General features: G+C 42.8%; 1 protein-coding gene across 7 annotated transcripts; it reads right to left on the bottom strand.

The window, feature by feature from the left end:
* Positions 1-234: 234 nt before the first annotated feature.
* On the bottom strand, positions 235-209,318 carry SPTBN1 (spectrin beta, non-erythrocytic 1). 7 transcript variants are annotated; one of them, XM_058278571.2, is made up of 36 exons: positions 208,184-209,318; positions 144,913-145,107; positions 73,421-73,572; positions 59,080-59,253; positions 54,687-54,778; positions 53,259-53,339; positions 52,806-52,921; positions 49,647-49,759; positions 48,795-48,982; positions 47,199-47,316; positions 44,923-45,081; positions 43,922-44,224; positions 42,000-42,153; positions 40,443-41,313; positions 40,206-40,343; positions 38,737-39,493; positions 37,653-37,855; positions 32,090-32,180; positions 27,239-27,385; positions 26,112-26,375; positions 24,326-24,550; positions 23,822-23,911; positions 23,369-23,650; positions 22,515-22,645; positions 21,179-21,383; positions 20,413-20,787; positions 16,055-16,299; positions 14,553-14,691; positions 13,725-13,809; positions 11,675-11,871; positions 10,453-10,562; positions 9,736-9,799; positions 5,082-5,320; positions 3,815-3,988; positions 2,298-2,340; positions 235-1,546 (listed from the first exon to the last, which is right to left on the bottom strand). In XM_058278571.2, exons 2-36 carry the CDS (start codon positions 145,058-145,060, stop codon positions 1,328-1,330), a joined length of 7,092 nt encoding a protein of 2,363 aa, XP_058134554.1. In that variant the 5' UTR covers positions 145,061-145,107; positions 208,184-209,318; the 3' UTR covers positions 235-1,327. The 7 variants fall into 7 exon arrangements, 5 of the variants coding, with proteins under 5 accessions (XP_058134554.1, XP_004454287.1, XP_058134555.1 ...); XM_004454230.5 differs by lacking the exon at positions 208,184-209,318 and adding an exon at positions 207,448-207,947; XM_058278572.1 differs by lacking the exon at positions 208,184-209,318 and adding an exon at positions 205,287-205,365.
* Positions 209,319-243,793: the final 34,475 nt, after the last annotated feature.

Genomic DNA, 243,793 nt, shown 5'->3' with positions numbered 1-243,793 from the left:
CTCGCGGCTCAGGCTTGGCAAGCTCTCTGATGAAGTTTTCATAAGTAAAAGTTAAATATGGATGTGTAACTGCTGAGCCTTCCACATTTATCATTCTGTTTGCTGTGGCTTCAAAGTTAAGCCAAGCGGGAACCCAGACTGACCGGGTGAGGTTTCCTGCTGGCCATTTCTCGCACTGCAATCTCCCTTCTTGGCATTCATGCAGGAGAGGAAAACGACAATTAGCCACTGTGCTAGGTTTAAAAGCATTTAATGACATAGCATATAATTCACAGATAGGGCACACGTTGAGAGGTACAGGTCAGACGACTGGGCACCAGGCCTGAGCGACCACCTCCCTGTTCAGGCCCAGCCTCTGAAGTTCATTCCTATCAATGCCATGTTGATTGTGCAGTAGATGAAAACTTGTCATTACAATAGTTACAGTGACAGAGAAATGCACACTATGTATCAAAGAGCAAGGTAATGAAGCAAATTATAACACAGTGTGGCAACGCACGAGCAAGTAACCATTAGAGTAACATTACTTTGTCCAGTAAATGCTTCAGTTCCACTTGTACACTTAACCAATGATTTAAAGGGTTTATTATACATCTAGTTTTATTATACTTTGTACTAGAATTATCTCAAACATACAATATAATGTATTTCGGCAAAAAAAAATTGAAATTACAGATTATTTAAAACAGTATCAGTTTTCTACTCCTTCTTGTATACTGACATTCTTAACTGTCGCAGTTGATGCAGAAAAGCCGCATGTCGTGGGGTAGTAAGTGATGCCAGATACAAATGGTTTGGTCTGTAGAGTTAACATGGAGCTGCACTGTGGCTGCAGCGAGATTGTAATACACAATCTGTTAAACAGAGGTTAGGGCCATCGTGGCCACTTCAAATAGTCAAGACTCAAGGTAACCACCCAAGTAAATGGAAGAGAATGGTGTCAGGAAACTGGTATGTTTCGTCTCTGGTGAGCACAGGAAATATTGTTTAAGCACCACTGCCTTGCATACCAACAGCACTAGAGGCGGGTTATTTCCAACACAGCCTCACAAAATTGAGGAACAGTTTAAATATTGAGATCTAATCTATATAATTTTGTTTAAAAAAAATCTGGTCTCCCCTCTGCACCTCAAACTTTTGTAACTTGGAGATAAAGTATTTAGGTGTTTCCCCCCACCCCCCCTCAAGAAATGCTCTATAAATTAAAAAAAGAAAAATTGACCACATTGAGGAACATTAGGCACAGAGAGTAATGTGTTGGTTCTGAGCTTGCATGCTGGAATTTCACTGAAAAGGAGAGAAGGGCAGGAGGTGGAGGGAAAGGAGTTCACTTCTTTTTGCCAAAAAGGCTGAACCGCTTCTCTTTGTCTTTCTCTTTGTCCTTCTCCCGCTTGCCGGGACTGGACTCGCTGGTGATGGTGACAACGCTGGTTGGTAAGGTCTGGGCCCGGCTGGACGCTGGCGTGCTCTGGGTGCTGGCGGACACCTCGTGCTTATCAGAGGAGATGGCGGAGGAGATGGCCTGGATCCACGTGTTCATTTCCTCCTGGACAAGGGAGGCGGCACAGGTGAGGCTCAACAGAGGGACGTGGGCGTGAGGCGCTCTCGCCTCCCTGGATGCCGCCCACTCCTCCAGCAGTTGAGAGGGCTCGGGAAGGGGGCATCGGCAGTGGAAGCGCCTGGCTAACAGAGGGGAAACCGCCTCCGCTTTACTCAGCATGGTAGAGTGACCAGGGCTCAGCCTTTCCAAGAGCGCAGCTTACGGGATCTGAAGGCCGGCCCCTGGCGCTTGGCCCTGCCAGTGTGGAGCAGCCGGGAGACCGGTCTCCTTCTATGGGCTGCCGGGCCCCAGCCTAGAGGTTACTGTTACAAATTCAAGTGCTGCGCTCTTGTTTGCCTTATTATTCAACGCTCTCTCCCCTCAAGGTGGAGCACAAGTGTGGAATCATGGTTAAAGGGAGCCTGGTACAGCAGGGAGGGGCTCCTGGCTGGGTGTCAGGGTTTGATTCCGGTCCTACGACCACTTCACTGAGCCTCAACCAGGAGGTGGCGGTGGGCAGGGTTCCACGGATTCTGCACTAGCTCTCCTCCCATGGCACGGCGGCAAGAGGACGCTCACGGGCTCCCGGAGATACAGGGAGAACCGACGCCTTCCGAGGTTCGTGACTGTGGAGCCCAGATGCTGGGAACCATCACTGGCCATTTCTTAAACCAGTAACACGGGCAGGAGAGGCTACCATCCTGCAAACACTTGCTAACTCGTCAGTATTTGAGAGAAAGGAATCTTAGAAACTTACATCGTCTTTGGCTTGGAAGAGGTACTCATTGCCATCACTTAGTCTGTAATTAGAAGGAAGAAAGAAACAATTTAACAACAGATTAACACCCCCCCCCCCATCCCATCCCCTCTGTGGGCTATAAGCCGACTGCAGGAACCACATCAGAGCGCTGCATAATGACCAATGACATCTGGGGACCCGCAGAGGCCTGGCAATGGCTCTCTGGACATCAGCTGTATAATTAGGCCACTGAAATACATACAGGTAACTTGGAGCTTTCATCCTCAGGAAGAGGCAAAAAAGCCCCTAACATATTAACGTTTGGCTTTGTTGTGGCAAAGACCATTTGGATACCTGATTACTGCTTTCAACTGAGTTCAAGAGAAAGAGAAAACTCTTTCTAAAAGATGAGCCCTTAAATTCTGCTGCTGAGCTCTTATCTCCTACACCGATGAATTCCAGCGTCTCCGCACAGAGGCACAGGAAGGTGCCCCAGAGGTCTCCTCATTTACGTGCATCCCAGAATGAAAGAATTTGCCTGGCGAGGCTGCTGCCATGACACAGAGATGCCACTTGGCCTGGAGGGTCCACTTCTGAGTCCCCTGTCACCAGGTGGAAGTGGATGATGCGGGTGTAGGTGAGGAGGGGTAGGGCCCTCTGCCCAGGTCCTTTGAAGCTGCCTGTGCCCTTTCTTCGGAGCTGCAGAGCGTTCCACATCCTGGAGAGCCTGCCTATGCCGCTTATCCACAGCGTGACTACACTACACCATTTGCAACTCTCATTTGTGGCCCTCGGCCCAATCCAACTGGCATGAGACACACACGCAGCTGCAGACCAACACTCTTCAGATCCCAAAGTCATATAATATTAAATTAAGTAACACCCTAACCACTACAATGTTTACTTCTTTACATTTTCAATACAGAAAATTCCTGCCCTCCCCCCCCTTTCCTCATGAGTGGAGCTTCTGTCCTTTGGCTCTGCTCTGTAGGGAAGTGTCTGTTCTACAAGATAGAGACATTTGGAATTAGATGGTTCCAGAGGCAGTTGGAACATCTGTCAGGGAGTCAAGGCAGGAGAGGGCTTAGGCTCCACCAAAGCATTTCCTGTTTGTCTCCATCCAGCGTCAGGACGACTCATTTGACCCATCTCTGGATAACTCATGAGCAAAGAACTGCATCTCCTATGTCTGGATAAGCTGAAAAGAGGGAAACTGTTTTTCTAAGCTTCCCCTAACCTGTGCAATGTGAACAGCTCACCTTAAGTCTTAGGGAACAGTAAATTCCAAGTTACGAAAACAAAAGCTCCTTTTCCCTCAACGTTCAGCTACACTTTTAACCACAGGGAACCCACCTGAATCTGGCAAGACCAGCTAAGAAAACTGTGTCAAACCAGTTTTCTCTTTGTTGGGGATTTTTGAAATTGCAGAGAAGAGGAACAAAATGATCACAGCACATGTCTAAGAAATTCAACCCCCAGGGAGCAAATAAACACCAACACTCTTTCTGGCAACCAGGAGGCACAGTAACGCTCACCTGAGCTTGAAAACATGCTTCTTCTTTTTGTAATCAACAGCCACTTCACAGATGGCTTCTTTCAAACTCACAGGGACCTCGCTGTGGTAGGGAATCCCAGAAGCAGCCGTCTTTGCATCTTTGTAGAAACCCATCTCTTGGTTATTTATGACACAGTAAACGTTGTGCCATGACCTAGGCAGCAAAGAAAGGAAGGTCAACGTTCCACACCACAGTCCCTGAAAGAACTAAGAATTTGATTAATTGAAAACGATGCTCATACAACATGGTGAAGAGGGCAGACTAAGAGGCAGTGTTCTAAAGTTCTAAAGTTCCAAAGCTCGGAAACCCCTGGTGTTAAAAGACCTTCCAAAATTCTGAATTCCACTAAAGGCAAACAATGGAACAAAATTCCTCAGGGGAGACTCCTGGGGCAGGGCAGGTGCCCAACAGTGGCAGGACTAGAGGGCTATCTGGGTCTGACTCTGGACTTGGGGAAAAACAGGGAGCTCCCTTCTAATACCTAAAGGCAGTCTTGGTGCTGAGGGGAAAGGTTTTTGTTGGTGTTTGGTACTCTTCATAGTAACAGAGGGCAGGCTGGGCTCCTCATTTGAAACATGCCTCAGCTGCTCTCTGTATGGCTCCACAACTCAACAGCGAGGGGGACCCAGAGACGCCATGTCCCCTCATGGCACCTTTAGATGAATCAGAATAAGGTGGCTTTTACCCCCGAATACGGCAAACTCTCATAATACACTGATTTTATTAAAACAAGACAATTTACTGCCATGTGCCTGTGTTAACAAAGCTATGCTGCCCTCAAGGTGAAGGGTGACCCTTAGACAGGGGTACCATTGTGGGGTGTACAACTCATACAACTGTATGTGGTGGTTTCAGGCAGCTGGTTGAGCACGCAGGCTTTGGAGTCAGATATAAGTGTCACCTTAGCTTTGTCATTTACCAGGTTTCACTTAAAGACAACTCCTCAAACTCAATCTAGCAAATTTCTTCTTGAAATGAATGAAGGCCCCTTTTGTTCTTCTCATCCATACCTAACTTCTTTTCTCTCAGTGACTTAAGCAGCACTTTATTCCCATTTTCCAACTCATTCCCTGGAAGAACAGGAGGACCCTGGGGGCAGAGATGCTACCAAATGAACAACGAACGAACTACACAAGCGCTGCCCCCCTGCTGCCACCCCGCTGCCATTCCCAACTCAAGAGGCGTACGCCTCGCCCTCTGACAGCTCAGTTTCCCATTCTACTGCCTCAATGCTGGCTGCCGTTACCTGCTTGAAGCTTTCTTGTTGTGGGCCTCCCACTCATGCTTCCGGTTCAGGAAGCCCTCCATCTGGGCTGAAGGCATCTCCTGTGTCCTGGCAGGCAAGGTGGCCGCGCTCTGGGCTGGAAGGCCAGTCTTGGCTTTGCGATCAGAGGTGGGGGAGGGGATGGGGCTGGACTCCTTTGAGCTCATCCTCTGCTCTGCAGCACCGTTGACCATTTCGCTTGTGTCCACCATTTCTGCCATCTGGGGACAGTGGAGAGGCCATTCACTAACCCCATGGGTCACAGCAGGGCCCACATACGCTCTGACTCGCACACGTGGCTGCGTATAAATGCCTGGCACAGAACGAGGCAGTACAGTAAAACCATTGCACACCCCACAAAGCCAGCTGGACACCAAGGACATTAGAAGGTGGGGATGGATTAATACCCGCCCATTTATGGGGAGATGACAAAAGCCAAATGCCAGTATGTGTTTTACTGCACTCTGCTCCTCTGATCGCTCCATTTTCTCTAATATAACTCAGATCATTTCCTCTTACGGTTACTTTAAAACAAAGGACAACGGTAACAACCACACAATTAAATAGGAGAGAGAGAGTAGACGTTATACAGCAGCCACCTTACAACCAAGGACGCCACCAGAAGGGCTGGAAGTTGAAGCGAAAGGGCATTCACAAACAGATCAATAGACAACTCTATCAGAACTACACAGCATTCCCCCGCAATAAGACAAGAAAAGACCTGTGGCTTCTGGAAATGTTCACTGGCTCTCCCCTCCCCACCTCCCCCAAACATCGTCAGAAACATGCAGAAATTAGGAATGACAGTCATGCATTTCACATCTACCATCCCAGTTAGACTTTGGAACTTAGGAGCTGGAAGTAAACAAGGCAAGTCAAACATCAATTTAACCACATCTGCCGAAGTTGTATCGTGAGTGGGTTGTAGTTTGTGTTAAAGGAGCTGGAGAAGCCAATCACAGTCACTCAACACCACACGGCTATTTACCCCCAAACAAAGACAGAACCAGGGCCTTCCCCATCACGTGCTTGGTTGATCCTGGTGCCTCGCTGCACTGAGACGAGAAAGCCCAGAGGCAGCCAGGCTTCCAGCGGCTGACCCTTCAAGGCTGGAGACGTCTTCGGGAGCTGTTCCTTCCCAAGCTCATTTAAACTGTTACCCTCATGGGTTTTTCGGCTTTGGAAATGCAGTAGGGTCTCGAGTCATTATCGCTTTCCGCCTGTGTACCATCAACTGTGTACCATGAACTGCAGCAGCCCCTGGCTGACACACCCAGGGTGGGGATTAGCACGTTACCAAAGCTGGGCGTGGCCGACGCTTTAGTGGATTACAGACAGCCTGCGCCCCTCACACATGGACAGACAGGAAGGTGTCAATGGCACACTCATTAGCTACGGCCCCCACTACTGGTGCCCAGAAACAAAAGGACACCCGCTTAGCAGCAACAACCTCGACAGGGTCACCTCCACGGCTGCTTGAGTGTGCTCAGATCTGTCAACTCTCAGGAGCGGGACCTCCCACGTAGAGCTGATCTAAATGGATGGGTCTTAAACTTGATTTTCAGCAAAAGTAATTCTTTGGAAAAAGGGCCGGTGAAAATTTTGGGAGAGAGGAGAATCACAAAGTATGTTACCTTTATACAGACTATCAAAATCAGCTCCAGGGTTTAGGGTGAGCCCGGAGCTTTAATGCAATTTAAGGGTGATTCTGATTGGAAGCCTTTCCCCAGATATCAGTGTGGACAATGGAGCATCGGGCAGGAAGGCATGTGGGAAGGGGTGGTGTGTGGGGATTATCCTGGCCTCTGTCAATGAGGGTCTGACGACAGATGCTTATGAGCAACAGACTACACTTAACTATTGCTCTCTCTCTCTCTCTTTTCATGTAGGAGAGATGAAGGAGGGGAAATAACTAAAAAACAAAACAAAAAACCCACAAAAAATCCCAAACCCAAAAATCCCCCGAAACCCTGAGTGCAACAATGTGAGTGGATTTTAAAGTTGACAAATCTGTTCTAAGGTGAGGAAACTTCTGGTGAGGCAGAAGTGAGTTGGTCGGGAAGGCCTGTGCTGGCTGTGAGTCCAGAGAGACACAGGGTTAGTATGTACAGAAACCAGGTTAAAAAAAATTTAGTGCTGCAGATTTTGGCTTGAAAACTGCTAGTGACAGCAATGACCTGGATAGAGAGATGTCTACAAGGCTAAATATTATCACGCTTGGTGAGACCTCAAGGTAGGTGAAGGCCAGGGATGCCTCTTCTGAGGGAATTTCTGCAGCAAAAATTTTTTCTTTAGAGTTAGAAGGAAAGAGAAAACCCCAAACCAGTATGCAGAGATAATTAATGTTTATGCAAATGAATCACTAACCAAGAAAACAAGGAAAATGAAAGGAACAAAATGAATTTTAATGGACATGTGCTTTAAGCATGCCAACAGACAACACACCACCAGAGACAAACAAAAGCAAATCATAGTGCTGTGATCAACAGTGGATACATGTGATACAGAGCCCCTCCCCGCCCCATGTTGCTTCCCTTTAGCAATTAGTCCAGAGTGCTTTAGTGGCTGGGTACACCTCAGATACCGAAATCAGGAGGTGAACAGGAATGCAACATGACAGCTAGTATAGCACAAGAAACACCCATTGGTTTTCCAAGTGCACGAAGCAACACTGTATTTTCAAGTTCATTAACTTGAGTCTCTGCACCTTAACTCAAAAAAACAAAAGACTTTTCTTCTTCTAGTACAATTCAATTGAAATTTAAGAATTTGTTCTGGCAAGCTACAATTGAAAAACTTAGATAAAAATAGGCATGAGAGCAAATGTTCAGAGCATTACAGCTCTCTTTCCACCTGTGCTCAGAGTTTGTTTTTTGGTCTTCTGAATATATTAAAAAAACATAAAATTGGGTATTAATCCTGATGGTACAAAATTTAAACATATATATATGGAAACATCACATATATACATATAGATCAATGACACACATAATATAATTTGGAGCCAGAAAGACATGTTGGGGCTCCCTAGTGACCAAAGACGAAGCAGTGTCTTTCTCAAAAAAATAATAAAAAAACAAAAAAAGATTTTGGTGTGTTTTAAGGCAGAGACCCAATAATGGTGCACACCACCCCCAGAACATAAGAAGCTTGGCATCTATCTATATACCCATCTACAGTCACCAGTAGATAGATATGTACATAGAGATATGGAAAAACAAACAAGATGCTATATGATGTTATCCTGACAAAAGAAAAAAAAAAAGACATGCATCATGAAATGAAGAGACAAATTAGACTTAACTCATGGAGAACACATATCAAAACAGGTTTCTGATTCCACAAACACATCTAAATATGGCAAATGAGCAAGTGAATGTCTCACGAAGCTTTGATGTAGCATGGATTTGGTTTTGTTTGTTTATCAGTACCAGGGAATCACTTCTTTCATCAGCATTTATTCCTAGGCAATAGGATTTCTGTTAACTATCTTCAATCTCTGCCAGTGGTCTGATAAAAGCCATCATAAAAGACTCCTTACAGAATTTAACAAAAAGTCTTAAGGAAATGAAAAATGACTTGTCTGCAACACGCACTGGAGCTCCAGCCAGGAGGCACGCACGTGCTTCAGCGATGGTCCACCAAGGGCATCGTTCAAGTAATCAGGATGAACCAGAAATGGCTTTTGTTCCGTTTGTTTGAAAAAGTTTATAGTTTGACACCCTGAAGTCACTGACTGGCGGGAGCGGGCTGGAAGCCACCTGCATATCCCACGTTCCAACAACGAGGACGGGGACCGAGAGGGGGGCAGCAGGCGGCCGCGGGCACTTCACTCCCGAGGCCGCCGCCTCATCGGCTGCAAATAAAGCCGAGAGTTCTCAGTTCAGGACTTGGCAGAAAAACAGGAGAGGAACTGGTTTATAAAAAGTAATAAATAACCCGAGGGTATCAAAACGTTTGAGATTCTGTGCCTAAAATTAAAATAGCTTCTGAATCATATCCAACTTCCTTTTTATCCCCTCCCATCTTTGATAAATGAATGCCTCCTTCATGGAATGTTACCAGCTGACTTTAGGTTTTAATTTTAGTATTGAAAGGCTCCCTCCTCATACACCAGCCTTCCTAGTCATGACTAAACGATTGCAGTAAATCTGTTACCTTCAAACAGGTTAATAATATTACATCTATAAAGTGGGTCACAGCACAGTACTGTACCATTAGTAAAACTGGATGTGTCATACCTGTCAGATTCTAGTTTTCTTCTTCATTATGCTGTAATCTCATTTAATTTCAATTACTCAGTAAGGTTTTCGCTGTAAAATCTTAATAAAGTAAAAAGCTCACAATAAATAAATGAAAAGTAAGTTGTAAGGCAACTGAATATCCATCAGTTAAAAGACTCAAATAAACATGGATTAAATGCAAACAAATATGAAACCAAGAAAGGCTATGAATTAAGTAAAAATTTAACACTTTAGGTAAAGTAGAAGCCAAAAGGTCAAACCAACAGGATTTGGAAAGAATGTTTCTTGACAAATGGTAGCGAATTTCACAGTCCAGACCATGGCTGGTCACTGGCTGTCCGTCTGCTATTAAAGTTTTTGTAGTTTTGGTAGGTTTGAGAGCGGTAACTAACCCGTGGAGATCCCTGTTCAGCCGGCAAACCATTCTGGGAAACTTGCTCTCCTTTTGAAGTGTCCCTGTGGTGAGGGGGGAAAGAAAAAGAAAGAAGAGGGAAGGGCCGAAGAAAGGAAGAGGAAAAAGAGGAAAAAAGAGGAGGAGTGAGTGGGGGAGAACAACATCAGTTAATTCTATGACAAATTTCTCTCTGAGCAATATATGTAATTTCTAGTTTTAACTGCGAAACCCTCACTCCAGAGAGAGCAAATCGACACCGCCATGCCCGCCCCAGGCCCGCGCCGCCTCATCGAGGCCGCTGGGGGGCTGTGGTGGGCTCTGCCACAGCTCAACAGCCGGCTGCCCTTCCTGTGAAGGCACTTGGCTGAAACGAAGCGGTGCCCCCAAAAGCATGGCCCCAAGTCCACAGGCCTCAAACAGGGGGTTCACTGTGTCCACCTGGTCACAGGGAGATTGTGAATGTGAGTGTGCGTGCACGCGCACGTGCACAGCAGAGAGGATGCTCTCCGCACTCCATGTGTGCACCCGCGTGGCTACGTGTAGCCGTGGGCAGGCTGGCATCCTCACGGTCACTCAGGGGTGACTACACAGAGCCTAGATTCTCTATGGAAATAGCTGATAGGGAAGGCCCGTGCCCGGCCCCGGAAGACATCCAAAGACCCCACGGGCCTCCGGAGCTAGGGCTGCACCACGTGTGCTGGCGCCTGGGACTCACCACTGCTGGGACTCGGCCTCCTCTGACGCCTTCGTGCTCGGCTCCGGGGAGGGCGGCCGCCTCTTCCTCTCCTCCTCCTCCTGCTGTCTGCGCACTTCCAGTAACTCCAGCTGAGGGGGAAGCGCAGGGAAGCTCAGCAGAACCCCCAAGATCAGTTCTTTTAAGGAAAGGGTTGCTGACGAGCTTCCCAAGTCCCCCTGAACATTCTGCACTGGATCCCAGGGGACAAACAGAGGCACTAACGTCCTAAGCCAACAGCTCTCAGCTCCCAGGAACCACAGCGACAACAGAGAACTACAGGGAACCTCAGTTGGAGTGGGACAAGAGGGCTCTTCCATGGGGTGGCAAAATTCCTGTGAGTTGTTTGGGTGCCCCCTCGGACTCTGGCTTTAATTTCTGAGTTAATCACGTAGCTCTCAAGTCTACTTAAGAACAAAGTAGCTGAGCCTGAGGGTCCTGCCAGACTTCCCACTAACACAGAGCTCAGACAAAGGCCACTACGGCGGAGCTGCAATAATGCTCAAGGAAGCTTCTTGTGCTGTGGTAGGGATTTATGCTCAGCCAAAATCCAAACCAAACATTAAAAGAGTAGTCTAACTGAAACTAAGCCATTTCTATCAGCAGTGTGCATGCACTGGAAGAATTCTGTCTTAACACAGAATTATACAGGTACATTTGAAACCCCCAGAACTGTAGAAATTGGAAAGAAACACCATTTTTATACCACAAGGAATCTTCTTTCTACCAGTACAAAAATCTTGGAAGTGGGAACACTGTTGAGCATGTCTTATTCTAAAGCCTCTATCCTGGCAGAAGCGATGATAGTATGGAGAGAATTTTCAGCAGCCTAGGGTCAAGCTATGCTTGATGGAAATTCAAATTCTGAAGAAATGTTAAGACTGTGCCCCCTTGAAACCAAATCTTCTGTGAAATAGAGGAGGAAAAGCAGATCAAAAGAGGAAAATGACTGCCATCATTCAAAGCCCAGGCACGATGCTACTGTAAGCAACGATAAACCCAGCTGCCCAGGAGATGATGCGGGGTAGCAGCCCTGGACCTTCTCCCGAGGTCCTGCACTGAGAGCCATCTATTTCAGGAAAGTCCCATTGCTTCTGAAAACCAAGCAATAATGTGAACTCCCTAGGTCAAGAGGCAAGTGGGAGGAGAAGGCTGTCCATGCGAGCCAACAGGTAAAGCAGCCCAGGGTCCAGCTGCCACGTACCGTCGTCAACCTTTCCAGGGCGGAGAACCTCTCGTCCCAGGTGGCCGCAGACTTCTCAAATGCCTCATGGCGCTTGATGAGCTTCTCCACCTCATCCACGCTCTGGCCTATCTCTCGGCTGGAGAGGTACGGCTCCTGTCCGAGCAGCCAGGCCTCGGCCACACTGGCGTCCCTTGAGAACTGATGGACCTCCAGAACTGCACAGGGGTACCAAGAGTGAGTGCCGAGGCAGGGACTTGGCCCCTGAGGTCAGCCTCAGCTCCCGGCACTGCTGGGAACTGGTGGAAGCTGCTGGGACAACCCGTACTATCTACTCTAGGTCAGGGCTGTCCAACATAAACACAGCATAATTTAAATTTCCTAGTAGTACGTGAAGAATGTAAAAAGAAATAGGTGAAATTAATCTTAACTGTATATTTTATTTAACTCAATGTATCCTAAATATAATTTCCACATGTTATCACATTTTTTTTCTCGTTCTGAGTCTTCAAAATCTGATGTGCATATTATTTACACTTTTAGCACAGACCAGCCAGACTTCTTGCACTTGCCAGCCGCCTGTGGACAGTGGCTACCACCCTGGCCAGTGCAGGTCCAGAATGGGCACCTGCTCCCTCAGCCTGCTTTAGGGAGCTTCAGAGCCTGCAGGGGTTCATACTCTCCACAGAACCAGATTACGTCAAGGAGCAGGCCTTGGTAAATCACCTTTTCTTTGGGATGCTGTTGTAAGCTTTATTTTGGAGAGTTCAGAGGGAGAAGAGGATACAGGAGCACTACAGAAGTGGGTGACAACACAGGTTTTGCTTTATTTCATTCTGTCCCTCTGTGCATGGAAACACACACATAGCGCTACTTCTGCTGCAGCTATGAGGAGGCTGGGTAGCACCTGCCCACGAACATGAATTTTGATTACATTTCGTGTAGCAACGCCTGTAAGAAATAGACTCTAGGCACTATCAATGTCCCCCAGAAGATGGGACCTGTAGCTGATCAGCTGACCCCTTTCCTCACCCTGGTAGCCCCCAACAGGGCCACAGGGAGAAAATGCCACCCCTGCACCAAGGACTTGCCAGGGAGGGTAAGAGATCCCTCGCCCGCTCTTCAAGGCCAGGGACTGTGAAATGTGGCAGCCCGGTGCCCAGGGTCACAGAGGTGTTTAACACGGGTTTTGCTGAGCTGTACTGCAGCTGCCCTGGGACTTCTCACATTTTACAGACCAAGCCTTCATCTTAAGAATGGCAAAAAGGAGACTTCTGAAGGCACTGGGCCCAAGAGGGTGAGGTGCTTGATGGACGTAGGTTCTGTTTCCAGCAAGTATCACTGGTGCCCTGAAAAGGGGTTATGGTAAGAGGATAGAGCCCAGAGCCCCCAAGAGTCTGGCAAAGTATAGTAATGCTTGAGTAGGGCTACATTCAGTGTTCATACCAATTATATCATAACTGGATCTCACCAAGTATGACAAGTTACTCCCAATACTATATATTATAAACACTGCTCACAAATTCCTTTGTAAGATGAGGGTTTAAAAACAGAACCTACCCCACAGGGTTGCTGTGAGGATTAAATATTCAAATAAAAAGAGAATGCTTAGAAGAGGCTCAGTTCAATGCAAACTTGCAATACATGTTACCTTTTATTTTATTACGTATCAACCTTCCACTAACATCACCAGATAGAAGACCTAATCAGGCCAATTTTCTACCTTCTCGACTCTAGTAATAAGCTTTCCTGAAGATAATCTGGAGGACAGTAACTGCTATTTGTACGCTCAGAGGGATGCTGAATTATCTCAAGCCTGCGTGGATCCTAACAAACACCCAAATAATACTTGTAACACTGAGATAAATCATGGGGTGAAAAAGAATGAGTGTGTCACAGGATACTTAAAAATACTTACAACGTGATGGTGAAACATGACTTGAAAACCTGAAGCATTTGGGACTCCAAAAACTATTGTGATAACATTACACTGACAAAAACATGAAAACAAACTCACATGCTTTCAGGGGACACCCAAAAGACCAGAAAGGTAAACAAAGCACGTCCTTACTCAGTCTTAGCCATTCCCATCGGTCTTCCCACTTGTCAATCATCTCTTTCCTCTTTTCCGTCAACTGCAGCAACTTTTCCTTGATCTGTGAGAAAAGAAGGGCCCCGGGACATCGTAACAGACTGCACCATATTTCCTTGTCTTTGGTCATCTTATACCAGAAAAACACATTTTTCTATAAAGACTATCGCAAAGCCTGCATAATGGACAGGGGGAGGGAAAAGCACAGCAATGCTCTTTCTAGGAAGAGCCAAGAGTAAGGAAGGCTCTGCTCCAGCTGCCTTGTCAAGGAGGCCAACAATGCAGCAGGGCTCCTTGCAGCAGTTACAGTCAGGAAGAAAGGGACAGCAGGGAGGAAAAAGCCTGGAAATCTTTGTGAGGACATCTGTTCCCTTGGAGTGAATGCGCACCAAACTGTTCATTCGCCTCTTTGTTATCAACATCCTAATGGGAACAGGCAACTTTCCACCCAAAAGCAAACTCATCTACGGCATATGGGATGGAGAAGGGGTGTCACCCAGGAAAAGTACTGATGAAGGAGACGAGAAGATGCCAAAACTTCAACTGGGGGGCCTCAAAATTGTCTTCTGTCCCACAGTTGACTGGCTCTTATGTAATTATCTTATGCTAGATGCACAGCAAAGAAGAGAAGAGTTTTGAAATGGATATAAGTATGTGTGGGCATGCACACGTATACGTGTACACAAATAACTCTGTATGTATGTGCATATACAGAAGTGCACACACACATGCATGCAACACAAAATCATTTACAGCTTAACACCAGGTACACTCGCCCTGTGGTCCCAAAGCAAAGCAAGAACCTACCTCCTCAGACGCGTAGTGTTTTCTCGCCAACAGGGATTTCCCAAGTTCAATGCAGGTTGTGAAACTGTCATTACGAGCGTCAATTTCAGCTTTGATACCTTGATGATTATTCATCAATAGTTCAACAGATGATACATCCCTAGAATTAGAAAAATAATACTTCCTTCAGGAGTTTAAACTCTTCAAATAAACGTGGAGGTTTTAAAATGTCGTTAATTTGAAGGAAACTGTCCCATGGTGTGATTCGCAGTGTGAGCACAGACTGGGTCACTGGAGCTAAAGTACGATGATGCTGTGACTCAGGACCAGCTATGCATCCAAACACTAAGAACAAGGCACAACTTACATTTCTTTTTGTGCCTGAATAATTCAAAATGCTTTTAGGTGGGGGCCAGAAAAACCAGTGGATTTCTGTTCAAACCTTTATTTCAAATTGCAATTCAGAACCACAGAGGCTCAGAGGCAGTAACAGGTGTCCCAATTACACCCCGATGAGTTCACTGTCAAAGACGCAGGCCATGTGGATTCCAAAGTGCAAGTGATGTAAGTCTCTATTCAGACAGAGAGAGACAGAGAGTGGGAACCAGCTTCAAAATCAACTATAGGTAAAACCGTGAGAGTGTCTCATAGGTCAAAACCTACTAACTGAAAAAGCCTGATCCAGGAAATATAATGGCATTTTTATAGATTTTAAAAATATTTCTTCTCTTGGGGAATAATTCACTTCTCAGTTATGGTGCAGGCTGAAGCCGACAGATGTGAACCACAAGATCTTTAAGTGCCTGCTTATTCAGCTTATATCAGCTTCTCTTTGCTGCTTTGCGTGAAACAAAGCCAAAGGAAAGGCTCAGAACAAATATTAAATAATAATCAAAAGAAAGCATTAAAGCAGATGTTGAGTGACATCTTTAGTAACGTGTGAAAAGGGACAGAACTTTTTTTTAAAGGTACTGGGGCCTCGTATGTGGGAAGCTGGCACTCAGCCATTGAGCCACATCAGCTTCCCGGAGTTGGTTTTTTCATTTGTATTTATTTTTAGGAGGTACCAGGGATCCAACCCGGGATCTCGTATGTGGGAAAGAGGTGCTCAGCTGCTTGAGCTCCATCTGCTCCCAGAATGGTTATTCATCAGCTACACAGGCAAAGAAAAAGGATTCAGAAAAGCCACCTTCCAATGATGAGGCAGACTTACAAACCCACTACGTGGCTGCTGGAAGCATGAGGTGTCCAGCCACCAGCAGGAGGAGATGGGCGGGCAGGGAACGTGGGGGCAGGTGAGATGGGGCCAAACAGGCAGGGCTGGACACCACCAGGCGCCTCATGCCCCGGCAAGACAGGTCGGAGACAACCGACGCGGTGGCGGCTGCCCCCAGCATACCACCCCCTCACCCCACTCTGCCCTTGAAGCCCTCAGGCGAGAACCGCTTTGGAGGCTCGACGTCCTCTCGGGAAGATCCTTCTATGCTTGGCCCCATTTGCTCCCGACCAGGTCAGCGTGGTACCTCGGCTTCTCCTGGGCTTCGATCTGCCGGATCACGTCGTCCATCCAGAGCATGAGGTCGCGCACCATGCTGAAGAAGCGGAACTTGTCGCCCGTGTCGACCAGCCGCACCCTGCGGCCCTCACAGGCGTCCAGCAGGGCCTTCCACGCTTCCAGGACCTCGTTCTCCCGCTTCTGGATGTCGTCGGCCTTGTCCCCAGCATAGGCCGCCTGGAGACGGGCCGCGTCCTCCTGCAGCTGCCTCACCTGCAGGGAAGACAGGCCGCTCAGACTGCGCGCCGTCAGCCCACCCGCTCCTCCATCTGCCCGACAAGCATGCTGCTGAAACGCCAAAGGGGGCCTGAGTCTCCTGCCCCTCAAGAGCCTTAAGTTTCACGGGGGAGACCCGGGCACAAAAACCCAAGTTTACCATAAACATTCTTAACTACATGAAGTTCCGTATGAATAAGACAAACGAAATGCTACACGGAGGCAGGCAGGAGTGCTTAGTCAGGAGCAGCTCCCTGGAGGTGCCTGGGACAGTGTGGACATGAACAGAAAGCCCATGCCACAGATCTGGGTCTAGTAAAAAATAATTTGCTTCTTTGGAGGAAAGTTGATTTTTTAAAAAAAATCATGAATGAGAAAGTAGCTTTCATGAAGAATGCATTTTGAAAATGCCTTTCCACTGGTATGTGATGCTGCTGCTGAAATCAATACACTTTTCACTTGTAAAAACCTACAAAATGGGACATTTGAAGTTGGAAAACAAAAAAGCAGCTCTTAATGTGATTGAAAGAACAAATGACTGATGTCTAGGAAGATGAAATTAAAGACGTGTAGCAATTAGGTAAATGCAGCCAATGATATACTACTTCTATTTGCACCTGTGTACTTCTCATGGGTCAATATTTTCAGCAACGACAGTTGCCAAAGCCGAAATACAAACATTGGCATGAAAAAAATTCAGGAAATAGGAAATGAAAATGGGTCTTAAACACAAAAAGGTGCTACAACAGAGATACCGTAATTTGTCATCTATTAATTGGCAAAAATTTGTTTGATGACGTTATTTGTCAGTGAACTAATATTTTGTTGATAGGAGTGGGAAAGGACACGGTTCCTACCAAAGGCAATGGGCAACACCCATAAATCACAACTGCATGCATTTTTAGATTTTACAATTATACTTTGGGGAATTTTTCCTATGGATATTCTTGCTTACTTATGAAATATATATAAGATTAGTCAGGCAGGATTGTCTGTGAAAGCCAAAGATTGAAAATAATGTAAATGTCCATCAATGGGGATTGGTTAAATCAATCAAGCTATATCCATACAACAGATGCCCACACAGCTACAAGCAAGACTGAGGAAGTACTCTACACACTAGTAAGAAAAGCGTGACAACATGAGAGCTAAGTGAAACAAGCCAAGTGGAGATAGGCCGCATACTATCCTGCTCTCTGTGCATAAAAGGGGGAACACAAGAATAGGTTTTTGCATCTTTTTTTTGTATATCTAAAGACCCTCTGGAGGGATACAAAAGAAACTAATAACCAAGGCTATTTTATGTCTTTAAATTTCTTTTCCCATATGCTTTGTATAACGTACGTAATATATTACTTGTGCCATACATGCATACAATCCTACGTAAGAATATACACATATGGGTAAAGTGTACTCCATCACTATTTACTGATAAGCCTGTCTCATTGAAATAATAGTCCTGGACGTTGACAGCCTTCCTATGTCTGTGAGGGGAGAATGGGTGAAATGTGACGTGGGGGGAATGTGGGTGGGGATGGACAACATTGGGGCTTGTGGGGAGGTGATTTATTGACCCCAATTGCACAAAAGGACTTTAGGTGGCAACAGGTAAAAAAGAGGTTTCTGCAAAACACGCAAGAATCAGTGGGGGAAAAAACTCGTAGCACTGCACAACAGTGAACCCTAATGTAAACCATGGACTAGAATTACTAGTATAACTAATGATATTCTTTCATCCCTTGTAACAAAGGCACCACACTAATGCAAGGTGTTAAAAGGAGAGAGAGTATACTGGAACTCTGTTTTCTGCATGCTTTTTCTATGAACTTACAACGTTTCTAATCTAAAAAGCATACTTCAAAAAGGCTAAGAAAAAAAAGTTATCATGGGATTTGGTTTCGCTGATAATTGATTTCCATATCCTACAGGGCTGTTGGAAATATTCTCTTTATGGCTCAGGTGTAACAAACTACAATGAGCAAATTCCTGGGAAATTATTTGAAAAGCTAATTTTCTATGTTACTAACCACATCTTTTCAAGCAATTAAAAAAAAAAGTCTTTTCCTGTATCTTTGGTTATTTTTAAATTGCTCTCGTGACAAAATGCAAAGTGGAAGAAGAAGAGAGCAAGAGTGAAAAGTCCCACAACAATGAACTGCTCAGTCACTCAGGACCACGCTCTGGTGCACACCCTGGGAGGCTCCCTGCAGCCAGTGCAGACTGGGGCACGGCAGATCACAGGTAGGCGCAGAGTTCAACAGCTAAGGAGTAAGAAACAGTTGCCTTCTGCACACCTGTGCCAAGAGCCTTCTTTCTGGTGGTTTGCCATCACTACCCTAAGAGCAGAAGGGGCACACGTACTCTTAGAGCTGTGCATGGTCTCGTCCAGCAGCTGTGCAGGGAGTGAGGCTCTCGGCCTGAGTGGACACCTGCCCTGGCCGTGACTCAATCCTGATAGGCTCCCTCACCTCTCTGAACCTTAACAGGTGAAGAGACTTAATGAAAAAGCGAGGAGCAATTTCAACGTCTCTTGAGTCTCTTCAGGTTCTAAAAGTAAATGATTTTCAAGGTGCAAAGGAAAGATTTACTGCTGATAGGATATTTTCTAACTCCATCTCCAGGCATTCCCAAAGTTTTCCTAAGTGCTTCTTACACAACAACAGAGAGAACATTTAGAGAGCTTTTGCTACAGCCTATGTCTTATGAGTATTCACCTCAATCCTCAGGGCATTATTAGGCAAGTGAAGCTTAGAGGTACGGTAAACCTGCAGCTGAACTGAGTGACGGGCCCCAAATCAAACCAGGGTCTGCCTGTCTTCAGTGCGCATGCTCGAACCAAGTGCCCAAGGCGCCCCCACGCATCCCGGGGCCACTTGGTGCTCCGAGACCTTATGTGGAATGAACAAAAGCCACGATGAGCTTTCAGATGGCATCATTCCCCCAGCTCTAGAACAGATCAGGGACCCTTACGCTTGGCGGACCCCTTTTCAACTTCAGCCCGAGCCACTCCATGTACCTTTTAAATATTCCCTCAACACCTTCTATTCCCTTGGTGGAAAAGCTGAAGCCATTTAATCTGAGCAGAGACGCAACAGAGAAGACAATGGCTGGCAGTAAAGGTGGTCCCTCCACAGAACACACTCCAACACTCCCCCAAGTACACTGAAGAATGGCAGCTGATGCTCCTGACCCAATCAGTAGTCAGAAAACTTGGCCCACAGCTAAAGCTGGGCTGCCTGCTTTTTAAGTATTGACTGGGACACAGCACATCCATTTATTTAAGTATGTAACAGAGGCTGCAGGGCATCAAAGCCAAAAATATTTACTATCTGTCCCTTTACAGAAAAAGTTTGGTGACCCTTGCACTGGATGATAAATGTGCTCCTAGATAATAACAAAATCCCTGGTGTACTTGGAACTGGTACTTTTAATAAAAATGGCTTTTCTAGGACCAGGAATTTTAGGGAAGGAGAAAAAAAACCATAATTTATTATTAAATCAAAAGAAATAAGACTAAACTAGAAACTGTGGAATGATTAGAAATGAAAGTAGAGAGTGATTATACTATAGAACCCTACTGTTACGTTATAATTACTTTATCAAACATCATTTAAACAAAATCTTAATGTTAGTCATTTTATACTGGTGGGAAAAACGCCAGGCACATTAGAACATTAGAATTGTGTTTTCCTTCCTTCCGGATACCTTACTCAGACACTGGTTGATGGAAAATAATAAGGTATTATTTTGGAACTTATCCTGGCTTGTTATGCTAACATAACATAAACTCTTATTGAGAAGGCCTATACCTTGCAAATGTTTGTGTGTGCAACTGCTTTATTTATTTTTTCTTTAATCACGGGGGCACTCATCTAGCAGTGTTTGCAAATGTGGTAAACTTAAAGATTTATGGACGGATGGGGGTTCCCCATACAGAGATTTATGGCAGTGTAAGTGCGGGTGTCTGTGTGTGTTTAATCTGGGCAATTCCTTGAGGCAAGTTTTGAGGGAGGCAAGGAATGGAGAGATGCTCCAAATGCACAGACCCTATATGGAAAGAAACACCTAAGCCTTCCCCCAGCGGAACCCCAGCTCTGCTCTCCCACCCACCTGAGTGCCCAGAGCCTGGATGTCGTGCTCAAATGTGGTGTGCATTCTCTGCAAGGTCTCCACTGTGTTCTGGTCTCTCCCAAGCTCCTCAGGGAGCTTCTTGTGTTTGTCCTGTATGCGCCCAAAGATCTCCTTGGCATCGTGGTAAAACTTATGCAGTTCATAGGAGGCCGCCAGAATCTGCGTTCTTGTGTCGATGAGCTCCAGCAGGTCAGCCCAGGCTTCGTTGAGGCCATCCTTCCATTCTGCTATGGTGGCGGCGTCGGAATGTCCAGAGTTGATAAGATCGTCTGCCATGTGATTGACCGTGTCCACGCGCTCCTGCCCAATGTTCCCCGTGTCACGAGCAAATTCCCGGAATCGTTCTTGCAACATCTGGAATGGGGAACAGCAGAAAGAGATCAGTGAGACCACTGTGCAAAATTCATCCCTCGATCACATGAATAAACTTTGGAAAGAAACTGCCCCTAGGTGGGAAGTTAACAGCAATGCACATGACTTGAGAGCAATAGGTCTTAGCTCTAAAACCTCTCATTAATCAGGTTTTCTTCTTGCTTGCTGTCTCCGCTGGGCGAGACCTAGAGAGGTTACTCAACCTAAGCCCAAGTCACCCAGGTGCGACAAAAATGCGGAGTGAAAGGCAAACCCCATGTTTGACCTTTCACTAGGGTACAGAGGGCTTATCTGCTCATCAAAGAGGAATGCAGAGGACCTTCCATACCCAGCCCAGGATGCACTGCCACTCACGCAGGGCCGCGGTACTTGCCGTGACATGCTCGTAGTCCTGGCCCAGCTCATGCGACCCTGCGACCACCTCTCTCTCGGCGATCCACTGTTCCAGGTCGTCCACCTCCCGGTTGAGTTGGAAGAGCCTGTGCCTCTCGTCCAGCTTGCCTCTCCTCTCTTCAGCAAGGTCTTTCAGACCAGCATAAAGTTTATCCACTTTGGACTGCCGCATGCTAATGCGCTCACTGAAAGAGGGGGAGAGCTTACATGTTGATTTTCTTCAGGGAAGATACAAATGCTGGCAGAGGGTGTAACAAAATTTCTCAACGGCAGCTTCAGGTTTGCCTATTTAGTCTAAGAGAAAACTCTGAAATTTGACCTCAACTTCACACTGAAGTATTAAATGTCATCAAAACACACGATAATTAAGGGTAAAGGTCACCCTGAGAATGATGATGGGGGGGGAATCTGAGCTCTCAGTGCCACTGGTTCTGGAAGTCAAGACTTGGTTCAATGCTGGAAGTTACTACAAAATTGGCAGTCAAGGAGGTATCTTTCATTCTCAAGCACCACGCTGCGTGAGGAGCAAACGAAACACTCCACCTGGCGCACGCCAGCCTGGACTTTCTCTGGGCTGGATGCTCGTGCTGACCCTGCTGCTCCAGTTTCGAGGGCGCAGGCTGCCTCAGCAGGCTGCTTCCCTTCCCTCCAAGCAATCCCTTCTAGTATGACAATCCAATGAAAAGAAATAAAAAAGACAGGGATCTGTTGTCTCTCCCTGGCGACTAGGAAGGCTATTTTCTGGGACCCCTGGGACACTGTAAGGACCTCCCATGCCAGCAGAGGCACTGGGCTAAGGCTCACAGCCAGTTCCTTCTCTTTCTAAGCCATGAACAGCGGCTGACAGATAGTCAGGGACCACCACACACACCCACTGCTTTCTAAGCACTAACGTGTGAGAGTTAGGAGACCTTTTGCTCTTCCTGGAAGACCTTTTATTTTGATCCCAAGTAGCCTTGTCTATGGCTCATCCTAAAATTTGTCTGTCCAATAATTACCTCCCTACACTGGAAGACTGTTTCAACCCAGGAGCACATGCTCTGACAACAGGTACCTGTGCAAGGCAATTTGCACTTCTGACTCAGGCTGTCAGGAATAAAACAGGCCTTGGCTGACAGGAGACATTTATTTATCGAACCTAACAGTTTGCCCTCCCTACTCGGCTGAGACCCGCTGGGCCAACGCTTCCCAAAGATCTGCTCTACCAATTCCTCCAGATGAACGCCGCCTTTCTCTTCTGCCTGGCTGAGCAGGTGCGTGCCTTACTGGGACGAGTCGATGGCCTGGCCTCATCTGTACCAAAGGCTCTCACTCACCTTTCAGGATGGCCGTCGGCCACCAGGGCTCGGCTGGTCTTGGAGAGCTGATGGACTGTTTCCGCATAGTCCTCCACAGCTTGTTCCAAAATCTGGTGCTTCTTCAACATGGAGACAGCACTCTGCTCATCCTGCAAAGAGGGGGGATGTCACAACCGCTGCCATCCTCTCTGGGCCAGCACCACTGTGAGAGGGACAGGCTGGGGAGCGGGTGTAACTCAGTGGTTGATGCCTGCTTCCAGGTACGAGGTCCTGGGTTCAATCCCCGGTACCTCCAAAGAGAAATAAATAAAATAAAATAGAGGGACAGCCTGACCCCGTGGTGGGGCAGGAGGAAGGATGATCAGAAATTAAGAGAGCAGAAGCGTGAGATGGGCAGCAGGACACAGAAGCCTCCTGAAAGATCAGGGTGGACTGTACCACAGGAGGCCCCAGCGAATGATGAACATGGGGCAACACAGAAGGGCTAAGACCCCTCTCAGGAGTCCAGGAAAGCTCAGGCACCATGTGCATCCTGCTAGAATCTGAAAGTACGCAGTCTCAGAAGCGTCTTGTACATTGTAAAGTTTAGCTAACCCTGAAACTAGGGAGAGCAAGAAGTACTCGGGTAAACCTCTATTAGAGAAAAAGAGATTTAAGGTATGAACCCAGTCTGAATGACAGACTAGGATTCAGACGAAACAGCATTTCAAGGGGGATCATCAGCCAGCTCTGACTCCTCAGGGAGCACGGAGCCCCGGTGATACTCAGAGAAAACAAGCGAAACGCTTCACCGAGACAAAGCCACCAGCAGGGCACAGGCTCCGCCCTGAGTAGGAGGCTCTGTCGGGGCCGGGTGCTGGGATGCGGCCCACCTTGGCCTTCTCCTCAGACATCATGTACAGCTCCTGCTCACTCATCCACGCCTCGGCCTCAGCCGCATCGAAGTAGTACTGCTGGGCCTTGTGCGACTCCTCCAGCCGCCTGTGGCGTTTCTCCGTCTCCTCGATGAGGAGGCCCCAAAGCTGCTTCAGGTCAGCGAGTCGCTGCCTGATGGCCTCGGCATTGAGGCTGCCACTCTCGGTGACGATGTTCTGGCTCCTCTCAAAGATGTCATCGATGCGAGGCTGGTGCCCCTGGATTTCCTTCTGGAGGGTCTGGATGGGAGAGGGGAACACACACGAAAGACTTGCTAAACTGCAATTGCCCTGTGCCACCAGGGCCCCAAAGTAATCACGAGCATTTGAAGAAGCTCTCTCACCTTCTTTGCCTTATAATTTAGGGCAATTATTTTATCAGGCTAAGCTAGGGTGAAGAGAAACACTTACCTGGTTTTTCTTTATTAATAGCTGCACAGTCTGGAGGTTGTGACCGTGATCTGTGGAAGTTGCCAGGGGCATCCTCTCCCCAACCCACAGCTGGAAAGAATTGTAAACATGTGGTGAGACAGAGTTCCAGGACCCCTCAAAAGAATAATCGTATGAGACACACACAGCAGGGGAGAGTGGAGAGGCCAGCTTCACAGAGAAAGTGTGTCCAATCCCGTTTGGAAGGGCTGCCTGAAGATACAGGGCACTTGTCCCCAGCGTCAGGCTCAACGTGCATTGGAAAGGCCATTCTAGGGCACAAAAGTCCTAGAGAATCATCAGAAACCCAGTGAGAACTGTGGAGTTGCATTTTGCATGGGAGTGGGAAGAACCCACTGAAGACTCGGGACTCCGACAGCTCAGCTCACCAACAGGGCCCCATGATGAGCTCAAGAGAGGTGAGCACAGGGGCCTCCGCTGGCGAGGCCCACGGGAACGCCGCTCGGGCCATGAGGGCCTACTCACGATCTCGTCCTCCACGTCCCTGTTGAACTGGTGGATCTCTTTGGAGGCCAGCAGATTATGCTTCCTCTCGTTCAAGGGTTCGAGCAACTCCATGAACTTGGTCTGCACGGTGAGGCGCTTGCTGTCCACCTCGTCTGTGCTCTTCCCCTCCTGGCTCAGGGCCTGGGCTTGGCTCTGCAGCTCTTCAATCTCCTTCTTCCGAACTTCCATCTGATTCTCCAGCATCTGAGGGCAGAAAACAGATCAGCTCTCACAGGCCAGAGCGGGGAGAACAGCCACTCTTACACAGAACTTGCTATTGGCACTGACCAAGAGGGAAGGCTAAAGAATAGGAATTCATACAGTGGCAAGCCCAAGAAATGGCTTTAACATCTATCAGGCTACCAGTCAGCACTCTGCTCCATCAGCTGATTTTTAAAAACCCTATGTTCATGATATTTTTAACTTGGGAGTAACAGTAGCGTTTATCCAAGAACTCGGGAGGGAAATCATCGGAGAAACAAGAGTTAATTATGGGAACAGGATAGTCTTTGTTCCATTTGTCAAAGACCAATCTAACTATTAAGAAGTCAAAATGATTTTGGAAACAAATTTAACTATTAGGATGGAGCAGTCTTGCTAGAGGCCACTGATCTTTTAGGCAAGAAGGAGGTGGGGCGGGGGGGGGGGGTGCTGATGTAATCATCTTCCCTCAATTTCTTCAATCAGAAAGTTTTTTTTTTTTTTTAACACACTGGATAATGAGCTAAAAACATAAAAATTACTTATTTACATGAAGAAAAAATGGGCGGCAGTGGAAGCAGAGGTTTCCCACTCAGGAGGCATCACCCTGGGTGGCCCACAGGCTGACAGCTTATAGGCAAGGGGTCTGCAACCAAGAATGAATTACATGACTCCCGTTGCAGGTAGGGGAGGAAAACAGCTACAATGACAGCCCACCCGTGGAAAAACTTCCGTAACAAGTAGCTTCAAAGGAATGGAGCAACAATGACATTTAGAAAAAGGAAAGGTGATGTCACTTTGGGTGAAGAAACAAGCCCTGGCACTCAGCACAGATGGGCTTTGCAAACCCACTGGTTCTGGAGCAGAATTGCTGGGCCAGGCAGGACATGGCCACGCACTGCAAACCCAGCCGGGAAAGGCCCCAGGAGATTCTGCCACTGACCTGCTTTCTCGCCTCATCAGACCTGTGTTCTCATAAATTCAAGGTAAACTCATTTGCCCTTAGTGTTTTTCAATCACGATGTAAAAAAACTGTTAAGATTCTTTTATTTCTGCAAAGTACCTTGAGCAACACAGATTACTGCCACATATCTACAAGTTGTAATGATGTGTGGGTGAATATGAACATTGTGCTCACTTAAAATGTAGGGTCACAAAGATGTACTTACCAAATCCAATGGATGTGTCATGATGATGGGAACGAGTGTTGTAGGCGGGGGAGAGGGGGGGTGGGGGGGTGGGGTTGAATGGGACCTCACATATATATTTTTAATGTAATATTATTACAAAGTCAATAAAAAAAAAAAAAAAGTAGGGTCAGATGAAATGAGTATTTCCTCATTGTTAAATGGAGATAATATCCTGTTAACTAAGATGATGTAAATTATTCCCATGCACAGATACCCAATACTTTTACTAATCTCATGTCTTTCCTGTTGACTCTGGAAATGCCTCACAATGCTGTCAGAGCATCAACTCTCAAGAATGTGGAGGCCTGAGATGATAAGAACCGTGGCTGTAAAGTGGGAACAGGCCCAAGGATGTGGTCGCCCTGTCCACTTGCCTGTTGCTTTTTCAGCAGGATATTGACGCTGGTGAGGTCCTTGCCATAGTCGTCAGATTGGATCTGACTCTCTAGGCCGTGCAGCCATTTGTCCAGATCTGCACAGCTCTGGGTGAAAAGTTCAGCCTTATTTGCATCAAAGAGCCGCTGGGCCTTGGTCTGGGTGGTGGATTCAAGGACTTCCCACATTTTATGTAAACCAGTGAGTTTCTCTTTCACCACAGCTTCTGTCTCAGGCTTTTCTGAAATGAGCTGCATCCCTTCCTGGAAAACATAAACCAGTGTCGTTTTAAATCAATATAATTAAATATAGACTACATATCACTGTGAAAAACAAACCAAAGACATTTGATTTACCCATTCATTTCACACACACGTGTACACACATGCACACATGTATGCACAGATTGTCTTTCCACGTGAAGTTACTGCCCAGTAAAATCTCCAATGGCCTAGTCTATACATGTTTTGTGGATTTCATAGGGACTGAGCAACAAGTGATTGCTCATGCTGAAATAGAGGTTTCTACTGGGGCGACAGGACACGAAATGCTAATAACTGAAAGATCCTAACACATTATTAAGTTAAGAGTCAGAAATAACAAAAACTGTGAAGGTAGAAAAGGGAAGGGAAGGGAAAACTCTTCTTCACATTTAGGAATGCTGCACAGAATGGCCATGTGCCCAAATACATCTTAACAATGATTATGGTGCTTCACATATAGTTGTCACACAAGGCAACAGGGATAATTGAACATGCATAATATTTTAAAGTTCTTGCAGTGCAGTATACATAGATAGTGGGCGCTTGCATCCAGAGCTCCCAGTGTCAGGTGCCTGCAGTGGACGAGACACATGGCTGAGACAAAGACCTAGTATCCCTCAGAAGATAAATCAAGCTCTCGGTACCATCTGGCTGAGTTTCTGCTTCTCTCCCTTCTGGTGTTTGAAGTCAGAAATCGGTATGTGGAAGTGGGATGCTAGTGGCTGTGTAACTTTTGTATGTGATCAGGTGTGACTCAAATGTTGGAAAATGTGCCAAATAAAAAGGAGCTCCTCTCTCTCCAGTTCAGTTTCTCACCATGGCCACACCTGAAGAAGGCGGAGACCCCAAACATTTTCACCCACCTTCTCAATTTTGTCAAGCCATTCTTTGTTGGATGCAAGTTCTGCCATAAACGCTTGATGCTTTAACCATTTACTGTGTAGATTTCTGGCTTCATCATAGGACATGTCCTGGGCTGTAAGCATCTTTTCATTGATCCAGAGAGATAGCTAGGGAAGAAAGCAGGAGGGTTTCAGAGACTGTGATCAGACATCAACCTTTCTTCAGCCTGGAAAGGGTTGTGTTTACATCATGCTCTGCAGATTACACGTTTCCACGTCAACAACCAACCAAATATTTAACTTTACAATGCAGACCTGTCATGACAGGTATCCACTACCTGTATAGGGGCTTTGCTTCAAATTGTGTCTCTAACATTAAATCCAGATGTACAAAAGCTCTTGTGTGACAGCATTAAAAATGTCTGGCTCTCTTAGCCAGCTTTTCCCCCAAAGGCTTGTGTTTAAAATTCTGCTCTGACCAGTCCAAGTCATAACTTTTTCCTCCTCCAAATACCTGCATCAGCTATACCATGTTAGTCATGATTGACCATCTTTTACTTCATTTGGCAATCTTTCTATTCTTTTAGTTTTCTAAAACACAGTCTCCCCCCGCCCCAAACTTAAAAATCCTACTCTTTTATTTCCTATACTCTTAATGCCCCTTCATGGGTGCACCTACAGAAATGTCAAAAGGCATAAACAACCTGCGCACTGTAGGGCTAAGCCAACAGCGATGCCCTTCCAATGTGTCCTCCAAGTTTGAGCTACTGTCACCTCTTTATCTATGGGCTCTATTTCCCTAAAGAGCCTTCCATTCATCTGACACTTCACAGGTCTTGATTTTGAGACCCAAAAAGTCTTCTTGGATCTAAACTCTGGAAAGCCACACAGAACCTGCCAGCCACTGAGAGATGAGTAGGGAGTTGTCTTACAAGGCCCAGGGGCGGAAGCTGGCCAAACGCCAGGACCTGGACCCACATTTCCCACTGGCTTTCATCCCAAATTGGCCCCAGCACACTGCTGCCTGCCTGTGATGGGCCACACCAGAGTCCTAACTCCTTTCCTGTGCATAGCCCTAACCCAGGCAGAGCCTTCTATTTGCCTAGGCAAAAGACAAGCAAAGTAATGCAGAGTCAGACCAGAATTAGAAATAAATGTCCTCAGGGAACACGACCCCTGTCCTATGTGACCATGAGAAGTCCACCTTTACATTAGTTGCTGTCCCAACAAGTTTGCACATGAATACCTTCATGGTCCTACCTCCAAAGTTTTACAGATGGTATACAGAAAACCAAGAGGAGAGTCACACAGAATTAACATTTGCAAGGCCATTCATTAGTGCTCTGGATTGCTTCTGGGAAAGGCTTCCCCATAAATTTGATTAAACAACAGAAAGCCTGTTCTTTGGAAACCATGTCAAGGAAAGTAGAGTGGAGCCACTCTGGCACTGAAAGTGGGCAAACTCTGGGCTCCATCACCACCTTTCTCAGGCTACTCGCCATGTGGGAGGACGGGGCGGGGGTGGGGGTGGGGTAAAAGGAAAAGGTAATGAGAGCTTTGATCCTGCTCTTTGTTGAAAGGAAAAAAACCCAATAAATCTCATAAGCCTTTTGTAAGCAACCAAGCATAACAGATGGGTTACTCAACAATAAGACACTAAATTTCCTACTTTAGAAGATTTAGCCATTTTTCAGTCATCTGAGTAGCTATCTGAAAAATATACTATGGCTGCCCATTCAGTCTAAGGGGCAGAGAGGTAAACAGGAAGCCAAACGATAAAACTTCTCCCTGTATTGTATTCTACACACACACAAACAGATTAAACACAATAAAAGGCATTTACTGAAAGTGCCAAAGACATTCACAAATTTTCTCTATTTATAACCATCTACCCAAGAGGGACTAAAAAGAGAGCTACATAAAAGTCAAAGGCTTATAAACAAATCTGCACTTTGCTGAACACACCATCCTATAGATAAAGGATCATGCAAAAGCAGCACAATAAATGGGTCTATGGAACTTGCTAGTTCATCAACATTCTGGAACTAGAGCCACAGTTATTCACTGTGCGTATTTGCAAAGGTCATTGAAGACTATCCTCGTTCTCTGCAGGAAAAATAGCTGTGCGGATTGGAAAAGAACAGGAAAAATGCTTTGATCACCGAATTAAGCTAAATGCAAAGCACTGGACAGGGTATTCCTGTGCCAGACACATTTCTTTTTTTCCTTCACCCAAAAAACTGGAGGGGTACTGTAAAAGGGAAAAAAAGAGAAATGAAATGACTTTTACACTATTCATTCACTTTTTCAGGATATTGCATTAACATAACACTACAAAAATTCTGCCCCTTCTATCTCTATCTTTAGCTGGGAGTAGGTGGGTCCCTGATCATTCCCATGGTAGTGCTGGGACAACAGCTGCCGCATGCAGGTGGTGTTTGGGGTGGGGGCGCACACAGGGCTGAGTTCACCATCCCATCTTCTCTAGTCAAGGTACTCAACAAGGAAGGAGATGTGACAAAGAGACAAACCCCTGGATTCTCTGAGCCTTGAACAACACCAAGTCAGTAAAGGTATTAAATTTGACTTCTGTGTGCTCAGTATCTACTGGCCTAACAGGTAGATTTTCAAATGTAGAGCTGATCTGCACATGGACTCCAGTCTTAGAGAATTTGGCTTAAAACTAGTATGCTTTAATGAGGCTGCACATTTACAGCCAAGAATAATACCCATCACCCTTCTGACTGTATTTCTACACCAAGTGTTTTGGAGTCACAAAAACTGAGCTAGACGTTGCCACTGAGGAGAGCCAGTGTATGTTGATGTGGGATGACCGGCACTCCCTGGTAGAGACTATGGGTTCATGAATTTTTTATTGAGGCTCATGGAGAGACAAGCAGAACAGGGGAAAAGGATAGACCTGGGAGGCTTAACAGAGCTGTCACAGGAGACCTGCAGATCATCTCCATGACCTAAAAAGACCCAGCCAAAACTTTCCTGTACACTCTGAGGAGAAATCCCACAGGATGGAGTCTCTCCAGGCTTCAAAATGGAAACTAGAAACCAGCAGCAGGGTTTCTAGGACACTTGTAACTTAGGATACTCATGTGGAACAAATGGGAATGAAAAGCAAGGGACCTACTGTGACTGACCACTTCCTGTGATTCCACTGGCTAGGACTGTCATCTCATCTACTTACCACCTATTTCTACTTCTGAATCCACATGTATGTAAGGGCAGAGGACAGGAAATTCCAGACATAACTGAGTTTCTCTCAAGGGCTCCCCTCATCCATCCACTTGCCTCCTAATAACTTCTTGGCAACATGCCCCTGAAGCAAGGGTCTGGGATCCCGATAAGCCCCTGACCTCTACCCCCAGGAACAGGGCCTGAGATTAAGATGAGCCACTGATGGTGCCTCAAGTCGTGGAAGGCACAGCCCAGCCTGCAGACATCCCATCCCTTTTATTCCCTCCAAAGCAAAAGGGCCACTTGGTAGTCACTGTGGCCAAACATCCAACTCCACAGCCACATGCAGGTTCCCATACTCTCCTCTACGCCCTGACTTGGGACATGAATGCCCCTTTAAATGAGCATCCTATTCAAGTAGGTTATTAATGCTTGCAAGTCACTTAGAGAAGCACTCCCGTCCTGTCTGGCTCCAGGCAAATCCCCCAAGACCTAGATTCATCAATGCGGCCTGAAAGCCGACAGACGCCGAGCTACAGAGTTTAGGGCTTTCCTTTGTAGGGTTTAGCGGCTGGAGAGTATTACAAGACTCACAATAAGACAGCAGTGTAATGGACATGCAGGAGTGCTTCTGTCACAGATGTCCTCACCTGTCACTGTAACAGCTGCATTTCTTTCAACACACAGCCACCTTGTGCATGCAGGGTGTGTGTGATGATCTGGGTCACCTCAGCACAACTGGTCCCAGCCCCACTCCCTCTACCCCGGAGTCTACACTTCCTGTGGATGTTCCCCATCCCATTTCTGCATCCTAGGAGCTTTGCTCCAGTAAACCAGAGAGGCCCGAGCATCACAGTTGTCCTCTGGCAGAGAGAGAAATTGTGTTGCTCATGAATTTACACACGTGACTCCAGGTAGATGCTTTTCCCCAACTAGCTTGCAGAGAGCTTTCTAACCAATCCTAGCTTCCAAAGTTTGTTTATATATGTGTCTGGGGAGTATGAAATAGTATGAGAAACATCAGATAATAACAGGTTAAAATGAAGTGTTTGCTAGAGGATTACTGCTCTCAGTATATAGACACATACCCAAGGAACCTGAAAGATGGAGATCTTAAGTGAATAAGAAACGTGGTTTCTTTCTAATTAAACTGTTTCTTACCTGGTAGCCAATTTCAGTTCCTTGTAATTCTTTCCTTCCGTACCATTTAAATTTACATTGCTTTAAATACTTGGACAATAACATAAAATGTTTTTAACTTGTAGGATGTTCTAGAACAGAACTTTCTGCGACTATGGAAAGGCCCCACTTGGCACCACTCGATCACAGCAGCCGCTAGTCACACGTGGCTACTGAGCACTTCAAAAAAGGTTGTGTGCCCGAGGAACTACCCTTTCAGTTACATTTGATCTTGAACAATTGACAAAGCCATGTGTGGCTAGTGGGTACCGTAGTGGACAGTGCAGTCCTAGACAATGATAATCTCAGAACATACAGGGTGAGCACTGTTCTCCTGGGTTAGCGAGTTGACAGGCTGCCAAAGCTTCCCTCCCACCCCCAAGCCTAAAAGGTGATACAAACTTCTGGTCTCAGTTAGTTTTCCAGCTGGAGGGATATCTGGCCAAGTGCCAGCTGGCTACTGTCGGAGACCCAGACAGGAGAAACTAAGGGGTGATGTCATACCTCCTGACAATCCTGAAGGAATTTCTGAAGATCTCTGTTGTCCTTCAGTCGCATCAGAAGTTCGCTGGCTGCCTCGCGATTCTTCCTGTGTCTGTTATAACAACAATAATAATGATAAATTTTAGAAAAGTAGGGAAACTTGCAATACAGAATTTACAACCCTAGTTCTTTCCCAGGCTTTGACATGTGCTGAAAAGAGTTTGTTTACAGCTGTGAGGGGGGACAAGATAAACAAGAGATTTTAGTGTCCTACGAGTGAGTACAGGCCACACAGCAGGCCAAAGATACAGTCAGATGATCTCTGCTGCTTCCTGATCTGGTACAGGGAAAAAACACTGAGCACGCACTATGCATGCATCCCTACTGAGGGTGAATTCAAGAAACCCACAACTGTGGAGAGGACACGTATGGGCTTAAGAATATATACACACACACATAATCATTTAACTGACTTTACATTAATGTTGCCTGATAAACAGCTTCCCATTTTTAGAAAAAGACTTGTAACAAAACCCAGGAATGATCCGTTTTGGACCACTGAGATGATATACCTCAACTCCATGCTTCATTAAGAGATGAGGTTAACTAAGGTTCACAGAAGGTCAAGGCACCTTAGACAAAACTAGTAAGAAAAGGAAGGAGCTGAACATGGTGAACGAGAAGGGAAACGGGGCACGCACGGCTCCAGCGACAGCTCAGAGGCAGCACCCGCGCTTCTTCCTGCCCACCCTTGGAGGTCCTGGCCCCTGCTTCTCCACCAGAAACGTCGTCCACGCGCCCATTGGTTCAGCATCTCCACCAGAAAATAAGGGACAGGAACGTGAACGCCTTGGAAAGGACTGCTTTTAGATGGCTCCACTGCAATGGGGGATGAACTGAACCACACTGAGAAATCAGAAGCATTCCCATGGATACTGCCTCCTCGATACTCCCAGGTAATCCAAAAAGAAAGCTGGTGAAGTACAGGGAACCAAGAGTGGGCAAGAAACAGCACACAAACATGATCTGGGTTTTCACGCCAGTTCTCAAAGCGCTTGTGTGCCGCATGTGCCTGGCAAGGTGCTCATCAATCTTCCAGCCTCCAGCGCAGGGTGAGGAAGGAAATAACCTGTATCTCTGCATTGCCGAGGGAGAGTGTGCACTGTCTTCTGAAGGTCTATGGTGGTGCCTCAGGCCACGCAGGCCTGCAGTGAGTGCTGACAACTGAGCGCACTGCAGCTATCCTTGCCCCGGGACAAGCCCTCTGCTCCTGCAGCGCCCACAGCTTCCGGGGCTAGGGCTTCAGGGCAAGAAAGGGAAATAATACTGTAAGGTGAGCACTGTGGGGTCCTCTTAACGTAACACTTTACATTTTTACAAATACATATAGTGACTTATTATTATTTGTTTTATTTCAGGGGTTCTTAACATTTTTTGTTCCATGGACCCCTTTGTCATTCAGGTGAAAACCGCAGATGCCTTCTCAGAATTCAGGGGCAGAAGGTTCACACTCAGCTAGCGCCGGATCTAACAACTACTGTAATTTCCGAGTATGGATAAGTATAAGTGATTTTTCGGGGTATGTGACAACTGTAAAGTGAGATGAGATGAATACTATTGTAATTTATTACATACGTTCATAAGAAAAGGAAATGCTAGGTTTCAGCTAGAGGTCAGAAAAAATAAAGATAATAAGTTTATTTTGTTCAATTAAAGCTCACGGACCCCCTGAAATCCGTAGACCCCTGCCTGGTTAAGAACCCCTGTTTTAGTCGAAAGGAGTTCTACAACTTCAGAAAAAGGGATCATAAGATGTTTACTACCACTTAGGTAAAATGCGAAAAAAGAAAAGCATTTATTATATAATACTAAATAAATACTAAATATAATACTAAATAAATACTAAATATTAAGACTAGAGAGCAAAAACTAAAACGTTGCTGTATTGGAGGTAAGATTAAAGACAGGAACTTCTTTCTAAAAATTAAAATTTTAGAGTCTATTGCTTTCCTAACAAGAAACAATAAAGGCCAAACCCACTCTACTTCATTGCTGTTTTTCATGGCAAACCTCTTCCCAAAATCCTATTTTACAATTGTTGAAAAATTTGGACTTATACCTCTGGAATATTTATTTGCTAAAGGAATTCCTCGTGTAAAAACACAGGTGGGCAAGTGATGTCAAGAAACGTTCTTCAGGGAAACGGACTTTGGCCCAGTGGTTAGGGCGTCCGTCTACCACATGGGAGGCCCGCGGTTCAAGCCCCGGGCCTCCTTGACCCGTGTGGAGCTGGCCCATGCGCAGTGCTGATGCGCTCAAGGAGTGCCGTGCTACACTGGGGTGTCCCCCGCGTAGGGGAACCCCACGCGCAAGGAGTGCACCCATAAGGAGAGCCGCCCAGCACCAAGGAGGGAGAAGCCTGCCGAGGAATGGCGCCGCCCACACTTCCCGTGCCGCTGACGACAACAGAAGCGGACAAAGAAACAAGACGCAGCAAAAAGACACAGAAAACAGACAACCGGGGGAGGGGAGGGGAATTAAATAAATAAAAATAAATCTTTAAAAAAAAAAAAAAAGAAACGTTCTTCAAATCAGATACTATTTCTAGGGGGCTGTAAGGAAATAAGGCATATTTTCAGGAGGAAAGGAATATGAGTTGGAGTTAGTGACAGCTGCAGGCCACTTCTGCCCTTAGTCAAAGGTCGTGAATGAAGATCCCATTTCCTTCCATGGTTCCTCACAAAAGGGCTTGGACATCCAGGAAGACTCACAAATAATAAGCAGATGAGGACAAACACCCTTGAATCTCACGGAAATGAGAACAACCTTAAACATTGAGAAGATTCACTGAAGGAGACATACAGCAGGCAGCATTTGGAAGTATTTCTTGTATACACACCCACCAGTTAAAACAATACAGTCTCACACAGATAGAGCAATGTTCCTGCCCAATCGTTCTCTTGGGTTGCGACCCTGAAGAGGGGACGAGTCAAAATGAACTACTGTGATTAGTAACCGAAGAAAATGTGGCATTGGTGTGGAGAAAGTCGCCATGGTGGCCACTGGGGGTAGGGAGTGGGAGGAAGAGATGTGAAGTGGCGGCATTTTCGGGACTTGGAGTTGTCCTGGGTGGTGCTGCGGGGACAGTTACTGGACATTGTATGTCCTCCCATGGCCCACTGGGTGGACTGTGGGAGAGTGTGGGCTATGATGTGGACCATTAACCATGAGCTGCAGCAGTGTTCAGAGATGTATTCACCAAGTGCAATGAATGTCTCAAGATGATGGAGGAGGCTGTTGTTACGGGGGGAAGAGTGGGGTGAGGGGGGTGGGGGGTATATGGGGACCTCATATTTTTTTGAATGTAACATTAAAAAAATAAAGACAAAAAAAAAAAAAAGGAGGTTGGTGATTCAGAGTCCCCTGTCCACATGACATGGCTCCAGCTCATGGACCAAGCACTGGCCTTTGTGGGGCGTGCTCAGAGGATTGAGACACAGCCGTGCCAGGAGCCAAGCCCGTCACTGACTCAGACAGCTCGGGAGATGCCTCAGTGTTCACTAGCAGCAACAACCAACGGCATTCATGGGAAGTAAAACTCAGGAGAAAGGTCTCAAGGCTGGGTCACAGATTCGGTTACAAGTAAGGACCTGGGAGTTATAAAACCGGGCTGTTGTTTCCCACAGTTATAAGGTCCATTCACGCCCCACCCATGCCTGTCAGTACCCAGTGGTAATTGACGAGATTTCCAGAACTTAAGCATGTTACTATGACTTTGCTCTCTAGGTTCACAACAGTGTCAGAATATTTCTGGAAAAGGGGATTAGATCTGAACGTTTATATGCTTACTTAGCTTGTGCCACGACAGCACCTAGGACTCAGAGATTTGTATATTTTAAAAACAGACAAGTACCCTCTAGGGTCGGTTTCGTTTCTTGTGGCCTCTGGGGATAATAAACTGAAACCAGAATTCACTTAGCAGAGAAAAATAATAAAACTTATGACAGATCAATGCAGACCACTTTTCTTAAGGCTCATCAACAGTATATGGCCTTCTTTCCATTTCTTTTTTAAAACTGGGAACATCTTTAAGCGGTTTTGGAACTCCACTCAAGGGCAAAAGCAAGGTTCAGCCACCATGGAGGCTGCTGAATTATTCTCTCCTCTCCAGGTGACTCCTGCCTTGACAACATCACTTGCTTCCAACGGCCCCGTGCAGCTGTGGCATTAGGGACACAGAAATAATGGAGGAAACAGCAACACAGCTGGGTGCCTGCCTAAACACACGTGTGTCAAACGGCTGAGCTGCCTTTAGGAAGCCAGCTGTGTCCACCTAACATGGGAGGAACTCTGGATATCATATTTATAAAATAATGGGAGACTGAACATTGAAAAAGAAGGAAACTCTTTTTCCCTAGGTTAAGAATGCCTTGACTAGTCCTTGCTTCTCATACTCACATAGAAAGGTTTGGTGAGAATTTTTTTTTTCCAGCTTAAAAAGCAACAGGTACTAAATTATAATTAATATAATTTATTCCCTAACCCACAGTACCACCCCTCGAATATAGAGCTTAGACTCTGGATCAGTGAAAACACTCTGGAAGTGCTAAAAAGCCAGCTCAATGTTTATGGGAAAAATGTTATCCCCCTACTCCCACCCCCAATATCCAGGGCCCCAGGGGACCCGGGACCCTCCTGCATGTCGGAAGCAAGGGAGGGCCCTCAACAAGTTCTTCCTTTCCACTGCACTTGGAGGCTGGGGCACAAGCCTTGAGAAAGAGCTTGTTTCTTGATGACATCAGTCTCACGATGGGCCCTTAAATCTAGCACAAACTGCAACCAGAATGGATTGGTGACACAGAGGCTAGTGACTGACCCAGACAGGACAAGCAGCTGGCTCAGAACCAGCCCTGTGGCTGCACTGAACCTGGATCTGCCCTGACCGGGCCTGTCTTCAGTAACAAGGACAGGGAGAGAGCTGAGGGTCAGGGTCAAATGGGGCAAACTGGCCTTAAGCCAGTGAGAAGATCATTCAGAAACAAAGAAAAAAGTACTGGAACCTGGAAGTGCCTGGCAGAAGAAGAAAATGGCCCTTTCTCTCAAGATGAAACAGATGCGGAGCCAATTTTCTAAGACCAGATAATGAGCCTTTGTAGCTCAATAACCAACGGCTCTGCCGAGTCCTCAGGACCAGCAGAGCTCATCCACTCCACGTCCTCCTGACAGGGCTTGGAGAAGTCTCTGTGGGCTCAGCTGGGGAAACTGTCTGATTCCTGAGGTCCCACAGGGTACCTGCTGTGTGTCAACTCTTGGAGGGCATGGCTTATACCTGACAGCTTCGGAGCATGCACAGTCTTTGACTAAGGGATAGTTCAGCTTCTGACTTTCCTTTGTGGTCACTTGCACATGTGTTAAAACAAGAACCACAATCGCAGGCAGCTGTTCACCTACTACCTGCTCGTCTTCTATGGTTGGCAGATTAAATTCTGCTAGGTGCCCATATGGCCCCCATTGGGAAATCCACGCCCACAGTCCCAGGGACTTCTGGCCAATGGATCCCAGGCTGCCCCTCAGAAAACCACACCTGTCATCAATGGAGTCCACCTTCTCCTGGATGCGATCCGAGTTGATGTTCCCGTCGCTCACCAGCCTCCGGCCGGTCTCCACAACAGCATTGATCTTCTCCTCGTTGGCATCCATGGTGGTCATGAAGTCCTCCTGTTTTTTAATGGCTGCTTCAGCTCCTTCCAAGGTGGTGGGCATTTCAGTATGGGCCAAAACATACTCCTTATTTTAAAAAGGAGAAACAGCAGGATGTCATGTCAGATACATCTCACTTTCAGGATAATGAAAGGACTCTTTTCCTGTATTCTAGACTTCCATGCAACATACTTCACAATTCTTGCTTCATGACACAGTTAAATTAAACAATCTATTGGCTCATAAAATAAGTCGGGAGGAAAAAAAAATTCCAGTGGGCTCCACTATGTTAATTTCCATAAATGACTAAATTTCCCTTAGTGGTTAAATGCATTAAGTTTATTCCCAAAGTCAGTGAGGAAAGTAACCAAAACGTTGTGTAGCAGCCACAAGGGCCCTCTCATGTGCTCACGAAGGCGACGGCAACCAACCTACCGTCCAGCTCTCTTTTAAGAGAGGTCAACCACCCTGCTGCTGGTGACCACCCACAGCCGTCTTTCCTTCTCTAAATTTCTGCCTTGTGTCATCAGGCGAGGCCATGAGCACATCCCTTGCCCTTCTAGAGCAAGGAAGACAGAGCCATTCAGTCCCCACTAAAAAAAAAACCTCACTGCACCTCTTAAGTTGGACTAATACTGATCTCACAAAACGGTGTCCATCTGATGAAACACTACGAAGATGTGCGATCAACGTTAAGTCCTCCGACAGCAGCTGAAACCCAACCCCACTCCGCAAGGTCAGGAGCAGCACCCCCCACCCCCTAAAGAAAAAGTCTTCCTCAACTCCTGTCCCTTCCTTGTGATGGGTTCCAGTGCCTTACAAGTCAGGGAAATCTGTCTAACTTCTTCTAATTAAACCTTCTAATCTCACACAGGTGTGGTTAAACATACAGCCCTGGTCAAAAGGCTTCAAAAGGCACCATGGGCCTCCTCTAGCAGGAAGGAAGCAGAGGCAACGACGAAGGTTACCTGGTTGTTAAGAAAGGCTTCGGCTTGCTTCGTGTCCCTGAGGAACAGCTGGTAGGCGTGCGACTGGGAGAGGAGATTTTGCCTGTTCTCCCACATCTTGTGGAGCTCGTTCCACCCAGTGTCCAGGGCCTGCAGCCGCTGCCGCAGAAACATGTACTGAGCGTCGGTCTGCCCCTGGGTGACCATCTCGCCCATGTCCCTCATCTTCTGGTAGTCCTCCTCGTAGTTGTCGATCTCGTTTTTGATGTTCTCGTGCTGGGTGAGGAGCTTCTCCGCCTCAGCCAGGGTATTGGGCATGTCTTCCGAGGCGATGGCCGTCTGGGTCCTGGAGAGCCAGGACTGGAAGTCGTCCAGGTCCCGCAGGAACTGCTGCAGCTTGCTGGCCTCTCCTAGGGAGGCCTCGCGGTTCTTCAGGGTGGTCTTCATCTCCTCCCACACGTCGCTGATCTCGGCCAGCCGAGACAGGATGGCCTGGGCCTGGTCGGGGTGCTCCGATTCCAGCTTCTCTGCCTCCTTCTGCAGGTCGCTGAGCTTCGCCTCAATGGCCACCAGGTCTCGCTCCATCCCCGTCAGCTTGCGCTGCAGGGCCATGACGCCGGCCAGGTCGTTGCCCAGGTCCTGGGTGGACTCGATGACCTTGGTCTTCTCCCGAATCCAGGATTTGGTTTCATTGCACTCGAGGTGGTAGTTTTGTATGCTCAGCGCAGACAGAAGTGCGTCCTTCTTCCTGTCCACCAGTTCTCTGAACTGACTCCACCTGTGAATGCAGAGGCAGCGGAGAGAACAGTGTGAGAGAGAGACTAAAAGCTCGAGGCTAAAAAATGAAATTAGTAGCAAAGGTTAAAGCTGTTCTTTTTACTTTTCCACCTCAAAAAGTCTTTCCTCACTCAGGCTGCAGACTCCAAATATTACACAAGCAACTCAGGGACATATCATAACCCAGATAAAGCCTGACATTAAGAGGGACCTGTGAAAGAGCTCAGACATCACCAGTTATAACGCATCTGTCCTCCCTGAAAGAGTCAACTAATTCATGTACGCAATACACAATTTACTCATCTCTGAAATGCACCCAATGAACATTTACTAAATCTAAAGGTTTGACAGTCTCCTTCTGAACCTAAGCCAGCCTGTCACCATGATCTACTCTCATGTGTATTTATTCAACAGAGAGATAAGGCTGGGACAAAGGTCTACCTTTATCATCAGGACTCTCAGTGACCATAGGAATCATTTTAAAAGGGACGGTGCAGGTGCCAGGCTGGCTTGGTTCATCCTCCTGCCCGAAGGACATCACCCAGAGATAAGTCTCTTACCAAACCAGGCTGTGTCGAAAGCAGATGCCAACACCATGACACCAGTGCCACGTGCCAGTGACCCCATCCAGGAAATTCCCGACAGTGAATTTCCCTCCTAAGTTCCAAACGTGGGGAGGGAGACATCAGGCGCACCACTGGCCTCACGCTCACCTTGTGTTGAGTTTGTCCTGCTGGGCTTTGATTTCCTTCTCACTTGGGTGGCCACTGTGCATGAGCTGCCGTGCAATCTGGTTCACCACCGCAACGCGGGAAGCCTGGTTGTTCATTTCCGGTTCTAGGCTCTCAAATCTGAAAAGGCAATTCAACAGGGTGGTCAACTTCTGTCACTGGTGGTAATGAGGGCAGGCTGGCACCCTAGCCCCGCGGACCCTGCTGGCCCCTGCTCACCTGTGCTGAATGACCTCCAGGTCCTCCAGCTTCTCTGGGATCTGCATGTTGTTGAGCCACAGCTCCTTCTCATCGATCCAGAGCTCGCACGCATCAGCTTCACTGAACATCTTGTACAGGGCCAGCGTGTCCTGGAGCGCCTGCTTCCTCAGCCGTGTCAGCTCGGCCACCTCCTTGTAGCGCTCCTCGATGCCCGACAGCCTGCCCCGCACATCTGGGGACTCTGCGTGCTCCTGCGGGAGGGCGCCGGCCTGCTCATGCAGTGTGTCGATGGTGGGCCGGTAGTTAGCAATCTCTTCCGCCACATCCTTGTGTTTCTTGACCAGGGACTGTGTGGAGTACTCATCGTGGCCCACATCGTTGCTGGAGACGATCTTGAGGATGTCCAACATCCAAGCATCGATGTCATCGGCATCCGCCTGGAACTGGTGCAGCAGCGAGGCCTCCTCTAGGCGCGTCTTCCGAATGGCTGAGAGCTGCTCCAGGTTGGCCCACTGCTCCCGGATGTACACGATCCTCTCCCGGATCTTCTCCGACCCGAAGTGCTCCTCGGCGATCATGTCTTCACCTTCTTTGATGGCCTGCTCAAAGTGGCTGCTGCGGCCGCTCATCTCGTCCTCAAATGCCCGGTGTTTGCTCAGCAGGCGCATGACGCTGGTCAGGTCTTTCCCGTAATCGTCAGAGGACAAGATCTTCTCCTTCTCCCGTATCCAGCTTTCCTCTTCAGCCATTTCCCAGAAGAACTTCCAGAGGCGACGGGACTCTTCGAGGCGGGCCCGGCGCTCGGCAGCCAGCTGGCAGAGCTCTTGGTAACAGAACTCCATGTGGGCCACACGGTCTCGGATCACCTGGGGGTCACAGGGCTTGTAACCTGTTTAACACCAATGAAGGAACGTGACTATTTGTAGAGACAGGCAAGAGTTCCTGCAATTTGTCGGCAGGAAGCTACATTGCATGGTCTTACTATTAGGTTGCCGGTTTGATTCTAAAATGCAGGGCCAAGTTGGAAGGTTTAACAGCAATGGAGCTACTTCCAGGGTCTTGATTTGGAACAGGAGGGCAATGACAAAGCCTTATTTTTTTTTTTTTTTGCCCAAAATGCAATCAAAGTGATCACTTTATGAACCAAGAAAATACATGAATCATATGAAAGAACGGAGCTGGGCTTGTCTTCTAAAATGTAGGAAACCAAACAAAATCCTTCCGCCACACAGAGATGTGCAACCAGATGCGAGGGCCGCAGGGTGTGCAAGCAGCCACACCAGCAGTCGGTATGTGTCCATGTCAAGTGTGGCTGGTAAAGCTTCATTCAAAACCAAGGAGCATTTACATATTTGAGGAAGAGACATGTCCTCTTCAAAGAAGCAAGATAGAGTTCGAAGTGTTCAGAAGGCCACCCACTGCCTCTCACATCCCCATGACACAGCATCAGACAAGTCAACTGGGAACCTACGCTAGTGCAGTAACGTCAAAAGCCCCACTACTGTACTGCTACACACAGCTTACCTCCTATTTCACCAGGAGGTAACATAATGCTTGGGACGGTCCCATCCTTACCTTCCCCATCTGCCGCAAACTTCTGGGCAGAGGCATTGACACCCCTCACCCGCTCTGCCTGGATGCCAATGTCTGCTTCCACCAGGGCATGCTTCTGTAATAGGTCTTCCACGCCCAGCAAGTGTTTTCCATAGTCTTGAGACAATAATAGCACCTGAGAGCAAGGGGCAACAGAAGGAACATCTGTGAATCACAGCCTGGGCTTCAGCATCACAATCTCTGCAGGAGCCAAGAGACAGCCACCAAGCTGCACCTCCCTCCAGCTGGCCATTCTCCATACACCTTTGGGGGAAGATGATGACGATCAAGTCAGAGCAAAACAAAGCAAACCTGAGAGCCAGCAGCAGGAGAGACAGAATAAACTTAGGATCATCCACCAGGAATAAGCCAAATTTATGCTAAAAGGTACAAAATGGGGGGAGGGGTTTGCTACGAAAGGTTCCAAAATGTAAACTGAGGCACCAAGAAAACTGCTGCAACATCTATTCAAGAAGACAAGACACAGAGGCAGTAGAATTGTCTCACTTTAAAGTTTAAAAAATTTCTCAGAAGTTCCTGGCCCTCAAAGTGAACACTTTCTTGGATATTGGTATGCTTCTAAGATACCTGTATAATCAATGGGAGAAGATCTAGTTGATTCTTCCAAATTCTAGTTGATTCAACCAAATATAGACAGCACAGGGAGGTGGCCATGTTTAATACACAAGAAGTAACTTCCTGGGTTTAAGTTTGAACCCAGTGACCCTTTGTTTTTGGTTTCCTCCACCAACTTGCCAATTTGGGGGTCTCATCCTACATCCTCTCCAGATGGAATTTCTATGTCACTCTTATTTCTGAAGAAGTCTCTGGTTCAACCCAAATTACAATGTACATGATGATTTATAAAATACACAACACCTTTCTGCTTCATTTTATGTACAGTTCTATTTTCAGTGATCAAGACAGGCCAAATCTAAGAACATTATAAATCTGGGATAAAAGGAGAGAAAACTGATGGCATCAAGTGATTTTGACCTTCTGCCCGAAAGAGTTCAAGAGGTAAGCATGAGACAAGGGCTTACATCATGTGAAGGAAATTCCTTGCTTAAGGTCAAGCCTAGGAACACAATACGCTGAGATAAAGGAGGGTCACAAGATTGTCTGAAAACTGCCCCCTTCTGTTCTACCTACAGGGCTAAATGCCTTCCTTGACATAGATAAGCTTTGCATGACCTGCATCAGAGGCCACAAGCAGGCCCAGGCAGGGCAAGAACTTGGAATGCTATGTTCAGATCTGTGGATAATGGAAGGGGACACACTCGCCAGCACTAGCAGCCACTACTGTCCTAGGAGCTGTACGTATATGACATGCCCTCACTAATCCTCACAATGACCTGATGGGAGACAGTGAGTATAATCTCCACTTAAACAAATAAGGTACAAAGAAAGATACACAGGAACCCCATCATCTGAACTCTGGTTACTTGGTTCCAGAACTGGGCTCTGTCTACACTGCCTACCACTTTCAACCTGCCAACACCACTCTCCTGGACCCTCTTCTAAACTAGGCCCCACACACAGAGAAAGATAAATGAGACAGAAAGTCAGTTCAACCCAAGGATTAAAAGCAAAGACCACCACAACTAAATGGATTTCCTACAATGCAGGAAGTTTACACTTTAGATCTAAATCACAACAGGCCTCTGGCTAGTGAACTTGTCTTCCTCACAGCCTTTTCAGACTTTAGACCTAATTTAACTTGTGAGCTAAGTTTTTCCCCATGGGCCATGTGGTCCCTCTTTGGCTGTACGAGTGGGCACTTAGACCAGAGGGGTAGAACTCTATGTTGGGGGGAGTGGAGACTGGTCGGTGTGTGGGTTCCAGCAAGTAGGTCCAACCTAATCAGCTTTGGCCTGCTCTCCATTCCATCAGTGGAGTTTTACCTTCATTTCGTCCATCCAGTCCATAATGTAGAGCATTTCCTGGAATATCTTCTGCAGCCCCAGGTTCATCTCGAGGCGCTGCCGCCGGGCCCTGAGCAACTCCAGCAGGTACTCCCAGAGCCGGATGACATTGTCCTTCCTCGCCGTGATGCGTTTGATGTCGTGGTAGTTCTCTGCCTCCAGCTCCCTGGCCACGGCCACCACAGCCTGCACACGCTCTTCATATGCAGCGATGTCTGTCTCAATGGCCTCATGTTTTTTTGTGGCAGCCTCAACTGCTGGAAGGTCAAATCCAAAGTTGTCCTACAGAGAAAAGGAACAAAAAGTAACGAAATAAAAGAGCCATCCAATTGGAACAAAGAAAAAAGAGAGTGGAATCCTAAGCACATCTTCAATGGTGGTCCTAAAGTCAAGTACAGTCCCCTGGTCCACCCCCGGCTTGACGCCCCACCCCGGGCTCTGTCTTCCCCAGGACCCTTAAAGCTCTGCGCTGGAGCTCAGAGGCCCTCCACCCTAAAGCAAAGCTCCAGCTCACATCTAGCACCTGACTTAAAAAAAAGACTAGAGCAGGTTATGGTTTACGTCACACCGAGTAGAAAGGAAAGCCACTTTTATTTATTTCACAACCAGTTCCAATGCTTGAAGAGTTAGCTGGTCAGTGATTGAGGAAAAGAGTGACATTTATAAATGTGAATGTACACATACACTCACTGGTTATAAACAAACTAGGCTTGAGCTGCTTCCATGCTTCTAAATCAATGAAAAGTTAGATAAACAGAAGAGAAATGATAAACATCTTCTTCATGGGAAGCGGGCAAGATGTCTTGAAGGGCCATTTCAGCCTTGGAGTTAGAATACTAGGTACGCTGATGAACTAACTCCAAGATGAGTTCCCTAATTGTCTGGGATAAGCACTGTCCCATGCCCCACAGACCTTGCATGGGGTCTACATTTCTAGATGACCCCGGGAACACTTTCTCTAATAGTATCTAGAACAGAACCTGAGACACCAGACGCTGGTTTTCGCTCAGCCAAGTCTCCCTCATAGCTGCCTTGCGATCGAATCTGCGGGCGAGTTGTTCCAGTTTCTCCTGTCTTATGAGCTCATTCCGCAATGCCAGTTCTCTCTCATGTTCTGCTTTTTCCAGTCTCTCCCAGGCCTTTGGAAATTAAAAAAAAAAAGTGAAGAAACTTTCTTGGCTATAGTCAACAGCGAAATCAGTATTTTCCACCCACTAGAATGGCTACTATTAAAAAAAATAAAGAAATAACAACGTTGGCCATGACATGGAGAAATAGGAACCCTCATACACTGTTGGTCGGAATGTAAAACGGCGCAGCCACTATGTTAAATAGTTTGGTGGTTTAAGTACAGAATTACCATATGATTGGGTAGCATTGCTACTTGTTGGTATAACCTGAGAGAACTGAAAAGCAGGACCTAGAACAAATACTTGCCCAACAATGGCTGTAAGGGCATTATTCACAATAGCCAAAAGGTATACCCCAAGTCAATGAATGGATAAATGAAATGTGGTACGTGTAGATATACAAATGGATTATTTGGATGTAAAAAGGAATGAAGGTTTGATGCACAACACGGATGGACTTTGAAGACAGTATGCTGAGTAAAATAAGCCAGACACAAAAGGATAAACAAATATTGTATGATCTCACTAATTTAAAATAAGTAGAATATGGAAATTGATGAAGTTAGAAACTGGAATACAGGTTACTAGAGGCCAAGTGGGGGTGAGGAATGAGGAGTTAATGGTTAATTGGTACAGTTTCTCTTTGGGATGATGGAACAGTTTTGGCAACATGAAACATCAATTCTTACTAAATCATGTTTTAGTGAAGGTAGGACAGTGATGTAGGAATTGAATCCAAATGTTAACCCTAACCTTATCCCACTCAGTTCTAAAAGTAATCATCTTAGCAGATTCACAGTTTTCCATGGATGGTGGTGAGCCATCATGGAAAGCTGTGAATCTGCTAAGATTATTAAAGGTAATGAAAGTTCAATTTTGTGAAAGCAATTACCACCACCAAATTGGACATTTGAAAGCAGATAAAATGGGAAATTTTAGGTTGTATATATGTTGCCATAGTAAAAATAGTCATAGATGTGTAGAACACAAAGAATGAATCCTAAGGTAAACCATGGATTATAGTTAACAGTAAAATGATAACGATATTGTTTCAACAATTTTAACAGAGGTACAACCTTAATGCAAATTGTTAGCAATAAGGAAAACTGTGTGTGAGGAGGGTTATATGGGAACTGTCCTTTCTTAAACTTACAATTGCTCTAATAATTTTTTAAAAAAGAAAGAAAAATGGACCCAGAAACTTTAAGGCTGATCCTCTCCCACCCTCATCAACTCTCAAGGCTTGAGTAAAAATACTCAAAATAACCCCCCCCCCCCCCCCCCCCGCCATTTATCCCCATGGGAATACTATCCTCAGCCTGAATCTTAAGATCCTGTCTTATATTTTGAAAAAATAATAGTGAAGGTATGAAGCATTAAAACTAAACTATAAATCTCTTCAACTTTGAAAGGAAATAAAGTAATTACCTTAAACAGTTTTGATCATATAAAAAAGATAAATGATTTTTCTCAGAAATAATTTGCATTAATCTCATTCACCCCATCCTGAAGTCATTTATTTTTAATTGCATATCTGAGTATCTTTCAAAATTCTGATTGTCCACATTAAACTTATCTCATTTCCCACTAAAAAAATTTAAAAGATTCCATGCAAAAAAAATCTAAATGTGTGCAAATGACCAACACAGTTCTAGAGTTTTCAAATCTCTAGTTGGAAATCATGCCCACTGTGAAATACTGTAATTGCAGACACAGAGGCAGAAAAATGTAAAGTGTTTAATTGACAGCTTCTCTGTGGGAGCCCAAACCCCATCAAAACCCTAAAGATTCCAGACACATGAATTGAGAGTTTTCAAGTTTCCCCTTCTGCAAGTTAAAGATATTCAAGGTGCCTTGGGCAGATGAGAGGAATACTAAACATATACTAGAACAAGGTAAAGAGCCTGGGTCAGGGTGAAGTCTGACCTGCCCCCTAAACCTCCAACAAGCTGGCCAATCTCGGATACCTTGATCTCAAACCTGAGCAACAGTTGCCAGATTATCAATTCAACAGGCGTGGCAGACTCTTTCACAGTCTCCTGCCCTTTTAACAATCAAGACCCAGTGACTAAACCTAAAGCTTAGGGGAGGTTAGGGTCAAAACAGAAAAGGATGGGTGGTTTTACCTTGTTGATATCAGAGATGAGTTTGCCCTCCCGTGGCATGTAGACCTTCTGGTTGTTGGCCCTCATCTTGCTCTGAATGGTGAAAAGCAGTACTTCCAAATTTCCCTTTTCAGTGAATCTAAGCACAGAGAAAAACAACCATAAACACTATTCACTATTTTTTGTTCTTTCAAGGGGAAAAAATCCATTTGTTTCTGGAGAAAAAAAAACTTTTCACAGTCACACAATTTAAAAAGCCATTTATCACTGGTCTGATTTATGTGAAGTACCTGTTTAGAGAGACAGCAGTGGGTTAGTTTTCAGGTATCACAAACATCAAATATGCCAAGCCGTGGTTCTTTTTTTTTTTTGGTGGTTATATGCTTGTTGCTGAGATTTGTATTTGAGGGTGTGAAGGGCTCACAATGCTCTCATTAATCACCTCACTCAAGGTTTAAACCATAAGTCCTGGACAATGGACTTATTTCATTCAGAAAGCATGGCTGCATGCATTCAACCTGATTATTTCAAATGTCCACCTACTGCAATTTTCAACAGAGTTCAGAGCCCTCATTAAGAAATTCATGACAGGGAAGCACACTTGACCCAGTGATTAGGGCATCCATCTACCACATGGGAGGTCCGCAATTCAAACCCCGGGCCTCCTTGACCCGTGTGGAGCTGGCCCATGCGCAGTGCTGATGCACGCAAGGAGTGCCCTGCCATGCAGGAGTGTCCCCGCATAGGGGAGCCCCACAAGCAAGGAGTGTGCCCTGTAAGGAGAGCCGCCCAGCACGAAAGAAGGTGCAGCCTGCCCAGGAATGGTGCCACACACACGGAGAGCTGACACAACAAGATGACGCAACAAAAAGAAACACAGATTCCTGTGCCGCTGATGACACCACAGAAGCGGACAAAGATGACGATGCAGCAAATAGACACAGAGAACAGACAACCGGGGAGGGAGTGGAAAGGGAGAGAAATAAATAAATTTAAAAAAAAAAAAATTCATGACAGAAAAAAAGAGGAATGATTTTGAACTATGGTACAACAGGTCCACAGTCCCTTACCAACAACTGTGAAGTGAAAAAAGATGTGAAAATCACATTTTTTTGTAATAACTCATTTGGCAGTAAAACCTGATCTGAACTGAGACAACTTCTTTTCTTTTTTTAATCCCACACAGTGTGAGTATTCATTTTACCTCAGAAATATTAATGGGATTAACTACAGGCCACTGCCTCAGACCCACTGGAATATTATAAAATAATATACAATGTATTTGCTGTGCTACCTTTCCAAAATCCAAAAAAACTGGAATTCAGAAATACATTCGGCACAAAGGTTTCAGATAAGGGATTAGGGACCTGTACCAACTTTTAAGTTTCTCACATATCCTATATGTCCAATGGCACATTTCTACTGGAAAGGGCTTAGACAAGGGTCTGATTTGTAGTGAGTCACAGAGACACAGGAGGATCAGAAGAGAAGAAAAAAGAAAGGCCACTAGTGAGAGGGTATTCACAGTTAAGAGATGAGATCCCAGAAGTCAGGGGTTCCCTGGCTGTAATCATCTCTTACCATATTAATGGAAATGAATTCCAATCTGCAACTTACTTGGGTGGCTTCTCCACAGTGCGGTAAGTGTTGAATGCCTGAAGCTGTTGCTGAACCCCGACCAGTGAATTGGCAAATTTACGATTGTTCAGAATAATGATGGTTTGTTCAATCCACTCCAGAAGATCAGAGGCAAGTGATTCATACTTCTCAATCATTTTTTCTGTTTCAATAGCATTGTCGAGCACCTGTAAACAAGGGTCAGAGAAATTGAAAAACAAGATCTTATCATTATTTTAAGAAAAAGAGGATTACAATATTATATGAGCATACATACACTAGATAACCGGCTTTTGGGAGAAAGCATTTTGACACAAGGAACCCTTTGCTGAAAGGCACTCAGACTGTGGCGATCCTTGAGAGCAGAGACAGCTTCCTCCACTGCAATTGGTTTTGTAACCTCCCAAGCCCCAGGCGAAGGATTTAAGATTCTGGACAACTCAGGTTGCCTAACCTCCAAAGTGGAGGAATGAAAAAGGGCTCTGGGCTCGGCTTTGTTTGGTCCATGAATACCCAGGAGTTTTCTATTCCATTCTATTGAGAGGACAGTGCCATCACGTCTAAGGTACTTTAAAAAATATGACAAATAAACATCAACCAAACCAGAAAGGTAAGGCACAATACTGGGGCCTCTCCAGCTGTGATAAGTATGGTTTCAGGCCCATGCCATCAGCCAACTCACACATTTTCAATAATTAAATTTCCTGGCCTGAGAAGAGGGCTGTTTCTGAATCTGTTACCCTCGTCAGCTCCCTTATACAACTGAGTACAGGGGAGACTGAGGTGCTCAGTCACCCCACCTTATAGGAACCTTAATTGTGTCTCAGAACTACAAAATTGGTGTAAGCTCACCTTTCCAATCCGTTTTCCTTCAACAGCCAAAGCCTTCATCTTAGAAAAGTAGTGGTAATAAGTCACCACGTAAGTGATAATGGACTTCTCGTCAGGGTGGTCCACACTGATGTCTGAAACAGAGACTTCCTTTAGTCCCTGGCTCGCAGTTTTTCAACACTCAACAGTCCAGTGTCACCTTTGTACGTGAGATCCCACCTTCAGTGCATTAATAAGGATAATGATGACAAAACTATCTGATTCTCTAATTAGATGTGTATTCATCACATGCCTTTTATCTGCCCAACTTTAAGTGCAATACAGGACAGAAGTTTTCAGAGATCGGATCCTTTCTCCAGAAGATTCCAGGCAGAATCCACAGCCATGTGGCTGCCCTCAGACATACCATGTTTACCTTCCCTCCCAATGGGTTTGTGCTTCTCGAGTTCTCATTTCTGCTGATGGCACCAGAATTCCTCCTGGTCCCTTGGTGTCCTCTCGCATTTATCTCCTAATTACCCATATCCAGTTAGTCATTGAGCCTGAGTCTGGATGATTCTGTTGATGGACTCTTTCTTGCTCCTCATGGTTTAGACCCTCACGGTCACATAACCACCACCTGAAGCAATGGCTTCCTCACCGGGTCTCCCCCGTGACTCAAGTCACCTCACGTTCTGCAGCTGGGTTGACCTTTCAGAAGCATAGCTAGGAACGTATGTCCTTCTCTCCTAGCTTAAAATTACTCACAAGTGCCTTGCAATATGGAGAATAAAATATGAGCCCCTTAAGTCCTCTAGAACCTTTCCTTCCCTTCCTTCCATCAGATTATTCATCAAATAATTACTGGGACTTCCTCAGTAGTGCCAGGCATTGTTCCACACAGTTTAATCCTCTAGCCTACTACATCTTCTTGGGCACTGTGTACCTGACCCAAGCTTGCCTATTCAACCATTCCCAAACATGCCCCTCAATTTCCAATATTCCCTTCTCTACTCACAACTTTTCTTTGCCTGAATTGGCCTTCCCCACCCCATCATCCTTTTCCTGTTTTTCAGGGTCCAGCTCAAAAGTTCTGATCTCTACAGCCAGAGTTAGCATCATCCCCCTCTAAGATCCCTTACACTTTGTTTACACGGGTGCACAAAACACCAGGCATTGTAATTATTTACACAGGTTTTGTTTGTCTTACAAGACTAAGTCCTGAGGGGATGAACCTTGTCTTTGTAAACCTCTGCCACCACATCCCAAACCCCTAATGTCCTGTCTTGCAAAAAGTGGGTGCTTGAAACATTTTTACTGAGGGAGGGAGAAAATGAACACAAATGGCAAGTCTTTGAGGTATGGCAATATTGAGTGATGTACCCAACTTGGGACAGGTTGAGAATGGAACACATAGGATAGCTCTTAATGGACACATCAGGTTCCTTTTCAGTATACAGCCCCACATACTCCTTCATTTCTGCCCTCTTGACAGCCCTATGTGAGGCAGGATTGCTTCTCTTATTTTAAAGATGAGACATGAGGGAAAAGGGCTGGCAGCGGGACCAGAACCAGCTCCTGTTCCCACCCAGGGCTTCTGTGGCCAACTCCTATCTCTGCTCAGCATTGCCCAAATTGGCCAAAAGAAAAAGATTTGGGGGAAAGACAAAAAAAGATGCCAGTCTTGTATGCCATTGATTAAATGCAAAATGTCGATCTAATGGAGGAGCAAGCAGGTGATTTTTTTTTTAACCTGTCTACAAGTATATTTTAACAGATGTTCTTTGGGGCACTGGAGCCAATAGCAACTAATATAAGACTAAACCCACAGGAAAAGTGACATCAGCTGCCTTCTGGAGGTCCTTGTCTTATGACCTGGGGAACATCAATCCCTTTTTCATACTGGGGGGCTATTAGAAAGACTAATGGGATTTAAAAAAAAATTGTCAGTGACAGAAAAGAGGTTCTTTACAAAGCACCAAGAACTAGGGCCAAAGAAAAATTCCTTCCCACAGCAAGATAGGGGTTAAGGCTGGAGATTTATCACAACACAAGGAATTTCATTTTTCTATTTATATTGAGAAATCATTTAATGAGTTAGCACAAAAATAATTTTATCTCTGTTTCCTGTAGTGAACATATCAGTGAATCGGATACATTGGAAAATAGCAAGAAGCTTGCCTGGCAGCCTCATGACCTCTATCTGCCCTTGGGGAATTAAACTTCCTGTTCTATATTTATAAGAACTTGAAACTTTCACTCACATACACTGTTTTCTCTCTCTAATATATTTGCTCACAGCTCAGAGGGATTTATAAAGTTCCAGTACTACAAATTCTTCTATTTGAAATGTTTCTCAAAATTGGAAAAAGGTCCCAGGATAGCTTAGGCTAGAATGAAGACTGGAATTAAGATTAAGCAAAGGTGCTACAACCGGGGGGCCTGCCCCGTACGTGGGAGCTCCGCATTGCTTGCAGAGAGTCTCTGGAGCCCTGCAGCAGGGACCTGCAGAGTGGAGGGAGGTCAGCTCACCCAGAGAGTATGGGGTGCCGCCGGCCCTGGGAAGGGACTGCGTGTCCACCCACACATTGCCCTGCCCAAACGTGCTGCCCTCTGTTGGGTCTTCCCTGCCTAAAAGCACACCCTGAGTGGTCTCCTAACAAGGTCCCTGCCTCCAATCTCCAAGCATTCCAAACCACCCTGATTGCCACATCTAGAAGAATGTCAGTCGACAAACACCTCTTGAGGTCCCGGGCCAGGTCATCCCCTTCAGCGCAGCTGCTAAAAGCCTTCAGCAATTGCCCACACCTGCTGAACAGACTCCCACCTGCCGACCTTTCCAGTGGTATTTTGCGTTCCCTCAGCAGCACTCCCACCAGACTACCTGTTAGTTCCCAAGCATGCCTTCCTCCTTCCTGGTTCTGCATCTTTGCTGCTGCAAGTCCCTCTGCCTAGCACGTCCCCTTCTTCAAAGTGCCTTGTTTGACTCATACTCATGCTCATCTCCAAGGCATGCCGAATGAATGCTGTTCTTTTTACAAATCCTTATGTAATTCCCACAACCAAAATTAAGCTTCTTGTCCTTTGATACCTCCCAAGGCATACAGGACAAATAAAACAAACTGACACAAAGCAGATTTGCTATTAACCCCTCGATGCTAGAGAGGCTTAAGTTCCACCTTTTCTCTGTTGCATCCTTACCCTCAGGGTCCAGGAGTTTAGTGAGGCCCAGGTGCTGCTCTGCCAGGTTGAAGGCATTCTGCAGATTGTAGTGTGCATTGGATTTCTTCAGTTTGTCAAAATCAATCAGGTCAGGTCTACAGAACAACAGTGGAACACAACAAATCCATGGCTTGAAACCCATCATGGGACCAAAAGGACATGGCTATTACTGCAAAATAGTAGAACCCCCTTCCTAGTGGAGCGAAACTCTAGATTATTATTTCATTTAACAATGAAATACAACTTTGAACAGATAATGAGCGAACTTGTTTACTTTGCTTGGGAGAACTTATACATTCTCTCAAATTTTCCTCCCCTGGAATGCACTCCCCTGGAATTCCCCTGGAATTTCCACTAAGGCAATGAATTTGAGGATCAAAAGTCACCCAAATCTGCTATAGGAGAATGGTAGCATGTTTGCTAAGGACTTACCGGTGTTTGTGTATCAATGCATTGAAGGCCATGCCATCCCTCCAGCTAGTGGTGAAATTGTGAATATTGACATTGGGGTATCTGCCAAGGACAAAGCACAAGGGACAAGCATTTACTAAATAAGATTTACTAAATAAGGTTCACACTTGTGCTAAGTGCAGTGTTTTAAAAAAATTTGCTTTTAAGCACTGGAGTATCTAAGGCAGTGAATATTTAAAAAGGACAATCAAATCAGAGCAAATGTCACTTCAACTTCAGATTGCTATAAAATTAAAACACACCTACACGGCTTTTCTTGCTTGGTAATTCAATCTGACAAGAGAGGCGAATTCTGTCCTAGGTTTAAAACACTATTGTTCCTTAGGAAAAAAAGTGGCCACAACCCAGACACCCCTGAGGCCTATCTGCTTCCACTAGTTCCCAATTCTGCCAGCAAAGGCATAATGATGCACTTGCAGTCTCTGAGTTATGAATATGCCCGTTACTTTGGGACAGGAGGTAGGACGTCCACGTGATAATCAGCTTTCTTTCTTCCTTATATCACTTAATTGGACAAGGTTTTGTAAAGCAAGTACCTCCGTCAGAAAACTTACCTGTTTGAAATTAATTCCTAATCAATCAGCTATTCTGTACCACATTGATTAACTTTATATTTGTGGTTGATAAGAGACTCATATGTGACTTGACCCCCTTATTTAACTGTATGTAAGTTCTCGATGGTGTTCAAACAACCCAGGCGCTAACTTCACAGCAACAGCTCGAAACCTACAATTCAATGATGATATCCTTCACAGCTACACTTGTATTTAACTATAGTAACTCTATAATTAGCTGGATACAAAATAGGCTCTCAATAAATACTAAAGGCTGAGAGACCCCAAGTCAATTTGATGAGAATGGTAAAAGTTAATGTCAGCTGAGCCCAGATATTTCAGTGACCCACAAAAAAAAATGCATTCTCTAAAAATATCTTCACTAACATTCACTGAAAAAACAAAAGGAAGGAAAACACAGAGAATGTATAAAGGATACCCTTAAGTTTACTGCACAAAGCTTTCAAAGGCTGGAGAAATTAAGAGGAGAAAACCCACAGCTATTGTTGTTGTTGTTTTAAAAGTCTCACGGTCATGAGTCCTAAATATACTTCCAGGGTTTTAAAATTAAAAAAATATACTGCTCCTTAAATCTTCCTTAATAATAAAGAGAAGGAAACCAATTATGGAGATATGACAGGTCCAGAAAATAAATCAGAACTCCTTCCATTCTGGAAGCTAGCTAAAATGTCAATATAGCAACTGCTAACATGTTAACAAGGCTTCTCAGTGGAAGCTGGTAGAAAAGATACTTGTCAACGTCTTATAAATGATGACTGCAATGCAACTGAGTCCTGGAAGAAGTAGCCCTGAAAACCTCCTGGTTCACACTCACCCAGCTGTCTTCATCTGGCACCACAGCAGCAATGCATCCTTGGCAGATTTCTTCTCCTTGTTGTCTTCAGTTTCCACACTGATATCCTGGATCTAATATTTACATAGAAATATTAGACGAATAGATGGGGTCAGCTGCTTAACAACAGTCATAGGAAAACAGGCCTGTGTCTATATTAAAAGTAAACTTCCGGCCAAAACCTAGCCCTGAAGATTAACCTACTCTAAGTGTGGATAAAAATGCTGTCTGAACCCAGGGTGCACTTCACAGAAACACCAATTGGAACTAATTTGCTGCTTTGCACAGAGATAAGGCTGACATGAAGACCGGTTACCTGCTGACTTCCCAGCACCTGTTAGGGGTCATTTCTGCCAACAGAGCCAATCTCCCTCATTCGAACTAGCGCTTGGTTCGTATAGTAAATCTGGAACCTCACCACACCCCAGAGAAATACTGTCTGGTTTTTCAAAACTGAACATTTTCCACACAGAACGTATCCTTCAATGATGAGGGGAGTGTATGGACCATTTCCTAAAAACTGACCAAGCTCCCAGAGACGGGGTGGGGGTTGTGAATGGGAAGTCAAATGCACTGTTTCTATTTGGGTCGATCGTAGTTTTGGTGATGGGGGGTGGTGATGGTAGCACATCATGAATGTGATTAAAAGCATTGAATTATATCTGAATGTGGTTATAAGGGGAAGTTTTAGGTTATATATATGTTACCAGAACAAAATTTTAAAAAACAAAAACAGGATTGTATAACACAGTAAACCCATTTGTAAACTACACACTATAATTAATAGTACAACTATAGAAATGTTCTTTCATGGACTGTAAAAAACGTAACATACTAATGCAAGGTGTTAATAATAGGGTGTTACATGGGAATGCTATCTTTTATGCCTTATTTTTCTGTAAACCTACAACTTCACTAATAAAAATAAAAAAAATTAAAAGAGGGGACTAAAACCTCTCTTGCAGCTGGCAAGAGGCAAAGCTGATTTGAAAAAAAAGTCTATGGAATGTTGACTTTGATTACTTTTTTACGGCCTCTTATAGCTACATTTTTATCTGTAACACATTGGAAACTGTGAATATTTATTTAACTTCATTTACACACTAACCAACTATGACTTTGCCTATAAAACTTCAATATTTTTGTTTTACACAAATATTTTGTTTTTCTTGCATGAGTAATTATGATTGGGTTTTGTGAGGGAAACAAAATGATAGTCAAATTTAGAAAGCAACCGTTATTCTCTTGGTCCTCAACTTATTCCTATTTGAAGTGTTTCTAACACATACACATGATGCTAAGAACTAGTTTAGAGGTGTTTTGATCCCAGGAATTAACAAAGAAAATGCCTCAAACAGGTTTCCTTTTGCTACTGAATGGAGAGTTGTTAACTACGGAGTAGAGGACTGAGATGGTTTTGGAAGGTACCCTGTAATAGTGATACAGTGCGCACATGTGAGTACGAATGCATTTATATTTAAAGCATTAAAGTGTGAAATAATAAGTAATGTACTGGGGAGCAGATGTGGCACAAGCAGTTGAGCACCTGCTTGCCACACGGGAGGTCCTGGGTTCAGTCCCCGGTGCCTCATAAAAAAAACAAAAAACAAATAACAAGCAAACATGAAATAAGCAACTCAGGGAGCCAATGTGGCTCAGTGATTGAGCATCGGCTTCCCATATACAAGGTCCTGGGTTCGATCTCAGTTCCAGTACCTCAAAAAATAAATAAATAAATAAAAAGCAATGTATCAGAGACCTTGTTCGAGTCCATATTCTAACTCCTGTTTAATGACTTTTATTAAAGAACCTCATAAAATCTCTAAAATAAAGTGGGCAGAATTTATGTACCCTCAAGTTTTTTCAGAGCTTAACACTTCCATGGAACTTCAAGGATGAGATGTGGCAATTTTGGCTCTGAGGTAAAAGCTAATCTCCTAAATGTAATATGTTTGTGAAATGACACAAAGCTCTGGAAAAACTTGAGGGTACATAATAAAACATTACATTATTTTTAAAGCGCTGAGCTTCCATGGTATGCATTCTTAAGCCATTTGTAAGTGGCCTCTTTTTGACATTACACCTAGAGCGGCCCTCCTAACCTACTGGCGCCAGAATCAGACTGCCTGGGACCGTACCATTGCAAGTTCTGGGGCCAGCTCCTCAGCTTCCCCATCTGAGGTATGGCAACAAAAACGGCTGCTACCTCGTAGCGCTGTTGTGCATGAAATGTGATAAAGAATATGAAATGCTGAGCTTGTAAGTGTTAGCTCTTATGATTAGGAGCTGGGGACTAGTTAGGTGATTTAGACAAATACTCTAATAAAACACCCTTGGGCTTTGGTTTCCTTTCCTAAAATGGGGACTGCGGGCTGGGGTGGCTGTGTTAGCCTGGGAGGACATCCATCACCTTTTCTAACCACCTAAGCATCCCTACCCCGACTCTGTCAAACCTCTCTCAAGTCAATCTACAAATAACCCCTGGAATTCTCCATGAAAAAAAAAGATGGAAGGAGAATGAAATACATAAAGATAATACTAAAAAGTTAGAAACTTTCAACTAGGAAAATCACTTAGGAATTGTAACGATTGTATTTTTTTTTAAATTCTCCATTTTTAACTGTGATAAGAACATAAAGTCAGAGTTTTTGCATAAACGCGAACTCTATTATGAAGAACCATTACTGCATGTGCAGAAAGTGAATGTGAAAGAATAACCCTCCCTCAAGGGGTGAGATACCCAGCCCACCAGGAAAGCCAGGCTGAAACTTCACACATCAACCCCTGTCCACTTCCTTATGCTTCTGTGTAAATAAGGGGCTCTGTTTCCAGACCTGCTCAGGAAAACGGTTCACTATTTAGACCAGGCAAACTCTAAGACTTTCACTTCAGTTTCTCAACCATCTTTTCTCCCTTCTAATGGGACAGCAGCAGAAAAGCGGTGAGCTGTCATCAGCATTTAATGGATGGTGGCTGTAGATGCACTGGGCAAGTTCTGCCCTGGGAGATGCGGGGGCATGTGCACACATCGGGAGGCAGAATGTAAGCTGGGCCTTGGTTGATGTGTAATCACTGTGTTTGTTTTGCAAGTGATGATTTACTAAAGCTTACTCATGTTGGATTACCAGCACTGCAGGCCCTGCAGTAATATCAGAAGCTTGTTTCTTGCCTCAAAGGAAAGGGAGAAAGTATGCATCAGCATCTACGGGTTGAAGCATAGGAGAAGCAAGCTGACAGGAAGGTAATTAACCAGTGACTCAACCCGATTCAGGCCGAGAATCCTGGAAAGGGCTGTGTGCGCCAGCTCTGCCAAATGGGTGCCGACCAGCTGGTAAGAGGCTGCTATCAGGCTGCCCTTCCATGCTCTGGCTGCTACTGGCAAAAGGCAGCAGGAATAGAACTTTTTACTCTACAAAATTGGAGTGAGGCTTGAGGAATGTTCTGTTAATTTCACCTCTGTTGGCATAAATTTTAGAATCACCAGGTCTGGGACCTGGGAACCTGAACTATTAAAAGCTTTCCCAAAGGGTCACCCATTTCTTTGTATAACTCTGTCTTAGCTCCATCCCTGCTCACCTCCCACCTCTCATCCCCCACCCAGCTCAGAACACTGTAAACTCAAACCTAATCCTAGGAAAAGTGAGAAGGCAAAGGGTTTGGTCACAGGCTGACTTCAGATGTTTAATAAGAAAACAAAGACAGCTATAATTTGCATGGAGCATGAAGCAATGTGCCTAGAGAAAGAATCAGTAATCAGGTCTGATGCACTCACTTCAGCCCTAACTCCTCTAGGGCCTGTCTTTTCTTGTAAAGCGAAGGAATTGAAAAAAAAAATGACCTTGACAGTAGTTCTAGCTTAAAATACTTCTGCAATTTTAGAGCCTCCCCCACTCAAGTACAACAAATGCATAAGTAATTATCATCAATTCAAACATGCATACTTCCCCCCTCCCCGAGAACTGTAGCCCCATATTCAAGAGAATGGGAAGGTGAAAATTGTGGCTACACACATGCCATGACCCTAAACAGCCTCTCCTAGAAATATTCTCTAAAACACACCACAATCTGGTGAAGTTCAGTCTAGGGATGGTATCCTAGCGCCAGCTGCATCCTTATGCCTTTGCTCCTTGAAAGCCCCTGTGCCACTGAGCTATATAGGAGAGGACAGCCAGGCCTGTCAGGGGTTAGTGAAATGGTGGGAGGATTCGGGAGCCGCCAGGTTCTCGCAGGGCAGCATCCAATCCTGTGGGCTGGAGGTGACACACTGCTCAGGAACCTGGCCCTTTGGAATGGGTAGGTCAGCTTCACAAGGAGGCTCAACCTGGGAGGTCTGCCCAGGGCTGGGCACCGTCGGCATCCCAGCCGAGCTCCTCACCTGGAAGCGCAGGATGATGGTCCAGATGAGGCCGAGAGTCAGCCGATGGTTACCGTCCACGATGTCGTGGGACCCCATGTTCTCCAGATGGACTCTCTGCTCTTTCAGGAACTGAAGTGCCTTGTCCACATTTTCCAGACAGTGGATGCGCATTCGCCCCTTGGTGGGTTTAGGCTACAAAAAGGGAGAGCAGAAGGTGGAAAGAGATCATCTGATGGGGCCGAGATGGGACCAGGGACCTGGCCCAGAGTCCACATGTGCTCATTAGGTAGCACTCCCCTACCCAAACCAGAACACTGAAAAAAGGTGTGCTCATATGGTTCAAAGACAGCATTTACCATTACAGCCTTAGAAGAGAAAGGCTTGCTTAAAGATGGCAACCAGTCACTTTTTAGAGATTTGTTTAATCACGGAAGCTACACAATTTGCAAATGAGCAGAAAACTGAAATTTAGAGATAAACCTTCAGCACTACTGTCACCATCAGTACAGTTTTTGCAGAAGCACAGTAAAATACCTGTAAGGATTTCCTGATTCTTTCAATGTAAAAATACGCTTGCCTTCTGCTGGTATGGGTGGCTTCCAAAGATCGGCTCAAAATGAAAAAAGGGACATACAACCAAATCAGGAGAATTTCCTGATTTCTGAAACAGGAGTTTGTATGAGGGTAGTGGAGACAGTGTTGAGTAAAAGGTTTTTATTTACTGAACATAAAGGATAAAGAAAAAGACAAATGACAGTACAGTAGCCTTCATGGGAAGCCAAATTCTCTTCCCTTTACCCAGTTATCTCAAAAAAATCCAGTGAGACCTTCAGAAGGTGAATGTTTAAATAAGCAAAGCAAAAGCTTATATATAAAGAAGTACAGGGAAACAGGTATAGCTCAGTGGCTGAGTGCTTGCTTCACATGTATAAGGTCCCGGGTAAAATCCCTGGTACCTCCTAAAAAAACAAAGGATCAACAAAATTTTCAATGGCTCTCTATTATCTACAGTGTCAAGATCAATTCCATGTACTCCACCACTGGCTGCACCCTCCCTCTTGTAGAAACTGATCTTGATCCCTCACAGAGGTCCCCACCAATCTGCACACCCTGCGTGTCAGCCTTGCAGACTTGGTGGCTTGCTGTCCAACTTCCCCAGCACGTACTCTGCCATCTCACTCCATCCACCCACCTTTCAAGGTCAAGTCACGTCCTCCCTACTAATGAGCCATTTCCAACCATTCCAGTTCTCACAGGTCTCCCTTTCCTTGTAACTCTACACAGGTATGGTCTGGGCCACACAGGTCTGAAGGACCTAATCGTGTTTCAGGTAGTGCTCCTATTACTTTCTGCTGGACTGCTGGCCTCATTGTGGGCAGGGGAGGGGATTTATATTTCTGCTCCATTATCAGTGGCCAGATTCTTCACTGGGTTTCGAGCACAAGGCATGTGCCTAGTGGCTGCCCAGGGATGGACCGGGCTTGGAGCATGCCATGAGCCAGCCACATGAAGGAAAGGCAGCCAGGTGGGAAGCCATCTGGGCAAACCCCAATGACAGCAGCAGTCAGCCTACATTAACATCTTGCCCATTTCCCACTTTCCCTTCTGTAGTTAAGATGCTTGGTTATTTGCAAGATAGAAAACATATGAAGGGAAGAAGACTTGGGTAACAAGTGGTTGTGCTAAGTCTGCGCGGTCTCAGAATGTTATTTTTTCTTGACTTTCTTTTCTCCTACAAAAATGAACAAGCAAGAATAGAAGAATGTGCTTTGACCCTGAGGAAAAGAATTATAAGCACAGGCCTCACCACAAGTGGTAAATTCTATTTTCAAATAATAGCAATGGAAAAAGAAATTTCTCTAAAAGACAAGCTTTCACACTATTGTGATAGATTTCCTTACACACCGGCCATTTTTCTGCAGAAACTTCTAAACTAATTCAATTCATTTATGTGGGAAATGCAAGGATTTGTTATTTATGTTATACCAGGTGATAACATTACTTCAAAATCAAGCAATCCAAGGGGGGGAGGGTGGTTAGAAATAAAACTGAAATGGGTGGGAGCAACTAAAAACTCTACTACTTAGATTCTATAGACGTGGTTTGAGGTTGACCTTGGTCTTCCCTCTTTCAAAGGTACACCTGTCTTCCCCCTTCATTTGGCCACAATACTGGACATTATCAGATGAAGAGAAATTTGTGGAAAGAGGAGAACAGGTCTACTGTCCCAGGTTAAGAGCCACAGACCTCTACATAAGATTCTCCTGCGTGTACTTTCAGTTTTTACAATCCTTTCTTGGATCAGCTCTTATCACTCACTGCTGAAAAAGGAACTATTCACAGCAGCCCTTGTTCTCATATCCAGAGCTTCTGGTTAAAATTTTGTTCAAAGTTGAGGGATGGGGACTAATTACCTCTAGGGAAGGTGGTACAAGGGATTCTCACTTTTTTTTTAAATTTAAGATTTATTTCTAATCTTTAAACTTATCATTACTATTTCATTTTCCTGCTAATGATTTTGGTAATATATTAGGCTTCATTATTGAAGAAGTTTTGGACCGCAGAGGGGCTCAACTATGGCAGGGGACACTGGTGTGGGATGTGATTGATGGGGAACACATGTTGGGAGGGAGTTCTCCAGGGCATGTATATAGGGTATATAAAAATGTTTGGATATTCACTGGGTATTGTCATAATAGTTTGTTACGAACTACAACTGAGGGAGGGCTGGGTTCCTAGGCAGGGGAGCACTGTCACATTCCCCAGTGGAACAGCAACAATCCCCCAAGTGCAAGGGCAAAGATTAGTGAAGAAGGTGGTCCAGTGATGAGCCCTTGGTACTGATGACTATGCTTATGAGCCTGTGTGCTTGAAATTTCAACTAGGACTAGAGCTGCAGGGTGCCTAAGAGTTACCTCCTAAGAGTCTCCATGTTGCTCAAATGTGGTCCCTCTCTAAGACAAACTCAGCATGTATATGCATTACCTTCCCCCCCCAGAGTGGGACATGATTCCCAGAGATGAACCTCCCTGGCGCTGAGGGATTACTACCAATCACTAGCTGGTGATGCAGTTAGAAAAAGACCTTCAATAAAAGGGGAAAATGGTAGAGACAAATGAGTTTATATGGCTAAGAGTTTTCAAAAAAGAGTAGGGAGGTCATCAAAGGGGTGCACTTATGTACATCTCAGCAGCATCCAAGAGACAGCCAAAGTGGATACAACCCCAGGTAATGGTGAGGGCTATGGAGACACACAGGTTCTATGGTCATGGCAGATGGCTCTGGAGTTCAGTGCCTTGTCAGTGGGCCCTACTTTGGAATTTGTGCTCCTGGGTGTGATGGAGTTGGACTCAGATGTGACCTTTCTACACATGTCTCTTCTGTCCCTTTTACTGAAACTGTGGCTGGTGCTGGGGTTGGTGTATGCTCAGGAGACTTGAATCTCTGGACTGTCCATGTGCCAGCTGGACCCTGAGCCTCAGCAGTGTTGCAAATCCTACTCTCCAGTTCACTGAACTTACCCAGGTCAGCTAAACAGGGAGGTGAAAATGGTCAACCACCACACCAGGGAGCCAAGAGTGCCTATAACTTCAAGTAGGAGAATTGCATCCATCAACTACATGGGATCTAGGACCCCTCTTGATTTAGAGGTGGAGTGGACATCAACATCCCAGGGTCCACAGGATGGAGGAAAAAATATGGATTAGAGTAGACTTACTGGTATTCTACTATAGAACTATTGTGACTCTAGCAATTGAAGAAATTGTATCATTGAAGTAGACAGTGGGCATGGTAGTTGCTGAGGGCAATGCTGGACATTATATATCCTGCCATAACCCACTGAATGGACTGGGGGAGCATGTAAATTACAAAGGAAACTATAATCCATGCAGTGCAGCAGTGCTCCAAAATGTATTCACCAAATGCAATGAATGTGCCACAATGATGAAAGAGGTTGTTGATGTGGGAGGAGTGGGGTGGGGTGGGGTGGGGTGTGGGATATATGGGAACCTCATATTTTTTAATGTAACATTTTTTGTGATCTATATATCTTAAAAAAAAAAAAAAGAATTAAATTTTTTAAAATTAAAAAAAAAATTTATTTTATTTATTTATCTCCACCCCCTTGTTGTTTGCACTTGCTGTGTCTGTTCAGCTTCCTTACTTCCTTAGGAGGATCTGGACACCAAACTCAGGACCTCTGATAACGGGAGGGAGGCACCTAATCCCTTGAGCCACCTCTGCTCCCTGCTTTGTTGTGTCTCTCATTGTGTTTTTCCTCTTTTGTCTCTTGTTGCATTATCTTGCTGCATCAGCTTGCCACATCTGCTTGTCACATCAGCATAGCTGTCTTGCTTGACCTCTTTAGGAGGCACTGGGAACCTCTGCTCCCCAGTGTGTTGTGTCTCTCATTATGTTTTTCTTCTTGTCTCTCTTGTTGCATCAGCTTGCTGCGCCTGCCCGCTTGATGTCTTCTTTTAGGAGGCACCAGGAACTGAACCAGGGGCCTCCCATGTGGTAGGCAGGAATTCAGTCACTTGAGCCACATCTGCTTCCCGTCTGGCATTATTTTTGTTCTTCAGAAGACTTCTCTCATCTCGCTTTGGTGGCTGTGTATCTGACTGGTGAGATACTATTGCACCTGCATGTGCAGTTTCGATCACAAAGCAAGGGTCTTCAACCTGAGAACTCTGGAGCAATAAGGACAGAAAAGGTGATTTCCTAAACTGGGCACAGTGGGTGGGAGAGGTAGCAGTGGAAGCAGTGTGGATAGAACTGGAAGGAGTTAAGGAACAGATGGGGGGGCGGGGGGGCGGTTTGGGATCTCCCAGGCTCCATCAGGTATAACCACCATTCTTTCAGATTTTACCTCACAATCACTTAAGTCTGGCTTACATTCAAATGAATGCAGCAGAGAAAGTGCTCTTGTCAGAATCTCCTCCCTCCAAACAGGAACCACATATGAGATATTTTAAGCTTCTATACTCTCTCCACAAAATCTCAGGATTGTGTGTGTGCTTCCACATGAATACGGCATCTGTGGGGGTGGGGATGGCGACAGGGACACACACACTTTCCTCAGGGTCTAGACATGCACCACCACACCACAGGGCCCGCTGGCACTGACTGGCCTTGCTGAGGAGCCTCCAAGCCTCACTCCAGACCCAGCTCCAGCTCCAGCCACCAAAAACATGGAGCATGAGACTCAGGGAGGAACAGAAGGAAAACGGGCAGACAAATTTTCTTGGCAAATGATCAGACTCTTTCATATGGTAACACAAAACGAAACACCAATTTTCGAAAGCTACGGGAATGAAGGTATAATACGTGGGGATAACCGGAGGTGGGAAAGATGAATGGGAAATTGTCTGGGGAAAAAAATATATATATAAAAAGGGCAATACCTTGACGTTTTTCCTCCTAAAGATTTTTAAATAATTTACCTACTGTTCTTTTCACCTTTTTAGCTTTTATTTATTTATTTATTTTTTATTTTTTTAACGATTTATTTTATTTTATTTAATTTCCCCCCCTCCCCTGGTTGTCTGTTCTTGGTGTCTATTTGCTGCATCTTGTTTCTTTGTCCGCTTCTGTTGTCGTCAGCGGCACGGGAAGTGTGGGCGGCGCCATTCCTGGGCAGGCTGCTCTTTCTTTTCACGCTGGGCGGCTTTCCTCACGGGCGCACTCCTTGCGCGTGGGGCTCTCACGCGGGGGACACCCTTGCGTGGCACGGCACTCCTTGCGCGCATCAGCACTGCGCATGGCCAGCTCCACACGGGTCAAGGAGGCCCGGGGTTTGAACCGCGGACCTCCCATGTGGTAGACGGACGCCCTAACCACTGGGCCAAAGTCCGTTTCCACTTTTTAGCTTTTAAAATGTCAAATATAAGCAGCCATACATACCTACACAATATGCTTTTGTTGAGCAGTTTGAAGGTAACGATTCTGATGTTCAAATTAAAATTTCTCTACTTTCTAGCAAATCACTGCCTTAACTCCTCAACCGTTTATTTATAAAATGGGGACAGTACTGATAACTAGGGCTGCTATTAATAAACAACAGTAAACTAATTATTATGGTGTTCTCAAACTTGTTCTCAAAGTGTCTCTCTACCAGCAAGGGGCAACAAGTGTTTTCCTCCCCAAAATTCTACTTAAAACAAAAAAGGGACTCCATCCCTCTCCTTATGCCACTTGGGTTTCAAACTGTCTAGAAACAGCCTCTCTCTGGGGACATCGGAAAATGCCAGGATCTAGAAGCACTCCTAGTAAGAGTCGTAACAGTTGAAAAGCAAATTTAAAACCAGAAGACAGGGAACCGGACTTTGGCCCAGTGGTTAGGGCGTCCGTCTACCATATGGGAGGTCCGCGGTTCAGGCCCCGGGCCTCCTTGACCCGTGTGGAGCCTTCACAGCAGTGCTGATGCGCGCAGGGAGTGCCCTGCCACGCAGGGGTGTCCCCTGCGTGGGGGAGCCCCACGCGCGGGGAGTGTGCGCCCGTGAGGAAAGCCGCCCAGCGCGAAGGAGGGAGCAGCCTGCCCAGGAATGGCGCCGCCCACACTTTCCGTGCCGCTGACAACAGAAGCGGACAAAGAAACAAGACGCAGCAAATAGACACAGAGAACAGACAACCAGGGGAGGGGAGGGGAATTAAATAAATAAATAAATCTTTAAAAAAAAAAAAAACGAACAAAAACAAAAAACAAAAAAAACCCAGAAGACAAGGTGCTCAGTATGGGGATGATAATATTAACTTTCTAAGATTAAATATAATTTAAATGATAATCCAATTTAGATTTCGGCAAGAAAAGAAGAGGTGATAGAGAAAAATGTGGATGGTGGTGTCCCCAGGGAGGGGGAGGTGAAAAATACCCAAACTTGTACCTTTGGTGCTCTATACTTGGTAAGAGTTCTGAAGCTTAAAGCGTATTAGGAAACAAGTCTGATAAGCATGATTTATAGAAATTACTTTTAAAGAAAAGATTATTACTGTTGTGCATCTAGTAACAAACTAGGCAAACTACTATACAGTAAGTTATTAGGAGATTTTTCTAATACCATCTTTATATCTTTCTTATATATCTTTTCAATTGAAGTTCACTTAGCTTGAGTGAAATATTAATGCCTTTTGAACAACAACAAAAAAGAAGACATGGTGCAGTAAGATGACTTACAATATAAGAGGGAGAAAGAAAAGATGATGAAAACACAAGTATCCTGACTTGTGTTCTATTTGCTTTAGAGAGGGTTTCTAACATGTTTTAATGCAAAATACTTGGGCAAGATTAAAAAGCAATTATTAAGAAGCAATAATTACAGGAAGCTGATTTTTAAAAGATGCTAATGATCTCACAGAGCTATACACAGAAATATATGGTAACATAAAGGACATAGCTCTCAAGAGATAAAAATCTTAATTGTCATTTATTAAGCAACTATGGTGTGTTAACCTCTCACTGTTAGGTGGTTTGCATCTGCTATTATTATATTTAGTCCTCAACAATGCTGTATTATTCCCCACCCCCCAAGGTGGCTCCCTCGTCTGTTTGCTCACTGTTTGTCTTCTTTAGAAGGGACGGGGAACCGAAGCCAGCCAGGACCTCCCATGTGGGAGGAGGGCACCCAACTGCTTGAGTCACACTGCTCCCAACCCTGTATTACAGTCATTTTACTCATGAACACATTGGCTCAGAAAAATCAATTAATATGTCCAGATAGTTAGTATGTGGTGGACCAGGATTCAAAAGAGCCCTCCTTCTACCAAGGGAGAACCCAGAATTCAGGAGGAAGAGAGGCAGACATTTCCATGTGAAAGGAAACAAGAGCTGCGGTTTGGAGTTTTTGTCTTTGTTTTTTTTTAAAGAGCTATTTTTATATTACTAAATTTCATCTTCTCAAAAGGAAGAAGAGGTAACAATGGAGAAAACTAAACACAATGGAACTAGGGGAGGGGTGCATCTCTCAGTAATAAACACTCGCGCCTCAATAAGCCTTGCCTTAAGAATGGCTAATTCTGCCAAAAAAAAAAAAGAGCGTTCCCTGTTTTGCCTCAATTATTAATTGCTAGTGGGGCACACACAGGTCAGTTCCCTTGGCAACATGCGTACTTCTGCACTGCTGCCACTTCGGATGGAATCGCCTGAAATGCCAGGAATGAGGGGACAAGGATGCTACCAGACTCCTCTGTGACTCAGGAGTTGGGGAGGGGGCTCTGCGGGTGCGGAGGCGGCTCCTCTGAGGAAATGCCTATTTTTACTGATCCTCCTTCTAAATGATTTTAACAAGCTTCCCCTCTCCTCCCACACCACAGCCTGTGTTCCTGTGCTTGGCGGGCACTCTCCCTGTTTCCCCTTCCCAAGGTCCCCGCGCCCCTTCCAGTCCCAGTCTTTACCAACCACACCTCGGCCTCAGCCTCACTCCTGACCCATCTTCCTTCTGGCTCTCAGGGGGAGTGGGAGATAGGGCTCAGTAACCACCTCCAGGACCTGCCAACGTAATTCTGTTACTTTTTAGAGCAGCCAGCACCAGCCCTGGCCCTGGGCAAACTCACCCTCCCAGACCCTGTGTCCTTAGAAAGGAATGACGGAGCTGGGTGTCCCTCGCAGGGCTACGGCTCTGCCCTGACTGGCCGTGCCAGCCTTAAGCATGGGCCACTCACACTCAGGATTTGCAGAACTGTGGAATAACCACAATACTCACAGAGCCTAAGTGGAAATGAGAAAACAAATGCTTCCTGGAGCCTATCTGCCCCGTGAACTGGAGGGGAAGACAGAAGGGAGGATTCCTGGCCCGGGGTTTTGGGAGACCCCCGGGGAGCTGGGCCACTACATTCCACCCTGGTTAAGGGCACTCCCCTCACCATCCTCTTCATAGATGTCCAAAGTAACCCTGAAACTGTCGGGAGGGTCAAATGTTCAAGGGCTTTGGTGCTGGCAGAGTGGACAGAGCTGCAGCCCCCAGGAACCAGGAGCAGCCGACTGGGTGCCCAGCTGCACCGCCTTCCCAGCCACTCATTCTGAGTCTTGGTTACAACATCTACTTAGTGGCCACCAAAATCACTTCCAGCTGTAAAATACAATCTATGTCTGTAGTGCAGGGTGGGAAGACTCACTGGCAGGCAAGCTGATTTCTCCAGGGCCTGCTGATCTCTTGTTAGTGAGAGCATACAGAGGAAAGAAAGGAACTGGTCTCAGTATACCAGTGTTGACACTTGCTCATGTTTTTGTCTTTTAATAAAAAATAAATTTTTGCTACCACACACACAAGAATACCACTACACAGTATAGGTGGGAGGATGGGAATTACAACTCCAAAATTTTCTCTAATATACAATATGGCCAAGCATATCACAGTAAGTTCCTAAACTCCTACCTTCACAACAAATTTGAGCTTTCAGAAGCATTACTGATTCTTGTCCAATCATAATTCCTCAGAGAACACCACACAGTTCCATTAATCCCACCTGTCTCCTCCTCTGCACCCACTCCCCAAGAGCATCTTCTTAGTGGGAAAGGAGGGGACTGAGAGGTGCAAAGTTGGGCTGGAGTACAAGTTCCAGCACTAACAATACTGGTCCTTGGGCAAGTTACTGCTGTTTTTTTAAAACCAAAACATGTAAGGTGCCCTCTTCATTAGACTATGAGAACTATGAGATGTATGTGAGAGGACTCTGGAAACACTAAAAGCCATACATACTTAAGGTACTGGTCCTTCTGAAAACAGTCCCTCCAGTTTTGCTGGGATGCTTTCCCTATACCACAGTCTGCCACCCACCCCCAAACTCTCTCGTCTTCCTCATAGCTGATACTCTACTCAAATATTCCCCAGCTATCTACATCTGAACCTTCCCTTTGGACCCAGCTGGAAACCATACCCCCACCCTCCCATAAAATTTCTTGATTCCCCCATCCAGGGGGCTCTGAAATCTAGGGCTTCAGGGCCATTCATTCTGTACCTCAGCATAAAGTATCTACTATTAGTTTGCTTTCTGCATTTGTGCAGTTAGACACCCAATTTAACAGGAGAGTTCTTCTGTGGCCAGTTATTTAGAATATATAAATTTTCCCCCCAAAAAACAATATCTTAGGGAGTGGATGTAGCTCAAGTGGTTGAGCATCTGCTTCTCATGTATGAGGTCTTGGGTTCAATCCCCGGTACCTCCTAAAAACAAACAAATGAACAAACAACGATATTGCAAAAATTGGCTGGGTTCTGAAGCCAGTCACACAACACTGTTTCAGCAACAATATATGTCAGTATGGTTCTGCTAACAAAGGCTTTATTAAAAAACTCAGTCAGAGCAGTGCAATGTGGGATTTAGGGCTTAAATCTCAGGGTAAACCTATCTTCTCCACCTAGTTTAGCCTGTTTTAGAATTAATGGCGGCAAAAAAACTTTTTTGTTGCTTTCTTTGAGATTGACTAATGGAGTAAGAAGAAAGAATCCCAAGAAATAACAGGTAAGTAAAAGCCAGGTGCTGGGGAAGCCACGGACACATGCTCAGCTGCCATCTTCCGGTCCCCACCGGCCCCTGCCTCCTCTTCCACTGTGAGAAAACATTTCGGTCTGTTTCCCTTCAACAACCTGAGGGAGATGTTAGGTCTAATGAAAAGGCCCGGCGAGACCTTAAACCTGGGAAACTGGGAACACACAGCCTCAGATGCTTATCAAGGCAGCAGTTCTCAGTGGCGGGGACCCTGTTCCCCAGGGTGGATACCACCACCCTCCAACGCACAGATTCGCCTCTCATCTCTGACGTCAAGTGGGGTGTGCAGAGCTGCCATCTATGATCCCGACCGGAGCAGCTTGGCCTCCCAGGGAGAGCGGCCACCGTAGGATCTCTTCCCCTTCTCTTTCGGACCCTGAGCTGCGTAAGTAATAAAGGGGTCATTTGCTGAAGGTTTCTGTTGTGCCTGAGCCTGTGTTCCCACGACACACCGTGTAGCAACACGCTCCACACCAGTGTCGCCTGTGACTAGTAATGGCTGGAGCTTGGGAGGGAGGACAGAGGTGTTTAGAAACTCTCGTCCTCTCTGGGTCACAGGCTGGAGCTCTGTCCGGCAGGAACAAGGCAGAGACTCTCCTCTATTTCGTTGAGAATCCTAACTTCGCTGCTGAGGCCATGAGGGGAGAGGCTGCTCGGCTCCGCCACCGAAGCCCAGGCCCGATGGTGCTGTGCCAGGCTCCACTCCCCGCTGCGCTGACAACTGTCGCCCCGAGTCACCTTCTACGCTGGGCCTGCAGTCTACATCCAATCAGAAAGCGAGCCATGCAAGTTCTGTGCACACACTTCCACCTGCTGATCTGATGGAAAGGGAAGAGGAGGTCTATTCAGTAGGGAATTTTAAAAGTAAGACCTTTTATGAAGAGTTACAGTCCAAAGTGATTTCAGAATAAGGTATTGGAAAGGAGTGGCGGTCTTTCTCATCAGCCCAATGCCAACTGGCAGCAGCTTCCTGGCCCACCCACCGCCTTCTCGTTCTGTCGGCTGGACACGCCTGAGGTGGAGAGAGGGACACTTTTAGACACAGACCCTGTCCAAGACGGACCGAAGACAGGGATCGCTGCCTTCTGATGATCTCCAGTAGATCATTATCAAGCTCCTTGATAGTGCAAATGTCTACCTAAAACCTGCACAAATTCAGTTCAAATTTTATTGACTCGAACTCCAGGGTAGGCTTGGCGTGGAATTGTCTGGACGACTGAAGTAACATTTCTTTCAACTTTACTCAGGGAAAAAAACATACAAAAAAACCCACAGAATTACCACATAATTTCCTCCTCTGTAAAATGACAGGGATGAGCTGGCTCTAAGAATCTACTGATAAAGTAAATTTGCTATAATCCAGTTCCTCAAACATTTATCTGCTATCTACTGCCAGGCTGGTGGTAAGTGCTGGGGCTAAAATGCCAACTGAGACACGGCTCCAGATGGCATGCGAATGTTTACGTTGCCCAGGGTTCTGGATCACTGGTGTGGAAAGCCCAGTGCTGACTGTTATCTGATGACACACGTGTAGCTGTGGACATTAACCTGCCCAGGCCTGGAAGCTCTAACCACCTCGCTAAGTTTTGGAATCTGAAATACAAGGTTCCATTTGGGGTGTGGGAGCTCTCCTGCAGGGAGGGTCTCTCACTTAAGGCCCTGGCAGCTTTGGTAGCCAAAGGCAGTGTGGTCTGTGTCACTTCCAGAAAGTTCCACAAGTCGCATAAACCACAGGGCTGAAGAGGCAGAAAATCTCCAGTCCAAATGAACAAGAACTTTGGCTCACTCTATACACTGTATCCTTATTTTTGGAATAAGAAGATTAACCAGACTGCCCAACCTATAATCAGGGTTGGCTGTGAGGAACGGATAATAAAAGAAGTTAAGGTCCTCAGGATTTTACAAAGTGCTCTGTCATTGCTAAACAAAATTTCTGGCACTGACTGCCTAAAAGGTTGGAGATGGCGGCCACTCTACTTTCTCCCATCTCTACCCTCCAAGGTCTTTGGGTCACCGCAAAAAAAATTTACCGCTAATAGTAAATAAGAGGGCAGTGGGAAGTGTCCATGCACACTTAAGAATTATGATTTGTTGGTTGTGTTTTTCTCCCCACTAATGTTTTTGTTAAAGTGTTCAGAATAAAGGGCCACCGGACCTGATTCTATTTATTATGTGGACATTATCAAGGACAGTCTCTTTGGTATACAAGAATAGTAGGCCTTTAAAAGATAGATAATTTACTCCCGAAAGCCTAGAAAAATTGGACCCCACTGAAAAAAAAAAATAAAGGTTTAAACTAATTCCTATCCATGTGACCTTTAATGATTTTTGAGCTACTTTCAAAACATCGTACCAAAAAAAAAAATCAATAAACAATCATACCAGGTTAAGAGGTGGGGACAGGGGGGAAAAAAAAAGGTAGAGAGGTAGGAAAATATGTTTGGCTATAAAAAAATATTTAAGAGGTGGGGACAGGGGGAAAAAAAAAGGTAAAGAGGTAGGAAAATATGTTTGGCTACAAAAAAATATTTAAAGCTGCACATCACAATAATTCTACCCTAGGCTCTCAAAGAAGGTTCGTTTTCAGAAAACCCTAAAATGCAATAAATGACCAGACCAGCCTCTTACCCTCCATGCGTGGGCCCGCCTTCACAGCAGCCATCAGGGTTTTGAGCAGGAGGCACTTTTAATTAGTTGTTTGTCAGGTCTGACCCACAAACTCTCATAGAAATTGAAGAACCAAGACCCACAGTCAAGGGACAGAGTGTAGATGAAGTTCACCTGGGATGAGACTCAGTTTCACTCTTTCCCTTTAGTTCATGGTCAGAAGGCCCAGGAGAGAGAAAATCCCGACTCTCGTTTTTATCCAGGCTGGAAGAAGCGATTCCCTGTGAGCTGATAGAACATGGTATAACCTCAGCCCCTTGCTTGTCCCCTGCAGGTGTGTGGGTCAATCTGCATAAAGACCCCCCTGCAGCTGTCAAATACAGGGTGGAGATCAAGTTAAAAACAAGGCTTCCTGGCAGCCCCACCAACCAGCACCGTCATATTTTCCTGGTGATGTCACTACAGATGTGGGGCTCTCTAGACCTGGGTGCCACCAACTATGTAACTCCATGTGCTCTGATGGACTATAGCATCCGTTTTCAAACCAAAGCAAGACAAAACCTGTTGGGTCAGTTCCAGTGACTAGTTTAAGCTTCTTTGGCTTAAGGTGCATAAACCAGAGTCACATCAGAGATAGCCGCAGCAGCTCCACTAAACAAAATTGGTATAAAATTTTCACTAGGAGCCGACAACTTCCCTACCCTAAAATGCACGGTGAACTCATCAGAAACTCTGTTCCCAAGGAGATGAGAAAACACCAGCCTCTCCCTCAACCCCCAAGAATAAAAAAAGCATGCAAGGGAGAAATCAAAACACGGCTGAGACAACTGAATTCAATTCTTGCCACTTTAAAATGGCAGCTCAGATTTTCCAGCGAATCAATGCAACTCAAATTTAGAAACAATTCCATGATCTCATGGGATACTGGCTCACCTTGGAGCCAGCGCTCAAGCCTGGCCATTTCCAGCAACGTGCCCTGTCTGACAGGAAACATAGGCTGACATCTTTCTGACCCAAGGCAGTACCTCACAAACTACCAGAACGAGGCCACTTGGTCACAGTGCAGGAGCATCATCCCTCACAGACTCTGGAAGTTACCTTGGAGCTTTCCCCAAAGCACTCATCTCACTCATCACACTCATCAAGATTTTATTTCTTGAAAACATCAATCATTAATTGCAGAGTTCAACAGATGAGTCCACACTTGATTTTCCAAAATGGTTTTCCCTCCTACAAGTGCAAGACACCTCAGAGCAATCCGACTTACCAGTCTCTCTCCAGAGAGGACCTCCAGCAGCTTGATGAGCATCCGTCCGTCACGGAGGTCAGTGTACAGGTCTGTGATTCGGCAGGACACACGGGCAAGGTGGGAATTGACCCACTTGGTGAAGGTCTTCTTCTGCACAGCTTCACGCTCATCTGCAAACAGAGGAAAGCTCGCTTTACCACCAGCCACGACCCAGAGGTCACAAGACCTCGGCCAAGGTTCATCCAGCAAAACTGAATGCTAATGAAACCTCTACTTAGACCTTCTCGACCACAGTCATCTCCTTGAGAATATAGGAACTTATATAACAAATACTCTTTCGATCCTTTTCGTTTCTGTTCATCTCTGCTAAAGCAGCAGTGGGATGCAGATCACTACACAGTCCTATGCTGTCCTATCCAACTGGATTATATTTGATTGGACAATTTTCTAGAGTATATATAACTGCTATTATTCTTCCATAACATGAGGCTGGGAGAAGCATACAGATTACGAAAGGATGTGGGGTAGAAAGCTTAGGAGACTGCAAGAGACAGCATCTCTCATGCACAAAGGATTAGGCATTACCCAACACCTGAAAGGATAAATTTACTCATGACCTTGATCTCCAATGACCCTTGCACCTGCTCAGGTGCATACACTGTGAACTGAGAAATGGCAGGCAACATGGTAGGGTGTAAAGTGATCTGGCTGGACATCAGGAGAACAGGAGCCTAGGCCCAGATTTTGCCAAAAACTTTGCAGAGACACTGGAATTCAGTATCCTCTTCTATAAACGAACGGACAACTGTTATTATGTCCTATCTTCCACCATTCTTTGAAAAGGTTACTGCGGGTTTATGGTCTAAAATGTGGTAATTGCCACATTAGTCATTCAGGAAATAGTATTAAGTTTTTCAAACCTCAGCAATCACATTCTGTCCAATTCAAAAGATACAACTCTAGACACATCTGTTGAGAACTGGCCCTGCACATCCCATACAAACAGGTTTCCAATCTCCCGGCCTCTGCAGAATGTTCCATGTGTAGGCTGCTGCAGACCTTCAACAGAGATCCACAGACACAGCTACCCCCACTCATACATCCTAATTCTGTTCTCTAAAGCTACCCTCAGTCATCACCCCTGCTTCTAAGATCCATCAGCACAATTTTGCACCCAAAAATCTAAGACCTGGTCACACCTTCCGGTACAAACCCAAACCCAGAAAAATGTTTACCATGAACCTACACAACAGATGGGGGTCTTTCAGAGCTGTATTTCAGAGCTACCATATGAAAACTAGAAAATCACCTCTGCCGATGGTGGCCTGGAGATACTGGTGTCCCAGCATGGCCAGGGGACAGTAAGCAGCCCAGCAGCCTGGAGGTGAGAGCATCAGAGGGCTCTGCTGAAGCCTCCAACAACCCCGCCAAGGGGAGGGAGATAGCACTGGGTGATCCTTTTCTGCCACCAACCTGGCAGGTGGGGCAGCAGGGGTAACTGATGTTACCTGCTGCATCCAGCAGGAAATCCCTACCTTCCCTGAAGGAAGAGTCCTTCCAGAAGGAACGAGGGGCCAATCCCAAAAGAGACGTGGTGGGTGCTCAACATTGTGAAAACACTGCGAGCCAATGAATTGTTTACTGTAAATGGCTACTTTTATGTTATGGAATTTTACCTCAATTTTTTTAAAGCGGGGCAAGGTTGGGGAATGAGAAAAAGGCAGCGAGGGGCAGAGTGCAGACTGAAAAGGGAGTTGCCCTACTAACATCATAACAGGCCATGCAGAAAAGGTCACATGCATTATTAAAGGCACAATCATCGTGACGGATGGTAACTTTACTACAGACATGCAGGTGGCTACAGATTTTGGCCTAAGGTTGGCTGTTTTGAAAGGACAGGTCTGGAGCAGTGTACACAGATAATCAAGCTTTTCCTAGGTACGTTTTACAGATGGATGTGTTAAAGTGGCTGTAGGGGAGCGGATGGGCTCAAGTGGCTGAGCATCTGCTTCCTACATGGGAGGTCCTGGGTTCAGTTCCCAGTGCCTCCTAAAAACCAACAAGCAAACAAACCGAAAAACCAAATCAGGGAGTCATTGTGGCTCAGTGGTTGAGCGCCAGCTTCCCACATATGAGGTTAAAGGTCCAATCCCCCACCCCGGTACCTCAAAAAAAAAAAAGTGTCCATAGCTTTTTGACTCAACCATATTTGGGATCAACTAATTTTTTTTCAAACTGTAATATCCTTTATGTGCTACACTGGAGTTAGAAACTGTCTTTAATAAAGTCCTTGATGATCGGTATCCTAAGTTGGTAATAAAGGGTTTGGGGTTCAAGACACTACCACACACCCAGTCTACCAAGGGAACAAGATCAAAATGAAAACCTGCTTGGATTAAGGTATTTCTAAATACACAAGAACTAAATGCATTCCCTCAGCCAACTGTCACTCCCCCTTCAGGTGATTCTCACGTTAAAGAAACACCCCGGGCTTCTCTCAGGTTCTGAGTATGGAGTGAACAGGTTCCTTTATGAGGAGGTTCCTAGGACATGCTTCAAAGACAGCAGGTGCATTCCCAAGGCACCCTGTCCTGATCCCAATGCTTCTCCCCATGGAGAGGCAAAGTCACCGTGGGAGGAGACAGAACTGGGTAAAATGAAACAGACTGAGGATCTCTGCCAAGAGGGCTCTCCCGGGCTCCTGAGGTCTTCAGGAAACTCAAGGAAGAAGGGGAGAAAAAAGAAGGGGAAGAGGATTAGTTAAAAATTTAAAAAAAGGAATGAAAGCTTGCTTTGTCTTTTCTCCTGCTCCCTCTCCTCCTCTCCTCACAGCTTAAGGAGCAGCAGTAAGCCCCCAAAACATTTGTGAGGCCCCACACAGACTAAGAGTGCTAGAAAAATCAAGTAGGTCCAAGTTCCTCAGGCTCACCCAGTCCTACCCGAAAAGGCCTGGAAAGCCCGACCAGGGACCAGACCACAGGCAGTGCCCCCACAGCACCCAAAGGGCAGGAAACGGCTCGAGAGAGATACGAAGGCAGCTTGCGTGTCCTCTTACAATGGAGCTCCTGGTGAACAACAAACACTTCCGAAGCCGGAAGGAGGGAAAAAATCTACCCACGGCCTTGGTGAGGATGGGGCTGCACGTCCGTGGGGACTCCCGTCCTTTGTTCCACCCTTCCTGGGAAGGCACAATGACATCACACCTGCACTCCCAACCCAGCGAGGCCTGGGCCATCAGGCCAGGCGTCTGAGGAGCAGACAATGGGAGACAGTCCAGAGGCATGTGTCCAGGCTCAAGCTGTGGCCACGGGGCCCGTGCTGCGTGAGGAGTGATGGGTGTGGCAGGGGGAAGTGGCAGGCTTCCAGTTCTACAGGAATGAGGCAACCGCGGGAAGGTGGCGAGGAGTCCTGAAAGCTCCACACGGATCTGGTTATTTAGACCAGTGGTCCTCAACAAGTGGGGAGGAGGGGAGGGAGACCCCCCCCCCCCCGGGTACACTTGGAACCATCTGGAGACAGTTTCAATTGTGGTGACCGAGGGTGAGGCACTACTGGGACCTAGCAGGTAGAGGCCAGGGCTGCTGCTGAACATCCTACAGTGCACAGGACATGCCACAACAAAGAAGTACCTGTCCCCAAGTGCTAATAATGCCAAGGTTGAAAACCCCGGTTTAGACCCTCTGGGCTTAAACCAATCCAGGGTCTCGGACGGCACTCCTCGGACAGGGACGCCCGAGCGCCTTCATTCCCTGGTCTTTCTGATCACCATGGCGTGCTGGCTCAACACGGGGAGACGCCCTCTGCCTTCAGGCCCACCCACTCCACAGGCGCGTGCAAGGCAGGCCCGGCTGCATCCGTGCGCCTGTGGGCATTTCTGTCCCCACGCCATTTCCATTCTTCTGCCGTTTCACGGCCTCATGTTGCTGTTATCAAGCCACTCCACATGTGCGCTGCCTCTTGAGAGCTTGCAGGAGCGCAGCTTGACGCGTTCTTGGGCTGCTTCCCATCCAGCCCGGCCCAAAACTCAGTAGTTGGTACCACCCAGGACTGCCCCGCTCCCTGTGTTTGTCCTCCCCCGGCTTCCCACACACATTTTATTTGTTTACTGGGACTCACCTAGAGGCTACCCCAGTATTAAATGAGACGAAATAAAGTGCAGTGTCTGGCTTGTCATAATTGCTCATTAAATAATTCTCTCTCCCTGTCCCCAGCAAAGGATTCTCACCAATTCAACTCAGGATGGAATTTCCAGCATGATTCCAGGAATCATGAAATCATGAATCCAAGGCTGAACTGGCCTTTAGAAGTCATCTAAATCAACTTTTTTTCAAAAGCAAAAAATCCCTTCTATGACACATGGGCAAGTTATTTAGAAATCTCAGAAAGGGGGGAACTGTGTGCATGTGTGTGCGGTGCAGGTTGTTTAATAGTGAGAAAGAGAGGGCTTGTTCTTTCCTTCTTATTAAAACAGCAATTGCTTTTCCTGAGCACTTATTATGTCCTAGACAATGACTTAAGGGCTTTCCAATCCTTACAACCACCCCTAAGGTGGAGCTAGAAACTCTGGCAGGTTGGCTGCAAAGCTGGGTTCTTAATATTGCCTTTAGTGCAACATTAAAGAAAAACACGTAATGATACAAGATTTAAAATCAACCATTACCTCACCATCACTGAGGGAATCCAGTTGGGGGTGGGGGTGCACGGGGATGCTCTACCTTTGGAGCTCAGAGAATAGGACCCCTCAGTCCTCCACGAAAGGCCTTCATGTTTGAGCACAGCCCCCTCTTTTGTCAATGCCTGTCACAATGTGGTACTGTGGTCCTCGGAGGGAACCTGAGGACACCTCAACCTCGTAGAGGCTTAGATGCCACACACCTATCCACACAACACAGGACTTGAGGTAGCAGTGGCTCTAGCAGTTCAGAGAGAGAGGAAGTGGGGAATGGGGAACCATGTAAGAAAGGACAAAGAGAACCAGCAACCCTCGCTAGCTCACTGGATCCACCAAGCAACTCCATCAGGGAGGTAAGGAGCGACAGCAGTTATCGCCAGGAAAGCCCAAGGCTCAGTGAGGTTCGGTTATGTTGCAAAGCTATACCTCCCTCCCAAGTGCTGTCTTGTGTTATTTGATTTTTTGATGAATAACTTGTAATTTTCATAAGGTTCCTTAGAAAAAGGGTATGAGAAGCACATAATCTACTGCTTTTCTTTTTAATGAATGGCTATTATCAATATTGGAAAGCTGTAATGCTTCAGTATTTATATATGCTAAAGAATGTGCTATAACTGGAACACTGTCTTAGCATAAGTCAAGATACAGGGTATCAAAATAGTTTTGAGGAATAAAAGAGCATTATGTTACAGAAATGGCTGCATGGTTCTTTCTGCGATACCACCTGCACCAAGGGTTAGACACAGGCACATTCATGGTACGCCACTGTTCCGGCTATGGACAGGGACCGGGGCCAGGGATGACAGAAGGCCGGAGGCATGGCACATCCCTGGATAGAGGAAAAGGGAAACACAGGAACAGGAGCTGTCAAATGACCCTGTTCATTCCCCGCAGGCACTGCCTTAAGACAGCAAATCTTCCTGCTTTTCAAGCAGTCTGAACCTGCAGGAGTAACCTAAGAATATTTTCTATCAGGTCCTTCTTCAGCTGTACTCTACCCTAAGAGCTGGCAATCATTTGCAATTTTTGCCTCATACAGACTATTTGCTAAATTAGGCACAGATTTGGGCTGGCAACAAGAAAGGAGGAGGGAGGGTGGACACTGAGGGGAAATCAGGAGATAATGAAGCAATCATCCCGTGAAATATATATCCCCACCCTGGGTGTTTAAATTGTGTGGCTGAGTAAGGACTAAACTAAGACTGAGAATATTAATAAGCACCAGTATTCATAAACTACATACTGTACATAGAACTCTATGTCTAAGACAAGGTCTCTGACCTTAATGAACCAGAAGTCCAGTTGGAAAAGTTCAAAAATAAAATAAAAGAGATTACAAACAAGCGCAGGATCAGCTGCCAAAGGAATGATGTAGACAATGCATTTGTTTGTGTTTGGAAGACAAATCTCACCATAATTACAATGGTTCTAGGTCCCTCTCTCAAACAAATACCAAAGTACCCCTGCTTTCTGCCTCTCTTCACATCCACCTTGGACATCCTTTTCATAAATCATCTTCCCCAAACAGCGGGTTCTCAAAGTCACCCACTGCACGAAAACCTTCAATGGCCTCCACTCACCCCCAAATCTCTGAGCCTGGAACTCGGGGTTCCCAAGCATCCTCTCTTAAGGTACCAGCTTCCTCTGGGAACTCCCCCAACTGCCATCCCTGTGCTCAAACCCAACAGGCCTTCTTATTTATCAGGTTGGCAACTCTCACCTCTACCTTCATTTCCCCCACTTTGCGTACACTATTCTCCTAACTGAAAAGGCATTTTCTCTTTTCTGACCTTTCCTTGCCAAACAAATAGGCTCTCAATAAATCCTCCTGCTGCTGGTGGTGGTTGTGCTGAATAATGCCGAGAAAGAAATTCCAAACCACACAGTCAGGCCCGAGGTGGTGGAACGTTATCACCGTATAACACTAAAATTCTTTCACAACAGAATTGTCTCTTGCAACTGTTCCTCAAAGTCTGATAAATGGGAAAAATGTAATTTTGTGGTACTCTTTCGGATTAAAAGGGGTCCAAAGCCAATCTAAAAGTCTGACATTTTTTGTTTTTGTTTTGTTTTGCTTTGGGCAACTGCTACCACGTGCCTGTTTGGTCAGGACCCAAACAGGCCGACGGTCACAATATTTAATTTGTACCAAGTTTTAACAATTTCTCCATGAAAGCGGACTTCTTGAGTTCTATTCTATCTTTAAATAGAATTCTAATTTAAAACAAAAGAATATGGTAGGGTGGAGTCCCATATGTGCCCTAGCTTGAAAAAATAAATAAACCATTTCCCATGAGCAATATACAAAATACACAGAGCAGGAAACCGGAAACTGGCAACTGGCTGTATTGATAATAGAGAGGAGAATCAAACTGTTATCTTGAGGTAGCAAGAGGAAGGAAACTAATCTTTTGACTGAAGGCCTCCCTGTGATGGATTAGTCTGGGGGCCCTTAATTCATGTTTCCTGGTTTAGTGTATAAATAGAACTCGAGCTCAAGTATTTTCCCCAACAGTTTAACCAGTTTCATGGGCAAAACACATATAAACATCTGTTCTAAGTGCATGTGCACTTGTCTGTTAATACACAGTCTGATATGCACACTATAAAACCAACTATAAAAATTCTATCTAACCTTATGCCTACGGTTCACATCGGCTCAGCAGTGCCTGCTTGCAGCTTAGAAGACCTTTCTTCTGAGCAGCACAGACCCAGTTTTGCAAATGTGGGAATTCAGACATTTCAGTGGAAACTTTGAGAGACCTACAGTAATGAAAGCAGGCCCAATGCCACAGATTCTGCCTCCCATCACCACCTTCAAGGATGAGCCTCTTGTAACCCACAAAAGAGCCAAGAGTGTGGAAAAGGCTCAAGTTACATCAAGAGATAATTCTGAAAACAAAGGGACAGAATAACACCACTGACTTTTACACTTAAGAGTTAAGGTGAGAACCAGGGTGAATTCACAGTAGCATAAAATGACAAAACCAGGTGGGAAAAGTAAATGCCCAAAAGAGAAGCGGAACCCAATTAAATATCAAGAAGTGGATGTGGCTCAATTGATAGAGTGCCGGGCCTCCTGACCTGTGTGGTGAGCTGGCCCATGAGCAGTGCTGATGTGCACAAGGAGTGCCGTGCCAGGCAGGGGTGTCCCCCACGTGGGAGTGTACCCCGTAAGGAGAGCTGCCCCATGCAAAAAAACTGCAGCCCACCCAGGAGTGGCGCCACACACTCGGGGAGGTGATGTAGCAAGATGATGCAACAAAAAGAGACACAGATTCCCAGTGCCACTGACAAGAATGCAAGTGGACACAGAAGAACACACAGTGAATGGACACAGAGTGTAGACAGCGGGGAGGGGGGAGAAATAAAAAATAAATCTTAAAAAAAAAAAATTCAGATAATTTCCATTGTAACTGCCTAAAAATGGCACATTTCAAAACCACGTTCATATATACGAGACCTTATCATGAGTCTGCAAATCTGCTACACTCCATCTATAGGACAAACCATCAGAAAAGGCCTAAAACTGGAGCGAGAGAGAATGTGTTAGGCCCAAGACAAAATGAGTCCAAGTGAGCTCCTATGTACTAGGGGATGCTGTCAGGATCCTCACTCATTTAACAACTGCAACATGCTATTTTAACTGGTGAGAAAACTGAGGCACAAAAGGTTTTAGTGATACCTGTGAGTGCATACTGCTGTTGAAGGCACACCCAGGAACAGAACCCACATTTATTCAAACTTTCAAGAATCCCAAAGCCACCACTCACACCACTACCCCTGAAGAAAACAAAATAACGGGAAAAACCACATACATTCACTTGGGCCAGTCCCTACATGACTTGAAAGATAAAATTTAAAAGAGAGATCAACAACCTTTAGCCTGCAGCCTGTTTTTGTACAGCCTAGGAGCTAAGAAATGTTTTTACATTTTGAAAGCATTTAAAAAAGAAAGAAAAGAAGAATATGCGATGGAGACCATATGAGGCCGGCAAAGCCTAAAATAGTTACTATATGGTTGTTTACAAAATAAGCTTGCCAATCCCCAGGTTAAAACATTAAAAATATCATTTTTCCCATTTGTTAGATTACACTTTTGAAATCAGTACCAGCTTAGCAAATATCCACCGAGTGCTAGCTGTGGATAAGGCATCATATTGGGCACCATTTTAAATTTTGCTGTTAACTATGTAGCCAGGTTGACCTTCAGTAGCCACACGCATTGTTTTGATAAGGTGTGTTATCCGGACTCTGCGACATGTCAAATCAGTCAGGCAGGGGATTCGGGGCCTCCTCCCCTCCCCAGCTGAGGGTTCTTTTTCTAGTAACCTAGATGCAGGATTAGCGGTGTGATACCCCAGCTGTCAGGAGAACAAGCCATAGTGAGCACTGTGGGCTACAAGGCAAGGCTGCACCTCCATGTTCAAAGGATTACAAAGAGCCGGCCAGCTGGCAGCCACATTTCCCAATCTCCCACCCCTCCATGTGTGTTTCAGGCTCCACAGTTCTCACTTTGAGGGATACTCCATCCACCATCACCTCTCCTGCCCTGTCCTCCCTGGAGGAGCACTAAAAAAATATTAAGTCCAAAGTGGATTGAAGGCACCTTGTAACATCTTTAAAAGAAGGAAAAAGCTTTGAAATAAACAGGTGCATATCTTTCATTATTAAACTTCTAGGGCAGGATGCTAACATCAACACAGACTAACTAGGAGAAAAAATTTTAAAGGACAACAACCTTAACAGGTACACTAAAGATAGGACCTCATGAAGGTAGTTGAATTGTGATGTGTGTGTGGTATTATTTTTTCCTAAGCCAAGAACTGAGAAGCAGTATATATTGTATTCTAAATAAATCTACCATGTGGTATACAAATTCACTGGTAAAGAAAAAGTCCTGTCCTCCTTTCAAGGACTTCTTCAAAGTAAGCTTTTATTGTAGGAGTTTTGGGATCAAGTGGAGGTGGTGAGAGAGGATTTATATTTACTATGTTTCTTTTTTCAACCACGGCCACAAATTGGTAGCCACATTATTCTGTGGACCGTGTAGCCTAAGCCAGTATAATAAACATCAAATAGAGTGCACCACGGTCCTTGCTTCCAGAATTCTTAGGATCAAAAGAATTAAGGTCAATAATGTAGGGAGAGGGAAGCGGACTTCGCCCTGTGGTTAAGGTGTCCGTCTACCACATGGGAGCTCCACGGTTCAAACCCCAGGCCTCCTTGACCTGTGTGGAGCTGGCCCATGTGCAGTGCTGATGCACACAAGGAGTGCCATGCCACACAGGGGTGTCCCCGCGTAGGGGAGCCCCATGCGCAAGGAGTGCACCTCGTAAGGAGAGCTGCCCAGCGCGAAAGAAAGTGCAGCCTGCCCAGGAATGGCACCGCACACACGGAGAGCTGACACAACAAGATGACGCAACAAAAAGAAACACAGATTTCTGTGCTGCTGACAAAAACAGAAGTGGACAAAGAAGAACATGCAGCAAATAGACACAGAGAACAGACAAATGGGGGGGGGGCAGGCAGGGGGAAGGGGTGAGAAATAAAATAAATAAATAAATCTTTAAAAAAAAATAATGCAGGGAGGAGGGAAGCAGATGTGGCTCAAGAGATTGGGCTCTCATCTACCATATGGGAGGTCCAGGGTTCGATTCCCGGGGTCTCCTGGTGAAAGCAAGCTGGACTGTGTGGAGAGCTAGCGCAGCAAGATGATGCAACAAAAAGAGACACAGAGGAGATACAATAAGAGATGCAGCAGATCAGGGAGCTGAAGTGGCACAAGAGATTGGGCGCCTCTCTCCCACTCTAGGATCTGTTCCCAGTGCCACCTAAAGAGAAGACAAGCAGACATAGAAGAATACACAGCGAATGGACACAGAAAGCAGACAATGGGGTGGGGTGGTGGGAAGAAATAAATAAGTCTTTAAAAAAAAGTAATGCAAGGAGGGGAAAACAGAGCTCAAATCACATTATTGCCAGACTTCCAAGATATAAGAGGATACTACTTTACCTTAATATTTTTGCACAGATGCTCAGAGAGGCTGATGCTGCCAGTTAAGACAACTGTACCAGTTCCAGCCACTTGACAGTTTCTGACAGCTCTGGTATTTAAAGAGGATATCAACAGTTAATTATAATTCACTGAGTCCAAAAAACTAAGATAAAAGGGACTCTATTTTAATAGAAAGAAGGAGGCAGACATCAGAGACCAAAAAGCTATCCCAAAGCTGTCTACTTTTCATGGAAAGTATAGCATTTACTAAAATAATCATTCCCTGATTGAACTAATAATGGGAGCTCCCATCTAAGATATCACTGAAGTTATCCACATAAAGTATGTGGGTAATTTAATCTGCAAAGGATTTGCAATTTTGGAATTTAAAAAGCCACAGTCTTGCTGGGCTATCACTTGGAACTACAGAATGATGAACAAGAGAAATCATATTCACAGATTTTTTAACTGACTTTCGTTCTAGAGAACGTTACAAATTAATCAGCCAAACCCCTTTTCATTGGTGACCATGACCTACTGTAGAAACCATAAGGGTTGAAACAGCAGGTTGATAAATAAGACTGTCTCAACTTCAAAGCCAGTCCTCACAAGAAAAGGCATATAAGCAACAAGCCACAACTTTCATGCTCAAGGAAAGAGGGGTTATCTAAACTACCGTTGGATTTCAAGATTGCAAGAATAAGCCTAGTGATTGCGACACGATTAAAAAACAAAATGTATAATTTTTGTAACAGTAAAATGTTCCCTGGACTGAACTAAGGAATTTCAAAGCTTAGCACTCTTTTCTAAGTGACATCCCAGTGTATCCAATCAAAATTTCACTTCTCACAGAGTACTCTTAATCAGGAAGTAATTTGCCAAGCAAGAGGCTCTGACCCAATCCACAATTAAAATTTAACTCAGCCCATTATTTCACTGTCTGAAAAAATATTCCATGCATATCAGCAATTGGTGTCCAAAAATTAGCCGTTAATGGCCTCCTGCCATTTTTTCTTATCCCGAGTTAATGACTCAACAAATAAGCAACCACTTATTGAAGAACTGGTACGAGGGCCCCCGAAAAGCACTAAGTTAAGAGTTCTCTCTTAAAGGGGGGATGGGATTCAGGGCAGTTTTCAACTCCTTGAGAATTCACAGCACTAAAAGATTGATACATACTCTCAGCTACCAATTAGTTACTTTTAAGGTATCTTAAAATCAAAAAGAGAAGTTACTACACACAGGGAAAAACACTGAAAAACGATTCAGCTCACTTCCTTTGTGGCTTTCTTCAACCTCACCATATGACAATGGTACACAAGATTCTTTCAAAGCCCGAATTTTGGCGGGTAGATTCCTTAAGTACACAATGTACGTTGCCTTTTCCTTAAGTACACAATGTACGTTGCCTTGTTTTAATAAAAGAGGTCATAAAAATTGGAAGAGGGAATTACCTGAGATTAAAGCCCCTGTGATGACCCGGATGACAGGTGTGTGGTGGCACCATAGGATCCCTCACACTAATCAAAGGAGGCAGGGTAGGTAACAGTTTATACTTGCATTTTCCTTTGTTTTTAAGTCACAACCAATTCTCCTTCCGTAGGAACACTAATCAAAGCCTTAAGCCCAGTTTTATGGACACCACATATTGACTCTTACAGCTGCTTATTGGACTTAACTTTTTTTTCCAAATGAACAAGCAAACAACAAAGAAGGTATGAATGGGGAGATCAGTTTTTCTATTGTTCTATTTGTTTTTGGAAACTTAAACCTGTTGCACAGTGTTACTTAGCCTAAACGCAAATCTCACCCGCTAAGGAGAACACAGATCTTTATAACATACTACAGTATGGACCCACATGCAAGCGTGTATGATCTTTATAACATACTACAGTATGGACCCACATGCAAGCGTGTAAGCCACTCCCCTCCCAATTCCCTCCCAACCCAGCATGTAAGGCTTCACCTCCCACTCCACAAAGTCAGGTGCTGGCAGCAGGTGTGGTGACCTGACTTTTTGTAGTTCTGCCAGTTTGCTGGGGAAGGGGCTGGGGGTAAACCAGCCCTGTGTCGCAGGAGGAGTGTTATTGCTAGTCACCTAGATACAGCTCAGGAAGCCTATGGTTCTAGCTGCTTTGTTCTTCAGGGACACTTTTCTGTTTAAGGAAGATGTCGGCTGTTTCTCCTCAACAGCTTCTGTAAAGATATTAGTAATCTTGGATCTGGGTGGGAAGCACTGGAGGCTTGCAAATATTCTGCTGAGGTGCAGAGAGCAGAAGCTCCACTTTCAGGACTAGGAGTAGGTACAAGTAAACTACAGCACTAACTCTTTGGACTTGGAAAAACAAATCATTTCAGTTATTGAAGGTGTGGAGAAACAAGCACTCACATGAGATTGGTAGGAGGGTAAGTGGTTAATACCAAATTTTAAAATATGCATTTCCTCCAATGTACCAATCACAGCTACATTTACTTTCTAGAAACACTTGTGCCAGCACACACAGATATACAGGATGCTCACTGCAGATTTTTTAAAAAATAATTTTTAAAAAGAATAGCAGCAACAAAAAAGACTAGAAACAATGAAATATATATTAATAATAGATTAACTAATTAAAACATAGTACATCCATATTAAAGAACAGCATGTATACATTAAAAAGGGTAAGAGAATTCTGCAGTAGGCCTGGGAAGATATATCATGAGCAGTGGATATAGATTTTTTAAAAAAGATTTATTTATTTCTCTCCCCTTCCCCGCCCCCAGTCCAAGTTGTCTGTTCTCTGTGTCTATTTGCTGCGTGTTCTTTTGCCCACTTCTGTTGTTGTCAGCGGAACGGGAATCTGTGTTTCTTTTCGTTGTGTCATCTTATTGTGTCAGCTCTCCGTGTGCGCGGCGCCATTCCTGGGCAGGCTGCACTTTCTTTTGCGCTGGGCAGCTCTCCTTATGGGGTGCACTCCTTGCACGTGGGGCTCCCCTCGCAGGGACACCCCTATGTGGCACGGGACTCCTTGTGCGCATCAGCACTGCGCATGGGCCAGCTCCACACGGGTCAAGGAGGCCCGGGGTTTGAACCGTGGACCTCCATGTGGTAGACGGACGCCCTAACCACTGGGCCAAGTCCGTTTCCCTAGATTTTTTAATGAAAGTGCACAAAATGTATAGAAAGATACTTTCCAAACTATAATTGTAGTTTCTCAAGGGAACAGAACCAGAGATAGGAGGCATTTCTGCTTCTATATTTCTGTAGTTTGTTGTTTTTTGAAAAACTGGTTTCCATTTGAGGGGAAAATACACAACTTACTTTCATTTGAGGAGAGAACTGAAGTTCACGAATGGGTCCAAGATTGAAGAAGAGGATTAAAAAAGGCACGCACTGTAGGAAAACTACTTCTCCCAAGATTCCACAAAAGATCCTATGTGAAAAACTGTCTTCAAGGGTAGTCTAACATAAATAAAATGCCACCCTAAATTTTCATGTCTTTTTTCTGGAGAACAACTATACCAGTACTTAACTCCTATAAATCTTATACAATATTTATAAGCATAAGACAAATATTAATACTTCCTTTTAACAGATGGGGCACTGAGGGTATTAAAAAATAAATAAAAAGGAGTGGCATTCATTGAAGAAATATTAAGATACCAGGGGAGTAGTTTTCAAATCATTTTCCAAGACAAGGGATGCAATGGGAGCAAAAAGGAGGTCCAGAACCTCCTTCACCTATCCTTTGCTCAAGAAAGCTCCAATTTTATACCCCTTATTTACTGGGGTTCCACTTAACATTTTTCATCCAGGGGGAAAATGAATTCCATTTCCCAAGAGTTTTTAAATTGCTGTACTAGATGATGGGAAGTAGGGTATAGGTACAGGAGCACTTTACAGTTTAATGATGGATGGCCTTATCAACAGGTAATTATACTGCAAGGCAATCGGTAACAAAGGGAACAAAGCAAGCACTGTGGGGACAAATTGGAGGGACTAACTGACCAGAAGGGAGTTAAGGGATCAAAGGGTGAAAATGTCACAGAAGAGGTTTGTGTCTATGTGGCATCAGCAATCAGTCACAGGGGTATCAGCCACAGGGATATGATCAGAGCCCTTTTTGGCTGATTTACCAGTGCTTCAGCTACACAAGCCATGGACACTGATACTAAACTATGGGGGAATTAAATCACCATCTCCCACCCTTGCCCCACATAGTCATTTTCTGTGAGCACTTACTAGGGCTGGGCACTGTTCTAAGCCCTTCAGTAATTTACTCAGTTAATTCTCACAACCACCATGTGAACTGTGTACCCTTATCATCAAACATATTTCACATGAGAGCAACTAAGACTTAGAGAAGTGACTTGCTCCTGGTCACAAAGCAAGCCAGTCCCAGGAATTTGAACCAAGGTCTGATTCTACAGCTCCCACCCCTCTAAAACAGAACTCTATATTGTCAAGGACCTTATGGTGCAACTGAGATGAAGTAGAGTTCAATCACAAATGATGAATAAGTGTTTTCCCCACCTAAAGAGAGCCCACTGAATTAAAGCTTTTGGGGTATCCTGCAACCTTAATTCCTGACAATTTCTAAGCCAGATTTGCATAATCCAGTGCAGAGGTCTGCATGACCAAAAAAAAAATCAATTATTTTCATCTGTTCTTTTAATTCCATCAGCATCTCTATGCAAGTCCCATCAATGTAGAGAGGTACTGTCTCCCCTGCTTGACAGGAGGGAGAAGTGTAATTCACCTTGCACCACAAAGGAGCCCGAGCTCTGGTCACCACCAATTCACACACAAGATTTACATTTTCCCTCCAGAGTCCCTTTTAGCCATAGCCTAGAAACAGCAGGCTCTTTCCCATTCCAACCACCATTAAAATGCCTTCTTGGGCTCTGGAACCAGTGAGTTAAGAAAACTAGCGTTGGGTGGCGGACTAGGCCCAGGGGTTAGGGCGTCCGTCTACCACATGGGAGGTCCACGGTTCAAACCCCAGGCCTCCTTGACCCGTGTAGAGCTGCCCCATGTGCAGTGCTGATACGCTCAAGGAGCCCCATGCGCAAGGAGTGCACCCTGTAAGGAGAGCCGCCCAGAGCAAAAGAAAGTGCAGCCTGCCCAGGAATGGTGCCACACGCACGGAGAGCTGACACAACAAGATGATGCAACAGAAAGAAACACAGATTCCCATGCCGCTGTCAACAACAGAAGCGGACAAAGAAGACACAGCAAATAGACACAGAGAACAGACAACTGGGGTGGAGGGGAAGGGAAGAGAAATAAATAAATCTTTAAAAAGAAAAAAAAAGAAAACTAGCGTTGTGATTGCTTTATCATCTCATATTTTAACCAGCAGATGAAATAATTTTTAAACTGCATCCATTAAAAAAAAAAAGTGTCAGTATCAACTGAAGGCTTTTTAACCAGTCGAGGTTCCAAATAAGCAGACTTCCAGGTGTGGTTTCCTCTGGCCTGGTTTCCACAACCACCCTGTACTTGGTCCTGACACCCCAAGCACCAAAGCACTGAGGGCACGTCCACAGCCCAGGGAGAGAGAAACTCTAGCTGCCTGGCACAAGGGTAGGTCTCCACTCAGATTTGGATGTGAGCAGAGCAATTAATTAATAAAAAGTATAGCTCAGGGTAATTAGCAGCAGCAACAAAAGTGTTTAGCTGAGTTTCCTCTTTTTAACTAGAAGCAGTTCCTATAGGCAGATGCTCAAGATTAATGAAGTTTAATGAAACCCACAGCAGCTGGCTAATTAGTCTGTGTGAAGAGGAAGCAGTAATGACAAGGAAAGAAGGTCTTTATTCTTGTTTATTGGCTCAGTCCTTGGACAGTTTTCTTAAAATGTGGGCTGTATTCCCAAGAAAATCCCTGAAAAATGTGTAAAGAGGTCTATGGGGAAAAAAAATAAAAAATAAAGGGGGTTAGTATGTGTGGGGTGGGGGAAGAAACCCCAGCATGCAGGCTGGGGTCCCAAAGGCTGGCCAGCCAGCTTGGAGGAGTAATCTTGGAAGCCCAGAGGCAGTGGCAGGCTCAGACCCAGCCATGCAACCCTCAAAACAGCACCAAATTCTGTCAACCCTGAGGGATACCCAGATCTGAGGCAAGCAGGACAGTCACCACCTGGCATCTCCCTGAAGCCCTAGAGAACAGTCAACTGAAGCACCTCTCCCGGCCCCCCAAGAATATTTAAAGGATTATTGCTAAGGCAGAGAAGCACTTAATGACTCTTTGGCAGCCATCCTACATACCTGCATTGTCACTAAATTTGTCACATGAGTATCTCAGCTGGGGTCTCCCAGACCTGGGACTTCTACAAGTGCAAGGTAGGAATCCGAATCCTTTTGGAATTAACTGGTTACGGACGGTACATTTCCCATTCTTTCAAGAAACAATAAGAGAGGGAAGATATTTTGTTGTTAAGGAGCAAGAATCTGAATATACGAGGGTTTTAACCACCCTGCCTCTCACACAAATAAGGAGCTAATGGCAATACTACAGATTCACACGGCCTGTGTTGCAAATCGTTTTTCCAGTAATATGGATGACTCTGCTCTGTATTTGAGATACACTATGGAGGGCCAGAAGCTGCTAAATGTTGTTGGATTGCTCAAAGCATATATTTCTACCTTTTAACCTTCTCCACTGAGCATACCAGTAAGAACCAAAATCTACTCATTATGTAACAGTAAAGCCAGCCCAGAGTAACACCTTCAAAGGGGGGTTTTACTTCAAAGAAACACAGCCTCACAGCCATCACTGTCACAAAGGGGGACATGCTAGGGTTCTGTTCCCACCATTTGGAAACATGAGCTTTTTAGGAGTTGGCCCCTTCCTCTTAGGGGCCAGAGGCCATCACAACCAGTCCCGGCCACTCTTTCACAAATGGCTTTACCATAAATGAAAATATTCACCTGCTCATTATTTACATAAAGAAGGCCATACAGGTTTGTCCTAGCAATAGGGAGAGCAGCTTCTCATAGCAGTTTTTACCCAGGGAAAGGAGAAAAGCAATGCTGATTCCTCAGCATAAAGATGTGGGTTTATACCCTGTTTCCAAAGTAAATAAGGCTAAAGGCTATAGGCTATTTACTTTAGCAGTTTTAGGATCTCTGTGTCACACTGTACTTTTTCGAGTGACCTGACAAACAATACAGTCATTCTAGTCTTAATGCACTGGTTAAAACCGGTTCCTACAGTCCCATCAATTCTCTAACTACTTACATTATGCCTAAACCCAAAGGTCAACAGACAGGCTTTACTGGGACCCACAAAGTTACTTTTCAGATTCCTGCAGAGCAGCTGTGGCCTCCCAATTTCAAAGGAGAGGCGAACAGCAATGCTCTACTCCCTGGATGTGCCCAATCTTCAGCCCTGTCCAGCTAAGTGAGGACCGGCTCTCGGCCACAGTTTTGGTATTAGGACAGCCCTAGATTTACCTGCCTCCTGGGCTGATCCCACTATAAAGAGATAGTGCTCCCCTTGTTCGATGCTACAAGTCCCTACAGGTAAATGTGAAAGATGGAGATTTTAAGTTTTTTTCAGAAACCTTTGGTTTGTGATATTATATGGATTATTCGTATGACTGCACACTGGCTGTCATCTCAAAAGAAGTAATGTAAAAAAATGGGTCCAAAAAGAAAGCTCAGAAAATGTCCTAGAGCTCTGAGGGTGGAGGTGATTCATTTGTTTGGAATGCTTTACTCCTCAGGGTGCTCCAAGACAGCAACCAGTGATAGCTTGGTACTGTATCATCTCTCTTCAGGGGACACTCTTAAACCCATGTTGAATGGACACTGTCATAACCCGGCCAGACCACATGCTCATCATATCTCCTTATATGTTTTAAGTATACTACACCTCAAAGTAAAGGTAAGGGTGATTATTTGAAATAAGACCATAAGCTGTATTCTCGAAACAGAGCAAAATAAGCATGTACAACATACTCACGCAAGATGGTTTCTCTACAGTACCCTCCAAAGAAAATTTATTGGGAAAAACAGACATAGAGCAGTGACAGGTATCATTCGTTCCTGCCATACCAGGGTTTCCTAAGAAACTTATTTACATGTTTCCAGACAGAAATGCCAAAGAAGAAAACAAACTCAGCATTCGCCAAGTCTAAGAATCCTATGATGAGTCTTGTGATTCCAGACTCTCTGAGCAGAATTATCACAAAATTATGATCATCAGGAGACACTGGCCTAGGCTAAATTGAATCCTTTTTAGAAGCAGGCGGGGAATAAACAATACATATAACTAACTTGCTTCTCTGATGCCAAATTTAGACCAATAGTGAATGGCAAACAGAATGAAGCCTGTGGTTTTAGGGTATAACAAGGATGAACGGATGCCCCTCTTAAAAACTTTTATACCTGCTATAAGGAAACTCGAAAGGTGGTCCAAAAACAAAATGCAGAGAGCAGCTGGAAGTCTTTACTTAAACTTGGCAGTGGCAGCCAAACCAAAAATAGGGATTATCTACTTTATTCACACATGGACATCAAAGAACAAAAAGACAGTCGGCCTAAACACCCCCAACAAATACGCCAGCAGCTGAAAATGTTTAAAGTCAAGAAAAATCAGTAAGCTTCAAAAAGCTGAACCTAAAATGTGGTTTTTTTGGGCCCAACTCCATGTTCCTAGTTAATGCCATCACCAAAGAAAGTTGTTCCAGGGTTACATCTGAGGAGCCAATGCCCCAGAATTGAATATTGTACTTTTTAAACTCCAGAATTCTACTTCTGGAGTTTAAGTCTGGACCTTTGACTCCAGGTTTTCAAAGATGCTTTCCTTACAAATAATTTCTACCAGCAAAACAACAAAACCCCACCACCAAAATGAAAATGTCTGAACTATAAAAATTTACTACTACTAGAGGTAGAAATGTTAAGTTTATAATGTGGGGACATATTATTTGTGCCACTGGAAAAAATCAAAGGAAGTCTCAAGTGTTAAGATGATTCCTTCTTAATCTGCCAGATTCACCAAAGCTAACCACCATCAAGAAAAGTAAATAAAGTCTTAGGCAAGCCCTCAATTTTACAGTGCATTTATCATGCTGCCCTCCGCTGCTACCACCACTCATTAATAGTGGAAGTTGTAGCAAATCCTTTTTAGTCGGAATAGGATCAGGAATTTCCCCCTCTCAGCAATTACTTTCACCAAATCAAAGCTGCCCAGATCCTAACAAAAATGGTAATATGAAATCTACGAAAGCACAGACTTGAATCATTATGTGGGACATGCTCTTTAGATGTATAACAACAAAGTGGTTAAGAATTCAGAATTCACAGCCATACTACCTGTACTGCAATCTCAGTTCTACCACTTTCAGCTAAGTGTCCTTGGGCAAGTAATGTAATCTCCTCTACCTCGGTTTCCTCATCTCTAAAGTGGTGACCATAATCATACTTATCTCATAGGGATGTTGTGAGGAGTAGATGAACTGATACATGTGGAATACCTGGAAAAGTGCTTGCACAGTAACTATCTTTTAGCTGCTAATTTTATGATCACCATCACCTAGCACCTAGCTACTAGGCTGGAGTTTAGGTAAGGTCCGTTTTTCCTTCTCTCTCTGCATGAGGCTATATCCCTTTTCTTTTGCTTTCCCTTCTCGTACCAACCTTTTAGATTTCCTATGGGACTAACTCTGTGATCCCCCCAAAGAAGTCAGAAATGCTTAGTTTTTTAGCAGTGGGCATCGACCCAGCAGGTCCTTGGCATAGCAGTCAGTGAAATTAGAGTAAGCACAGCACGGCAGTACCCTTCCTACGTTCATCCATATCAGATTACCTATAATCTACAACCCTTTCTTACCAGGGAGAGTACTGAGACACAGATGCAAGTCACTTATCCAAGGTCATCTCACCAACATCTCCAACTGAACACCTTACTTCCTGGACCCAAACCAAGATCAGTTGGATGTGGGGTAACAAAAAGGAGGTGGCATCCCCACTAACAGCAACAAGCATTAATGATGAAAATGGGGGGAAATATATAAACCATATCCCAGGTAGACATCTATCCACTTCCCCAACACACCCCAAATTTCATGGGTAATTCATGGGAAATATTCCTTGGTAATATTCCATCCTTCCCCCGAGCACCCACCATCTCATAACCTAATCCTGTTCATAGTCGCAGCTCAAAAGTCACCTCCTCCAATAAAACATGGACTAGAGTGGATTTACTGGTATTCTACTACAGAATTATAATCCATGCTGTGTAGCAGTGCTCCAAAATGTAGTCATCAAATGCAAAGAATATGCCACACTGATGAAAGAGGTCGTTGATGTGGAAGGGTTGTGGGGAGGTGGGGAATAGGGGTAAATGGGAACCTCATATTTTTTAATGTAACATTTGTGTGACCTATGTATCTTTAAAAAAAATAAAATAAAATTTTTTTAAAAAGTCACTTCCTCTACAGAAGCCCTCTCACATCCCACAACTAAATAATGTTATCTACGTTTCTTAGAACCTTGCCATCTTCTACCTAGAATTCCCTTTTGGAACTATATTCTTTGTTTCTAGTGAGCTTACCACTGTAAACTCGTTTACCATAATACCCGTTTGCTTGGTGAGTGTTGACTGAACAGGTGGATGGATTTAATTTCTTCAGAGATCTAGAGCTATAAAAGATCTCTAAAAAGTTATCCTGCCAACACACACACAACACTCACTCTCGGTTAATTTGGAGGTACACCCCGCGCTATTCCAATACCCAGTGTCCATCAGTCAGATCACATTAAAAACAACTGGCCTCTAGGTTTTACCAGTTAAGTTTGGAGGACAAGTTCTAGAAAATCTGCCTCTTCCCCAAACAGAGTAAAGAAATTGAAAATCTGCCTCTTCCCCAAACAGAGTAAAGAAATTGAAGCAACTTGAGCCAGAAGCTATTTCCCTAAACCTATACACACCCATCAATATTCTAGCTTTAAGTCAATTGAGCCAAAACAATAGTTAGAAAGGAGAGGCAGACAGGGGCGACAGCCCCACCATCTACCTTTCCCTTTTATCTCTGCTGCCATATAAACCAAACCATGTTCCGAAAGCTGCCCAAAGTACCCACCCAAGCATGCTTCTTTCACGCTACAGGTTAATTCCTGTCTCATCCAGGAGAAAGGAAGAAAGACAGGGTTCTCAAGACTGCCTAAACAGAGGCATGTTGGGACCTGGCTTTCCAAATGTGTGTCAACACATTTCCCCCTTCCTTTTGGTTCAGAGGTTTGTGTACAGATTCAAATGAATCCTTGATAGCTTGAAGCCAAGCCGTCACACAGTCTGGCTGCCACTGAATCACCACATTATTGCATCAAAGCAGATATTTGGCTGCAGGAATTTCATCTCTAGCAGCACAAAATCCAGAGCCCTCCGTCACTAGCAGTGGGTCTATATCCGTGTCCTCTACATTCAAAAGGATCCTAATACACTACACACCAGGGCTCAACATCACCTGAATTTAGGTTATTATATGGCTCAAATGACATCCCTTAAAATATCCCAACTGCGGGTTCCAAACACTGTATCCACACACGGGTGTCAGTTCTGGCCTTCAAGATATGTAGATACATTACCCAATTACCCATCCCCCCGTGTTTTGCTCTTTCAATATCAATTAGCAGACTGCAAAAAATTTTATCAATACCAATAGCGTTTTTCTGAAACAGGTTTAAGACACCTGTTGATGGGCCTACTGTTTTTTTAAGCTGTGCATTCAATTTGTTGCTCACTTAAATGTGGTGCTTTTAAACACATGTGAATTTGGCAGAATCCCTAATGAGAATGATTAGACTCAATACTCGGTTTAAAACAAAAATTAAAAACCACACAATCTACCCATGTGCTAATGGACAACATGTACACTATACATTGCTATAAGTCTCCAACTATTTAGAAAGAGTACATGCTTTAAGTTCAGGGAGATGTTGAAAATGGCCCCCATTTGCTGCAGAATTTTGCAAAGTCACCCATTTTGCCATTCGCGGGCTAAGTGACTCTAGCCACCTCGTTTCATGTTCAGATTTCTCAATCCACAAAGCAGATGTGTGACACCCCTAACCTCACCTGTTCACACCTGGTTCAAGCTGGAAAGCCCAGCTTGTTTTAAGGTCACTTTCAATACAGGAGAAAAAAGCTTGCGGTTTAATTTTTACGTCACAGGCACCGGGAGATTCACGAGCAATGTGGTAGAAAGTGTGTGACCTCCAATTCCAAACCAGACTGCACTGCTCCGGCCCTCACAGTACCGAGCTCACCATGTGGCTGACACAAGCATGACCCATCGTAAACCCAGGGCAGCAGAGAGTGATTCAGGCACAACTTATCACCAGCCAAAGGACTTCCTGACCCTGCGCAAGAAGAGATGACCTCCAGAGGCGGGTTGAAGGAAACCACAGCACACATGCCCCCGCTCAGGCGCAGAAAGCACCCCGCTAGGGTAGAGGAAGTTGCTTCAGAGGAGACTCAGCGACTGTGTAGACCACGGCTAGAAGACCTCAGTCCATCTGCTCCTCTCCACACCCAGCCACACCTAGACCCTCCCAGGAAGACAACTGTCTCTCTAGAGGCCTGAGGAGTCACGGCTTCAAACTGGGGGCACTGTGAACACCTGCTTCAGTTCTGACTTGCTGTCTGCCACTGAGCAAGCTACTTCATCTCTCCAAACCTCGGTTTCCTCATCTGTAAACAGACATAAAGTCTGTGCCTACTACCTCCAGCACTCTCGTGTGAAACGAGGTAATACACATGGCAAACACTGCAGGGTCTGGTATGTACGTGTTCAATAAACACTGGCTACTGTTACCGGAAAGGTCTGTTTCTTTCACCAGTGGACACAAGGCCAGGTGAAAGGACTCAAGTGCAAAGGCAGCCTCACCACTTGTTTCCCACCAAAACTATCTTTGATTTTATGATGAATTTGTATTTTTCCCAAGGGGCGCGCGCACGCGCGTGCGCACACACACATTACAGTAACCCATTCTCGCAGCAGCCGCGGCAGAGCAGGGAAGGCAGGTGTACTCCATTTTGCAGGTGTGTAAAGCACTCCCCTGTCCTTATTCAAATCCTATTACAAAAACTGCACCTGTTTTCCTGGCTCTCTACTTGATAGTGAGCCTAAGGACAAGGATAGAGTTTTCACCCTTGAAGCCTCCGTGCATCCCCAAGAGCTGGGAACAGAGGTCCTCCAGAAGGCAGACTATTCAAGGTGGAATCGTGCCAAGAAGCACAACGATTTTAACGACCTGGTCTCCTAGTCGAACAGGAGTTTTGTGGGATTGATTTTTAACGAAGGGAACCTTAGCAAACGAGTTACACTGTGCATTCCTCTGAGGCAGAGGGAACAAAGGAAAAATGACCCCAGATCAGCTGCTGACTCATTGAGCACCCTGTGCTTCATATGCCTCTTTCAAAAAACACTGAGCAGAAGAACTGCTCCTTATCAAGGAGGGAGCCAGAACCAATGACATAATGTGTGTGTGCAGGCAACTATGAGCTCATAGGAAAATGAGGTAAGAAAGGTCATTTCAGAATCGTTGACGACAACAATGGCTGAGATGCTATCAGCTGGACGTGGGCACCGCCTTCCCATCTGACTCCCCACACACTGCTGGCAAACCGTGAAGGCGGCCAGCTCCGGCCTGTCCGCTCACGTTTCATCTGGGACCTCGGCCCAGCAGAGGGCAGCTCTAGATCCCTCCCTCAAAGCCTACTCTCCGTCCTCCCAAAAGAAAAAGCCATTTGAACTCACAAGCCTGGTAAGGACTGAGGTGCCTGGGTCTATGGCCAAGGACTCCCAGTCAAGCCCACTGCTGAATGAGCATGACTTTTAAAAACTGCTTCCTTGTGTTTCAAGTGAAAAAATAACCTGTCTCAAAATTGAAATCATATATATTTGCTGAGGAAGGGGGGATTGGGAGGTGCCAAAGGCTAGGAAGAAGTTCTTCGGCAAAGACTGGTTTTTCTTGCAGATAATTCTTTAGTTTAAAAGGTCACATTAACCTAATATCTAAAATTTTGAGGCCTTGCCTCTATTTGCTCAGAATATGACTTAACTGCCTGGCTTCCAAAAACACATTACTCATTCTGTATCACCGTGAGCAAAGACATTTTTCAGTTAGGAAAACCGTGATCCTTTTATAGGCAAACAATAATATAAAGAGCGAATACTCACCACACCTACAAGGATGGATTTCAGTTTCATGGGGCACACTTTTACTTAGTAACTAGACTATATTTACCCAGCAACCTGAAGCTTTTTCTTGGCCCAACAACTCTGGCTGCACCCCACTCAAGGGGGGTGGGTGGGGAGAGGACAACACAGAAGAGACAACCTGATATCTAATTTCTAGGGAACTCTTTCTGGCTCTGCAAGTACTGAATGCTGTAGGCTTCCCTCTCCTCCCCAGCAGAGTGAAGTCAACTCCCCAGCGCCCTGCACTGTTTCAGGGACTCTAAGGGGGAACGGCTAAGCCAGCGCTGTGAAGGAGGAGGGGCAGGACGTCCTGAGGGTCATACCAACACTTCATCAAAAAAAGCAGAACCAGAGAGTCATTGCCTAGCCTAAGCCCTTCCTGAAATTAGTTTGGCCACATCTATAGAGATAAAATCATTATCACGAGTGATTCATTCTTTCATTCAACACATTATTTATTAAATGGCTGATGCTGTCACCTCTTTTCACACAGGAGAAGAGGCAAACGGAGGAAGATTAGCTAACTCGCTTTAAAACTACTGCATTTGTATTACAGCTTATAGTATTTTACTCATTCATTCATTTTTATTCAAGCATTTGTTTATATGCCAAGCACTAGGAAGGAATACAAGGATGAACACGCTTACAAACACTGCCCTCCTGGCAGTTGACAAATTTTACCTGTGTCAGGTACACAGGTATTCACCTGCGGTTGTCAACCATCCAGCTCGCCTGGGAAAGAGGGGGATTCCTGGGCATGGGCTTTCAGTGCTAAAACCGGAAAAGTCTTGTGCAAACCAGGAGGAGCTGGTCACCTATGAATGTGCTACACCTAATTTAACCTTTCATGACCATCCCAAGGGGCCATTTCTTCTTCCCAGTGTTTAGCAGATGGACAAAATAAGTACTGGTGAAGTACTGGTGGAGCCAGGATTTGAATGCTGGCTTATCTGAATCCACAACCCATGTGCTTTCCACCACCTTTGCGTTTCTGAAATGGGCGATAACACTGAACACGCCCTCCTCACACACCACCACCACCACCACCTCGTTCTGAATCACACTCTTTCCGGAGCGCTCCTCGCCACCCCCACCCACCCTCTACCACAGACTGCACAGCTGGGATTTCATCTGTTTGGCAGTTGTTTGCAGATAACGCATAATCTTCCTCTACCACTGCAAGACTGAATTTTAAACCTCTGGAGGAATCAACGTCTCCCTCAATAGAAATCAGGGCACTGTTTCCAAGCACCAGAAACACACTTTGCACTAGACTCATATTCACTTCTCAACTAGCATACATTCAAGCTAGCAATCTGCAGCAACTCCCTGGCATTTAACAGTTTCAACAGGCTAGCCAGACTTTCAAAGACTCCATATGCGTTGATACAGACCTTCAGTTTACCTCACTTAAAAACAAAAACAAAAACAAAAACAAAACCTAATTCAAAATGCCAAGGCCAAGCATCTGTTTGGTGTTCTACCATCTTGGTTGTAACCACTTGCACGTACATGCCATCAGAATAATGTCCAGGGCTTGTAAAAGGGTTTCAGGTAAAACCTGGACTGCTTTTAAAATGAAAGCTTCTCTCCTGAATTCCATCCCAATTAACTGTTAGCAGGGGAAAAACGTAATTCACCCGAATTATGATGATACAGCCGATGTAATAATTTCCTTGCCACCAGAGAAGAACAGAGCCTCCAGACTTTTTATTTGTTTTGCTCACATTCTTCAGGAATAAAGTGTGCCTCAGTGATTCTCTAATTAACTTTCCACTTGCATTATTTCAATATTAAAAAGGGACTTTAAGGCCAGATGTTTCTCAACGTCTTTGCGAAAACAAGTACAGGCCAGCCTGTGTCTCCATGCGACTGTGATTACTGTATTTGCTACTTAAAGGTCCTGTGCCTCTTAAAAACGAGGGTGGGGGGAAGAAAGGCTAAAAAAGGCCTTTCAAAAGCAAACAGTAGAGGCATTTAACATATCTAGGGAGGGCAGTTAATATTAGTTTGGCTCCAGTCGTCCTCTCTGACAGAAGTGCTGGAGGCTGTGGCTTCAGCAGTGACTGAGCCAGAGGCTTTGTAGAAAACTGGGAAAGGCACCACTACTGCAAACTTCTGCCTACATCAAAAGTGACCAGACCGAAGCTGGGCTGTCAACGTGTGCTCCTTCTAGAGAGTATGGAAAGGGGGCGTCTCAGTTGGGTACATTTTCAGGCACAATAAACAACACTCTTCTAACCTGTGGAAGGAAACCACACCCAGAACAGGTTTTCAGGGTGGGGGATTGAGGTACTCAGCTCGAGTTCAAAAGGTTCACCCCTGCTGAGCCTAGCTTTGCCATCTGACCAGGAACTTTAATAATAGTGGCTGCCATGGATTACCGGGCTCCAACTATGCCCCAGGTTCTTGCCTAATACCGATTTCCACAGATAATCTCATGTAATTCTTACAACAATCTTATTACATGGAACTTGTTACTACCTCAGCCCCCCCATCCCACAGATGAGTAAAAGGCTCAGATGAGTAAATAAGTTGCCCTGATTTGAAAAGCAATTTGGCAATATTTATCAAGAGGCATAAAATGAAATGATCACATATAAAAACCTTATGATGTTAAGTAAAAAGTAAAAAAAAAAAAGTCCAAGACAAAACGGAAACTATATAATAATAGTGTTAACTAACCTATGTGTAAATATAGATTAAGAACCACTGAAAAGTTAAAATCTGCTGGATAGCAGGATTTTATGTGAACTATTCTTTCATTTTTATGTCTTTTGAGGGTGTCATGATACTTCTGCGAGATACATTTTTAGAATGTTGGAATAATGTCAAGGAACACAGAAATTTAACTTTGTCTGTTAATGACCTTCAGCCCTTTGAAAGAACATCCTCCATCTGAGTCACCTCCTGACTACTATTGCTTTCATTACCTGCTCGCCTTAGGTCAGCAAAGTTCTGGAATGGTGCCAATCAAGAACAGAAGTCACTTATCCCACCAGCCCTTTTCTTTCTTCTTCTAAAGGACAAAAACTTCAAGCCAATAGGTTTCAGAAGTTGCTTTTCTCTTCTGACTAATCAATAAACAGTAATTTTAAAGCTTCACCTGCAGCCTCAGAGGAAGTGAGCATTCATTAAGTAACAAATACTTAATATAGTTCAAAGTCAATTTTAAAACCAACACCTGAAGCACTGCCAGATAAGTAAGTTTGATGCACATGAAACTGGACTAAATTCTAACCAACTGCAAGATCACACTGTAAGAGGGAGTGCTGAATGGATGTGTGTGTTTTATTTGCTGAAATTCTGCAAGAACTTGGAGGAATTGGTCCTGGAGTATTTTGGGAATTCTCCATTAATCCCAAATGGGTAAGGAAAAGAAACTGGGTTTTTTAATTGTTTTACCTCATAAATTTCTAGAACTGCAGAATTAGTGAGTAGGAAAATCCCAGCCAAGTTCTACAAAGACTTACAAAGCTAGGAGTTAACCAACCATGCTTTAAAGCTCTGTAATATCCTAGGCAATACTAATCTTTCTTTAACTACATTTAGATACTCAAGAATATTTTTATAGTGAGTTAAAATGACCCAGTTTCCTTAAAAACAAACTACTCCTATCCTTAATATAGACTATATACAAAACATAAGCCTTAAATCTCAGAAAGATAATACCCTTTCTGGAGCTATTTCCTCCCCTGCCCATAGTAGGGTTAAGGGGGCAGGTTGAGAATGATTATTTCAAGGCAGTGCTTCTCAAACCTGATCATGCATACAAACCACTTCGAACCTGGCTGAAATGCTGTTCTGACTCAGTTCCGCTGGGTGGGCCTGAGATTCGGCATTTCTAACAAACTCCCATGTGACTTGAAGACGATGCTGAGTAATAAGGTTCTAAGTATCTTGCAGTTCAAAATTCGAGGAGGTGATATGTATTGTTTCTAAATTTCTCACCCCAACAACTCTAACAGCCTCCTAACTGGTATCCTGCCTCTCTCAGGACCCCCACTCTCTCACATTCAGGGGTCAGACTGACTTTTCTTTAAAACTAAAACTTAAAAAAGGTAGGAACAGGGCACCCCACTATTTTAAATCCTTCAGGAGCTTCCACCGGACTTACTTCCAAACTCCTTAACCTGCCTCAGAAGAGTCTGCATCCAGCTTTTGTTTTGCGCTGCCCTGAACCTAACTGAACTCCCCTCCACCCGGGACCCTCACCTGTTGCCTGGAACAAGTTTCCTTCTCCATTTGCTTCTATTTGTCTGTCAGCTCAGCTGCCCCCCTGCAGCAGAGCTGAAATACGCTTACCCACACACTTCCTAACAAGTCCTGCACCTCTCAAGCCAGAGGACAGCTGTTCATTGAGAAGCAGGTCATCAATAAGTAATTGTTAATTAAAAAAAAAACACAATATTTTTCAAAAGTCAGTTTGATGTTGTTTCTTAGGATCCTTGTTGCTCTAAAGTCATCTAGATTACTGACCAACTATTGAGCTCTTAAATGGTAGGTTTTCTGCACCCATAAAGTATTTCAACAACTGCCAAAGGTTTAATTAAGCCAATCCAGCAAAGAAAACTGAAGTAAATTAGAAAAATGCTTACAATGCCCTTATTTATTTTCCCCTGACAGTTTCTCATAGCCGAGGCATTAGAGTTGATAGAAACTTGTCAGGTAAGAGGCAGAAATGAGAGAGATCTGCCTGGCTTATTTTCATAATGTGCACAAGTGTAATTCAAGTACTAAGAAATGTACGGCTATTAACGCTGTTGTTCACTGAAAACTTGAAGCTAGTCACCATCCACGAAATTTTCCAGAAGAAGGGATTAAAAGAAACATCAAACCCTGAAGTCCACACTTAATTGCTGTACCACATTTATTATAATTGACAATGCTGGCATTCTTAAGAGTTCATCAAAATGAAAATTTTTATTTAAAAGAAAATGTAATTATGGCAACAGTAACAATTACTACTTAATAAAAGATAATAACTTTTAGGAGTACACAGATATTTTCACGGAAACTTCACACATTATGGCATCTGCTGTTCAATACAGCCCTGGAAGGTGGACCTGGCAGTTATTCAGATAAGGACCAGGCCAGGGCTATAGTCAGGTGCCACCTGCCTCCCTTCCAGGGGCCAAGTTGCTGGACTCCAGACTCCATTTCAAGTCACTGGAATTTTTGTTTTTAAGGTTAAATCCAAGAATTGCCTTCCTGAACTATCTTCAGAGACTACAACCACTACCACCTTTATTGCTATTCTTCCTAAACAAACAGGCTCTCTACTTTACTGGCCCTCACACCAACTCAGTGAGGGAACTGGGACAGATAATTAATCCCATCTGGCAGATGAGGGGGACAGAGTGTTACAGAGGTTAAATGACTTGGCTAATTTAGCAGGAGAGAATCAATCCCCAACTAGCAAAATGCCTTTCCCACTATTACATCACGTTGTTCTAAAACATACTCTTTCCCAACTCTTCATTCTTCAGTTAGAAAAAAGATATAACTTGTCTGTGACATTCCGAAGCTTTTTGTGGACCCCAGAAACTATCATGTTCTTGAAGTTAACCCATTCCTTGGGTGTGGGATCCTTTGATTGGGCTGGATTCAGTTGGGGACCTTTTGATTGGACTGCCTCAGTGAGGCATGGCCTAGGGTGGGTCTTGGTCCTCTTGCTGGAGTCCTTTATAAACCGAGGACTGAAAGCAGAGACACAGAGAAAAAGTGGCAACTGAAACAAAGGCGGCAGCAGCTGGGCTGTGCACAGACTCCTGTCCCTGCCCAGGGCAAGTGACCAGGTGATGCTCTTCAACAGTGTCATCCACAGCACAGCCCTCAGCAAGTTTACAGTCCCATTACTTCACACACGCCGCCCCCCCACCCAAGGAAAGTATCATCTCCTCAAAACCATCTTCCACCCTCCTCCTCCAACTGGCTTCCAAGTCCCCTGAAAGGTCCTCCTAAACACTGGATTTAAACGGAAAGAGAGTTCCTTAGACTGTCTGGGTTCCTAGCCCACCACAAGTTTCCCAGAAACCTCAGGCATTCTCCGAACACACTAATTTTCCATGCTAGCAGAATGTATTTGTGATGTCTGAGTAATGAATGGGTGCAGTGGCCATACCTAGCCCACACCTTGCGGTACTGTGAGAGGAACAGATCTGGAGTCAGAAAACCTGGATTCTGGAGAGCTAGCCTCTTATTGGTTGATCTTAGCCCAAATATGTTCCTTCAGTTATAAAAAGTAGGTAACAGAATACCCCTAGTACTAAGATTATTATTAGTACTAAGGAAATGCCCATTTAACTAGACATTTAAGTACTATATCCTGTGCTGGGTAGTTTGGATAACCTCATTTAGTTAATTAAGCAAAGTGACATATTAAAGTTAAGTTCTATACACACTAGTATTATCATTACTATATCATTCAAACAAGGGTTCTAGTTCAAAATCTGTTAGGAACTTTTCAATTTTTAGCTGAAACGCTGGCAAATTAGAGCAAGGAGCTTTTCTTTATTTTTCCTTGTGCCTTATCCCACCAAGTTATTTAGGTTTTTAAAACCTAGAGTACTGGCAGGTATCCAGACCAAAAAGCCAATCTCTTATGCTTTCATGAAACACAAAACTCTTCTTATAAATCTGCCATACCCTCTCCTCCGATAAAACCAAGTTTATCATCCATCACTGATTCTTTCACGCTCACAATAGTAAATATCTGAGGGCTAATTTACTTTAAATTTCTTAAGAACGCGAGAGGAAAATTTTTAAAAATTATGCAAACCCAGAGATCATCTTTCTTGAAGGTTTAAGAAATACAGCAAGATAAGTATCTAGATAGTATAACAAACTGGAAATTTCTTTAAAACCTAAGAAAAAGTTTTCTTCATAATATGAAGGTATGAAACCCAGCAATATTCTTTCTCTAAAATCAAGAAATTCAACAAGGCACTCTTAGGTAGCCTGTAATAAACTTGAATAATGCCATTTCCAGGGCCTGAAATTCTTTACTCTCCCTCCTCTAAGTCCTACTGATGACAGAATACTCTAACTTTCCCTGGTCAGTGACGCAAAATTCACTGAGCCAGAAATGCTAAGGAAAGCAATCAGGTGTTGGATGTCAGGGTCAGGCTGCAAAGAAGGCAGAAAACGTTCATTGTGATACCTTACAACTAGACCCTGTCTTCCTTACAACTCGTCCACTGGAGCCAACGGTGCTTTGGGGGCAGGCAGGCAGTGAAGGCAACCAGGTTAGTGTGGGCTTTTCAATATGTCATCCCATCCCAAAAATGGACTATTACTATTTACAAGTCTGGGAGGAGAGATCCAGACAGCCACCCTGGACAAGTGATTTGCCTTTCCCCACCTTTTCATCCTTTAAATCTCACAGGTATGTTACAGTGGCTAGATAAGAGACCATCTGTAAAGTTTCTAGTAACTCGATGAATCTCCTTTTCCCACCAAAGGCACGAGGAGAAGCTTTCTAGAATAATTAGAATGCAAACATAATCTTTTTTAAACTGTAGGAGGGATTTTTATAGGTGAAATGGAAGGGTGAGAGTGGGGTGTTTGAGGCAGAAAGCAGAAAATGAAGGGTGAAACCCAGGGGTGGGTTTTCAGAAGAGCTGGAAAATCTGGCTGGAATGTAAGAGGTGGCCTAGGAAGTATGTGGGGGTGGGACCGTGGGGGGGGGGGGGGCGGAGGGTCCTGAATGCCAAGCTAAGACTTCTGGAATTTTATTTACACAATAGGGCAGGCAAGGGTGTCTCAGTGGGAGTGGGGGCATGATGAGCATTCTCCTACAAGGAGTTAATCAAGGGATATGGGATATGAAACTGGAGAGAAGAGATCTCATGAACCTCTGTTACTACAAACATGTTTTCTAAACATATGAAAAGTTGAGTTTTGTTGTGCTTCAGTGTTTAAAAAAGAAAAAACCAAAAACAACTAATCCAATTTTATAAGACACATGAACTGATTCTGAGAAAAGTGCTAACTTACTTTTACAAATGAAAAATTTTGAGAGTGCGTGTGTTGGATGTTGTCTGTGTTAGGTTTTGGTGGCTGGTGCTGAAGGAAGTTAGCAGAGGCAGAGGGCCCTTGTCTAGTCTTAGGCCATGGACCTCGGCATAATAAAGAGATCACGCTACATCTCCATCCTTTAAGTCAAGGAGATTTTGTTCTAATCATATGGATTTTCATACCTGTAAATCTCTACAAAGCATTTTGTCTGGATAGACCAGATAATTTTAATATCAGGCCTCCCTTAGCAAGATTTGGAAATCAAAATCTATGGTCCCTGAGAAAATTTTTGAGGATTCAGTGTGCAAATATGCAAAACAAGCAATAATGCAGAAATAACTCCTATAGAATTACAGCACACTCAGGCTCTCAGGCACAGATACTAAGTGAATAACTTCATGTAGGAGGCACTAGAAAACCAATACAGATTTAGGGAGAATTTTGTCAATATTGGATAAGTGCTAGGAATAAGTATACAGAGAAGAGGGAAGAAAAAAAAGGCAACCTTATAGAGATGTCCAGAATGAATCATCAGGTCGAATCTATGTTATCAGAGGTATGTGATGACTGGAAAAACTATAAAGAAAACAAAATACCAAGTGTGGGGGGGGTGTTAAGGGGTGTAGTTTTACCGAAGTGCTCCTCCTAAAACTGCGTAAAATGCAATCAGTTCCATTTGTTACTAAGGACACTGCCAAATGTTTGTAATTCTCTTGAGATCCACCATGCTTGAAAGTTAAATCACCCTTTCTCAGTTCCTCAACATGGGTGGTTTTCCGTTATAGAAATAGCAACCCTAAACGTGTGCAACTCCCAAACCACAGTATTTGGAAATAAGAAAGTTATCTGGGGCTACAGTAGGGGGACAAAGGTCATTAAAAATAAAAAAAGCAAAAAAGCTCCACGAACCATGAAACCCACCCTTTTGAAAACATTAACTTCAGAAGCACTTAGGAGGTAAAATATCGTGCGCAGAACATGATTATTTATTTAAAATTTACAGTGCCCAGAGAGGCAGTTTACACACATTTCCTGTGTGTAAGCTCACCCTTCTCTTGTGAGCAGTTTTACAACCATCCTCAACCTCTCAGAATAACAGCCTTTGGTTATGCGTGGGCCTACGGGTGTGAGGATCCCCACACCTTCTGATATTTTCTCTGTTTTCCATTTCTTCTGAAATTAGACACGGCTGAAGACTGGTGATAGATGTTCCGATCGAGGAACCCCCAGCGGGTGCTTGCCCCTTGGGGGAGTGACACAGTGAAGTGGGGGAGCCTGGGCCACGTGAAGGAGAGGTGCAGTCTGAATTCCCACACCCCAAACTGCAGGACACCTAACATGGTCCCAGGAGACCATGGACACATCCCCATTCCTGTTTCCCCCTTGCAAGCTCCCCCCAACCCCAGGCCTGGTCCCCTAGTGTTTTGTTTTGTTTTTAAAAGCAAATCCCACCTTCTGGGAGCTCAAGAGGAATGAATCGAAGAGACTAGCAACCATTCCCCAAAGTGAATGGGGCTTCCTCTTTGCTAACTGCCCCAGAAATGCAGCACAGCCTAGCAAATGTTTAAAACTCGAGTCCTGTTCTGCCTCTTTTCCAGAAAGTGTCATTACTGTCAACTATTTCACAAGACAAATAAACCTGTGAATGAAAAATATCCTACCACCCCTCTCAATGAAAACATTCTAGGACTGAGCTGCTTCCTTCCTTCCTCCTCCTCACAGGAACCACATTCGGGGCACCAAGAAGAGTTAAAATAAGAAATATACACAGTCTGCGGAGGCTACGTTTTCACAACAGAGAGCCATTCCTGGCCTACTGCCGATTCCAGGGACTTCCAAATGGAAGGCGCTCTGTTTTGAGTTATGAATCTGTCTTCATGTCTAAGCCTGGAGACTCTGCCAGCTCGGCTGCTGGCTGGGCAGCAACCGCCCAGGGCTGCAAGGGCCAGGCCGGCCGCGGGCAGAGGGACACTCGAGGAAAGGCGCGGGCCACCATCCATACACCACTGCGCTCGCAGGACCCTCCTCTCCCTAAGAATATGTGCGGCAAAATGTTGGATTCATTCAATTATTTGTGCTTAATACAGACTCTAAGAAACCTATAATTGATATAACCAATCCAGCCCATAGTATTGGAATGACAATAAGTGGCTTTCAGTATAAATTATATAGCCCACTAAATTGATGGGAAGGCTCTCCCTCCAACATAATACATCAAAAGAGTTAAAATTAAGCTTCAGGATCAAAACTGTAATTTACAGAAGGTTTAGGAACAAAAAGACCACTCCCTCCTCCCCTTTGCTATTGTTCTAGAGGACTGGGTCTCAAACAGTGTACTTTACACCTTTAAAGCTTCCCAGAGGTAAGAGGTTGGGGGCTGGGAGACAGAGGTGACCCGGAATCAAATACTTGCATACTACCAGGTCGATTAGCATTGACTTACTAAGCTGTAAAGGTAATTAAAAGAGAAAAACGTGTGTGCAGCGGGCAGCAGCTACCTGACAACCACGAGAGCCCTAAGAATTCTGGAAAAAGGGACTCCAAATGGTGGCTTTTCTGGAGCGGAGAGTGGAAAACCTCCTCCTTTAAAGTAGTGAATGGGGTGCTGGCAGCCAACCAGAGGCGTTGGGGCCAGGCTGCCGTCTTCATTAGGGTCACGTACCATATGGCACAAGTAAAGCCTCAGAACCCCAGTTGGCACGGCCCCAGGGCAGGCCCGGGCTTTGAGTCGGGGCTTACCTTGGAGCTGCTTGAATCTCCCTTCCAGCTGGTTGTAGTTGTAAGGCACCTGCCCCGTGTACGCTGGCGACAGCGGCCCGGAGATGCTGGACGTCCTCTGCAATTCCATTATGCCCGGCGTAACGCCCGGGAGGACTGCGCCGTGGAAATCGCGCTCCGGCCCCCTCCAACCCCCATCCAACACGCACCAACTTCCGCGCGGCTTGGCTCCCGGCCCCTGCGAAAACGGCTGGACCTTAAGCAAGCCTCATTCTGGCCTGAATGGGCAGGATGAGTCCTGAAAGGAAGTTGGCTGCAGTAGTGTCCACCTTAGCCCCGCAGGAATTAACACTCAGGCATCTAATTCCTTGTTGCTTTCCTTCCTTTTGTGGCTCTTCCCTACACGCTTGGAATAAATTACCGAGCAGGGGTGGCAGGAAGGAGGGAAGTGTAAGTCCTACTTAAAAAAAAAAAATTTAATATGGCCAATCCTAAACATGCCACGGTCGCCGAGCCCAGGAAGCTCGCGGGAGCGGCGCACACACCTCCTCCTCCCCGCTGCCCCGGCGGCGGCCGCCGGTTTGTAATTTAACCAGGAGCCACTCGCCGTGAGCTGGGCGGTGATGTCACCTGATTAGCATAACAGCATTGTAGAGGAAACGCAGGCTGTACCACGAGGGGCGCGGGGGAGGCCGCCCGGCCCGCCAGCCCCTCACCGACCTGCCGGGCCTGCAGCGCCCACTACCGCTCCGCCAGCCCGGAGCCGCGGATCCCGGACGTGCCCCGCACCGGGCCCTTGGACAAGCCGACGGCCCGCGCCGCGGTGGTACCTCCATGAACAAAGCTGGTGGAATTACAATCTTTTGTAGAGAGCCTCATGTAACGGAAAAGTCTCCGATTACTATCACAGGAAAAGGAGAGCACGCCTGTCGGGCGACACAGGCGGCCGGGGTGGGTAGGGAGCCCCGCAGGGCCCGCGCCGGGGCGGCTCATTTACTATTTAGCGTCCGCGTTGATAACGCGGCCACGAGGACTGCGCACCTGGGTGCGCACAGCGCGGGCACGGGTCACCGGGCGGCGGCCGGAGCCGGCAGAGGCAAAAACAAAGTCACTCTGAGCACTGCAAGGCCGCGGCATAGGGAGATATAAATTCAGGCCCATTAAAGATCTTCTCAATAGACTTATGCTGCCATCATGGGATCTTAAGGCAGAGTCGGGCTGGGATGGCACTGGCCCTATAATAGTAAGTCCATGCAAGGAGGATTTATGGGAGCGCCGATTCGCAAGGCATTGTGGGAGACAGGCCCACAGATAAAACCCGCGATGTTCCCCGACCTGGAGGCATTTACAATCCGATAGAAGTACAGGAATGATCCCAACCCTACTTTGATTCGTAAAATAGGACCTCTACATTTTCGGATTCTCCAAAAAATTTTAACTCCTTCCTACCTTCTTCCATCAATCTTAACCAAAAATAAAATCCCCTACATAGATAATAACAATGATTAAAATGTATGCTTGGGAAATAATTGACCCTCTGTACCGGAATAAAGCAGGCAGACCCCAAGTTAGAAATGTGGCGTTTCGGGCATGGAGCCCTGCAGCAATACACGGCAGAGGGTAATTTCAACCCTCAAGGATTCCAAACTGGACTAATGAACTGTGCCTCCACCTCAGATTTACTTTAGTCTCCAGGATCCCTGTAATTCAAGCAACTGCATCCTGCCAGGACTAGAACTAAAACTAGAGCCTAACTAACTGCTTAACTCTGAACAGCCCCCACTTCCCTTCCATCCACACAAATGGGTTTTTAATACAGCTACAGCGTCAACCTCCAGCTTTCTAAAGCCAGGCCTGGCCAGGGTTAGAAGACATTTCTGGTCATCTAAGATGTAGAGCGTTTTCTAAATCCACAATGCTGATGGGAAGCCAAGCAGGAAGGTAGTAGAAAGCAGGGTTTTGAAAGGAACACTTAACTAGGATTCCAAAGACTTGAATTTTAAGTATTGGCCATGCCTTTTAATCACCCTGTAACCTTAAATGACACCCCTGGATTCCTCAGCTGTAGGATAATTAATGCCTACCTCTACAAGGTGACTGCATATGAAAATACTGTAAACACTGTCAAATATTACTCAAAATTAAGAGTATATTTCTCAAAATCCACCTCCCCTTGCTCCGCCCCCCTCCCTACTCCACCCCAGCCCCAGCAAGGCTACAAAGAGAGGTAGAATGGGAAATCTTCTCAATTAAGATCTTTTTAACAGGCTCCTCTTCACTATTAAATACACTGGTGAAGTAACAAGTCTAAATGTCAGCTCAGAAAATAAAAATGCAAAACTTGTGCCAATTGGGAATGTTTTATTTTCAATCTTTAAGCCACATAGTGAAGAGAGTATGAGCACCACTCTCAGTATCTCCCACTGTGCTCCCTCTGGTGTAGAAAGGAGCTTCCTAATTAGCCAGCTTATCTACTCAGTGTGAAGGGGGTGGAACCTGGGACACGTGTGGCCACCCTCAGTCCTAAAGAGAGACTTGGAACAAGCCAGACAATGTGAACACATGCAAGCACTAGAAAGAGAGGTTTTGAGGCTGGAGATGGGTTTAATAGGCCCACTGGGGCTGGGGGTAAGAAATGGGAATCCACTTGATGTGATGGGACCAGGGAGGAATAGGGCAGGATGGGGCTTTCTTCCACAGCCTAGACAGTACCATCTGACTACTCCAACTGAGCAGTGGGGAAGAGGCGAGGAAGGCAAGAGTCACTCGTTCTTTATTTCAGAGTATTTACTGGGCGCCAACCTTGTGCAAGGCACATTGCTGAGTGCTGTGAGGATTCGAAGGTGCCCAGGAGAGGTGCTGGCCAGAAGAGACAGGTCAAATACACAAAGAGTGAAATACCAGAATACCATAAGGGAGATGGGGAAGGGAAGCTATAAGAGTCCAGAGGTCAAGGAGGTCACATCTGCCTGGGGAGGCAAGGGGGATGACCTTCAGAAGGGCTGGCATTTTGACCAGATCGTGAAACACAAGTAGACTATTTGCAATTTGGAGAAGCCTCCTCTACTAGTGGGGGAAAACAGTGCAAATAAAATCACCAACTTTTTAGGACCAGTGAGTGCTACATTTTGGCTGGAGCCTAAGGGACTGTCAAGCTGGGGGAGGTGGGGAAGAGGGGACCGGGAAGCCCTGAGAGGCAGGCTTAGAAGTAAACCTGGGCTGGGAACCACTGGAGATTTCAGAACCAGAAGAGAACGTGATCTGTGATGTGCTGCTCTAAGGATGATTCATCAGGCAGTGGCAGTAAGGTCAATTAGGTAGTTATTAGAATTGCTAAAGTCAAAGGATTAATGGGGTGTGGCAAAAGGAATGAAAAGGAATGGGTTAATGCAAGAGTTAATCCATAGGCTGTTGGTAACTATATGTGGAAGGAGCAAAGAAAGGGTCAAAGCCTACTGATTTTTAGAGCTGACTGGGGAATGCAGAGGAAAATTATAAATATCCTTCTACACAGACGGAAGCTGGGTTACCTGCAACAGCCCCCAGGTGACATGTCCAGAAAGCAGTCAGGGATATGGAACTAGAGCTCAGGGCTGAAGATACAGTCCTGTGTACAGAGGTGAGCGCTGGGACGGAATGGGATTAAATCTAGGACGGGAGGCAAGAAACAGAAGGCTGGGCCCTGGGGAGAGGGGTTTTGGAGTGGTCCTCGAGGATGAAAAAGAAAAAACCAGGAGATACCAAGGGAGCTACTGAAAGAAAACCAAGAAGGGATTGTTTCCCACAAGTCAAAGAGAGAGACATTTTCAAGGCAACTGGGTAATGAAAGCAGAAGTCAGGTTAGAGGATATTAGAGAATAAGGGGGAAAGGGAGAAGAGGGACAAGAAACAAGAGGTGGTGAGCTTGGCTGTATCGGGAAGATAAGACTAGTGAATGGGGGATGCAGGATCCTGGGAGGAAGATGGGGCAGGGTCCGCTGAGCATGCCCTGGGTGCACAAGTTTAAGCCCTGAGCTGGAACAGGCAGGAGAAAGGCCAGTGGGGAAAGGGCTGGAAGGGATGGGTGGGGCCATCAGCCTTACTCAAGAGGAGGTACACTTACCTTCAGAAGAAGGAAGAAGGAATTCAAAGGAGCTTGCCCAGGTCTACCTTAAAAAAGCAAGAGGCCAGAGGTCCTACCCACAGTTTTATTTACAGTGATCTAGGAAGAGGGACCCTGGAGACACCTTTGGCAGAAAAAGAATATAGTTTCAGAATGCTTAATAGTCAACCAGGCTTTCTGCTAACAGACCCTGCAATTTCAGCCCATCTTCTCAATTTTTCATGTAAAAAACTACTGCCCGTCACCCAGGCCAGGGATCTCAACACATGTGGCCAACTCGGATACCTGGTGGTGCCTGCCTTCAGGTACACAGAGGGTTCCAAGGTGAATGAAACATGGTCATGCCTGACTGCCCATCTGCTAAGAGCTTGGGACAGAAGCAACTGAAGCCTGAGGCAGTAAGGTGGATCTGCCATCCTTGTGATGCCAAAAGGGTAAAACTACGTCCCCAAGGTTATTTGTGAACAAAACAAACCAGAAGTACTGTGGTGTGGTGGAAAGACTCCAGACCAGAAGGCAGGTAACTCAGGCTCACACTCATTTTTGAGTGCTACCAAGAGACTATGCAATCTTGATCTATAAATCAAAGGATTTGGAATCTATGATGATAAAAATTCTTCTGGTTCTATAATCATTTATTAGTGATTTGGGTTCTCCTTACTTGGAGACTATTATTAAGAGTTATCACCAACCATCAAATAAACTGAATGGCCATAATAATTTTAATTACCACATTACATAATTTTGTAGCTAAGAAAACTTTCACATACGTTTTCTCAACCGACTAACCCTGTGAGTAGGTATTGTCTCCATTTTTCAGACAAGGTAACTGAGGTTCGGAGAGGTACAGTGCCTTGCCTATGGGCACACACAGCTGGTGAGAACTCAGCCACATGTGAGGCTCAGACCAACCTAGGGAAAGTCCAGCACTTTCTCTGTTGTTCCTCTGCTGTTTCTCCTATGTGCTCAAAGTATATCTGACTTACTAAGGATTGCTGAGGTTTTCAGAAAAACCATAAAACTCAGTAAGTGGTATCAAGACAAACCTAAAACCCAATCAAGCCCTCACATGAATCCTATGATATTTAGTTTGGGTCAGGATCAGGCACATTCTCTACTAGTTCACACAGAAGTGCTACTTTGAGGGTTCTGTTGCAGTGAATAGAATTTGTTTTTGTTCCTTTTCTCATACTTGGTGGGCCTGTAAGCTTGAGATTCTGGATGATTTAGCATGTGACATGTGAATGGGAACATTAAGGGGACGAGATTAAGCCTTCTGTTTGTTCCAAGAGGCTTATATGTAGTTTGAAAAAGGAAAGAAAAGAAAAAAGAGAGAGAGATGAATGCTTTTCAAGAAGCAAACTTGAAAGGGTAAACTCTGGGAGTGTTCATTTCCTGAATATCTAAGCATTAGCAAGATTGAAAATGTCCAGGAAAGGAGGGCCAAAATCTGAGATGTGATAGGGTTTACACACATTCGAGGGCTTGAAAATTCAACCCTACAGCTGGGAAAAAAGCAGTGGGAACAGGGAGGGACAGAAAACAACAGTTTCACATATAAATCTTCTGTTTAGCTAAATTTTCTGCTTTTTCTTCTTCCTTTTCTTCGTTATCCCTTAAAAAGCCACTGTCTATGTAAGAAGTCAAAATACTGTGAGAAAGGGTTAAGTTCAATTTTCACAAACGGGCAGCAGGTGCTGGCTCTGCTATTCAAGCAGATAGGGTAGGGGTTCTAGCGGTTTTGGCCAGCGAAGTATTTGAAAAGTGGCTCGGCAACAAGGGAGGGCCAATAGCGAGTGCTGGAGGCGGGGCCAAAGCGAGAGGGCCAATGGCAAGAAGTGGGGGCGGGGTCAGTAGTGAAAGACGCGCCTAATTGGAAAAGCCTGCCAGGGCTGAAAGCGGTGCTGAGCCCGCCCGCTGGGCTGGGCGAGAGTGTAGTCAATGCGGGAGGGGGGGATCAGAGCAGGAACCAGGTAAGTTAGTCAGCTCTCTCGGATAGGCTGCAACCCCTGAAGTACCCAATCAATGGGGAACAGGAAAGGGACCCTCCCCGTTAAGTTTAGATTATAAATATCACTGTTTCTTGCTGTTTGGCAAGCAGGTTGAGTGCGAGTTCTTGCAAGGTTGTTAAAAAAATTCTTTTCTCCTTCACAATTGGATGAGCTTTTCTTTTATTACAGGTGCAGCTTTCTTTCTAACAATACTACTACTGAAATAACCCTCTTCTACTAGTGTGACCAGATAGAGGAGTGGGCTCCAAATTCTGCCTCTGAATTTGCGCTTAAATTATCTTTCTGTCTTATCTCTCGGGCTTACCTGCTCCCTTCTCCAGGCACCTCCTGCCCCCAGTCTCCCAGTCTTGAATAATTTTAACTGTGATAATTTTTCTCTTTCTTCTGCCTATTGCCAGGAGAGCCTCCCACCCCCAATTACCTGGTTACCACCTTCCTTTCTCCCCAAAGCCAGCCTCAGAATCTATATTTTCTTAAAAACCCATCCCTTTTTCAGTGCAAATTTCCCTACTTACCAGAAAATGCAACCAACCAACCAAGCGTACCACATAAAATCCAGCAAAAAAACAAACACACAGAAGAAATTATCTGATGCCACTTTTTCTCTCCCTAAAAGAAAATTTTCAGAAAGACCCACTGGCATAACACATCTCTGACATTGACATTTGTGTGCCATTCCCACCTGCCTGCCACCCCTCCAGAATATCTTTTTCCAACCCAACAGCCCCTTGCACTCAAGGCCCACACCTGGGGGCTGGAAGCAGTCACCAGCATATCTCCTCCCCTTCCAACCCACACTGCCCCTAGAAGGTGGAGGTCAGGGGTGAGACCATTCCTCTACTTATTCCTTACATAGTGCCCATGTGAGCATATGAGTCAGAGTTTAGAAATGCAAAGCTAGAAGTAGATATGTGGTTAAAAGCAGACTTTGGACCAAATAAGCTGGTCTGCCACTTTGTGACTTTATGATTCTCTGAGCCTGAAAAATTGGCATAATAATGGCACTAGCCTAATGGAGTTGTCCTATAAATTGGAATAAGCAATATTGTTTATAAAAGCAATAGTACCTCAGATATAGCAAGAATACAACACCCATAATGAAAGAAGTTATAAAGAAAGAGCCTATGTTTTCAGAAAAGCAAATGCTTGTTTGAGGTGGAGCTATCAGATTTGGTACTTCAGGAATGAGAATACCTAGAAGAAAAGTTAAAGAAAGGCTAAAGGTAGTTTTCCATGAACACCTCATTTGAACAGTAGGGGTGGGTAAGACTAGAGATGGGCTGCTGTCTCTGTTCCTTGGAGGATATGGATGGTTCTTTTTCTTTCTCTATACACATACACATATATACCAAGGAATCATCTAGTCAAATATGGCTGAAACTGAAATTCGAGGGCAAATCTCATTTTTACCCTTATCCTTTTCTCTTTCGTGTCCAACAGATAAAGCAGAATTGAGTATAAAGCACCTGACTGATCTCTGCTAAAGAAAAAAAACAGGCAAGGTACACTCAGTATTAAGCACCCAAGGTCCTGGGAAAGGAATGTAGTTTACTGAATCTTCCACCCCAGTCAAACCTTATCCTAGGATTCTTATCTGGTTGGTTATCTGCACATGCAAAGCTTCCCCATAGGGGTAAAAGAATGCCCCAGCCCAGAAGCCCCACCTTAGGCAAACAGGTGTTGCTATGCCTGTGAATGTAACACTAGCCAGAGCCAAGGCTGGGCTCCAGCAGAGCAGTTAAAGGAAAAGAGCATCTGAGGAATGCAGCCTGGGCCAGGCCTGCTCTTGCCCAGTGGTTCTCTAAAAGGCTGACACACACAGTTGTGGAGAGCCGCGGGGCCACAGGGGCACTGGGAGGATGCCATTCCCTGGGCAGCACAGCTCAGAGGAAAGAAATGAGAATGGAGGAAATTCAAATCTATGAAAATAGGTCTGGGGACCTGGCCTCCAGCATTCACACCCATGTTACCTTTTCCAGCTTTACAGACAACTGCAGTCATGAAAAGAGGCGAGAGCAGGTAAAAGAGCAGGCACCTGGAGACGGAAGGAGAAAAAGGCAGAGAGGGAAGCCTGCAAATCTCACCCACCTCCTGGTCTAGAGAAGACAAAAGTCAACCCATCAACAGTTTCTCAGCCATCTGAGAGACCCACGAGGTTGGAAGAAGTGGTTTTTGCTCTGCAGTAACTTTCACCCTCACTGGGGAAATAGGACACACACAAATACAAAGATGTGGGTAGCAGGTAACAAACGCCAAGTGAATGACAGGAACTATGTGCAGTCGTTACACGAAGTGTAACTCCATTAGGTTAGTGCCATTATTATGCCACATCCCTGAAGGGATGACTTCACTTCTCTACGTGGCTGAGAAAAGAACAGAGCAGGGAAAGCATGGGAGTGGGGTTTCTTCCACACGAGTGCTCTGTTGCTATCCTGCCCCTGCAATTTTAACAGGGAGGGGGTTATTTCTTGCTCTTTGAAAAACAGGTTCCGACTCCCTGGTGGCAGGGACATGGAACAATGTGTGCAGCCCTGGCTTGTTACAGCTGAAATATTTTAAGGGTGCCGTCATTCCTTCCTCCTCAGCACCTGAGCCTCTGCAGATCCCTCAGGAAGATAGCCGACGCCTCCTTCCCCCAGGACTTTGCTGGGCGGCCCCTCGCTGGGCACAGGCCCTGAATAATTCGTGAGCGGCCTAGTCACTCAGGAGTGCTGAGACTGGCTGGAAAAAAATTAAATACCATCACCTACCTCCAGCACCTTCTTTACAGAAACAGGCCTTCCTTCTCCTCCCCCCCAGCCCCCCACCTGAAACCAGGTAATACCCTGCTGGATTGAAGTATAACTGACATTCCCTCTGAGGAGCATAGATGCTGAAGTACATGTGGGGTTAGGAGAATGTGACTTCCTCAAGTAAGTGCTTGGTGTGGATGTCACTCCCTCACTCAGAACACTGGGTTGACAAGAGCAAAGCATCAGATCCAGTGCCTGACACTCAATAAATGTCAGTCGCTGCTCTCCTCACCCCCAGCTGACACTGCTTGTATGTGTCCTGCTTCCTCCCGTATCTGTCCCTCTGCTTCAGCCACACTGATCAGCATGCCACCATCCGCCACAGGCTTTCCCATCTCCTCTGCTTTTGACGCTCCCCTCTCCTTTCAATCTAAAGTCCACCCATCCTGGGAAGCGGATGTGGCTCAAGCAATTGGGCTCCCATCTACCATATAGGAGGCCCAGGGCTCAGGGCCTCCTGATGAAGGCACGCTGGCCTGCATGGCAAGCTGGCCCACGCGGAGTGCCGCTCCATGCAGGAGTGCTACCCTGCACGGGAGTGTTGGCCCACCCGGAGAGCTGGTGTAGCAAAATGACACAACAAAAAGAGACACAGAGCAGAGACAATAAGAGATGCAGCAGACCAGGGAGCTGGGGTGGCACAAGAGAATGATCCCCTCTCTCCAATTCTGGAAGGTCCCAGGATAGGTTCCCGGAGCCACCTAATGAGAATACAAGCAGACACAGAAGAACACACAGCGAATGGACACAGAGAGCAGACAATGGAGGGAGGGGGTAGAAATAAATAAATAAACCTTTTTTTTAAAAAAAAAAAAACCACAAAAACAAAATAGAGTCCACCCATTCTTCAAGCCCAGTGCAAAGCATACCCCCTCCAGGAAGTCTTCCCAGACTACCCCAGCTGGGATCACTCCTTCTCAGAAACCCTATACCAATACTGTCAGCCCCCCTTGCCTGGAACCTATCGCACTGCCCTAGAGTATTACTTATCTCTTCTTGTGCACAAGGCTTATCTGTCTAATTAAATAATGGAAAGTGCACCAGTTACAGACTCAAGAGACATTTTTAAAAAGCGACTCCAGTCTCAGCTCTTGATCTTGATTGGCTGCGAGGCCCTAAGCCAGTCCAGTAACTTCTCCAATGGTCTCCCTAAAAACTGAGGAACTTGAAATAAAAGTCTCTAAGGTCCTTCTGGATAGAATATTCTTGGAAACATAAGCTGTTTTCAGGCAGATTCAAGTCGTAAACAATCTTCAGCCCATAACCTCTAGCCCAGTATCCTCTGGGAAACAGTTGTTCAAAAACTATGTAGCCACTTCAGAAGCCTAAACACTGATGGAAGCAAAGGCTCTGAGAGGGAGCTGGCACCTACTGCAAACTGTAGAGCCTAGTCCGCCCCATCCCCTGGTCCATGCCTCAGTTTTCACAATCAGAAGATGACAGCTAGAACTCCTAACAGGTGTCATGGACTATTCCCTTTCAAAATCCACTCGCCTAAGCCAATCACCTCATTTTATGGATAAGAAAAACTAGGCACAGAGGGTTAAGCAGTGTATCCAGAAAAACAGAGTGAGTTAGTGGCACACTGGAAATCAGAACGTGGGCCTTATGAATCTCTGCTGCCTCTTTAATTTCTAGGGAAAATCTATAGTACAGGGAGATGAGGATGAAGGAAGCAGCATGCTCCTTCTAATCCTTTCAAACTTCACCTTCCTGCATACAACACCCAACGTGGAGCTGATGCTAGTATTAAGTGGAGGTGACTGATACATCCTTCCACATTCTCTGATGCCCAACTTGTAACTGGCTCAGAGAGAAGGGAGCCCAGTGATGGTGCTGGCAGCTTCAGTCTAATCCTCGCAGCCCAGTCCAGAGCCAAAATACTTTGTTGTTCTAAGACTCCTTTTCCAGGTTTTCTGCACTGGCCTTTTCTTTACTATTCTTGTATGTGTTGAGGGAACAGCTTATTTAGATATCTGGCAAATGCATTCGTTCATTACAACCAGAATTTAAATGGCAGGTGAGGAATGAAGTGTGAGAAGAGAAAGGCTAAGTCCTTGTCTAATAACCTGTCAAGCCCATCTGTAGCCACTCTCCACTCACCTTTTTTTAAGGAGGTACTGGGGATTGAACCTGGGACCTCATACATGCAAAGCAGGGGCTCAACCACTGAGCTACACCCACCCCCTCACCTCTTTTTATTAAACACCCTTTTAATTTCCATTTACCAAGAAAAACATCATCTGAAACCATGATAGTGTCTTTCCCCCATTATGGCTTATTTTAAATAACAATATAAAAGCTTCGGTGAAGACTCAGGCAGAAGGCACTACTGGCCAAGGAAAGAAACAGCAGATCTAAAGCCACGCGTTTCACATCTATGACTCTGAAGCATGAACAAAACATTCTCAAATGCTATCACCCAAAACACTTGATTGCCCTGAATCCTCCTTTTCACTCTTAAAAAAAAGAAAAAAAGAAAAAAAACCCAAAACACTTTTCTGGGAATCCTGCCAATTCTCATTTTTTTATTTTGGAACAAAAGGCCTAATAAATTACTGACTCCAAACTGCCTTTTCAAGGCTTGCATTTGTGCATGGTGCTCTTGAGCAACCTCCATTTATCAGTTACCATAAGCTTCAGGCCTTATGATTGCCACAAGTCCAACCTTCGTAAAAATGCTCAAAAACTTTATTTTTCAGTCAGCATCTGAGATCAAGTTCCTGAGACACAAAAGCAACCTACTGGCAGTAGTTTAGAAATATTCAGTAGAACACATTGTATTTAAGCTGCCATGTACACATTTACAGAATTAGATGTGTGTGTTTTCATGTGTATGTTTGCATGTGTGTATGTGTCAGGTACAATCAGATCAGGGCTGCCCTAGCTTTGCAGATAATAAATAGAGAAGTTTTCCGTACTTCTAAGGTTTTACAGCACCTTATCATCAACTATTCTGAAACACTTAGCCTTTCCCACCCAGCTAAAGAATACCGATATCCTATTAATGTGGGCACATACATATTTCTGTTAAAGATAATGTCGGTGTAATAAGAGCTTGTGAAGCAATGGACCAAAATTCATACTGATAAAAAAATTTGTGCTGTGTTCTATTAAAGATTACAGGAGGGCAAATGACAAAAATCATTACACAGGGGAGGGGATTGTAATTTGAAGTGATTATAATCAAAGTCACACTAGTTCTTGTTAATTAACTCTACAAGAATCTGCATTTTTGACTCGTGAAAGAGAAAAAGTTAGCAAAAATTTAACATTGGACCGTGACTTGAGTCAGAGTCACACAGCATTTGTTATTTCCCTGAGAAGGACAAAGGTTGCCATCAGCCCTATACTAATACGCAATCCTCGTCTTCCTGTGTACACAGAAATCACTGGCGGAAAAAAAGAAAAGCTTTCGTTGGTACCAACAAGAAATCAGCCTGCTGACTCCCCAGGAGTGACACACAATCTTTGAGCTCTAAGGGCTCTTAGAGTTCAACCAGCCCACCACCTCATTTTTTCAGGTGAGGCTGAGGGAGGCTGCATGTGTCCTCCAAGCCTCAGCTAGCGAAGCCCTGCTCTCCTGACTGCAGTGATAGGGCTGAAAATGCCTCCCCCCTTCTAAAGCCACTTTTGAAAATGCCATAAATAAGTTCTATTACCTAAAATAAGTTTTCCCTAGATTTTAATGCCCATCTGCAGGTTTTTCTGTAATAGCAGATAAGCAATGGAGTGGTTGGCATGGTAAATAAAGCACTCGGCTAGTGTCTGCCACTCGGTGGGGTCTCAGGACACTATCATATATTTCATTTTATCCTTCCTTAAAGAAAAGTCCACTCCCTTTCAAAAAGTATTTCTATTTTAATACTTTTTGTATGCTATTTTGAACAACTTACCAACAATATTTAGGTATATTTTATACCTCCGTATCTTATACAGTAATTCATACTGCCATATCCTCTCCACCTCCAGGTGAAGCCGTATCTTTTTAGTATACTATTTAGTACACATAAATGTTAGATTTTTTTTTTTTCACAGCTCATTTAGTCCTTTTCTTAACTGGCCACAGCTTTCTTGTGCTTGACAGTCAGAAATAAAAAGAAACAACCTTGCAAGATATCTGGTTCTTAAGTCTGAGTTTTCTTATGACATAAAGGTAGTGTCTGGTTCTGTTGGGAAAGGTTTTAATAAGATCAGTCACCACTGATGTCAACAAGTATTCATTCCTTAAAACAAACAGACTGTTCTTATTTCTGTTCCTCCAGCAGTTCTAAACTTCTAAGTTTACTGGTGGTATCTCAAAGTCTTACTTATAATTCTGTAATATAGAATAATTGTAGACAGTTACACAATGGTTTTATTTTTGTTTTCCATGATTTAAAGGGTATTATGGAGACATACATACAAATATGTATGTGAACAATTTCTAAGAGGGTTGGGAAAGGCAGGTCAAAAGATAGGAATCAGAGGCTTTCAATTACAGCCCTGGAACTTGGGAGCCTTTGATTTATATCACCACTAAAGCAGGCTTGTGCAAATAGCAACCCAATCCAGAAAATCTCAGAATGAAATTTGTAAAATGGGGAATAATGTCCCCTACAAAAGAGAGCTCTTTTATTATATTAATGTGTCTATAAATTTTTCCAAGATGAATGTACTATACAAATTTTAGGTATTATAAAGAATTCTCCTGGAAATCTTGTTCTTCTTTAAAAGAAGAAAATAGTTAACTTCAAATAGTTCTTCTTTATTATCCCAATACCAAAGTCTAGCTGTTTCAACAAAAACAAACAGAGCACTAAAGCTAAATAACCCCCATTAAGGACCAACCCTCTTCCGGGGAGAGCTGAGCCAGACTGTTTGACTCGGATTTTCTCTGCTGAACACGTCCCTACCCATCCAAGGCACAGAGCTCTTCTGCTCCCATCTCTACCTCTCTGTCAAAACTTGGACATTTATGGAGGGGAAAAAAAATCAACTCATCAAGCCCTACATCAGAAAAGTCTTTAAATATTTTTTTGTACTTTCCCCCTATATAATTCTCTCAATAAATATTTAGGATTATGCAGGGTCATTTTAAGGTGTATTAAGTGCAAAATCTAAAACAAATAAGTACAGCAGTAGAAGGTGCGATAATGAAGAACATTTTTGATTAAAAATAAATAGTCTTCAGTGATTTTTCCTGCCTTCCAGGAGAAGGCCTGAGAGTCACAAATTCACTCCAAACACCACAGCAAGAAAGCCACAGGTCACCACTGTCTTTAGGCCATCAGAATATGTATCTTTTGATTGCCTCTGTTTTTTTACCTTCATTTCTTCTAATCTTCCCATCAATCATTAAGGTCAACTACTCCTCAGTATGAAGTCCTCCTTGCAAGGAGGTGCCCTCCCTTCAGAAGATCTGTTTTCATCTTAGAACACTGGCCTTAACACCTCTCGTGCAGTCCCTGAGCTGGACACCTGCCACTATTTTAAAATATCACAACCCCACAATGTAGGTGGGGTTTTTCCTATTTCACAGGAATAACTTGTCCACTATCTCACAGTTCACTGAGTGGCTAGACCCCAGGCCTGTCGTCCTTTCTAGGGTCAGCCCTGAGATGGACAGCCCTGGACACCTGAATCTAAACCTGGCTCAATGGGCGTCCTGGGAGAACCTCCCAACATGCAAATGGACAGGCAGACGATGCCCACACAGTTTCTGAAGACTGAAGGTATTACAGACAAATATAAACCAAAGGAAAGGCGATATCATGCTGAAAGCTGGAGGCCAATAAATAAACAAACCCCCATGCCTGGAGTTCCTTTAGACTGTCCGGCAAAACAGTGATTTGCCTTGCAAATACAGGACCAAAACACCCCACACAACCCTTGTTTGCAACAAGGATCTGGCGTACAGAAGGCTAACTCGGTGCCTTAGGTTTCACATACCAACACCAAATTCATTTTCTTCCCTCCCCGTTTCCCCAGTGTCCCCATCAGAGAGCAGGTCCTGGGGATTCTATTTCAATAGTTAAAGTCCTTTGCCATAGTCCCAGTTTCAGGCCCTCTTCACTGTCTCTTCTCAAAGTGATTGATATTCCCCTAAAATGGCTTCTGTCCCTCTAACCTCTCTCCACTTTAAACCATCCTCCAGGGTCCCCAAAGGGATCCTTCTGAGACACAAGTCAGATTCTGCCATTCCCTGAAACTCACAGTGGCAGTTCTCAGATCAGTCATGAAGCATGAAGGAGCCTCAGGGTGGCTGGGGGTAGAAGTCTAAAGGAAGGCACTCCGCTTACATAGAGCTACATTTTATATACTGGGGTAACAAATAATACTGTATTTGGGGAAAAAAAATGCACCTGAGCTAATTTGTGAAAACCACTGGCCTACAGGATAAAGGCTAAACTGCCTGGCATGGCATTCAACCCCTCCCTGTCCACTCCTGTAGCTACTTCAACCTTGAGTTCTTCATCCCCGTGGCTCGAAGAGAGTCAGGGCTCCACTTCCTCGGCCTTAAATTCCCTTCCAGCTACTGGCATCACTCTCTTTTGTGAGGACTAGAAACCTTTACTACTGACCACAGACTTGTTTTAATTGTCTAGTTCTTTATTTCTAATATTAACCACAGTGCATGGCACATAGTAGGTGCTCATTAAATATTTTACTCATTAATGAACTCATTAATGAATGAATGAGTGAAACAAACGAAAAAAAAACAACCTCATTCTAATAAGCCAAATTCACAAAGCTTAAAAACAAAAACACCATTTACGTGTACTTTTAAATTACCTGTACCACAGGGTTATCCAACACTATTAGTCATGAAATCTAATTACTGGATCAAGACCAGCATTTTTAAAAAATAGAATAGAGTAGAAAATATTAGAGAACATCTCATGTAGTATGAGTGAACACTACTTTGTGAAATGTGTGTGTGTGTCACACATATATATTTACCCATATACACACATTTATGTGTATACTAGGTTGCCTAAAATATTTTTCTTTTGATGTGGTCAAAAATTTTTCCTTCTAAAATCACCAGTTAGTTATAGATTAAATTGTTACAGTTATTCTAAAGCCCCCTATTAGGTTTAAAGAGCACAAAAATATCACCCTCCATGATAAAATTCAGTTCAGACAGTAATGGTGTTGTGTAGCAATTAAAATGAACTCCCTGAAATGTGAGTCAAATGTACACTATGGACATGGTAACAATCAGTTGATATTATTTTATCGGCAGCAAATGACTGCACCACATTGTGGTGTGTTAATGGAGGGGTGTTGTTAGGGAATTCTGCACATGTGCATGATTGTTTTATACGTTTACAACTTCTTTCATAAAAAATATGTTTAAAAAATAATAGTAGGGTAGGTCGGGGGGAAAACACACCAAATGTAAGATAAGTACTATGATTAGTAGTAAGATTTTGACAGTGTTCTTTCATAGTTTGTAACAAACGTCTCATGATAATGCAAGGTGTTGGTGAAGGGTTGATGTATGGGACCCCTGTATGATGTTATGCATGTTTCTTTGTAAGTTCGCAACTTCTACTTTATACCTAATTGTTCTTATTTTTAAAATTTTTTTAATCTTTTATTTTTCTCTCTCCCCTTCCCCCTCCCAGCGCCAGCTGTCTGTTCTCTGTGTCTAGTTGCTGCATGTTCTTTGTCCGCTTCTGTTGTTGTTAGCGGCACGGGAATCTGTGTTTCTTTTTGCATCACCTTGTTATGTCACTTCTCCGTGTGTGTGGCATCATTCCTGGGCAGGCTGCACTTTCTTTTGCACTGGGCGGCTCTCCTTACGGGGAGCGCTCCTTGCACATGGGGCTCCCCTACGCGGGGGACACCCTGCGTGGCATGGCACTCCTTGCGCGCGCATCAGCACTGCGCATGGGCCAGCTCCACACGGGTCAAGGAGGCCCAGGGTTTGAACTGCGGACCTCCCATGTGGTAGATGGACGCCCTAACCACTGGGCCAAGTCCACTTCCCTAATTGTTTATATATGTTCATATATAAATGATATAAAGATAATAACAATTGGATTGATTAGGGGAAAACTACTTTGTTTAGTAGTAATATTTTGACAATGCTCTTTAATCATTAGTAAAAAGAGTTTAAAAACAATGCAAGTTATTGGTGGTCGGGTGAGATGTTATATATGCTTGTTTGATGTTATATATGTTTGGTTTGTAAGTTCACAACTATTATACACTCATTGCTTATGTATGTTTATGCATGATGTATTTCAATTAATTTGAAAAAATGAACTCCCTGCATGTCAGGTAGTTAAAAAAAAAAAACCCACATGTGGCTATGCCTGAAGATTACAGCTGATTAAATACACAAAGAAAGCCACACAAGCACACCTGCTAATCCAGTGCCCATGGTTTTAGGTTTCACATTAGTGTAAGTGCATCCTCCCAGCCTAGCCTGCCCTCCGTTGATTTATCAAGGCATCTTGAATACCTCTACATTATTTACAAGCCCCCATACTAATGCTGGCCTTCCTTCAAATGCCTGGAGACAATTAACACTATTCCATGCTTGGTGTGTATAGGGGGCTTTGGGCAGAAGCTGGAAGCACACACTTATCCTCTCCAAAGAGCAACCAGTTCCTTGTATAAAATGTTGTATTTTCACAACAGAGCCATATAAGACACTAACCATTATGGCCTATAAACTCATTTCTCCAAAATCAGTATATAAAACAGTTTTGGAAGTTTCAACCATAGAACAGTCACACCCATGTCCCTTGGCTAGATAAAAGCAGGGGGCCACGCTGGCAAAAGGGCATACTGCTAGTCACCAAATGTAGAAAGTTACTAGATCATTTTTGTTGGTCTTGTTGTTAATGGCAAAAGAAAAGATTTAAATTTTACATCAGTTAAATCAACACTAATGACAACAGCACTCCAGTCCTGCTTGTAGTCGAAGGGACAGGTGAATGGCCTTTGGATGTTTCAGCAAATCGAAGGTATTCTTGGAAGCACCTGTCACAAATGTTATTACAATAGGTGGTTCCAATTATTCTCTCTCATGCTTGGCCACTATATTCACCAAAAATCCCCATGTCCTTAAAGTCACAAGAGGGAAAATACTGGCCAGCATTTATAAATTTGTAACGAACCATTAAATTCCCAAACTCCAACTGCTGGCATCCACTTGAAGCTAATGACAGCACACAGGAAATGGTAAAATGCTGCCAACAAGGAGTGACTGCCCCTTCAGACATGCTCGGGATTAAGCACCTGTACCATCCAGCAGATTTTGGAATGTAGAGAGGCAAAGAGGCAATAAGTCCAGAAACAGTGCAGAGAGCTGAAGGTGAAAGAAATCTTTAACACTTTTGCTCTTTTGACCAAAAAGGTAAAACCCTGGGGGCAGACATTTGCAGCACAAAAGGAGAGAGGAGCCAGACTGAGAGTATCTTGATATGTCTAATCTACTGGTAGTGGTTTGTACCAATTTACAAACAATGCCCCAACCTTCTAAAAGCAGCTCTAATAAGTTACCAAGGATGAAAATCTAAGCCAAACACTCTGGTGGGAGATAGAGTAAACTCCAGGATTCTAGCAATCAGCCGGTCCTGCTTCTGTTTATTAACAGAAAAGTACAAGTATTTTTAACAGTATACATAGAAAGATATATACATGGAAAAAATCTCAGAAGACATGCACCAAACTTTTAAAAAGAATTATCTTTAAGAAGTGGGATTGGGAGGGGGATGGGTTTGGGGAAGAAGAAACTTTCACTGTTTACTTTGACTCTATAGTGTTTGGATTTTTTTTCATAATGCATGCATATTATTTCACAATACATTTTTAAAAAAGATTTATTCATTTACACACATACACACACACACAGACACACCCGCCAACACTGTCTGCCTCTCTGTGTCCATTCACTGTGTGGTTTTCTGGGTCTGCTTGTATTCTCATTAGGCAGGTCTGGGAACTGATCCTGGGACCTTCCAGAGTGGGAGAGAGGTGATCATTCTCTTGTGCCACTCAGCTCCCTGATCTGCTGCGTCTCTTATTATCTCTCCTCTGTATCTCTTTTTGTTGCATCATCTTGCTGTACCAGCTCTCTGTGTGGGCCAGCACTCCTGCATGGGGCAGTACTCTGCACAGGCCACCACTCTGCATGGACCAGCTTGCCTTCACCAGGAGACCCTGGGCATCGAATCCTGGACCTCCTATATGGTAAACAGGAGCCCAATTGCTTGAGCCATATCCACTTCTCTGTAATACAATTTGATCTAAAATTCTTAAATGTATAAAAACTAGCCTTTGATATGTCTCACAAAAATTAGGAGAAAATTTCCCCCTAATGAAGTGATATTTAATGGCTCTGACCACAAATCGGTTCTTCAGTCTGACAAGTAAGTGCGCAATAAAAAGCACATTACTTGAGGCACTGAATGGGAATGCCAAAAAGAAACATTAGTCATTGTCACTGTCTTTAAGGAGTTCAACAATCAGGTGAAGCAAGAATATGGACGCACTCATGCTTGAGCATACAGACTGGCTAGAGAGAGAACAAAGAAAGCTTGAGTTTCTAGAATTGCAGGATGGCCCAACAGGTAACATGTAATGCAGGGGGGCCTGGGGACCTGACAAATGGCAGTGTCTCCCTGACTTCAGTACATCTCTTTCTTAAGTTGCCTGCAGACACAATCCTGTAGCTAATAAAGTAACTTCACATACGTGTTTGAGAAATCTAAAGAGTCTGTAAAAATTCCCACCCATACAGTGAAATTCTTATCAGCCTGATTCAATAACATGTACCTATCTCCCAATTATGTCACTAGCTTAGAGTTCTGAGAATTCACAGACCTGCTGCTATGGGTCATCATTCAGAGCTCAGTCAATTCCCATGAAGACTAATGAGAGAGCGGAGGAGATAAGCATTCTAGAAAATGAACGTGTTTCTCTACCAGAGAACAAAGAACCTAAGATTCAGGTTTTCAGGAAGTACCACGATGACACTTTCATATAACACTGTTCCATTTTGCTTGTTTGATAGACCATGTGACTATCGATTTCATGTGGGTAAGGAACATGCTAATATAGTCCTTATGTCGCTGGACTGTTAAGAAATCTGGAATGGCATTCTGGGACTGAGCACCTGGCAGGCTCCAAGAATGGTGCTTGGTCCCTGAGGTCTCAAAGAAGCAAGCAGGGGAAAGACTGTTTCCAAGTTCACAAAATCACCACATTCACAAGGTGATAACTTAGAGGCAAACTAAACATCTTATTGGAGGCTTATTCTAAAGACTATGAGGTTAATGTCTGTTTCTCTTTGTTAACTTAATTTTTTCAAAGCTTTTATCGGAAGCTGTACATTATTGGTTGTTTAGTCAATGGTGAACATCACCATGGTATTTTATAGAATTTCTTTTTATCTTCTAAAACAAGAACATCTATCTTGTATCATAACAAAACTTGTTGTGAATATTTGTTTGTATCTGCCCAGCACCCCCCATTCCCTTTCTGCAAACAGCTCCTTTGCTGGGTCATCCATGTGGTTCCAGTGAGAGCTGCCATACTCTCATATCCCACATATCATATCATATCTCATATGCCACAGCTCTCTGGTCTGGGAGTGGCGCCCTCACCAAAGCCTAGGAACCTGTAGCCTCCCTCCTATCCGTCCCCAATGTTTCTAACTAGAACTAGCCTAAAGGAGAAGATGGTAGACAGTGAACCCCAGGAGCAGACATTTCATCTGGAAAACCACCTACAAGGGGAGAGAAAGAAGTCAACTCACATAAGGAAGCTGAAAGCAAGAGATTGAGAAATGAACAGCGTCAATTTCTATTGTTCCAGAAACCCACCTGTACTCTCTCCTTACCTCAGATTGGCTATACAGACCTTCCTTTGATCACGAAAGATACCCTTATGTCTTTTCCAGGAAGTTCTAATATAAAGTAACTTCCTCCAATTTTTCTGCATTAGCCACGCTGACCATGCCAGCCAAATGCTCTCTGAACTGTGCATGGATGATGTGTCTAGTATGTTTTGTATATATGGCTTCTTGCTCCTCACTAGCACTTGTGGGTACCTCTCCTACAGGTAATCATTTGTACATATCCAGTTGGCCATGACCTGGTAGAAAAAGATTATCTGGACCAATAAGAGCCCCATCTCTATGCCCCACCTCAAAGAAATTTAAACTAGAGAAAGAGAGGATATTAAGTCATTAGCACTGAGGTCAAAAGATAAAAGATTGGGAGCAGGTATGGCTCAAGCAGTTGAGTGTCCACCTCCTACATGGGAGGTCCGGGGCTTAGTTGCAGTGCCTCCTAAAGAAAAAAAATAGACAATGAGCAAAAAACAACAAGCAAAAACAAAACGAGCAAAAACAATGAGCAAACAGATGAGGGAGCCATTCCGGGAGGGGGGAGGGAAGGTAAAAGACTGGTAAGAGGAAGCAGATGTGGCTCAGATGACTGAGCTCCTGCCTATCACACGGGAGGTCCATGGTTCAGATCCTGGTGCCTCCAAAAGAAGACAGCAAGCTGGCATGACAGGCATGTGCTACAGGCTGCCACAATAAGATGACACAAGAGACACAAGAAGAAAAACCTGAGAGACTCAACTAAGCAGGGAGCAGAGGTTCCTGGTGCCTCCTAAAGAAAACAAGCAAGACAGAGAGCTGATGTGATGGGAAAGTGGGGCAAGCTGATGCAACAAAATGACACAACAAGAAACACAAGAAGAAAAAACATAATGACAATCCAAGTGAATCTCTTCTCTTCACAGCAAGAAAGTACTAACCAAAAATAATTCCAAATGCAGGACTCTTTTCAGAGAAGTCAATTGGTAGATACAGACTGGATCCATATCCACTTGCCTGCTGTGTAATGTGATCCTACTGATAAATACAGAGGATAATACTCAAAACCATCTTTTTTAATCAACTTGGTGTCAAAGTCAAAAGTAATTTAAGAAACTATTTAACATCAGTTCAATATCCAAGAAATGCTACAAATTAGAAAATAGAATAGTATCACTAAAAACGGTAGTTGAATAATAGGTATTTTAATTGCATTGTTAAATCATGAGATACTTTATGACATTTTCAGTTTTCTCATTCTGTTTTTTTTAAAGTTCACAAAAACTTTATAAATGTCCTAAATATAAATGAAATCTCTTTCTTTTCTCCTTCAATTATGATTCAAGCTCAACAGTCCATTTTAGTAGAAAATTGGCAAAAGGGGTATACTGCGAGTGAATTATTTTTATTTTTATTTTGTAAAAGATGCATAGATTACATAAATGTTACATAAAAAATATAGGAGTGTGTAAGTAAGTATAATAAAGTCAACAAATATGACCATATGAGAGAACAAACATCCACCAGTAGACTTTTTTGAGGACCACATTCAGGTAAACGAGAACGTTCCTAAGGCTACAATACTTAGAATCTGCCATCTGTTACCAGGCAATTGCCAAATAAAAATCACAGTATTAAGATCTTGGTAGCTTTCATAGAATTTTTTTTCTGCTTTCTTGCACTAATCCACCACTATTACTTATATAAGAAAGCAGGAGAGAAATTAAGTTCTGACACATGCTACAACATGGATGAACTTTGAAAACATTATGCTAGTTGAAAAAAGCCAGTCATAAAAGGCTACATATTATATGATTCCATTTCTATGAAATGTTCAGAATAACCAAATCCATACATAGAGACAGAAAGTAGATTAGTGGTTGCCAGGGACTGGGGGATGTGGAATGAGAAAGTGACTTTCAATGGGTAGGGGGCTTTTTATCCTCAGGTAATGAAATGTTCTGGAATTAGATAGTTTGACGGTTGGACAACTCTCTGAATATATTAAAAACCACTATATATTTAGTATGCTTTGTACATTCTAGAAGGGAGAATTGTACAGTATGTGAATTATATCTCAATAGAGTTGATACTTAAGAGAAAGAACATGAATGCTTAGAGAGCCAAGAAAAGCCTAAGAGAAGAAAAAAGCCACATTAGTTTTTCTTCTATGGCCTAAACAAGGAGTCCCCAAGAAAAGAGATGTTGCCTTCCCTAAATTCAATCATAAATCAACCATAAAATCTACAGGGTTTTTCACAGAAATGATGACTGGAGTTTCTCAGAAGTGACAGTGATTTTCAGTAAGGAATGCTGGTGGGGTTGGGAGACTAAGGAGTTAAGACAAAGCGTAGGGGTACACCTAGAGAAGAATAAAGGAATGAAGGTCAAGAGACACTGTTTGCATGTATGTAGGGTATATAAATATGTTCAGATATTCATTGGGTATTGTCATGGTACGCAGAGTTACACACGACAACTGAGGGAGTGCTGGGTGCTTAGTCAGGGGAGCTCTGTCACACTCCCCAATGCAACAGCAACAATACCCCAAGTGCAAGGGCAAAGACCAGTGAAGCAGGATGGTCCAGTGATGAGCCCTTGTTACTAATGACTGTGCTTATGAGCCTGTGTGTTTGAAATTTCAATTAGGACTAGAGCTGCAGGGTGCCTAAGAGTTACCTCCTGAGAGCCTCCATGTTGCTCAAATGTGGCCACTCTCTAAGACAAATGGTAAATGCATTACCTTCCCCGCAGCATGGGACATGACTCCTTGGGATGAGCCTCCCTCGCGCCAAGGGATTACTACCAATCAATCACCAGCTGGTGATTTAACTAGGGAAAAAACCTTGAATGAAAGGGGGAAATGGTAAAGACAAATGAGTTTATATGGCTAAGAGACTTCAAAAGGAGTCAGGAGGTCATCAGAGGAGTTGCGCTTACGCGTGTCTCAGCAGGATCCCAGAGACAGCCAAAGTAGATACAACCCAAGGTAATGGTGCTCCTGAGAGCTACAGAGACACACAGGTTTTATGGTCATGGCAGATGGCTCTGTAGTTCAGTGCCTTGTCAGTGGGTCCTACTTTGGAATTTGTGCTCTTGAGTGTGATGGAGTTGGAGTCAGATGTGACCTTTCTACACATGCCTCTTCTGTCCCTTTTACTGAACCTGTGGTTAGTGCTAGGGTTGGTGTATGCTCAGGAGACTTGAATCTCTGGATTGTCCATGTGCCAGCTGGGCCCTCAGCCTCAGCAGAGTTGCAACACTTACTCGCCAGTTCGTTGGACTTACCCAGGTCAGGGAGGTGAGGATGGTCAACCACCACACCAGCAATCCAAGACAGTCTACAACTGCAAGCAGGAGAATTGCATCCATCAGCCATATGGGATCTCAGCCCCCTCTTGATTTAGAAGTGGAGTGGACATTGCCATTCCAGGGTCCACAAGATGGAGAAATAATATATGGATTAGAGTGGACTTTCTGGTATTCTACTATAGAATTATTGCATCATTACAATACTATTGTAATTGTATCACTGATGTGGAGATAGTGGAGACAAGGGCCACAGGAGTTGCTGAGGGAAGGGAGAGGGAAGAAGAGTGTGATATGGGGGCATTTTGGGGACTTGGAATTGTCCTTAATGATACTGTAGGGACAGATGCAGGACATTATATATCCTGCCATAGCACACTGAATGGACTGGGGAAGAGTGTAAGCTACAATGTAAACTATAATCCATGTGGTGCAGCAGAGCTCCAAAACGTATCACCAAATGCAATGAATGTGCCACACTGATGAAAGAGGTTGTTGATGTGGGAGAAAGTGGGGGGTGGGGTGAGGAGTGGGGTATATGGGAACCTCTTATACATAGGTAAAGATACCTATGTATCTTTAAAAAAAAAAGACAATTAAAAATTTTTGCTAAACAAAAGACATTGTCTGAGAGGTCTGAAGAATAAGAAAGAACCGGGACTTGAGAAGAGTGAGGGGCAGGAAGGGGGGCTGGGCTGGGAGAAGGGAATAGGTACATACTTAAAAGTTTTAAGAAGAGAGAGGAATGGTAGGAAACTATGGTGGCATGAAGCTCTTATGCTACTGGTTTGGGTGAGGTAATACCTTCCCTTTCTATCTGTAATCACTCAACTCAGTTAAAATGGGATTTCAGCCATTGCTGAGACGAGCCCAGAATTTGAAGCAGAATTAAGGAAACAGTAGCAAGAATCTAAACTGATTTCAAACTCAGGGGAGAAACTGGGTCTGTAGTAATAGCTGAAAGGGAAGGGGTAAGAAGGAAACCAAGGAAGCTGTACCCAAAAAAAAAAAAAAAAAGAAAAAGATTTCTGCATTCCTATGGTCAGGAAAATACAGAAGCCATTTGATGTATAAAATAAATTGAGGGTATAATCTAGAACTAAATGTGATGGTCTAAGTTGTCTGTCCTTTTTATAGCTTTCATGAAGCTCTCTGATATGAAACGCCCTTTCAGATTCATATTTCACTAATATTGGTGGTGTATTTACTATGTGCTGGGCTCTCTCACAAATAATCCCAAATAATGTGTAATTCAGGGAAACAACCTCAAGAATGGATGTGGAAAGCCATATTAAGTCCCTGTTAATTGTGGCTATAAAAATCCTTTGGTTAGTAATATTTTGACAATGATCTCTAATCATTAGGGTAAAACGTTTAACAACAATGCAAGGTATTGGTGGTAGGGTGAGTTATGAGAGTCTTGTATGATGCTACGTATGTTTGTTTTGTACATTCACAACTATTATTATATAATTATTGTTTATGTATGTTTATGTGTGAGTGATATATTTCAATAAATTTTTTTTTAAAATCCATCCCATCAAGCAAGAAGACTTTCTTTTTTCCTTTGCGGCATGAATGTGTGACCTCTGAACCAGGTCGTGGGTATGTAAGAAAAGTTCTAGCTTAATTCTCAATGACTGAGTCCAAGCTTGAGATGGGCATACCATCCTCAAAGGCCAAAAGCAGACTTTTCTGTTTTAATGAACTGTAGTCTGCCCTCTTCTGTGTCGCTGCAGAGGAAACTCAGGCAGCAGCACCAGGGCTCAAGCCCCAGCCTTCTCTCTCCAAATGTCAGTGCTCTCTACATTGCTCCAACATACCTCTTTAAGTGACTTTTATTTTTCTCCATATGATCAATCCTTCCCTCTAAATTATTATAGCACTAATTGCCTGTACTACTTTCTTGGCACTTGCATAGATGTTTAGTTAAAGTCTCATGTAAATAGGTTTTATCTGCCTAATTTGATCATTCTGGGCCATGTTTTCTAAATCTCTTTATATATACAACAGCAGGCTGGCTCTGTACATTCACTAGAAGTCAAGTATTTTATTTATATATATATTTGTTTAATTATTCATTTTGAAGGAGGTGGGGATTAGTTGTGCATTAAAAGTCTTATTCTGGAAAGATTCTGAGTGAAACCACCATATTACAGGAGACCTTTAAAAAATATAAAATCAATAACCAAACTACCTAATTAAAAACTCAAGATTATCAATAGAAAAGACAATAAGACATCTCCCAAAAAAGGCAAAGTTAAACAAATTTTTATAGTTTTAGAATAAGCTTTTTTCCATCTATATGCAAGGTCTATTTTAGGATTAGGTAAATAATTTAAGTACTAGAACTTTAAAGAACTTGAAAATTGCAGCCAAATGGGAGAAAGTGACAGTAAATTCTGCTTTAATGCCCAGTGTATAGAAGAACCCAGTTCTTTACCCTTGAGAAAACTCTATACATAAATTTTTCATCTACAGCTATAGAATATTTTAGGATGTATTTTTTATATGCTCCTACTAATTTTCATTAGCAGCAGAGAGTGAATTTAGATGACATATTTTCTACCTTCCTGAAGATTACAAATTAAAAAGACCACGCAGCGATGGGGCTGGAGGTGGGGGCCTCTCTCCTCCGTGAAGCAGAGGATCCAGGATCAGCCAGGCAGGGGCTGCAGTGAAGGCAGGATCACAAGAAGAACATGCCTCCTCCTGACTGGAGGCAGCACAACAGTCAGACTGGGCAGAGCAGTTAGCCTTCGTGCATCTCAAGACACCAAACACCAACTGTGACTGGCTTACTGGGAGAAAGTGCAGACTAATAATTTAAAGACGAGATTAAAAGCTGGTTTTCACTTTACTGGGAATACACAATGATAACAGGAACTGTGTATTAACTGGAAAGTTTTTTTCAAAGTGTGGTCTAAATGAGAAGCATTGGGGACCTATTAAAAACACAGACTCCTGGCCTCCCTCCCACAGCAATGAATCTCAATTTGTGAGGAAAGGAGGAAGCCTAGGAATATACATTTTAAACAAGTGCACTACTGAATCTTCTGCACCCACATACAGTGTTGAGACCAGTTGCCTGGGAATTTGATGCTTTAGTCCTTAGAATTTAAATTCACATTTAGCCAAGTAGCCATTTACTTACTATTCCATATCCATCCTCAAGACTGAATATTTGATAGGTATTTTAAAGCCCACGTTTGTTCTGCAGCATCAAAAAGGTTTCGCAAATATAAAATATCTATGTGAAGTCGTTAGAGCTGCACTATCCGGATCGGTAGCCAGTGGCCACATGTGAGTTCTCACTGATCGTGAGAAATGTGATTAGTTCACACTGCAAGGTATTGGAAATATACTCCAGGTTTTGAAGACTTAATATTAAAAAATGTAAAGGATCTTATTAATAGCTGTTTATTTTGGTTACATGCTGGAAGGATATTATTTGGACATACAGATTAATTAAAATATCACACTTAGAAAATTTAAAATCACATATGGCTGTTATATTTCTTTGGGATAGTGCTATCTGGATATTTGATGTAAATCACTCCTTTAGCTGATTAAATGCTCCACCAAAATTCTGTATCACTCAAATAAATGTCTACATGTAAATCAAGCCTGGCCTGTACATACAGCCACAAATAACTGTTACTTACTTTACATACACAAGTGAGAGATACAATTAAGTGCTTTCATGTCAACTTCTTGTGGCTGTCAGCTGTCCTTGATTAACCCATGACCAAGTAAACTCAAGGTCAGTTTCTTTCACCATGCCCACAGCTCACTAGAAAATTTACTGCACAAAAATTGAACTCATTAATATGTTGGTGACTGATGATTTCCAAATTAATCGCACTGTAAATTTCTGTCATTTTTTAAATGACATTTATCCATTGGATTTCTCCTACCACCTCTCTATGCCACCATTTTTTGGAAAAAATGAATGAAAACTTTTGAATGTGATATTAGATCTTAAGATAATTTCATTCACTTTTTTTAACCTAATTAAAAATAGTACAGATTTTATTTCAGGAGAAAATTCAAACACAGGTAGGGAAAAAGGAAGGTCACCCATAATCACAGTACTCAGAAATAAACAGTAAGTATTTGAGTGCATATCCAACCAAAATATTCTTTGCATTTATGAGTGTTGATATTCAGCTACTCTAATTACTTTACCAATATTTTCAAGCTGAAAATGTTACACTTTCTAAAAGACTATTTTCTCCCCTAGTTTGTGCCCACAAAATACAAGGAACTACCATAAATACCCTTCATTTGTAAAAAGAAAACATTTACCTTCAACATTTCTTTTAAAGGCGCAAGTTTGTTTTGTTTTGTTTTTATATAAAATAAAATTCTGATTTCCAGTAAGTTCAACTTATTTTGAGTGACTTTCATTACGACACCTCACACATTACTGAGGCATTTTGGTCAGAGGTCAGGAATGTGGGTATGCATCATGGGATATGGGAAATCATTTACAGAATGCAAAAAATTACTTCACAGTACACTGCCTCAAGGCTGAACTGGCAGCATGACCTCTTTGCTACCTGACATGATGAACTCAATGCTCTTCTCACCTCCTTCTGAACTCTAAACAGTAACCCCATGAAAGGAGGGTAGGGGGGACTTCAGGGTGGTGGTTTGGAGCACGTCGTATCCCAGAAAACACATTCTTAAACTTAATCCATTCCTGTGGCTGTGAACCCATAGTAAGAAGGACCTTCTGGTGACATTATTACACTTACGGTGTGACCCACCCTCAATCTGAATGGATCTTAACCCTACTACTAGAGTCTTCTATAAGCAGAATGAAATTCAGGCAGATAGAAAGACACAGTAAGCAATAAACTCAGAGTCAATGGAACCCAGAAGAGAAGGGAGAAGCCAGGGGGAGTCCACGGTGTGCACTGTTATGTGACAGAGGAACTGAGGACCATGGGTCACCAGCCCTGGGATGGCAATCTTTGGGAAGAAAGCATCACCTGGAGAATGCCTTGGTTTTGGACTTCCAGCCTCAAAACGAGTCAATAAATTCCCACTGTTCAAGCTAACCCATTGCTGGGCATATGCTTTAACAATAAGGAAACTAAAACATACAGTGTTACCATGTTTCTACTCTGCATTCAGTTGTTGTTTTTTTAAGGTATTTATTTATTTTTATTTATCTCTCTCCTCTCTCGCCCCCCCTCACCCTCAGTGTCTGTTCTCTTGTGTCCGTTCACGGTGTGTTCTTCTGTGTTCGCTTTGTGTTCTTGTCAGTGGCACCCGGAATCTGTGTCTCTTTTTGTTGTGTCATCTTGCTGCGTCAGCTCTCCGTGTGTGCGGCGCCATTCCTGGGCAGGCTGCACTTCCTTTCGTGCTGGGCGGCTGTCCTTATGGGTGCACTCCTTGCGTGTGGGGCTCCCCTACATGGGGGACACCCCTGCGTGGCACGGCACTCCTTGTGTGCTTCAGCACTGCGCGTGGGCCAGCTCATCACATGGGTCAGAAGGCCCTGGGTTTGAACCTTAGATCTTCCATGTGGTAGGCAGACACCCTATCCATTGTGCCAAAGCGTAAGTATACATGTTGTCAGCCTCCTTTCTATATAAATATATATAAATTTGTAATATGTGGTTATTTAGTTTGCCAAAGGGCTGCCAATGGAAAGTATCAGAAATGGGTTGGCTTTTATAAAGGGTATTTATTTGGAGTAAAAGCTCACAGTTCCAAGGCCATGAAAAGGCCAATTCAAGGCACCATAAGAGGTGCTTTCTCACCAAAGGCAGCTAGTGTTGATCCTGGAGTTGTTGCCACATGATGAAGCAAGATGGCCGCCAATCTCTGAGGAGGGCTCTGCCTTCCCTCCAGAAGCTACCATCTCTTGGAGCTCAGCTGTGAGCAACCAAGCTTGTTTCTTTCCAAGCATCCTGTATCAGTCTCAGCTGTTCTGCTCTCATCCCAAGTTCAACTGTAAGCTATCAGGGATACAGCAGGGCAGTTCTCCTCTTGAACTGTTCAATGGGCCCAGCCTCTTGGGGCCTTCATGCTTAAGCAATCCTCTCTCCATGCAAAATCAAATATGCCAGCTCCCCGTTTTGCTTAAGCAATCCTCTCTCCGTGCAAAATCAAATATGCCAGCTCCCTGTTTTCCTCTGTCTGGGTTTATATGTTTTCCTTCATATTAGACCCAGCAAGAGGGTGGAGACTCGACATGAATTATGCCCCACTGATGTAATCCAATCAAATGCATCTCACATCCACAGGAATGGATTAGTTTACAAACATAATATTTCTCTTTTTGGAATTCATAAAATAATTTCAAACTGCCACATATGGTCGTAGTCAATATTAATTCTAATTACTTTAGTAAACTATATCTAAGTCTCAAATCTTTAAAAGCTGAAGCAGTGAAAGACTCCCTCTTCATCCAACTTTGCATGAAGGGGAAGCTTTCAGATGATGCTTTTCTCCACCGTTTAGAAAAAGCAGCTGTTTTCAGTCTCACCAGGAGATGCTCTATTTAGATTAGAAAGATGGAAGGGAGCAGTCCCTGTGCTTCTGGCTACTATGGAGCTGGAGCAGGTAATGGGTGACTGAGATGTGATGCAGGTAATTTTAAAGCAAAAAAATTTAAAGAGCATGTAAAGATTCAAAGCACACTGGGCAATGGAACTGGACCAACTCCAGCCTCATTCATTTTTCTGACCACAAACTGGCAGGTGACAAGTGATCACAAGCCTGATATCTACCTTTAAAATTTGACATGGTACACACTAACCAGAGAAACCATCCCTGCACGAAACATCATTCTAAATAAATTAAAAGCAAATTTTGAGGATGAAGAGGAAGGATAAAGATAAGTAATATAAAAAGCAAGAAGAATGCTTTTTAGAACTCACAGGAAGTATGTCTGTGTGTATGTATTGTGGCCTAATAATTTAAAAAAATTTGTGAATTAGATGAAAAGTAATACCACATAGTTTAACCCCACCCTATATCCCTAGAGATACATACCTTTAAAGCTACTTGGTAAAGACAAGTATCTTTACAAGTTACCCTACCAATATAAGATGTACACACTATTAAAAAGATGGATCCCTGTGTTATTTTCTATTTAAATCTTACGCAGAATTAGGATGGAAGTTGAGAGAAGATGAAACATACAAAGCATCCTACAGGCAGACAGGAGATTTGGTATGAACATGTCTATTGCTCTAGAGAATTGAATCCACTTTGGAACAAGCATTTAGTGCTACAACAGCACTGCCTCATGGAGGGCCTGTCACTAAACTACCTTTAAGGGACAGGAAGATACTTTTCCTTTTCTCAAAATCCAGCAGTTGGCCTTCCATACTACTCCCACCTTCAAGTGTGTCTTTAAGATTATCTACTCTGTTGAGCTTGGTACTTTATGTGTTCCTAGACAAAGAATGGATCTAGAAGAAATGGTCTCAGTCCCCCCAGGGAAGCACAGGCCACCGTCAAGCCTCTACCAGGCATCACCGGGGAACCTGGGGGAGATTCAACTTTTCACACCCCAGCCTGGACCTACTGAGTCAGGAACTGGGGGTGGGCCCTGCATTCTGTGCATTAAACAAGCTCTCCAGGGGAATCCAATGCCTGAACCACTGTTCAACTCTCAACACTGCAGAACTGCCCTGTTATCCTGCTATCAGAACATAGTTCCTTAGAGGCACAGAGATTTTCTTCAGTCCCACAGAAAAATGAAGTAAGATTATTTCCTCCATTAACCAGACTGCAAACAGTAGTTCTTCTGATACCTTCTAGATGCAGTGAAGGCAATTCTTTTCTTTAATAACATCATTTAGTCTGGAGGTAGCACCTTTTCTTTTCAGTACTTGCCATGGTTATTCACGGTTTCTTCTAGGCCACAGGGTGCATTCCTGAGTCTTCCAAAGATATTTTTAACATGTCTGAATACATTCTGGAATCTTCCAAACTGTTTTTTTCCATATTTAAATTACCCTACTATCAATACTCTACAACAATGAGCTTTGAATATCATATTTCAATTTTATTAGATATAGAAAAATATACATTTTAGAGCCAGTCTGCTTTCAGTCACTTATCAATAGTGTCACTTTATTTTTTTAAAAGATTTATTTTATTTATTTCTCCCTAGCCCCTTGTTGTTTGCATTTGCTGTGTCTGTCTGTTGTGTGCTGGTCTTCTTTTTAGGAGGCACCAGGAACTGAACCTGGGACCTCCCAAGTGGTAGGCGGGAGCTCAATCACTTGAGCCACATCTGCTTCCCCCAATAGTGTCACTTTAAACAAGTTACTTTTCTTTTTGTCTTTTTTTTTTAATATTACACTTTAAAAAATGAGGTCCCCATATACACCCCGCCCCCCTCACCGCACTCCTCCCCCCATAGAAACAATCTCCTCCATCATCATGAGACGTTCATTTCATTTGGTGAATACATCTCTGAGCACCGCTGCACCTCATTGTCAATGGTCCACATCATAGCCCACACTCTCCCACATTCCATCCAGTAGGCCATGGGAGGACATACAATGTCCTGTAATTGTCCCTGCAGCACCACCTAGGACAACTCCAAGTCTCGAAAATACCTCCACATCTCATCTCTTCCTCCCATTCCCCATACCCAGCAGCCACCATGGCCACTTTTCCACACCAATACCACATTTTCTTCGATTACTAATCACTATAGTTCATGAATAGAATACCAGTAAATCCACTCTAATCCATATTCTATTCCTTCATCCTGTGGACCTTGGATTGGTTGTGTCCACTCCACATCTACATCAAGAGGGGGCTTAGATTCCACATGGATGCTGAATGCAATCTTCCTGCTTTCAGTTATAGGCACTCCTGGCTCCATGGTGTGGTGGTTGACCTTCTTCGACTCCATGTTAGCTGAGTGGGATAAGTCCAATAAACTAGAGTGTAGGAGCTGAAGTCTGTTGAGGCTCAGGGCCTGGCTATCATATGGTCAGTCCAGAGATTCAGATCCCCTGGGTATATATGAAACCCCAGCACCAACTACAGTTCTGGTAAAAGTAACAGGAGAGGCTTGTGAAAAAAGATCACATCTAAGTCCAGCTCCATCACACAGAAACACAAACTCCAAAGAAGGGCCAACTGACATGGCACTGAACTCCATCTGCCATGTCCATAGTACCTGTGGGTCTCTGTAGCCCTCAGAAGAACCAATACCCAGGGTTGTATCTACTTTATCTGTCTCTGGGACTCTGCTGAGGTGTGCATAAGGGCAACCCCTCTGATAACCTCCTGGCTCTTTTTTGGAGACTCAGCCATATAAACTCATTTGTCCTTTCCATTTCTCCCTTGATTCAGGCCAAAAAGCATTTTTAACTCCTGGTATTATATGTAGACAGATATTCTGCTGGTCTCAGTTGACCCTTCCATTCAAGGTCATTTTCTATTTACATCATCAGCTGGTACTTGGTAGTAATCCCTCAGTGCCAGGGAGGCTCATCCTCAGGAGGCATGTCCCACACTGGGGGGGAAGGCAATGCATTTACATGCTGAGTTTGGCTTCAAGACTGACCACATTTGAGCAACATGGAGGCTCTCAGGAGGTAACTCTTAGGCACCCTGCAGCTCTAGGCCTTGTTCTTCTTTCAGGTGCACAGGCTCACAAGCATAGTCATTAGTATCAAGGGCTCATTGTTGGACCTTCATTCTTTTTTGGTCTTTGCCTAAACAAGTTACTTAATCTGTGTTTCAGTTTCCTCATCTATACACTGTAGATAATAATCCCCTCATATAGTTGTTACAGGATCGACTGTTAAAATACACAGTGCTTTTAGAACAGTGCATTTACTAAACACCTTAAAAAGTGCCTGATTATTATTATCTTGACTGCAATTATTCAGGGACCTAGATCACATGCAGGCAAAGACATGCTGGAAAGGGGTAGGACAATTGATCAACACTAAGGACAGGTGGGGGCTCTCCTTCAGAACTTTGGGGCAAAATGAGATACAAAGAACAAGAAACTGCTTTGCAATTTGCAAGAAAATTGTCCTTAAAAGGAAGATAATACATAGTAACCTGGAACCAGAGAGGAAATGACTTATGATCAAAGGTGACTGGCCACCATCTACCGTACTGGCCTACAGGTCCAAATGAAGATTCAAGAAGATTCAAGAGGTAAGAGATGAATGTGCAAATCAATCTACTAGCCCGAGCCAGGATCATGGTTTCCATAAAGTCCTATATTAATGAATGAGCTAGAAAATAAAGCCCCAATTCTAGAGTGACCAATAAATGATTGATCATTCATTTATGCCCCCAAATTAGGCAAGCTTGAGAAAGATCTTTAAATTACCACCACTGAAGAGGCAAAATATCCTAAGGCAGCTAGTTTTTCTGTAGCATTTAGTTGGCTGCATCCCCAACATCCATTCCCCTTGTCCCTCTCCCTGTTGTATTCCAAATTCTCTAGCTATCTGGATAGAACAGACGCAGCTCTCACTCCAAGGTACCATCCTAATTAGTTGAAGCCAACCAATATATTCTGTTCACCAACCCAGTGGAAAAAGAGGTTCTGGGAGAGGCAGATGACCTGAGTCAGATCCAACAGGACAGTGGGAATGACTCCAGGACCATGGTGAGAGTAATGAGGAAAAGACGCGCTCTATCCGGCTGTACGTCCATCAGGCTCAAGGGCCTGGGACCTGGGGCAGCCATCTGAGGACTAGAGGGGTAGAGGCTGCCTGAGAATGAAGCCCACACAACCAAGTAAATCCAGGAAGTGGACCATTTAAGCCCAGGAGAAAGTCTTGCTTAAAGGCTGAATATTTCTACTATGTGACCAATACATTCTCTTTGCCATTTAAGCCACTTTGGGTAAGGTTTCTTTTGTTTGCAATGAAGAGAATCCTAAATGATATAAACCTCAAAATCTATAAAATTACTATTATACATGTAGTAAAAACGTGAGAGGGGTACAGATATAGCTCAGTGGTCAAGTGCCTGCCTCCCAAGAACGGGGTCCCAGTTCAATCCCCAATATCTACTAAAAAACAAACAAACAAAAAGGAGACATATTCACAGTTAACAGTAAATTTAACTGGTCAAGCCATGACTTCAGCTTATATATCTTAATTTTAAGACATTAGGAAAAAAATTATGAATTTTTCTCACTTGGAAAGTTCATAATTTCATTTGAAATCTCAAAGTACAGATGTAAGATCTTGAATACACTCAGCTTTGATCCTTGGTTTACATAAATTAAGTTTTCATTGTGAAAGAACCCTTTCCTGATTTCCTGGGCAATTTCAACACAGAATACTCCCCCATCCCCATATGGGGCCATCACAAAAGTGTGTTTCTAGCTGTTTTATAGCAATAAGGGAGCGACAGAAATCACAAAGTAAAGATGCATTCCCGCTAATTTTAATGAATCAATGGTGAACTTATCTATTCTAGCACTGTGTCCTCATCAGACTAAGCAACTGCTTTTCAGGTCTAAAACCCTTGTGTGTAGACACCCACTCATCTTGGTCATTCATTGAAAGTATTATACGATAACAGGTCAGGCCAATTAATACAAGCTCTAAGTACACAGCTTAGTTTGTACATTTTTGTGTATAAGGTACAGTATGTTTCAATATTGTGAAATCTAAAAACCTAGGTGAGCATGATACAACTACATTTGAATTTCTGTAAAAGTCACTCTAAATGCTTAATCATTACGGCTATTAGGATTGACAGCTCTCCAGACACGGAATTGGCTACCTTACAAAATGGTCAGCTGGCTCTAGTGGGTAATGCTCAAGTAGAGGTGAGATGCCCTTCAGACCGGGTAGCCATAAAGGGGACTTTAAAGCACCTGTGATGGGTGTGAAGGAGACTCACCTGCCAGAGCCTTGATGCGGGACCGCTCAAAGAGCCGCGCGGAGCTGTTCTCATTGTCCCAGTCATCCACGTCCCAGCGGTTGTTGACATCACTGTACTGCTGCTGAATCTCAATGTTGTCGTAGTCTGTGGCTACTGTGGTCGTCATTGTGAACTATCTCAGCTGCTCCTCCACATCAGCTCCTCCTTAGCGTTCTGTGAGAAAGAAAAAGAAAAGTTTATTTAGAGATCCAAAGGAGCACAGTCCCCAGGAAGCCTACCGAGATCATGGTGAGTAGAAGGTAGAACAACTCGTGCACTGAAACGTCTAGAACAGGTCCTCTGCAGTCAGTCAAAGCTGGTTTTGAACTCAGCACTGCCTTAAGGCCTGCGTGGCCAAGTTACTTAATATCTCTGAGCCTCAGTTTCCCCAAACATTGTGGTGGGAGGACACGAAAGATTGCTGAGAGGCCCAAGTGGATGATGGCCACCCAACAAATGCGGGTTTCTTCTTCCTTTCTAAAGTTTAAACTTGGGAGTTTTAAAATTTCCTCAGAACTGGATCAGTACCTATAGGGGGCTTATGAATGAACATAGTTATGTCACCATAATTAACGTGTGTCACCATAAACTATCATCTTTTAGCTTTTCCTGGAAATTCAGAAAATGTTATATAGGGGAACTCACCTATTACTTTATCTAATACGTTAAGTATTAGAAAGCTGAGGCCTACGATTAAATGAGCCAGTAGGTGTACAGCACCAAGGATAGTTCCAGTACTCTGTAAGTGCTCAGTAAATAAAAATCTGCAACTATTTAAATCATTGTGTAGTTACAACATCTACTACCAACATCAGCACCCATGCCTCAGGTCCAGCCAGGGTCACAGCATTTTTCAAGGAAAGATGTGAAGCAGGAAATGAGGCCTCAACGTTTGGTCCATTTTATCACAATGCCCCTCAGACTCAAAAGAAGTATATTCAGCCTTAAAGTACAGCTTCTCCCTTCAATACACCTATTATTTACTCATTCAACCCCAATATACTGAGGCTTGACTATGTGTCAGAAACTATTCTGGATGCTAGGGATAAAACAGCAAATAAAATACGGACCTGCTCCTACTGAACAGGAAGAGATGGGCAAAAAGCACACAGGAGAGTTTACAGAAATTAAAAGAAAGTAAAGTGATGTGATGGGGGTGACTGGTGACCATTTTGGACTGGTGAGGGCAGGTCTCTGCATCGGTATTTAAACTGGCATCTCAGGGTAGAGAAGAAACAGGTCATGCACAGATCAAGAGGAATAGCATTCCAGGCAGAGGAAATGACTGGTAAAGGCACCAGGTGAGAAGCAGCATGGCATGGCAGAGGAACAAAGAGAAGGCCAGGGTGCTCAAGTGCTACAGCCTGGTGGGCAGGGGGCAGGAGACGGGGCTGGAGAGGTACGTGGAGAAAGACTCTGTCAGCCGAGTAAGGAGTCAGACCTTCATTCTAAGCGTGATGGGAAGCCAGTACAGGATTTTCAGCAAATAACAGACATAATTGGAGCTATGCTTTTCAAAGTTCATTCCTGGTGCTTTGTGTAGATTACTGGGGGTGAGGAAAGAAGCAGGAGTCAGTTGGGAAGCTACCTCAGAGATGGTGGAGGCCGGGTGGTAAGAAGTGGATGTGCTTCGGAGAGACCTGAAGACCTGCAGCCATAGGAACTGTTGGTTTAGGTCAGGCTGTGCTTAATCTCCTGCACATCTTAATTTCACCACAGGGACTCAGGCTCAGTCAGCTCTCCAAAGCCACCAGAGTAAATTAATGTTAATCTGCAAAGCTAATAAGAAGGGAAAAACACCCCTACACACACCTTTTTAGTGGCAGGAAGATGTCCTCGGAGAAAAGATACTTGCTCCCCTCCTCCTGCTTTGAGATTCAAAAATCCATTATGGATTTTGTGCCTGGATGCTCATTTAGTAACAGCCTTGCTCAATGTGCACCAAGAGTGAGCACACAGACTAGAGTCAGCACGCTGACCACCAGGCTGTGAAATAATGAAACACCAGACCACCACCCAGCAACGACCACCTGCAGCAGTTTGATATAGTTACGAATTCCAAAAAGAGATACTGGATTATGTTTGTAAACTGGTCTGTAACTGGGCATGATTAAATTATGACTGGGACATTGACTGGGCCACACCAGTAGGGTGCTGAGTCCCTGCCCCTTGATGGGTGAGGACTCACAGAAAAAAGGCATGGCAAAGGACAGAGTTGGAGCTTTTTGATGCTGGAAGTTTTTGATGTTGGAGTTTTGATGCTGCAGTCTTAAGCTCGAGCCCCAGGAAGTAAGCTCACAGAGGAAACAGAAGCCAGCCCCAGGAAGAGAAGAACCCTGAACCCAGAGAGAAGCAAGACTCTGGAAGAGAGGAACCCAGGAAGCCTGAACCCTTGCAGACGTTGGCAGCCATCTTGCTCCAACACATGAAAATAGACTTTGGTGAGGGAAGTACTTATGCTTTATGACCTGGTATCTATAAGCTCCCACCCAAATAAATACCCCTTATGAGAGCCAACACACATCTGGTATTTTGCATCAGCACACCTTTGGCTGACTAATACACCACCCAAGAGCTGATTTTTTTCTCTCGCATATGCCACATTGCAAAGGAATTAAACAAAATAAAGCTGCATAGGCAGGGCAAAAAAAGTTCTCTTGTGCTTCAAATGAAGCTTTTAGCACATAAGCACCTGTCACATGCATGGTAAACAAATAAAGCTAAAACAAATTAACTGTATCTTTTAATTGGTGGCACAAGCACAAAAATGCCTCATTTGTCACTAGCTGTTTTCTCACACAAGAATGGGGCTCAACATAGCCTGTATGCTCCTAAGGAACCCATCTTTTTTGAAAAAGAAAAAAAAAATCTTAGATGAGAGTAAAATCCTGGATTCCTATCAAGCAGATATAATCAAGCCCAACAATATAAATTTATTGGTAAACTCATTTTAATGCTACATTAGCAATGTAATTATGAAACTCTTAACACAAAAATTTTAAACACCTAATCCAAAAAGCATATTCTATGGAATAATTTTATAGTTGTTTTTTTTTTAACATTTCAGAGCATTATAACCCCCTTCAAAATATAAATCAATATTGTAATTAAGGCTTTGGAACGGGTACTTTTCAGGCTATGTCAATATCAAATTTGGCCTTGTAGGATAGCCTATCTAGGAAAATGATATGGAAATGACATTAGCGCCAAATTTCTGAAGGTATCAGAAGTGCGATTTAACCCAACCCAAGGTGAAACCAAGCATGGTGTACCTCTCTCCAGATCAGTTTTGGGTATTTGGCGCCACCTGCTGACTAAGGAGAACAGCCACGCCACAGCCTGCAGGACAGCTCCCAACCCATCCACTGCTCCAACTCTGGTATCTACAACCCTTTTCCCCAATTCATCTCTCCCTCCCACTGACTCATGTCCCAAATCACTCACTGCTTCCCACAGGTTTCTCAAGAAGCAAGTGTTAATTCTTTTCTGAAGCCTGAAATAATTTAGAGAACTTGAGCATTTTTTCCTAAGTGTTCTTTTAATTACAACATGATTGATGCTCAAAACAAAGGTGAAGGGAAGCAAAAGTACCTACTATTGTGTGTACAAAAGAAATACCAGTGCTGTAAGTTATTCCTTTTACTCAGTTGTTTTATTACTTGAGTGTCTAGAATTTGGATATGAGGGACATTTTTCTTCACATTTTCCTGTTACTGTCAAAGAGTTGCTTTCATAGTGACTCCTTTTTACAGGGCAATTTCGGAGGGGGAAGCATGCCCTATATCCACACCAGGGCCACCAGGAAGGTTTCCTTCCAGGGAACTGACAGCAAAGGGCAGATCTGAGGGTGAAGGTCAGTCAGTCAAGGAGAACGTGCAAGAGTGGGCCCATGGCATGGGGAATCCAGCATGTTACAAACGTAATTATCGTCTACTCCACATTAACAAGGAACTGTGCCAGCTGTGAGGACAGTGTACATCACACATACAGGTATCCCCAGGAGGTTATCTATAAATGGCTGGATTTTCCCAAGGTGCATGTCCCAGCGGCCGTGAAGTAACCCGTACTTCTTAAAAGGCTGTGGGGAGCTCAGGGGGAGGCAAGAGAAGGCTGGCCATGCTGGAGCTTGAGAGGACAGTGCACGGTCGGCATGAGCCACGGCAGTGTCCCCTCCTCAGAAGGGCCATCGGAGCCTCCACCTGACCTGACCACTGCAGCAGGAGCTCACGAAATAATCCCTAAATGCCTTGAATGAATAAAAGTCAATAACAGGGAAACAGACTTGGCCCAGTGGTTAGGGCGTCCGTCTACCACATGCGAGGTCCGCGGTTCAAACTCCGGGCCTCCTTGACCCGTGTGGAGCTGGCCCATGCGCAGTGCTCATGAGCACAAGGAGTGCCGCGCCACGCAGGGGTGTTCCCCGCGTAGGGGAGCCCCACACGCAAGGAGCGCACCCATAAGGAGAGCCGCCCAGCGCGAAAGAAAGTGCAGCCTGCCCAGGAATGGCGCCGCCGACACTTCCCGTGCCGCTGACGACAACAGAAGCGGACAAAGAAACAAGACGCAGCAAATAGACACAGAGAACAGACAACCGGGGAGAGGGGGGAATTAAATAAATAAACAAATCTTTATTTAAAAAAAAAAAGTCAATAACACCCTGTGTGACAGAGGGGTAATACACATGTGTGTTAGGTTTGGAGAAGACAGCTAAAAAGTTGTTAACATATTAATAAGGACCAATAAAACCAAGGACTCCTCAAATCACTCTTCTCTAGAGCAAGCCCTTCAAACTGCCATTTTCTAAAAGATGCAAAGAAATACCATTTTCGGCTTCAATAAGCAGCTACATAATCTATTTCTCCAAAGAAGACAGAAATGAATGAGGAAAGCATTATCCTAGCCCTGCGAGGCAATGAGGCTTCCACAGGTCTCGCATAGGCTACAACAAGGCCATAACCGTTAGGAAAGAAACTGGGGCATTTCCATTCATTCTAAATGTTAGAAGTATTCTATGAGCTCTCATCAACATGGGTTAAAATTCTGGACGTCAATACCTGGCACAGCACCAGAGTTCTACAGCTTCCCAAGATGCCAAATCTATCTTCCATTTCACACAGGTATCAGGTAAATTCACATGTTTTGTTCTTTATAGGTGGTTTCTGTGTGATGTCCCCAAGATTCCTCCCACCCTGCTCTTCTTTCACTCTACACCATCTCCTGGGGGGCATCACCCACACCCTGTCTGTGACTCCTACCCTGTGCTGACAAGTACCCTCCACCAGGTTCAGTCAGACCCTGTCCTGCTCACCTGACCCAAGTATACAACTGCTCCCCGGACAGTGAAGTGCGGTCATACCCCGACACTCACCAACTCTGTGTCTAAAACCAAACTCAAAACTCCTCCCTCCAAACTCTGCTTTTCCTCCCACTGTTGTTCCCTCACTGAATGGCACCCTTGCCTCTAGTTACCCCAGCCAGACACCTGGAATCACCCTCATTTCTCACCCTCCCCCCTATAGTCATGCCCCAAGTTTGCTTGCACCTCCAGAAAATCTCATGACTTACCTCAAAGCAATAGTTTCTCAAGAGCTTCACTTCCAATTTTAACCCCTAGTCTATTCCCTAATATTGCCACCAGAGGGACCCTTTTTAAAATACAACTTTAATCATTTTATTCCCTCAACTAAAATCCAGCAGTGGCTGGCTCCCCCATGACATCAGAATAATGCCCAGAACCCTTAGAAAACAAGACCCTTCGTGAAGGGGTCCTGCCCATCTCCCCAGCCTGCTGTCATGACTCTTGTCCACTCTCATCTAAGGTTTAGTAGCTCCTGGGGCAAAATTCATGCTCTTGTTTCACCTCCAAACATCCTCCTACCTGGAACTCCTAGTTCAGTTATCATCTCATCCAGGAAGCCTCCCTAATCCCTCCTCCTCCTCCACCACCACCACCACCACCTGGTGTGAATCAGATAACCTTTGAGAGCTGGCGCCAAGTACTCCCTTCCAGACACTTTAACATATCTCTATCATTAATCTTATTATAAGGCTGCCTCACAATTATAAAATTTTTAGTCACTTATCTTCAACAGGCCATACGCTTTTCAGGTCAAGTCCGCATCACCCTGTATCTCCCAACTCTGAGCACAAGGCCTAGAAACATGAAGGGCTTGCTAGTTGTTTGTGGGCTGGCTGGGTGGGAGGCTGGTAGATGGAGGATGAATGGTTACTGGAAGGTGAGGTCAGAGGGGCAATGTCAGTTCAGGCCATCATTCTGCTACTATCCCCACCAGCCATAAGGCCCAAAACATACTCTTGTGTGCTAAATAGATGTGGCAGACACTCTGCTTTGAAGGAAGTTAAATGTTTAAAACACACTTTTAATAAGGTGTTTCTTATACATATATTAAAATTTAGTTTTTAAATTTTATTTTAGTTTTTACTCATGAAAATAATTTATGTTTTGCTAAACTACTCAAGCTTCAGAGAGTAAAGCAACAAACAGAATAAATGAATTTTCCTTGGAACACACAAATTTCCTTAAATCTCAATCTCAAAGTCTTAAGAAAATAAAAATGAAGATGGTGACCGACATTTACCAATCCTTTCTGAGAAGGAAAATCATGTGCTAACAATTACTTTGGCAGAATTCATAGATCCAAATGTTCTGCAAACACTTAAAACCTTCCCACTTTACTCATAAAAGACTTGGTGAAATACACTGACTGCTGGTGTGCTAGCGAGAAAAGAAAAAAAAACAAAACACACAACAAAACTGCTCAGGACTTTGAAGGCACCAAAAGAGAGTGTTTCAAAATTTCAAATTAGACACCTGAGAAAGTTCTGCCATAACCCTTTCAACCATTCAATTGCAAAAAAACCCAAAGAGACTCACACACTGTTTACAATTTGTCTGTTGAGGCATTCTGCAGCATGTGTAAAATAGCCAATAAGGAGGCCAAATCCAGAGCCACTGTGATGAATAAGACACAGGTTCACAGAGCTAGTTCCACAAAATGACTAAAGATACCATCCTAAACATTCACAGTTTTTAATCCACAAATGCCAAGATATATGTGAAAAGTCCTAACATGTTAGTTAACAACACAAGAAAAGCCACACGCATACAGTGTCTTTTATAAAAAAGTATTATTCACTTTAAAAATAATCCAGGTTCCTTTACAGGAACACTTCTAGTATAGAAAAAGCATGTTGTAACTGTGCAAACTAGAGTCAAAATTCATAGAATCGGGGCCATTTTGAGAGGGAAGAATCCTCCAAGACCTACTTAATTAAACCTCATTAATAAAGGTGGTCTTCAAATACTCTAGAATTGTACTATCTTTTGTCTATTTTACTTATCAAAGTCAGAATATATTGAAAATTCCCAGTTCGATTGTGGATTTATCAGATTTTCCTTGTAATTCCCTGGTTACAGATAAGATCATAACTATTTTACCTTCTTAGGGGTTGTTAACATTATGAAATATTCTGTTTAATCACTACTAACATATCTTGCTGTGGATTCTATTCTGACAGTAGTATGTTTCTGGTATATCTTTGTCTGCGTCACTTTAACCTTCTGGAGTCATTTTGTTTTATAGACCTTTTAATTTTTTAAATCCAATGCAAGAGTCTATCATATAATGGGTAAGTATAATTCATTTATATTTATTAGAATTATTGCCATATTTGAACTAACTTGTTTTGTGTTTTTTATCTTAATGAACAAAAATGTGGAAACTGGGGTCCAAAGGGTTAAACAACTGGATCAAGTCACTCCGCTATGAGCTCAACATCTAAGTCTTTATCATTGTTGAATCCACAGCCTTAAGGACTCAATCCAATATATATTTTTTAAATTTCTCCCCGCATCCTCCTTGCTGTCTGCTCTGTGTCCATTCACTGGATGTTCTGTGTCTGCTTGTCTTCTCTTTAGGCGGCACTGGGAACTGATCTTGGGACCTTCCTGTGAGGGAGAGAGGTGCTCAATCTCTTGCACCACCTCAGCTCCCTGGTCTGCTGCATCTCTTCCTGTCTCTCTCTCTTTTTGTTGCTTCATCTTGCTGCACCCGCTCTCTACTCAGGCCGGCACTCCTGCGCAGGCCAACACTCTCAGGTTAGCTCGCCATGCAGGCCAGCACTCTCGTGGGCCAGCTCTCTGCTCCGGCCAGCTTGCCTTCACCAGAAGCACCTGGGAATCAAACCTTAAACCTCCCGTACTGCAGACGCAGACGGGAGCCCAATCACACTTGAGTCACATCCACTTCCCCCAATCCAATCTTTAAAATGCAGAGAGATAAAGAGTCTAACAACCAAAGAAAATTCTAACACTATTAAAAACAACTTAATTTTTTTTTGAAGGCTTAACTTATGCCCGGCTTTCTCATTACAGTCCTTCCCAGCAACCTTTTTCAGGTAGATACTATTACTAAAACACACTTTATAGATGAATAAACAAAGGTTTTGCCTGTGGAGGCACAGCAAGGAAATGTAGAAGTGAAGAGGTTTGAACCAAGTATGTAACTCCTAAGCCCTAGCTTTGAGCCTCTAAATTAGCCTGCCTTCTGAGGTACAGCCCTTTAATGGTGGTCCATATCAGAGAAATATCTAATGGACCCGGGTACATAAACAAATGAGGAAATGGATTAGCCCTCTTCAAAGTCTAATTACTGCCTCAGGCAGCATCCCTGCTCCTAGCTCATGCATTCTTAATGGGGACAGTATTGCCCCCAAAGCAGGGGAGGGGGTACTCTTTTTAATGTAAGCACAGGCATAAATCATCTGTGGTATTAAAATTTCATGAGTGTGCAATGAGGAAAAAATATCTAAAAGACTCCTGATGGGGGAAGGGAATAATGGTGGGAAAAGGCTGGGAAGCACTGTCTATGCTGCAGAGAAAATGCTTATCTCCTTTAAGTCAGAGAAGACTTGAAGTCAGGCCTTAGAAGACAAGAAGATGAAGAGCACATTTCCTTGTACCAAAGAATGAGAATTTCATATTCCCTGGGTCCCATTCATCATGTCTCTGACACAAAAACTCACGGTAGGATTCTCTACCCGAACACAACGTGGGTACTTCAGGGGAGCAGAGAAGGTTTAGCCACCTGCCTGCAACACTGAAAGACTAAAGTACCTATTAGAAGCCTTCCTTTCCTTCCCCATATTCAGGACTGACCTCTTTCCTACACAGATGAAAAACACCTCTTGAAGGTAGGTTCCAGTTTTATAAACAGCAAAGCTCTAGGGAGAATTTTTTTTTTTAATGGACAAATTAAACCAGGTTCTACTCTTCAGAAGAACAAAATTAACCTTTACCATGATGGAAATTAATTATTTAAAAATATGTCACTAGTGGGAAATATACTGAACAGAACTACTTTTATGTTAAAAGAGTCCACTAAAAAGACCCTATGGCCATTATATAAGAACTTACTGTTACATATATGACCAAGAGTCCACTTCAACAACAAGGAACAATATAATATAAGAGGGGAAACAGAACATCTCCCTTCTTCCTACATTTTACAGAATAAACTGCACAAGGAACAGTGAAATTATAAATGGATCTATATTTGTGTCTTATGTTTGCAAACAATAGGAAACTTCTTAATATACTGCATAGAAACGTATACTCATTTACTATTTGTATATTAAAATTTCAAAGTACCTTATTTCATTAATTCTCTGCCTATATCTATCATCTAAATTATAAGCCTAATATTTTTAAAAATCAGCTTTATTTTGAAAGTAAATTGAGAAGGGTTATTAGCTTTTCTTCTGTTCCTTTATAAACTTCAAAATTTCCTAACTTGAAACAAACTAAAATCTTAAAAAACAATTCCTTCTTATTTCATGGCTATCCTTGTGACAAAAAACAAGTTAAAGTTTTAGGAATTAAAATAGAAATCATTAACTCAATACAGATCTAACACCATGGTCTTGCAGCCAATGTGAGTTTTCTAAGTCTCTATAAAGAACCATTTGGGTTTACACTTTTGGGACAGTTTTTAATTACATTAGAGTACAGTTCTAATAGCACTGCTACCAAACGCTAATCCTGAATTTCAGCGAGCTTGGTATTTCCTTGCCTTACTCTGTGAAATTTCTTAAATCAGTATTACATGTGCCCTAACAACAGGAGCAATAACTTGCTTTCTATTTGGAAGCTGGCTTTCACTGCCAGAGGAGCCGAGGGTCAGAACTCTCTGTATTTCTCCATTTATCAAATAAAAATGTGTATCTCAAATACCTGGAATAAGGATCAAATGGGAGAAATATGTCAAACTGTACTGAAAATAAGTACCGAGCCAAGTGATGTCTCTCTCACACACACATACACAGACTCCCATATCTCACAAGGGCTGGCACATCTATTTATTCTGTTCATCCTTATCCTGCTGGAACTGAGCACAGTGAATGACCCATAACAGGTGTTCAAAATCCACTGTGAAATGAAATGGTGAAATGGCAGGCAGTGGGAGCAGTGTTTCCACAGAGCAATGGAACTCTGAAACTCAATGCTTCTTTTTGCCAAAAGAATGTGTATCCTGGACCCCAATAAAATTCTGTTATACATGGAGGCAACCTTCTCTTTATTCAGATTCATTTGGCAAACACTGAATTTTTGTAAGAAATGTATTTTCAACTGTCACAAAAATGAGGGATCGTATTTGGACAGGAATAAACCAATCACGAATTTCATAACCTTGGTTGGATTTACCTTACAATATATTCATTTTTAAAACGGAATATTTTAATAATCACTTTCCTTTGCACAAAGACCTAACACCCAGGCTGTATAAGGATACCCAAATTTTCAGAGGTTTAAAAATCATTCATAAAATGTTCTCTGGAGAGCAGTTCAAACAACTCTCACTGTCTGGGTTAACACTTAAGCAGCAAGCCTATCCCCTCTGTTGTTTGGTGAATGTTTCCCAAACTTACTTAGAAATCTGTAATTTTCATATTAAAAAAAAAGAGCAAAGGATGGCATATGGTTTAAAAGAAGTGATGTCATGCCCAGAAAAAACATTAAAATAATTATCACTACAACATCATCAAAACTCTATTACTAAAATTAGACCTACATACTACTTGATTCCAAAGGTGCTCGAATCTAGTTTGATAATAAAAGTCAGTTAGAATAAATGTGGATTTACTTTGGCTCTTCAGAATATTAAAAGGCTAGGATAAAAAAAGAAAAACTAGATAAATGGGACCTCATCAAAACAAAAACCATTTGTATATCAAAGGACTTTATCATAAAAGCAAAGCAAAAAGGCAACCTACAAAATGGGAGAAAATATTTGGAAACCATATATCTGAAAAAGAATAATTCATTATATTAATACATAAAGAAATTCTTCAACTTAACAACAAAAAGACAAGCAACCCAATTAAAAAACTGACAAAAAATCTGAAGAGACATCTCTCCAAAGAAGATATACAAGGGGCCAGAAAGCACATGAAAAGATGCTCAACATCACTAGCCACCAGGGAAATGCAAATCAAAAACACAATGAGATACCATTTCATACCCATTAGAATGGCTACTATCTAAAAACAACAACAACAGAAAATAACAAGTATTCAAGAAGATGCAGAGAAAAAGGAATACTCATTCATTATCAGTGGCAATATAAAATGGTGCAGCCACTGTGGAATACAGTTTGGTGGTTCTTCAGAAAGCTAAGCATAGAACTACCATATGACCCAGCAATTCCAAATTTTCAGTTGTTCAATTCTGCTTTCAACTCTTTTGAGTATATTCCCAAAAGAACTGGGGGCTCAAGCAGCTGTTTGCACACCAATGTTCACAGTGGCATTATTCACAATTGCCAAAAGATGGAAACAACCCAAGTGTCCATCAACTGACGAATGGATAAATAAAATGTGGTCTATACATACAATGGGATATTACTCAGCCACAAAAAAGAATGAAGTTCTGACACATGGGACAATATGGATGACCCTTGAAGACATCATGTTGAGCGAAATAATTCAGACACAAAAGGATAAATACTATACAATCTCACTGATTTGAAACAATTAGAATAAGCAAACTCAGAGTCAGAATCTAGAATACAGGCTACTAGGGACAGGGTAGGGACAGGGAATAGGAAATGTACAGTGTTTCTTTTTGGAATGATGGAAATGTTTTGGTAATGGATGGTGATGATGGTAGCACACATTATGAGTGCAATTAACAACAATGAAATACAGATCCCAATATGATTAAAGGGGGAAACGTTAGATTACATATAATGTAACAGAATAAAAATTTTTTTTTTAAATCTATGGAACTACATTATATGGTAAACCCTAAGTTAAACCATGGACTTTAATTAATAGTACAATTGTAAAAATGTGCTGTCAATCACAACACACATTCTACACCAATACACGTTGTTGGTGGTGGAGTGATATATGAGTATCCAATATTTTGTGCGTGATTGTTCTGTAAACCCACAATGTCTCCAATAAAGGAAAAAAACACACAAAAACACTATCATAAAAGAAAAATGAGCCAGTGTTTAAAATATTGCCATATATGGCCTACTTAAAGGAACAAGATAAGCCTCCAGATGACATAAAGGAGTTGAGGCAACTAATTATACATGTTCAAACAAATCTCCTTAATAAATTCAATAAGATGGCTAAAGAGATTAAGGATATTAAGATGACACTGGATGAGCACAAAGAAGAATTTGAAAGCATACACAGAAAAACAGCAGAGCTTATAGGAATGAAATGTGCAATCAATGAAATTAAAAAAACATTGGAATCATATAACAGATTTGAAGAGGCAGAAGAAAGGATTGGTGAGTTTGAAGAAATGGCCTCTGAAAGTGAACATACAAAAGAAGAGATGAAAAAAAGAATGGAAAAAATAGAACAAGGTTTCAGGGAACTAAATGACAGCAAAAGGCGTGCCAACGTATGTGTCATGGGTGTACCAGAAGGAGAAGAGAAGGGAAAAGGGGAAGAAGAAATATCTGAAGAAATAATGGTCGAAAATATCCCAACGTTATTGAAGGACACAGATATTCCTGTCTAAGAAGCACAACATACTCCCATCCAAAAAAATCCAAATAGACGAACTCCAAGACACGTACTCATCAGAATGTGAAAGGCCAAAGACAAAGAGAGAAATCTGAGAGCAGCAAGAGAAAAGCAATGCATAACATATAAGGGATAGCCAATAAGACTAAGTGCTGGGAAGCGGGCTTAGCCCAATGGTTAGGGCATCCGTCTAACACATGAGAGGTCTGCGGTTCAAACCCCGGGCCTCCTTGATCCATGTGGAGCTGGCCCACTCACAGTGCTGATGGACGCAAGGGGTGCCGTGCCATGCAGGGGTGTCCCCGTGTACGGGAGCCCCACACACAAGGAGTGTGCCCCATAAAGAGAGCCACCCAGTGCGAAAGAAAGTTCAGCCTGCCCAAAAATGGCACCGCACACATGGAGAGTTGACACAAGATGATGCAACAAAAATAAAAACAGATTCCTGTGCCGCTGACAACAACAGAAGTGGACAAAGAAGATCATGCAGTGAATAAACACAGAAAACAGACAACTGGGGCAGGGGGGAAGGGAAGAGAAATAAATAAATAAATAAATGTTTTTTTTAAAAAAAAGATTAAGTGCAGATTTCTCACTAGAAACCACGGAGGCAAGAAGACAGTGGTCTGATATATTTAAGATACTACAAGAGAAAAACTTCCAGTCAAGAATCTTATATCCAGCAAGACTGTTTCTGTCTTTCAAAAATGAGGGTGAAAAAAAAATATATTCACAGATAAACAGAAACTGAGAGAATTTCTAAGCAAGAGACCAGATTTTCAGGAAATACTAAAGGGTGTGCTAGAGCCTGAAAAGAAAAGACAGAAGAGAGGGGCCTGGAAGAGAGTCTAGAAATGAATTCGATTATATCAATAAAAGTAATTAAAAGTGTCAAAAGAGTGGTAAAAATAAAATACGACAGATAAAACTCAAATAGTCAGGAATAAATTTAACCAATGATGTAAAGCACTTGTATTCAAAAAACTGCAACTCAATGTTAAATCAAATCAAAAAAGCCCTAAATAACTGGATATCATTAAGACGTCAATTCTACTCAAACAGATATACAGATTTAATGTAATCCCAATAAAAATTCCACCAGCATTAAAGAAAAAATTGAAAACACGATCATTAAATTTATTTGAAAGGGTAAGGAGTCCTGAATAGCCAGAAACATCATAAAAAGGAAAAGTGAACCCTCATTTCTAGACTTTAAATCATAATACCTACCTATAGCGGTGAAAACAGCATGGTCCTGGCCTAAAAACAGACACAATAGACCAGTGGAACCAAACTTATAGTTCAGAAAGAGACCCTCAAAGGTATATTCAAGTGATTTTTGACTAGCCTGTCAAACTCACACAGCTCAGACAGAACAATCCATTCAATAAATGGTGCTGAAAAGCTAAAGAAAATAGAAAACAAAAAAAGAAAAGAAAAAAAAAAAATGGTGCTGAAAGAATTGCACCATAGCTGAAAGAAGGAAAGAGGACCCCATATCTCACATATTATCCAAAAACTAACTCAAAATGGATCAAAAAACTAAAAATAAAAGCAAGAACCATAAAACTTATAGAAGAAATTATTGGAAAATATCTTCAAGAGCTAGTGGTAGGTGGTGGATTCTTAAAGGAGATAAGAGAAAGACTGAGTGGACTACTGATGTTTAATGTATGTATAAGCTTTAATTAGCTTTACTGTAAAATTGTGGAAATGTATAGAGTGAATGGTAACACACAATGAGTAACAGCTAGTTTATAAATGGGAATATGACTGAAAATGTTAGTCTAGTTATATAAATGCCAATTGATAGAATGCTTGAGAATAATCTAGGAACTGGATAGCACAGTAAACCAAGAGGTGGGTGAGAATTGTGGTTGATGGTACAGATGCAAGAGTGTCCTTTGTTAGCCAGAACAAATGTATATCACTGCTGCAAGGTGTTGGGAATGTGGAGAAGCATGGGAAAAATACAGCTGGAGTGACCTATGGACTGTGGTTAGTAGTAATAATATAATATTCTTGCATCTATGCAAAAGATGTACTGTGTTGATACTAAGGCAGTATGGAAAATGTGAGCCAAATGTACATTATGGACATGGCAATTATCAGATGATATTATTTTATCTGTAGCTTGTGGCGTGTTGATGGAGTGGTTTTGTTTGGGAATTCTGCACATGTACGTGATTGTTTTATAAGTTTACAACTTCTGTCATTAAAAAATATATTTAAAAAATAATAATAGGGTGAGTTGGGGAAAAACACACCAAATGTAAGATAAGAACTGTGATTAGTAGTATGATTTTGACAGTGTTCCTTCATAGTTTGTAACAAACATCTCATGATAATGCACGGTGTTGGTGGAGGGTTGATGTATGGGACTACTGTATGATTTCATGCATGTTTGCTTTGTAAATCCACAACTTTTACTATACACTTAATTGTTTATGTATGTTCATATATAAATGATATAAGGATAGTAATAATCAGATTGGTTAGGGGAAAAAAATATATTGCCATAAGTTTAGAAAAAGAGGAGCTCTCTGATTTAGAGCAGCATGAACTTATTGTTAGTGACCAGCCACAGGTAAGTATATCTGTCTTAGAGCCAGACTGTAATCCAACCAGGCCAAGGTCCCACCAGCCAGCTGGGGGATGCCTTATCCATACTTCGCAGAAAGACACAGGACAATGCCCAGCCTGTCCAAGGCCACATGGACCTGCAATTCAAATTTACTCAGCTCACACTCTATTGCTAAAGTTATTTCAAAATAAAAATAAGATTTAGCTAGTGAATTCCTCAATCTGGGTCAAGAGCAACAAGAGAAGCCAGCAACTTGTTTCTTCTAAGCTCTGTTCCTCAGCAGGGCTTAGAAGAAAAAGATTTAGCACATCCAGATCTCTCTCAATTCTTTAAAAGCTCCCTTGTGAGGTGATTTTGGAAACTATATCTTTGAACTACTTTTCTGACCAAATCAAGCCTGTACCATCATCTCTTCAAAAGATGTTATTAATAAATCAGTTTGCTACTTCTCAAAATATCTACAATACAGCATGTACTTTGTTTTTCTTGCCCCACATGCTTTCAGAGCAGTTAGCTGCTTCTTTTGGCAAAATCAGTCATAGAGCAAGCTGGATGGTAGGGCAATGCAGGGCATTTGGAGAGAACCAAGTTCTATGGGTATTCTACAATCCTACTCAGAGAAAGAACCAGAGACAATCAAGCACAGGGTGCCCAGCAGTGGAGGGATTTTGAGATGTGACTGAATGAGCCCTAAAACTGTCTTTTGTGCCATTAAAATCCAATCCCAAGATTTTACAGAAAAATATGAACCAATATTATATTATACACCTGTCATATAAGACAAATAACCAATGCTTTTTTAAAAAAAGATTTTATTTTTAAAATTTGCCCCCCCCCCCTTGTCAGCTCTCTGTATCCATTCACTATGTGTTCTTCTGTGTCTGCTTGTATTCTCATTAGGCAGCTCCGGGAACCCGTCCTGGGACCTTCTGGACTGGGAGAGAGGCGATCACTCTCTTGCATCACTTCAACTCCCTGTTCTGCTACATCTTCTTATTCTCTCTCCTCTGTGTCTCTTGCTGCATCATCTTGCTGCACCAGCTCTCCGTGTTGGCTGGCACTCCTGCATGGGCAGCTTTTCCACACTGGGCGACATTCCCACACGGGGTGCACTCCTGTGTGGGGTGGCATTTCTTCTGTGTGCGCCAGCTCACCGCATGGGCCAGTTTGTCCTCACCAGGAGGCCCTGGGCATCGAACCCTGGACCTCCTATATGGTAGACGGGAGCCACATGTTTCCCTAACCAATGTTTTTGACTGTTCTAAAACTGTGATTACAGTTATAAAACAATTTAACTTATCTCCGGGTTAGGCTAACTACAGCAACAGAAGAAGAAACCGCTTAATTATGGTTATAAATATGTTATTGACATAAGGCCTGTTATTAAGTTAAAAGGACAAATGAAGAAAGGGAAATAAAAAGCAATCTTATCCCATCCAAGGATCCTGTATTTAACGAAGACTTTTTAAATCACATTTTCAATGATGTGGCTTGTTCTCAATAACTTGTGATTTTAAACACAGAGACAACAGATAAATGAGAACCAGGTCACCCTAAGTATTACTTCCTCCCAAAAGGCTCTCCTGAAACCCTCCTTTCCCCAGGCCCAGCCCAGGGCCTAATCTTATTGGTCCATATTTTCTCTTCATAGGATGTATAACAGTGTTTAAATAATTACCTGTGTAATTATTTGTTAAGTAAGTACCTTGCATTTTATACTGAATACTTCATGAATTATTAAGCATTTCCCTCTGTCATCAATGTATCCCTAGAGCTGCATACAATGCCTAACACACAGAAGACAACCAGTAAATATTTAATGAATACAGTTCATAACTCAAAATTTTTTCATCTAAGAAGAGCAATGAAGCAGTATTCCTACCAAACTTGCTACTATCAAGAAGAAAAATTCTCCCATTTATCTAATGGTAAAACTGTCCTTCTGTAAGCTGAAGACTAAATAAGGAAAAAAAGCTAAGATAAGCCCCTGAATGATTTAGAAATCATATTTTATTGTTCATTAGATTCACCACATTTTGATTGTCAACTTTTCTCACTGACCAAAGGAGAACCTTCAAATGGTTAAGAGAGAAATGAAAGGAAATTCTGTCTAAATAACAGAGGTTAATTTCCTGAGACAAATTTTCAGCTCTACTAGGTGACTGCCGGATGAACCATGCTGAAGACTAAAGGGCAGTGGGACAGGTCTACTGACACAGCACAGGTCCAGGCTTAGTCAGCACTTTCACCTCTGCCTTGGAAAGCACGTTTATCACAGTGGAGGATCCAGTCCAAGAAGGGACTAAAAAACGTTCAAGCACACATTTACATTTAGATTTTAAAAGTAAAGTACCCAGGAGCGGATGTGGCTCGAGCGGTTAAGTGCTTCCTACAAAGGAGATCTCAGGTTCAATCCCCAACCCTAGTACCTCAAAAAATAATAATAATAATAATAAAGCACCCAAGGTAAGAAGAGATAAAACTGACAGCAGTTCAAAGAAATGTGACAAGCTCGGCAGGAAGCAACAGCAAGTATTTTACAAGCTAGTACAATCCGAGGAGACGGCGTAGACTAGTAAATGAAGTTAACTGACCAGCTCAGGAGTGTCCAGAAGGGGGCAGCCAGGCTGCAGGACACCTGGGAGTCCCCACCCAGGACGACAGTGGAAGGAGCAGCAAGGACCCTATAGGGGAAAAGTCTTGAAGGGGACACCCAGCAACTATCTTCAAGTGGCCTCAGGAGTCCCCGTAGAGGCTCCCTGGCAGGCCACGTCACAGCTGCTCAGGGTGAGAAGGAGCTTTCTAACAACCACAGCTCTCCAAAACCGTGGAGGGCAGGCTGGAGGGTAGGGAGTTCCCCATCATGCAGGGGAGGAGTACCATCTGACAGGGAAGCTAGGAAGGGAATTCAAGTGCTGTGTGGGAAGCCAGGCTGCTTGGCTTTGAAGATCCCCCCAACTATGATCTGGTTAACCACAAAGTATTTACCACTCCTGCGGTCCACTACGCAGTAAGTCATTGTACTCCAGACCTGGTTCCTAGGTTGTGCATGATACTCTCTCTTCAACCGGGCTCAGAGGATATTTCAAAAGAACGTTTTTTTCTATTCCTATGTTAACTTGAATCTCTATTACTTTAATTATAACCATCCTTTGTTTGGGTATTTTTATATTAAGAAAATAGTTGTATTCCCTACGTAAACAAAAGCATTCCTCCACAAACATCTCTGAACATTTTCATTAGGTTTCACGACCCCGCTGAAAATAATGAGCAAAAACCTTTAACATTTTGATGGAAACATTAATTTTAGATAGGCCATTGGAAAAACTTATAGCAAAACAATTACTTTATTGGGGAATTTTACACTTCCATATCATAAAGGGCCAAGTAAAACATCTGTTCATTGAAAAAATTAGAAAACGCTGCCTATGTTGGTATGACTTCTCTGTCACCCAGGGTGTAATACTCAGTTTGGAATTGCATCTTTAACAAAAGGAGGAAATATTCCTGCTACCTAAATAGATGTGAAAATGCAAAAGGTTTTTATTTTTAAAAGTCAGACTATAAAACAGCTTGTGCTTCACAAAGTCCTTATTTACACAGCTTAAATGCCTCATCAAATGGAATGGTGGCATCTTAGTTATTCTTAGTAATTTCCCTAGGATATTAGCCCCTTTCTTCCTGATCAGATTTTTGCTCTAATGGAAAGGATCTGAACCTGTCAGTCCCACCAAGTCTACTTAGAAATCAATATACACATTCATCATTTGTCATTTTGCAGCCAAGCCAAGTTCTAACATAATGAGGGGGATTCTCAGAAGACCAGTTGGTGATAAAACCAAACCAAATAATCCAAGTACCCTGCCAGAAAGCTGTCAAATTCATTTTGCTATGGCTGTTTTAAGTGGAGTTTCCCCAAGAGAGATGTTCTTATCTCACTCATTTTCTATAGGTAGATCCTGAGAGCACCATTTGCACCAAGAAAATGTGAGAGGGCCATTCATCGTAACCACACTCTGCTATGGAGGATGAAGTGCTGGACATTTAGCAGTCCGTCAGTCAGAAGTTGGTTGGTTTTGCCTTTTGGTGATAGTCATATTTTTGATATTGTTATGATGCTCAAAGGAGCTGACATGTCCAAAGACTATAGAGGGAAACTTGTTTTTACTCAGACCTAAGACCAGGCAGAGATGAGAACCCAGATCAAAATGGCGACCTACAAGGATGGCTACTTTCATGCTATATGTCTTGCTTCTAATGCTTGGACACTCTTAAATTCTGCCAAATTCCTCAGATCATCAAGGGTGTGTGTTGATGGGGAGGACAGTAATATTTAAAGGGACCCATGTCAAAGAGAAATCCCTAAGCCATCTTGTTTTACAGTGGGCCTGTGCAAGGACAGCCAGGTCAGTGACCTGGTGTATTAATAAGCCAAAGGGGAGCTGATGCAAAATACCAGAAATCATTTGGCTTTTATAAAGGGTCTTTATTTGGGATAGAAGCTTACCACTACTAGGCCATAAAGTGTAAGTTACTTCCCTCACCAAAGTCTTTTGCCATGTGTTGGAGCAAGATGGCTGTTGACATCTGTCAGGGTTCAGGCTTCCTGAGTTCCTCTCTTCCTGGGGCTTGCTTTTCTTTCCTCAAAACCTAGCTCCTCTGTGTGCTTACTTCCCGGGGCTCCAGCCTCAAAAACTCCAGCATCAAAGCTCCAACATCAAAACTCCAACTCTCTTCTTTTGCCATGTCTTTTATCTGTGAGTTCCCCCCCACGAAGGAGTGGGGACTTAACGCCCTACTGACATGGCCCAATCAAAGCCCTAATCATAATTTTATTAAGTAAATGTGAAACTTCAACAGACCAGTTTAAACATAATCCAATATCTATTTTTGGAATTCATAACTGTATCAAACTGCTATACCTGGTGAGCAAAGAGACCCCTCACATCACATCTAGTCATCCATGAACAGAAAGGCCACCACCTGCTTATCCAGGGAGAGTGCCAAAATGGCGCATCCGAGGAAACCGAGCATAATACATCAGAATGGAGACACCAGTCCTGCGGCAGGTAAGAATAGAAGACCAGGATCCAAACATGTCTTTAAAAAAAAAATCTCAATAGAGTAAGCTCCACATGGCAAAAGATTTTAAAAACCTAAGAATCACTGAAGACCAAGAATGCATCCAGTTGTTAAAACCCCTCTTAGTGTGAAATCCCAGAGCAATTCCTGTGCCAAGAAAGACACCAACCACACAGGCAGGGAGTATCGGCTCTCCTTCACTTTCCTCATGACCAAAAAGGGAACCTGGCAGCAACGTCAAATGCATTCTTCCCTGAGGTGAGCTGGCTGCTGTTAGCTCTGGTGGCTCTGCACAACTCCCTCTGGGCACTTAATGAGGGCAAAGCCAACAAGCACTGGTCCTATTCAAGCAGACTGTTCACCACTCACAGACTCTCCAGGATCTACCCTCTCACAGCTCCAGAAGTTTCCTGCTAACCAGCTCAGCTGGCTTTAAAAAAGAAGGATGAAGAACGAACCTTCCCCTTGTTCTCAGTTTACATTCTAAAAGGAAACACAACCACCACCACCAAAAAAACACCAGCAAAGTTAGAGGTTGCCCTTGGTTTTTGCATTGAGATAGATTTTTCATTAACACATTTCTGTCTGCCTTCAGGTTAAGTCTGTTAATCTTTCTCTATGTACAGAGCCTTGCAGGAAAGGCAGGCAGGGAAGCTGTCACCCATGCATACACAGCCTGGCCTCAAAACGTATCCTCCAAAGTGAATATTTATTTTATCTAGTCTAAATGGCAGGAACTATCTCCCATCTCTGCTGTGCCTCTGTTGCCAGAAATAGATAGCTATGTCAGGAGTCTCCTTCTCTAATGTAAACCAACCCCTCACAGAGGCCTGGGGGCAGGTAGCAGGGAAGGCAGGTAAAGCTAGACCACTCTGGCAGCCTGGCCATACCCACAGGGCTAAACTGACGCCAGCTGCGTCTACTTTCCTTAGGTCCACAAAACCAGCTCCTACAAGACTAAGCAACCTTTACCATCATCTATTAGATGATAGCAGGGGTAAGGCTTTCGGGGCAAGAGAAAACCTCAGGCTCCTCTGTCACTGCCAAAGTCTCACACTCTTGAGGAGCACACTTGAACCTGCCCTGCTATGAAGAGCTGAAACTGTATTTACAGATTTTGTAAGCAGAGTTCAGCCAGAGGATAGCCGCTCCTGAAATTCATTCCCAAAACATTTGTGGATATTTTTCAAAATGTAGGAAGCACACCACAGGAAGTTCTTTCTATAATACAAAGTTTTTAAGAGGTATCAAAGCTGCCTTGAAAATCTATGGCTTGGAGGAGGATGCATGGGTGAGCTGCCCATGGAGGGTGGACTGATGATTTCTGCAATTCCCAAACTAGCCACTCCTTTGAGAAAAGGCAGTTGTTAAAATTCAATTACCTAACCAGGGTAACACTTTATGTCACTGTTCCCTAAGACATCTGAGTTGAAGTTTCAGATCAGCTTCTATTACCAAGAAAGACTTGAAGGGAAAGAAGACCCAGGACAGATAAACTGGTAGAAAAAAAGAGAAAGCCCTAAGCCCTATTATCCAGCACTAAGGGGCAGGATAATAAAGAGGAAACTCACTAGGGGTGGAGTGAGTCTCAAGGGAAGAAGGAAGGCACCCAAGCAGACACAGAAGATGACTTTTAAAAAGATCTTTAAGATCCATACAAGGCTCTCAATTGATAGCTCATTGTTATTTTAATTTGCATTTCTTTGCTAATTGTGATGCTGAATATGTTTTCATATACAAAAAAATTAATCCTTTATTTGGGCATGTTACCATGTGCCTCAGTTTAGTTATCTGTAAAACAAGAGAAATAACTAAACCTCACTCATAGAACTATTTTAAGGATTAAATGAGTTCACACATGTAAAATGGACACGGAACCTAGCATAGAAGCATTAAAAAATTATGACTATTTGTTGGGAGCAACACCATTCTTTCTCGGCAGGTTTCGAGCCCTCGTTACCGTCCTGCGGGCCGGGACAACTGTTATTATATTTTTTTAACTTATTTCTGATACAAGGAACAAATCTCCCTTTGGGAACAATAGAGCTCACATCAATGGTTACTTTTTCTGAATAGCATAGATGAAGTAATTACCACTGGGTAACAAAGAACCACTAAATGTGCCCATGCATAATTCTAGAAGGGAACCTTCCTTCCTTTCATTTAGCTAAAATGTCCAATAAACCAAGGCTATTTTTCTATAATATAAATTAAGAAAGTACCACAGTGAATAAATAATTTAATTAATTGCACAGCCTTTGGTTGTATTCACTTGCTTTGTAATAAAATTCTGGTTTACCCAGCCTAATTTTTTAATTAAAAAAAAAAATTACCCAAAAGGAGTTTGGTTAAATAAATCATGATACAAAGAATATGAAGATTCTAGTGTATCAAATGAAAACAATGATATTTTATGACTACATAAAATATGGGTCAATGTTCAGGATAAAGTAACAGATAAAAAATATATATATATATATGACTATTTTCACTTAAAAACAGACATATATCTGGAATAACCTACAAAAATGTTAAAAGTAGTACTACATTATGGGATTAAAGTTGATTTAAATTTTCTTTTACTTAATTATATTTCCCAAGGTTTCTATAAAGAACGCTTTATTTTTTATATGAAAAAAAAAAGTTTGTGCAGGTGGGATTCCAGTGTGGTATGCAGTTTCTTGGACAGAGCAGAACCATCTGGCAAGTGGATCTCTCTTGGACAGCAAGGTTCTCTCTGACAGGGACATTATTTCATCAGATTGTGGGGTAGCAACTTATAAGGGGCTCCCTGAGCTCTGATCCTGCAATCTGCCCCCTTATCCTCTCAGATACAGGCAAGGGACCTGAAATGACTTCATTTCCCCCGCCTTAACACCCATCCTGATGCCCCAGGCTTTCAAATCAAATCTCTGATAAGCACACAAGGACCAGCGTCCCCCTTCTCTCCTCCCACAAACCCACACACACCCTCATTCCCTGCATCCCAACCCCTTGCAGTTCTCAAGCTCTGCATGCCCACTGGAAAAACCCTCTGTCACACCCCGCTCAAGCTTGCCTCTTCCAGGGGGCGCTCCCTGTCCTCCCCTGGGTATCTACCACAGCATTCTCCACAGGGGACTACAATTCTTGGCCCTCTCCCCTCTCCATTCTTGACCATGAGTAGGATGAGTGAGAAACAATGGGGGGAGGAGGCCTTGCAGCAGATGGAGAGGGTACTCATCTTAGGCAATCTTAAAGAAGAAAAAGAGCTTTACTGATATGTAATTGACATTCGATCAACTGCATATATGTAAAATATACAATTTGCTAAATTCTGACAAATGTATATATCCATGAACACATCGCCACGATCAAGTAAATGCACATATCCATCACCCCCAAACTTTCCTTATGCCCCTTTGTAAACCATTCCTCCTGCCCCACTTCTACCTACCCCTATACCGCAGCCACAGACAACCACATACTGCTTTCTATCACTGTAGATCAGTTTGCATTTACTATATAAAGAGAATCACACAGTATGTATTCTTTTTTAGTCCTTCAGCTTCTTCACTTGGTATAATTATTTTGAGATCCACCCATATTGTTGCATATATAGATATGCTATATATATATATAGCTATAGCTCATTCCTTTTTTATTGCCGAGTAGTATTCCACTGTATGGATATACCACAATTTGTTTATCCATTCACTGTGATATACATATGGGTTGTTTCCAGTTTGGGGATACTACAAATAAAAGCTGTTGTGGATATTCTTGTATGAATTTTTGTGAAGACATATGCTTTGCTTATCACACTTAAGAATGTAAAAACTATGTAAAGTGAATGTTTAAGAACCTGCATCTTAGGTTTTAAAATTTAAATTTTAAAAAAATTCAAATTTTTAAAAAAAACAATGATCAGACAAGTGCCCAAATGCTCCAGGTGATATCCTATTAATAAAAGGAAGATGATATGATTAATTATTCTCTATAACTTTTCTTTTTTAAGGAGGTACTGGAAATTGAACCCAGGACCTCTTACATCGGAAGCAGGTGCTCAACCACTGAGCTACACCCACTCCCCTTTCTGCAACTTTTTTTTGAAAGAATTATTTATTCTTATCCCCCCACCCACTCCCCCCATTGTCTGCTCTCTGTGTCCATTCACTGTGTGTTCTTTTGCATCTTCTTGTATTCTCATGAGGCGCCTCCAGGAACCTATCCTAGACCTTCCAGAGTGGGAGAGAGGTAATTACTCTCTTGCGCCACCTCAACTCCCTGTTGTGCTATGTCTTCTTATTTTCTCTCCTCTGTGTCTCTTGTTGCGTCATCTTGCTGCACCAGCTCTCGGCATCAGCTGGCACTCCTGCGTGGGGTAGCTTTCCTGCGCAGGGCAGCATTCCCACACAGGGCGGCACTTCTGTGTGGGGCCGCATTCCTACATGGGCCAGTACTCCGTGTGGGCCAGCTTGCCCTCACCAGGAGGCCTGGGCATCGAACCCTGGACCTCCTATATGGAGCCCAATTGGTTGAGCCACATCCATTTCCCTCTCTGTAACTTTTTAAATCCAATCCTCATGACTGAAATTGTAAGAGTGAGTCATGCCTGTATTAATTACACTTATATAAAGATATGTGCTCTTTCTATTGTCCAATTGTCCTACATGGAGACTCATTCTTTGCAGTATTTGGATGGCTCCATTAATTGCTTCTTTCTCTAATTCTGTAACAGTAGTATTGTGAGAAACATAATGGCATTATGATTATATCAGAGTCTTAAAGGACCCTTTCTTTGTATGTGTTCCAAGTGAAGACTGTAACCCATACATGTGACTTTGGGGAAATTATATTAACTTTCCATGGCTTTCATAGCCACCCCTATCAACACCCGAAATCAGATGCATGATTTAAAGGGTCTCCCGATTAAGAGGATATTCAGCAGTAAATACACATGAGCTATGGATAGAAAAGCAATTGTAGGGAAGCGGACTTGGCCCAATAGATGGGGCCTCCTCCTACCACATGGGAGGTCTGCAGTTCAAACCCAGGGTCTCCTTGACTCGTGTGGAGCTGGCCCATGCGCAGTGCTGATGAGCACAAGGAGTGCCCTGCCACACAGGGGTGTCCCCCACATAGGGGAGCCCCAGGCGCAGGGGGTGCGCCCCGTAGGGAGAGCCGCCCATCGTGAAGGAGAGTGCAGCCTGCCCAGGGATGGCGCCGCACACCTGGAGAGTTGATACAACAAGATGACACAACAAAAAGAAACACAGATTCCCGGTGCCGCTGACAAGGACAGACGCGGTCACAGGGGAACACACGGGAATGGACAGGGAGAGCAGGCAGCTGGGGGGAGGTGGAAAGGGGGGAGAAATAAATAAATAATAAATCTTAAAAAAAAAAAAGCAATTTTAAGTGGAAATATCTAACTTGACACTTTCTTATACACCCTCTCCCCTTTCCTCCAAATTTAACCTGGTTAAATTGAGAACACATAAAAGTGTACAGTTTCATGGGACCCGTGTGCAGCTGGCCCATGCGCAGTGCTGATGCACACAAGTAGTGCCCTGCCACGCAGGGGTGTCCCCCCCATAGGGGAGCCCCACATGCAAGGAGTGCGCCCTGTAAGGAGAGCCACCCAGCGGCAAAGAAAGTGCAGCCTGCCCAGGAATGGCGCCGCACACACGGAGACCTGACACAACAAGATGATGCAACGAAAAGAAACACAGATTCCCGTACCGCTGACGACAACAGAAGCGGACAAAGACGACGCAGCAAATAGACACAGAGAACAGACAACAGGGGTAGGGGAAAAGGGGAGAGAAATAAATAAATAAAAATAAATCTTTAAAAAAAAAAAAGTGTATGGTTTACACAATACATAAGTAAAAGAAATCCAAAGAAAAGTAAAACCATCAAGATATGTTCTTTGGTTCTATCTAAATTTCTCAGGGCTGGGTTTTATTTTTGTTTTTGTTTATAAGTATTGTATTTAATATTCTGTAGCCACACTAAACTGCACATCAATTTTCCAGATACACAGTTTTTTAAAAGACTGAGTATGAAAGCATAACAGAGTATGACAGCTTTTATTGTTTCTATTAGCTTTTCTGCTCTAGTTTATACAAGCCAATAAATCTAATTCTTATTCCACATTAAAAGAAAGGAAATCCACCCCGTAGTCAATTACATTTCTACTGGAGGCTGAGAGTATCTTTGCTTGAGGCATGTGACACATGTCCATGTGTCCTCAGCAGGAAGAATACCGCGGTTTACATAAGTGTTCCAGAAGCAAGGCTTTAAGTAACAAAACCAAATCCCATATAATACGTTTCCGGCCTGCTTCAGACTGAAGACACCCGCCTTAGTAAGTCAGATGGTAAGGAAGTCAGCGCCAAGGGTACTAGGTCAGACGTCTGCCAGGAGGTGAGGGAGAAAACAGCTCTAGGGGGAATGGCACGCCCTTAGAAACGGGTGTTAAAACTCCTCAGATCCAGCAATCCCACTCTTAGGAATCTAAGGGAAAAGATGAATTCAGATAAAAATCTGAATGTAATGATATCAATACAGTGCTTTCTTAATAGCAAAAAAAATTGAAACCACCTAAATGTCAACTAACGGGACTACACCATGAAAAATGTTTTCAGGCAATTGCCAATGTGGATAAAACTCATGATGTAAGTAAGTTAGCACAATTAGGGAAGCGGCTGTGGCTCAATCGGTTGGGCTCCCGCCGACCATATGGGAGGCCCTGGGTCCCGGGGCCTCCTTGTGAAGGCAGGCTTGCCCACACGCTGTGGAGAGCCACCCAGCCCACAAGAACCGTGGAGAGCCGACTCACCAAGGTGACGCAAGATAAAGGGAGCCAAGTAAAAACACAGAAGAGCAGGCAGCAAATGGACACAGAGAGCAGACAACAAGCAAGCCACAAGGGGGGGCAGGAATGAAAAAAAAGGCACAATAAATAAGAGCCAAAGTGTGGAGTAATTAGTGAGAGGGAGAGAGTACGCAAATGTGAGTAAACAAAAGACTAGGAAGATGTACACCAGAATATCATGAAGGGTTAACTCTGGGATTACAGTAAAGTTCTTTAATGTACTACACTTTCATAATAAAAAATTATTTTTTAAAATTACAATACCCTCAAAACAAACATTTTAGAGGTTTTCTTTGTTTTGTTTTGTTTTTAAACATTCCTAAAAGTAAAAAAGATTCAAACAAAAAGTACCACAAAAGTTCTCTGGAAACATGTAAAGAACTAAATATATTCACCGCCAATGCTGAAAGTATGTTTTTTTAGGCAAAGGTTAATAGGAAAATTATTTAGAATATAGGTAATTAAAAAGTAAATTACTTCAAACCACAGAATTTTCAACAGGATTAATTTAAATGGAACATGGTTATAAAGCATTTATAAAATACGTTTAAAATTTTACTTTACATGCAACTCTTCAGAAAAATATTTACTCAAAGAAAGTAATCCTATGTGATATAGCCAACAATTTCTTAGTAGTTCTTCACCAAAAATGTCAACCACTACAGCAGTTCAATTCATAATATTTAGTTAGGAATGAAATTTTTTTCTACCTAGTTGTAGGATAACTGAAAGATAACATACTTAAAAATAATAAAGCCCTATATAATGTGGGCAATCTTCAACCCTTGAATAGGATTTTGAGACTTCACAATCTATTACCATGTGGAAGAGAGAGTAAGTCCTCCCTGTGACAGGCTGTCATTCCTTGGGAATTCAGGTTTTCCTGTGGGTCAAGTTTATTATTAACAATTTCTATGCATCCAAAAGATGACTTATTATAACCAGCCTTTTATTTTTTCTTGACTGAATTACTGCCACAGCTTCTCAACTCATTTCCCTCCTATGTCATTTTGCTCTTCTGAAACCCTTCCTCTTCCACAGTGGAGCTCAAATGAGCTTTGAGAAACACACAAACTTGCTTAAGACCTTTCAATATCCCTGCCCCTTCATCTTTTTTTCCCACTTTTTTTTTTTTAAGATACTTCGATTATATAAATGTGACAGAGAATATATAGGGGATTCCCATATGCCCCGCTCCCCACAACTCCCACATTTTCCCACATTAGCAACATCTTTCATCAGTGTGGTACATTCATTGCAATTGATAAACATATTTTGTAGCATTGCCACTAAGTATGGATTATAGTTTACATTGTAGTTTATACTCTCTCCCATTCGACTCTGTAGGTTATGGCCAAATATATAATGGTCTGTATCCGTCATAATGTCATTCAGGATGATTCCTAAGTCCCAAAAATGCCTCCCTATTATACTGTTTTTCCTTCTCCCTAACCCCAGAACATCCATGGGTCACTGCCTCCAGAGGAATGGTACTTCTTCCATTGCTAGAATCACAGTAAGTCTATAGTAGAATACTAGGAAGTTAATTTTAGTCCATAGTTTGTTTTCCAATCCTGAGGACTCTGGGATGTGATATCCACTCCACCATTAATTGAGGGGGGCTTTGATCCCAAACGACTAATGGTTGGCACTCTCTTGCTTGCAGTTATAGGCACTCTCGGTTCCTTGGTATGTTATTTGTCCATCATCTCCTCCCTGTTAGTTGTTTTCCTGAGTGAGTCCACTGAACTGGAGAGTAGGTGTTGCAACTCCACTGAGACTCAGGGCTCACTGACACGTGGACAGCCCAAAGACTTAAGTCTCTTGGATGCATACCTACCAACTCTAGTAGTAACTACAGGTTAAAGTAAGAGGACAGACGAGTCATGCATAGGAAAACCACTGCTAAGTCTAACTCTGCCATACTGGAGAACATAAATACCAGATTAGGGCCCACTGGTAAGGGGCCAAATTCCTGTCTCCATATCTCTGAGGAGCTTTACTATTCGGGGTAGTATCTGTTTTGGCTGTCAATGAGATCTGTTGAGATGTGCATAAGCGCTACCTCTGGTATGCCTCCCAACTCACTTTGAAGTCTCTTAGCCACACTAACTCATTTGTCTTTAGCTTTTCCCCCTTTTGGTGAAGGTCTTTTTTTTCCCCAGATACATTCTTGTTGGTACTTGGTAGCAATCCCTCAATGCCAGGGAGGCTCATCCCCTGGAGTCATGTCCAATGCTGGGGGTAAGTTGTTGCTTTTATATGCTGAGTTTGCCTGCCCCTTCATCTCTAGGGTAAAACCTAAACTCCTTTCAAGGCATCGAGACAGTCCATCTTACCTGAGCTCCCTTCCTTCCTTCACACAACCCCTCTACTCCAGCCATAACAGAACGGTTCCCCAAAGCACCTGCTTTCTCCTTTCCCCCTGCTTTTGCACATGCTGGTTCTTCTGCCTGGGCTCTCCCACACCCTAATCTTTCCTCTAACACTTTACACTCTCCAAGAGTTATGGCAATGGTGGCTGATGGGTATGGGGAACGGGAGGAAGAGATGAGATGTGGAGGCGTTTTCGGGACTTGGAGTTGTCCTGGGTGTTGCTTCAGGGACAATTACCGGACACTGTAAATCCTCCCAGGGCCCACTGGATAGAACGTGGGAGAGTATGGGCTATGATGTGGACCATTGACCATGAGGTGCAGCGATGCCCAGAGATGTACTTACCAAATGCAATGGCTGTGTCATGATGATGGGAGTGAGTGTTGCTGGGCGGGGGAGTGGTGGGGTGGGGCTGGTGGGGTTGAATGGGACCTCATATTTTTTTAATGTAATATTTTTACAAAATGAATAAAATTTAAAAAAAGGGAAAAAAAAAAGAGTTATGGCAAGTATCATACTTCTTCAGGAAGCTGTCCCTATGCCCTCCCATCTGGTACCTACTTGAAAAAGAGTCTGAACCCAGACATTATACAGATCATGACAACAATCACAACTGCAGCCCCCTTTTTTAAAAATTTATTATTATTTTTTATTTATTCCCCCCTCCCCTTCCCCCCGCACCCCCAGTTGTCTGCTCTCTGTGTCCATTCGCTGTGTGTTCTTCTGTGGGAATCTGTGTCTCTTTTTGTTGCGTCATCTTGCTGTGTCAGCTCTCTGTGTGTGCGGCACCATTCCTGGGCAGGCTGCACTTTCTTTCATGCTGGGTGCCTCTCCTTATGGGGCGCACTCCTTGCACATGGGGCTCCCCTGCACAGGGGACACTCCTGCGTGGCCCAGCACTCCTTGTGCACATCAGCACTGTGTGTGAGCCAGCTCATTACACGGGTCAGGAGGCCCTGGGTTTGAACCTTGGACCTCCCATGTGGTAGATGGGTGCCCTATTGGTTGGGCCAAATTCGTTTCTCACAACTGCAGCCCTTTTCACCATTCCCTGCTTTCTCTTTGGAATATTTGCCCTATGAAGGCACAACTGTCTCGTTCATGTGCCCAGTGCCAGTACAGATTCCAGCACAAATAAAGTGCTCAGCATTCTAACACTCCAGCTTACAGAGGCAGTTATCTAACTTAATCCAATTTTAAAAATCCACTACTGAGGGAAAATTCAGATGTGGTAAATTAATCAAAGTATCCAGTTATTTTATTTTATTTTTTTATTTTTTAAAGATTTATTTTTATTTATTTATTTCTCTCTCCTCCCCCCCCCCACCCTGGTTGTCTGTTCTCTGTGTCTATTTGCTGTGTCTTCTTTGTTCACTTCTGTTGTTGTCAGTGGAACGGAAATCTGTGTTTCTTTTCTTGTTGTGTCATCTTGTTGTGTCAGTTCTCCATGTGTGCGGCACCATTCCTGGGCAGGCTGCACTTTCTTTTGCGCTGGGCGGCTCTCCTTACGGGGCGCACTCCTTGTGCGTGGGGGTCCCCTACGCGGGGGACACCCCTGCGTGGCACAGCACTCCTTGCGCGCATCAGCACTGCACATGGGCCAGCTGCACACGGGTCAAGGAGGCCCGGGGTTTGAACCACGGACCTCCCATGTGGTAGACGGACGCCCTAACCAGTGGGCCAAGTCCGCCGCCATATCCAGTTATTTTAAAGTGCCTGTTCTCAATCAGAAATTTCTGGAGACTTGCCTTTACAACTACTCTTCATCTCCATTTCAGTTGTTCTAAGATTGTTCAAAATATCCTTTTTCTCTCTTTTTGTGGAACCCTCTGAATTAAAGCACTACCAGAAGGCCCCTTAAATATTCTCTGCATTAAAAGATTTGTTTATAAAGTCTCACAAGTGTTGTTTTCCATCCTCTGCATCATCACCCCAGCAAAATCAAACAGATTCTTGGGGTAACTCTGTGAGACTGGCATGAATGATTAATACTGAGGTTCTCTCAAATTTTTACAGGAACACAGCTAGTATTAAAACTTTCAGACTCAAGAATAGGTCCTTTCCTTGATCCAGAAATTTCTAACTAATAAAAATCACAGTGAAAAGACCATTTCAAAGTACAGAACATTTTCTATAAACAACCCACATTCTCAGTAATACTTTGCTACACATTCCCAACCAGGGATTTTGTATGTATGGTCTCTGTAGAAGCTCTTAATCATTTGAAATTGTATTAGTTCCCAAGTCAGAATTACGATTTTAAAAATCAGTAACCCATATCTGTAAATTTCCATGTATTTTTCTAAGTATTTTCAATCACATCACCTTATTTGATTCCATTTTCATCACTTATTTCTCAGTGTCAAATCCAATCACTAGAAGTTCTTCTTAATTTTTTATTTCTAGAAAGTCTGAATTGCTATTTTAGTCTTTTATGGTAAGAGTAATTTTAATTTTTGCAAACGAAGCTAAGTATTACAAACAAGTATGTTTGGTCAATGGTTAGTGTCTTTTTATAAAATGAGTTCCTTCGTAAGGTTAACAACTTCATTAAAATTGAAAGTAGAAAAATAATTCATGGAAAAGTGTGGAAAATTTTGTGTGGTTTTTCCCTAAACAAAATGTACCATCTGGAGTTATTCTGCAGCCAAAAATATATCAAGAGATAGGACTTTTTTTTTTTTTTTTTAATGACTGGGGAGGGAGGGAAACTGTAAATCACAAAGAAGCCACCAGAATGAGTAGGGAGCAACACTGAAATCTGAGAGAAAGAGTCCCAGAGGTCCTCCAGAGAGCTCACAGCCAGCTGACCACGCAGGACCTGTGACATACCACCCTCCATAATGAAGCGAGAAACAGCACCCTGGGAATGAAACACAAACAGAATTCAACACACTTCCGAAAACAAAAAATAAAATGAAAGGACATGAATTTCAGAAAGAAGTCTACAGTATCTGACCTCACAGCAGTCTCTTTAAAGGTGAACCTCAGAGGTGAAGTTTCCTTAGAAAGGTCCAGCCTTAACTCAGGCTGCCTTTGACCACAGGAAAATCAGTTCACCTTCCTGATTTTCCTTCATTGGGGAAACTGAGGCATTAAGATAAAGCCGGTGTTTCCTAACTTGGTCGCTCACCACAATCACCTAGGCATCAAAAGCATACAAATTCCTAGGCCCTTTGCCTAAGGATTCTGATTCAACAGGGAAGTACTGTGGCCAGGAATCAGTATTTTTTTAAAAGCCCCTGTGATTCTAATGTATACTCTTTGAAATCACCAAACAAGATGATCTGTAAGATACTATCTCATCCTTCTATCTTAATTGTAATTTAATCTCATTGTCAAGAACCAGGTCTACTTTTTTTCTGGAAGATTTCTGTGTGCTACTCTAAAACCCAAAAAGATGGTACTTCTTTTTTGGCCAAAAATGGCAATTCAAATGCAAATTTCAAGAACTTGGAGGTAAATTCTCTACTCACCCTCCAAAATTCAACAGCAGTCTGAAATTTGTATGCAAAGGGGACCAGCAGCTCCTTCAAGAATTACACAATGGCTCTCTACTACACAAGATAATGATTAATCAATGCTTGATTCCTACTATTATTCTTAGCATTTCTTTTTGGTCTTTCCAACCTTCTATTTTCCTGTTTTTACGAGAAGTTAACATTTCCTATCTAGCTCTATGAGTTCGAAGAAAGAGAATACAGAAAACATGGCAGAATTAAAGTGCTGGATATAATTCAAAACAGCAAGGTAATGTCAACAAAACACAAAATATAAAAGTTACTGACAATGGGAATGGAAGGGAATATGCCTCTGCCAGCAGTCAAAAGTGTACTGGAAGTAATTGGGGGGGGGGGGGATAAAAATAAACACAATTTCTAAGCATGTGAAATTCCATAGGGGTCCCAACCACATATTTCTCAGGGAGAGGTGGTTGATATGGTGCCATTACCACTTGCCAATAAAGATACTTGGATACAACCCTGTCGAGAATACTTACCTGGCAATCCTAACAAAGTGAGGAAATAAGGCACGCAATGGGCACTTGTACTTCACCCTGGATTAACAGAAGACAATGACGCACAATGGCACAATAGGAAAAAACTCTCACATGACTCGCAGACCCTACTAGGCAGCGGGGACTTGCACCCCTGGACCAGCTGCAGGCATTTGATTCATTGTATTCTCGGAGCTCTTCTCACCCACTCCCAATGCCCATGAACACTAGGCATTTTCTTTGTGGTAGGCTCAGGGAATGCGAGGGAAATCTGTTCCTGGGCATTCACTGATAGTCAAACTGCCAGTCTAACGAAACCCTCCCCATGTGAGGGTTTCCTGCTGCTGCAAGGAAGCAGATTCTCCAAACAGAACTTGCCTAAGGAAAGCATCATTTAGGAAACCTACATCTTTTAGCACACATCATTTTTCTTCTAACCCTTCTCATTTCCATGATTCTACCATATCTGGATCTTTCTATGATGTGCCTGACTATAAAATTGAGTTCCCATCCCATCTCCTCAACGCTTCCCTGTCCAAGACCCCCAAGAACACGGCAATCTGCAATGGACCTTTGTTACACTGAAAGAAGGGCTAGCACCATCCCTCTCTTCGGCATGCTGGAGACAGCCAGGGGAGGCAAACACCTGAGGCAGGTCTTTCTTCAAGAGAAGGAATAAAATCTCCCTCACCTAGTATTACCCCAAATACTCACCATTTATTCAGTCCCTTAAAGGGGCATTCCTGGCTCTGCAGAAATAAAGCAGCCCTCGACTCCTTGGGGGTTCTCATTTTCCTGCCCTTAGTCCTTACCACACCCCCTTTAGGCCAGCCTGCCTTAAATGGGGCCTTTCTGCAAGTTGTGACACACAATCCACTGCACCAACTGCTGCAGGGCTTCTGCCAAAAAGTCCATTGAGAAAAAGGTTGCCCAAAAAGTATACGGTAACTCAGTACCAGCAAGTCCGGTTGGATTAGCTCTATTCCAAGCCAGCCCTTCCTGTGTCGACTTCTCAAATGTTCAGGGACCCTGCCCTGTTTTGCTGATATCCTACAGCCAGCCTAGACTGTTCTTCTGCCAGGATGGAAATATCCAATACCAACCCCACCCAACATGTTAGCTATGAGCCATATGTAGCCCTTGAACATCTAAGTGGCTGGTATGAATGAGAAACTGTATTTTTTATTTTATTTTTTAATTAATTTTAATTTAAACAACTACATGGGGTTAGGGGCTACTATATTGGATAGCATAGGCTAAAGTCATAATTCTGAGAATAGACCAGAGGATGATAACATGGAAACTTGGCAGTATGGTCGGATCACCTAGGGAGCTCTTAAAAATTCCAATGTGCATTTTGCACCCCAGACAGGTACTTTGGGGATGGGACATCAGATAATTTCAATGTGCAGCCAAGTCTGAAAATCACTGCTCTAGAGTGTGAAAAGTTCTACTGTTATTAGCCAATCCCCATTCAACCAGACACTTGCAAACACTAGGTTATGTAACCAATGGGATCAAATATTTCATGCACCATGCAAATCAATACAGTGACATTTATCTTATGACACTATGAAGCTTGTAAAAAAACAAAACTATCCTCAACTGTAATGTGCTATTAAAGGAAGCAAATGAGAAAAGGTGACAGCTAGGAAGGGAAGGTAAAAAGAAGGAGGGAAAGGAGTTTTTTCAAACTATTAGCATCTAAAACTGAGCTAGCATGAATCCTTACACACAATTCATTTTCTGTAAAGTCACCAGTTAAACAACAAAATTTATCTTCAAATCCACAATTTGAGCAAACAGCTCTAACTGAAATTTTCCTTGGCTAACCCACCCAACTGGCTATCCATTCCTGAGAGTAAACTTTCAGCACTGTGCATTTTTCTCCAAAAGATCATCTGAAACCTTCATCAGGTACATTAACTTTTAAAATGGCAGCAATTAAGAAGCCAGTATTGGTCCCCAAACCATTTCTACTCTAGCTCACTCTTCTCCAGTAGGCACAATCTCAACTTTCACTTGTCATTACTAATTTTACCAAATATACCATTAACCGGTGAAGCTTTCTCTCTGACACCTGGTTTAATAGAGGAATCATATCTAGAGCATAAAAAATGCAAATAGACATTCAGATTTCCACAGCCTCTAATCTTCCAATCAGCATTTCCCAAAGGCAAGCAGTGCCCCTCAGGCTGAATGCTGATGGAGTTTCATGCTGATACAAAAAACTCAACACCATTTTCCAGGCAGTACTACTGAAAATGAAAATCAGGAAGAGATTTTAGTGGGAAAGAGTATGTGAAATCTCTCTTACATAATAAAATTTGTTCCCTCGAAATCAAGAGGTGAAATATGAATGATCCAAAATTACCACCCCACCTCCCCAAATTATTACTAAAGTAATTCAATCACAAAATTGGGAACTCTAATTGGTAAGGGCTTCAAAGTTACCTTAACCAATGGACCCTCTTCCAAGGAGAAAGCCAGCTGAAACAAACCTAATCTCTGCTGCTGTGGCAAACCAGGCTGAATTCCTTTTCATCTTCGCCTTACTGGGTGCCCAGGAGCAGCTACTCAGTAACAGCTTTTCACCTGTCCATTCCGAAGGTGGGTGGAAGAACATGGAATTTTTTTAAGTTAACACTGTACTTACCACAGATCCACACTACACTTCTGTACATACGTATGAATGTGGGTTATATTGAAAAGGTAAGAGTTCCCTTTCACTATATAACTGATGTTGCCAGATAAGATACAGGACACCAAATTAAAATTGAATTTCAGAAACACAACAAATTTTTTTAATGTAAATATATCCCATAAATTGTTGTATATCTGAAGTTCAAATTTAACCGGGCATCCTGGGTTCTTTTATTTTGTTTTTCCTAAATCCAGCAATCCTACATGTAACTATGCTGGGAACACCCAACCTGGGAGAAACAGGGAGGAGATCTAGATATTTGCCACTCTGTACCCACTCACCCATTTACCATTCGTATAATTCATGGTCATCTGTAAAAACTATGATGTGCTTTCTAGTGTGGCTACCAATGAGCCACATCCTAATAAACTGAAGGTCCTAATACACATCCTTCTTTGGACCAGAGATGCTAGCTATAAAACGAAGTGCCACACACACACAGACAGTTGACAAAGTAAAGGTACATTTTCCTTTCAGCACCTTTCTCCGAGTAAAGGGCTCTGATAATGCAAGTAATTTAGTTTCATCAGGTACCAGAAACAGAAGAAGTCATTAATAAATGCTATCATTCAATAAATTTAAAAGCAAATTTTGCTTTGGAGATATAATACTGAAGATGACAGAAAGTAAACTGAATATGTGAGTGGTTATTACGTGAATAAGTATCTTAAATATAATGCTGATTTTTAAATAGTTAACTCTATTGTACAGTTATGTGCCAAACAACATTCTGAATCTGAACATTTTACATGTCTTATTGGATTTAATTCTCCTAATACCCTAAAAAGAGAGTACCATCATCATGCCCATCACATAACATGAACCAAACAAGACACAGAGAGTAGGTAACTTGATAAGACTAGTATAACCATATTACCCAGTTTGTTTCAGCATGTCTCAGTTTATTCCAGTTTATGCCTGGTACCACTGTTAAGTGTCCCCCCTTTTACTCTCATAATCTGCCCAGTTTGGATAAATTACATGGTCACAACCAGAGCCAAATAGTAATTAAGAGAGGCAAGGTTCCATCCAGGTAGTGTGATACAGAAAACACTCAATCACAGTAGATACTGCCTTCCAAGTCTTAACGTTCCATAGAAGAGGACTGGAACAATGAGATTTTTTTTGCTTTTACCTACAACATCCTAGATTTTCTTCATGGTTACAAAGTGTTGTTGTTTGCTTGTTTGCTTTTGGGGGGGGCTTTCATGTTTTTCAAAATTACCCTTCATCCGTCTTTAAATCACTTATAATATATAGTGCAAACTATCAGTGGGCAGAAAGAATTCCTCAGTCTACATCTATATCCCCAGGCCTGAAAATTTTTAAATGTATTCCGCTTACCAAAGTAATATTTAACCAGATCCTTTTCTATTTTGGAATGACCTTCACCTTCCTTTGGCCTGGCTTGGGCACAGTTCTTTGCTATTTTTATTAAGACAAAGGTAGATATCCTGTATTTGCTGACTTTTAGTTCCATATAACAGAACTTTCCCTAATAATAATGTTTTTAAAAAAACCTCTTTTTAAAATTTCTGCTATATTTTCATAACACTTTCTATTTTCCCAATAAATGTTTAACCATTAACATTAGTTTGACAAGCATAAAAATGGCTATCATGAGCATTACTTGCAGGTTCACCCTATACATACAATTTTGTATTTTATTTAAATTTAAAGTTTTATATATTTTTTAAATTCTTAAAATCAATTTTCCACATATACAACTTTAAAATGCATCACATGTGGTCTGAATAAGCAGTGGTAAGATGCCTTTCAAGGTTCAGCACTCTGAAAACAATCACAGGAGACTAAGTATTTCCATATACCTATAGATGGCTCAGAATAATTATGACTGACTGCACATGAGAACTTGAGCCCTTACACGTATGTGGAGCTGTGTGACCTCATCTTCTCTCTCTGAACCTTAATTTCTTCCTTTACACAACAAGATAGATGAACTAAGATCTGTAGGACCCCTCAATTCTAAAACTTCTAATTCTAAGTCTTCTCTACCATCTTCCTGACCGTGAGCTGTAGCCTGCCATATGAAAACACTCCTCTCCCACAAACCCTCCTAAAGGCTGACTTTCTAGCTGGCCCACAAGGGTGGCCCATGAAAATCCTACTAACGATCCTTGAAGGTGAGGAAATAAACAACCCTGCCTCAAAAGCAGACCTACACTGCGGCTCATTGCTGAAAGCCAGCACATGCATCTGAGGTTTCCACCACAAGTATCATCTCCACGGAAGCCCTGCTTGGGAGCAGCTGTGGTGAACAGTGAGGGTTCCCATGTTTGTAAAGTTCCTTGATATATTAAGCTTGACTCCTGTCACCCTAGGCCATGTGAAAAATGTTTTGTTTTTTTTTTTAATGTTTGTTTTTGTGATGGGTCATGAATGCTTTATCTCGGACAATAGTAACATCAACAAAAAGGATAAGACTGGGAACTATGTCCCTAAAAAAGATTTTCCCTGTCTCAAATCCTTACAAGTTGCTTTCAAAACTCAAGTCTCCTACTGGTCAGGTCCTAATTGTTAGGGAAACAGGGAGGGGATGGTGGTGAGTTAACTGATAGATTTAAGTGTGTTTCCTGTCATGAAACAATTACCCTTCATATCTTTAAACTCACAAAAGAAGGAAAAAAAAAAAAAAAGGAAAAAGGAAAATTGAATTCTCAGCCTAGATATCATGTGATTTCTAATATAAATTGAATTTATCATTAAAAAAAAAAACCACGATAATGCCATAAACTCAAAAGTCTGGGGAGACAGTCATGATGCAGTTTTACCTACACACAGTTATGAAATAAGGAGAGCTCTTTCTTACCTAAAGTTTTATTACATGATGTTTACAGCCAAATTTAAGTGAAAATTTCTATATGGAGCTTTGTTACATACGCAGGCATAAAATCACTGGCAACCAACACTACTTAAATCCAAAACCTTTGGTAGAGAAATAAGTAAATACCTCTTGACAAAACTTGTCTCTCTGCTTCTTATCCGATAACCCACTGGTATTTCATTTCAAAACTTTTAGAAAACTTATTTTACAAAGTCAAAGAGAACCAAAAAAATGCTAAAGCCAATAAAAAAGTATACACATTTGGGCCATCTGTTCAAACCAATTTAATCTTTTATAACCACTAAGATGTGTGGTCATGGTTTGTTTACTTTTTTCATTAATGGTTAAATTTAAACACAAAAGCAACTAGAGCAGGGATTCTTAACCAGGGGTCCATGGAAAGATTTCAGGGGTCCATGAGCTTGAATTGAAAATTCAAAAAAATGTTTTCCTTGTGGGGACCTGTTGGTGAGGATGTGACATATTAATTAAACAATATACAGTATAGTGTGGTCTTTGTAATGAGTCTGTGGTTTTCACCTGACTGGCAGAGAGGTCCATAGAACAAATAAAGGTTAAGAACCCCTGAACTACAGGAAAGAAAAAACCCTGTGGCTTCAACACAGGTGGACAGACAATAATAACTAAAAAAAAAAAAAAGCCTGCAATTTTACATGTAATAATAAAAATCAGACTCTTCAAATAGTCAACTCTTCTAACAAATAAACACAAAAGCTTCACACTGTATATGTAATAATTACAATGCAATTCTAATATGTTTGCTTTGTATGAGGACAAACTAGACTACTATATCCCTAAATATATTCTATGAAACTTTGGGGCCAAGAGAGGCTATGAAAAAAAAAAAAAAAGAAATAAAGAAAAGGAAAAGAAAAGAAAGGAATTCCAAGGCCAGGTAATTTTGGGAAAAACTATGTATTACTCTTCCTTCATATTAGCATAATAAGGCTCTGAGAAGTCCTCACAAAAGAAACATCTTATATTTTGCTTAGCCCTGCATCCCCCAAATTTATTTGACCAGGAAATACCCTTTTTAATAACACATATTAAGATACTGCAAAAACAGTGCTTTAAAATGAACTTGGTGGTAAATGCTCAATTAGATATTACCTACACCATTACCTGTCTTATTAGAAACTTCTAACGTTCACACATACCCAGTTTTCTTATTGGAACACATAGAAGGATCACATAGATCACATAGAAGGATTACATTTGTCTGCTTCCCCTGCAATTGGGCAGGGCCATGAGACTGGCCAATGACCTGTGTGTGAGTTGACATGATGACGTCACCATCAGTCAGAGTCCCGAAGTGAGAGCCCTATGATGGACATATAAAATGGTGGCTATATAAAATAAAGGAGAAATACACCTTTGTTTATTTTAAGCCTCTGAGATTTTGGAGCTGTTTGTTACTGTAGCACCAGTCTAGCCTGTCTGATACACTATGGAAGAGAATTTTTCTTAAATAAGTCTATATAAATTGACAAAAAAAATATAGCGATATTTTTTGGGTGTGAGGAGGTAATAAGCACACTGCAAGAATGAATCTTTAAGAATGCCATTTGAGTCTAGAGAAGCTTAAATCCAGCACTAAAACCCAGTAAACTAAAACCAAAGGCCATGGTATGGATTAAAGTGACCAGTTTATTTGTTTGTAATTTGTTTGTTGTTGGGGGGGGCAGTGAGGGTAGTAATATCACTTACTGAGTCTATATGACACTGAGAAATGATGTGTACAGACTGCTGCATTTAATTGTTAACACCGCAAAATAGATGGTATCATCTCCTGCTCACACGGCAAAACTGAAGTTCTATAACTTAACTTGTTTGAGCTGGCAGACATGTGGCTATAGTCTGTATTCTTTTTACTTCACCATCAGTTTAAATTAATGAAAAACTGACTGAAAAAAGTAGTTTTGAGTTTCATTACTCTGAGGCACTTAGAAGAAAGTGAAAGTGTAGAATCAAAAAGAGGTGAACTGTTGCCACATGGAAGGCCCTCGGCTTACGGAAAAATAAGATGTTCTTATAGTTAACATACTAATTGTTTGCCAGGGAAACATGCACTTTTCAAAATAAAGTTTATTTTTTCAAATTATAAAAGTAACACATTGTTATTGTAGAACCCTAGAAAATACAGAAAAGCACTGGCACAGAAACAAAAACCACAAGTAGCCCCACTCCCCATACTCCCCCAAAAGAATTTCCACCTTATCTTTTTCTCATTGTTTATTTTTCTACATAGTTGAGAGCATACCATTTATATACTCTTGTGTTCTGCACCCCCCTTATGTTACAAATCTTCCCATGGTGTAAGGTTTTCCTTAATAATAATGATTTAATCGGCATAGTAATAGCGAACACACATTAGTCTAACCACTTTACTAACACTGACTTATCTCATCCTCACGAGGATTAACGACTTGCTAAAGCGTGCACAGTGGAGCCAGGCGTGAGGCCCAGGCCGCCCAGTTCCATTCGTCACCACTCTTCACTGCCACTCTCCACTGCCTCATCACATTCCTTCCTCTAACTTAGCAATGACAGACATTTGGGATATTAGCGATTTTTTTCTCTTATAAATACTATTACAACAGACATCTTTTTAGGCATCTGAAGCACTATTTTAAAGCCTATATGGACAGCAAAACTCTTACCATTCCAACAATTTCCATTTATTTTCAGCTAGTTGACAACAGCTGTAGAAACATCTAAGATGGCTAGCATTTCATAAACCAACTCACTTCTCCACCTACCACTGGTATGAACTTACATGTGGTCTTCACCTGTCCACTCCACCGCCATCTGCAGATTTCTGTACTGTTTGCATCTGCCTTTATAGTGTACAAAAAGCCAATTAAAATCCCATGTCTGTATTATGCATCTTCCAACATATGTAAGCAAATTCCATGAATTTTTATGTCTGAAATATTTTAAATGCTAAGCTTTATTTGTTCCTGCTTTCATCAGCTTGTGTCAATACAAGGCATATAGTCGAAAGGAAGTAACATCTAATTTGCATGTATAAAATAAATGTCTTTCTAATTCAGACAATAATCCAGAAAATGGATATTCAAATGTTTAACTTTTTGCCTGCTCATCTTAGAGTGAATGACTGTACTCTCTTATAAAATTAAAGGACTGTAGGTTCTAAATCAATGGAGGTCTTAGATTTAAAACAATCAAAAATATAGTATCATACAAGCAGATCAGATAACGCTATGCTAAGTAAAAAGGAAAAGGTAGCTTTTTTTAGGCACATCTGAACTCAATTTCCCAATTTGGTTACCCTGTATGTTTGAAAAGACAGAATGAGTAAAGCAAGGGAAAGGCAAAAATCAAAATATAAAAAGAAAACATTTAGAAGTCATAGGCTCCATAATGAAATTTTCTTACATGTCAGCAATACCATGGACTATTTACTTGCCATCTAAGAATGAAAAGATTGAAACATCTAAAAAAAACTATCTCCACAGATTTTCTAAAAAATGTTTTTCCTTTTTTTAACTACATTTTAAAATAATTTGAAAACATACCTAAAATAACTTCAACTCTATGACCAGAAGTCCTAATAATTATGTTTTAAATCTCTGTATAAGGCATTTACACAAAACCAGAGATAATGTTCCTAAACAAGACGAGGCCCTCCAAAATATAAGAAAGATACTGAAACTGACAAAGCAAAATTCAGGACTTATAAATATGACGGTAGTGAAATTAAAAAAACAAAACCATTTGGGGGTGTACTCAAAAAAGCTATAGAATTAGTGCATTAATTCAAGTGCAAATTTCTAATGGACATTAAGTAACAGGATAATTAAGATTATCTATTAATGCCATCTTTAAAGAAATCTTAAGTAATGGGAACTTAGTTCGTTCGTACTAAGCATCTCAAGGAAAAGATGACTCACTGTTCGCATACAATATTCAACCTGTTGTTATTTTATTTCCAAATGTTGCATTTTTAAAAAATTGATCTTCACAGCACCCAAACTAATAGTTACTTTGATAGCCCCACCAGGCAGCCCCTACCTCCAACCAGCCATTCCACTGCACTAAGTGCTTTTCACATCACCATCAGGCTCAAACCTATACAGGATACATCCCACAGATATTCACTTTGTTTTTACCACTCCAAAAAAATTGAGAGATCACAGAAAGTAAATCAATTATAAACACAAATCAAAGCCTACACACAAACCACCAATGAACTTAATACAAAAGCCTAAAAGCTAATAAGCTAAGAAAAAAGAAAGCTTCCGTAGAAGTCATCAATGCCTCCAGCTCTGCATGTACAATGTTTTAGTGTTGAAACACCAATAATTCATATGCAAATGCTTATCGAAAATAAAATAGAAGGCTTTTTAAAAAACCGTCAGCATCCCAATTTTACCCAAGCCACAAAGACTGCATATTTTGCAATGAGTGAGGGGGGTGGGACAGGGAAACCACCATGTGAAGTTTGGGATGATGCTTTACTAATTAGTCCAGGTAAAACCACGCAATGTTTTTAAATACTGTAGGAAGGAAAAATAATTTTAAATAAATAAAAATAAAGCATTGCTAAAATAATGGGAGAAATCAACCATATCTACTTCTTGAGAGTACATTTGTGAAGGGACTTTCCTCAAATGAAATGACAAGTTTCAAGATATTTTGTTAAACTGCAGCTATCTGAAGGCAGACGGAGGCTGCATTAGTGCTTGTCACACAGCTTGCTCCCAATCTTTTGGCAGTTCTCCAACCCATTCCAACATTTTATGCACAGCCTTGCTGGAATCACATCCCACTTATCTCTAAAGACATAATAAGTAAGACGTTGCCACATTACACAACCAATCTGCCATTTATTCCCATCAGGTTACTTTTTACAATGCCTGGTAAAAAATCAGAACAACATTATTTGTGGATTGGCTCAATCTCAATGATTAACTCACCTTTGTCCCCAAACCTAACATCCAAATATTCCTCAAATATTCCTCAAGCTAGGGTGAAACTCTGTGCCTTACTACTCAAAGAAAGGGTAAGTACTTGCTAAAAAAAAACAAGATCAAATATTAAAAAAAAAAAAAAAAATGAAGGGGAGGGACATCTTGACTACAGATGCTAACCCCATTCAAGCCCCCACTGCCTACATTTTGAAGCAGATTACAAACCAGGGTATATTTTAAAGGGCAATCTCAATATTTAATGAGGTCTATTATCTCTATGAGAAGAACTTCATATAGCAATACATCTACTAAGAGTCAGTGTACGCTCTAAATGTTAATATTTGGCACACACACAAAAAAGTCCTTTTCAAAAGCAAACCGGAATGGGTAACCACATGCTGCTACATTCCATTCATGCTAAAAACATATTTAATTAGCACATTTGATCCTCAGGCTCTGCACAGCTGCACAACATTCCAGTGACAAGCCAGCAATCAATATACTCTTGTATTAAAGATCTACATCCTTGAAAAGTTGAGAAGACCGAGAAGCAGTTCTCAAGTATGACCCACTAAAGATAAATTTACTTTACGTTAACAAAAGTTTCCTTTGACAAGACTGTAGCTCAATGGAAATACATACTAAAATTAAGAATAAAATATAAACGCAAGCATCCATTGACAAAATGATTCTTCACAACTGGAAAATATATATAACTAACTGACAGACAAGAAGGGTCTTCCTCAAGAACACTAAATTAGCCTGTTCTCTAATTAAATTTTCACCCTTCATGAATCCAATGAGATTTTTCTTGTTTGGCACTTGAAAGCAAGATGAAAGCCCGAGTTCTTAATGTCAGTAACACATACTTCAAAAGTGAAATAAAGTCTTTCAAATGGAGAAATCATTCTGATTATCAGGGAAACCCAGACATTCCTTTGGCAGTGGGCGTTTATGTAGAAAACAAGCAAAGAGATGGACAAAAAAACCTACCTTTGAAACCAAGAATGAAACACAAGGTGTGTGCTGGTTTCTCCCCTTCTCAAATGGCACTCAAATCCCTTTGCTCTAGGATAAAGGCACTTCCTTGACCCCACCCCAGGAGATAAGTTGGGTATTTAAGGACAGCTGGCAGCACAGAGTTGTCAACCTCACTGTGAGAAGGACCAGGCCCCTCTCAGAGGAGTCACCCGACTGATACCTCTGACCACCACTCGCCTCCCAAAATAGTGGCAGGTGTCTCATCCTGTCAGAGGTCTGGCAGAGGCCACATTCCAGCCCCTGCCCTCCCCTGACTTAGGCCTGGGGCCACTTCAGACATTGCCCCTGCCCGCAGCCTCCCCAAGAGTTAGGAGCCAACATGTGCAGCACGCTGAAGGTCAGGCTGAGATCCCTGCAGGCTTCAGACAGCCTAGGCTCACTAACCATCAAGCATCTCCCATGCTGGATTTCAGCCACCCCAAAGAGAAGGCCTTCCATCAAGTTATTGGTTTCTGAGGAATTCCTTGTTTTAAGACAGGAAGTCTACCTCGTGCAGCCCAGCTCTATCAACAGCCAAGCTGGGATTTTCCCTTAAATGAGATGAAAAGGAGCTAGCAATGGACTTCAGTGTCTAAACTTAAGAAGAAGGTCATTTGCCATTTCTCAAGACACATTTTCCCAAGCAAGGACTAGCAACAACCCCAAAGTGACAATAGAAATGGCTGGGAAAGGGCTTTTTCTTCCAATGCAAGGGTATTTCTTCCCCCTTTCCTACAGAGGAGCTGGTTTAGCCCTTTGCTCAGAAAGAGGCCATACACTAGAATTAAGGCAACAGAGAAGTGCCAGCGAGTCACCTCCATCCATCGGTGTCCCCAGGGCTTAAAGAACTGGCTGGCATAATCAAATATGTATATTGTTTTTTCTTCCTAGAAGATAGGATCTTTAAGAATTTAGCTAATAGAATGACCTTAAGAAAGGTGAACTCTAAAGTAATGCTTTCAACAGTTAAAACAAAACCCAGCCCAGGAAAATGTATTAATTTAAGAACAAGAGTAATAATCACATCCACTCCATTTGTGACACCTTATGGGGCAGCTATTTCAAAGACTCTGACATCTGAAGATGAAAGTAAAATCAGATGTTGTCCAAAGCATATGGAGATGTCTCTCAAGAGAGTTACTACAACTCTGAAGGGAATTCCTTTAGAAACAAAACAGAAAGTACACATTTAGAATCTAATGAGAACTTAATTTCTGGTACTCTTCCACTGTAAAAAGGTTTTATTCAAAGAAAATAAATATCTACAGTTAACAAATGATTCTCTGTTTCCTCATCTTTTTTTTCTTTAAGTTAACAATTCCACCCCTAAATCAGCTCAGGTAGCAGAGAGTATATATGGGGTAGATAAGTTTTAAACTGACCAGCAATAAGATTTCATGTTTTGCTATGCTACATGTAAAAATTGGAGGAGTGATAAACATGATCATGTGACCATTTCAGACTATCAAAACTTAATATCTTTTACCTAAGATTTGAAGATGTGACCCCGATTATATGTTTGTAAAATGAACAAATACATGCAGAAGGAAAAAGGCTTAGGATGAACACCAAAATATTAGCTGCAAGTTTCTGGAGTCATGGAATATCCAGTGCTTTTAATTTTCTTTTGTTTATTGTATATTTCCATATAAGCTATAATTAACTGCTATTATTTCAGTAATAAAATACTTTAAAAATATTTCTTGTATTTTATGTTATGATTACGTTATAGAATTTATGCCCTTGTGAAAACATACATTCTTCATAATTTATTCAGGAATAAAAAAATGTAACATTTAAAACTACTGTACTCACTATGAAAAGTTCAAACATTCTCCCACTACAGGATAAAAAATACAATGGAAAATGTTTAAACACCATAGAGCAAATTAAATAAGCATTGTTTAAGGGAAGGTTCTCCTTCCCTTTTAAGTGAAAAAGAGGGAAAAGAGCCAAAAAAAAAAAAAAAAGCCCTAACTATACTAACATTTATTACCCCACCCAAAAGACTGAACAACTAGTGAAGAACATTCCTGTGAAATATGCAGCCCTTGAACATGTAGATTTGGCCTTGAGGCAAACATACTCGGACAAAAATTATCCTTCAAACAAACACCCAAGAGGGTAGAGAAACAAGGAACTTTATCCAGAACCGAAGGGAGTAGTCACTGGCGGCTGCTATGCCGGGACAACGGACTTGTCCAGTTCCTTTGTGGCCTGATTCCTACATCTTTTCCCACATCCCAAAGAAGAAATGAAATGTCAAAGTTCTAACAAAATGCACAATTAAATGAGGAATGGAAACACCTTTTAAAATTTTTAGTCCTCTTTACAATCAGGATTAATATTACTTTTCTGTAAGTTCTGGAAGAAAAATTTGAACAAGAGCAGGAATATTTAACAGGTTATTCATTATACAGAGGGGCTTTTTTTGTCTAGCTAAATTGAGGCTTGCTACAAAGCTTTGAAGAACAAGAGTTTATTGTTACATGTTTCTGGAAAATGTGGAAAACATGGAGACACAAAATTCTAAATCATCCCCAATCCTATTACCCAGAGATAACTACTATTAAAAAGGTTGGTAAACTAAGCACAGACACAGTTAATTATACAACATTAAAAATAAAACTCAAATGAGTAAATTTTATTATATCTCATTCAAACGTACATTCTAGATCACTTGCTGTGTAAAAAAACGTATAGTTATGTTTTAAAACAAATTCTACTGCCGGCTAGTGGCTTCAAGTTTATAGTTAAAGATCACCAGAAGGGACCTCTAGATACTAGAGCAGAAATCAGATGGTTTTGTGCGGTGTTCACTCTCACATATTACAATTTACCAAGCAAGGAATTATGGCTTGTAAAAACAATCATGAAATTGTAACATTTTACTTTCATATTTCAGACTACATGTAATCCTCAAACCCATCTCAATAAACCATTTAAAATTCATGGCAGAAAAAACACAAAAAATTCATGGAAGTAAATAAACATTCATTTTTATAAGTTATATTTGAAAGAATATTATTGTACAAAAGAAACTGGTCCATAAAACAGAAAGTACTATTTCCTCCCAAACACTTCTCCCACGAGCTAAGGACAACCTGACTCATTCCTTCAAAATATTAGCTCTAAATATCTACCTTCAAACAATTATCTCTATAAAATTCTCCACTAAAAAAGTCTAAAATAGCCGTTTGCCTCTACTTCAAGGTGGAAATTACTCATACACACACACACACACACCTCTCTCATTTGACTGCAAAATGGTTATCAAATATGTACACATATACATTACATAATGCATTGCATAAGAATATACTTTCATACAGGAATAGGATATCATTAAAATTATCTTCCCACTCTGAGTTTACAATATTCTCAATCCTGAGAAACCATTAATTTTAAGTAAACTAAATATGGATTATTTAAAATTTTTCACTTGAGATTTTATCTGCATTTCTGACAAATTCCATGAAACAGGATGGTGTAATGGTTACAAAATTAGCTACAGGAGCAGTGTTTGGGCTTTCACAAGTGAGAGCAAGCATGTCATAAAATTCCATTGCTCTCTCCGCTCACACGTACAGTTTGAAAATACTAAAGAAACCCAATCATCTTGCTGTGTTTTTATTGTGGTAAAATATACATAAAAAATAAAACATATGACTTTGTCAATTTTTAAGTGTACATTTTTTTTATCAGAGAAGTTGTGGGTATACAGAACAATCATGCAAAAAATACAGATACCCATTACAACTCTCATTAGTGTGGTACACTGGTTACAAAATGATGAAAGCACATTTGTATAACTGTACCATTAACTAAAATGTATGCTTTAATTTAGGGGTCATTGTGCTGTGCAGTTCCATTCATTTTTAAAAACTTTTTAAAAACTTTTTATTCTAGTAATACATATATAACCTAAAATTTACCCTTTAAGCACATTCAAATATATAAGTCAGTCCTGTTAATTATGTTCACAACGTTGTGTTACCACCACCACCATCTACTACCAAAACTCTTCCACTCTCCCAGAAAGAAACCTATACATTGTAAGCCTTAACTTAACTTAATTTCATGTCCCCACCCCATCTCCTAACACTGTGGATTTGTTTATTCTAATTTTTCCCTGTCAGAGAGATCGTGAGAGATCATATTTGTCCTTTTATATCCAGCTTATTTCACTCAACAAAATGTCTTCAAGGTTTATCCATGTAGTCACATGTATAAGAACTTCATTTCTTTTTTATGACTGAAAAACTCTCCATTGCTTGTATGTAACACATTTTTTTGTTTATCCATTCATCTGTTGAAGGACACTTGAGTTGCTTCCATCTTTTGGCAATTGTGAATAATGCCACTATAAACACAGGTGTGCAAATATCTGTTTGAGTCCCCACTTTCTTTTTTTTTTTTTTTTAAAGATTTATTTTTATTTATTTAATTCCCCTCCCCTCCCCCGGTTGTCTGTTTTCTGTGTCTTTTTGCTGCGTCTTGTTTCTTTGTCCGCTTCTGTTGTCGTCAGCGGCACGGGAAAAAGTGTGGGCGGTGCCATTCCTCGGCAGGCTGCTCCCTCCTTCGTGCTGGGCGGCTCTCCTTATGGGTGCACTCCTTGCGCGTGGGGCTCCCCTACGCGGGGGACACCCCTGTGTAGCAGGGCACTCCTTGCGCGCATCAGCACTGCGCATGGGCCAGCTCCACACGGGTCAAGGAGGCCTGGGGCTTGAACCGCGGACCTCCCATGTGGTAGACGGACGCCCTAACCACTGGGCCAAAGTCCATTTCCCCCCACTTTCAATTATTTTGGGTATATACCTAGTAGTGGGATTGCCGGGTCATATGGGAAATCTATACTTAACTTCCTGAGGAACTGCAACACTGTCTTCCACAACCACTGCACCATTTTACATTTCCACCACCAATAAATGAGTGTTCCTATTTATCCATATCCTTTCCAACAAATGTAATTTTCTATTTTTTAAGTATAGTTGCCATTCTAGTAGTGGGTGTCCAATGCTATCTCATCATGGTTTTGATTTGCATTTCCCTAATGATGTCGCGTATCTTTTCATGTGTTTTTTGACTATTTGTTTACGTTCTTTGAAGAAATGTCTATTATTCAAGACTTTTGTTAATTTCATAATTGGGCTGACTGGCTCTTTGTTGCTGAGTTGCAGCATTTCTTTAAATATTCTAATTATTAAACACTTATCAGATACATGGCTTCTAAATATTTTCTCCCATCATGTTGTTTTACTTTCATTTATCTATTTTTTTAGTAGCTTGTGCTCTGGGAGTAAAGTCTAAGAAACCATTGCCTAACACATGGTTATGAAGATGCTTCACAATGTTTTCTTCTAGGAGTTTGGTAATTCTACCTCTTATATTTAGGTCTTTGATCCAGTTTGAGTTAATTTTGTATACGGTATGAGGTAGGAACAACCTTCATTCTTTTGCAAATAGATATCCAGTTTTCCCAGCATCATTTGTTCAAGAGACTATTTTTTCCCAATTGAGTGGTCTTTGCTTCCTTTGTCAAAAATCAATTGACTTGATTGTAAGGGTTGATTTCTAAGCTCTTAATTGTACTCCACTGGTCCATAAGTCTGTCCTTGTGTCAGCACCTCGGGTGTTTTAGTTATTGAGTCATCTAAATTACAAAGAAGGGAGTGGCACTGTACTAAGTTTAAAGATTGGGAAGTGTGAGTCTTCCAACTTCGTTCTTCTTTTTCAAGCTGCCTTTGGTTATTCAGAGCCCCTTAACTCTCCATATAAATTTGATGATTGACTATCCTCCATTTCTACAAAAAAGGCTGTAGGAATTTTGACTGGGATTGTGTACATTTCTTTGGGTAAAACGGACATCTTGATGATAGTTTTCCAATCCGTGAACATGGAATGTCCTTCCATTTATTTAGGTCTTTTAAAATTTTCTTTTAGCAATATTTTATAGTTCCTGTGTACAAACCCTTTACATCCTTGGTTAGATTTATTCTTCATATTTGATTCTTTTAGTTGTTATTGTTAAGTGGTTTTTTCCTTGATTTCTTCTTCAGATTGCTTACTACAAGTATATAGAAACACTACTGATTTTGGGGTGTTGCTCTTGCACCCTACCACTTTACTAAATTCATTTATTTATTAGCTCCAGGAACTTTGTTGTGGATTTCCAGGATTTTCTGTATAAAGGATCAGATTACCTGCAAATAAGGAGAGTTTCACTTCCTTCTTTCTAATTTAGATGACTTTCTTCTTCTTCTCTAATTGCTCTAGCTAGAATTTCCAGTAAATGTTGAATAAGAGTGGTGACAGTGGGTATCCTTGTCTTGTTCCTGATATTAGAGAATACCTTTCAGTCTTTCATCATTGAGTATAATATTAGCTGTGAGTTTTTCATAAATGTCCTTTACCATGGTGAGGAAGTTTCCTTCTATTCCTTGTTTTTTAAGTATTTTTATCAAGAAGGGATGCTAGATTTTGTCAAATGCAGATGATCATGTGGTTTTATTCCTTCATTCTGTTAATGTGGTATATTTCCATCAACTGAATTTCTGATGTTGAACCACTGTTGCATACCTGGGATTTGGTTTGCTAGTATTTTGTTCGAAGAATTTTTATATCCATATTAATATATTTGTCTTAATTTTTTTTCTTGAGGACAATTTCCTTTTCTTAAGAAAATTACTATACAGCTTTCATATGAGGATGATGTTGGCCTTATAGAATGAATTAAGGAGTGATCCCTCCTCTTCAATTTTTTTGAAGAGTTTGAGCAGGATTGGTATTAATTCTTCTTGGAATGCTTGGCAAAATTCCCCTTTGAAGCCATCTAGTCCTAGGCTCTCTTTGTTGAGAGGTTTTTTTGTCTGTCTTTATTTTCAGGAGGCAGGGAGTTTGAACCAAGGACCACAAGTATGAGGAAAGTAGGCACTTAATCAACTGAGCTACACTCGCTCCCCTGTTGAGAGGTTTCTGATTACTGATTCAATCTCCTCACTAATCATTGGTTTGTTGAGCTCTTCTATGTCTTCTTGAGTCAGTGTAGATTGTTTGTAGGAATTTGTTCATTTCATCTAGGATATCTAATTTGTTGGCATACAGTTGGTCATAGTTCTCTTATAATTCTTTCCTCTCTCTCTCTTTTTTTTTTTTAGGAAGTACTGGGTATTGAACCCAGGACCTCATACATGGGAAGCAGGCACTCAATGACCAAGCTACATCTGCTCCCCAATGAGAGTTGTTTTTTTTGTTTTTCTTAGGAGGTACTGAAAATCAAACCCAGTACCTCATACATGGGAAGCAGGCACTCAATCACTTGAGCTACATCCACTCCTTCTTGAAAACCTTTTAGAGTCTCCTAAGATTAATGTAGAACTGCCAATTCTCTCTATTAATCTGTCAATATTTATTTCATATATTTGGGGGCTGGGATGTAAAGGGCATATATATTTATAATTGTTACCGCTTCTTATTTAATTGACCGCTTTGTCCCTCATAACAGTCTATTTTACCTGATATGAGTATAGCTATCCCAGCTATTTTTTGGTTACCTCTTGCAGTATTTTTTTCCCTTCCCTTTCACTTTCAATCTACTTATTTCTTTGAATTTAAGGTGACTCTCTGGTAGACAGCCTATGTTGGGTCATGATTTTTATCCATTCTCCACCTCTGCATTTTGACTGGAGAGCTTAATCCATTTATATTTAGAATCACCAATGATAATGCAGGGCTTTTTCTGTCAATTTTGCTATTTAGTCTTTGTAAATAGTATACCTTTTTTATCCCTCAATTCTTCTGTTAATGCCTACTTATACATTTTTTTATTTTTTGTGTAGTACCATATTGAGTCCCTTCTCATTTCTATATGCATATAATATTCATATATTTTCCCTGTGGTTACTGTGGGATTAAAACTTAACATTCTGGCACTACTCATCCTGTAGCATGCCACAGTCCATGTCTTGGATTGTGTACTTACCTCTCTTCTTGTTTCTTAATAAACCCTTTACTCTCTTGCCTACGCTTAAAACAAACAATAAAACTTAACATCCTACATATATATATAAAATCATATTTAATACCAACTTGACCATTCCTATCCCCACCTTTTCCCCCACCTTTTTGTATTTGCTACCACTTATATCTTTGTATATTGTATATCCAAAACCATAGATTTATCATGTGCATTTTAGCACCAGTAGGAAGTAAGAAGTAGAGTTACATACCAAAAAAATACAATACAATAGTACTGCATAATTACCCAAATGGTTACATTTACAGCAGGTCTTTATTTCTTTATGCTGCTTTCTTTATTTTTCCTTCTTTTCTTTATGCTGCTTTGAACCATTGTCTAGTGTCCTTTCCTTTCCGTCTGAAGAACTCCCTTAACATTCTTTAAGGGCAGGTCCACTGGGTGATGAACCCCCTCAGCTTTTGATTGTTTGGGAATGTCTTAAATTTCCTTCTATTTTGAAAGTCTTGCTAGAAATGAAATTTTTGGTTGGCAAATGTTTTCTTTCAGCACTTTAAGTATTGCAACCAATATTTTCTTGAATGCCGACTCTTCTATCAAGAAGGTCAGCCCAAGGTAAATGCAAAGTGCAAGGTCGTCCTTGTCTTTTCTGGGCCGGTCCTTTTTCTGGGCTTGTTAGTGGCCTTTGGAGTCTCCCTGTTTATAGGAATATGTATGCCCCTCTGCTTTCCAGGAGACAGACCATCTTCCTGTCCTGGATGCTCCACTGCCAGACTTAAAGCAAGTAAGCCTTGTCCCAGGCTGTTCTCAATTGTTTCTTATAATGCTTTGTGGTCTCAAGCTGCTTCTGCCTGGAGTCAAATTCTAGAAAAGGAGGGCATGACGGAAAGAAGTTTCCCAAGTCAGTGTTTTCCAGCCCGAACAAGGCCAGGGACCCACAGAGAGAGTGCTGCCCAGGAGATGGGATGAGGGCGGGGGCGGGGTCAGGAAGGGTGCCAGGAGTGTCTTCCATGGCTCTGCAAAACTATGCTTCCAACCTGCTCAGCAAATACAGCCCTTCAACTGCCCTTCGCAGCTCTGAGGAATCCTACTGCCTTTAAGTCTCTTCCACTGCCTTTGTCCACGGTGGGCTGGAACAATGGCTGCCCTTAGAGCCAGGTCCCCAGTGATCTGAGTAGCTAATAAAAAGCAATCAGCCTGTGCCCACCCCAGATCTTTGGGAAGTGAATTTTTATGTCTCTTTATAGCACCGGCAAGCTATGCCACAGGCTGGACTTCCCTGGTGCCTGCCATGAAACTGCAGGCTGGATAACAGAAACCATGGCATAGGACAATTTACTGCCATTTACAACAATTTACCAGCCTCTTCCTCCTGCTCTTCCCTGGATACTGTACACTGTTCTACGAGACCCTGGAGTTCTGAAATAGTTGATTCAGACAGTTCCTGCCTGTTTAACAGCTGTTCTGGTGGAGAAACTGATTCCTGGAGTTTCCTACTCTTCCATCTTTCCACAATCCTCCTCCAGCATTAAGTATATTTTCAATGTTGTGCTACTATCACCACCATCCATTACCAAAACGTTTTCATCTCTCAAATTAAGCTGACCCATGTTACTGTACAGAGTTGAGTTCATATTCCATTACATCTGAATGCTCTATTTTTCTCTCTTAGACCTTTAAGATGCTGACTTACTTATTTTCCCACTGCTTTTAGGAAAGTGCAGAGAAGGGCAGATATGACAACAATCCTTTGAAAGTTTAAACTACTCCTTAATAATTATCTAAAAGTGGCCAGATTTGCTTTTTCTTTCCCTTTTTTTAAATTAAAATAAAGTGTTGACTGCTTTTCTGACTATGAAAAAATAAGCATCCTCATGGTCTTGTAGCATATTATTTACTATACTCCTCCCAATGTATGAAATATTTTAAAACTGAGTATGAGAAACATTAAGTCGGGAATTTCCTTTCATACAAAGGAGAGAAGAAAATCACCCACCAACCTACCATTTAAAGCAAATCCTTTACATTTTAATGTACCTCCTTCCAGCCTTATATTTAATAAAACTAGGTTTATACCATATTAAACAATTTTACATACCAATTTCCTCTAGAACATTATATTGTTAACATTTTCCCACTTCAGTAACATTTTTCCAAACCATTATTTTAAGGACTATATTATATTTCATCCAATGGTTGTGTCATAACTTATTTGATTCCCCCCATTAGAAGACAATTTTGCTTTTTCACTATTAATATTGCTAAGAAAATCCTTGTTTTAAAACTTGTCTTGATTTCTAATTATTTCTTTAAGTCACAGAGCTACAAGAGAGATTCATACAAAAAGTATAAACGTTCAATGTTTCTATCATATATAAAACCCATATGTTTCCACTAAGTTTTTTTATCTGAATACCTTCCCAACAGGTGATACAGAGCTCCCATTCACAGCACCCCAGAGAACACTGTCAATCTATCAATTTAAGCAGAAAAATTAATTCCATTGTTTTAATTAGCATTTCACACTCATGGTGCGTTTGAACAATATAATAATTAATCTTTTATTTCTCCTTTTATTAATTATCTCTTCACATGATTTCCTCAAATACTAGGGTTTTAGTGTTATTTTGTTTCTTTAAAAAAATTAATAGCGGGAAGCAGCTGTGGCTCATACAGTTGGGCTCCCGCCTACCATATGGGAGGCCCTGGGTTCGCGTCCCAGGGCCTCCTTCTGAAGGCGCAGGTTATGGACAGCTGCCCGGCCTGCAAGTGCAGTGGAGCACTGACTCAGCAAGGTTGACACAACAAAAAAGGGAGACAAGCAAAAAAATACACAGAAGAGCACACAGCAATTGGACACAGAGAGCAGACAGCAAGTGAGTCACCAGGGCGGAGGGGAAATAAAAATAAATAAACACAGACACAGAAGAATGCACAGTGAATGGACACAGAGAACACACAGCATGCAAAAAGCCACAAAGGGAGGATTAAAAAAAATTAATTGGGTCTGTCTTTATCATTATTTTGACATGATACATATGGACAATTTCAATATAGATTGGAATTTGCATTATTTATTTGAATGAATGGTATTAGTCACGGTAATATATCTTTTTTGAATAAACCATATTACTTATTTGAAAGAAAATCACGAAATTCAGAAAAACTAAGCAGAAATCCCACATTTTATGATAAATAAAACTGAATGTGATGGGCACTGGAGTACCTCATTTAGTTGTTCTTTGTTTTTGTTTTTTTTGAGGTACCGGAGTTGGGGACTGAACCCAGGGCCTCACATATGGGAGGCCAGCGCTCAAACCACTAAGCCACAGTGGCCCTCTCTAGTGTTTCATTTGCTTGATTGTTGTTTGTTTTGTGTGTGTGTGTGTGTGTGTGTGTGTGTGTGTGTTTTTCTTTAGGAGGCACAGGGACCGAATCTGGGACTTCCCATGTGGGAAGCAGATGCTCAACCATTGAGCCACATCTGCTCCCTCATTTAGTTTCAATAATTCTATGTAACAGGGACTATCATACCTTCATCATTTTACAGATGAAGATGCTGAAGACCAAGACAGTTTGCCCTAGGTTACTAGGCTAGTGAGTAGAGTAGTAACTAGTGTAAATGCTTATTGGTAAAAGGAACTGCTTAAAAGAAATACATTACTTTCAAGGAAAAGAACTGGAACTGATAAAAAGTTCCCAGTAAGTGGTCTTGTACAGCCTGCACTAAATAAATTCCACCAATAACAAACACAAACTTTTTGAAAATAAAAAATTGTTTAATAGCTCTTTTGGGGGCGGCGGACTTGGCCCAGTGGTTAGGGCATCCACCTACCACATGGGAGGTCCGCGGTTCAAACCCCGGGCCTCCTTGGTCCGTGTGGAGCTGGCCCATGTGCAGTGCTGATGCGCGCAAGGAGTGCCCTGCCACGCAGGGGTGGCCCCGCATAGGGGAGCCCCACGCGCAAGGAGTGCGCCCCGTAAGGAGAGCCGCCCAGCGGGAAAGAAAGTGCAGCCTGCCCAGGAATGGCACCGCCCACACAGAGAGCTGACACAGCAAGATGACAACAAAAAGAAACACAGATTCCTGTGCTGCTGACAATAACAGAAGCGGACAAAAACAAGAACACGCAGCAAAAAGACAGAGAACAGACAAGGGGGGGGCGGGGGGGAGAAAGAAAGAAAGAAAGAAATCTTTTTTTTTTAAGTAAATAAATTTTTTTAAAAAATAGCTCTTTTGACATAAAAATGTTGAAGTTTCCACAAAGCATACCAAAAAGGGTCAATGGCTCATATAGTTTAGGTAGGCCCAGGAGAAAGGAATGAAATCCTTATGAATTGAGCACCTGCTATAGGCCTGGACTGTACAGTGCTACCCCACAACTGCTGTGTGAAAAATAGGTCCTTTTATTCTGATTTTACTGATGAGGAAAACTGTGGTTCCAAGCATGACCAGCTAGTCCAAGGCTAGTTCCTAGCCTGGACTACAGAGCTGGTATGTGATACCATTAGGAGTTGAGTCCAGATTGATTTGACTCCAAAATCAAAGCTTTTTCCAAACTAGGGAAAATTTTTTGGCAATAACAAAATCATCCTCACAAACCTTAAAGGAAAAACTGTTTATGACTACTAAAATTACAAATGACTGTTCATTAAAAAACGGTTAAAATACATAGACTAGGTGATAATTTTTGCAACACATATAATCCATAAGAGATTAGTAAGCAATTATATATATAAAGAACTCCTAGAAATTAATAAGAAAAGAAACAATCCAAAAGAAAAAGTCAAAATGTTAGACAGGCATTTCACAAAAAAGGAATCTAAATGACCAAAAATATAAAAAGATACTCAACCTCAATAATCAGGGAAATAGGAAATAAAATGCACAATGAAATAAAATTTCACAAATAGGGACTGGACAACATTTTAAAGTCTGGTAAATGAACTACCGGCAAGGTTGTAAAACAATCGTAACAAGCACTGCTAGTGGAAATGCAAACTCTTACAACCACTTTGGGAAACAGCTCTGCATTATCTAGTAAATTTGCAGATGCGCATACCCCAGGATCCAGCAAATTTCATTCCTTAGAAAAAGAGGGTGGGGGAGAGAGAGTAAGAGAGTGTGTATGTACCTCTTCACATATGTACCAGGAGCCATGTGCAAGAACCATTCACAGCAGCCTTTTTATAATAGCAAGAAAACTGGAGTCAATTCAATTCTGTATCTCCAGTAGAGTGAATAAATAATTCAAGGTGGAATACTGTACAGCAGTGAAAATGAATGAACTACAGCAACCAAACGACTCAATCCCAGGAATATGTTAATCAAAGAAGGCAGCAGAAAAATAATAAAGTATATAAAGTTTTAAAAAAGACAAAATGAAGATTTTTAAAAGGATAGACCATAGACAAGAAAAAGGGAATGGTAAGTACAAAGTTCAGGACGGTGGTTGTTGCTTCAGTGGGAGTGTGGAGGAGGGCAAAGGGGACTCTGTAGTATATGCCAAGACTGTTCTTAAAGCAGGTGGTGGTTGCATGAGTGTCCACTGTTTTGTAAATTCGTATGTTTTATAAACATATTTGTATCTACTAATTACTTAGTAAAAAACTGGAAAAACAACAACACACACACACACACACACAAACAGACTAGAAGGCCAGGACACTGATTATCCCGGAAGTAGCAGATGATAGAGCAAGCTATTAGGGAGAATGGAGGGAGCAGAAAGGACCTGGCTCAGGGGTTTAGCTTCCTGGGCTCCTATGCAGCTGCTTGGAAGCCAGACTTCTTCCCCAAGAGGAAAAAAAATTGTGGTTTTCAACTTTGGATCTATTTTAGAAAAGAACCTAAAAAGCTGATTACTCTAAATAAACAATACTAAATAGGACTCTACAAACTAAAGATTTTTCAAAAAGTGCTTTATAAAGCAATTCTGTATAAAATAAATAATTTACAGGGAGTGTCCATCACTTTCCTCACCACCACTTACTGATTAAAGGAAAAAAAGGGTGGGGGGTTGATACTTCAGCAAAAGAAAACACAAAAAGAAGGTACGGGGATGAACCTTTTGATATCAAGGCTCTTAGCTGAAAGAGTAGAACAGGGTTTCTCAATTTAATGTACATACAAACCACTTAGGAGACTTGTTAAAATGCAGATTCTGATTGGGTAGGTCAGGAGGGGTACCTAAGAATCTGCATTTATAACAAATTCCCAGGTGATAGTGAAGTTGGTCTACTCCAGAGATGTTTAAAAATTAGAAATATGGATGTATCTAATTGGGATAGCTTAGTTTTACTCATCAAAGCAGAAAAAAGACTGATGATGTTATTCCAACATTACATAAACTTCGAGATAGGATGACTGTTACCAGAACAATCAGAGTACTAAACTAGGTCTTTTGGGGGAAAAAAAGGTATTCTGAGAAAAACCAAAGACTGAAAACTTAAAAGAGAAATCCTTGCGATGCTTTTACTCAACTCCACAAACCTCCACAAAAGCTACAGAAGTTAACTTTTCCAGCAGGGGTATTAGCCCTTTCCTCAAGGAAGAATGGTTTATATTCCCAATAGTCTCACAGGAAGAAACCAGAGCTACCATAAGGAAATCCACAAAACATTAATTAAAGCACAATAATAACACAGATGTTGGTCAGGGCTCAACATAATTAAAAGAGCATCATATTGCTGCATGTAAAACAAAAAATGACAGAGCTTTAAAATTCTAAGAAAATGCTCTTAAAACAAAAAACTTAAAATTGTTTCAACAGAACCCACAGAGAATGATTGCCTCTCATCATGTCTACATTTGTTTAGTAGTAGTAAAATCATTCTATCTCCAAACAGTACTTCCACATGTAAAAGTCAAACCAAGCAATCACTCACACAAATTTTCCCAGGAAACTGCCAATGCCAAGTCTCTGCTCAGGATATGTCACAAGTGGAGGGTGAGGTCTTCTCACTTTGCTCCTACAACATCACAAACAGTTGTTACTAGCCTCGCCCAAGAGATATCAACAAAAACCTCAACAGCCGGAGAAAACCAAGTGACAGCAGTACCTTGACTGCCCTGTTACTTCTCTCAGATAAAGGTTTTTGTTATTCCAGAAATGACAAGAGTTACAACGAGCTTAAGCAGAATTCTGCACTTGGTGTAGATCAGAACAGCTAAACCAACACTGTGACATCACCTAAGGGTATTTCTTACAAGAAAGTAAATCCAAAATACTCTGGATAATCTATGGAAATGATACTCACAAACATCTTTGTGCAGCATGATTTTATACAACCAGCACAATGATGAAGCCCATATCCAAAAAGAACCATATTTTTCAGTGGCCCTCTATCAGAAAAATTCAAATAATTGCACATAAACCACACAATTCACATTCAGTCCTCCTCTGCAGAGCCACATAAATCGAATGGCATTAATTTAGATTCATTAGATATTAAAATAAAAGTAGGCATGCCCTTGGCTTTGAAACACTGACCTCCCCTTCTAATTAGCTTACTGAAATTTCCTTTTTCAGCTACACATTTAGAAAAGCCTGGGTTGACATATGAAATGTATCTCATTTGCCATCCCACTCTGAGTAAGTGAATTATAGAAATGGCATTTAGAAGAGAAATTCACTGTATACTAACCAAGATAAGAACACTAAGAACCATCTCTTTCGACCAGATACCAGACACAGAGACCTTGGTGGCCTGCCTTCTCAACCCTCTCCCCAGCTACATAGCCACACTCATCTGAAAAAATATATATACAAGAAATCCATAGAAACAAACATAAATGCAGTTACTATCATGATCCTATAAGTCGTGCCTAGAGTCTTAGCTGTGTATATCAAGAGAACTCAATACCAATTTATCATTCATCATGACACTCGCTTTACTAACCCTTAATAAAGAATCCAAATATGTAATTATACTTGATTTACTAATGATCAAAACAAAGCAAATACAGGTTAAAGTAATACTTTATTACCCATCAAAATTATATATATATACATGTATCCTTTAACACAACCTACCTAATGCTAACATTTTTATAAATGTCTCAGACATTTAACAATTAAAATATTGCAACCATTTAATTAAAAATGGTTTTCTATAAGAAAAACTCATATTCTTAGTACTGACTAAAGACAGGCCAGGTACCGTACTGTCACAGCTGTGAAGGTCCAATTTAAAAAAAGAATCAACTTTTCACATAGGAAGAAATCGACGCAGGGCTGGGTTGTGGATAAAGATTACGGGGATCCACAGAAAGACGCTGCGACTCTCAGCACTGACTGCACCACTGCCTCGGCTCACCACTGGGCCCCGTCCTTCCTGCAGCCCCTCCCTACGGCTCCGGTCCCTCCGCCCGAGGTCGGATTCCCGTCCGCAGCCTCAGGCCGGCTCGGTCGGCCCGCATTAGCGCAGCGGGGCGCCCCTTTACGGGATACAGTCCGACAACGGGGTGGGGGCGTCACCCCGAGAGGGAAGACCCTCGACCCTCCCACGCCCAGGTGACCTGGTCCTCCTGACGCTCATTCGGCTGAAGCTGCACGACACGGTGGATGCCGCTCCGGGCCCCGGTCAAGGGCAGCCCCGGGCCTGGGTGGGGCCGGGCGGGGGCCGCAGGCGCCCAGGGACCGTGCCAAGCCCCGCCAGCGAGAACCAGGGGAGGCTGCGATACTGCTGCATTGTGCTGCATCACGGCGAAGGCACCGTGAGCCATCCATCTTGCCAAAAAAGCACATCCCTCCCGCAAAACAAATCCCACCGTATCCATTTTCTTCCTCCGCCGAAGCACCCACACTCGCCCTCTCCTCACTTACTGGCTGGAATGGCTTTTGACCGGAAAAATAAAGGACACGGTTTGGGTACTGACAGCCCCCCTAATCTGATGGCAGGACTTGGCACCTTTCCTGTCACAAAAACAAAGGGAAGGCACCCCCTTCCCCAAAGAGAGCCGCGAACGTGGGGCGGGGGATGACGAGAGGAGCTTCCAGCTCACCACCCCGAAAAGGACCCAAAGGGTCCCCGCAGCGGTACAAACCTGTTGAAGAGCAGGGTGACCGGCGGCGAAGGGCCCACGCAGCCGCGGCTCGGCGCCCCGAGGAGGCTCACGCCCAGCTCTGGGAGAGCAGGACGGCAGGGAGGGTGGGGGGCCGGCGGGGAGGGCGGGCGCCGGCAAGGGGGGGGTCGGCCGGGCCGCCGCCTCCGGCTCAGCTGCAGCGCGGCGCAGCGGGGACCACGCCTGGCCGCATCCCCAGTACCGCTGCGCTCAGCGCCCGGCCCAGTCACCGCCGCCCCCGCTCCCCACCCGCCAGGGTTGCGGGGAGGGCGCCCGAAAATATACCCTGTCGGCTGCCCACTCTGCAACCCACGCCCTCTCCAGGGCCCGCTGCGTCCAGCTGGAGGGAAGAGGCTGCGGAGGCAGCGAGGAGGAATCGGCACGGCTGCACCCGAGGAGGAGGCCGAGCTGCTGCGGGGTGCACGGCGGGTCTGGGGCTGCCCCTCGGCGGAGCCCGCTGCCCGCCGCCCCACGCCCGGAATAACCCGAGTGATAACAAGCATCTGGGCTCCAGGCTCCCGCGCCGCCCCCGCCCGGCTCTACAGCCTCCCCGCCCCCACCTCGCTCCCACCCCGCTCCCCCGGGAGCAGGGCAGCGGCGGGGCAGCGGCGTCGCCCGGCCCCGGGCCCTCGCCCCTCCTCCCGCCCGCCGCCGCGAAGCCCGCCCGGGAGGCAGCCCCAGTGAGTTGGCATCTTCCAGCGTCAGACCCCCTACCTACCTCCCGAGGGTGGGCTGGGGGCGCCGGGGTCCCGTCCTCCTCCAGCTCCTCGGCGGCCGGGAGGGTGGGCCGGGAGGCAACTACGCGGGGCTGTCCGCGGATGGGGCCGGGGCTCACAGGACGGGACCGGTGGGCGCTGCTGCGCGGGGCTGCGCGGGGCTGCGCGCTCGCTCCCGGAGGAGAGGCGGCGGAGGGAGGGACTGGAGGAATCCGCAGCCCGCACGGCAACAGCTGCACTGATTCCGGGGGCTGGGCGGGAGCGCGGGGGGAGGGCGGGGAGAGGGCGGGGAGCAGGCTTGGAGGGAGGGGGAGAGCGGGCGGGGCGGCAGGGGGCGGGGCGGGGCGAGGGGCGGGGAGAGGGAGAGGCGCGGGCGCCGGGCGCGCGCTCACTACTTGGCTCCCGCACGACCTCCGCGCGCGGTTTTTCCGTCTCCTATCCCGAGCCCCGAAGATGCCCGCTGAGCTCCGGCTCCGCGCACGAGCCGAGCCGCGGGCGCGTCCTCGGTCTCCGGAGCGTGGCTCGCCCCCTGCCGCGGGGACTGGCCTAGGGCTGGCCTAGACGCGGCGGGCACCGCTGCTGCCGCTACCCGGGCAAAGGGACAATGGGAGTTTTGTCCTCGCCGCCGGCGAGGGCCAATTTCATGTTTAATTTCAGGCTAATTCGATTATCGCTGTGGAAAGGGGCGGCTTCGTTTTCTCCTTGACTTGTGCGGCCTCTGTTCGCCCTCGAGGTTTGCGTTTGGAACGCGATGGGGTGTGTTTCGGGAGGCTTTAGAACGAACGTCCTTTGGTTGGTTTTAGATCTGAGTGGTGATGCCTTGTAGGTTCCGCCCAGCCTGGAGAAGGGTGCTGGGGAAACCTTGGAAAATCTTGGGGGAGAGGGGTTATTCCTCCGCGTAGTAGGAGATCCTCCCTGGTGAATGCTTCTTCACCCTTTCGGTCAGCATTGCAGGGAACAGACCCTAGAAGTGGCTCATCCAACTCCTGCCTCTCTCACAATCGCAGGCTAAGCTCTAACCTGAGGCGGGTGCCCTTCCCGAGTCATTCCTTGGGAGTGGTGTCTTCCCGGCTGCAGTGGACGCCGCAGGGGTGGCTTGGGTTTGAGTTCTCCCAACCACCTTTCCCTGAGACAGACACCTGACGTTTCCACGAATTGACGTCAAATGCCCAGTCCCCCTTCACAACCAGCTGGTCCACCCATCAGGACCAGCCCTCTCCCAGGCTGTGTAGAGATTCTGGAGCCACCACTACTGGGGAAGAAAGACGCTGTCATCACCATGATCACGAACAGAAGCGCACTTTAGAAGCAGACTCTGGGGAAATTGACTCTGTACTCGGCTCTGTACCAACGCAGTGCTGTGGGCCTTTCAGAGGGTTCTTGACTGAAAAAGCTACAGAGGTTTTCCCGCTAAAGATACGACCGTCAGAAATAGAAGACAGTCAAATAGCATGGAACATGCATAGATCTCAAGTCAATAAAGGCGAGGCTTGATGGTTTTATATTTTTATGTGTTTTTTTAAATGAATATTGTGAATAAAATTCACAGTTATCTTCAGCAAACTGAAGATAATTATTTTCTTTTAGGCCTTCCTCATCAGCATGAATGTTTGTACAAAGGTTATTTTTGATATATATGAAAGAGATTGAGGAAGGCAAATAATTTAACATTTTTCTCAGAAGGATGATCAGCCCAACCGGAATGTAAACTCCCCAAGTACAGGAGTTTTTGTTCGCTGTGCACCTAGCAAGCATTGGATTGAAAAGAATCGAGATGTAAGCTGCCCCCATTAGATAATACAGGAAATTCACTAGGAATGAAAGTTGTTTTCCTTTCACTTATGTATTTTTACCTCATGGCCTCTAGCACCTCTCCACCAACAATGTTAATGAAATAGCAAAGAAAACAGTGGCAATACTGGGAAATGCTTCAGCTTAAATTCTTCCAATATTATTCAGAGATGGTGACTTTTGAGTGTTTTCCTTTATCAGAGACAACATACTTGAATAAATCCTCATTTGATGGTGAGTCACCTCCTCTACCCCATTCCACTCCCACTTAAGTTTTTAATTTCCTTCAAAAAAGAGAGGCCACACACAAACTTAGCAAATTACTCTAATAAAGAACCAATAATTATTCCAAAAATGTGAGAAAACAAGAATTCAGAGTTCACTACAAATACCTGCTTCACAGTTATGAATTTTACCCATTGGTAGAAAAATGTTATCACCCAGGAGAGTCCAGTGCACCATGCACCAAAAATAAGTAACAGGAAAGGAAAAGATAGTCTAAATCTGGAGATATTATTGAAGAAGACTTCTGTGGGAGGCAAGAAATTAGAAGGAGATATAAAACCTTATGCAGTAATAATGATATCTCAAAATTATTATTTCCAAATATCTCAGAAGTAGCTTTGGGAAGCAGATGTGGCTCAAGTGATAAGGCCTCTGCCTATCACATGGGAGAACCCAGGTTTGACTTCTGGGGCCTCCTGGTGAAAAAAGAAGAGAAAGCATGCCTGCATGGCAAGCCGAGTACCCATGTGCTTTGGAATGGGGCAGGGAGGGGGGGAAAAAAGAAGTAGCTTTGCTGAAGGTTTATCCTCACATTAGAATCAAAGTTTCTTTAAAGGAACCTAGGACTCATCATCACCATGTCTGTGATATACTACTTAACATTTCAAAACCATGTGATTATACAGAAGTAACATTAAAATAGTACTTTATTAAAAATTTTTGCAGATGTAAATGATCATTCTAACTTCTCATTCAAAATATAGGTGAAAATCTTGTCAATATATGTATCAGTATAGAGTAGGTTATGATGCAATAACAATTCCCAAATCTCAGTAGCTTAGCACAACAAAAGTTAATTTATTGTTGTACAAAGACATAGTTTCAAATAACTATCTAGAGAAACTGTCCTCTCCATGTGTCAGTTCAGCATTCCAGAAGACTTTAATACGATGGTACCTCCATGTCTTTGCATGCTTCCACAATCTAGTGTGATAGAGGTTAAGTTCCAGCAAATAAATGCTTCTACATAGAAATGTTTTTGCTGTTTTATAAAACAATTCATTCTTCCACTTATTCAAGAAATATATATGCCTTATACTATTCTAGGCTCTGATAAAGAGCAATGGGCAAAATAGTAAAAACTGACTGCCTTCATGGATCTTCCATTCTAAGTGTGGGAGTCCATCAATCCATAATTAAGTAAACTAACTATATGTATAGTGATAAATCTGAATATATGGTAATATAAATATTTATAAATCAATACTCATAAAATTATCAGAATAATTAGTCTCCACTTTCTAACTAGCAATTATAAAATGCTCCCTAGTTTATAAAAAGTTTTAGCAAATATCATCTTTTTGCTTTTATCAGTGCCATGGGGTAGATATTAGCACTGTTTTATTGATGAGTAAACTGAGGCACTTGTGATTATATAAGTTGCCCAAGTTCCCACAGCTGATAATTAGGCCAGAGATATCTGCTTAGAAGCAAGCATGTCAGGGCACTGTGCACCTGGCCATTGCATATTAATTATTTAAACATAATTCTGATTTTAGACCTCTAGAGTAGTAGGGGAGAAGCTTTCTTAACTCTTCTCATTCCCTGTGGGTAGCAAGCATGGTAACTGATGCCCATGGCACACTAAACCCACTCAGCAAATAGGTAAGACCTTAGTACACTCATGTATTTTTGTTTCCACTAGTTGAGCTATGTATTTACTAAGTCAGTTGAGTTTATTCCCAAGTTTGCTTATTCCAGTTGTACTTATTATAATTAAGCATCACACAAACCAATGATATATGAGTGTGAGAGTTCTTTCAGTGAAAACTGCATAATTTTTAAAGGTTAAAACACTGCTATTGAATTAGGTGTGAGCAAGATAGTGAAAAATTGGGAAAGGGTGGAAATCACACAAAGTTTGAAATATTGAGGAGTCAGATTGCTTTGCAAGTATCTCTAAAGTTCTTATTCAACTTAAAAGAAAACAAAACTGTCATGTTGCTGTGGTTTATGCAAAAAAGAGGTGTCCTTTCACTCAGTAAATATAATCATAGAAATTCTTTGACTGTTATTCAACAGATTAGCTGATGAATGTACATTTATAATTTTCAAATCCAAATGAAACGTTAAACTATGTATTTCTGCAGCTATAAATCTATCATTTTATTTTTCTTTCAAAAAGTAATCCAATGGTTTGACAATGCATTCTTAGATATTACACTGAAAGCATGAGCAATAATAACAAAATTAATAGGACTTCATAAAATTTTTTTTAAAAAGGAACATTATCAAGAAAGAGAAAATGCAACCTACAGAATGGGAGAAAATATTTGCAAACATATATATCTAATAAGAGTCCAGTACACAGAATGTGTAAGGAACTCTTACACCTCAACAAAAAGACAACCCGATTATAAAATGAGCTAAGAACTTGAATAGACATTTCTCCAAAGAAGATATAAGAATGACCAAAAAGCCCATGAAAAGATATTCAAAATTATTAGTCAAAACTGCAACAAGATGCCACTTCATATCAAGTAAGATAGCTATATAAAAAAAAACAAACAGAAAATAACAAGTGTTGGTGAAGATATGGAGTAACTGGAACCCTGTACATTCCTGGTGGGAGTATAAAATTGTGCAGCAACTGTGGAAAACAGTTTGGTAGTCCCTCAAAATGTTAAACCTAGAGTGTTCATGAGACCCAGCAATTCCACTCTTAGAAAATACCCAAGATTATTGAAGGCGTATGTCCACACAAAACCTTGGACATGAATGTTTATAGCAACATTAACTAATGAATGGAGAGACAAAGCATGTCTGTACAATGAAATACTATTCAGGGGAAGTGGATTTGGCCCAACGGCTAGGGCGTCCGCCTACCACATGCGAGGCTCACGGTTCAAACCCGGGGCCTCCTGACCCATGTGATGAGCTGGCCCACTTGCAGTGCTGATGTGTGCAAGGTGCTATGCCACGTAGGGGTGTCCCCCGCACAGGGGAGCCCCACGTGCAAGGAGTGCACCCCATAAGGAAAGCTGCCTCTCGTGAAAAAAGTGCAGCCTGCCCAGGAGCAGCACCATACACACGGAGAGCTGACGCAGCAAGATGATGCAACAACAAAAAAGGAGACACAGATTCCTGCTGCTGCTGACAAGAATACAAGCTCACACAGAAGAACACACAGCAAATGGACACAGAGCAGACAACTGCCCGGGGGCGGGGGGTAGGGAAGGGGTGAGAAATAAATTTTTTAAAAAAAGAAAGAAATACTATTCAGCCATAAAAAGGAATGGAGTATTAATACAAGCTACAGAATGGAAGAATCTCAAAAATACTGTGCTATGTGAAAGAAGCCAGACACAAGCAGTCACGTGTTGATTATTCCATTTATATGGCATAACCAGAATACATAAATTCATGGAGACAGAAAGCAGATTGGTGGTTGCCAGGGACTGGGCGATGGGAGGGATTGTAGGAATCACCGCTTAATGGGTATGGGGTTTTATTGGGGGGTGATGAAAATGTTTTAGATGTAGATAGAGGTGGCAGTTGCACAACGTAGTAAATGTACTAAATGCCACTGAATTGTTCACTTTAAAATGGTTAATTTTTTTATCTTGAGTGAATTCCATCTCACTTTAACACCATTTGTCAGTAACTAACCAACTCTTAGTCACATCAGGTTAATGGTCTTTGGTATGCTCTTTAAAATTTTCCTACTTTTTCTTCTTGGGAAAGGGTTTATCCAATTTAACTGTTAGGTAAGAACTGACTATTTCAACTGCATATTTGAGGCAGCTTGATTCTAATTCTCCCACCAGAGAAATAGTGATTCTGAGTCCTTACTGTTGGAACTAGAAATTTAAAAAGGAAAAGTTTCTGGACTCTCCCTTTGGCAAGTAGCCACTGAGAGTGCGGAAAGGAAAAGTTCAGGACGTGATGGCTCTCCATGTGACAATCTGTACATTTTCTTCATCTTCTCAACCTGTGCTGTCCAACACACATGGCTGTTGAGCTCTTGAAATGTGGCTAGAGTGACAGAGGTCATGAATTTTAAATTTTATTTATTTTAATGAAATAAAATTTAAATTAAAAAACCTGATACTTGCTTCAACTATTGGGAAGCTTTTAAAGGTGTTTGGAACAACTTGGGTATTTGAATCTACTTTATTTAACCATAAGTTTTGTGAAATCTATCTATACACCAGATTTCAAAGACTTAATAGGGGCAAAAAAGAAATGTAAAATATATTAATTTTTAAAAGTTGATTACATGTTGAAATGACACTGTCTTGATTATGATGAGTTAAAGAAAATGTATTTTTTTTTTAAGATTTATTTATTTCTCTCCCCACCCCACCCCCACCCCAGTTCTCTGTTCTCTATGTCTATTTGCTGCGTTGTCTTCTTTGTCTGCTTCTGTTGTTGTCGGCTACACGGGAATTTGTGTTTCTTTTTGTTGCGTCATCTAGTAGTGTCAGCTCTCCGTGTGTGCGGTGCCATTCCCGGGCAGGCTGCACTTTCTGTTGCACTGGGCGGCTCTCCTTTCGGGCTGCACTCCTTGCACGTGGGGCTCCCCTACGCAGGGGACACCCCTGCGTGGCAGGGCACTCCTTGCGCGCATCAGCACTGCGCATGGGCCAGCTCCACACGGGTCAAGGAGTCCCGGGGTTTGAACCACAGACCTCCCATGTGATAGACAGATGTCCTAACCACTGGGCCAATCTGCTTCCCAAGAAAATGTATTTTTAAAATTAATTTTACCTCTTTATTTTTACATTTTAAAATGTGGCTACTAGAAAATTTTAAAGTTACATACAAGGCTCACATTGTATTTGTATTGGACAAAACTGTTCCTGATATTATCAGTGGAGTCTTCAGTAACTGGCATCATCACACTTGATGGAAAACAGAAGAAAGGCAACTAACATAGGAATATGCCACAGAAACAAGAACTCCAAAGTGAAGCGAAGCTTCCAACTCCCAGGCCTCCCCACGGTGGCCCCATCACAACGGCCTCTGCATCTGGGTGGCAAGCCACGTTACTTGTCTGTGAGCAGAGGCGGGCATGGCTGATATTCTCATGACTGGTGTTCTTTTGGAAGACCAAAGAAGACTCTGGCAGTGACAGAACACCATCGCCTCAAGTAGCTCCCTCACCCAAATTGACATCATTTGCCGGCCCTCGTAAAGGATTCCAGCCGTGGGCTAGATTCATGCCTAGAATTCACTCACGAAATTGCAGGAATTCATAGGCTGGGATGGGTGAGAAACAAAGAGAAATAGAAGAATCACTTCCCCAGAGAGTTTAGAGGATTTAACATGCAGCTGGTTTTAGGAGAAACCTTCTGTCTGAGTTAAGGCATTAGATGCCGGTCACTTTGCCCTCTAATCATATTCACAATATCATACTCCCAATATCGGGGTAACCTCCCATCCCTCTATGCTCTAAGAAGCTGGGTGCATGAGGACACTAGGTCACACATAAACGTGAGGGGTCCCTCTCAGAGGATGAGAGAAAACACTAAGATATCTTAACATTTGCCACTGAAGCAATGAAATCCTTTCCTCTTGCTTTTCATGGTTTGCCAGCTACTTTCCTCTCTTTGGCTCTTTCTTTTACTCATGGATTAGAGCAAGCAATTTTAATGAAAAGTCTTCTGTTTAAGACTGAAACCAGAACCTTCAAAGAGTCACAAAAATAAACTTTTGTAAAATTCAGTTAATAAGATTTCCCCCAAATGAGCTAGTAGGTATAATGTTTTTTTCAGTTGTGTAGTTTTTAGTTTTAAGATTATTTTTACTGTTCACACATAACTCTAGGCACTCTGCTAAGTAAATGTACTCATTTAACCCTCGCAACTAGTCTATGTGACACATACTATAAAGTAGGGGTTCATAACCTTTTTTGTTCCAAGGACCCCTTTGCCCATCAGGTGAAAACCACGGACTCCTTACTAAGTCCACACTACACTATGTATTATTTAGTAAATATGCCACACCCACACCAACACATCCCCACAAGAATAATGTTTTTTAAAATTTCAATGCAAGCTCACAGACTCCCTGTTAAGAGCCCCTGCTCTAAATACATGAGGAAACTGAGCACAGAGAGGTTGGGTCAGTTACCTAAAGTCTTACTTTAGGTGATGAAAACAGAATTCAAACCCAGGTCCATCTGTCTCCCAAGCAATTTCCAAAACTGTGAAAAGGGAAGTAGGATCTTCAACATTTTACTTACTAGCTTTAACGGCAAACATAAAATTATTTAGTATATATGGTTAAAGACATCCTTTTTTTTTTTTAACTGACGTCATTTTAAGAAAATGTTTAAAAGATGTTTTTTAAATGGAGGCTGTAAGGATATATCTAAGTTTGAAAAAGTTGTAAGCACCTGGATGCTTGTATGGTTATGTTTCAAACAAAGCTCACCCAACTTGAAAGTCATCTCTCCTTAATAAGTGCTGCCAATACGGAATAAGAAAAAATGCTTTCAACTGAAAATTCCCCTTGTGTTTGGTGAACAGAGCTGTATTGTTGTTTGTTTTTTGAAGGGGACAGGAGGTGGGGGTAAGGGTGGGGGTGTTTTATATTTCTTTGAAAAAGCTTTGAAAAGCTCTTCTGAACCCTTTGCAGGAGCAGCCAAGCTGGATTGCTAGAGTTTAATGGAATATATAGGGGTGATCAGCTGCAAATAATTTAACTTTTTTTTTCGGTAACAGGGCCAGGGATTAGGGCAGGAGACTGAACCCAGGACCTCGTATGTGGGAAGCTGGCGCCTAACCACTGAGCTACATCAGCTCCCCTGAGTTGGTTTTTTTCATTTGTTTGCTTGTTGTTTGTTTTTTCTTGTTTGCTTTTGGGAGGCATCAGGAACTGAACCCAGGACCTCCCATGTGGGAAGCGGGTGCTCAACTGCTTGACCCACATCCACTCCCCAAAATAAGTTTACTTTTAAGATTCTCTCTAAAGAGGACCTTGAACCAAGGTAAGCTGAGAAAACCATACATTGAACTTCAAATTGCTATGGGGCTCTACAGTAGTAACAAAAGTATTTATAGGTCTAAGTTTCTTATAGTAGTAGTTTAATTGACTTTAAAAAGAACCTGGGCTTTCACCCATTTGGGAGGAAAATTTATACTACCGAGGAGTAGATTTTATGGTTGACTAGGGGGGCTATCTGAAAGCATTCTCTGAATTGTGTCTCAGCTGTTGGTGTGTAGCTGCTGCCATCTTTAACCGTGAGCAGCTCCTTAGAGAATAATCAGAGCCTTCTCCAGTCCTTCCTCTGTCAATTTGCCATCCCAGCTTCCAGGGGATTTGAAAATTTGCTAGGCAGCCCCTTCGCTCCCATCAACTGTGTTCTCCAAGATCCTCCAAAAAGAACAGGGGTGCTGATACAGCTGACCCTGGCCTTTCACATGATCACCGGCTACCTCCCAGAAGGATGGGCCTCTGGTTTCTTTGACACCTGAATCAGATGGCATGAGGAGAACACGAGAAATGCTGTGGCTGGCTTGGGAAGATAACTCCAGGAATAACTTAACTACTCAAATTCCACATTTCCAATGACACCTCTGCCACAGTGATTCACAGTAGGCTGTGGTAGATTCAATTATGTACCCCAATGTAGACATGTTCTTAATCTTAATCTGCATTCCTATGGATACAAAACTATTGTAAATAGAACCTTTTGAAAGGTTAGTTGCGTGGGTCTTAATCTCGATTACTGTGACCTTATAAGGAGGCCAAAGTAGGTAGTTAGGGGGAACCAGAAGAGAAAGGAGAGGGCACACCATGTGAATGGAAACCGAGGAATGCCAAGGATTGCCTGTTGCCAACACCAGAATGGGACTGTCTTCAGGGAGAAAGCAAACCTTGCCAATATCTATAATTTGGACTCCTCCTAGCTTCAAAACCTTGAAATAAATTCCCATTGTTTAAGACAACCCATTGTGTGGTATTAGTGATCGCAGCTGGCTAACTAAGACATATGCCAATACAAACTGCCGTAATAAATGAGTAAATCTCTCCTTAATTCTTCCCTAGCCCCAACAAAGACTGTAAATAAATAGGATACATTTGTTTTTGTTTAAAAGCATACCCATTGTCACAATCAGAACTTTCTTTTTAGTTTTAGTTTTTTCTTTGCATAGGTAAAAATCAAAATTATACTAAAAGGTATGCATTGAAATTCTCACCCTGTCCTCATTCACCCTAAATCCAACCCCAGTTCCCTTTGGTAACCACATTTTTAAAGTTTCTTATGTATCCTTCTATGGTAACTACCCAGAGTTTCTTTATGCACATATAAACAAAAACATATATATATATATTTTTTTCTCATTACCTCTCTGCCTTTCATACACAACTTGTAGCATACTAAAAACACTGTCTTGCATCTTACTTTTTTCCACTTTGTATATCCTAGAGATCTTTCCTTATCAGCACATAGTATACTTCCTTATTCTTTTTTTTTTCTTTGCAGCTGCATAGTATTCCATTATATACCATGCTTTATTTCTTTGTATTGTTCCAGTCTTTTGCTTTTACAGAGAGTACAATCAAGGATTTCTGAACAGAGATTTCTAAGTTCAAACTTTGTTCCTTCTATTTACTTGAAATTCCATAGGCATATACCTGGCTGCCCAAGGAGCATATACAAGATTTATAGAAGGTTAAAGGTGATCTCATGCAGCCCACTGTCTCACCAAAGAGGAGCCAAATCTTCTCCAGGGTTTCCAGCCTGATGTTCCCTGCTAGATCACACTGCTGGGTGCTGGATGCCAAGTGTGTGGGGTGAGAGGGAAAAGAAGAAAGAGAGAGGTGGAGGAGGAAGAGAATGGGAGAAAGAGAGAAGCAGGGCAGGTACAGAGACAAATGCCATCAGTTCCTCCAGGAGCACAAAACTCTTTGGATACAAAGTAGAACTTGGTAAGAACCAGGAGAGAGCTACAAAATTCTAAGGGGACTCCCAGGAGGAAGATGTCTGATTGGGGAAGATCTGGGAAGGCTTCATCAAGGTTAGCATTTGAGATGGGTCTTAAAGGATGGCTAGGATTTTGCCAGACAGAAAAAGTGAGGAAGGGCATTCCAAGTAAAGGGATCAGAGAGAGCAAAGACGTAGACATGGGAACAGATCAGGGATCTTTGGGGGAACAAGGACCCAAATGGGGCTGGAACATAGTGTATGATTAGAAGACAAGAAAAGTAAGAGCTGAGATCATAGAGCACTTAGCCTATGCCAGGTGCTGTTCTGAGTGCTCTCTCAGAATGAACCTTTAATCTTCACTTCCCTTTGAAACAGGGACCATTTTTATCGCTTTTTACCCTGAGGCATAGAGAGGTTGGGTTGCTTGCCTCAGGTCATGATCTAGGGGTACAATCTGGGGAGTCTGACTCTAAAAGAGTGCTAACAACAATTAAAAACCACAGCAGGGGGGGGGTACTGGGTTCCTGGCCAGTGGTGTTCTGTCATGGTCCCTAGGGGAGCAGCGACAGTCTCCCAGGTGCTGCAGCGGGGACCGGGGGGGAGTGGGGGTTCAACAGTGAGCTCCTGATGCTAATGACTATGCTTGTGAGCTGATGGGCCTGAAATAAGAACAAGGCCTAGAGCAGCATTGTGCCTGGGAATTTCCTCCTGTCAGCCTTCATGTTACTCAAATGTGGCCAGTCTCGAAGCCAAACTCGGCATGTAAATGCAATGCCTTCCCCCCAGTGTGGGACATGACACCCAGGGATGAGCCTCCCTGGCACCGAGGGACCACTATCAACTACCAACTGATGATGCAACTGGAAAATGACCTTATACGAAGGTTCAATGCGGATCAGCAGAATATCCCTGTCTACATAAAATAACATGACTTTAAAATGCTGTTTGACCTAATGTAAGGGGGAAATGGAAAGGAGAAATGAGTTTATATGGCTACGAGTCTCTAAAAAAGAGTCTGGAGGCTGTCAGAAGGATTGCCCTTGTGCACAACTGAACGGGGTCTGAGAGACAGACAGAGCAGATACAACCCCCAGATATTGGTTCCTTTGAGGGCTAAAGAGACCCGTGGGAGTTATGGTCATGGCCGATGGGGTTAACTACCAGGTCAGATGGCCCCTCTTTGGAAATGGTGTTTATGTGTGATGAATCTGGACTCAGATGGGATCTCTCTTCATGGGACTTTCATGCTAATGTGCTGGAGGTGCAGTTGGTGTTGGGGTTTGGGATATATTTGGGGGATTTGAATCTCTGGACTGACAGTGTGATGGCCAGGTCCTGAGCCTCAGCAGACTCCAGCACCTACAGTCTGATTCATTGGACTCACCACACTCAGCTAAGATGGAATTGAAGAGGGACAACCACCACACCATGGAGCCTAGAGTGATTACAACTGAAAGTGGGAGGATTGCATCCAGCATCCATGTGGAATCTGAGCCTCCTCTTGACATAGAGGTGCAATGGACACAACCAATCCAGTGTCCACATAGAAAAGGTGGCATTGGATTGGGAAAAGTGGACATGATGGCTGATGGGTATGGGGAAAGGCGGGAGGAGATGAGAAGTGGAGGCGTCTTTGGGACATGGAGCTGCCCTGGATGGTGCTTCAGGGGCAGTCACCAGACATTGTAAATCCTCACAGGGCCCACTGGATGGAATGGGGGAGAGTATGGGCCATGATGTGGACCATTGACCATGAGGTGCAGAGGTGCCCAGGGATGTGCTTACCAAGTGCAATGGATGTGTCATGATGATGGGAATGAGTGTTGCTGGGGGGGGAGAGGTGGAGTGGGGGTGGTGGGGTTGAATGGGACCTCATATATATATAATTTTTTAATGTAATATTATTACAAAGTCAATAAAAAAAGTAAAAATAAAAATAAATAAAAAATAAAAAAAATAAAAATAAAAGAGTGCTAACACTTCACATTACTGGAATATGAGACTGGAAAAAGAAAGTGGTCATATTAGAGAGAATCTTGGTATGCGTGTTGAGACACAAAAAGATTTTTGCTACCATGGATTGTAAATGAGAGAAGGAGATAAACATTTATTGAGCATCAGCTAGGGCTTAATCAATCACAATATCATGTGAGATACGTATTATTTTCTACATAATTCAGATGAGGACATTAGGGCTCCAAGACTGTAAGTAACTTGTCCAAAGTCTGAAAGCTAACAAGGGACAGAGAGCCTGTGGTCCCCCAGATTCTGACGGAATGCCAGTCCTCTTGTGCAGGGCAACGTTTACCCAAAGGTAGCCCGCGGAATACGAGTGTGTAGCCTAGAGGCAAATGGGGTTCTGTGGTCAGCTGAATTTGGAAAGCGCTAAAATAAGCAAAGTTAGACCCTACTTTAAACTGCATATTTTCTCAGAGCATTTAATGTGCTACTGAGCCTCATAAATTCACCAAGAATTACATGTTACAACCCACATTCCCAAAACTAAATTTACTGCAATTTCCTCCTCTCCTACTACTCCTGAACTCTTTGTTCAAGTCACATTCAGTGGGAATAGCGCTGGGAGGGGTACCCACTTTGGAAATGCTAACCAGACCATACTGGAAGAAGGAAGGAACAGTTATTTCCTGACCACCTGTGATGTACAGCCACTCTTTACAGATACATAAGTTAAAATACAGAGGACAATGGACTATCACTTCTTGAGGACTCCATAGAAAATAATCTACCTGAACTTCCACATCTTAGAAAAGTAATTTTTGTTGTTGGTTGCTTTGTTTTTATATATCAAAATGGAGAAACTGAATTTGATTTCTAAAGTGGAAGATTCCCAATTTCTATCCTAGTTATTTCATACCCCAAGGCATAGATGATGGAAAGAAAAATATATATATCAACCATGATTGTCTAGGTTATCGCTGTGAATTTAATTTCTAATTATCAGGTGGTTTCGGCTGACATCCCTATAATGTATAATGTAATGTTGCTATCATGTCAACATAAGAAAGTCTGTCCAAAAAGAATACCTCCATCCTCTCTCTGAAAATTCTCACGGAATGTGAAATTTATACACGTCAGGCTGATCTAAGTAAATCTTTGTCATTAGGAAAGAGTTCTGCAAATCTTAAACACTATGTCAAAATAATACTCTTTCTTTGATTGGCTACAAGGTCTGCCTGACAAAGAGCATTTTTGTAGGCAGATTGTTATTACATTTGATGTATTAGGTAGAGTTTCCTTTTCAATTCAAGGAGTATTTTAAGACTTTGGAGTATTTGGGGGGAATATTGGAATGGCCAAAAATGCTATTGGTGGTGGTTTTATTACACTATAAAATGACCTTATTGTAAGAATAAAAGGAGTACTTAATAATCCCCATTCTTATTTAGAGAGCTGGAATGCAGGTGAGGGCTGAGAAACAATTCCAAATTCTTGCAAAAGCTGTTGAAACACTACTCACTGTGTTATTTTATAGTTACGGAGATGTTTGATAGGGATAGCTTCAGATTCAAGACAGATTGACTTAAAATACTTTTCCTAAGAAACTTTTGTAATACAGCAATTTTCTGCTGCTGCTACTACTACTAAATCTTAATTTTAGTCACTCATAGCTGTGAATCAAGTCTATACTCTTTCTTTTACCAACTGCATTGTGACTAGAAGGTAAAATATTTAGGTAAATATCTAGCACAATCAGTTCATTTTTGCCCTATGTCTATACCAAAGGAAACCAAAGGAAACAAATGAAAGAGATTTATTCATTCATAGTATTTCTTAGGCCAAAATGAACAATCTATAGTGATGTGAGTGCTACTGAAATATGTTGGAGAATAGAGCAGTAGAGGAAAAGTGAGAATGATGTTCTAAGTGCAACAAAATACAAATCTGTCCCTAATTAACTACATACTGATACAAATATTCTTTTCTTTTGGACCCCATATGCCATGTATATGTGCAATGGAATATTTCTCAAGTACAGACAAATGGGATCCCCAACCTATGAAACATACCAGTCTAGTGAAAATATTACCGTCTTAGAAATCAAGGGAATTGGAATTTTGTATGATTCTGATGGCTTCTTGGTTATAGGCCTGTGGAGGAATGCTAGGTTCAAGGTCTTGGATGAAAGGATGAGATGGGCATCCTATTCTCCCTGTGACCTTGAACAAGTGACTTCCTCTCTTGTGTCTGTTTTTTTTGTTGTTGTTGTTTTTTTAATTTCCCAATTTCTATCCTAGTTCTTTCATATCCCAAGTATATGTCATTCAACCCTAGGCACTTTGCATAGTAAATCAGGAACAAATCCAGACGTGAGAAACGGAGAGGGAGAAAAGGACCTGGCTAGGGACACAAAGTTTCTGCATAAATTTTGTATTGGGTTTTATTAATGGTATTTCATGTTGTGGATCATTTCTTACACATTTACACATTTTCTCCTGGACCTTGGAAAACGAGTTTCAGTGGAATATGCCATGAATGATCATCAGTGTTACACTTCTACTAAAAAGCACTGGGGCCTATTTATAAACCACAGGAAATTGTTCTTCCTCAGGATACAGTCTGAATAAGTAATTTAAAAAACGGCAAACACTGTCAGTCATCCACATGTTTTCTCTATTTACTGTTTCCCAAACTGACCTTGAACGTTTCTGTCTCCACACCTTTGCTCAGGCTGCTCTTACAGCTGGGAATGCCCTCCCTGCTTTTCCAACCTTATTCACCCTTCTCCTTTAAGCCTCAACTCAAGTTCCACTTTTCTACTTAATAGAACTTTCTTTACTTTTTTGACATACCTCCCCCAACCCAGAGATTTCTTTTTCTCTCAACTGTGAGTCACTTGCAGCCTGTAACACATCACTTACCACTTAATAATTAAGTCCAACCCTATATTGTTCTCTCATTTTTGTCATTGGGTAAAACTGGACTTTACAGAGAGACTAAACTCTCTGAGAGAAAGTCCTAGAAGCACATGGACAACACTTAGCATTGTTGATACAGGGTGGTGGTCTTCAAACCAGCTAAAGTCAGGTGAAAGAAAATCCCAGAAACCCAACATGTAAAACAGACAAGACTGAGCTATTGTGGTTGAAGTTGGGGTAAAAGTAGGTGCCCTGGCTGAACTCGACTTTCAGCCTTCCTCCCTGGGTGGGCTCTGGAGCACCCCTGGGGTTCATCCTTTCTCCCCTGCATTGTTAGTGCCAGTGCTCTCAGGCTTCCATGGCAGAACTTAGCCTTCCCTGGTGCCTGAGCATCCTCATTCCATCTCCTCAGGGCTTAATCATCAATGTGGTTGAGCAATTAGGACTCTCAAGTGCACAAATGGTACCTACCCTCCCAATAATTGGAGCATTCTCACTGACCTCTTCTAAAGGGAATACCTTGACCTGACCCATGGATGCCCATCAGTCAGTTGGAGATCTCCAGGGAACAGGATCACGGAGCAGGCCTTTTGGTCATATTTCCCCCTTCCTTCTGCTGAGTGGATTTCTCATGGGAAGGCCACTATATTTAAACTCTGGAGGTCTTCAAAGGACTTCCTATCAATGCAAACATTCTCTTCCCCTCAGCAAACGTCATCTTTCTCCCTCATACTTTCAGTTAATTGCAAGAAAGCAGAGTGAAAAGATTCTGGGGGTACTTTTTTTTTTTAACAAATCAATTTTATTGATACATATTAATAAAGCATAAATCCATCCAAAGTGTACAATCAGTGGTATTCGGTATAATCACAGTCGTGCATTCATCACTTCAGTCATTTTTAGAGCATTTTTACTATTTCAATAATAACAATAAACAAACAAGAAAAACTCATCACCTCTCGATCTCTCTATGCTTCCCTTGTCATGCATAGTCTGCTATTCTGTGTCTGTCTCTCTAGTTTATTTGTACTTATATTTTGTAAAGACAGTCTTATATATGCATTGTCACTGACATTCATATTTTACATGAGGTTTCACTATTATATAGTCCAATGTTACATTTTTTAGCTCTCCTTCTAGTAATAAAAATGACCTTAGACTTACCCTTGCAACCAGTGTCATACCCATGTAACAGCTCAGCTAATTACAAACACTATGATGTGCTTTCACCATTTCTATTCATTTCCAAAAATTTACAAACAACCATTTTGCCATTTCTGCCAGATTAACCCTGAGCTTTCCATTCTCTACCCTCATTCTACTTTCTGGTGACATATATTCTAATTATTAACTCCATGGGTTAGCGCACTCTGGGGGTACTTTTTAATGGCACAAGACACATCCCCATTCAGAGCTGCAGAAACAGAATGAAGAGGAGCTGTACCATCCACCTTGGCTGCCTGCTTTCCCCAGCTTCATGCTTGGTTTTGTGCTCCTCTTAACTTACTCCTTTGACTTAACACCTTGAGTATTGGACCAGCAATGGGTTTGTCCTTGACTTTACACCCTGCTGCCCCCTGGATGTGGGGATCTAATTTTCATTCTGGACCCTACCTTGGGCTCTGGATCTCTAGCTGTGGCTCATTGATCATTGGCTCCTCCAGGTCCACCTGACTTGGCCATTTCAGCCAATTTGAGGCACCAGAGCCTACCAGCCACAGATGGCAAGCCACACATGCTAGTTAGAATGTGGGGCTGTTTTTCAAGAGACCCTCTTATCTTACACTGACTCGTGCTGCAACCCATTTCCAATTCAGTTCCAAACCCTAGGTTTAGCAATCCCAAGCTCGGTAGCCTCCAGCCTTGGGGTTGTATGTGTTCCTCCAGCTATTTAGACTTGGACTTGCCTCTACCAACCTTGCCTTGCTCCCTTTTGGGACTCCCTGTGTCCTCTAGAGCCCTTTGGCAGACCCATTCCCCGGGGCCTGACCCACTACAAGGAAGAGTCACATTTTTACCATCAACACTGTGGGGCATTCCACTGGCCCCCCAGGAGTGGGCATACTGTCAATGCAGGAGATCAGTGAGGGAAATGGTTTCAGCGAGAAGGACTTTTTGATTCTCTTTACTCTACCAAGTGGGTCAGTAGATACTTCTCAGAGGGAGACCTAAAATAGAGATGTAAAGCTGGAGTCTTGGTCCAATTGAGAAAGAGGACCACACATTTTATAAAGGACCAATGGTGTCAGCTCTCCTTTATCATATTACCAGTGGGTTGAGGCCTACTGGGAGTGTGCTGCGAGGGAGATGTTTATCAGGGATGAAGTACAGGACCTACATCTCTTGTTATCCATCTTCCATAAACAGTTTGCTTTCTCTTTTGTATTTTTTAAGGAGAAAAAGTGTTGGCTTGGACTCCTAGTACTTTCTTATGTAATAAAGAGTCAAGCAAAGGGCATATCTTGGTTCTGCTTGGACTTGGCAGACTGCCTGCACTGTTATAAGTATTGAGGGGTGAAAGTTGCTTGGCTCCTTAAGGACTGTACAATTCTTCCTCAAGTGTTAAGCCTCTTTCCTTGCAGAAGGGGTTCAGCTCATCTCAGGGCGGGCCATTATGAAGCCTAGCTCATAGTTGAAGTTCAACAAGAGTCAAATTTTAATGATTTTATGGGATGAGTATTAGGTTTTTTAAGATTTATTTTATTTATTTATTTCTCCCCATCCCCTCATTGTTTGCACTGGCTGTGTCTGTTCGTCTTCCTTGTTTCTTTTAGGAGGCACTGGGAACCGAACCTGGGACTGCCGATGTGAGAGGGAGTCACCTAATTGTTTGAGCCACCTCTGTTTTCTGCTTTGTTGTGTCTCTCTCACTGTTTTTTTTTTATTCTTGTGCCTCTTGTTGCATCATCATGTTGCATCAGCTTGCCACGCCTGCCCATTGGTCACCTTGCTGTCTTGCATGTCTTCTTTAGGAGGCACTTAGAACTTAAGTTCCATACTTTTAGTGTGTCTTTCATTATGTTTTTTCTTCTTGTATCTCTTGTTGCAGCAGCCTGCTGTGCTTGCCCATTACACCAGCTCACTGTCTTCTTTAGGAGGTACTGGGAATTGAACCAGGGAGCTCCCATGGGGGAGGTGGGAGCTCAATTGCTTGAATCACATCTGCTTCCGGAATGATTTTATCTTGCTAACAATAATAACTAACGCTGCCTATAACAGGTGCCAGGTCATGTGCAAAGTACATGAGTCTTAGGTTTTCAAGCAAGTTTTCCAAAACCAGTTCTAATTGACTGTGTGTAGGTCACCTAGCCCATCTGGATTTCTTTGAGCAAACTATCTATAAAATGATGAGGGTCAATTCTGTGGGACCTCAAAGATCCCCCTGCCTCTGAAATTCCCCAACTTTATAATAAATCCTATTTTGTATCGAGACATTAATGGGAAATCTATATACTAGATTGTATATTCTAGAAATTAATGTATTAGTATCATTCATTAATCATAGTATATCAGAGCAATCTTAGTAATAATCGGTATTTTATTTAGATAGGAAATCATCTTCCTCTCCTTTATATGATAGAGATTAAATGTCATAATACTGCATGAAAGCATCTAACATGGAAGGACACATTTTAAGGGGACATTTCCTATACTAGCATTTCCCAAAATATAGTCCTAGGAATACAGACATACCTCAGAGATGCTGCAGGCTCAGTTTCAGACCACAATAAAGTGAATAGTGCAATACAGTGAGTCACACAAACTTTTTGATTTTCCAATACATATAAAATTATGTTTACACTATACTGTGTGCAATAGCATTATGTCTAAAAAACAATGTACATACCTTAATTAAAATGTGACACAGAGACAAGAAATGAGCACATGCAATTGGAAAAATGGTGCCCATGGACTTGCTCAATACAGGGTTGTCACAAAGCTTCAATTTGTAAAAAATGCAATATCTGCAAGAGTAATCTAGTGAAGTACAATAAAACAAAGTATGCTTGTACTATTCCTTCCCCTAGTTCCACTATTGCAATTTTGTCCCAGTAAAGTCCTTTATAATATATATATATAAACATATTCAGGATCCAATCAAGGATTAAACATTGCTTTTATTGTCAAGTCTCTTTAGTCATTTTATTTTTATTTATTTTTCTGTTTTTGTTTTTTGCTGTCTGTGTCCATTCACTGTGTGATCTTCTGTATCTATTTCTTTTCGTCTTCTCTTTTTACTTTTCTCCTCTAGGATTCACTGGGATTCAATTCTGGGGACCTCTGATGTAGACAGAGTTTCCCTGTCATTTGTGCCACCTCAGTTCCTGGTTTCTGTTGCACCTTGCCTTGACTCTCCCCTTCATCTCTCTTTTGTTGCATCATCATTTTGCTGCATGATTCACTTGCACAGGCACTGGCTCACCACACGGGCACTTGGCTTGCCACACAGGTATGCTTTTTTTTTTTTACCAGGAGGCCCCAGGGATCAAACCTAAGTCCTCCCATATGGTAGGTGGAAGCCCAATCACTTGAGCCATATCTGCTTCCTTCTTTAGTAAACTTAAATCAAGAATAGTCTCCTTGCCTTTTTTCATTTTTCATAAGAATAATGTATTTGGAGAGTTCAGATTGGTTCTCTTGTAGAATATCACACAATCTGGATTTATTTATTTCCTCATTATCAAATTCAGGTTAAACATGCTCAGCAAGAAATCTACATAAAAGCTTTTCAAACTGTTATTTTTAAAATTTTATTTACAATACATGATCAAATGCATCAGAAATAAAAAAGGAGAAATGGAGACTACACCAACTTGCCAATTTCCAGAAATAACCAGCGTTTATATATTAGTATATATACCATTAGATTTACCTATGCATACAACAAAAATGGGAGCACTTTTTATATTTATTTTTGTAATTTGCTGTTTTTATTTATTGTTTATCTTGGAACTCTTTCTGTGTGAGTACATAAAGACCTACCTCATTCTTTTTCATGGTTCTTTTCCAGTTCTTAGCCAACAGAAACTATGCTACAACTACCATTAACCTTGTAAATCGATCTCTGTGCACTTAAGTGTTTTAATAGGTTACATTCCTAGAAGTAAAAATTTTTGGCCAATTTGAATAGATATTGCAAAATTGCCACAAGAAAACATTAACTAATTAACACTCTCACCAACAATGTATGAGAGTGACTGGCTCCTCATATCTTACCTGGTATTCCCACTCATTTTAATCTCTTCAGTTTGATAAGTGAAAATTGCTATGTCATCACCATTTAAATTTAATTTTTAAAATTATGAGCGAAGTTGAGTATGTTTTCATATATTTATTTCCTGGGTTTTGTTCCTAGGGTTGTTTATCTTTTTCTTATTCATTTGCAAGACTCATTGTTATATTAAAGAAACTAGTCTTGTTTTCTGTATGTGTAAAAATTATTTTGTCCTGTTAACATCTGGTACCATCCTGTGAAATGTATTCCAAGGAATATACCTAACCAAGGAAAAAAAACATACTTAGATCCTTTTCTTTGAATCTCCTGCAATGGGATATGACCAGGGCACCTACTTGATTTAAACAGCTATATGTGAATAAAATATACATTATATATTTATATATACAATGTGTACATTGTATATAGGAGATCTGTCTCCTGGGAATTAAAGGAGGTATTGAAATGCCTATAAACAGGGAACTTTAAAGCAACTGACAAGCACACGCCAAGGACAAGACCCAGGCCCGAAAAAGACAGTGAGAACCCTGCACACTGCATTTGCCTCTGGCATATAGGAGGGCTGAAGCTCAAAAGAAAAATCTCTATCCTATCACCAGCTGGCAACAAAATCAAGATGCAGACATCTCAGGAAATATATTCCAGAGTTAACATTCTAAAATATTAAAATGTATAGTGTGTAACAAAAGAGTAAATGATAAACAAAGAAACAGGAAATGATGGCCCATCCAAAGGAAGAGGACTAAAATCCAGAAAACACCAACGAAAAAGACCAGACTGGTCACCCAAAAGCTTTTAAAATACAATATTCAAGGTGTTGGTGGTGGGGTGGTGTATGGGAGCCCTGAATGTTGTTGTGCATGTTTGTTTTGTAAGTTCACAACTTTTACTATACACTTATTGTTTATGTATGTTCACGTATGAATGATATACTTCAATAAATTTTTAAATGGAAAAAAGATCTTAAAAATGCTCAATTAAATGAAGGAAAATACAGAGAAAGAACTAAAGGGTATCAGGAAAACAATGAATAGGCAATATGAGAATCTTATTAAAGAGAAAATTTTATTTATTTATTTATTTTAAATTTCTCTCCCCTTCCTCCCTGTTGTCTGCTCTCTGTGTCCATTTGCTGCATGTTCTTCTTTGTCCGCTTCTGTTGTTGTCAGCAGCACAGGAATCTGTGTTTCTTTTTGTTGTGTCATCTTGTGTGTCATCTCTCCGTGTATGTGGCACCATTCCTGGGCAGGCTGAACTTTCTTTCACACTGGGTGGCTCTCCTTACGGGGCGCACTCCTTGGGAGTGGGGCTCCCCTATGCGGGGACACCCCTGTGTGGCACAGCACTCCTTGCACGCATCAGCACAGCACGTAGGCCAGCTCCACATGGGTCAAGGAAGTCCGGGGTTTGAACCGCGGACCCCTGATGTGGTAGATGGATGCCCTAACCACTGGGCCAAATCCACTTCCCAAAAGAGAAAATTTCAAAAGGAGCCAAACACAACTACTGGAATTGAAGATCACAACAACTGAAATGAAAAATTCCCAGGAGTGTTTCAACAGCAGAAGAAAGAATCAACAAAATAAAAGAAAAGACAGTTGAAATGAGTCAGACTGAAGAGAAGAAAGAAAAAAGAATTAGAAAAAAATGAAAATAGCCTAAGACACCTCTGGGACACCATCAAGCATACCAATATATGCATTATGGGAGTCTTAGAAGGAGAAGAAAGGGAGAAAGAGGAAGAAGGAATATTCAAAGAAATAATGACAGAGAATTTCCCAAACTTGCCGAAAGATGTGAATATGCACACCCAAAAAGCCCAGAGAAAGCCAAAAAGAATAAACATGAAGTAAAATACACCTCATCATATACTAATCACACTATGAAACACAAGGGACAAGTAGAGAGTTCTGAAAGCTTCAAGAGAAAAGCAATATGCTATGCACAAAAGCGTTCCAATTAGATTGAGTGCTGATTTCTCGTCAGAAACCCTGGAGCAAGAAAACAGTGGGTTAAAATACTTAAAAGTGCTGAAAGAAAACAATTGCCAACCAAGAATTTTATATCCAGTGAAACTTTCTTTCAAAAATGAGGGAGATATTAAGACTTTCTCACATAAACAGAAGCTGAGGGAGTTCATCACAACTAGACCTGCCTTACAAGTAATGCTAAAGGGAGTTCTTAGAATGAAAGGAAAGGATACCAGACAGTGGATCAAAGTAGCACAAAAAATAAAGACTTCTGGTAAAGATAACCATTTAGGTAATTATAAATGCCAATATTATTGTATTGCTTTTTTTTTTGGTATGTAAATCCTCTTCTTAATTCCCACATTTAAAATGTAAATGCATAAAACATAATGTTAACTGTATGGTTTTAGGCATACAGTGTAAAAAGATAGAAGTGGTAACAAGTACAAAAAAGGAGGGGAGACAGGTGGGTATGGGAATAGAGTATGCTATTGAAGTCAAGTTGTTGTCAAACCATGTATGAATGTTGTATATTTAGGATTTTAAGTTTTAGCCCCATGGTAATTGTAGCAGTTTGATATTATTGATGAATTTCAAAAAGAAATATCAGATTATGTTTGTAAACCGGTCTTTTCCTCTGGACATATGAGGTTATAGTGGGTTGATTACTTGATTACTTAATCAAGTAATCGTCTTGTGTCAGTAGGGCATGGCATAGGACAGAGTTGAGGGTTTTTGATGCTGGAATTTGGTGCTGAAGCTTTACACTGGAGCCCCAGGAAGTAAGCCCACAAAGGAAAGAGAAGCCATCCCCAGGAAGGGAGGACCCCAGGGAGCTGAACCTTCGCAGACAGCGGCAGCCATCTTGTTTCAACACATGAAAATAAACTTTGGTCAGGGAAGTAATATGCTTTATGGCCTGGTATCTGTAAGCTCCTACCCCAAATAAATACCCTTTATAAAAAACCAACCAATTTCTCGTATTTTGCATCAGCACCCCTTTGGCTCACTAAAATAGTAATCACAAAAAAAATATATATGTAAATATAACCAGATAGCAGAGAGAAGGCATTCAATATGATAGAACACAAAAAATCAAATTAATATAAAATTAGGCATTAACAGAAGAATTAAAGGACAAAAAAAGTACAAGACTTACAAAGACTAAAGCAAAATGGCAGAAGAAAGTCCTGCTCTATCAGTAGTGACTTTAATTGTAAATGGATTAAGCTCCCCAGTCCAAAGGCAGAGATAGGCAGAATGGATAATGTATACAGCATGACCCAACTATATGCTGAATGCAAGTGACTTACCTTAAGTTCAAGGATACAAGTAGGTTGTAAGTGAAAGGATGAAAAAAATATATAACATGCAAGCAGTAAATGAAAGAAAAATGAGGTAGTTACACTAATATCAAATAAAATAGATGTTAAGTCAAAAACAGTTTCAGGAGAAAAAAGTGGTCATTAAATACTGATAAGGGAGTCATTCAACAAGAAGATGTAACACTTTTATATGTACTGTGGTAGTTTGAGGTTGTATGTACCCCAGAAAATCATGTTCTTAAAACTGTGAGTGTGGGAAGCAGATGTGGTTCAAGCAATTGGGCTCCTGCCTACCAAATGGGAGGTCCGTGGTTCAGTTCCCGGTGCCTCCTGAAGAAGATAGCGACTTGGTGAAACAGGCAGATGTGGCAAGCTGACAGAACGAGATGACTCAACAAGAGACACAGGAAGAAAAACCTAATGAGAGACACAACAAAGCAGGGAGCAGAGGTTCCTCGTGCCTCCTAAAGAGGATGACCAGGAAAATGGGCAGGTGTGGCAAGCTGACAAAACGAGATGACACAACAAGAGCCGCAAGAGAAAAAGCATAAAGAGAGACACAATAAAGCAGGGACTAGAGGTGGCTTAAGCGATTAGGTGCCTCCCTCCCACATGGGAGGTTCTGGGTTCAGTCCCCGGTGCTTCCTAAAGAAACAAAGAAGCTGAACAGACATAGCAAGTGCAAACAATGAGGGGGTGGGGAGAAATAAGTAAAATAAATCTTTTAAGAACAACAACAACTGTGGTTGTGAATCTGTTGCACGTGGGACTGTTTGATTAGATGACATCAGTAAGGCATGAGCCAGGGTGGGTCTTAATCTCCCTACTGGAGTCCTTCATAAACAGATGAATGCAGAGTGGGGTGCCTCAGAGACAGCGAGAAACCCACAGAAGCTGAGAGAAAGCCCTGGAAGCCAGAAGCTGAAATCAACGGAACACAGAAGCAGAGAAAGAGCCGGGAAGCAGGAAGCTGTGGTAATGGAGCCTGGAGGAGGAGGGAGAGCCCTGGCAGATGGTTCCCTGTGCCTTACCATGTGAGAAGGGATTCCAGGATTGCTGACAGCTGGTCTTCCTGGAGAAAAATCATTGCTTGATGAAGGCTTGATTTGGACATTTTTCTCGGCCTTGAAACTGTAAGTTTTTAAACTAATAAATCCCCATTGTAAAAGCCAGCCCATTTCTGGTATATTGCCTCGGCAGCCTTTAGCAAACTGAAACATGTACCTAAGAGCAGGGCCCCAAAATATATGAAGCACAAACGGACAGATACAAAGGGAGAAATTGATGGTTCTACATTAATAGTAGGAGGTTTTAATGCACCACTTTGAATAATGGATAGAACATCTAGTCAGGAGATCAATAAGGAAATACAAGATTTGAATGATACTCTAAACCAACTAGACATAACAGATATATATAGAATACTCACCCAACAATAACAGAATACACATTTTTCTAGATGCACATGGATCATTTTCCAGGATAGACCATATCTTAGGAAACAAAGCAATTATAATAATTTAAAAATATTGAAATCAGGAAGCGGATGTGGCTAAACTGATAGAGCATCCATCTACCATATGGAGGGTTCAGAGTTCGATCCCCAGGACCTCCTGACCTGTGTGGTAAGCTGGCCCATGTGCAGTGCTGCCACACGTAAGGAGTGCCATGCCACGCAGGGGTGACCCCATGTAGGGGAGCCCCATGCACAAGGAGTGTGCCCTGTAAGGAGAGCCACCCCACATGAAAGAAGCACAGCCCGCCCAGGAATGGCACTGCACACATAGAGAGCTGATGTAGTAAGATGATGCAACAAAAAAGAGATGCAGTTTCGCCAGATAATACAAGCACAGAAGCACACATAGCAAATGGACACAGAGAGCAGATAATGGGGGGGGGGGGGGGAGAAATAAATAAAATAAATCTGTAAAAAAAAAAATTGAAATCATACAATGTAACTCCTCTGACCACAACAGAAAGAAGTTAGAAATCAATAACAGGAAGAGAAATGGAAAATTCACAGGTATGTGGAAACTAAACAACACACACTTTTTAAAAAAAAGATTTATTTATTTATTTAATTCCCCCCTTCCCCGGTTGTCTGTTTTCTGTGTCTATTTGCTGCATCTTGTTTCTTTGTCCGCTTCTGGCTTCTGTTGTTGTCAGCCGTCAGCCGCAAGGGAGGTGTGGGCGGTGCCATTCCTGGGCAGGCTGCACTTTCTTTTGTGCTGGGCGGCTCTTCTGCCGGGCGCACTCCCTGCGCGTGGGGCTCCCCTACACGGGGGACACCCCTGCGTGGTGCAGGCATCAGTGCTGCATGGTGCAGGCATCAGCGCTGCGCACGGGCCAGCTGCACACGGGTCACGGAGGCCCTGGGCTTGAACCGCGGACCTCCCATGTGGTAGACGGCTGCCCTAACCACTGGGCCAAGTCTGTTTCCCTAAACAACACACTCTTAAACAACCAATGCGCTAAGGGAGATATCACAAAGAAAATTAAGAAATATCTTGAGGAAAATGAAAATTAAAATACAACACAACAAAGCTTAAGCAATACAGCAAAGGCAGTGCTGAGAGGGAAATTTATACTGTCAAATGCTTACATTAAAAAAGAAAGGGAGAGGGGGCAAGATGGCGGCTGAGTGAACATCCCTGTTAGAGTCTTCTGCAGGGAATCGGCTGGGCGGCGTTGGAGACTCTTTGGGACCGGATTGTTTCGGGATTTTTGCTGGTCCGGAGGAGTCTGGACATCGATTTGGAGGGAAGGTAACACAGAGGATTCGTCTGTGAAATATACACGGAGATCCCAGCTACCTGTAGAGGATTCCCTTCTTGGGTAGGCGGAGACGAGGCATCTAGCCCCGCTCGGTGGGGCTGGGCCAGGCCGGGCCGTGCTGCGCCGGCGGTGAGCGGGGCCGGGCGGGGCCGAGCCAGGCCGAGCCGGGCCGCGGTAGCGCTTGGAGCCGGGCGGGGCCGGTGCAGGCCCCGGCTGCGGGCCGCGGTAGCGCTTGGAGCCGGGCGGGGCCGGTGCAGGCCCCGGCTGCGGGCCGCGGTAGCGCTTGGAGCCGGGCGGGGCCGGTGCAGGCCCCGGCTGCGGGCCGCGGTAGCGCTTGGAGCCGGGCGGGGCCGGTGCAGGCCCCGGCTGCGGGCCGCGGTAGCGCTTGGAGCCGGGCGGGGCCGGTGCAGGCCCCGGCTGCGGGCCGCGGTAGCGCTTGGAGCCGGGCGGGGCCGGTGCAGGCCCCGGCTGCGGGCCGCGGTAGCGCTTGGAGCCGGGCGGGGCCGGTGCAGGCCCCGGCTGCGGGCCGCGGTAGCGTTTGGAGCCGGGCGGGCCCGGGTCAGGCCGCGGCGGGTACGGAGCCGGGCAGGGCCGGTCCAGGCCGCGGTGGCGGGAGGTGGACGCCGGAGCCCGCTGGGCCGCTGTAGCGAGCGGAGCTGGGCGGAGCCAGGCCAGGCCAAGGCAGCGTGAGGAGCCGGGCAGAGCCGGTCCAAGCCTCCGTGGCGGGCGGAGCCGGGCCTGCGGAGGGGTTTCTGTTTTTTTTTGTTTGTTTGTTTGTTTGTTTTTTGTTTGTTTTTTTTTTAATTTTACTTAATTTTTTTTTTTTTTTTTTTTTGAGCATCTGCAGTACTGGGGAGTTCGTGGACCCTGGGCGGCCTATTGGGGGTTTGTGGGAAGGGAGGTGCTTGCAGACCCATTTGGGCAGACAGACGGGGGGGTTTTAGGGCAAAGCGGGGGGAAGTTGTTGTTTTAGATAGTGTTGCAATTGTGACACGTGTGTACCTGTATCTCTCTTCTCCCTATCCGTTCCCCACCGTTTGCCCATCCTCTTTTTCTTTCTTCCTTTCTTCTTGCCTTTCTTTTTTCTTTATTATAATTAGTTTGTTTGTTTTTTTTTTTTTTCTTTTTTCGGTTTTCTCTTTCCCTCTTGTCCCTCATCTTCCACTTATTTTTACTTTAATTCAAGTATACAATAGGTGCTACAGGGAACACCTCACATTTGCTGGGTTTTCCCATCCTCCACTGCCTCATTTCTGTGTGAACTGATTTAGGCTACCTACACTATCCCCCTTCCCCTGCATCTTGATATCCACTATCATCTACTGTCTCTCCTATATTCCACCCCCCACCTCCCGTTCTTTGATCCACAAAGTGTCTAACTCTTAATTTCTAATACCTTTGTTCTGTTTTCTGTCTATTATCCACTCTTGAAACTATTACCTTTCTTTTCTTTTTCCCTCTCTCATGAAAACAATAGCTGTGTAGTTCATACCATATTCCTCCCAAATTCAGTCATCAACTTCATAAAAGGTACTCTACCTACAGCTATAACTCTATACAATCTACATGAATCTAACCTCCATCCTTCCAGATCTCATATTCCTGCTTTATTAACATACATCACCAATACAACTTTACACTTTTCCCTTGCTTACACAATTGCCTTTCCCCAACACTAATACTTTCCTCTAAAGTGAACTTAACCAACAACAAGTAACTAGAATAAGAAGAAAAAAGTGACAAAGAGAAGATATAACACCTGTGCAAAAATAACAACTAATTAACCTCCAAGAGCAGACAAAGAAGCTAAGGAACTGATTAAATTCGTCAAAATAAAGAGATGACCAGAAAGCAACAAAAATCTACGAACCAAACCAATAATCAGGAAAACATGGCTGAATCCAATCAACAAACCAATAATCACGAAGGGGAGCAAAACTTGGCACAAGCAATGAAAGATCTCAGAACATTTATCACCGACAAATTTGATGCAGTAATGAAAGAGGTTAACAACATGAAGACATCACTTGGAGGGGAAATTGCAGACATACGCAAAAACATAACAGATATGATGGGAATGAACACCACAGTTCAAGAAATCAAAAATACACTTGCAGCAAATATCAGCAGACTAGAAGAGACAGAGCAGAGAATTAGTGATGTGGAAGACAGTACATCAGAAATCAAACAGATAGTAGAAGGGGTCAATAAGAAGATAGAAAAAATCCAATTAGGATTTAGGGACCTGAATGACAATGCAAAACGCTCAAACATACGTATTATAGGCATTCCAGAAGGTGAAGAGAAGGGAAAGGGGTCAGAAAGAGTGTTGCAGGAAATAATGGCTGAAAACTTCCCAAATCTACTGAAAGAGACAGATGTACATATCCAAGAAGCACAGCGCACTCCACAAGTCATAAACCCCAACAGGCCCACCCCAAGACATATACTTGTCAAATTATCCAATGCTCAAGACAAAGAGAAAATCCTAAAAGCAGCAAGAGAAAAGAAAACCATCACATACAAGGGAAGCTCAATTAGATTAAGTGCTGATTTCTCTTCTGAAACCATGGAGGCAAGAAGACAGTGGTATGATATAGTCAAGGTACTAAAGGAAAAAAATTTCCAACCAAGAATACTCTATCCAGCTAAACTAGCATTCAAACATGATGGAGAGTTCAAAATATTCGCAGACAAACAGAAACTGAAAGAGTATACCAACAAGAAACCTCCCCTTCAAGAAATTCTAAAGGGAGTTCTACAGGAAGAAAGGAAAAAACAGGAAAGGCAAAGTTGGAGGAGAGTATAAGACCAACAACAACAACAAAAAAGACAAAAAAAAAATATACAAACAAAATATGACAAACACAAATCCAATCAAAATATGGCTAACACAAATAATTCCTTGATAGTAATAACACTGAATGTCAATGGATTAAACTCACCTATCAAAAGATTCAGACTGGGACACTGGATAAGGAAATATGACCCATCCATATGCTGTCTACAAGAGACACATCTTAGACCCAGAGACGCATGGAGATTGAAAGTGAAAGGCTGGAAAACAATCATACAAGCTAACAATAACCAAAAAAAGGCAGGAGTAGCTATATTAATATCAGACAAAATAGACTTTAAATGTGAAACAATTGTGAGAGACAAAGAAGGATACTACATTTTAGTCAAAGGGAAAATCTGTCAAGAAGATCGAACAATCATAAATATCTATGCCCCTAACAAGGGTGCCTCTAAATACGTCAGGCAAACGCTGGAAAAACTAAGTGAAAGAATAGATACATCTACAATTATAGTGGGGGATTTTAATACACCACTATCAACTCTGGACAGAACATCTCAAAAGAGAATCACCAAAGAAACAAAACATCTGAATAGTATATTAGAGGAGCTCGATCTAATAGACATATATAGATCGCTACACCCAAACACAGCAGGATATACATTTTTCTCAAGCGCACATGGATCATTCTCCAAGATAGATCATATGCTAGGCCACAAAGAAAGGCTGAACGAATTCAGAAAGATTGAAATCATACAAAACATTATCTCTGACCACAGTGGAGTCAAGCTGGAGATTTGCAAGGGAAAGAAGCCCAGATTTCACACCACGATTTGGAAATTAAACAACACACTCTTAGAAAAACAGTGGGTCAAAGAGGAAATCTCAAAAGAAATCAATGACTACCTTGAAACAAATGATAATGATAACACAACATACCAAAATTTATGGGATGCAGCAAAAGCAGTACTGAGAGGGAAGTTTATAGCCATAAATTCATATATCAAAAAAGAAGAAAGAGCAAAAATTGAAGAACTAACTGCACATTTGAAGGAATTAGAAAAACAACAACAAAGTAACCCAACAGGAAGAAGAAGGAAGGAAATAACAAAGATAAGAACAGAACTAAATGAAATAGAAAATAAGAAAGCACTTGAACAGATAAACAAGACCAAGAGCTGGTTTTTTGAGAAGATTAACAAAATTGACAAACCTTTAGCAACACTAACAAAGAAAAAAAGAGAGAAGATGCAAATACACAAAATAAGAAATGAGAAAGGCGATATCACCACTGACCCCACAGAAATAAAGATTATCATAAGAGGATATTTTGAAAAACTATATTCCAACAAAAATGACAATCTAGAGGAAATGGACAAATTCCTAGAAACACATAAACAGCCCATATTGACAAAAGAAGAAATTGATGATCTTAACAAACCAATCACAAGCAGAGAGATAGAATCAGTTATTAAAAATCTCCCAACTAAGAAGAGCCCAGGGCCAGACGGCTTCACAGGTGAATTCTATAAAACATTCCGGAAAGAACTGACACCAATCCTGCTGAAACTATTCCAAACCATCGAAACAGAAAGAACATTACCCAACTCCTTCTATGATGCCAACATTACCCTAGTACCAAAGCCAAACAAAGACATCACAAGAAAGGAAAATTACAGACCAATTTCTCTAATGAACCTAGACGCAAAAATACTTAACAAAATACTTGCTAATCGTATTCAACAACACATTAAACGAATTATACACCACGACCAAGTGGGATTCATCCCAGGTATGCAAGGATGGTTCAACATAAGAAAATCAATCAACGTAATACACCATATAAACAGATTGAAGGAAAAAAATCACATGATTATATCTATTGATGCAGAAAAAGCATTTGACAAAATACAGCACCCTTTCTTGATAAAAACACTCCAAATGATTGGAATACAAGGAAATTTTTTGAACATGATAAAGAGTATATATGAAAAACCTAAAGCCAATATTGTTTACAATGGAGAAATCCTAGACTCCTTCCCTCTAAACTCAGGAACAAGACAAGGATGCCCACGTCGCCGCTCCTATTTAACATTGTCTTAGAAGTACTTGCTCGAGCACTGAGGCAAGAACCAGAAATAAAAGGCATTCAAATTGGAAAGGAAGAAGTCAAAATTTCATTATTTGCAGATGACATGATCCTATACATAGAAAACCCTGAGAGATCTACAACGAAGATTCTAGAACTCATAAATGAGTTTAGTAAAGTCGCAGGTTATAAGATCAATGCGCAAAAATCAGTAGCATTTCTGTACACCAATAATGAGCAAGATCAGGAGGAAATCAAGAAACAAATACCATTCACAATAGTAAATAAAAAAATCAAATACTTAGGAATAAATTTAACTAAAGAGGTAAACAACTTATACACTGAGAACTATACAAGATTGTTCAAGGAAATCAAAGAAGACCTAAATAAATGGAAGACTATTCCTTGTTCATGGATAGGAAGACTGAACATTATTAAGATGTCTATCCTACCAAAATTGATCTACACATTCAATGCAATCCCAATAAAAATCAATGCAGCCTTCTTTAAGGAACTAGAAAAACTAACTATGAAATTTATTTGGAAAGGAAAGAGACCCCGAATAGCCAAAGACATACTGAAAAAGAAAAACGAAATTGGAGGAATCACACTACCTGACTTCAAAACATACTATAAAGCTACGGTGGTGAAAACAGCATGGTATTGGCATAAGGAGAGACATATAGACCAATGGAATCGAATTGAAAGCTCTGATATAGAACCTCACATATACAACCACATAATATTCGATAAAGCCACCAAACCCTCTCAACTGGGAGAGAGTGGCCTATTCAACAAATGGTGTCTGGAGAACTGGATAGCCATATGTAGAAGAATGAAAGAGGATTACCATCTCACACCTTATACAAAGATCAACTCAAGATGGATCAAAGACCTAAATATAAGAGCCAAGACCATAAAAACCTTAGAAAGCAGTGTAGGGAAACATCTACAGGACCTTGTAATAGGTAATGGATTTATGAATATCTCACCAAAAGCACGAGCAGCAAAAGAACTAATAGATAAATGGGACTTCCTCAAAATTAAAGCCTTCTGCACCTCAAAGGAGTTTGTCAAGAAAGTAAAAAGGGAGCCCACACAGTGGGAGAAAATATTTGGCAATCATATATCTGATAAGAAACTTATAACTTGCATATATAAAGAACTCCTACATCTTGAAAATAAAAAGATAAACAATCCATTTAAAAAATGGGAAAAAGACTTAAACAGACACTTCTCCGAAGAAGAAATACAAATGGCAAGAAAGCACATGAAAAAATGTTCCAAATCTCTAGCTATCAGGGAAATGCAAATCAAAACCACAATGAGATACCATCTTACACCCATAAGATTGGCAGCTATGAAAAAAACAGAAGAATACAAGTGCTGGAGAGGATGTGAAGGAAGGGGAACACTCATCCACTGCTGGTGGGAATGCAGAAGGATCCAACCATTCTGGAGAACAGTATGGCGGTTTCTCAAAAAACTAGCCATAGATTTGCCATATGACCCAGCAATACCACTGCTGGGAATATACCCAGCAGAACTGAAAACAAAAACACAAACCAATATATGTACACCAATGTTCATAGCAGCATTGTTCACTATTGCCAAAAGTTGGAATCAACCCAAATGCCCATCAACAGATGAATGGATCAATAAAATGTGGTATATACACACAATGGAATACTACTCAGCTGTAAGAACAAACACACTACAAACACATGTGATAACATGGATGAATCTTGAGAACCTTATGTTGCGTGAAGCAACCCAGACATTGAAGGACAAATACTACATGACCTCAATGATATGAAATAAACAAGCTGCCCTAGATAGCAAGAGACTGAACGATAGGCTTGCAGGAAATCGGAGGGTGGAGGAAGGATATGAGCCGATGTCTGCAGGGGTGGAATTTAAGACGAGATGGTGGTAAGTATGAACACAAAGAAGAGATAAAAGGGGGGCAAGGGGTTGCCTTTGCTTGGGGCTTTGCGGGTTTGAGGGTGGCTGGGGAGGGACGGGTGGGTAACGTTGCCCAAAAGTGGGGGGAGGGAGGGGTAGCATACGAACCAGGAGAGGGTCAGGTGTTGGTGGAGAGTAAAATGCCGAGAAAATCATATCAAAATATAATAAAGAGGGTTACCTGTTTAGAATGCTCGGAGGGGAGGGTCTGATGCAGGACGGGCTCCTGGGGAATGTCTAAATGCTCATTCTGCCAGAGTGGGTGACACCATGGGGTAGAAACCCAAGTAGTGAGAGTGGGGGTGGACCCACATCCTGGGGAGGACTAATGCCATCCAATAGAGGGAACTGTATCCCTCGAGAGAAAGGGTGGCTCCCAGGGCATTGGGGCAGTTGAGCAAGTTAGGCCCTGAACACTATTCCATCTATCTCTGGAAGTGGCTCCTCAGGAAACGGAGGTTGGCTATCACTGAGGGCACCAAGGTGGAAGGGAAAATGGACGTTAAATGTGTGGAACCAAAGTAAATGGGGGGTAAGAGAGGAGTTTCTTGAGAGTACACAAGGATGGATATAAAACATGTAATATTACACCATAACATATAGGAGATGACAGACTGATAATGTAAACCATAATGTAAAACATAGGATAACTAAAAATGTAAAGAACTGTGTATCCTAAAGTATGCACCATAATGTAAACACAGATGTCACCTTGTTAGAAAGCTAATGTCTCAGACTCTGTACATCACTTTAAGTAAATATGATATGAATAGGGCGTAAGAGTATCACTGTGGAAGGGAAAAGGTTTTCTGGTGGATGTGTGGGAGTGCTGTATATTATATATATACATTGCTGTGGTCTAGGACTCCTGTGAAGAAAAGCTGAATAATTAGGGGGGGGGGGAAAAAAAAAAAAAAAGAAAAAAATAGGATGTGGAATTTTTTCAAGTCAACATTCTTTATCTAAGTTCTTTATCTAACTTTATCCAAGTTCTTTATCTATCCTTTAAACTCATCGCTATATGCCATTCCCTAGTAAGGGACCATGACATTATATTGGGCTTCAAATTTCGGGGAGTTCTGGATCACAGAGTGTTTCAACAATGGCAATGGAGGGATACTGGTATGGGATACCAATGACAGGTGATATATGACTGACAGGGAGCTGTACAGAACATATGTCCAGGGTGCATGGTAATGTTTGGATATACTCATAGTGGCAACAATTAAAAACCACAGTAGGGGGGGTACTGGGTTCCTGGCCAGTGGTGCTCTGTCGTGGTCCCTAGGGGAGCAGCGACAGTCTCCCAGGTACAGTGGTGGGGACCGGGAGGGAGTGAGGGTTCAACAGTGAGCCCCTGATACTAATGACTATGCTTGTGAGCTGATAAACCCAAAATAATAACAAGGCCTAGAGCAACTTTGTGCCTGGGAATTTCCTTCTGTCAGCCTTCATGTTACTCAAATGTGGCCAGTCTCGAAGCCAAACTCAGCATGTAAATGCAATGCCTTCCCCCCAGTGTGGGACATGACACCCGGGGATGAGCCTCCCTGGCAACGAGGGACCACTATCAACTACCAACTGATGATGCAACTGGAAAATGACCTTATACGGAAGGTTCAAT

This window comes from Dasypus novemcinctus, chromosome 17, assembly GCF_030445035.2.
Source record: "Dasypus novemcinctus isolate mDasNov1 chromosome 17, mDasNov1.1.hap2, whole genome shotgun sequence".
NCBI lineage: Eukaryota > Metazoa > Chordata > Mammalia > Cingulata > Dasypodidae > Dasypus > Dasypus novemcinctus.
This window is presented reverse-complemented; position numbering and strand designations above follow the sequence as displayed.

Coding starts and splice junctions, on each gene's coding strand:
- SPTBN1 (XM_058278571.2), bottom strand. CDS start 145,060: ATGACGACCACAGTAGCCACAGACTACGACAACATTGAGATTCAGCAG. Junction 48,983..49,646: donor AAGGAAAACGGATTGGAAAG/GTGAGCTTACAC, acceptor CCTTGTTTACAG/GTGCTCGACAATGCTATTGA. Junction 22,646..23,368: donor TGTCTGAGGAGAAGGCCAAG/GTGGGCCGCATC, acceptor CCCTCTTTGCAG/GATGAGCAGAGTGCTGTCTC.